The following is a 288358-nucleotide window of genomic DNA, read 5'->3' as shown; positions in this document are numbered from 1 at the left end:
ATCTTCCGTCATCGTAGTTGAAAAAAGTTCCGCACAAAATCCGAATAATCTAAATCGCCGTTATCAGAGTTCCCGGGTTTCGTCACCAAAATGTGACTTTGAAATACCGCAAAGGGGGCGGGAGGATGTAAATGTTTACTGAAAAATCTAAAGGCCTATCTAAACAGTTCGTTTGTCGTGACAACGCGTTAAATGATCGAAAACGTATTTAAAAACTTTAAAAAACTTTAATTCAAAAAGAGAGGAAAATTAACTGAAGTAAAAAAGAGTTATAAAATTATAGTATCACCGCGACTAGGTTATAAACGTCCGAAATTGTAGTTGAGTCCAAAACTCGCGTGATCAGAATTCGGGCGCTGTTGACCCGTTGGGGTGAGAAGCAGGGCAGGAAATAAGAAATTAAAGTTATCCGACATTTGTCCAGTGACCCCCCTCATTTACAACAATTTATCGGACATTGTCCAATAATTTTACATTTTTTTTATTTTGTAGAAAAAAACATTCCCAGTTTATTGAAATATTTATCGGACGAATGTCCAATGACCCCCCTAAGATTTTGAAAAAGTTATCGGACATATGCAAAATTTATCGGACAATGTCCAGTGTCCTGTGCTTATTTCATGCCCTGGTGAGAAGAGAATCTAACTACGTTTTTTGACAAAAGGGACGCTCGCAAGGAGGTTTACAAAAATAGTGCAATCGTAATTTTCTTGGAAAACACTTGGAAATATAACGGAGAGAGAATGGGCTAAAGTTCGCCCTCCTGGTAGGCCAAAAAAAGGGGGAAGCAAGAGGAAGAATTTCGTTCGAATAGGTCAAAAAAGACCTTGAATTATACGGTTGACAATGAAGTAGCGGCTCAAAATGTATCAGCTAAAGGTGACCAAAAGTAAATAAATTTAAAGAGAAAGAGTACAAAGATAATTCGTTTTGAACTCTTTTAAATATTTCCCAGTATGTTGTCGTATCGTTAGTTGTTTTGAAATTGTCCCAGAGTGAGGAGTCTTGCAGAACCTTGAAAAGGTGCGGAATTAATTCGTCCAATTCAGTTTCACTCTTGACTTCTGCTAGCGACAGAGCGCCCATCGGAGAGATACCGGCAATAGACTCTTCTAAAGACGACGAATGAGTGTGACTTGGGTGTCGTTATATATAGTCGGCAGGGTTTGATTTTCCTGGTTGGTGTTTGACCGAGAATTTGGATCTTTGTAGATGCAAGATCCATCTCTGAATTCTTACTGAGGCCGTTGAATATGTTGAGTAGGGGTTTGTGGTCAGTTAGAACATTAAACGTTGCTCCAGCCAGGTATGTTTCAAAATGTTCACAACCAAAAAGTATAGCTAACGGTTCGCGTTCGAATTGGGTGTAGTTTGATTCAGTTGATGACAACGATTTAATGGCGAAAGCTATGACATATTGCTGGCCAACATCGTCGTACTGATTCAAAATAGCACCTAGGCCTACTGGGCTCGCATCAACGATTACCACAGTCCAAGAAAACTACGGAGCTCCTAAATGTTTTTTTGGAGGCGGGAATTGTTCTAGTGTTTTGATCTTCTCTGGATCTGGTTTAACTCCGTCGCTTGTGAAGACGTGTCCAAAGAAAGATACGGAGTTTTTTCAAAATTCCCATTTCGGAGCGTTTAGCGTTAAGTTATGATTTTCCAGGCGGGTTAATACGGCGCTGAGTTTGGCATCATGGTCTGTGTCATCTTTTCCTCCTATAATAGTGTTTTCAATTCCCACGATGATTATCTCAATGGTTTTTTGGAACAATTCCGCGACCGAGTTAATACCAAAGTTTAGCCTTTTATAGCGGAAGAAACCAAAATGTGTGGAAATTGCTGTGATGTACCGTGAGCCTTCTTCAAGTTCTAGTTGGTGGTAGCCCTTGTTTAAATCGAGGTGCGAGAAGACCTTCATACCGTTCATTTTGTATAGTATGTAATCTATGGTAGGGGAAGTATGACGTTCTCTTTTGATTGCTTTATTAGGCTCTCTCATATCGACACAAATTCTAATTTATTTTGGTCGGTTAGGTTTAGGAACGATGACAAGTGGCGACAGCTATATTGTTGGTCCCATAGAATGATTCCGTATAAATACAAATTACAATACGACTCGTTGCCATCTAGTTTGAGTTACTGAAAATAATAATTTGATTTTAGATTACGTCACCTTAAGAACCCGCATTTGATTGACCCACGTCAATCGAGTCACGGCCCCCGGCACGCGCTCACGTGTTTGTAGAAACTTAGATAAACAAAAACCTTATGAAAGAGTAATTATATTCCAGAAAAAATACATTACACTAAAGAATGACACTTATGACGAATTGACGAGTCATTGAATTAAACAGCAACAATCATACTGATAATTGTCTTCTTTTTCAAAACTTTACCTTCTATTTAATAATATGCTTTTTCTTTTAGAAGCTTAGCCAAGATAAATGTCTCACACTCTGCGTAAATTCAACATTCCACTTTTAAACAACAAAAGAGATAGTACTCAACGAAGACCGATATTTACCATGTTAAATAAAGTAAAAAACGGATATCGCAGTAATTATAGTCCTGAGTTGGTGTTCCACTAGGCTCACTGAACTTCCTGAAGTAACTTTTACCAAATCATCAATTTGAAAGCCCGCCGTTTGTTAACATTTCAAATTGCCCCGAGGCTTAAGGAAACCCAAACTTTTACCTGTACAACTTGTCAACGACACATTACCGTCCACCGCAAATCGATTTCTACATGTGAAAATGAAACATCGAGGAGCCATAACAACAAACAACGCAATAGTTATCCAAAACGTTTGCATATAAGAGAAAAATCTTTACGAGTAAAGAAACAGTCAACAATGTTTAAAAACTACATTAAACTCGATCACGGCCCGTTGCACGCGCTCACGTGAGCGCGTGCAGGGGGCCGTGACTCGATTGATGTGGGCCAATCAAATGCGGGTTCTTAAGGTGACGTAATCTAAAATCGAATTATTATTTTCAGTAACTCAAACTAGATGGCAACGAGTCGTTGCCGTAGTCACTCTTTGAAGATGACTAAAATAATAAAATTGTCAAAATATCTGCAGGGGGCCGTGATCGAGTTCAATGTAGTTTTTAAACATTGTAGACTGTTTCCTTACTCGTAAAGATTTTTCTCTTATATGCAAACGTTTTGGATAACTATTGCGTTGTTTGTTGTTATGGCTCCTCGATGTTTCATTTTCACATGTAGAAATCGATTTGCGGTGGACGGTAATGTGTCGTTGACAAGTTGTACAGGTAAAAAATTGGGTTTCCTTAAGCCTCGGTCACTCTTTGAAGATGACTAAATTGTCAAAATATCTGAAAAGACGTTAAAAATAAAATTACTTTTTTAAAATTTGATAAAATTTAATAAATTTTATCAAAAACAGGGATTGTGACAAAAATCATTTAATTTCTAGGAAAATTAATTAGTGTTTATTAATTGTGAAATATTGCTACATTTTCTCTAAAACTTAAAATTCTGTTCATTTTGATCATCTTTTTCTTTTCTGATCAAATTGATCTATAAGGATATAACATATTAATTTTGAATAAAATTTGGTTCGATCAATCCTATTTACATAAAATTTTACATATTTTATCTATTGTGAACCATTTATTGGTTATCTCCCACATCTTTTCCATTTTAGCCAATTTGGTCCATATTCATCTATAACAATCATATTGGCCTAATGTAGTGCAAATTTTATGAAATATTATAGTTCATAAATTTTAACACGAGTTTACCCCATTTTATTTATTTTAATCTATTATTGTCTAATTGGATCTCATTTAATGCAAAATGTTTTAAATTTTGATCAAATTTGATCAAATCTTTAATTTAATTATTTACATCAAATTATAAATATTTTATCTATTTTGGAAAATTTTCAAGTCATCTCATGTTTTTTTATTTTTAGCCAGTTTGGTTTATTTTCATACTTTTTGATCAAATTGAACAAAATTAGTGAAAACCTTTACTAAATATATCAAGTTGAATAAATTTTTGTTTAATTGGACCTATTTGGATCCAAAAAATTAGGTTTTGATCAAAGTTGGTCAAATTTAAGACATTGTAACAATTTTGAAAAAAATATTTTAAAACTAAGATATTATGACAATTTTAGATATGATTTGCCCTAAAAAGTTTAAACTGTTGTCCATTTGGTTTATCGTTTTGTTATTTGGTCAAGTTGATATAATTGACTAAAATTAATAAAATTTAAGTTTAATAAAATATATTTTTCGATATTTATAATGTACCAATATTTCACAATTAATAAAGACTAATTAATTTTTATAGAAATTTAATGATTTTTATCACAATCCCTGCTTTTGATCAAACTGATAAAATTTATTAAATTTTATCAAATTATAAAAAAGTTTTTTATTTTTAACGTTTTTCAGATATTTTGACATTTTAGCCATCTTCGTACATTTTCTCTAAATTTTAAAATTTTTGTTCATTTTGATCATCTTTTTCTAATTTGATCAAGTTGATAATTGATCAAAATTAATCAAATTTTATCGAATATTTTTCTAGACATTACACCGATTTCACACAGTAAATCAAGTTTAATAAATTTTTATAAAAATTTATTATTTTTAATCAAAATTAATAATTTTTATCAAAATTGGTCAAATGTATTCAAATTTATTACTTTTGACAAAAATTCACACATTTAGAGATATTGTGTCATTTTTTGCAATTTTATTTATTTTCTCTTACATTTTTGAAACCTTAGCCATTTTCGTTCATTTTCACCCATATTGATCACATCGATCAAAATTAAACAAATTTTGATCAATTTCGAACTTTTAAATTATTTTTTATTTATATTTAGCATTTTCAAAATTAAAAATCTATAAGATTCCCATGTTATTTTCCATAGGAAAAATTCCATTTTGTGTTGTCACAAACATTTTTCGTTGCCATGGCAAAACGGTTGTTAAGTTAAAGGAATCCATCACTCACAACAGGGGGAGGCATAGGGGTAACATAAAATCCAGACTTGCAGTGTGCTTCAAAACCAGTTTTTTGTGACCCCTATATCTTCCCCTGTTGTGAGTGAGGGATCCCTTAAAAGGAAACACCTATGGACTGCATTGTAAAGGATGATAAAATTAGCGAATAAGTAGATTAGTCCATTTTGAAAAGGGATAATAACGCTAAACCCTAAACAAATTTGAAGAAATTTAAAAACTTACTAATAGCTTGTACCGATAGGTCTTCAAGCAGACAAAAAGACGCGAAACTCGGACCAAATAGATCTTAGAGTGAAAAATTAAATTAAATTAAATTAAATAGCCAGAAATTCCACCGGTAGACCGGTTTCGTCCTAATTGGGACTCGTTACAAGTTACATGAAGGAATACCAAACACCCGAGTTTAAACAAAATAACACCTCGGGTAGTCTCCTTGTGAGTGTGCCAGAAACGACGCTATTTATTCTAAAGGTAAAAGGGTCTTTCGGTTAGTGATTTTAACATGCTTACATGTAACATTATAGTAACGAAATTAAGAATTAAACCAAAAGATACTTTCGAAATTTTGTAATTATTAAATAAAAGTTTTTCAAATTTAAGGTAAATAAAATATTTCTGGGTGATTTCGCCGTTTGTTGTGATCTTTCTTCGTATTTATTCGAGGCTTACATAGAGGGAATCAAAACTTATTCTAGGCTTTATTCAAACCTATAATAGCAGGGGAATCTAGATACTAATTTATTATTAATTCGAACCTATAATAGCTAGATACTAATTTATTATTAATTCGAACCTATAATAGCTAGGTACTAATTTATTATTAATTCGAACCTATAATAGCTAGATACTAATTTATCGTTAATTCCAACCTATAATAGCTAGATACTAATTTATTATTAAATCGAACCTATAATAGCTATATACTAATTTATTATTAATTCGAACCTATAATAGAAAGGAAATTTAGATTTAATTATCATATTATTAGTAGAAGGAAAGTAAGGTCGACGCTCCGAACCTGGGTTCAGGTTCAGGTTCGAGATCGGGATCCGGGATTTTAGGGGTGAAATAGGGGTAAAATCGTTGAAAAGTCAATGTATTTATGATATTTCTCGCGACGATTTGTTTTTTCTCATATCAACATATGATTTTCAGGACCGGCTTGTTTTACGTTATCTCGAATGTTTTGAAGAGTAACGTCACGAGACACTTATATGGTACTTGAAAAAGCGTATATGTTCAGTTTCTCTTTATCTCGCGTTTTAAATAAGTTGAGAATGTATTGCAATTGTGTAAGTTGTAACGAGTTATATGTTCTTTATAACCTGGGTGGGAGATAGTGTTCGCGATACCCTCGCGCGTGCGCGGATTACCCGAGGGACTCGGTTAATTTGAATTTAAATGAAAACATGGATATGAGTGTTTTAAAAGTGATTCATAGAATATTTGATAGTTTATAGTAAACTACGTCACAAGGGTTTTGTTAAAGAAAATAAAATTAATTTTAAACTCCATTTAATGTCATTAAGTGTCTATATATTTGTATATCGGAAGGTAATTGTACACTTAATTCCGTATGGGGACCTGGTAAATTTATATATATACGTAACGCTGCTCATTTCAAATGGGTATACGAATACGTTAAATTACATTCCGATATACAAATATATATACAGGGTGTCCACTAAAAAATGAAGCAGGGCGAATATTTAAAAATCTGTTTTTGGTACGATTTTGAAATTTTCAAGTCGTATACAAGATGTAGAGGGAAACCTACCGCGAAAATGTAGATGACCTTCAACCATGTCTTCAACGTCATCTAAAATCTAACTCGAGAACCGTAAGGGTTAGAAAGTTGGTTCCAATTGGACACGTGTTCCACGTGACTTTTTAAGTACAAATAGCTTTGACCTGATCGGATTTGACCTGATCGGATTTGACCAATAGGAAGACGATAAATGATAGATGAAAAACAAGAAGGTCGTTAAGTTGATAACGTGTCGAAAGCGAGGTTCGGGAGCTGATAACTCTAAAGATACTCGTGTTAGAGTACTGAAATTTGCTACACATCCTCACCAGGATTGAGGGTCTTTAGTTTAAAAATTTCAATGACCCTGAACCATGTCTTCAAGGTCATCCAAAAACTAACGCAAATATATTACATGGACTCTTTTGTAAATAAGATCAATCTTAAAAGATGTTCCGAATAAAGCCTTTTATTATTATTATTATTATAGGTAGAAAGATACTATTTAAACATCTTAACTCTACTTTAAATCGGATAAAATATATTTCAGATATGCAAATACATAGAAAAATACTACAAAAACGTCTTAACTCTACTTTAAATCGACTAAAATATATTTCAGATATGCAAATACAGTGAAAAATACTACAAAAACATCTAAACTCTACTTTTAATGCAACAAAATACAATTATAATATTCAAATATTTAAAAATACTTAATTAATGTACTAAGTTACGTTTAAAAGAACCTTTTGTAAACACGAATTCATCCAATTGTTAAACATAGATTCCAGATTAGATGGTGTGTGTATGATTGGTAAGACTTGTCAGAAAGATGAATTCTGCATTTAATACGTTAAAATACATTTCCAATATGGAAATATAGGTAGAAAAATACTAATTAAATCCCTTTTTAAATTTGATAAAATACATTTCCGATATGTAAATAAGTAGAATAACACTATAAAAATTCTTTTTTCTACTTTTAATACGTCAAAACACAACTCGGATACACAAATATATACAGAAAATACAAAAAACTCTTTACTCTACTTTCGATAAGTTAAAATACATTTCCGATACACAAATATAGATAAAGAAATACTATAAAATGTAAAAAGGTAGAACAATACTCCACATTAACCATTATGAATTTAAGCTTACAACATCCTTCACGTAGAGTAAAACAAATATGTTCAGAGTTAACTTGTTTCCTCGTTATCTTTATCTCATGTGTTTTAAATAGCGTATGGAATAAGTTAAGAATGTATTGAAATGGTGTATGTTAAAATGTCGTAGAATAAAGAGTAAAACATATGTTCAGAGTCGGCTTGATTACTAAAGAGAATAACACAGACGTTTCCGGTGTAGTAACGTAGGAAGAAAAATACTACATCAATCTCTATACTCTACATTCAACACGTTAAAGTATATTTCCGAAATGCCATTATAGATAGTAAAATACTACAAAATCTATATACTCTACCTTCAATACGTTAAATTACATTCCAATATGTAAATATAGGAGGAAGAACACTACAAAAACCTCTATTCTTGGCGATCAAAATGTTAAAATAGATTTCTGAAATGCAAATATATGTAGTAAATACTACAAAAGCCTCTAACTCTACGTTCAATACGTTAAAATAATGACATGACTCCGATCGAAGAGTCCAATATCTGAAATATATTTTATCCGATTTAACACACACAAAAAATGATAATAACGAACTCCAAAATACAGTTGATGAATGAAAAAATAATCTGAAAAAGTGGGTCCATAAAAGTTTATTTTAATATAATTTATTCATAAATTTTGTTTTGGAGTACAAATAAGAGTAGTAACCATTTACTTATTTACAAAGTTAAAGTTTTATCAATAAGTAAGATTTGATCTATATAAAGTATATTTGTAATATTTAGGTAATATAGTAAGTAATTCCACCGCTGACAATGTGTAAAATTTGGCTTACGGGATTTCAAGTAATTTAACATCCACGATTTTCCTATTACAAATATTATTTCTTAAAGAATTTTTTGTAAGATTAGTCGAAAATAATATGCCAATTGTAATAAGCTTATAAATTTAGGAATAAACTTATATATTATAGATATTGTTGAAAATAAGAAAATTAAAATTTAAAAAAAATTCAACGTGTAAATATAGGTATAAAAATACGACAAAAACCACTTATCTATATTTTAAATACGGTAAAATACAATTCTTATACACAAATATAGTCAGAAAGATACAATAAAAACTCTTTATTCAACTTTAATACGATAAATTAACTTTTCAATGTGTAAATAAAGGTAGGAAAATACTGCTTATACTCAAATATAGTCAGAAAGATACTATAAAAAACTCTTTATTCCACTTTAATACGTTACGCTATTTAAGAAGCGCAATTTTGGGGACAGAAATAATGCAAAACCTTATAAGGTAGGATAATTTAATGTGATGAAAAAGTAGAAAAAAAAATATTAAAACGAGTGATATTTTCTTAGAAGCGATTTAACAACTTCGCAATTATTAGGGTCACGGTGAAAATGACAATGTTTATTTGCTTAAAAAACATTTTATCGTTTACATTTATAAATATATTTCTTAAACCTAGACACAATGTTATACATTTCTATTCCTTTACACCTGTTTGTAGTAAATATAATCTATTCATAAATATTGTTTTGAAATACAAATAGTATAACCATTTGCTTACAAAACTCAAAAATGTCGAATTATTAGTAACCTTATAAGCTACTTCTTCGATATTTAAATGATTTAAATTTTTCTACGTTTATTTGAGTATCGAAAATCTATTCTACACCATTTCAATACATTCTTAACTTGTTTCCTCGTTATCTTTATCTCATGTGTTTTAAATAGCGTATGGAATAAGTTAAGAATGTATTGAAATGGTGTATGTTAAAACGTCGTTGAATAAAGAGTAAAACATATGTTCAGAGTCGGCTTGATTACTAAAGAGAATAACACAGACGTTTCCGGTGTAGTCACGTAGGAAGAAAAATCCTACAACAATCTCTATACTCTACATTCAATACGTTAAAATATATTTCCGAAATGCCAGAAATAAATTAATTTTTTCTCATTTTAATAAATAAGATAACAGTGATAAGTAATCTGAGGGTATAAAAAGGAATTTATTAGTAAAAATGAGACACAATATTTAGAAAGCTTCCCATTTGGATTGTTTTTGAGTTTGACTCCAAGGAACTGTTTTGTTGGTTACCGAGGGTTAGAGACCAGGTCGTAGTTAGCTTCCTCTTCCCCCGTCAATTTGAATGATTCGTAGATAGCCTCGGCTTGCTGTCCCAGTACCTTTGCTTAGCCCGGATGCAATACGGAATCTCTCGAAACGTTTTGTCCATGTCATCCAGTCGCCGGCATTTGTGAGTGGCTCCGGCGGGTTAATGTGGAAAGTGGCAGACGTCTGAACGGGAGGGATCCCAGCAGGGGTAGTGGCCATCGCTGAACGTAAAACTGGATCACTGGATTGGAATCCCGCTGACGAGACGTAGTTGTACAAGGTACTTCAGACTGGAACTGGGAGGCTTACTTCTGACACCATGTTTTGTTGGTTACCGAGGGTTAGAGCAAAGAACTAGAGATTAGGTTTAAGAAGCTAAAATCGTTTATTAACACTTCGAATTTACATTGCGTTCATAGGGGAGCATGCGAGAAAAACTGATCGGTTATACATTTACGGAAGCTTATATATTCAGAGTAAAAAACTATAGTTATCAGGTTACGAACTGATAACGATTTAAAAGATTAAAATGACTTTTTATTTACATAATGCAACAGGAACCTCGAAATGTAAGAAGAAATTTAAAAAAAATATTAATTCTTAATTTAACTTTGTTTTAATGTATGTAAAAGTTAGTAGGCTCTTTTTCTATATTTTATTCCTTCTATTTTTATAGTGAATGGACCATATTTCCATAGCATCGTAAGAGGAGTACGTAGGCTCAACAACTGAATCTATGGTCTGCTTTCACTGCGATGCTAGTACTGAAGAACTGAATGTAAGAGGAGGAACACTCTACTTTGGCTGGGGTAGAGAATGTGGGTATTATCAACGTGCTGTAATTTTCCGTCGAGATAATACCAATACCAAATGCATCCCTGGGCACCTAATTAAGGTGTTTCCCACACACCTCAGGTGTACGCACTGTGGACGAAGAGGCTCGAAGAGCAGTCGTCAGGGTGAAGAATTCGAAGCGTTCGATTTCTTGGGTTGTTGTCACTATTCAAAACCACCCCGTGATAGAACGGTCATACGTTTTATAAATAACGTTAATTGTGAATAATTTAACAATAAAATACCAATTGTCTATTTATTTCCTATTTTTTCATTCTATAATATATAACTTTATTCCTAAATTTATAAGTTTATTACAATTGGCATATCATTTTCGACTCATCTTACAAAATACGTATATATATAAATTTATCAGGTCCATTAGAACTTTTTGTAATGTTGTATACCATTGACTGGCTTAACTCCTGTTAAAATTGTGCGATTTAATATTAACATAATAATAATAATAATATATATAAATATCAATATTGAAATATTTATAGAAATAAAAGGTGACTATTGTAGAAAAAAAAGAGATCTTATTTAAAACATTTCTTAATTTCTTTATTGATTTAAAATATTATTTTGTTTAAAGTCTTAGTTTGTATATGAGTTAGTGTACAATTCCTCGCCGGGTGAAATATTCTGTCTATAGCCAATTGGAGATAACGTCTGTACAAATTTACAATATTTAAAATTTTTCCGAATGCACTTCTTCTAGGGCAGAGGTTCCCATTTAATATTGGAATATTTATAGTAATAAAAGGTAACTATTGTAGAAAATAAAAGAGATTTTATTTAAAAGATTTCTTAATTTCTTTATTGTCTTAAAATATTTACAATATTTAAATTTTTTTATTTTGTTTAACGTCTTTAATTTTTAAAAATGTAATTGCCTGACTTAAATAAAGCGTGAACATTATTAGTTTCAAAATGATATTTACAAATCTTATTCACACTATTTTTATTTTATTTTCATTTTTTTGTTTTTATAATATCTATCTGACTATATTTGGGTATAAGAATTGTATTTTACCGTATTTAAAATATAGGTAAGTGGTTTTTGTCGTATTTTTATACCTATATTTACATATTGGAATTGTATTTTACCTTATTAATTTAATATGGTAAATTACAATTCCAATATGTAAATATAGGTATAAAAATACGACAAAAACCACTTACCTATATTTTAAATACGGTAAAATACAATTCTTATACCCAACTGCCCGGGGGGCCGGTTTGAGAGGGGCGCCGAAATTGAGTTGTGAGCCTTTTTGGTTTACCAAGAATCGGATTTGTTTATAAAAATTTTAATGAAAGCATAACATAATTTGAAAAATCTTTAGCTAATTGGAAATACAAACTGTTTTACCAACCAAAATGTCCAAGATCGTCGATGAACGTTTTTTGCGACTATTTTTTTACAATAGTAAATAAACCATAAAATTACGGTGCCTAGTTTTGACGGATAAAGCATTTTCCTGGTATTTTCATTATAAACCAGGGTATATAATATGAAGAAGAAAAAGTGGTTGGGCGATAGTACAAGAATAGAAGGGTGTCAGAATTTTTAGCCCGGTGTACCTAGCAACAGGGGCCATACCACCGGAAGCCTATCATCATAGTGCCCTACGCCAGTGTCCCCAAGCCCGGACAGGTGACAAATCCAGCGAGGGGCTAGCCAGTAAGAATTTGCCTGTACACCAATTACGTAATCAATAATGAGTACAGATGAGTACACATGATTACGATGAGTACAGACCGATTACGATGAGTACAGAATGATTAGGATGAGAACATAATGATTACGATGAGTAAACAGGCAACCCAAATCTTTAAAATTGTTACAGATGAGTAATTAAGTACGGGGTAATTCCAATGAATACGCGTGATTACAGATGAGTACGAAAATTACAAATGATTACGGGATTACAAATGAGTTCAAAAGATTACCGAAGATTACAGTTAGGGTGAACACCGATTACGGGAAGTGGTTAGCCCCTCGGGTAGTAGTACCCTACTACTGATGGTTGCACCTTTGACGCAAACCACTCAACCCAGCAGAAGGTGCAGCAATGGGTGGACCAATCCTCACTTCGCACACAGCCGTGGGATTAAGAGTGGATGCTATAGCAACTCCAGCCGACACCCTACCTACGTAGGTAAAGAGTCATACCCTTTGGAGAGAGCTCCTAAAGGGGAACGACGGGAACACAGCGGTCCACATAAAACGGGCACAGCTGGCACCGGAGATCCCGGTGCGACTCCAAAAGGCCGAGAAACAGGAATAGAATTATCAAAATTATTTTAAGCACTAGAGGAAGGTTCAGCCTAATAATAAAAATATAATTCAATTATGTAATTGTTAAACGTTGAACGAAAAAGAGGCTTTTACTGTATTCTTCCCCCTTAATCTGTCGTGTGTCCGTGGTTAGCGTTAGTCACTTCTATTTTAAGCGCACACGCAGAAAGCCATTTATTAGTTTCAGTTAAATAGTTTTAGTTAGATAGATATTAATTAGAGACACGTTGAATTGAATTAAGATTATAAAAAAAGGAAATTAAGAGAAGCCGTTGAAGCAGAAAAGAAAGCGACAGCTTAAAAAAAGTTCTTAAGTGTAGGCCTTAAAAAATCCCGCCAAATACTGTTTTAATTAAGTTGTTAAAGCAATAAAGCGTTCTATCAAATAGGCCCAAAACCGGCCAAACGTTTCATACAGACTATAGAGCTAGTTCATCAGGACTAACAAAGTTTGTTATTCTTTGGTTTAAGAGAATTTGGCTTATATCCTGTCTTTATATGAATATTTTAGAGACGTACCTTTAAGCATATGTAACATAATTGCTCAGTAGTATGCCACTGTACCTTTATTCCATTCAAAAATCTTCACTAACGGTTTGTTTCACCACGAACCAGTAAAAAGGTGGACTACGTTAGATTTTAACCTTTTTATTCATCCTAGTAATTTTGGGAATCACACTATTGGCTACTAAGTTTATTAAAAGTAGAAAAAAGATTTTTTGCCGTATGTTTCCACCTATTTACATATCGGAAATAGATTTGATTGGATTTAAAGTAGAGTAAAGATGTTTCTTGTGTGTAGGCTTAGGTTACTATTCTTGTTTGCACTTCAAAAACTATTTACGAATAAATTATATTAAAATAAACTTTGTCGCCCCTAATTTTAAGACGTTAAATGAGGATTACATAGTGTTGTAAATAAGAAAATTTAAATAAAAAAAAAATAGTAAACTACGCCACAAAGATAAATAGAATAGGTTAGTGTTCATAAATTACATTAAAAATCGTTAATGTCGTGAGATAATATTCAATTATTTATTTTTAACAAATTACATTAAAATAATTTTATTTGTCTACAATAACAATTGCTTCGTCTTACAAACAATTTTACTTAAAATAAGTTCACAGAAATTATTTTCCAGAAATGATTTACCAGAATACATCATATTGATTTCTGAATAGTTTAAGTTTTTAACAGAATCTAAAAAGTGTAAATCAACTCTTTGATACCACTCCATCACTAAACAGTCATGTTGTAATTGGGACTCATGCGATATTTCACACCCGTAACACTTGTTTCGAATAAATTTACGTAGTTGATTTTCGATATTATCACTTATAAGATTGTGAACTCGTTTAACCTCATTAAAATATACTAAAAGTGCATCATAAATTTCGGTAAATTTCCCCCACGACGAATACGTGATCGCAAAGCCCTCTCTAGTGGGGAATAGCGTTTCATAAAGCGGTTCAGTCCCGTGACTCATTTTTCGAATGTTGAGAATTTTTACGTTTTGAAAAATACACAGATCTATTTGTCTGGTCGTTGATCTCTCGAAAAACGACGGAGAGCATTGGGAGAACTCGGTCTAAAAGAACGACGAAATCTCTTCCCGTTTCATCCGTAATTGATGTAATTCTTCTTCCGTCAGCTTAATTCCCTTTTTCCCATCTATTGTCCCGAAAAATATTTCACAATCCGGTGTAACAGCGATACCTTTAACTTGGGATATGGGAAACACTTTCAGTCCATTCCTAAATAATATAGCAGGTTTATAGTTAAAATGAAATAAAAAAATTAACCAAATAAATATACATATATGTTAAGAGACAAATTATTTTATTATGAACAGATTTTATACTTACATTTTTAAGGTTTTCTAGGGATTGCTTCTATTTCAGTGAAAACCTCTTCAAATGTGGTTTAAACATTGAACGAGTTCACTCTTTTTATACCCGCAAAGTACTTAGCGATTCTATCTTATTGATTAAAATGACTAAATTAGTCTTAAAAAACTTTCCATTCTAAGTACACGCATTTTAAACGGCATTTCATTACGTGTATGTGGACTTACCCGGTCCTTATCTCCCACCTAGGTTATCAAGAACATCACTCTTTACCACTTACATCATTTCAATACATTCTCAACTTATTCCATACGATATTTAAATCGCGAGATAAAGAGAAACAAGCCGAACCTGAACATATACGCTTTATTTTTCATTTAAATTCCAATTAACCACGCCCCGGGTAATTCGCGCACGCGCGCGTGCACTATCTCCCACCCAGGTTATCAAGTATCACTCTTTTCAACTTACATCATTTCAATACACTCTCAACTTATTCCATACGATATTTAATACACGAGATAAAGAGAAACAAGTCGAACCTGAACATATACGCCCTTTAAATTTGAGATAAGCGGAGGTAAAGATAACGTAAAACAAGCCGGTCCTGAAAAACATATGTTGATATGAGAAAAAAAACAAATCGTCGCGAGAAATACCCTAAATACATTGACTTTTCAACGATTTTACCCCTATTTCAGCCCTAAAATCCCGGATCCCGATCTCGAACCTGAACCTGAACCCAGTTTCGGAGCGTCGACCTTACTTTCCTTCTACTATTATTTAAAAATAAAGCACATTTATTCTATTAATTCCAAAGCGTTTTTCGAGTGGCGTTTTATCGTCTCCGCGTTTTTTCGTGTTTCAAATTTATTCTATAGATTTTCGCTACTTCTTTTTCGAATACCGGAACTTTTTTACGTCGTCACGAAGACCGCGAAGAGGGGTACAAATCGTGCTAGTTTCGTTAATTTCCACGAAACCGTTTTAAAAATATAGCCAATTTATTCTATTTATTTTAAAGCGTTTTGGGTAGTTTTGTCATATATAAGTTTTTTCAATCCACTAGATGGCGATATGGTATCCAAGAACGGAGAAGTTATTATATACCTGTGGCGGTTTATTTGAATTATTCTTCAATATATATTCGAATCTTTTAGTAAGGGAACTAGACCTCATATTATTTGAGACGGTTTCTAGGTTTTTTTCGAGGCTTATAGTAAGGGAACCTTATTATATATATTCCACTTTTAAAGTAAAGTAAAACCATGAGCTTTAGAGGATTTCTAAGAACATTGAATGCTATTCCTTGTTCAATTCCTTTTCGGACTTTTGAGGTATAGCTCTGCCTATAATCACGTGACCTTTATCGGTTGCTACACGTGGGGTTTCGAGGTCGTGGCCATTCTAAGAAATATAACACCTTCTTAGATATCCTCTACAAGTTCTTGGTAAAACTCATTTATTTTAGCCTTTTCACTGTATATTATCTGTCTAAGTTTATTTCTTATTCCTTCGTAAATCGTAATATTTTCTCGTATATACTCCACTTTTATCGCGTTTATGCTACTCAGATAGTTTCTTTTGAGCCATTGAGATCGAATCGCTACCCCCGATGCAACTGAAGTTACTTCAAAGAAACATTTGGGATCGAAATACTCGATAAACATTGACTAAAGCCGTAGTAATTGTAACCAGGAGGGTGTTGCAGATTGCGGACCTCACCGGGAGTCAAACTCAGAAGGGGTGACACTTTCAATATAATAAATGTTTTTATCCCTTATATTTTATTAATGCTGCTTTGCCTTTACTGTTAGCAGTGACGTAGCCAGCAATTGGTCAAAGGGAAGGTCAGACTTTGTAAACGGTTGGAGAAGGGGCGAGTATGAGTGAGAGCTTAGAACAGTCGAAGGTACACCCAAGGCTGATGGGACGCAAAAATACCCCCTAGATTTTGTGAAGATTTACAAATTAAACTTAGCTAAAAATGAATAGCACATCTGCACGGTTATCGTTTATAAAGAGAACTGCCTTTTAATACGCAACGAAATACAACAAAAACATAAGGGTAAAGTTATACATGTATCGGGATTCAAAGTCCACGGGGTCCACGGTTGAGGAGGTCGAATTTGTAATTCGATGAGACCTCGACGGAGCCAAATTCCTTCAGTGCACGCTGCTGTTAGAGCCATATATTCAGCTTCGGTGGTTGAGAGCGCTGGTGTGGGCTGCTTCTTCGAATTCCAAGAAATAGCCCCTCCGGCTAATGTAAACACGTACCCAGTGATTGATTTTCGATCATTGACGCAATTGGCATAGTCGGCATCCACGTGTCCTAAGAGTTGATAATTTGTTGACTTCGCAAATGTCAATTTGTAGCTCGTTGTAAGTAGAAGGAAAGTGATGGCGAGACTCCGATCCCGGGGTCGGGGTCAGGTTCGGGATCGGGGTCCGGGATTTAAGGGGTGAAATGAGGGTAAAATCGTCGAAAAGTCAATGTATTTAGGGTATTTCTCGCGACGATCTGTTTTCCCGTATATCAACATATTGTTTCCAGGCCAGCTTGTTCATTTATCTACGCTTATCTTGAAAGACACTTGAACGTATATCTTATCACGTTTTATCGTACGGAATAAGTTGAAATGATGTAAAAATTGATAACCTAGGCGGCGCGTGCGCAGATTCCCCGGGGGACGCGGTTAATTTGAATTTAAGATTGTTTTGACGTCATGGAATATTCGTTGTTAAAGTAGAATGGAAATATTTTTAAACTTCATTTTAATAACATTATCACGTAAGTGGTACTTAAATATGCTTGGCACTTGAACCGATCTCACGAGTATTTCTTAAAACGAATATCTCGATCGCGTTTTATCGTACGAAATAAGTGGAAATTATGTAAGTTGTATGATACTTGATAACCTAGGCAGGAAGATAGCGCGCGCGTGAGCGGATTACCTGGGAGGCGCGGATTGCCCGGGGAGCGCGGTTAATTTGAATTTAAAACATGGATTTCGTCTCCGAAATAATTCATGTACCCAAAATTGGACCGCAAGTTTTTTTCTTTTTAGGGGAAGCTCTATGGGAGTTTAACATTACAATAAAGCTAATAGGTCCAGTTTGGGGTACTTTTGGTCCGAAATGGGGTACATAGGGCCGAAAATGGTGACTTTGGTCGTTTTAAGGGTACTTTTGGTCTAATTTGGTCCATTTTTGGGTACATCAGAAAAGCAGTTGGAAAAACGAAGAGCCTTTTTTTCCACCCATCCCCAAACTCCAAAAATTTATTGCTATAGTTTATTTATCGCTTCCGTAGGTATAAAATAAGATAAAAACCACTTACCTATATTTTAATTACGGTAAATTATAAATACTTAATTAGTGTACTAAGTTACGTTTAAAAGAACCTTTTATAACAATTCCAATATGTAAATATAGGTAAAAGGATTGAAAAAATACTTAAAGTAAGTGGTTTTACTGATAAACTCTAAAGGAATTTAACTTTGAAGGGTATCTTAGATTATTGTTTTTAATTTTATTCAAGTTGAAAACGTATTAAGAGTCCTTCAAAGTACTATAAAAGGATTTTATTTACGAACTAAATTCATATTTTCTTCAAACTTTCAATTCGCTTTTATTACTATTTAAATACGGTAAAATATAATTCTTATACACAAATATAGCCAGAAAGATACTATCAAACACTAAAATGAAAATGAAATGAAATTTGTGTGGATAAGATTTGTAAATATAATTTTGAAAATAATTACTTTCACGCTTTATTTAAGTCAAGCAATTACATTTTTTTAAATGAATGAAGTTAAACAATATAAAAATTTGTAAATATTGTAAATATTTTTAGACAATAAAGAAATTAAGAAATGTTTTAATTAAAATATCTTTTATTTTCTACAATAGTTATCTTTTATTACTATAAATATTTCAATATTAAATGGGAACCACGTATGCGTAACAATTTCAATATGTAAATATAGGTATAAAAAATACTATAAAAACAATTACCTATATTTTAAATACGGTAAAATATAAATACATTTCCGATATGTAAATAGGTAGAATAACACTATGAAAAATTCCGTTTTCTACTTTTAATACGACAACACACAACTCTGATACGCAAATATATACAGAAAATATTAAAAAAACAATTTTCCGATACACAAATATAGATAAAGAAATACTATAAAATGTAAAAAGGTAGAAAAATACTACACATTAACCATTATAAATTTAAGCTTACAACATCCTTCACGTATAGAGCATAACATATATGTTCAGAGTTAACTTGTTTCCTCGTTATCTTTATCTCATATGTTTTAAATAGCGTATGGAATAAGTTAAGAATGTACTGAAATGGTGTATGTTAAAACCTCGTATAATAAAGAGTAAAACATAAGTTCAGAGTCGGCTTGATTACTAAAGCGAATAACACAGAGACGTTTCCGGTGTAGTCACGTAGGAAGAAAAATACTACAACAATCTCTATACTCTACATTCAACACGTTAAAATATATTTCCGAAATGCCAATATAGGTAGTAAAATACTACAAAATCTCTATACTCTACCTTCAATACGTTAAATTACATTCCGATATGTAAATATAGGAGGAAAAATACTACAAAAGCCTCTTTTCTTGGCGTTCAATATGTTAAAATAGATTTCTGAAATGCAAATATAGGTAGTAAAAATGATATGCCTCCGATCGAATCGTTCATTTTTTCCCTATTTATTTAAATATAAGTATTTAAATTAGAATTGCTTCTAGTCTTCGGCAGTCGATTAATTTTTATCCATGAATAAAATAAGCTCGGCTATATTTAAATAATATTTATTTAAATAACCAATAGTTGAATAAAAATTGTTAAATGTTTAAATAATCGAAAGTGAATAAGCCTATTATTTAAATAAAACAAACAATTATTTAAATAAGTACCACTTTTATTCAAATAAATGCTTGGTTACGTAAAAAACCTAATTAAATAGGTTAAAATGATATTCTTTTTACCAACGTTTTTTAAATAAATCGGTCGGTATATAAAGTTTAAAATGTGTGTTCTGAGGGTAGAAATAATATCAGCCCTATTTTGATTTTCTTCCAAGTTAAGTGTTTCAGATAACGTTTACTTATTCCGCACCTTCCATCCATTTTTTCACATTAATTTGATATAACCTTGTATCTTCCTACAATTCAGTTTTATGCTATTCATTACATCATTCCAAATTTAGTCTAATTCATTCACGGGCGTTGATCTTCTGAAATGGATATTCCAATAAAACCTTTTTCTTATATCATCGCTTCTGATTAATCTGAATGTTGTCAATATAAAAAACATCAAATGCTATATTTAAATATAAAGGATAAACACTGCTTAGGTTAAGGATAGATTGAAATGGAATATTTAAGTAAAAAAGCATAAATTTCTGAGGGCCTTTTCCTCCAAAATATCTAAAAGGGCAAGTACATTCTCAATAATTATACAAGTTCTTTGGAATAAGAGACGTTTTTATCAAAGATAAGCCAAGTTTATACCTTATTGTCATTAGTTCCATAACAAGAACCACGTTGTAACGTGATAATGGCTACCCCTATCGAGAATTTTCGGCACTAAGAAATTCTACGTTTTTATGTATTATACGGGTTTTGACAGATTGATATTTTAAATATCCGTGAAACGTAAACTTATCAGAATAAGAAATGGCATACAATGAGATTAGATAACTAGATAACGATCATTGATAATAAAATTCTAATCGTTTAAATTTAACATATATTTTTTACTAATAATAAAAATATTTAAGAAACATGCTATTATTTTTAACATATATAAGACAATTTTTTTATTCACTATATAATCCAATTTTTTTTCAAACTTAGAAGTTAGTTTGTATGAAATACTTACTAATACATGAAAAATAGACTTTAGAGTGGATAATTAAGTATTTTTACCTATATTTACATATTGGAATTGTTACAAAAGGTTCTTTTAAACGTAACTTAGTACATTAATTTATTTTGGAAGTTCAAAACGTATTAAGAGCCCTTCAGAGTACTATAAAAGGATTTCATTTTCAAACTAAATTAATATTTTCTTCAAACTTTCAATTCGTTATAATTTGAATTTAAATGAAAACATCATGGATTATAGGTGCGTAATCTACTATTAGACCGAACGGATTAAAAATACTTAAAGTAAGTGGTTTTACTGATAAACTCTAAAGGAATTTTGGAATTTTCTAGAATAGCAAAGTAAAACTAAAACGTAAACCAAGTTTAAAACGAAACTAATAACTGGTAGAAAGGTTGAAGTAAGTAATTTTTTTTTACTATTCGTTTTTTCATTTTTGAGTTCCCCCGTCGACGTCTGAAATGTGAAATGGGACACCGACGGGGCTGGCGCGGACGCTGGGGCACGGGCGCCACCCGCGTCTCAACGTCTGACTATCATCTGGCAGTTCCATACTGGGCTATTTGACCATCAAAATGACCAAATACACGTATATTTGAACATTTCCTTGACTACATGACTGAAAAATTGTTTAAAGGTCCATCTACTTGGTTACAAAATTTGTTAAATACTTGGCTTTAAGGCCATCTAAATTAAAGTTAGAAGAAGCTAGACAAAGAGAAATTGTTCTGAAAAATAAAATTAAAGATATAAAAACTAACCAATAGTATTTCGAACCAAATAATTCGACGTATTTGTTTTTGAAATAACTAAATAGTTTGCATATTTGTCAAAAAAAAACTAAAAAAAGTAATTGAAATTACTGTTAATTTTACTTGCAATAGTAAAATACTAAACCAAATGTATAATTTATATTTTGTTTTATTTAATAAATTTAAACTATAATACTAAACTTTTTAAAAAAAAACACTTTTACAAACAAAATTTAAAATACACATTTTTAAAATTTAACTGCACCAGATCCAAGTCAGCTAGCGACTTTTCTTTTTTTTAAGTAACTACTAACTACAATTAAAATCAAAGAATCTGCTATATTTTTCATGCTTTGAAAACAATTCATTAAAATCTCGAGTTTTTAAATATATGTAAAACACGAAGGAGCAGATCTTTTATCACAAATTTTCAAAAATTATATTTAATTTAGTTTATAATAATATAGGGAACTCAAAAATGAAAAAACGAATAATAAAAAAAATTACTTACTTCAACCTTTCTCCCAGTTATTAGTTTCGTTTTAAACTTGGTTTACGTTTTAGTTTTACTTTGCTATTCTAGAAAATTCCAAAATTCCTTTAGAGTTTATCAGTAAAACCACTTACTTTAAGTATTTTTAATCCGTTCGGTCTAATAGTAGATTACGCACCTATAATCCATGATGTTTTCATTTAAATTCAAATTATAACGAATTGAAAGTTTGAAGAAAATATTAATTTAGTTTGAAAATGAAATCCTTTTATAGTACTCTGAAGGGCTCTTAATACGTTTTGAACTTCCAAAATAAATTAATGTACTAAGTTACGTTTAAAAGAACCTTTTGTAACAATTCCAATATGTAAATATAGGTAAAAATACTTAATTATCCACTCTAAAGTCTATTTTTCATGTATTAGTAAGTATTTCATACAAACTAACTTCTAAGTTTGAAAAAAAAATTGGATTATATAGTGAATAAAAAAATTGTCTTATATATGTTAAAAATAATAGCATGTTTCTTAAATATTTTTATTATTAGTAAAAAATATATGTTAAATTTAAACGATTAGAATTTTATTATCAATGATCGTTATCTAGTTATCTAATCTCATTGTATGCCATTTCTTATTCTGATAAGTTTACGTTTCACGGATATTTAAAATATCAATCTGTCAAAACCCGTATAATACATAAAAACGTAGAATTTCTTAGTGCCGAAAATTCTCGATAGGGGTAGCCATTATCACGTTACAACGTGGTTCTTGTTATGGAACTAATGACAATAAGGTATAAACTTGGCTTATCTTTGATGAAAACGTCTCTTATTCCAAAGAACTTGTATAATTATTGAGAATGTACTTGCCCTTTTAGATATTTTGGAGGAAAAGGCCCTCAGAAATTTATGCTTTTTTACTTAAATATTCCATTTCAATCTATCCTTAACCTAAGCAGTGTTTATCCTTTATATTTAAATATAGCATATGATGTTTTTTATATTGACAACATTCAGATTAATCAGAAGCGATGATATAAGAAAAAGGTTTTATTGGAATATCCATTTCAGAAGATCAACGCCCGTGAATGAATTAGACTAAATTTGGAATGATGTAATGAATAAGGGAATTGTACATAGCATAAAACTGAATTGTAGGAAGATACAAGGTTATATCAAATTAATGTGAAAAAATGGATGGAAGGTGCGGAATAAGTAAACGTTATCTGAAACACTTAACTTGGAAGAAAATCAAAATAGGGCTGATATTATTTCTACCCTCAGAACACACATTTTAAACTTTATATACCGACCGATTTATTTAAAAAACGTTGGTAAAAAGAATATCATTTTAACTTATTTAATTAGGTTTTTTACGTAACCAAGCATTTATTTGAATAAAAGTGGTACTTATTTAAATAATTGTTTGTTTTATTTAAATAATAGGCTTATTCACTTTCGATTATTTAAACATTTAACAATTTTTATTCAACTATTGGTTATTTAAATAAATATTATTTAAATATAGCCGAGCTTATTTTATTCATGGATAAAAATTAATCGACTGCCGAAGACTAGAAGCAATTCTAATTTAAATACTTATATTTAAATAAATAGGGGAAAAAAATGAACGATTCGATCGGAGGCATATCATTTTTACTACCTATATTTGCATTTCAGAAATCTATTTTAACATATTGAACGCCAAGAAAAGAGGCTTTTGTAGTATTTTTCCTCCTATATTTACATATCGGAATGTAATTTAACGTATTGAAGGTAGAGTATAGAGATTTTGTAGTATTTTACTACCTATATTGGCATTTCGGAAATATATTTTAACGTGTTGAATGTAGAGTATAGAGATTGTTGTAGTATTTTTCTTCCTACGTGACTACACCGGAAACGTCTCTGTGTTATTCGCTTTAGTAATCAAGCCGACTCTGAACTTATGTTTTACTCTTTATTATACGAGGTTTTAACATACACCATTTCAGTACATTCTTAACTTATTCCATACGCTATTTAAAACATATGAGATAAAGATAACGAGGAAACAAGTTAACTCTGAACATATATGTTATGCTCTATACGTGAAGGATGTTGTAAGCTTAAATTTATAATGGTTAATGTGTAGTATTTTTCTACCTTTTTACATTTTATAGTATTTCTTTATCTATATTTGTGTATCGGAAAATTGTTTTTTTTAATATTTTCTGTATATATTTGCGTATCAGAGTTGTGTGTTGTCGTATTAAAAGTAGAAAACGGAATTTTTCATAGTGTTATTCTACCTATTTACATATCGGAAATGTATTTATATTTTACCGTATTTAAAATATAGGTAATTGTTTTTATAGTATTTTTTATACCTATATTTACATATTGAAATTGTTACGCATACGTGGTTCCCATTTAATATTGGAATATTTATAGTAATAAAAGATAACTATTGTAGAAAATAAAAGATATTTTAATTAAAACATTTCTTAATTTCTTTATTGTCTAAAAATATTTACAATATTTACAAATTTTTATATTGTTTAACTTCATTCATTTAAAAAAATGTAATTGCTTGACTTAAATAAAGCGTGAAAGTAATTATTTTCAAAATTATATTTACAAATCTTATCCACACAAATTTCATTTCATTTTCATTTTAGTGTTTGATAGTATCTTTCTGGCTATATTTGTGTATAAGAATTATATTTTACCGTATTTAAATAGTAATAAAAGCGAATTGAAAGTTTGAAGAAAATATGAATTTAGTTCGTAAATAAAATCCTTTTATAGTACTTTGAAGGACTCTTAATACGTTTTCAACTTGAATAAAATTAAAAACAATAATCTAAGATACCCTTCAAAGTTAAATTCCTTTAGAGTTTATCAGTAAAACCACTTACTTTAAGTATTTTTTCAATCCTTTTACCTATATTTACATATTGGAATTGTTATAAAAGGTTCTTTTAAACGTAACTTAGTACACTAATTAAGTATTTTTAATTTACCGTAATTAAAATATAGGTAAGTGGTTTTTATCTTATTTTATACCTACGGAAGCGATAAATAAATTATAGCAATAAATTTTTGGAGTTTGGGGATGGGTGGAAAAAAAAAGGCTCTTCGTTTTTCCAACTGCTTTTCTGATGTACCCAAAAATGGACCAAATTAGACCAAAAGTACCCTTAAAACGACCAAAGTCACCATTTTCGGCCCTATGTACCCCATTTCGGACCAAAAGTACCCCAAACTGGACCTATTAGCTTTATTGTAATGTTAAACTCCCATAGAGCTTCCCCTAAAAAGAAAAAAAACTTGCGGTCCAATTTTGGGTACATGAATTATTTCGGAGACGAAATCCATGTTTTAAATTCAAATTAACCGCGCTCCCCGGGCAATCCGCGCCTCCCAGGTAATCCGCGCACGCGCGCGCTATCTTCCTGGCTAAGGTTATCAAGTATCATACAACTTACATAATTTCCACTTATTTCGTACGATAAAACGCGATCGAGATATTCGTTTTAAGAAATACTCGTGAGATCGGTTCAAGTGCCAAGCATATTTAAGTACCACTTACGTGATAATGTTATTAAAATGAAGTTTAAAAATATTTCCATTCTACTTTAACAACGAATATTCCATGACGTCAAAACAATCTTAAATTCAAATTAACCGCGTCCCCCGGGGAATCCGCGCACGCGCCGCCTAGGTTATCAATTTTTACATCATTTCAACTTATTCCGTACGATAAAACGTGATAAGATATACGTTCAAGTGTCTTTCAAGATAAGCGTAGATAAATGAACAAGCTGGCCTGGACACAATATGTTGATATACGGGAAAACAAATCGTCGCGAGAAATATCCTAAATACATTGACTTTTCGACGATTTTACCCTCATTTCACCCCTTAAATCCCGGACCCCGATCCCGAACCTGACCCCGACCCCGGGATCGGAGTCTCGCCATCACTTTCCTTCTACTGTTGTACCACGCAGGTACCTCATTAGACGCTTTGCAGCTGTCCAGTGTGCCTTTCCTGGGTTGGAACAATATTGACTCAGGAGTCCAACTGCGTGAGCTATATCCGGTCGAGTAGCCAATGCTGCATAAAGCATTTTTCCAATGATTGATTGGTACGGAAGCTTTTCCATGTCAGCCTTGTCGGCCGCGGTCGACCCGTTGCATTAATTTTGAGAGAGATGCATTTCTATCTAGCGGCGTCAGAACTGGCTTGCTATCACGCATATGGTACGTTTTCAGCATATCTTCTATGTAAGTTGCTTGGTCCAACGTAATCGTTCCTTTCTCACGATTACGTAAGATTCGAATGCGTAGAATGTAGTGTGCCTCTCCGAGCTCTGTCATTTCGAATCTTTTTCGAAGTTCGGATTGTAACTATGACTTTCCGTTAGTGTTATTTGAGAAAATGAGTAAGTCATCGACGTATACTGCAACTATAAGAACTTCGCCGTTTTCAATTAGGTAGTAAACGCAACAGTCAAACGTCGCACACGTCAGTCCAATATTACGGAGCATTCCATCGAATTTTTCGTACCATGCTCTACCAACCTGTTTCAATCCATAAAGGGCTTTCTTCAGCTTACAAACGAAGAATTTACCGTTGAGGTCCCTTTTTTCGTAGCCTTTAGGTTGTCGTAGATATATTTCCTCTTCTAAATCCCCGTTTAAGTACCCTGTAACAACTTCCATCTGATCCAAGTCCCAATCGAATTTTGCAATCAATGCAATTAGTAAACGCAACGTAGTGTATTTTACCACTGGCGCAAAGGTTTCGGCGTAATCTATGCCATCTTTTTGGAAACAACCTTGAGCTACTAATCGAGCTTTATACCGTTCGATGGATCCGTCGGCATTTCGCTTAATTTTATAGATCCATTTACTTCCTATAGCCACGCGACCGTCTGGGAGGTCAACCAGTTCGTATGTTTCATTTTTGATAATAGAATCGAATTCTTCTTGCATGGCTTTCTTCCATTTTTTAGAGTCTAAAGTCCGTCGCACACTGGGCAATTGCTCGTCCTAGCAACCGCTTCTGGTACCACCAACGTTGCTCGTATCGGCGACAATATATCGCACATAACAATAGCCTAAACTCGCGCTGACGCTGGCGACCTGCTGTTCGGACGAACGTACGTTTCGTACCGACTTCAACTTGCCTGAACATTTTGACGCTCCTTTCAGCTTCGGTCTCTGACGTCACTACATTCCTACTCTTTTTATCCAATAAGCATACGGGAGAAGGGGTACACTAGATTTTTCCGCCAAAAAGAGAGATTGCACCACGCCACGAAACACGTGGATATGTTTTCTTTTTGTTGAATTAAGTTTTTATCAGCCGGCTTACATTGTGGCAGATGACATTATGTCAATTATTTTTGAAAATAATGAGGGGCGTGAAAATGCAATGAACGATGAAAATGACTGTGATAGTTTAAATTGGGACGAAAAATTTATTTATTTCCATTACAAGGGCCTAAAACATTTTCGTTAAATATATTTTACCCTTTAATAACCCGGGGTTTTCTTTTCATATTTTTAATATAATAAACTCACACCAATTTTAAAATTCTAAAATATCACCAAATTATTATAATATTTAAAGAGAATAATGATAAATGAAATCAAAATAGCTTAACGAAACGATATTTATGCCCGCACGACAGACACCACGGATATCAAAACAAACGACTGCGCGCGCAACCGATGGTGTTCCTGTTTTCTATAGTACCGACCTGCTAGTGTGCGATTCGCCAAAAATGAAGCCAACGTCAGCGCCAGCGTTCTTTTGCGCTGACGACAAAAACGTGTTTTGAAAAAAAATTGATATCCGGCGCCAGCGTCAACTTGAAGAAATTTTTTTCCAGTGTGCGGCGGGCTTAAGATTTGAACAGCTTCTTCGTACGAACGCGGTTCATTTATGGAGCCGTCATTCAGTTCGTCAACAATGAAAGCATAGTTGCTAAGAAAAGCAATCGGGAAAAGTTCTTCGTAGATTACTAACTCAGCAAGCGAGTCAGGTGAGGCCTTGGCTAAATCCGCGAATTCATCACGACCATATCGAATAGGTGGTCTTCGATGTCGTTTCGGATACCTTCTCTCTGCATTTTGGGGTTGCTCATCATCGTTGTGGTCAAGACAAATGACATTGGGCGCTTCAACTACTTGATCTTCTCGTGCTTAAACCTCTTCAATGTCATCACGCTCTTGGATCACTAAGACGGGAGCTTCGGCCCTTTCAAACTCCTCTGCTTGTTGAGCGGGTAACGCTGCAACGGCTTCAGCTGTTGCGTCAGTAATAGGTGATACTTCTATTAGAAATGAACTTGTATCTTCCATTGATTCGATGGATCTTGTCATCTGACTTTCTACGAAAGTTACGTCTCTCGAAATAGTTAATTGCAACGTTTTTGGGTTGATCAATCTGTATCCTTTGGTCGTGGAACTGTAGCCAACGAACATTAGTTCAGTTGACTTCACGTCCCATTTCTTCTGCTTTTCTTTACATATATGTACGAAAGCTCTGCATCCGAATACTCTCAAATGTTTTAGATCTGGTCTTGTCCCATTCCATATTTCAAACGGAGTTTTATCTTTGACAGCCACAGTAGGTGCCCTGTTCTTTAGGTAGCACGCTGTATTTTCAGCTTCTGTCCAGAACGTCTTTGGCAAGTTGGCGTCAGTCATCATTGCTCGGGCTCTCTCCGCTAGCGTCCTATTGGTGCGTTCAGCTACACCGTTCTGCTGCGGGCAATATGGTACTGTCGTTTGATATATAATTCCTTCAGATTTGAGAAATTCTTCTATTCGTCTATTTACATATTCCGTTCCATTGTCGGTTCTTAACTTCTTGATTTGCTAGTCTCTTTCTCAATCTGTACTTTGAAATTCTTGAACACATCAAGTACTTAGCTTTTTGCTTTGAGAAAATAGACGAAAGTCATCCGAGATAAATCATCTATTATGCAGAACATGTATCGAGTTTTCCGTCATGGGTCCACACAAATCAGAGTGAAGTAGCTGAACTTTCCTTTTTGGAAACGCAGTTCTGTGCTGCTTTCCCTTAATACAAGGTACACAAATGGTTCTGTTCCGTCCGCCATTTCTTTTGAGCGTCGCATTCCTCCAATGCTTAAATGTCCAAGACGTTGATGCCAGATTGCGAACGTCAACTTTTCAGACACGAAACAAATCTTCTCCCAGGCGACGTCCAATTTATAAAGACCGTTGTCGTCTACTGCAATAGCGAGTATTTATCCAGTAGGTTTTCGACGAATTATCACCTCGTTGTCGAATTCAACGATCAAACCATCGGCTCGAAGCTTTGAGACCGATATCAAATTCTCGTTTAAATTCGGAACTACCAATCTAATTCTGGTACCAGTAGTATGTTTTTCATGCGGAAGGGCTCGAGATCGAAACCCGCTCGATACTACCGCAAATTTTAATATTCAAAATATTTAATAATAACGCGTTACGTAACTTAATAACTGACAAGGAGACGACCCGACGTACACCTCCATGTATCTTAAAAAACCTGCAAGGGAAAAGTTGCGACGGGCTTTCGTTTTGCCATGGCAACCGAACGTTTTTGACAACATGATTTGGAATTTTTCCATTGATAATAACATGGGAATCTGAAGGATTTTAAGGGTCCCCCAACTGACCAAATTGCATTTAAACTTGATTAAATTTAATTTTTAAAATCAATTTAATTTTTTTTAACGTTTTTGAAATTTTAAAATTTTTCATTTTTTAAAAGGTTTCAGATTCCCATGTTATTTTCAATGGAAAAATCCCAAATCATGTTGTCAAAAACGTTTTCGGTTGCCATGGCAAAACGAAAGCCCGTCGCAACTTTTCCCTTGCAGGTTTTTTAAGGTACATGGAGGTGTATACTATACCCGAGTTTGAACAAAATCAGTGATTATCACCTCGGGTCGTCTCCTTGTGAGTACTGTAGTAAGTGTCGGTGGTTCTGTGGTAGAACACCCGCCTGTAAAGCCATGGACACTGTATCTCTAACCGGACGGGAAAAGCAGCCTGAAAGAGGTACCCCCTCACTGTCCGTTTGCGTCCTACTTCGTATTAGCTGAAATAGTCGGCCGTACTCGATTCGCAGGGCCGTCAAGGTCATTCGAAAGAATATAAACCCCCATTTCAAACGGAACGTTTTTTCGACCACGTGATGAATTATATGGCCTTGACAGCCCGAAACTCTCAAAATTCTTGAACCTCCCCCCCCCCCTTTACAGAGAGACGGTGGCGGCGACAGGTGATTTTGTATGGTGGAAGCTACTGCTTTTCCCGTCCGGTTAGAGATACAGTGTCCATGGTAAAGCCGCGTTCACAAAGACGTAAAAATAGTAAATAGCTGAAGTTGAAAGCGTAAGGTAGAAGACGAAGTTATAAATCAGCGGTTCAAAAACCCCCGAGAGTCGAAAGGGGAGATAACATTTATCAAAACGAGAAATCGGTGGTCAACCCGTATCTACTCCAGTTTGATATTTCGACCTGCGTCTGAAAATCACATGCCAGTTTTAGCCAATAGAGAAGCGGTTATAACGTCGTGTCGATCATGTGATACACAAACACCTGTTTTCTCGAGAGAGAGTGGATCCCGAAATCTGAGGGAACGAAAGACTTATTTGTTTATTTATGTTGTCTTTGTGAACTGCTGACCTTGTGCAGAAGGAGAAAGAGAAAGGCTGAAGTCGGATCAACCCGCCGAAAGCGGAATGCTCTTCCCCCTTTTACTTTAGAATTATCCTCAACGAAACGTCTTCGTGAACACAGCTTTACGCAGGTGGACTTGGGTTCGAATCCCACCTGATACTAGTCAAAAATTCATCACGTACTATCGCAATTCGCAAAAGAAAATTATACTACACCCAATGACAAAAAGAGGGCTCTTTTGGAAAAACCATTTCCCTAATTCCAAGAATCTGCGAACGCGGTGATTTCAAGAAACTGCTTACGCAGTGATTACACTTTGCTCTGAAAATGCATACGCGTTCGCAGCCCAGACAGACAGACAGACCCACAGACAGACACGGTGATTGTAATACCCCTCCTAGGGACTAGTCCCCTCGGAGAGGTAAAAACTGCGTGGGCTCAACAAAAAAATCGTAGACACTTTCAATAAACGAAATAAAACCAGAAAAATATATAATAATAACCCAACCAAGCAACAAGTTAATTCAAATACTGATCATACGGGTAATTGGAAATACCAGTATCCTACTCAAGTCCCTAATCAACTGAACGGTTATGACTGCGGACTATACGCTGTTGCCAATCTCTATGGCGTATTTAATGACGCGCTGTACGGTTGTACCCAAACCCTTTCCTCTCGAAGTATAGCTATATTTATAGCGAAAAAGGAAGAAATTGGTTCCATCACATTATGCTATTGACGACTGAAAACATTCCGCTTGTATCTGGACGAAGCGAGAAAACGGTCGAGCCCAGTTATCAAAATAAACCAATCCTATTGGCCTTTGAGAACGAGGATAGGGAAAAGGTGGGCTTAAATATGATTAGCGCGGTCGGATTAAATTTAGAAAGAATAACGGTGATACGAAGCGCCAAATTCAACTTTTCGGACGCTGAAACAGTGATACATTTGGAATCGGATATTCGAGACGCTTTCGTGTCTGAGGGAAAGCATCATTTGCCTCAAGATGCAAATCTTGGAAAATCGTAACCACAAAGATTTCTTGTGGGCCCAGGAACAATATAACCATTGGTATAATACCGGAAGTCGATGGCCCTTGGTGTCTAGTCCAACGGGCAAAGAATTATTGCAACTAAGCCCAGTCGGAATCCAAACTGAGGATAAGAGATCGTTAAAAAACCGTAAGCATGGGATGGCGGGTACTTTCAGTCTTCGTAAACATTAAATCGTGTTAAAAACCGAATTAATCTCCACATAGAAAATGAGCAGAGAATAGACCCTAAAATTTCACGTACCCAAGCTTTTGCGTTATTAGATCTTACGCCCAATGAAATGCAGGAGCTTAAGTTCTTCGTGGTTAGTGCCAAATATTTGATTGATAACGGAAAAGAGAAACTTGACCTAAGAGAGAAATTCTCCAACGCGGAAATAGCTCAAGGCAATTCTGTAAGGAATGTTGAAAGCGCGCCCCTCGCAGTAACGGAGAGAATCGAAGCTTCATTAGCAGAAGATATGACGATAGAAGTAATAAAGAACTTCTATGGTCGTCTGGTAAACGTTCCCTTTAAAACAGTTTCCAAAACCAATTACGAAAGCGAAACGATTAAATGCTTGAAAGACGGAACGTAGATATCCTCGATTCTGATAAACTTATCAATGCCAGTCCTGCTTCGAAAGCTAAAAAAGACGGATAATGTCTTGCCATTATTTACAACCTTGTACGAAAACGTTTACAAGGAGCTTTTCATAGATCAGAGTTCTTCGAATTTCCTCCAGCGCGGCGTGTAGCCGGTTACCTTCGTATTAAGTTCATGCTGGCAAGCAAGCACGAGTTTTTAACAGAAGTCTGGAAATTGTCACTTCCGAAGGTGGTACAAGGTACATCGACGAATTATTTTTGTACCGAGAGTACTGTTCTAATAATTGATGCCATGTGCATTGTTCAGGCCTTGTGCAGTTCGAAAGAAATAACTTCAGCTCTTCTATTTGCTGACATATTTCTGAAGAAAATTGACATTTTATCTTCTGGCTACGACGCAGTTCGAGTTCTTTTTTATCAATACATCGAAAATTCTTTTAAAAGCGCAACGCGCAATAAAAGAGTCGGTAAAAACATTGCCGTACATTACCATGTCAATGACAATACCAAAACAGTCAACGTCAAAAACTTCTTTTTACACCCGAAAACGAAATCGGAACTAACAACTTATTTATCTCAAAAACTAATGGATTATTATAAAGAAAACAGCAACACGTTTATAGTTTCTTTTCAAAATATAATCTCGTCGAATCGCCCATTGTACGAAGCTTTAAGAAACGAAGAAATGCAACACGGTCGGCATTCTTTAGAAGAAGCGGACCAACAAATAATTCTACACGCCTTAGATGTCGCTAAAAAATACCACCACACTAATTTGGAGGTATATTCTTTGGACACGGATGTGCTGGTCTTATTAACGGGCTTTTATGAACAATTACCCTCTAATACAACTACAATTAGAAATAAAGAGAAAATAAACATAGCGGATATTTATTTTCGGATAGGACCGAAACGATCGAAGGCGTTGATTGGCTGGTACGTTTTTAAAGGATGCGACAGCGCAGGGTGTTTCTTGACGAAGGGTCTCAAATTAAACTTTAAAGCTTTTCTTGCCATTAAGCAAGACATTTTAAATGCCTTTTCTCTCCTTGGAATATTCACAGCCAAATGGAAAAATACATTTGTTTACTGTATAAGAATCGTGATGATAAATGTGCAGGGTCGTTGAGAGATCTTCGTTGGGAAATGTTTGCGAAGTTAGAAAAGGAAGGTAGGCAACTTCCGCCAACAGCAGCTACATTAATTCCCAAACAAACCAAAGAATATTAAATGTTCCAGTTGCATTGAAGAAGGCTACGAGACTTCGGTTTTAATACACTCTGTTGTCTTTGCAATATCGTTTCTGCCTGGCAACGCTGCTCCCAGCAATAAGCTCCATAGAATTATTCATGGGTAAGGAGTCAATATTTGGCTCTTGGAATAGCTCGATTCCCCACACAAATCGTGCCCATTTTCACGCTCTGGTCTTAAAGAAATCAAATGAACCATTGCCGAGATTACCACTTGCAACTGACTTTGGATGGGAATATTTTGATGATGTGTATAAACCAAAACAATGCAACCTGCCTCCCGCACCAGAAGCTCTTTTAGATCTTCGAAAATGTAATTGCACAAAGGGATGCAAAAACCGATCGTGTGGGTGTTGCAAAAACAATCTTGAATGCACTGACCTATGTGGTTGTAGGGATAATTGTCAAAACAAAATAGATATTGAAATTAAGTCCGATAACGTTAAAAAGCATTTATTGGATAGGTTAGGACTCAGCTGACCTACAACTTCGGTTATATCAGTAAATATTAAATTTAAGTATAGTTTTCAGAGTAATTTATGGGACCCCAATTTTCGTGGTTTTATATTTTGGCCTAAAAATCTACATACACTTAATTAATTTAAGTCTGATTTTCATGAAAGTTATATTTTTGAATAGCTGTAGTTTACATATAACCTAGAGTTGCAAATACGTTCCTTAATTTTAAATCTAAGTAAGGTTTTTGTTCAGCGTATACGGACCCCCACAATTTTCAACAATGTAAATCCGCGTGTTTATAGAGGTCTACGCGCCCGTTTTCCTCTAGCGTTTTTCAAGGCCTTTCAGAATGCACCTAGTTTTCGGCGTATGACCAGAAGTAATAAGTGTGACACTCAACGTAACAAATACGTGTGATCAGAAGTAACAAATAAGTATGAAACTGATCGAAAGAATCTTCGATGTTTTCCAAGTATGACTAGAAGTAACAAATAAGTGTAAATACAATTATGTGTGACCGTGGATATATATTGGTTGTGATACCGGCGTTGCAGCTAATTGCTGTGAAAAGCTCAAACAAACTTAACACATTAGAAGGATTGTGTGCATTCTGACCGTCGTACGTCTAGTTGTTTCTCGCTCGGTCCAGAATTAAAGATATTTCGTCGAATTTACAAATTAAAAAGTACTGTTACACTCTTGTCTATCGAAAAAATACTATCTGAATATTATGGTAAAATCCGAGCGGTAAAATCCCGGACATGTTGGTAATATCGAAATGTTGATGTACTACCCTTTAGTCATAATAAACCGAGTAATACACACTTTTAGATTGATTAGTTAAGTAAATTTAATAAAATTGGCCCCTTCACATTAAAACGCAATTATTTACACACCTTTGGAAATTCAAAAGCTCCCTTAAAGAAATACTCTGGCTTCGTTGCTTTAAAATTATATAAATTTCAAATTTAAATATCTAACTGCAGTAAGTTTGAAGTGCCCCCGCCAGCAGTAGGCACGAGTAGGCACGTGCCTATGTTCAAAAATTAAAGGCCTATTTTAGGGGCCTCTAAAAGTTTAAAAAAATTGCCTCTGGGGCCTACAAATGTGATTTTTAAATTTTATTTATTTTTAAAAATTGGTCATTTAGCCCCCTAAAAAAAGAACTCTCATTCAATTCCAATTTCCAAGAGTCCTAAATGGCCCTAACAAAACGTTCTCTTTTGAACCACCTATACTCGAAATCAATATTACTTGAGTACACAACCAAAGGCAGCGAACTCTGTGGTTTCTGCTTTTGGTAGTGTACTCTGTTAACATTGATATAGAGTATATGACAAAAGACTCGCCCGGGATGGGGAAGTTCGTCGTGCAAGGAAAGCAGCCAAAAAAAACCACCTGTTCGCCTCAGTGATAACTTAGCTCCAACCAACACAATAAACATAAGCTTAGTTTCTAGGAATTCTACAAAAGGGGGCATAAAGTGAGAAACTGGATTTCTTTAATATGACTTAAACCGTTGCAATGCTTAAACGAAGGGAAATCCCCGCTGAGCTGAAGTAGAAGGGTAAAGCATCGTACTTTGAATAGAGCGTCCTGGGGATTAGGGTTTTTTCTTTTTTACACTTTGTCCCTTTTGCGAAATCACGTGATATCAGTGACCACTGATCGTAGAGAAAGGACCTAGACCTTCGGTGGTCGGACTTGTCCCAGATAACGCGCGTTTCTTCATTTCGTTTTCTGCTCCTGAACAAACAGGTAGTTCCAAATATCCACACCAATAAAAAATGTATTAACAAGAAGCCACTTGACTAAACCACAGCTCGTATATCAATAAATGACCGTAGACGGAATAGTTAGTGCGACATCTTACCATTAACAAACCGGAATTTTCGACGTTATTATCATGAAACCGGATAAGCTAAACAACACGACCTACACACTATAAAGTCTCCTCCAAAACTGGACGTTTTCGTGGAAACAAAATAATCTCAAAAAACCAAAGATAAAAATATAAAATCAAAGAATAGACAAAAACAACATTATCTCGATCAGTAAAAATAACATACGACCCTTCCTTTGCCTAAAACGCAATTACATATTATATTAAAATAATTTAAATCTTACACGAAATCTTGTTCTATTTCAATTAAACCAAAATTTCATACTCTATTAAATACGCTTCCGATAAAGCTGAAGGTCTAATTTTCAATGAAGCGTAATAAGCGTCGGTGGTTCTGTGGTAGAGCACTCGACTGCCAAGCCGAACGGCCTGGGTACGAAACCTGGGTGGCGCATTTGTTTTTAATCAATAGAGAAAACGCTAATTTAGAATTTCTTCGATGCAATAATTTAAATCTTACACGAAATCTTGCTCTATTTCAATTAAACCAAAATTTCATACTCTATTAAATACGCTTCCGATAAAGCTGAAGGTCTACTTTTCAACGAAGCGTAACAAGCGTCGGTGGTTCTGTGGTAGAACGTCCGCCTGTCAAGCAGGTGGTCTCGGGTTCGAAACCCGCCCGGTGCGATCGCAAATTGATACTAAGACGAATACCGTGAACAATTGGTGGAAACCCTGCCATTGGACGTTGAGAGTTTGCCCAAGGAAACAGAAGTAAAAGGATAGGAAGTGGCTAGGCTCTACCGTACAATCCGGTTTGGCTGGAAGAGCGTGGAGATTTATGGCGTTTTCCATTGGGACTGCTCCTACTGCCTTCTACGTCATCGCTCTACTCGGAGAACTCCGCTAGGTGCTCGGAGGACTAGACTTCCAGCCCTCCCAATGGAATACGAATCTTTATCGGAGTCACTTTGCTTAAAAATTGCTCTTTTTTGGTTGCCCCGTCCCTCGAGTTGGGGCAGCTCGGATCAATCCGCGAGGGAGCAACAGTGCCAATGGAAGACGTGCCTCCTTTTTGGAGTTGCCCTTTTGGTCCCAATGGAACACGTTTTATATCCAGGAGCGCTCAGAGGACTCCAATGGAAAACGCCATTAGAAGATAGAACTTCAAAGTGACGTCATTTTTTATCGCCTCCAAGGCCAAATCGTTCTTGGCAAAAACGCGCGCGCGCTCGCGGTTCGTTGTTTGAATTCGTCGCTGATTAAAATTATATTGGTTGGTAGCTAAGATTCCTTGCTTTGCTACATATTTAATGATGATGATTTAAAACTGAAATTAAATAGCTAAAATGGGGAAAAAGAATCGCTGTGTTTTCTCTTTATGCGAAAATAGTGCCGAAAATTGTGGCGAAAATGTATTTTTTTTGCGGTTTCCAAGGCCTAACAAAGATCCTAAAAAGTGTCAGAATTGGATAAATGCTTGTGGTAGATATGACTTAGATTTACTCTCCACATTAAAAAAACGTACTATCCATATTTGTTATCTACATTTTGTTGGACAAAATGGACCAACAATTGAACACCCTGATCCGATACCATTTACTGAGAACCAAGATACCCTTAATCTAATGGTAAGTTTTGCAAATTAAGAATTATAAACAGTGAAGACTAAACCACTTCTGCTTATTTAGGGGATGACGTTTTAAACTCCGAACTTAATTTTGATTCAGCACCCGAAAACAACTTATCAACCGTTAATAATTATTATAATTATTAATATCATAGAAGGTTATGATTAAACAAAAGTTTCCGCCAGTACTACTGCTAGGCCTTGACAAAGCAGACGACAAATGATTATCAACTATGGATGAACTAGTATTTAATCTAATAGCATATGTAACATAATTACTCATAAGTATGCCACTAGCTCTATTTCTTCACTAACGGTTTGTTTCACAGATATTGCGTCATCCGTACCCTACGTAATATTTGACGTCATATTTGATGTCATCGATTCTCAAATTCCGATTATGTCGTCGTATAATTAGCTCTACGTCTGATAAACCGACGGCCATTATTTTAGTAAAAAAACCGGTTTGAACAACCAAGGCTTAGGAGCTAAAATGAACTACAATATAGTGTCAAGTTCTATTAATGTAATTAATTTGCAAATTAACTAAGTTCTCGGAGACTCACGTTCTAAAATAAATTTGCATTGTCAAATAAAAGAAGCAGGTTTATTGGGAAAAATAGTTGAAATTCTTTTTGAGCTTTTCTGGCGCATCTATAAGGTTAGAGACTTTGCAGATTCTTTTGATCCTACGCCTAACTCTTCTAGGCTTGATATGGGTTTTAATAACGCTGGTGGAATATCCCGCTTCGACGACTTGTTCCATTTTCGGAAAGCGATCACTTATTGGTATGGGTCATTTTCCTTTTATTTTTCTAAATTACTCATAATTTAACTTCATCCGCACAAACCGAGCGAGTTTATAAATATCAATAAAGCTACATTGGGCTGACTAAAATTCCGACGCAAAAAATTCCTTTTCAATTTAGAGGTTTTCCATTGGCTTAAATAAATATGTTAGTAGCCAATAGTGTGATTCCCAAAATTACTAGGATGAATAAAAAGGTTAAAATCTAACGTAGTCCACCTTTTTACTGGTTCGTGGTGAAACAAACCATTAGTGAAGATTTTTGAATGGAATAAAGGTACAGTGGCATACTACTGAGCAATTATGTTACATATGCTTAAAGGTACGTCTCTAAAATATTCATATAAAGACAGGATATAAGCCAAATTATCTTAAACCAAAGAATAACAAACTTTGTTAGTCCTGATGAACTAGCTCTATAGTCTGTATGAAACGTTTGGCCGGTTTTGGGCCTATTTGATAGAACGCTTTATTGCTTTAACAACTTAATTAAAACAGTATTTGGCGGGATTTTTTAAGGCCTACACTTAAGAACTTTTTTTAAGCTGTCGCTTTCTTTTCTGCTTCAACGGCTTCTCTTAATTTCCTTTTTTTATAATCTTAATTCAATTCAACGTGTCTCTAATTAATATCTATCTAACTAAAACTATTTAACTGAAACTAATAAATGGCTTTCTGCGCGTGCGCTTAAAATAGAAGTGACTAACGCTAACCACGGACACACGACAGATTAAGGGGGAAGAATACAGTAAAACCCTCTTTTTCGTTCAACGTTTAACAATTACATAATTGAATTATATTTTTATTATTAGGCTGAACCTTCCTCTAGGCTCACAACTCAATTTCGGCGCCCCTCTCAAACCGGCGCCCCGGGCAGTTGCCCGGGTTGCCCGGCCCTTGAGCCGCCCCTGGTTAGTAGCCAATAGTGTGATTCCCAAAATTACTAGGATGAATAAAAAGGTTAAAATCTAACGTAGTCCACCTTTTTACTGGTTCATGGTGAAACAAACCATTAGTGAAGATTTTTGAATGGAATAAAGGTACAGTGGCATACTTATGAGTAATTATGTTACATATGCTAATAGGTTGAGAGACAATAAAGAATCCTTGGTTGGTTCTTGACGAGTTTAGTAAAAAAAAAGAGAAGAGTGCAATTTATACTTCGAGTTAAATTTTTAAAGATGTATACGTTATAAAAGACATTTGGGATGGCAAGCCCCAAAACTATAAGGGGTCACTAAAGGTGTAAGGGCCACAAAAGTCTTAGCCCACCTGTGAAAAAACCTTAGCGCCGCTACTGACTCTAAACCGATGTATATCGGCGTTTCGAGTTTAGAATTGGCGAAACTATAAAGAAAATATGGTCTTAACCAACTTGTTAAAATGGGAAAACAAAATCACGTGACTACCATTTCACAGCCAACTTCGATTCGGTAACTTGTGCTCATAGTTGGCCGTGCGACGGTAAAGAAAAATGTATTCCTTCCAGATGCTGCAGACAGCTAATTAACTTACACCTTTCTTTTACAAAGTGTTTTAAATAATAGTAATAATTAGATAATTTAGCTGAAACGATTAAAATTTAAACCACCATTAGCAAAATAAAATGAATAATAGTTCGTATTTCTTAGGGTAGATGGCGCTGCAGTTCTTCACAAAGTCACGTGACTACCATCTTTTCAGCCCCCCCTGGACTTTATAGTTTCGCCTATTCTACAGAAGTAAAATTTATCCGATTAAATTTGATATCTGTAGCTTTGGCTGTATTAAATTTAATCCAATTAAATTTTTAACCTTGATTACTTCTGCACTCTACGAAGGAGTGAACTGCCCCTCGGTTTGGCCTCGGGTTTGGCCCCGTTGGGCGCATTTCATTTCGCCGTCTAGCTTACCTGCAAAAAGTTCCGATTCCTCGTCTGCTTTTATTTTTTGTTGACGTGCTTCGGTAAAGCTAAATTGTATCCAAAAAATTCCAAATTCGATTTCAAAGAACAAAAGGAGCAGAAATGTTTAAGATTCGATGCAATGAAGTGAATTAACGACTACAGGCCAGCTCTTATTATAAAGGAGTCGGATTCTACCTAACCTAACGTACATAATCTCAGAGTGTAATAGAATTTTAGGAACGTGTGAAAAGTATGGGAGACGTCACACTGATACTACTCTATTTCCCATTTTCTGTATTTCTGCTTGAAATACTTCAACACAGTAAGAATAATCTAAACTACTAACGTCTCCATTTCAAGTAAAAATGGACTGCAATTTCTTGAAAACCATGTAATAACTTACGAAAGTTAGTTCCGCCATTTAGATCCCCAGATTTAATTTTCATAAACCATGGTACGGATACTAACAAAGAGAGTACCCGAGTTGTTTTTTTTTCGATTTTGTTCAAAGTCGGGCGTATTGTAGAGAAATATGAAATTTCCCAAAATGAAACGTTGCACTATCCATTGGTTTTGCCATGGCAACCAAAAATGTTTTTGACCACGTAAAACAAAAATGAGATTTTTTCCTTATTTTACCCAAACATTGTTAAACTTTAACCCAAAAATTGATGAAATAAAAAATAATTTAAACTCGTACCCTAGATTCGAAATCACTCTCTCGCGCGTTGCCGATAGCGTTTACCCACTTCCCGCTAGAACTCAGAAAAAAATTCGCTCGACGGTTTGCGCCTTACCGCAACCGATGGAGCCCGATTTTTCTGAGGTCACGTGCCGGAAAAGGGTAAACGCTTCGTAACAAAACGTCAAGGGGAAAGCTCTCAGTATTCGAATATAGAGTACGAGTTTAAATTATCTTTGGTATTATATACCAGCCAAAGCGCTTCCTTCAAACACCAGGGTAATGTTTAAAATTTGTCCCGATTTAATTTACAAAAATCTGTTCGTCCATAGGATGAATGGTAATTGCCGAGACAGACTATCACTAACTAACGTAGCATTGGGAGAATAGGACGTGTCATACTTATAGTTATTATGTATTAATATAAAATTGCAATTATAATTATAAACTAAAATTAGGTTACGTTTTTAAGGCTAATATACTTCTCAATAATAATATGGTAGATACTACGTTCTAAAGTATTACTCGTTATGTTAAAATGTAGCTTTTTTCGCTCGGCTTTTTTATCATTTAGGTCGCCATTTACCAAAATGGTGATTTTTTCTCTTCTTTAAACGTGTGATAGACAAGAATTAGCAGAATAGCGCTTCATACTATTTAAACAGTGAAATTTTAACAAATTATTTAATTCTAGCAAAAGTCTAGTATGTGGAAACTTTGGATTTCACGAAATTTATCGATTGACCCTGTTTCAATACATGTTTCCCACCTTCCGGGGACCTTTTGCCTGTACAATAAAGGTACGATTGTCAGGAGCCACGGCAATCTGCCGCACGATTTAAAAAAAATCGTAGTTGTTAGGGTCTTGATATTCGTGTTTTTTATTTAAAATTATTTATCTACCTCAATTTATATTGTCTTAACATATTCTACTTACAAAACATTGAAATTTTCTATAAGAATTTTTTTTTAAAGCTGTTTTATTCGGAAGTACTCCATCAACGGGGGCGCATTCGGGGGAAAATGTTGCTCCTCTCTTGAAAACGTTTCTTTTTCTCTTTCTCCTTCTGCGCAGTCGTGAGTGACGTCTCTGGAGTTCGTGTTTTCGGGAGATCGAATTATAGGGGGCTTATAGTTTACTTCCATTTGTCTGTCTCATTCTGATTTGTTTACAATATCGCAAATTTAAAAAAGAGTTAACTGTTCAAAAAGGTAATGTCACTTGAAATGTTTCAAAAAAATTATAATTTATTTGATAAATTAATTATATAATTTGAAAAACATATATTGAGTCATATTTTAAATTATACCATTGAATGACAACCATTAATGAAATTTTAATTCAAAACTATCCGATTTATTGGATTATTTAAATTTAAAAAATGGAAAGTGTATCCAGTAGCGTATCTAAGGGGGGGGGGCGTAAAATGTTAACTAAATAGGGGGGCCTTTCGTTTTAAGTATTCATTTTAAATAAATTTAAAAATTATTCTTTAATTATTGTAGAAATCTGGCACATACTCCCATATTTTCGAAGAACTTGTGCTCAACCTCACTCAATATCCTACTGCGGATTGCGGGGGGCCCAAATTTGGTTGTTACGCCACCGAAAGTATCTTGTATTCATTAAAATTTTCATAAATATTTCGACGTATTAAGTGACAAGCTAAAATAGAGAAGGGGCAGACGATATTTTCGAGGGGACAGCTGGGCAAATCGAAATTTCATTTGAGGGAGTAAGTTTTTTTAAGGAGGCAGGCTACGGGCCTTATCACGATTAAAATGAATTCAAATAGATCTACCATGGATCAACTAATAGAGAAAGTCATTAATACCTCAAAAATGTAATTAGGAAAATTAATACTCACAAAAACATCAATTTTTTCTTGAACAATGTTTCGTTTGTTTGTTGTTTTTTTTTATTTCTTAACGGCCACAATTTACATTGGCCGTTGTTTTTTATCGCGACCAGTTAGAAGAAAAGCCTAAAAAGGAGTGTTTTTTTTTCTCGTTTCTCAACTTTCCTCGGTCTTCACAATAAAAAACGATTTTTTCTCTAAATTTCAATACACGGTTAGCGTATGCGGTAGTAAATCTTACTGTCAGGTGACTTAAGCTAGAGGTTTCCTAAAACCCAACATAAGAGTATCCCACCTGATAATAGATATTAAGCGCGGTGTGCCGTTATTCCTTACTGAATAAACAAGTGAAACCAAATAAAACTCCAGCGACGTCACTCGCGTTTGCGCAGTGAGATAAATTTTTATACTCGATTCTCACGACAAAAGGTTGAGCGACGACTTGTTGCCTGACATCCAGTGACGTGTTTTTAGGGGGGAAACGGGATATCTTGCCCCATTTTTTTTAACGGGAGTGTTTGGTTTTTTTTTGTATGAAAAGAGGCTGTATGCGCCAACATAAGAGATTTTTCTAGGAACCTTGGTACTCCATGACTATAGCTCCTCCTACGACTAAAGCATAAAGAACCCTACATTACCATGCAAAATGGGGGTGCATTTGGCCCTACCTGCCCCCTAATTTCGCGGCTCCTGTTTTATTTAATTGTGTAGCTGACATGAATATTGAAAGCTTAATATGTGTTTTTATATTAAAAATTCATTCTTCTGTCCTCTTCTGACAGAGGACGGAAAACACAACGCCATCTACATTATAGAATTTATATTGTAACAATAAATATGCTAGCAAACAATTTTCTTATACTGTAACAAGAATGTATATATTTATACCTAGGGAGAATGTCAATGTCGAGACGGTTTTTAGCCTTTCTCTCAATCCACCCGGTGGTCCCCCCAGTACGCTGCTGCTTAAAATTTACGTCACCTAACGCGATGGTAATCAAACGCCGGTGACGTTTTGTCTCCCCCCCCCCCCCTCGCGCGAGACGGGGGAAAGGCGTTCAACGTGCCCGGCGATTGTCGCAACATAATCATTCTTCCTAAATATAAATAAATACATTCTTGACTGTAATAAAACATCATATTTAATTACGACCAAAAATGAAAATAAAGGGAAAACTTTAGCCACAAGCGGGCGTGACACGTAGGAGGTTTATCTCTGCATAGTGTAACTAAATACATTTCGGAGAAATGGGACTTCGGTGATATGAGCCATGGACTAATTAACACAGGGACACCCCGTTCCCATGTTATTCCTATAGGGGGCTCCGAAAGACCCTTGTTAAATGCTCTTCCTCTTTTTATTCCCCCCCCCGACAGAATTTTACTCGGGTCAAAACGTCGCAAAAAGGAAACGGCTACCGCCATCTAGTATATAGTTTTCAATATCAAAGAATTTTGAAAAAAATAGCAAACGGTTCTATCTCTGTTTTTACAACGGTCTTTTTTGCCGCAACAATACGTTTTATGATAGTTTTTTAGCATTAGATTATATTTTTATTGGAAAAAATGAAAAATGTAAATCGTGTAAAAGTGATTCAAGATACAGCATATGAGTGGAGTATGTTTTATACCATTCCCTAAACCCTAAATCATCATCATCTACAAAATAAAACCAATATTACAATAAAGAAATTCGGAAATTGATAGCGATAAAAAGGCTGTTTATTAAGCCTTGGTAAAGACTTACCAGAAATAAAATTGACATCCAATTATCTTTTTCCCTTTTTTTAGGTGGATAAATGAACATCGTTTCATAAGTTAATGAAGAAAAATTCATTTTCTATTTAGTTCAAATTAAGAAGGCAATTCAAGCTAATTTATATCCGTAAAACGAAACCGTACGCTCCACAACATGGTAGCCACATTGACTAGGTTTATGACTTGTTCATCCCCCCCCCCCTTTTTTCCTCCTTCCTGTTTGACCCTAGTTTTCCGTTAGTTCTTAACTATACCGCCAGAGCGCACATTTAACAATTAGTTCATTAGTCCATGTATGAGCTTTTGGAGTAAAAGCAAGAATATGTCATTTCGGTGAGAAGGGGATTCGGAGAAAGGAGAATTCGGAGATATGAGGTCACTAAATACATTTCGGAGAAATGGGACTTCGGAGATATGAGGTCACTAAATACATTTCGGAGAAATGGGACTTCGGAGATATGAACTTTCGGAGTAAAAGCAATACGGAATTATATCAATTCGGAGAAAAGAGAATTCGGTGATATGGGAATTCGGAGAAAGGCGAATTCGAAGATGTGAGGTCGACCCATGCGCAGTGGCTCGCCGCTTTCAAAATTTCCGCCGTAACCATGGCGACAATAGCCCGATTCCCTTGGGATTGGCGAAAAGCGCAGTGGTTCTAGTCTCATTTCTATTTCTATGTATAATACCTGTCAATTCTCGGTCGCAGCTACCAAAAGTGACATAATATCAAAAGTGTGACAATCCCTGTACTTTCGTATGCTAAAGGTTTAATGAATGCTCGACTCGAGATCGACCACATAAAAGACTATTTATTATCGCCTTTCTGGATCTTTTTTAAGTCTATGGTATTATATCGTAGGTAGATGGCGATATATAGCATCTCCACAGAACGACGAAAAATCCAAAAATACACTAACTTTTACCAGTGCTACTTAGTTCCTCCGTTCCTCACTACGAGGCGTTATTTAAAAGTCGCTCGATGACTTAGGCCTAAGGTGGTGCCTTGGGTATTAGCCTAGCTGATTTTTATTATTTGTTGGTTTTAACTTCCTTCCCTCCCCAAGCCCAGGTAGCAAAATCTCGTTGATAAACCGTTTGTGAATCGTTGAAACTATGTTGAGAGATAAACGTTGTGAAATAGTTGACGATGTCACCCTAATAGTCGCCGACGAACCAATGGATGAAAAGTTATGAAGCTAGCTTTTAAATAAACCTTGAAACTTATTTCAAGTCATATTTATAATTCACTGATGACCAAATTCGCGAAAAGTATTAATACGCGCGTTGACAACGCAAACTTTACCTAGACGAGCAGATGTTCGATTATCTACATGGCGCAGTAGCGGCGCTAAGGGTGGGCTGGTGGGCTTTAGCCCCCGTGCATTTCTGAGAGGGGCCACATATTTATATTAAAAGGGCCACATATTCATAATTAAGAAGCCTCATATTTTAATTTATGAATTTTCATTATCTCTAGAAATTTGTTTTATTGCGAAGAAACGTTTTTCTGGAAAAAATCTTTCAAAATCAATTTGTTTACTCAAAAAGGTAGTAGACCATAAACATATAGATTCGGGAGGACGGTATAGTCAGTTACAGGCTAAGAAAGACAAAATATATAGTTCAGTCGGCGCAAGGATACCTCAGACCATTTCCGGCCAGTAGACCGCGCGTAATTTAAATTTGACCACTTTACGGTCAATTTCAAATTTCGTGAGTTTCATCGTTTTTTCGCGCCATCTAGGAACCGAAATTGGAATCTATTTTTTAATTTCATGTTGTCATGAGTTTAATTACTGAATGCAGCTAAAGAAGGTTCGATAATTGAAGCTCCAAATATTTTAAATAGCCCAAGAGGTAAAAAGCATGATAAAGGTTTATTGTTAACAAGTAAAGAGTAAAATATAATTTTAAACGTCTATAGCTCATTAAGACAACGTTACCCCCAAGAAAGCGTTGTAACTATTTTAAAAGAATCTGCCGATTTAACTGGTAAGACGTAGAAATAAATTTACAAAATTAAATAATTATACATACTATTTTAAATTTAAGAATGATAGGAATGCCTTATCTTTTAAATTTGCTCGCCACCACAATTATGAAATCAAAAAATAAAGATTCCAATTTCGGTCTCTAGATGGCACTAAAAGACGACAAAAAGAGCAAAATTCGAATTTGACCGTAAAATGACTGTACTATATATTTTGTCTTTCTTAGCCTGCAACTCAATATAGCGGAAATTGAGAGAAAGTTGAAAAGAAAGGGGCTTATGGGAATTTACGGAAATATCCCAGGCATGCACGTGTCCCCTCCAGGTCAGATACGAGGTCAGTAGGGGGTCCAAAAAACGCGACGAGAGCCGCAACAATGAGGGTGTTTACATGGTCGCACTTTACGCGATAAAGGGGGCGATCTTTTTTTGGTTCGCTATGTAAACGCAGAAGTTCGATAGAAAGAGCGATCTCTTGGGGGTGCGAACGGTGCGACAGCATGAGGTAGATTTTTACAATAGGAGCGACCTGAAATCGCCATAAAGACGCTGTCGAACGATTCGTAGAGGTTTTTCCGTAAATTTCCCCCCAAAAAACCCTTCCATTGAGTGGTCAGTGCCACATTCTTTCTGTAGTTTTCAGTTGAAGATGTCGAGTGACGAAGAGGGCACGACCGTTTCCAAAAGATTTAACGATTCTGAAATTAAAGCTTTAATAAACGTAGTCAAAGAAAAGAAACTATTAAATATATTAGACGGGAAACGGCAAAAAAATGCCGATGTTTTTAAAAATATTGAAAAAGAATTTAAAAAGCTAGGGTTTAAAACTAAAGATTGGAAACAAATAAGGACCAAATGGAAAAAATTGAAGGCGGATTTTGTCAAAGAAAAATGTAAGAGGTCCAAATCGGGTTCCGGAGGCGTGTTAATTTCTTGTTTCAAATACTACGACGAAATGAACGAGATTCTTGGCTCACGCCCTATGGCCAAAGCGCAGGAAGACGGTCTTGAAAGCGAACCTATAGACGTTGAGAGTAAGTTTTATATTTGTTGTTCTTAGTTCCTCAATAAAGTTAGGTGTATAAAAAATTTATTTTAATTGTAATAATTTTTTAGACGGTGATAGCGATATTGTTACTGACAAAAACACGAGTCAAAGTGAAGACGAAGGAGGGCCGCATTCTAATGATTTTAATGAAGCTTGGACTCCCAGCCGAGCTTCCAACGAAGCATCGACTTCTAATGAATTATCCGTGCTCGGCCATAGTCAACAATTAATGTCGACTACCCCAAAATGTAAGTTAATTTTATTGATAAAATTAAATCTTTCAAACCTACAGCAAACTATAATTTTGGAAATGCAGGATTACGTATGTCAGGGATGGTCAATATTATATTATATTAAATAATTATACGTAAATAGTAAAATTCGTAAATTTTGTATATATTTCAAACAGTTTAATATTTACGAGGCCCGTAGCCACGGGGCGAATTCGGGGACAATGACCCCTTAAAAATAAATCTGCGCCCCCCCCCTCAAACGTACCCATTGTTCCTTAAAAATATTCATTGCCCTTTAATTTTTTTTTATTTTTAGTTTTTAAACTTCTAATTCCTTGATATTTTCCTTATGTACCACTTGCCTTTTCTCAGGTTTTAATTTTCCTTTACTTATCTAAGCTTTCTATTAAAATATAGTAGGTCATAGCTGTAGACTGCTTCAGAAAGCAATGTTTAATTTTTATGTTGAACACCAAAAACAATGGGGGAGGAGAGGCTGAAAAAATACTTAATAAATTTTACTTTTCCCCTTTAACAAAATGTGTCTGGCTACGGGCCTGTATTTACTCATAATCTAACCGCACATAAAGTACTACTTACAAATTATTTTTTAACTTTATAAATAAATAATCATTATGAAAATAATATAAATAATGCAATATAATTAATAATAATGATTATATTTATAGCCTCTGCGAATAGGTCAAGAAAAGAAGAACTGTCAAGTGTTCTTCAACAAAATTCCGAACGCTTGGAAAATATGATGAAAACATTTGACGCAGACAATCAGAAATTTTTCGATGACCAAATGAAGGCGCAAAGAGAATGGGAAGAAAATTTATTTAAGAAACAAAATGAACAAACCCAGATAATGTTCAAAGACCTGATGGCAGCTTTTAGAAACAATCCTTATATGCAAGGCAGCATTCCTAGTAACACAGGGCCCAGTTCTTTTTTACTAGGAAATGCAGGAGCCAGTCCTTATTTGCAAGGAAGGGCTCCTAGCAGTATAGGACCCAATCCTTATTTACAAGGAAACACTCCTAGTAACTTCAATTACCCTGGGTATAATTAAGAACTCGATGTAATTTTATCATGAAAAAAATAAAAGACACATTTTCAAACTTTTTGCATTTATTTCTGGAAAGAACTCTTTCGTAAGGGGAAATTTTTCGATAGATGCAATCTCAAGGCATCCCTTATCAGTTTGCCTTCAGTGGAAAAAGCGTCGACTCGTCGATTGACGGGCTGTGGGTATAGCGCTTCTTTCTCTAAACGTTCTTTTTCCCAATTACTTTGGTAACTTTCCTTGCCAATTTCGCAAATATTATGTAGAATGCAACATGTTAATATTACTTTCGGGGCAAATGAATAGTGCACGTCCATTTTTTTCGATAGCATTCGCCATCTGCCCTTTAACCTTCCAAACGCGATCTCTACCGCCATTCTTATAGCACTATGGTACACGTTAAATGACTCCTCTTCCGGCGAAATGTTGGGTGTCGGGTATGGTTTAAGAAGCCAAGGTAGGAGGGGGTAAGCCGGATCTCCAAGTATCATGTAAGGGATTTTGATACCTTCAATAGTCTTAGAACCCTACAAAAATTTTGTAAAATAAATTAATGAACACAGCTATCCCTGGGCATAGTAAGTATTTACTTTTGGAAGATAATCGGCACTCTTATATAAAGAAGACTCTTTTAAAACAGTTGCGTCGTGGGCGCTTCCAGGCATTTTAACACTGATGTTCCGAAATCTTAAAAAAAAAACGATCAACAATTATCGTTTACCTCAAAGACTAACCACTCAAGTAACACCATAAGTAACATAATATAAGTTTGACACTTTACAATTTCGGTTAATTATAGTCTGTCGTAGAGCGATTGCGTTTTCGAAATAGCCATGAGTTACAGATAGTTATCAATACGAGCGAACACACTTGCACGTTTCTTATTCCAAAATAAGTAACTGCTGAATCGACTATGATTAAAAATTAGCATGGAAGTTTATTATGTTACTTGTGGACCATTTCACGCATAATCGAAAACTCACGTTACCACGGGTCAACCGATCATAATTTTACACATTATAAATATGGTCTATTAGAAGGCCAAATAGCGAATATTGTTAGAGATAAGCGACGCCGCCTCTACGCAATAACCTTCTTAACCTTATCGGGATTAATGTTTTTTATACTATGTATATATATGTCAATATTCTACATATAATTTGTCATTCCTCGCCTAATCATTAATAAACATGTTTCGTTAAACTATGCTCTGGTTCTTTCATTCCACTGTTGCTTAGTGGTGTTTTTCTAACAAATATTAGCCAAAAAAATGACAACTTTAAAAGGTGGGGTTGTGGTTAAAGGGTTCTAGTTTGAACACCCCTTAATGTTTTTGGCTAATATTTGGCTTTCTAATGAACACTATTTATTATGTGTAAAATTTCATTGAAAGCGGTTGACCCATGGTAACATGAGTGTTCAGGGCTGGACTTAGAGACTGTGGGCCCCTAGGCAGATAAGGAGTCTGGGCCCCCTATAAAGTTTGGTAATTTTAAAACCTATCAATTTCTCCAATTTAAATTTCGATAGATTTATAGATTCGGTTACGGTAATTGCCGTCATTGGAGGGCCCCTTCCAAGGATGGGCCCCTAGGCCCCGGCCTAGGTGTGTCTAGGCGGAAATACGGCCCTGTGAGTGTTCGATTCTGCGTGGAATTACCCGAGGGGCAGTTCACTCCTTCGCAGGGTGCAGATTTAATTGGATTAAATTTAATACAGCCAAAGCTACAGACATCAAATTAAATCGGATTAAGTCAACCAAGAGTGCAGATTTAATCATGGGAGTGAACTGCCCCTCGGAATGACCCTTGTGCTAACACCAATAACGAATTAAAAGGGGTTAGCCAATTGGTATTTATTAATAATATAACAAAACCCAATCCATATTTACATGATGTTGTTATCGACGACGGCTTGCAAAACAATAGATGGATAACATTTTCTATTTATGAAATCCCTGTAACCTTCTGTGGGTGGTGTTATTGGGATATGAGATCCATCTATTGATCCTATTACTTGAGGGATTTTTCCCGTTCTCTCGATTTGCGAAGAAATGTCTTCAGCTTCTTCGATTTCAGGAAGTATTATAAAAGTTTCTTTCTGGCGACAAAGAGAGTCGCAAAAACGTTTTAGGCATTTGTAAACGGTACTCTTATGCACTCCAAATTGATTGGCCACTACTCTGTATTCTGAACATGACGCTAATTTGTACAGAGCGATGGCTACTTGAATGTCTACCGAAAGGGGTTTTCTGACACACATTTCTTTTGGCTCTAAATCGCTTCTTACAAGATCTACGATATACTTGAACGTCGGTGGTCGAATTCTGAAATTTTCGAGCCAATCATCATCGTCAAAATGATTAGTGACTACTCGATCCCACCAATCAGTACTCCTTGTTTTAGTCCATATCCTTCTTTTGTTGCGTTCATAGGCATTGTCAATAAAATGTTGCCCAGAGATGGTACTATTTCTAACGACTAATTCATTATAAAAGATACGACGTCTAGCCCGTAATTCATTTTGAAGCTTATTCATAAAGACCCGATTCGAGTTTAAAATAATTTGTCTCAAATTTCTTCGTTGAATTTGGATTAAAAACCAAAAAATATTTATCAATTGAACTAAACTTACGCCGTTGTGAATATCGTCCATCTCCGCTCTTTTAAATTTTCCAAATAAAGGTCCGTACACTTTAGCAGAAAAAATCCCAGAAAATTATCCAAAAAACCCCCAAAGAATGTATCGCTCGGTTTTCCCGTCGCGCAACGTTCGACCTTGTAAACCCTTCAATCTATCGCGTCGAGTAAAAGGATTAGGAGCTGGGCGACTTCGAATAGTTCGACGCGATCATGTAAACCCCCTCAATAAAACGACCTTGCTCTTCTCGCTTCCTAGAAAATTTTGGGTTTTTTCGATTTCACCACTTTTGCGAAATATGGTCAATCCAAGGTTCCCACTAAGGGCCACAAAATTCTTAGGGGCGGCGGGGCCACAAAATTCTTAGGGGCCACAAAATAATTAGCCCACCTGTGAAAAAACCTTAGCGCCGCTACTGACATGGCGCATTAAAAATATTATTTTTGAATGTTATAAAGCGATAAACGATTTTTCAAGAGGATTTTATATTACATTTAAGTTCATATAAACGGAAAAATTTGTCAGTGGAATATTTCTTATATCATTTGGTAGGTTGATTCGCTCGCGTTCTACATGTCGAACAGTCTCATCGGTGTCGTGTTTTCTTTTCAAAGCATTGATACTGGTCTTTTGGATTTATTCCTTACGGCAGTCAATATGAACTTAAATTGAAGTGACCCATTATTTCGACTTTCCCATGATTTTGTCTCTCACAACCTTCACAATAGCTTCATTTTCAAGAGATTTATTGCAGAAATAACAAGAGTTATCTGGGTGGTAAATTTTAAACGCGGTTACATGAAGAGCGGCGGATGCGTTTTAAGTCAACGAAGGCGCAAAATTGTAAGACGCGTTTCGGGTACAAAGATAAAACCGCGAATACGACACAACGATTGCTCGTATGTAAAATGTTCATAGAACATATTTTGTGGGAAATAGCCGGACCCTAATGTTCATAATTGGGTTTATAGCCGTACATACAATGCTAACGTAGATATTCGCGATAAACCATTACTGTGCACCGGCTTCCCCCATAACCATTGCTCGTAAAACAACTATTTCTAACAGTAACCTGTGAAAAGATATGTTTTTGTTTGAGTAATTATTCCTAAAATATTTAATTACGGAATTTTTAACCATTCTTCATTTTTTATTTAAAAAAACTAGCTTTCTATGATTTGAAAAAAACGCGTTTTCTAGTGCGTTCTTAGCGATTGGAAATTATGATAAAAAGAAAACTATTTCTAACACTAACCTGTGAAAAGATATGTTTTCTTTTGAGTATGTACTGTTACTTTAAAGGTTTAAAAAAAAACCGCGTTAACGTCGAGCTAAAGTCGGCCATTTAATTTTAGGTGAAATAGAGTGTTAGTTCACCAGTTTGGCACCGATGGCGTAACTTTCGTTGCCAGCCAAACGAAAAGCATGGGCCAAAGGCAGGGTTTTTTAAAAGTTCTAATTGGAACCCACGACAAAATTTCAAAAATCGTTCTAGTTTGTTATCCGATTTCTTTCCTTTTTTTGTAAATTTCAATTAAATAAAGTTTACTCAGAGCAAAGATAATTTAAACTCATACCCTAGATACGAATACTGAGGGCTTTCCCATTGACGGTTTTGTTACGAAGCGTTTACCCTTTTCCGACACGTGACCTCAGAAAAATCGGGCTCCATCGGTTGCGGCACGGCCAACTTTGATCACGCGCTGTTCGCGCTACTACGGCCAACACATTCGTCGAAATTCCGCGAGCAAGGATTTCCCCCCTATAAACTGTACTATAATGTGTAGGAGTTCAGCGCCACGCTCGGTGGTTATATTGTCCCCAATGTAAAATTATACTAAAAATAATAATCCGCTAGGGGCGCTGACGTCATACACATCTTTTGCTCATACACGGCCAACTTTGATCACGCGCTGTTCGCGCTACTACGGCCAACACATTCGTCGAAATTCCGCGAGCAAGGATTTTCCCCCTATAAACTGTACTATAATGTGTAGGAGTTCAGCGCCACGCTCGGTGGTTATATTGTCCCCAATGTAAAAACTATACTAAAAATAATAATCCGCTAGAGGCGCTGACGTCATACACATCTTTTGCTCATAGGTTAACACAGAAACGTCAACGAATGAGATGGCCGCTGTAGCGCGAGAGATGCGCGAGAAATCAAAGTTGGCTGTGGCTCATAGGTTAACACAGAAACGTCAACGAATGAGATGGCCGCTGTACCGCGAGAGATGCGCGAGAAATCAAAGTTGGCCGTGGTTGCGGTAAGGCGCAAACCATGGAGCCAATTTTTTCTGAGTTCTAGCGGGAAGTGGGTAAACGCTATCGGCAACGCAAGAGAGAGTGATTTCGAATCTAGGGTACGAGTTTAAATTATCTTTGCTCAGAGTAACATTTAAAAACTTAAGGAAAGGTATCACTATTTCAATTTTTAAACGGAACATTTACGCAGAAATTATTAAAACAAAATATTTGGAAATTTAAATTTTTTTGCCTGGCATCCGTGCAACATCCCACTCGAAGTGCAGCACAGTGAAAAGCAGTACTACAGTAGCTATCTTGCCCTGTATATAACAAAGCTCTTGTTTCGCTGTTTCAAGAAGTCATTAGCCTCCTATCTAAAATTCTTGCAGAAGTGTTCAGGACGAGGGTTTTCAGAGTTTTCAAGAGGGTAAGGGTGTAAAACTCAAGAAGAATATAGTAGTATTTGAAAAGACAAGGCTTATTTCGATTCTATTCGTCGGCATAGTTTTGTTTCACACACCGTTGCAGTTTGAGAGGCCCCCGAAGCTGAGGAGGAATCTTTACACAGGATGTGTGAGTCGTGTTTATCAAATTACTGCATACTTCAACGGAATAGCCTAGGAGGACTATTGTAGATGTTTTCGAACTTAGGCCTATTGTTTGAAAGGTTGCAATTAATCGGCTTAAAGTTAGCACTTCTTTGATTGATACCTTGAGATAATTATATTTAACTTTTTTCCAATTATTTGTTAGTGGAGTTTTTAAGGATGGAATTGAGTGTATATTTGACACTAAAGGACTATAATATCAAGCAAATCGTCATCCATATATGAAATTATGATAGACTAAATTTAATTCATTGGAATAAAGGAAAATAAATAGTAAGTTTTAGTTACAAATAGGATTTTTGTTAATCCTATCTTGACGAACGATAGTGCCTTACAGCAGCATTAGAGGTGTCAGCCTTTTTCTTTACTTGCGGCAATGTTAATGTGCTGTTTATCTTTATTAAAAACCAATTGCATGAGAAAATCTCTCTTTAATAAGAAGAAATCAATTGCACGAGCAAATCTCTCTCCGTGATTAATTTTGTAATGTAAATAATATTTGATTTTTAAATCTGATGGATGGAAGATGCATTGATATCAATATATCAAATGTTTTATAAATTCTATGTAAATTAAAGTTATATTACCCAAGATTGCATTTGTTCATCAATCTAGGTGTAGTCAACTTTGAAAGACTTGTATTAAATACTCCTGTGCCAGTGTGAGATATCATTGATAAAATTTAAAAAATATGTAAATAGGGGATGGAAATTCCACATTTCGCTACCTGAGAGCAGGAGTCAAGTAAGTCGAGATACATGACTTTCAAAACAAGAATGCTACTCTTGCTATCCTTCTTTTAATATATTTTAATTATTAGATTATTATTACCCTATGAATGATCAAAATGGGGTTTTTAAATGCATGAGTTTTGCTCTTCAGTAGCGATTTGTGATTGGGACTGACTTGGGTCATTTCTATGCTGTTGGTTTATAGGTAAAATTGAAAGGCCAGTGATTTAACGTTTCAAGCCGCGCTTCTGTGTCATGTTTATTTGTTTTATTTATCTTCATTTTCATTGGCCCAATGCCCATTTTTTTTCACCATTGAAAAAAAAAAAAAATAGCATCATGGAATAAGGTAGATAAGTTTTAGTTTGACAGAAATTTTCACACATGTTTTTGAAACTACAATTTACATGAGTTTGTATATATTGAAGCAGCAGCCACATACTCTTACCTTGATAAGCTCTTGTATCAATGTTTTTTTTAACATACTGCTATCACTTTGTATTGCCTTTTTACTCTTAACTTATATTGTTTGCTGATAGGTCCAAGTAGGAAAAATAGGTAGAAAACAAAAAAGGGAGTGCCTAGTAGTACACGTTTAAAAATAAAATAAAAATGATTTAAATAAAAATTAAGTTGTTGTTCTGCCAAGTCTGGGGCGAAGTCATTATAGCCCAGTACTGCTACACTGCTTTAATTGAGCCTTAACTACATTACATTTTCTATTGAAAGTAAATTTCCTTTGGGAAATTAAGGCTCAAGGCATAGTTAACTTATTGTTCTATTCCATTATTAAATAGAGGAAATAATTTTTAGTTTCCATAAAGTTTATTTTATTTATTCACAATAGGTTTTTCCATTAAATAAAGCAAAAAAATTTAATGGTTTTCTCTACGTAACTAGCTTAAGCTCTTTAGTACTTTATTTCAATGCCCGTTTTGCATGATCCAAAATCTTTATCGACTCTAGAGCATGCTCTCTATCTTCAATAATAATAGCTAGTGACATAGAAAAAAGTTTTACATTTGACCTGTATTTTATGGCACTGTTTTATTTAATTAACTTTTAATATACTTTTGTATTATTATTACTGATATCCTAATCTGTCGCTTTTATAGCATATAAAATAATTTGATGCTCAAGTTAATGTGTCTATGTGTGTCAAACTTTAGTGAATATTATATTAGTTAAATGACATCATTTAACATACTTCAGTTGCGTAAATTATCGGGTCATTGTCTTTATTTAATTATCAGAGAAACCATCCACTATAATTAATCCTATAATTGGACTTATTATTGAATAATAGTTTTTCGTCTTAAATGAGATAAGGCCTGGATGAACTTGTAAAACATTCTTTCGCTTTACAGATAAATTAGATGCTATTGGGGGGAGGTAGTATGGGCGTTGCCCGTGCTGGGATTTTTTTCGCCCAACCTGGCATTCCTCGAACTAAATCTATAAAGACGGCACTGAATACTACTCGCCCCTCCTTAATTACGGCTCGCCTGATCTACATCTATAGCCTAGCTATATATTCAGTGACATAAGTAACATAATAAACTTATGACATGCTTAGCCTTATCTATGCATTTGCTCACATCAAAATATAGTTCGAACTACCACTATAACTGACATTTTTGTTAAGTGGTGTTGTTGCCGCCAACATTACTAATAATTATCTATAATATAATAATTTTCAATTAATTAGTAGCTAGCAATTTGAACCACCCAACAATGTTTGTCCATTTCTAAAATGCTCTACCTTCCACCTGCCAGAAAAAGTAGAACTTTTTAGTTTTTACTAAAACTTAACCTTTAATTTTGGTGATCTTTAATGCACTATGTGTAAGTGATGCCATAAAGACACCACATAACGGTGTCTTTTTTTACGTATAATGATAAGTATAAGATGAATCTAATTCTGTCATGCATGACCAGAGGCAGACTGCCCTTGTTTTAGTCATGTGGGTATAATACCCTCACAGCCCCACATTTAACTATCTCGAGCCAAAGGGGATAGAGTGCTTTAAAATTCAGGATCTTGCCAATGTGGCCAGCCAACCTCTGTTATCTCAAACATTGTAGAAGAATTTCATACCAGTTGATTTGAATTGCACTCAGGTTTAGTCATAGTAGCAATGTTTGGAATATAGTTATCTTTTTTACCTGCTAGAGTAATTTTAGGGTAGATATAGTTTCCAATTGTCCTATTGATTTCTGTATCCGTGAAAAATCTGCTGGTTGGTAATAGTATACATATAGGTAAAACTTTTATGGCTCTAATTGTGGTACGTGGAAAATTAAAAAAAAAATCAATCTATAGGTTATTATACTTCCACTATCTGAACTTGTCATTAGTATAGTAAAGTTTTCGGTTTTTAACACATTTTTTTAATATGTTTTCTAATTTTTCGTTTCAGAGAATCAAATACAGATTAAAGTGTCTTTCACTTTGTAATGACTGTGAATTTAGTGTCAGACCTTTGGCTCTGCAAAAGTAGAGCTAATTGTTGGATGCTGGGAGAATGGTTTGACTCTCTAACGAAACTCTGAAACTTCTAAATTTATTGGCACAATGGCACCTAGCTTGTTGCGTCCGTATGGCAAACGGCAACGTCCAATGTCATTTGGTTTGACCACATTTTCCCCAATAATTTTTTTCTTATTCTTACGACATTTGGCAGCTACGCCATCTTCAGCTTCAATCAGCTCGTGGGGTTCTTCTTCTGAAGAATCTTCACGCACAGGTCACCCATATAGCAGTGGTGAAGATGATGAAGAACTAATATTTACCCGTCCGTTCTATAATGCTACAATTCCAGAAAATTCAGTTGGTAAAACTTTTGTGGTTTCTTCTCAAAGAATGGGTATTTACATAGCACCTAGCTATGGTGAACTCAATGTTCGTTTTAAAATTGTGGCTGGAGACCGTGACTCATTATTCAAGGCAGATTCCAGACAAGTTGGAGACTTTTGTTTTTTGTTAATAAGAACTCGAACTGGGCAACAAGGCGTTTTAAATCGAGAATTTCGAGATTGGTACTTGCTTAGAATTAAAGCTACCTTGACAGCCGCCGATTCAAATATGGGACTTGTTTCATTACGTAGTGGTAACCGTTCCTTTAAAGCTAAAGCTAGAACTGAAGTGTTCGTGCGTGTTACTGACACCAACGATCTCAACCCATTATTTCCACCTGTTGGCTATAACACTTCATTGCCCGAAGATACTGCTCTAAACCAACCTTTTTTAATTGTCTCTGCATCTGATGCTGATTTAGGTGTTAATGGAGAGATTTACTACAGTTTCCTACAGCCAACTTTGCATTTTGCAGTTCATCCTACCAGAGGATCTATTACCCTTACAAGACCTCTAAATTTTAGGGACCAAAGTTTACACTTGCTCACAGTTGTTGCAGAAGATAGAGGACCTAAGGCTTCATATGGAGTTTTAAAAGGCAGTTCAACTACAGTCACAGTTCATGTTGTAGAGTCTAACAGACATGCCCCAGAAATATCGGTTCGTAGCTATCAAACCGCATTCTCACCATCTGGAGGGGGAAATATTTGTGCCATTGTTAGGGTAACAGATAAAGATAGAGGTCATCATGGCACAATAGCAGGTCTGGCTATTATTTCTGGAGAAGGTGATGGTCTTTTTAAAATCACTGATGGCCAATCTCTCAATGAGTACAATATAGAGTTAGACAGAAAACCAGAAGATGGAACCTCAATGAACCAGGAGTATAGTCTAACTCTCCGTGCTGTAGATGATGGAATTCCCCAAAAGGAAAGTACTCAGGTTGTGAGGATTAAAATTTCAGATGCATTTGAGAAAGCTCCAGTTTTTGAAAAAGATTCTTATCAAGCTGAAGTTTCTGAAGTTGTTCCTATCAACACACCCATAATATGTTTGGCTGTGGTTCAAAACCATCAAGAAATTGAGAATTCGTATGATGATATACTTTATCATTTAGAAGATGGTAATGCGGGTGGAAGTTTTCACCTCAATCCTAAAACTGGGCAGCTCTCAACAGCCAAACCATTAGACCATGAAACACGACCACATTATACTTTAACTGTTAGCGCAGCTCATCGTGGTATTCGTGGATATCGCAAAAAGAAGTCTGTAAAAATTGATATAACTGTTTTGGATGCAAATGACAATGATCCTGTTTTCAACTTAAGTCATTCATCTGGAGTTGGTAAGCTTGTAGTATATTTATTCAAAAATCTTGTTTATAAGTTTATTTTATCTATTTAGCCCCCCGAAGATAAATTTTGTAAAACAGTAGTGTAGCCAAAAGTTTGGTAGTTTTAAGAAAGTTGGTAATTTTATATGGTCAATGCTATACACGAAGTGGGTGCAAGGGTTAGGACACGGAATCTTTTCTTGTTTTCACCTTTGTTTTTAAATTAAATATGTTTGGATCCAATAATTTTAATATGCATGCCATATTTTGTTAAATTGTTTAATTTAGCCTAAGAAAATGTGCTAATAGTAAAAATTTAATATGTTTTATGCCGAGAATATACCCCAAAAATTATGAAGCTTAATTATGGAATTATCATTTTCAATTTGAAATTATTACCTTGAATGATAATTTTGGGATCATAATAACTGCTTTGCTGTAGAATTATAAAAAAAACCAATCTACCCCATGGTCGGGGTGTTAAATTTTTGAGTCAGGTTTCCTATCAGTTCATATTCTTTCAAAAACTGTAATAAATAGAACACCTAAAAAGTCGTCGCATTCAGCTTAGGCGCTTCAATAAATGTCACTCTCTCGTTTTCTTTCCTCCAACACGGGCCTGAAAAAAATAGTCATGTGTTTATATTAGTTTTATTTGTAAGGATGAAGTTGGTAGCGCATGCATTTTTCTTTCAGGAGGCACGTGCAAAATTGAACAAGCCCATCTATATTGAAATGTTAAGCAGCACGCGCTTTAAAAATATAACTCTTTTTAGAAGTATGTAAGAGCTCTCTGTATTACTACTTCTAGGCAAATCGCTGAAAAGGTTTTATTTTAAAAGCTTCTTTTGCTGCCCTAAGTTTCGTCAGCGTTTCCTCCATTGGTGGCGGCATATTGGCAAAACTAATTTTAAACTTAAGGGATAACCCCTAAATTTAAAATGAGTCTTGCCACCACCTCTATTGTATAGTTAAGTTCCATGTAACCTAATTGTGACTAAAATCTCACTCCATAAGATCCCTACCATTTGTCACCTGGATTTTTCCAACTCGGAACACTGGACTTATCGTAGTGTAAATGTATTCCTCGGTAAAATTCATTTTTTATCAAAGCTGCACTCAATTAACACAATGTTATGTTTTCTTTTTACAATGGTTAAATACAATTTATTTTTCATTCTTTTAAATGTATGAAGTAGCAGTGCTTTTAAAATTAATCAAATTCAAATTACACTTGGTTATTTAGTATTTTCTTTCATTTATGGTGTCATACCAAAAATTTTCTGAACACTGATAGCGTAGGCTGCTTACTTCTCAACCGTTGGTTGTAGAGGGATAATTTTTCCACTTTCTAAATATGAACTGACCATTGTGAATTCAAAAACGCGCGAGTCAGTGCCGTAGAACCAATATTTAAAAAGTTGTCAAAAATGAGTTTTGACGGCTCCCGCCAAACTAATTTTTGGCGGACGAAACCGATAAATAACGAAAGATATTGGAAAATAAATAAAAGTTGCAATTGGTTTCATCGAGCTATCTATTATAGTTTTCTAGCAGAATTAAAAAGAGGGCAAAAATTTCAGCTGTCGAAGACTTTTCAAACAGAGTGTACATTTTTTATCCTGGTCACCTGATGAATAGTTTAACTGATTGAAAAATTCTAGTCTTATTTTTTCTTGTCTTTCCTGTATAATTCGGGAGGTCTAAACCATACATTTCTAGGGCCCCATGCTTGGGTGCTGTCATATGGTTTTTAAAACCTATCTTAGGGCCCCATAATGGGTTGCTGTCATATTGTTTATAAAACTTCTTGGGATATAGGCCCAGCGCATTGCTTTTTAAGAGCCTTACAATTCTGTTAAGATACCACTGCCTAGTTAATTAATTAAAGAATTTTTTTGTAGGTGTTGGTGTTGTCGGGTACAATGTTGTTGTTATTCAGTTTTTCGAGAATCAAGAAGCTGGAACAGTGGTATACACTGCACGAGCTGAAGATAGAGATGCTGGAGAGAATGGTTACATTTCGTACAGCTTGGCCAATCTAAATGTTGTTCCATTTAGTGTGGACCATTTTACTGGGGAAGTTAAAACTATAGAAAAATTGGACTATGAAACTTCAAGGTAAAAAGCTAATAATCCATTGAGTAAAATTTTACCTATAATATTTACATGGAGGTAAGGAGGGGTGCAGTGCTTCCACATATCCAAGTATGAAACTTGTTGTTTCTTGATGTTTAACCGAACTGATACCATTCAATCTTTTACTGATGTTGGTGATGCTTGAAAATAACTAGTCTTGGTTAATACCCAGAGCCGTAACTAGGTGCTCTGGCGCCCTTGGCAAATTGATGATTTGGCGCCCTCTCAGTGGTGTAGCAAAGGGGGGATTTCGACCCCCGAGGGCCCTGACCAGCGCGCCCCCTCTGGAAATTTCAGGAGCTAACGACCTTCACCAGCAGCTGCCCGGTGTGCCCATAAGGGCGGAAAAGGCTGTGCGCCCATGATAGTGCCCCTTTATTTTCCCATCCGGTTCGACTTTTTGTACAAAGTCCGGGCCTGTCCATTAAAGGCGTCAACACTTTTGGAATATTACACTAATAAAAGCCTACATAGTTATAAAATAATTTGCACTTACCGTTAGAAATAGAAACATGTAAAGAACGCACGGTTTCTGTTTGACGTAGTTATTTACTAGTTGACCTAACTCAAGTTAACTGATCTAGTTGGGTCAAAAAGGTGGTTCGGCTTTGCTAACTAATCCAATTCATCAAGCTTGAACAAAGCAATTTAATGAAAACGCTGGCGAACATAAAATGAAGTAAAGACGGACCGCGAAAATTGTAGACAAGTACAAAGCCCACAGAACATTTTTGGCGGAAATCTGTACAGGTTGGCGCGAAATTCGAAATTTAAATTCCTATTCCTATTTGTAAGCAAAAATTTATATTTAATGGAGAACTTAGAGAGCGTTTGTGTGCCTATTAATTTGAATATATTAAATATATTTATATTGTTTTGCCATAGAAGCTAGAAATTTGTACTATGAACTAATTAACAGATATGAACTGATTTAGTATAATGTCACTAGTCACTATTCATTGGCAACACTGTTTTCTTGTTTTTGAACGTATTTTTGAGTTGCTCTAGAGTCATGAAGTTGACACGCTGTTACTATTTATAATAAACTTATTTTTTTAATGTTGGATGTTTTTATTGCCTTCTTAAGATAGTTGATTCTACAACAGAGTACTAAATGGCGCCCTTGGCGGGAGCAAACCCCACCACAGTTTTGCTACAGATCTCTGTCTTAAAGTTTGTGTCCTTGGCAATAGGTTTAAGCTTTTTGAACGCCAAACTGCGTCCCTTACCCTCGAGTGCCCTTGGCGGGGGCCAACCCAGCCAATGCCTAGTTACGGCACTGTTAATCCCATAAAAACTTATCTTGCTGTGCAATTTTTAGAGTAAAAAGTGTTCATTCTCTTTATTGTCAACCAGCTTGTAGTGTGAGTTGACCTAATTCCAATACTTTGCCTAGGTTTCCTACAGGGACTGAGTTGTTCAATTTTCGTATAGGATTTAGAAAAAAACTTCCCAAAATTTAATAAAAAAAATTTTCCTTCATAATTTTTCCTTAATTCGAATTTATGAATGTATTTGAGTAATTTAATTGGCTATTGTAGTAATTTTTTATTAAAAATAAATTGAATTTTTAAATTAATACGTAAGCAACATAAAAGTCTTTGATTTGTTTGATCAGCAAGGGATCATAAGATTAATTGCTTATGTAATTAAGAATTAAAAAATTATATTAACTAAACAGTTAACTTTTCATGCCAATGACTGAGAGATAATGTTTGGTGAAAATAGCCAGCACTGCAAAGCAATTCAGTTCATATCAGAAAACATTTGTTGTAACCTCAAATTCTTAATTTAATATTAATCATTAATCATAAGTTAATGAGTTCAAAAGAAACAAAACTTTCTTTGGTAAAATTATAATGAATTATCTGAGTGAAATATAAAATTGAAAATTATAGACACTTGCTTCATTTCAGAAGTTAGTTATTTTCAAATTTGTGACTAAAATGCATTTTGTCCAGGCTGTAATTCGGCCAACAATGAGTATTGCATGACTAGTTTTCCATTTGAAACTTCTGTTAAGCAATCGCTCTGTGATACATTATCATTGCTGGCTATGGTTCAATGTCATAGCTATGACTATTATCATAAGTTACATAATAACAAGTATTGACGCATTAGTAAATGCAATCCATTGTGGAGTTATTAATTATTTAATACCGGTATTAAATAATTAATCACTCCACACTAAACTAAAATGTGGCCACATTTTAGTTTAGATATATTTACCAATTTTATCCATGAAAGTTTAACCGGTTAAGAAAATTTCCTTTTTAATTTGTCACTATCGTTCTGTTGGAATTAAACAAATTGGAGAACTTTTACTCTTTAATTATCGGGGAAAACGAACCTCCTTCCTGACAAACCAGTCAAATAATTCGATCGTCTTTAATCTAATTTTTTACCCTTACCAAAAAATAAGTGGTCTAAGAACTATTTAAGTTGGTTTTAAGTTTGTATTTGAGACAAATAACAACTAAATACTAACTAAAAACCTACTTAAAAACAACTTAACACCAACTAAAAACTTACTTAAAATGTTACTTAATAATGACCACTTAAAGCCAACTTAAAACTTACTTAAAATGTTACTTAGTAAAGACCACTTAAAACTTACTTAAAATGTTACTTAATAAAGACCACTTAAAGCCAACTTAAAACTTACTTAAAATGTTACTTAGTAAAGACCACTTAAAACTTACTTAAAATGTTACTTAATAAAGACCACTTAAAGCCAACTTAAAACTTACTTAAAATGTTACTTAATAAAGACCACTTAAAGCCAACTTAAAAAATATGTAATTTTCTGACCACTAAAAACCAACTAAATACCAACTTAAAGAAAAAGGCATTTTCCCACCAACTTAAAACCAACTTATTACCAACTTAACTAGTTTACTGAAATATGCTGACCATTTAAAACCACTTAATATCAACTTAAATGTGAATACCAACTAAAAACCAACTTATTTTTTGGTAAGGGTATGTAAAATATTAATTTCAATTATTATTATTTTTTAAACAGATCTTATCAAACATAATCGGCTTAGCTATCTTTTATATATTTTTAAATTAGATAATTAACCGTTGGCAAGCTTGTAAAGTAAACACAGACGAAACACGTTTTAACCGTAATTATCCATTCATTCGGACGAAGTGTAACGGTTCACCTCGCTAGAAGTAAAATATTGGAAAACTATTACTGTTTAACTATCAGAAAAAACCAGCTCGCGGAGCAATGATCACGAAGGCGAATAGAGTGTACTGTATATGCCATAACTTCGAGTGTATTGTGGTTACACACAATGTAATTTTTGACAGATCATGATGTTTTTGTAATTTTTGATGTTTACAGTAAAGCCTCTCTGAGTCTAGTGTGGGAAACAAGTTCACCGAAACCCCCTTTGGTTTCCTTTAACTCTGTACCGTTAATGGGCCAGATTAAGCATTTATAAGTCCGTCCATGGGCAATATCTACATTAGCCCCGCCACCCGCTCGGTACGCTATTGCATAGGAGCAATTTAGAGAGGGGGGCTTATATCTTCCCTTTGTTGGCTGGCGACCGGTGGTAATTTCCCTCTGTCCCCCACTGACAGTTGATATTTGTTGTTTATAAAGTTTAGAGCAACATTAGTAGCAGATGATGGCCGGCGTTGTCTAAGTGAAAAAACTAGTTTGCCCGTAACGTGTTAATTTTTGAACTGCTCAATGGAGTCAAAAAATAAGTTATATTGTTGGGGGTGTTATTGAAATATAAAAAGTGAGTTTCAATAACCACACAGCCATCTATCGACTTTAAATGTTACTATTAGGATGTTACCTTCACAACAAAGAACCTGAATTATAATGAAATTATTTATAAAAACTATTATCTGTTCTCTAAACACTATGGTAAATTTTGGGTAAAAAAACCGCCAAATATCTTGAACGATTATTTTTTAATAAAATTTTTATGAAATTATTTATTAAAACAATTGCTTTGTTGCAATGATATTATTTGCAAAAAAAATTAACCTTTCCCTAAGCAGAACTGTGAAAATGCGGTTAAAACTAAGATATTTTTCGGTTAGCCACAAATAACCGCATATATAACGGATAACGGCCCTAATTATGTTATTTATGCTATTATGTTAATTGTGATATTAAAGCAGTGTAACTGAAAAGGATATCTGAATAAAAAGCTTTTATTAAAATTATTATTATTATTAATGCAAGATTGTAATTTTATAAATTTTCTATTTGTTTCATTCTTTTATTTACAAGTGTTTTTTTTTTCAGAAGGGACTATGTTTTGAAAGTACGAGCCTCAGATTGGGGTGCACCTTATCGACGTCAATCAGAATTAACTCTTAGGGTGAAAATTCGTGACTTTAATGATAATCGGCCACAATTTGAAAAGATTGGATGTGTTGTTAGAGTTTTGAAGAAAGCACCTATTAATACTGAATTGGTGACACTCTCAGCCATTGATTTTGATCATGGTGCTATGGTTACCTACAGGCTTGTTCCATCAAATGATGATACTTGCTTCAGGTTAGTTACTACTTAGCGTTCATTAAAATTTTAAGTCTCAAATGGGCTTACCAAAAACTAACCATATTTAAAATCGCAATGACTTCAATAAACTGAATACCCTGGGAAATAGTTCCCAGAATAATTGAAGTAAATTTGATTAGGCTTAACATTGGTTTCAAATTGGGCCGGGTTTGGGTTACGATTTTCAGCCTGATATGTTGTCAGGTCAACTTCGGGTTGAGCCTTATCGGTCCTAACCCTTAATTGTATAATAAAAACTAAGTTTTAAGGAAACGTGGGTATAAGAAATGTTAGAACATTTTTGTATTAAAGGTGGTGCTACAAAAAATCGTTCGACACATAGATAAACCTGGATTTTCAGATGGTGGACTTAAGACTTAACTAGCTAGTAGTCGATATTAGATTTAGTGTTTGCTTATACCCCATGTTTTGTGAAGTGACTAGCTAGTAATAGATATTAGAGGTAGATAAAATTGAATTTGCTCTTTCCAAGCTTTTAAAAAAATTAAAATATTTTCCAGGGGGGCAAAGTTAAAAGACGACCTCAATGTACTATTATGCACCACCGTTAATTTTCATTGCACCACACTCTTTTTGAAGGTATGACGTATTTCACATCAAGCGTTCGTTGCGCTCAATATAAAAATATAAACGTTGGGGATAGGTTAACGACTGCCCCAACTAATAATCTAATTTGAAAAATGACTTCTCAACTCGTAAGATAATTGACATTTTTAGCAGCTTATAAAACAGGCGTAAATGCGAATGTCTACGCTTTTTCCTAACGTTGGAACAGGAAAGTCGTAAACGATGGGGATTGCGGTTGTCTTATTAGCTGCTGAAACTGTATTAGAAAAAAGGTCAGGCTTAGCTTCGCGGTCGTGCCTGACATCAAGTGGCTTAATCTGAAGGCAAAGTAAAGTGTAGCACCAAAAATGAAGTTGTGTATTCTAGATTTACAGGGTGTTACGGATAAGAGTACCGAAACTTTTATATTTTATTGAATGGGTCCCTACGAGTTTAAAATGTCAAATGAACCATGGTCCTCAAAAATCAGTCTGAAAAACATCAAAATCAACGCAAATGTCAAATCTTTATTGTTGGCTAATTTAATTGAAGTCAGCAATAAAACGCAAAGGCAATTATAAAACTGTAAACTATTTATTAAGATTAAATAAAACATCAAGAAATGCTAAACATCTTATTCACATCATAGCTATTAGCGGAGTGAGGAGAGAGAAAAAAAACTGGGCAGTGTTGCCTAGCGGTTTAGTTCAGAGCTATTCAGTTCAGTTAATATAAAAAAGAACTAGTTAATTTATGATAAAGTAAACAAGAACTACTAACATTTATCCTTCCTTGACCCTAATTGTTTTCATAAATTTATCGGTTGTTTTTTAGCGATTAAGTGATAATCAAATTGTCTAATATCAAAAGATCATTAAGAGATTGTTCAGGAGTATGCACCGCCAGATTTTGAACTTACTAAATTTAAGCTGGAAAGATTGACTAATTATTAAATCTTTCAAGTTAATGATAACATCACCTAATAAATACAAAAATAAAATATTTACAACACTTGTGCTAAATGCCCACCCTGGGCTCTAATACACAAACGACAACGCCTTAAAAATGATTGACGAACGGTTGCAAAGATTTCCGGTGTGTAACGAATTGACTCACATTCATCAACTATGCGCTACCCTAAAGGCCGTCGCGCACTGGTTTAAATATTTTCCTAGTTGACGTTGGCGCCTACTACTGATTTCACTACATAACGTTTTTCGTGTCAGCTCGAGAAATAGAAGGCGCGGGCGTTGGCTTCAGTTTCGGAGAATCGCACACCGTCATTTCGCTACTACGAATAACAGGAACAGCACTGGATGCGCTCGCATGCATTTTTTGTGGTATACGTCCTTTGTCTAATTTCAGTTCTCATTATTATATTTAAATAGTAATAAAAATTACCTAAGTTTGGAATATTTTGAAATTTAGAAGTATGTATCCATTAATAATATTTTAAATATAAAAAACAATTATTAAAGGGTAAAAATTATTTTATGAAAATATTCTAGGTCTTTGTAATGGAAAATCATAGTGATAATAGTGCAGTGCCTGTTTTAAATTATGGTATTTTCTGAGCAGGTGTACTTATGGGTAAAACTAACCCCTGTAAAGAAAAAGTGCCGAAAAAAGTTTTTTATGGAAGTTATAGGGTCAAAAGTTTTTTGAGATTTTCCGAAAATTCGTTGCACCCAAACAATAAAATAGCTATAACATCGGTTCTAAAAGAAATAAAAACGTGTCCAATTACTTATTTTTATTTTTTTGAATCCCTGAACACACCGCTTTTAAATTTTTTTTAAATTTTTCAAAAATTTGAAATTGGAAACTGGAATTATTTTTTGAACTCTATTGACATATTTGGTCATAATACATTTTCTGTTAAAATATTTTCTTGGGCGATTTACTTTCAACGAAGTTACAACCAAAATACAGCACCCCCACTTTTCGGTTTTAAAATTTTTCGTACTTTAATTTATTTTTCCCTGTGGACAACCGAACGATCTAGGTTATTGTTTTACTTTTATTAACTACCCAGAGGTGTTCTTCATGAGATATATAAATGTAGACGATAGTATTTTATTATTTTTGGAATTAGTGTTATTGTACCCCACAGCAATTTGTTCAAGAAAATAAAACTAATTCAAATCGATAAATGAATTTATTGAGATTAAGTAAAAAAAACTATTTGAAGAGTGCTTTTTCAGCATTTTCTGTTTCTTCAGTTGGTAGCTTCCACAATCTGCCTTTGGTTGTAGTAGGGTTAGCAATTAAGATTACATCTCTACGGGAAATCCGTCCTGTGTCTTCTTTGTTTGGGTAACAGTTAGAAGCAGCTGGTCTGTGTGGGTGAAGAAAACATAATTCTACCTCTTGGTGAACATCTATTTTCGTTAGTACACATGCCAACCACCATTTCGTTTAACGATAATGAAACCCCGAATGTCTGACCAAGGTAGCGTCTGATCCTCAGATACTTTCCCAACCTGACTGTGACACATTTAGATGAGGATGGAAGTAGTTTGGTTTGCACTTCAGTTTTCGTCATAGGCACAATTGAATGAATAGATCGAATTTCTTTAACCCGTAAAGCATTTTCATAGCGGGCTCTTAAACTACTTTCCATTTTGTCTATTTCCTTTTGGCTTACAAATTCAAAAGTTGTTTTTGGAAGATCTTCAACTGATTCCCACTTTGCTTTAGCCCACAAGAAAAGTTGCTTTGGATTCAAAATTATAATAATAATAATAATAATAATAATAATACTAATAATAAAAGCTTTATTTCAGGATATTCCTATCCGTTAGATACCGGTTTACATAGGAGTCCGTGTTAATAATTTAAATTAAATCTAAAATTCAAAACCAAAGAAAGGATAAAATACTACAATTTCGTCACCAGTTTTCAATTATATAATTTTTTAGGTCTTTTTTAAAAATATTAAAAGAGTTCTGACTTTTTAGCACTGCTTCTAGAGAGTTCCATAACCTTATACCGTTTACTCTTATGCTTTTATTACTAAATTAATTAAGGTAACTCTGAGTATTAAAGTTAATTTTAGTGTTTTTTGTGACGTACTTATGGTTTTGATTGACGGACGAGTCGAATATTTCTAAAGCATATCTGGGGCATTTTTTGTTATGGATTTTGTACATTAGTAGTAAGGTGTGGTAGTTTGCTCTTTGCTGGAAGTAAGCTCATCCAACTTATCTCCTTTCTTGCTTCTGATGCAGAAGATCTTGGGGGTATATGTAGTATAGCTCTGGCTCCATTATTTGGCAAGGTTTGTAGTTTCTTCAGATTTGTTGGGTGCAGTATTGTAAAATATATCACCACAGTCAAACACTGATTGCACCAAGGCATTATACAAGATAGAGGGTTTCTTGAATGAGGCTTGATATTTACGGTTTAAATAGCCAGAACTTTTGTTTTACTTTGGTGAATGTATAGTCAATGTGACAAGACCATTTAAGCTCATCGTCAAAGATTAGACCCAGGTATTTAAATGTATTAACCCTTCGAATTTCCATTTTCGGCAGCTCCGTTATAATTGATGCGATTTGTTTTTTGGCCTTATTTGGTGAAAAGATCATAAAAGCAGATTTTTTGATGTTGAGGTGTAATCCTTTAGAACGTAATACATTACGCAACATGAGGGAGGATATCATTCTCAAGATTACCTATTGCATTATTTACGTTTTTATCTGAATTGAGCATAGTGCCATCGTCAGCGTATTCAATTAGCTTTGATGTAATTAAGGCTTTTAGGTTATCACTAGTGTATAGGTTAAAGAGTAGGGGTCCAAGCACACTACCCTGCCGAACTCCGGTTTTCACAAATAGTGGTTTAGAGGTGTTCCCATTGACTGAAACTACTTGCGTTCATTCACTAAGATAGGAGTTAAACCAATCCAGTGATGCATTTTCTAGACCAATCCTCTTTAATATTTCAATTAAAGTGTTGTGTTTGACACTATCAAATGCTTTGGACATGTTGAGGAATGCTACTACGACATATTTGTCAGCTTCGAGTTGCTGTATGATGCACTCATGTAAATTCAGGGTACATGTCATTGTAGAATGGCCTGGGAGAAAGCCGGATTGCATGTGGTAGAATATGTCGTTATTGAAACAGTACTCTTAAAATCTGACTGTACGCACATCGTTCTGATGTCTTCGATAATGCTTGCAGGATTGATATTCCTATGTAGTTACGCGGGTCCTTGTGATCGCCAGCTTTATGAATTGGTATCACTTTAGTTTCCTTCCACCTAGATGGAAACTGCCCCAGTTGGAAAGATTTATTTATGATTTGGGTCAGGACTGGAGCTATAATAATTGCTAGTCCTTTAATTATTGACACTGGAAGTCCGTCAGTGCCTATGGCCTATCTGTTGGGGAGTGATTTTAAGTGATTGAACATGGTTGAATTTAGAGTTCCTGGTCTCAGTTAATGCCAGTGGATCTTGATGACACCCTAATAGACTGGGTGCTTGACGATTAGTGAAGTACTCATTTAGGCAGGATGGGATGTCCGAGGGATTATTTATTAGGACGCCATTGACTTCTAGGGCAGTTAGTGGGTTGGTTTTTGGTTTTATAAGCGTTCTCAATACTTTCCACATATTTCTCGTGTTACCTGGACCATTTAGTTGTTTCTTAAAATAGTTAGTTTTTCAGCTTTGATTAAACTAGTAACTCTATTTCGCAGGCTGCGGTATAGCCTTGCCAGGACGGGGTTTTTATGCGACTTCCTTTTAATCATGTCAAGGGTGTGCAGCAGGTGTTTAATATCGTTGGTGATCCAAGGGGATATAGTGATCGACTTACGTTTGTGGATAATGGGTGCATACGTGTCCAGGTGTTTAAGGATGATTGTTTCTAATTGCCCTGCTCCATGGTCAATGTTGACCATTTGGAAATTACTTAGTGTTTGGGTTAAAGATCCTATAAACTTGTCTATATTCATCCTTCGGTAGTCTTGCACGTTAGATATAATTTTTCCAATTCAAGGGCATTTTTTTTTCTGGTGACGTAAATCATGTCATGGTCTGAGGCACCGAAGGATACTGTTAGCGTAGACACATGACAAAGAAGACCACATCTTATGATAATATCTATTTATTAAAACTGGTTAAAACTAATGATTATTTACATAATTGCAAGTAATAGTATACAAGTTAACTCCATCAAGGCATGAGAGAGACTGCTGCTTTTACATTAGTTGACTCATATATATAGTAAGATAAGGTCATGTGATAACAAAGCCACCATGCTAAAGGTCACTACTCTTTAGATAACTGATAAGATAAGATAAGATTAGTACAAACATTATTAGACCAAAACGTTTTTTAGTGACTAACAACAATATTTAAAGATATTAAGCAAACTTATGTTTTATTCTTAACAGATACTACACCACTTGATGGCATAGATATGGACAATTAATGTTGCTGTTAATTCTGATACTCTCGTTGGGTGTTGTATTAGTTGTTTAAATGATGAAAAGCATTTTTGTAAAGTCTTGGTCTTTGGTTCCAGTGGTTTCTTAAGTAGATCGGAGTTAAAATCACCAGCTATGATAATTTCGGGGTTGTTGGTGATGTGAAAACATGAAAGTATCTTTTTAATACACTGAGTCAAGGATTCAGAGTTCTGTGAAACGCTTGGTGGATAGTAGCTGATACCTAGATGCAAAGGCTTTGTATTTACTTAATGTAGTGTGCAGCAGATATGCTCTATAAAACAATCTGAATCGATCTCCGGTGTTTTAATTTGAGTCATAGTGAGTATAGAACGATAATAAATGCAGATGCTACCTCCGTAACTGCTAACTCGGTCCGAAAGAGATTGTAGCCATCTATGTTTAACACTGCATCTGCAATATCCTTGGTTAACCAAGTTTCTGTTACTCCTAAGATGTCAAATTTATGGTCAACGAGCGCGTACCTTAAATCGTCTATTAATAGACCTTTGTGATGTTTAGAGCTTGTTGGAGGCAGTCAAGCGCTCTTGTTTATCAGCAACTATGGATACATTATCGGGTTCCCAGTATCGACTTAATCTCAACGGGCTGGGCCAATTCTCTAGCTTCGTTAATTCTCGATTATATTTTTTCGCACAATCTATCCTAAAGGCTTTTTTCCATGTGTGCTCTTGATGGAGTTCTGTTATGGAGGCACCTACTATTCCAAGGTCTTCCAGGTGTGCGATGATGTCCTCCTGCTTTTTAGTCATTACACAGTTTGATAGGCGATACTTGTACATTGGCGTGTATGCTAGCGTTTGGACAGTCTCTTCATTTGTTCCCCATATTTTATTTCTATCCTCCCCGTTTGAAGATAGGCATACACAGTAGGTTCCCATCGGCCAAATATTTGGTTTAAGGAAGTCTTCCTTGTTTGCTAGTGATCTTGCCACGAAGCACTTATACTTGGAATTTGGTTTGTGGGATTTGGCTGTTATTCGGATGTCTGACATTGTGAGGCCCTTGTTTTGTATATACGTTTGTATATCATCTTCCGTGGTTGCGTTCATATAGTTGCCTATAAAGTAGTCGTTTGCATCACTGGTTTGATTTAGCTTACAGTTCGTGATTTTATCAGGGCATTTCGCCCTTATTTTTGGTCCTTATAGGAATTCTGGATTTATCGGCATCTTCAATTGACCTTGTTTTTGTAAAGGCCTAACTTAATTTGAATTAAAGACAAGAACTTAATCCTCATGAATATTTAATAAATTAATAAAACATTTATCCATATTTACAAAACTAGATTAAGTATTAAATCATTCTCATGTACCATCTTAAGGTTAAAGCTTTTGGTAATTTGTGAATGACCTAACTCGTTAATTTAATAATACTTTCTTTTTTATTGTTAGTACTGCTACTCATATTTGAGTGTTGCAATAGTTTAGCTTCAATAGTCTGTATACTTTCACTGTGTGTGGCTTGGATAATTTCTAATTTTCTACTGACACCTTCTCTTAATTCACTTTTTGCCTTATCCACTTCTACTTGTAATTCTTTTACTTGCTTGTTTAAGGTTAGTTTCTTAAACTCCACCAGCTCATTCTTATCTATCTGCATGTGTACTTGTGGAGCTGCTTGTTCTTTGCATTGACAAGGCTTATTTAGTCTCTCTCTACAGCCTTTACAGCAATAGAAATGTTTTGCTTCTGAGATTTTGATATTAATGCATGGTAAATGATAATATGTGAGGCAAATATCACCGGCCACCATGGTGGCTGTACTGATTTTCTTATCTCTTCTTTGGTATTTACAACCTTGTACTAGGCAAAGTTCTGAATCTTCCTTTGGTACATCCTGTCGTCTGCTTTCATCTCCTATTTGAAATTATGGTGTTGTTTAAACTTGCCATCGCTGCGAGTCTTTTCACACGCCCTTCAAGACCATCACAGGGACCTTTGCCGTGGGACGTGGCAAAAAAATGCCAGCGTGTATTCCATTTGTGTCCTCGTCATGGTAGCATAAATCTGTAACGTTTTTGAAATTTTTGTATCATGTGGTTCTTGCACGATGGAGCGCCACCACATTTCAGCCGTGCTTTGAGGTGGGTAGGACTAGGAGGAGCTTTTCCATGACCAGCATGATCTCCTGATTTTAACCAATGTGATTTTTATCTTTGGGGGACATCTCAGACTTATTTTACAAAACTGAAGTCTGAGATGTCGACGACTTACGGCAGCGCGTAATTTATGTGTTGGAAAAACTAGTCCAAGACCTGTAGTCTTTTTTGTCTAAAGTCCGTGGATACTCCGAATATATTTCCCCTAACATGTTTGCTTCACTATCTATGACGTTGTAATGAACTCTCTTCTACGTAGCTAGTATTACAATAAATTACTTAGATTTTAAATATAAGAGACGCCTGAGTTTGGTTAAACAACATAAATTATATTTTATTAGCACTCACTAGTTTACTCAACGATCCTTTCTTACGCTTAATTGTTCCGCCGCTTGTCTCATACCTTCCCCTCTCTAGTCTCATCTTCATCTATATCAATTTCTCCTGCACCTCTGGTATTTAACCACTAGAGGTGTTGGAGTTTGCCCCCTCCTGGGGCGCCCTCTATGGCGGTCCTTACACCTCCCCCTGCTTACTTAAGAAAGGATCGTCTGTGATTACAAAATTGATAATGATAAATATAAACATTTCTAGTATTTGAAATTATACAAAATAATAAAAAGTTCAATTAATTTGGGCTTTGGTTTTCACTTTATCGTTGTAAATGTCTTATATCTTGATACGGTCGTGGCATCTCCCTTTCAGTTAAGTATGGTAACTGGTGGCTGTGGCGTTGTTGTTGTGATCTTGCTACTCGCCTCTCAGCTCGACAGTCCTTTACGAGATGGTTGTGACCACACCTATAGCATTGGACCACTGGGTGTCTTCTTCTAGTAGGTGGTTGGCTAGGTGCTCGCAATGGGACTTCACGTCGTGGGGCTGGTCGGTTGACAGAATAGCGTTTCGTCTGTTGGGCAGCTGGCTTCTTTACGTAGCTGATATGACGATTATAGCCTGCGGGCTTAATGTCAAAATTCCCATTAAAACGTACCACTGGTTCGTTGGACACGGTACAAACTGTTTTCAGACTCGTAGACTCATTATTAGAGGAATATTCTGCTGGCTCCACCTGGTAATCTAACGAAAACATTAGTTCATACTCGGTTGCTGGGTCGATTAATATCTCATTGTCCCTTTGGACTGTTGAAATTCCCATCTTCTTAATTAATTTATGTTCTCCATACCGGACCACTACTCTAGTGGTGGCAATTACTCCGGTTACCCCATATTGCTTTTGGAAACGTTCCTCGTCTACTTCTTCTTCCTGAGGACTTCTTTTCATCATATGGTATGTTTCTTTTGAAAAAATGGGAAACGGCAGATCCTTTCAGTATTCTCCGACCACAGTACACTCCTCTTCTCCTATGAAGAAGGTAGGGGAGTCCATCTGAAATATTTTGACTATTAATAATTAGCGGGCACTTCTCAACCATTCCTGATCAGGTGTTGCTCCAGGAACTGGTTCGGGACTAAAGTTAAACATCCCTATATTCAAACCTTGGACGGACCCTAAATCGACTAGGGGGTCCCACATTCTCTCCAATTCTTTGCTGGATCTTATTTGTTTTTTGAACGGGACAGGTGAATAGTAGTAAACGTCCCCAATTCGGCCTTTCTTACCGCCTTGTGGCTGCTTCTTCCGAATCACTATTTCTCTTATCCAGCCTTGGTTTAGAGGTTCTAAATATGGTGACGGTTGCTCGATTTCTTCTATCAATGGCTCAGTTTCGTTAGGTTCATCTATGTTATCCAGTGATTCTTCCGAGTTGATCAACTGCGTTACATATGATTATGTTACCAGGACTAATACTGTCTTCTCCGTCAGGCTCTGGCTCTATCAAGCTAGTCTCAGCCTCGGGTTCTGCTACCTGTTCACTACTCGTACTAGGCGTTGATATCACAGCTTCAGTGGGCGGAGTGTCAACTTCAGGTACTTCATTGATATCAGCATTTTGAACTTCATCAAACTGACTCCCATCATCCTGTTCCATGTAAAACTTTAATTGGTTAATATGCCATTTCCCAGTTAGTTTACCAGTTTTGAGGTCCTTGAGCTCATAAGTTAAAGGACTGATCTTTTGTACTACCTGTAACGGTCCTTCCCATTTTGGCATCAGTTTGGCCATAATACCTTTGGCTGCGTTGGACAACTTATGGTTTCTCTTCCATACTAGCTGTCCCTCTTCTAACTCAGCTGCACTGTACCGTTGGTCGTATTAGTACTTCTGTTTTTCCTGTGCTATACGAGAGTACCTGTGTGCTTCTTCTAGGGCGTTCTGTAGCTCTGTGAGTGGCCGTTTCTCATAATCTTGTAACACAGAAAGGTCAACTTCGTCAGCTACTTCTCGAATATTTTCTACGTCCCAAGGTAGACGTACTTCTTGACCATAAGTGAGGAAAAACGGAGAATTATTAGTGGTTGCATGGTGGACTGAATTGATTGCTAGCTGATGTAATTCTAAACCAAGATCCCATTTATTGTGAGCGTTGCCAACATAAATACTTAGTTGCTCTCCCAACACTGTTTACTCTTTCGCTGAGGTTGGTCTGTGGATGGTACGGAGTAGTAAAGGTGGGATTGATTTTCATCTTACGGCACATTTCTTTCCATACTGCAGAGGTGAACTGCGTGCCATTGTCTGAAAGTACCCGCTCAGGACAGCCATGTCGCGAGAAATATTTTAAAAATGCATTGGCCACTGTATGGGCTGTTATGTTGCGAATAGCAAAAAGCTCTACATACTTGGTGAAGTAGTCAACAATTACGACTATGTATCTATTCTGGCGTTGAGTTGGTAACAATGGTCCCATCATGTCTATACTGACCAATTGTCCAGGTCCATCTGTAGAGGTGTTAGTAATCATTTTACCAAAAGGCTTAGTATTACTTGCCTTGTATTGATGACATATATCGCAATTCTTGAGGTGTTGATATATAATCTTCCGAAAGCCAGGGTAGAAATATTTCTTAGTGATTTTTAACTCCGTAACCCTTCTTCCTCGATGTCCAGAGGTGGGATGATTATGGTACATATCTATGAGACGTTGATGTATAGTTTTCGGTGCCACAACTCGAGCGGGTCTAAAAGTAGTAGCTTTCCTGAAGATTATACCATTTCGCAACTCGTATAGATCATGTTCTGTGCGTTTCAACAGAAGGTCCAGAATTCCGGTCCACTCTTCGTCAGTTTCTTGTCTGTTTGACATCTTGAAGTGTTACAGGATCAAGCATCTGATCACCAGCAGCTAAATAAATTGTCATTAAACTTTTCAACGGAATGGCCTTGTCTACACCTAGGTCTTCAACAGAGCGAGATAGCGTGTCCGCTACTCGGTTACTTTTACCCGGTTTGTAAATGACATTAAAGCTATATTCTTGAAGTTGAATAGCCCATCGGACCAACTTACTTTTTGGCTTTTTCTGGTTAAACAGCCATGTTAAGGCTTGGTAGTCTGTGACCACAGTGAAATGTTGACCATGCAGATGATGGCGGAACTTTTCAATGGCATATACGATTGCTAGGCATTCTTTCTCTGGGATTGCATAGTTCCTCTCAGCTCCTCTAAAAGCTCGTCTGGTATAGGCTAGTGGCACCTCGACCCCATCTTGTATCTGTGAGAGCATAGCACCGATGGCGTGGTCGCTTGCATCTGTAGTGACGATGAACGGGTACTCTGGGTTGGGTATATGTAAGATAACCGCTTTTGCAATGAGCTCTTTGATCTTTTCGAATGCCGTATTTTCTATCTCAGTCCACCTCCACTTTGCCCCTTTCTTCTTCAGTCGCTGCAGTGGTGCTACAACTTCTGCAAAATCTGGTACGAAACGTATATGATAAGTTACCATACCCAGGAATGTAGCTAATTCCACTTGAGTCTTAGGGATTTTGTACTCCCGAATGGCTTGAACTTTAGCGTAATCAATGCTTAGTCCTTCGGTGTTGACAACATGTCCCAAGACCTTGACTTCTGAACAGGCAAAGGCGCACTTTGATATTTTCAAAGTTAAGCCGGCTTTCTGCCACTGTGATAGTACGTATCGAAGTGCTTTTATATGTTCGGCCCAAGTGCGGCTGGCGATTATGATGTCATCTAAATACCCCAGATGCTTGCCGTCTTTAAGTACTCGGTCCATCAACCGCTGGAAGGTTGACGGGCTCGTTTTTAAACCAAAGGGCATATACTTAAAATGGTACTTCAACCAATTCACCTTGCTGTTTCTTAGTGGTGTTTTCTCCACATATGGCCTTATCCACATCGGCCATAACATGGTCTGGAATAACTTCTTCTTTCGCCCTTTGTTCACTGTCCATGCGATGTAACTGCGTTGAATAATTGCCCCACGTGAGCTTGTACTGATTGAAATTAATGACGGCACCTATACGAGTCAGATATTCTGTTCCCAAGACTATGGGACAAGGCAACGACCCTACAACATTAAAGTGCAGACAACCTGTAGAGTGACCATTAATAGATGTCTATATCGGTATAGTTTCTCCACTTGCTTGAAAATATATCTGGTTAGACTTTTTTAATAATTAGATTAGTCCTAAAGATGTTAAAAACGTTTTAGTTAAAAAGCTTGCTTCGGCACCAGTATCCACACATGCCAGTTGGGTAGTGTTATTCATAGTAAAATAAATGCCGTAGGCTTGGCGTAAGTTAATATTTAAAACTGCAGGTTTATTTACATTCTGAGACTGAGTCCCTGCCTTGTTCAGTCTCGACTTTCGTTTTCCTTCTTCGAGGTGTCTTCGTGGGTTATGTTGTTTTGGTTGGTGTTGTAGCGAGGCTGGCCCCGATTCTGTCCTCCTCGAGATCTTCCATAATTCGAACTGGTTTGCTGGACTGGACTATAATTTAATCGAGGTTGATTAAACCTTTACTCGAAAACTTTCAAGATCGTGGCAGTTGTATCTACTTAAGTGTGGAGTGTAAATCGGCAGAACGTTTTTAATCATATACTTCACCAGTTTTTCTTTTGACAACGGCTGTAGCAACGACAGGTTCTGTTGTTGTATCCGAGTTATGTAAGCTCCCACAGACTCCTGGTCTCCTTGTTTAGACAACTCAATCTCGGCCTTGATCCGATGTTCTCGCTCTGCGGTCAGATAGTGTCGTTCGAACGCCTGCACAAAGCCTGACCAGCTCCAACCCAGTGGTTCTGTCTCCAGTTCATAACCTTCATACCAGACACGGGCTTCACCTCTGAAAACACTGCGGGATATAGCAGCTATGCCTTGCATATTTAGTTGGTTAGCTTCAGCATACAGTTTTAATTCTCGTAAGAAACTACGTGGGTTTTCCTTACCACCAGAAAATGTAGGAATATTTAGTTTTACCTTACCCAAATTAGGGAAATGCACGCTATTGTTGTTACTCAGGTCAGGTCCCATACTCGACCCAAAGGATAAACGGTGCGGATCGTGAATATTACCCATATCCGGAAAATGTACTGTCCGTCGTGGCGTTGGAAGTTCGGTTGAGTTCAATCCATTCATTGGTCTCGTACCATTTTTAGGTGGGAGTCCAACTCCAGAAGAAACATGGTTCAGTAACTCAGTCATACTGGTTTGTAATGCAACCATCTGTTGTCGTAGTTGTGATAGTTCTCTGCTTTCCGGCGATCTATTTGCATCGTCCACAGTAGTAGTTGTTGTCTCTGCAGAGCTCTGGTCCTGTGTGCTACTGGTCGGAATTGGTGGTGGTTGTGGTTGCTCAGGCTCAATAGTATTACCCCAATCTAGGAGATTTCGTCCCAACTTATATCCAAAATCTTCTGCTTGTTGGCCATACTTTAGACCTATTCTACTTAAAAAGGTTAAGATTCTCCACACTCCTATTAACACGCAGGAGATAAAAATAGGTATTAACATCCACAGCGATTTTGCCCCTCTTATTATATAAGAACTAGGCCACTTCCATAGCCATAGCCAAAAGAATGCGTAGATTAATCCCCAGCAAATCAAAAGGTAAAGGCCAAGGGCCAAATAAAGTCCCCATGCTACACTACGGTACAGCCAGCAAATCAATTCCCAGCTATCAGTAACATAGTTTTTTAGCTGAACCAGCACAATGTATATTATATTATTCAACTGCTCCACAGATATATTTTATATCCGAATTATTATTAATATAAACAATCGTTAAATTATTTAAAGTTATTAAGATTAATTTAATTAGTTAAAATAAATGCAAGACGAGCTTACGATTTGGTTAACCGTTCTTCAAAATGAGAGGGAAAGTTGTAGCGTGATATACGGGACTGAATGCTTCTACCAAAATGGCGACGCGGCTGTTGTTTTTTACAAAGGAGCTTCTTCCCCAACTGGATTGGTGCAGGAAAGTCACGTGCTCGTATTTCGGCGCGAAACACTGCAGCGTAAAAACAATATGGCGCTTAAAGATACGGACCGTATTTTACGTTGTTTAATTCTTTTTTCGAAACTCTGCGTGGTGAGTTTTCTACTCCGCAAAATAATACTGATAATTTTTTTACAAAGGCATCCCCCCATGAGCCACCATTATGTAATGAACTCTCTTCTACGTAGCGAGTATTACAATAAATTACTTAGATTTTAAATATAAGAGACGCCTGAGTTTGGTTAAACAACATAAATTATATTTTATTAGCACTCACTAGTTTACTCAACGATCCTTTCTTACGCTTAATTGTTCCGCCGCTTGTCTCATACCTTCCCCTCTCTAGTCTCGTCTTCATCTATATCTATTTCTCCTGCACCTCTGGTATTTAACCACTAGAGGTGTTGGTTGAATGGATTCACATAATATTATGAATGTGAGGCTATTCGTAACACACCGGAAATCTTTGCAAACATTCGTCAATCATTTTTACGGTGTTGTCGTTTGTGTATTAGAGCCCAAGGTGGTCATTTAGAACAGTCGTTGTAATTTCTTTTTAAATATAACAATTTCATTATGTGTCCTTGGTTTTTGTGTATCACTCACTACAAGGGCTTAGCTGTTGTTATCATTAATTTGAAGGATGTAATAATTAGTCAATGTTTCCAGCTTTAATTTAGTAAGTTCAAAATCTGGCGGTGCATACTCCTGAATGATCTCTCAATGATCTTTTGATATTTGACAATTTGTTTATCACTTTATCGCTAAAAACAACTGATAAATTAAAAAATAAATTGGGGTCAAGGAAGGATAAAGATTTCACATTTGTGTTTATTTCGATGTTTTTCAGACCAATTTGTGAGAGTAATCGATTGGGGTAGTTATTTTTATCAATATCAGATAATAATAATAATAATAATAATAATAATAATAATAATAAAAAGCATGTTTATTGAGGATATCAACATTAGCTTTAAGCTAGTTTATAATAATAATAAAAATAATAATAATAATAGTAATAAAAGCATCTTTATTGAGGATAACGATATTAGCCAAGGCTAGTTTACATAAAAGTCCTCTCCATAAATTAAAATAAATTAAATAAAAAATTGACAATTTATGACTAATCAAAAACTTCCCTGGATTTAAGACAATTTAGTTTAAAAAGCTTAAATTTGGAAGGGGAAAATGTTTTTAAGTCCAGTGGGAGAGCATTCCAGATAAGTGTGCAATGATAGGCGGCACTAGATTGACTCTTTTTTGATACTTGGGTATGGATAGATAAATTTTTATTGGAAGCTCTAGTATTATGTGAATGGATTGAGTGTAAACTAACGAACATTTCATTTATATATGACGGATGCATTCCATGTTGCGCTTAAAACACAAGAGAAGCCATCTAGATTTTTCTTCTTGTGTCAAGAAGAGTTAGGGGAAGTTGAGTGTGAACATATTTTGTTTATTTACCCCAAGAATAAGTTCGCCCATCGTATTTTGGAGGACTTCGAGTCCAAAAAGATTACATTTCGATGAGCTATTGTATAAAATGTCACCATAGTCAAATAGGGCGAGCACCGCAGCCTTGTTACCATAAAGTTACCATAAAGTTAATATATTAGTTGATAGGAATCGCCTGACAATACGTAGGATGCAAATTTTTGATTTGATTTTATTGATTATATTCTCAATATGCGGCTTCCAAGATAGGTTCTTGTCCAAAAGGAAGCCAAGGTATTTGACTTCCTGTTCACTTCGGCTTTTGGACAAGGGCCAAAGAGGATAAACGCTGATTTGCATGCATTTATTGACATATCAATCTCGTGAAACCACTTCCTACAGTTTGAGTATTCAGCATCTAGCTCTTTTATGACAACTTTTGGGTCTTGATTGTTATTTAGCATTGCCGTATCATCCGCGAATTGAAATGGTTTTGTATGTATCAATGTTTCGGGAAAATTATTGACATATATAGAAAATAAAGTGGGACATTATTGAGGGAGGAAACTTTGTCGCTTACAGAGACAAATTGTGATTGGCCAGCCAAATATGAGTGAAACCAGGAATTCATACCTCTAACTTGGAATGGTTATCCGGCCGTATTCCCTATGGTAAGATCTCGGGGACCGTTTTCAGTGACGTCTATGAAAAAAAAAATCGCCCCCTCTCACGCGTCTCCCCTCTTTAGGAGTTTTTACCCCGCGCAACCTCCCGTTTTTACAACTGTAAAAATTTCGAAATTTAGGGTTTGAAACCCCCCCATTGATAGCGACGGGTCCGCTTGCTCTTCCGACCTCTCCATGTGGAAGGATTAAGTCCGGCATTGTTATCGCTGTCAAAATTGTCAGCAGTGACAATGCCCTTGAGAACCGCGAAGTCCGAATTATGAGGTGACCGTCGCTATCAATACGCGGATAGTGAAGGGAAAAGCAAAAAGTTGTTTGAACCCTTTTTCAACACTGGGGGATGAAATTATCTGAAACTAGGATTTAATACCATTGAAAATCGTATGAGAAAACATGTATGCTCTGACGTCAAAATGATGGGAAAAAAACGGTCCCCTAGATAGAGACGGAAATCTGGCGAGATAACCATTCCAAGTTAGAGGTATGAATTCCTGGAGAAACCATTTCACTGTGTTCCATGAGAAACCAATCTTGAAAATCTTTAGTAATAGTTTTTCGTGGTTAACGGTATCAATAGCCTTTGAAAGATCAATTAATAATACACCTGTTGTTTGGCCTAAGCTGGTATTTGCTATAATGTTTTCCACCAGATATGTTTTGAGTAAAGTTGTTGAATGACCTTTCCAGAAACCAGCCTGAATTTTGCTACTTTTAGGGACTCAGGAAATACTGAATTTTTTAATGAGTAGTTTATAATATTGCATACTGGTTGAGCAATTTCAGTTTTTAGGGATTTGAAAATAAAGGGTGGAATTCCATCAAATCCTGTGGCTTTTTTTGGACGTAAATTGACAATATATTTCTTTACTGTGTCAATATTTACACCTGTCGTTAAGTTGAGCTTATTTCTAGTAGGTATTTCTGTGTCTTCATATTTTGATCTTATATCCACCCATGGCATATATGTTACAGCACCACTAGTTTTCGTAAAATGCTTATTGAACAAGTTTTTACCGATTCTGGCGCCTCATAATGTATGCCATCAAGATCCAATTAAGACCAGTTGGTTTTGTTTATTTGTTTTTCCCTTGGTGTTTTCGTTTATCAGTTTCCAAGTATCGGAAGAATTTTTGGCTGATGCAAATTTATTTGCAAAATAGTTAGCTTTGGCTCTCCTGATCTGTTCAACTACTAAATTTTTGTAAATCTTAATTTTCCTCATAACTCATATTTGGACCCGAGATCCTTCTTGCATGAAGGTTACGAATAGATATTAAATTTAAAATATCCGAATTAAGGCAAGAGGGGGGGGGGATTCATATGTACCCGTCTTCTAACGGAAGGAGCCATAGTATCAAGGGTTTTTAAAATGATTAGACAAAGCTTTAAGCAGAAATAACCAGTGACATACTTATAGGCCAGAAGATTACTTTGAGAGATATTCTCGGAGATATTTTACTTAAATACCTTTAAACTGAAATTCTGGTAATTTCTTGTGGTTACAAAGTGAGTTTTTGGTTTAGAGCACTTGCGTTTTCTCACACAGAGGACCAAATTATGATCGGAAAAGCCAATATTAATATTTTTTGGGACCAAAATATACATCGGGTGAGATGTATAAATATGATCAAGAATTGTTCCAGATTTAGGTCTAGTGACAATTGAAATCAGCTGATTCAAATCAATGGTAATATCTTTCAAAAAATTTGTAGCTGTAGAGATGTTTTTAGCTAGGAGATTACAATTAAAGCCTCTCAGAAGAATCAGTTCAGAGCGTGTTTTAAGTATTAGGTAAGTGATTTGTTTTATGTTAGCCATTTTCTTATAATCACTGTCCGGGCTCCGGTAAAAACAACCAATATAGAATTTCGCAGTGCCTTTAAATGTTATCATTGCCTATATAGTCTTCATCAATATCCTGTTCATATACTGATATAGGCAGATCAAGATTAAAGTAAATAAGGATTCCCCACCTCTATGAACAGAGTCTCTATCCTTTCGGAAGGAGCTGAATCCTGGAATGCTGAAGATGGAGTCTGGTTCAAATTTACACAAGCAAGTTTCGGAGATACATAGAATATCAAGTTTACATTTATTCAGCAGTAATTCAACTTCAGTGAGATTGGGAATAAGAGAGCAAACATTCAGATGCCCAATACGAATTATTAGCTGGAACAATTACTTTGGACAGATAGGTTTTCTTAAAAAGAGATTGGGCATGAGAATGTTGTATCTGGCTATTCAGTCAGACTTCATCCATTTCCAATTGTGGCTTCTTGAGTTCCCGATAACGACGTATTTTTTAAGGGTGAGGCCAGTTTTCATGATCCAATATTTCATTGTTTTGATTTATTATAGAGTCGATGATAAAGGACTGCTTACAGTTATTTTTTTCTTGTTTTGATAGTGTTATAAAATCTTTTCTCAACTCCGATATCTATCAAATGATTGATAACCTCTGTGGAAGTTAAAGTTTTTGGGCAATTTAAAAGATGATACTTGAAGGCTGGGGAGGTCGATAACTTTAGTCCATCTTCCACATGATTAGAACCCCAAGTCTTTTGGTTTTCCTTTTGACCAGAAACAAGCCTATGGCACGATATTCCTATCGGCCATGTATCACATGATAGTACAATATCGGGATCTGTTGAAGTGTTTAGAATATAGCATCTTTTACTAGCTGCTGGATCTGATTGCATTTACTTATATTTCATTGGCTAGAATATACTCTGTCATAGATTCCTCATTGGAAGTAGCGGAGCAGTTTTGAATAAAATAATCAAGGGAATCTTGAGGAATAGTTAATTTGCAGAATGCTAATCTGTCAGCTGACATCTTTCCCAGATTTCTTCGTTGAGAGGAGCTAGACAAGATGTGATAATTCTTGTCAGGATTTTTAGGTTTTGGGTTTTTTAGTTTTTCTTTCTTTTCCATATTTTAAAATTGTTTTTGAATAGCAGATCGATCTTTTATATTTGTTTTAAGAGATATCACTTTATGTACGGAAGACAGATCCTGCCTCGAGAGTTCTATAATGGGGATATGTTTATTTATACTTTGAATATCACTTTTAGTATTCCTATAGCTTCCTAATACTCTTGAGGGATTTTTAGGCTTGGTAACAGGCTTATTAAAGCCAATTGCGATACTTACAATCTTTAACTCCAGAACACTTGATACTTCCGGCATGAGCAAGCTAGTTGCATAAAATCAAGTTTCTCTATAAGGTTTATTTTGGTGGCACGTACTTTTCACTTTATCAAGTTCTTCGTGAAGTAGCTTTACCTGTTTCTTGTAGTCGGATTTTGCTGTTGACAAATTGTCTTTTTATTTCAATCCAATCTAATTTGAAAGTATTTTCATGGGATACAGGGCCTTTGCAGGAGCAAGGATTAATAGAGACGTTTTCTGCAGGCAACACAACAATAAACACGACTTGCTTGCTTTGTTGTTATATTCACAATATATATGTTATATTTAAACAATTCAAGCAAATATTCCAAGTTACCATATTCTTTTTGTTATTATTTTCATTTTTGCATTCTAATGTGCAAATAGATTCCACATCTTCAATACTAGTATTTTCAGTCATATTTGTAACACTTCCAATTGTCAGTATAAAATATGATGTATAATCATTCTTTAAATAAAATTTAAGAAATTGTAAAATAAAATAAGAACCTAAGCTAGAGCTAAAATCGACACAGCAGAGCAATAAAACGAACGTCCAACCCGCAGAGCTGTCAATAACCTAGCCCCAACGTTAATATTTTTATATTCAGCACCCTGAACGCTTGATATTGAAATACGTCATATCTCCAAAAGGAGGGCGGTGCAATAAAAACTAACTGCGGTGCATAGTAGTGTAACCGATTTTTTCCCTAAAGAGAAACGTTAGGCCAGACGAACGTAAGATTATAGAAAAGAAACACAGGCCCGTAAGGGAATTCAGTCTCAACAATATTTTATTTGGTTTTCAAGAGAATATCCATTTACCCCTTATAAGGCAGAGATCATTTCGCAATTACCACATATATTTACCAGTACAGACAGAGCCATATTCCTGGAGGCCAATACAACGTAACTTCTCTAATCGGGTAGCTCAACTAATCTAACCCCTCTCTTCGAGAACCTCCACCTCTCTCCTCTTTCCACCCCGGCGCACTCTCTTATACCGGCTTGTAAAAAACTAAAACGAAAAGCTGTCTGCTTCGAGCCCTTTGAACAGTTAAGAACAGGTCTGCCAGGAGTAGGCTCTCTCCGTTGTTGGCGGACGCTCAATTAGACGTTAGTATTTTTAATAAGAAAGAGAAAAAAAAACAAACGCATTAGGTAAGTCAGTGTTACCTGGTGCAAGGGAGCCTAGGCCCTTCTACCAGTGGTTATGTAGGCTTAGGACTAATACGGCGGTTACAGTAGTGCATTGAGGGTGCAATAACGAGTGTGTTGCGAAGAAATATCTCTTTGGTGCATGGTAGTTCATCGTTTGGGCATTCGTTTAGTTACGTTTTAATTATCGAAATCCAAAGTGGGGGGGGGTGGCTGTCGTTAACTGAGCCCCCTGGAAAATATTTTAATTTTTTTAAAAGCTTTGAAAGAGAAAATTCAATTATATCTCCTAAAGGGGTATGGTGCATTGAGAAATATTTGGGGTGGATGGTAGTGCATCGTTGGTGCGTTCGATTAGGCACGTTTTCATCAATATTGAATATTACGGAAAATTTGTTTTTTTTTAAATTTCCCACCTTTTTATGAGGATGAAATAAAATATTTTGCTGTTGCACAAAAGTGCACCGTTGGTGCAATCGTTTAGGCGTGTTTTTATCTATATCGAATATTACAGCCCATTTTTGTTTTTTAAATATTTAATATTTTAATATTTGATCAGTATCATCTATCAATACATTCTTTTTCTGAATTTTTTACAAGGCTTTCCTCTACCTGCCAAACTAAGCTTGATTAGTTAAAACTAATTAGCTGTTATTTAGCTCAACATTAACTGGACCACATCTGAAATTTTGGAACATTTTTGCGCATTGTGTGTAAGTGACTCCGCTAAATTGGCGTCAATAGCTTTTAATTTAATTTTTTATTGAAACATGAATTCGCGATCAAGTAATTCCCCTTGTACAGTGGTGTTGCCCAATTTAAAAAGCTTTTTTTTTATCTCAAAGTAAATCTGTTCATCTGATTCCTACATATTGTCAAGTTCTCATGATTGAAGGTATAGGATCTCCAAAGTGTTAGAAAATTGAGAATTCGGTATACCTTGTGCAGTTTGGGCCAAAAAAAAACTGATTAAAAAATCTCTTGGAACTAGGACCACTAGAGTACGAATTACATGCTACCTTGATGATGAACTAATATTTTTAAGTTTTTTCATAGTTTGAGTTTTGAAAGTACTCAGTTTTCTCTTAGGGTTGACAGCATGCCCTTATCAAAAAATAAGTTGTCTAGGAACTACTTAAACTTTGTTTTAAGTTTGTATTTGGGACAAATACCAACTAAATATTAAGACCAAACTTAATAATTTTCCTGTCAACTTTATAACATGATTACCATATTGAAATATGCTGACCACTTGAACCTACTTAAAACAAAGCTAATATCAACTAAAATGTGTATACAAACTAAAATCCAAGTTTTTTCATAGCTTGATTTTTAAAGTAATGCTTTTCTCTTAGGCTGGATGGATCTACAGGTGTGTTGCGTTTAATTTGTGACCTTTCAAAACAAGCATTTCGAGAAAAGACACTTAATGTGTCAGCTACTGATGGTAGCTACTTCTCAGATGTGATGTCTGTTGATATCAAAGTAGTCTCAGGAACAAGACTTGCATCAGGACCCTCTAGTAATAATGGTGATAAATTAGCAGTTTCTGAGTGCCGTGATGTGGGTGTCACTGAAAGGTAAATCTATAACTATAAGTCTTAAAGTTTGTCCTTTTATTTATTTATTTGTATTTATTTATTTATTTATTTATTTGTATGTCATATTCCTAAGAACTTGAGAACGGGGCAAAATTGCACTACAGCGGCCTCATGTAATTTCGTATTTTTTGTGGCGGAGAATGTAGCACTTGACGCGTAGATTACGAAACTATTTTTTTGGGCCGCAAATGATAATTAAATTAATTAACTTAATTTTAAAAATTTAGTAATTTTAGGGAATTACCGAGTTTTTGTATTTTTTGTGGCGGAGAATGTAGCACTTGACGCGTAGATTACGAAACTATTTTTTTTCGGGCCGCAAATGATAATTAAATTAATTAACTTAATTTCAAAAATTTAGTAATTTTAGGGATTTACCGTGTTTTTGTATTTTTTTGTGGCGGAGAATGTAGCACTTGACGCGTAGATTACGAAACAATTTTTTTTGGGCCGCAAATGATAATTAAATTAATTAACTTAATTTTAAAAATTTAGTAATTTTAGGGAATTACCGTGTTTTTGTATTTTTTTTGTGGCGGAGAATGTAGCACTTGACGCGTAGATTACGAAACTATTTTTTTTCGGGCCGCAAATGATAATTAAATTAACTTAATTTCAAAAATTTTGTAATGTTAGGGAATTACCGTGTTTTTGTGGCGGAGAATGTAGCACTTGACGCGTAGATTACGAAACTATTTTTTTGGGCCGCAAATGATAATTAAATTAATTAACTTAATTTTAAAAATTAAGTAATTTTAGGGAATTACCGTGTTTTTGTATTTTTTTGTGGCGGAGAATGTAGCACTTGACGCGTAGATTACGAAACTTTTTTTTGGGCCGCAAATGATAATTTAATTAACTTAATTTTTAAAATTTAGTAATTTTAGGGAATTACCGTGTTTTTGTATTTTTTTGTGTGGCGGAGAATGTAGCACTTGACGCGTAGATTACGTAACTATTTTTTTCGGGCCGCAAATGATAATTTAATTAATCAACCTAATTTTAAAAATTTAGAAATTTTAGGGAATTTCCGTGTGATTACTTCCAAAACACGTAAAAGACGATACTAAACTCCCCGTATTGGTGCTTGACGCACTTTGAGATTCCCCGTATTGGCGCCTGACGGCGCCGCGCACTCACTTCGCTCAAGCGCTGGGGGCGCGCAGCGCCTCCCCAACCCCATACTAAAAAAAGCGATGGGCCATCTATTACACGACCTAGAGGACAGTACCAGGCCTTACGCATCAAGTATATACTTTTAATCTCAACCAGAAACAAAGTGGCCCAAAAATAGAAAACACTTAGGAAATGAACAAAAACTGTAAAAGATTTGATAAAGTACGGGAATATCACTTTGTCGCCCAAAAATACAAAACACCGAGAAAATTAACAACTGTAATTGATTTTATACAAAAAGGGAATATCACGTGGAATTCATTTGGACACCGAAACTGTGGTGTCGGTGAACACACGACGGAAATAAGTACAACGAAACACGTGAAAATGCCCAAAAATTAGAAATTTAAAATTACATTAAAAAATTAAATCATTTGCGGCCTAAATAAAAATTACCCTTGGCATCTACGTGACAAGGTCTATCAGGCGCAACCAAAATTAAAATCAAATTCGATGAGGCCACTGTAGTACACTTCACCCAAGAACGGTTAGCTCTAGAGCTTTGAAATTTTAATTCAATGTTCAGGGCCTGATTACCAACTAAACGCGCCTAATTCCAAATACCTGACATGGTTATTAATCTAATTATATTTTATTTTTATTTTACTCGACTTTGAACTTTCGCCTCTTTGCTCTATTCTTTTTCTTGACTTCCACCCCTTTGCTTCCCTTATCCATTTACCGGATGGGGGTGAAGTGAACTACATAAGTATATGTATTTGTACCCCGCTGCTCCGCCTTAAGCACTTCAGCGGCCACCTTAAACAACCAGCCCTGGACAAAAGTGCGCTTTGCGAAACAACGTTCGGCCAGTGAGACAGCCATTTTGACCGCCTCACATATAGCAAACAAACGCCCTCATCACGGCCCAACAAAAGGCGACACCATGGGCTGCCCGAGACCCACCCTCGCACAGCTGAGGACTAGAGTGGCTTCCTCTTCCACTGCAAACTACCCTCCTTAGTAGGTCACAGAATGACGAGTGTGGAACACCCATGAGATTCCAGTGACCCAGCGCCCCGATCACATGACCTTGAGAGCCGGGTATGGAGCCCCCCACAGGCTCCAGTGACCCCATCACACCACTAGATAGGGACAGTGGGAAGTGAACTACAGCAGCCTCATTGAATTTTATATTCATTTTGGTTGCGCTTTTTAGACCTTGTCACGTAGATGCCGAGGGTTTTTTTATTTTGGCCGCAAATGATAATTTAATTTTTAATTTAATTTAAAAAATTTAACATTTTTGTGCATTTTCATGTGTTTCGTTGTATTTATTTCCATCGTGTGTTTGCCGACAACACAGTTTCGGTGTCCTCATAATTTGCACGTGATATTCCGGTAGTTTACAAAATCAATTAAAGTTTTTGTTCATTTTCTAGGTGTTTTGTATTTTTGGGCCACAAACGCTTCTTTCAGGTTTTAATTTAATTGAAAAGCTTGCACTTTTTTGGGCCTTTTCACGTTTTTGGTTGTTGTTGATAATATAAAATTAAACATTTGATACGTAAGGCTTGGTACTGTCCTCTAGGTCGCGTTATAGATGGCCCATCACTTTTTTTGTATGGGGTTGGGGAGGCGCCGCGCGCCCCTAGCGCTTGAGCGAAGCGAGTGCGCAGCGCTGTCAGGCGCCAATACGGTGAATTTTAAACTATGCTTCAAACCCGTTCTCATTTTTGTTACTATTTAAGTTGATACGATTTCACTAATTACGATGCCACTAGGTACGATTACAGAAGGCCCACCGTCAATGCTCAGAATGGGGCTGGTACGCGCCTAAAAAGTGGTGTCGGTGGATACACGACGGAACTATTTTTAAGAAAAACGTTACTAATTCCCTAAAATTTCTACTTTTTTAAAATTAAGTTAGTTAAAAAAATTATAATTTGCGGCCCAAAAAAATAACTTAGTAATCTAAGCGTCAAATGCTACATTCTTGGCCAAAAAACGCTAATCCCCTAAAATTACTACTATTTTTAAAATTAAGTGAATTAAAAAAAATATCATTCGCGGCCCAAAAAAAATTTCTTCGTAATCTACGCGTCAATTGCTACATTATCCGCCAAAAAAAAACAAAAAATACATTAGGCCGCTGTAGTTCAATTTTGCATCGGATGGTTCCGACTTGCACCTCTTTTTTTGAAAAATTTTGGGTGGTTGTGCCGTTATTGGTTTTAAAACGTCGCCTTGTTTTCCTCTCTTGAGTTCCTTGCGACCGCCCCGACCTTTAAACTTTTTTAACGGGTTAGTGTGAAATTCATAGAAGGGGAGTTGGTGTGAAAGAAAGGGACTTCATAGAAGGGGAGGTTTAGTTGGGATTTTTAAGTTCAGGACTTTTTGCTACGCGTGTAACATGTGTTACTTTTTGCTACGCGTGTTACGTGTGTTGCGTTTTTGCTACAGCGTTTACCTTTTTACGTAAAGATCAGATCTAATTCATTATAACTAAGACCCCAGGCGAAGCGATTATTAAAGCTAGTATTTCATAAATCTTTAAAATGTGCAAATTTCACATTGTTACTCTAAAATTAAAAACTGCAACCATTTTTTAATTTAGTATGACTATTGATGCAGATAAATAAACTAAATTTTTACCTTTGAACAATTAATAAAGAAAATTTTAGAATTTAAATGATTAATTTCAATATTTTTTTTATCATATTTGTTGTGACATTTTGTGAATTTTGATATTGTGTTGGGTGCTTTAAGTTAGCCCCCTCAACTTCTCAATTCAAAGAAATATATTTGCACCTTAATGAACCCCCATGCACCATCGTGCACCACCTATAGTTTTAAAAGCACCATCAAGGGGGGATCAAAATTAAAAACCCAAAAGGGCGGCTAACTTAACGAATTAAATAATTTGAACGTGCCTAAATGATTGCACCATCCATGAACTACCATGCACCACAGATGTTATATCGCACCGCACTCGTTATCAAAGAAATATAAAGCGTATTTGTGGGGGGGGGGAGGCTAACTTAACAAAAGCCATATTCGAATTTGATAATTTAAACGTGCCTAATCGATTGCACCGTTGATTCACTACCATGCACCACAAATAATTAACGTTGCACCACACGATTTTTTTTTATTTCACTTGAAGAACTCCGAATTGCAAATCGATAGTATAGAAACTTCCTAGTTACATAGTGGAGCAAGCCCGAATCACAACAAGATTATCGGGTTGGTGTGAACGAACAGTTAAATTCGGCCGCATGCGGGTGAAGGATACAATGGGAAGGGTTCTAAAGCCGATATGCTACAGTCTCAAAGATAACAAATCAGTTGGGGTCAGGGATTTCACCAGTTATAGCAACTAGGCAACGTTGTATAGAATTGAGTTGGTACTAAAGAGAAGGGCATCAAAGCATGGAATGACTTAAATAGTTCTTTAAAGAAAATGACATGACTGTTAAAATATGAACCTAGTCTCATATTACCTCTAATAGTCAACAGTTTGGGGTTTTTTTTTAAATTAAACTTAAATAATTTTTATTTTGTATGATTTTAAACAAACTGACTCTTTTGTAAATAACATTTATCTTAAAAGATGTTCCGAATAAAGCCTTTTTTTATTATTATATTATATAAGGTTGAACATCAAGCGTTTTAAGGAATATAATTATTACTGGGTCATTTCACACAGAATCGGTCAAAGAGTTTACCATGGATCAACCGATTTCAATGAAAATTTGCACCAATGATACTATGACAAAACAGTGCATATAATAATAATAATAATAATAAATAGATTTATTAGTAACATCTTTTAAGTAGCTTACAAAATTTTTTCCCAAAAGAGTCCTGGGTGTACTTCCCTAATTACATTAAATGAACACCAACAATAAAATCAAAGTAAAAATGATAGAATTACGGTTTAAAAGTTAAGAATAAAATCCCAAAATCCAACCTAAAGACAATTTTTAGTTCTATAGAGGGCTATTAAGTTTTTTTTTAAATGATGAACATTATCAATTAACTTTGTTGAATGAGGAAGATAATTCCTAGCATAGGAGCCGTTAGATTTAACACTTAATGGATTTAAATTTTTTATAAATTTTCTCAATATTAAAATTTCCAGTCATCCCTCTAGTGTCAATACTATGGGGTGGATTCCCAAACATGTCTTGCACATATTGAGGAGAGTTTCTATGTTTGACATTATACATAAATAATAGAAGATTCTGCCAATATTGGAAGTCCAGGGACTGAATGCAAGATATTTTTTTGGCCTCTGTTAGGGAGGAATATTTAGGCATTTTTGCAATTAATTTTGAAGCAATATTTGAAACCTTTTGAACTCTCTTTAAGTCAGCCTTTTTGGCTGCCCCGTAGAAAATAATCCCGTAGTCAAGTAAGGGCCGGATCATAGAATTGAAGATTAATCTTACCGAGTCAGAAGGTAAATAGTTTTTTATAGATCTAAGTGCCCATAGTCGGCTTTTGGCTTTGTTGACAATGTATTGGGTGTGCTTCTCCCAGGTCAAGCTTTCCTCTATCCACACCCCGAGGTACTTAAATGCTTTAGTTCGTTTTATGGGGTCTGAGCATATAGTTTGTATATTATTTGTAGGAGCTGCAGCAGCCTTACGTGGGGAGAAAATCATGAACTCATTTTTTTTTGTTTAGGAAGAGGCCCTTCGTGACTAGTTTTTTATCTAAGTTGTTTAGGTCGTATTCAACATTTTCTATTAATGTTGATAGGTTTAAGTTTGCAGTGACAGTAGCATTGTCGTCAGCATACTCGTTTGCAATGGATCTCTCGAGGCTGTGATGTAAGTCGGACGTATAGATGTTAAATAGTAGCGGGCCCAGCACACTGCCCTGAAGGACCCCATGATTAATTTGCAGGGGGACAGAGTAGTGTCCATTGTGATAGACCATTTGTTTTCGCCCAGAGAGGTAGGAATTTAGCCAGCTTAAGATAACGCCTTCAATTCCTGCTTTTGAAAATGTTTGAAGTAGGAGTTCATGATTGACTGTTGTGTCAAAAGCTTTTGACAGGTCAATGAAGGTGACTAACACTTAGCAGCCATTCTCCAAGTGTTGGATAATTGTTTCTAATAGGTTAAAAATTGAGGTAGTTGTCTAGACTCCACAGTGAAAACCAGACTGGTTCTAATATAGAGCCCTTGTTTCCTCTAAAAAGGAGCTTATGTTTCCATTTGCAATTTTCTCTGAAGTTATGGCAAGGAGAACAAATGCTGAAAGGGGTCGGTAGTTTCCAGGGTAGGCCGGGATCACCTTTGCCGTTTAAAATAATTCTCAAAATATTTTACAGTTAATGTTTTATTTCTAAGTTGGTACCTCCCAGATAAATGTCTAGTAAACAGCCTAGTTTCTGTAAGAATTCAACCAAAATGGCCTATAATACTCAATATGGGGTGACAAAAACGTTATATATGTTACTCAAAACTAGTGAAAAGATTTTACTTCTTGAAAAACCAATCATAGATTTGTCCCAATAATAAGTTTGAACTTCATGTATCGAAAAGCATCAGATTCCTGTAGTACAAAGGTCACTGTTGCGAGAAGTGAGGAACAAGATTCTGTGGGTCATTACGTTGCTGCTCGGTACGACCAGGAATGGCACGTAGCCTTTATGCAAGCCACCTTTAAAGAGGAAAACGATTTTCTATTAAAATTTATGGTCAGTGACCCTTGTTCGATTATGCTCACATCGCCTAGAATAATTGATGAATGCAATTTTCCCCGTAAAGACATGGTGTGCATAGTAACTGAGCCAAAAGCTTCTAGCACTGCCAAATGGGTTTTTAAACTTGATAATGATTGCCTTACATAAATTCAAGAATTATTTATAACAATTGTCAGCTCTATCATTGCTATCTGTGTTATGCTTAGGCCATTGTTATTATAGAAGGCTATGAATAAAGACCGATTCTTAAAAAAAAACGACTTTACTTGAGTGTGGTGCTATCTTTAAATGAAACATGAAGCTAAAATTCCAAATTGTGTGTATGAAAATTTGAAATAAAACATTAACCATAAAATATTTTGAGAAATCACTTTACATGCAGTGTTTGTATTGACATAGTATCATTGGGCCGATTTTCATTGAAATCTGTTGATCCATGGTAAACTCGTTGACCGATTCTGTGTGGAATGACCCACTGTGAAAAGCAGGTGCTATTACGCAGAAAACAAAAACTTATCCACTAGAGCCAGCGTTTGGCTGTACTAACTTCTAGCCGCTCTTTTGAAAGTTACCAAACTATAACGTCTAGGTTTTCTAAAAGATTTCTTCAAGTTAACTTATTAGTATTGTCGACACATCCTGCACTGTCCGTTTTAACGTATATATGGCCTTAAACGTCTGGTCTCTGTTCCCTATTTTGAGCATTCGCGAGTTTTTGTTATACTCTTTGAAACATAATACTAAAATTGCGACTGGAGGTTAGAAATGTATTTCGCAACACTGTACAGCCCTTTACCCGAAAATGTTGTATGTGGTTTATAAAGTCAATAAAGGTTGTTTTGAAAAGAATTTCAGTTGAAAACTTATTTCTTGTCGAATACTCGTTTTTAAAAGTAGTCTTAAAACCAAGCTCATTTCAATTTCTAAAATGTAAAGATCCAAATCGGAAGTTTACCACCACGATTCAGTTACTGGGAAAGGTTATCAGTTCGTATAATATGAATGTACGATAAAAGATATTATTATAGTCTTCAGGATATTTTCATGATTGATAATGAAGATAAAAGTGGTGAATTGACGGAAAAATAATCCGGGGAATGTTCCACAACATCAGAAAGGCCACTAAAATCGACCGGAAGTGAGTTTTTATAGTAACATGGGTGAGCGAATAAAGTTTTATCTATTAATAACCCAAGAAGATAATATCAAAATGGCCACAATCAAAAAAATCTGGAAAAGCATCAATCCGAAACTACACAGTATTTCAGCCTGGTGCCTAGACCCATATTATGCATTGTAAGGCCCGAAGTTGGCGCCAAGCCAATAGTGACTAAAGCGCCCCCTATAACGTTAGTATAAAGGAGGGAGTAAAGCAGTAGCACAGGGCAGAACATGGGCAGTTGCTCCCTCCTTGTAGAATCGCCTTCAGTCCATAGGATCTCTTGTTCGAGTCTTATTAAAAGTAATACTAATTATTTATAGTGGAATTTATTTATCCTACCGATACCCAGTGGTAGAATTTTAGTCCCTTACAACATTAATATTTTTCTAAACCTAGCAAATATCCTTTGGTTTTAGATTTCAAAAGTGCCAAAATCTTAAAATCAGATAATGTTTTGCAAGGATAACCCATACCAAAAATAAGTTGAATTTTAGTTTGTATACACATTATTAGTTAATATTAACTTGGTGTTAAGTAAGCTCAAGTTGTCACTATATTTGAAGTTACTAGCTAAAGAGGTAATAAGTTGTTTTTCAGTTGGTGGTAGGAAAATACTTATAGTAATAATAAATATCACCACCCATTTCGTCCTTTGGTCATCTAGGGTCTCAGGGTTCTTCTTGGATTCCTTTTTCTCATTTGGGTTCAACTGGGCTTCACCCAGTTCCGGCCGGGTCTCCTGTGACAGCTCGCAGGGATTATATAGCCTGGGCTGTCTTTGTCCATGAGTTTCGTGATTGATTTCTTTCCTCAGGTAGGGAAAGTGTTTTAAGGGCTGATTTGTAGGGAGTCATTCAGTGTGTAGGGGAGAGTAAGCCTGATTTTCTCCGGCGGGTGGTTACTTTGAATTCCCTGTTGGAAAAGCCACTACCTGAGTCTGAGCTTCTAAGTTTCTTGTCTGGGGTATGTCATTCTGAAAGTGGAGTTTTCCTAGGACATTCGGGCTGTTCCGGTTACCTTTTGGGTAGTGGAGGGCTTGTACTTACCATCTATAGCCCTGCGAAACAGCCCCTCATCCTGGATCTCATACAACCCAACCTCCGTATCAGCGCCCATCTCCAAACTGCCGAACCGCCACCCAGAAGGGATCAACCCCTTGAGCCACTACTATCTCGTGTAAGAAACCATCTCCTCCGGAACAGACATTACACCCCCTGCACATGCCAAGGAATGTACCCCACCCAAAGTATCGAGAGCAGGAATTTCAGTCACCTCTGGCACCCCGTCCGCAATGTTAACTTAAGCATAGGAATCCATAGGACAACGAGATAGAGCATCAGCAACCAGATTCGCCTTCCCAGCAAGATGGAAAACCTTGATGGGCAAAAACTCCTGCAACTGGAGAGCCCAACGCATCAGCTGTGTCGCGTACTGCGAATGCAGCGACTTTTAAAACCCAATGGACAAGAGTGGGTGGGAAAAATTAACATTGGTTTAAAACATGTACAATAGTGTTACTGTTGGTCTCTCCAGAGAGAGGGCTAAAATTTTAAAATCAATCTGCCCAAACAATGACGTTTATCCTTTCAATTTCCAACTAATTCACGGTGAACTTAACATCGTGGAATTGCTAAAAAGAACCGACGTTATAACAAAATGCAGGTACAAGCTATAACAGTACACCAATTTACATTGTACGTGTAAGAAACGGAACAATAACGACATTGGATTTAGCAACAAAATCCATTAATTCAATAGAGGAAAAAGTAAAGGGGTACATTTATGACGAGGCGGCCGTCAAACTGTGCAAGGAATGTAATAATGGTGCCTGCTCAATTATGAGAACCCCTTCCCATCACCAGTTACCATCTATTCGTAGAACTGTCAGATTTCAAATTGATTTTCGCATCCAATAAATAAGATGCTGAAACAATTACTGAGGTCAAGTTGGGTGAAATTCCTACAACAAAAGCTCTTAAGGAAGGATTAAAACTACATTTGAGGGCAGTTTTAGCATTTCGAGGCCAACCCGATGCCTCTGCTATGAGTATTGTTCAAACAACAATTTCGAATTAAAGGATGACCTACAAAAAGTAATAATAGCTGTCAATTTGCTACATTACGATGTATAATTTCAATTTGTGATGGTACCAATAACTTTTGTATTGAAAGTTTACAAGTGCTTTTCAACCTATAAGTTTTTTTTGGAATCAGTAAAAGGTATTGCAGTAAAAGCCAGGTTTGGCAAGTTAAAACAAAATGTTTAAAACAAGGGTTTTAAACATGTTTTAAACAAACCTTTTAAACAAAACACAATATGCTTAAAACTTTTTTTTTTCAAGGAAAATCTTACACACTAATAGAAGTTGACAAAATTGCTCGATAGAAGTATATGTACAGTTTTCTTGAACTCCAGAGATTCTTGTTTTTGTTAGAATAAAATTCATAGTCTTTTGTAACGTTGTGAAGTAATAAAGTTCTCTATACGCCACATGTTGGTGCAGGTTGATATAAAAGTAGGACGTCCATAAACAAACTTTTTCCTTTTCCTAGCTTATTTACGTGATAATTATAATTCAAAAATTGGAGTTGTATGAAAATGTCCTGATTCAGATAATACGTCAGACTAGGAAACAAGAATAGAATCTACGTTTACAAAATAAAAATGCTACGGAACGGAGTTAGAACCTTTTCAGGATATACTTATGGACTTCTACGATTTTTCATTAACGGATTTTATTGATCTTAGCCTACGTTCTAATCCGGTTATGTTCACTTATAAAACGTGTCTACCCAAAAACAGAAGTATATTTTTTTAATGTCAGGCTTTGATTTAATTTTTTAAATTGAACAATAATATTTTCACTGTTTTTCATTAATATCTTCTATTATAATAATAGCTTTTTGTTGGAGCACCTTTTCAGTTTTTACTGGTTTTCAATAGGGTCTGGATTATTAATTAACACTTAATACAAATGTAAAATAAGTTAAAATAAATTAAAATACTACGGTACAATGGTAGATCGATAAATTTTAAATAATTTTGTGATTTAAAAACCGTTTTTGATTCTATTGTTTTTACACTATTTGGAAGGCTATTCTATAGGGTTATCCCCTTGTATTTTACACTTTTTTCGCTCATGGAGAATTTATCATTAACAAAGTCAATTTCGTTTTGTCTGGTTTTAGAAAGTACTATTTTAAAGTGTTCTGAAATATAATTTGGAGCAGATTTATATTTGACTGCATCGTGGAACATAGCAGATGTATCTTATATCTTGCTTCCCTTACCAAAAAATAAGTTGGCTAAAAACCACTTACGACAACTAGTTTTTCAACTTGGTTTTCAGTTTGTATTTGGGACAAATGCCTACTTAAAAATAACTTAAATCCTCTTAAATAATCAACTTATTTCCAACTACACAAGAATCAACATTTACATTTAACTCCTTAAAAGCAACTTAAATCCTACTTGGGAAACATCTAAATTCCAACTTAAAAATATTATGTAACTTCCTGACTACTAAAAACCAATTAATTATAAACTTAGCAAAAGCAGTATTTTCCTACCAACTGAATAACAACTTATTACCCCTTTAATAGTAACTTGAAATATTCTGACAACTTGAGCCTACTTAATACCAACTCAATATCAACTTATAATGTGTATACAAACTAAATACAAACTGAAATCCAACTTATTTTTGGTAAGGGATGTAATGTTTTAATTTCGTATTTCTCTCTGGCTTCTGTTGCTGATGCTCGTTTGCTGGTTTTGGTTGCAAATTTAGCACCTTGATTTTGGCACTTCTGTAGGTAGTCTAGGAGTTTTTTCTTGCCATTAATATAGAAAATATCGCCATGGTCAAATAGTGGGGAGATTATAGCATTATATAATTTATCTTATGTCTTAATGTTTAGAAATGGCTGTAGTGGTTTTAATAGCCATAAGCGTTGTTGGTTTTTGGATATTATAGCTCTCACGTGTGTAGACCACTGTAGTGAGTCCTCAATCCATATTCCTAGGTACTTATAGACTGTTGCAAAGGAGTCTGATTTAAAGAGACTTCAGGTGGCATATATTAACGGTGCCCGCTTTGTGGCCAAAAAGAAAAAGCGTTCATCATCCACAGAGGCACACGAACAACTGGAATGGTTAACACTAAAGCAACAATATCATGTAAACATTATCACGGTCATGTACAAAATTTATCATAATAATTACCCGTAATAACTCTTTCTTTCACTTCAAAAAACCATCTGATGTGCATAAATATCAAACCCGCAATGTGCACCAAAAGTACCAAAACTTGTGGTATAACCTTATGGAACAACTTGACCTCTGAACTAAAACTAAATAAATAATTATAAAAATTTTAGAGATGAACTTAAAAAATATGTTGCAGCAATGAACCAAGTACAAATAAATCATGGTGTAGTTTAATTTAATTTAAGTGTAGGACCTCAAATCAGCTATGCTGAAAGAGATATCCGAATAAAAGCCTTTTATTATTATTATTATTATTATTATTATTATTATTATTATTATTATTATTAAAAAAATACAGATTTTGCCAACCCTGGTAAAAGCTGCACAGGGTGGTAACCAGCCTCTGGGTACATTCTCGATACTTCTACAATAATTTCATATTACGATTTAGCAAAACATTTTTAATTTGGGAAGGCATATATTAAAGAATTGCCTTCATAACAGTTGTTTTTAAAAAGAAATTTAAGGATGTATCAAGTGGGAAAATGTAAAATATGTCATAGTCTTCTTCGTGATACTACACCGTCCGCCACAGTTGTGTGGTACATGGTAGTGCATCGATGGTGCAATTGATTAGGCACGTTCAAATTATTGAATTCAAATGTGGGGGCTGTCGTTAAGTTAGCCCCCTCAAAAACATCAAGTTATTTTAACTAATACACTTTATATTTCCTTAAAGAGTCCGGTGCGATAAAATAATCAAATTCAAATATTGGGGCAGTTGTTAAGTTAGCGCCCTATTTGTTTTTAATTTCCATCCAACCCTTGATGGAGCAATAAAAACTTTTAGGGGGTGCATTGAGGTGCAAATATATTTATTTGAATTGAGAAGTTGGGAGGCTAACTTAATGCACCCATTTGTGTTACATCTGGGTCATTCCGTGTGTAATCATGGAGTGATGCCACCAGGGGTCTGCTGAGTTTAATGCTATTTTCCACAAGGGCTTAGGACCTCATTTTAACAAGTTTTTGAAATTTTGAGCCTAATATAATGTTTATTTATTTTTTTACGGTACTTTTAAAAAAGCTGATTTTGATGATTTTTCTTTGACCTTTTTGGTAGTGTTTAGAACAAACATTATTCTGAAAGTTTGGCTTTAGTCACACTTTTGAAATTTTAAACTTATTAGAAATACATCTCGCACATTAAAGGGTGGTATTCAAAAGTCTACGATAAGTACTCTTCTCGCAGTTAATGCACTTTGATTTTTTTTAAATAGGTACATTTTTAATGATTATAACAAGGCTTTTCAGAAAATATGCTTTTTTATATTTATATATTGCTCCTAAAGTAAGATTTTGATATATTTATATCTTGTGAATTTGGTCTAAAATTTGAAATACAATTTTGGGGGCCGTCATACATTGACCCATAGAAAACCAAATGCAATACCAATTTCTCAAGTCTAAACATATTAGGATAGCTTATTTTGAGGGCTTTCCGATCATATTCATTTTGATATTTATATGATTATCCCCAGGTGCATTTTTGAGAAACGTTTATATTGTGCAATTGGCCTAAAATTCGAAATTCAGTTTTAGGGGTGTAACATGTTGACCCAAAGAGTGAAATGAGCAATTCGAATTTTTTTTAATATTAAAAGTTTTGGAGGTATGTAAAAATATATGTTGATTTTTATATTTGAATTTAAACGGAAGTTGTTACAAGAAATTTCTCCGATTTTTGATATTTATGAATTTAATATCAAGAAAAACTTGAATTACAACTTTTTGTAAAGGTAATTAATTGTGTTTTATAATATATCTTTGTTTTGCCATCTATTAACAAAGGCTCTGCTACTTTGTACAAAATGCAGCTTAAAGGCACATAGCACTGATCCGTCTTTTTTGGCCACGTCAACCTAGTGTTTTTGTCTTCCTGAAGTTGATTGAGAAAACACCAGTGATATCAAAATCAATTCTAATTGTCCAGGACTATAAACAATGAAATTGTACAAATTTTATTGAATCTGTTCAAAAATCTCTGCAGCAGAACTTGGATAGCCTAAGAAATGTTGACTCCGTAGTAGAAGAGCTTTATACCACAGTAAATGTTAACCTTAATAAATAAGCACCATTAATTTCCAAAAGAATGTCAACCACCACTCCCAATTGGCTAACTCCTGTCATAAAATATAACATGCATTTAAGGGATATGTACTTTAGAAAGAGCAGGAAAAATATTGTATACCGAAATTAATACCAGCGATTAAGAAATTATGTGAACAACCTAATTGAACAATCAAAGAGAAATTCCCTTAAGATAAATATAAAAAACTCTAAACACTATACTACAAGTATGTGGAGAACACTAAAACCTCTTCTCAAACCACCAAGAAACAAAATATCTCATATCAAAATTGATAACAAGATAGTTACTGAATGTCAGGAAAGAGCCTATGAGCTAAATAAATATTTTAACACAGACAATATGACTAATTTAAACAATATAAATGACCTTCCTAATGATCTTCGGAGTGTCTTCAGATTTCAAAAAGTGGATGAGAGTTTCGTTTTGAAGCATCTAATGGAAATTATTCCTACAAAAGCCACAGGTCTTGACAATTTACCACCAGCTCTGGCACATGCACTAGCCTGTATCATCTCTCCAATTATGACACATATTATAAACATCTCTTTTTTATATGGAGTCTTTCCAACAGAATGGAAGAAAGCAAAAGCAATTCCACTACCTAAAAATAACAATGCTAAAGAACTTAGTTATTTTCGTTTAATTTCGATTTTAGCCTGCTTGTCAAAAATCCTTGAAAGAGTATCATATGACCAATTATACCAATATGTAACACATCACGGTATTCTGTTATCAAAATAATCGTGTTTCCGTAGTGGCTACTCAACAGCTACATGTACTATAAATTTACTAGAATCAATTATTGATAAACTTAAGGAAGGAAGAAACATTGGGTTGATTTTTATTGACTTATCCAAAGCTTTCGATTCTTACATCTTTAGGAGGTTCAAAGTATTTTATCAGTTTCATAGATGACTACACTAGAAAAACTACAGTTTACGTCATGAAGAATAGGTTATTATAAATGTCGTCTGCTTGGGAGCCTATCAATTCTCTCCACAAACAACGAAGTATATCACTGGCTGATCACTTCGAATGAATAAATAGTGGTGGAGGTGGAAGAGAAATCAGAAGAACCTCCACAGGAAACAACTGCTTTAAAAGAGGTACACCAAGAGGAAGACGTCACAGTAGAAACATCACAGACTATCACACAGAGTATTACCTGAGGGATGGAGTCACGAGGTTGTGACGAGAAAATCTGGTGCAACAGCTGGGGGAGTAGATATATATTATCGTAACCCAGAAGCAAAAAGGTTGCGCTCCAAGCCTGAAGTTAAAACAGATCTTGACAATAAACATTTATCACATGATATTAATTTATTTGCTTTTTCAAAGAAAAACCTCGTCTATGTTATCCACTGCAACAGTATTACCAAAAGTCACAGAACCTTTAGCTGCTCTTTATTCAGATGTTAGGATTCCCAACACCTATCCCGAAGCAATGAATTCACCTGAAAAAGAACAATGGCAAGCCGCTATGGATGAAAAAATTGAAACACTACAGAAGAGAGAAGTAATGGAAAATGTAGTGAAGCCAGATAAAAACAAAATCGTGGGATGCCGTTGGGTTTTCGCCCTCAAAAGAGACAGTGAAGACCGAATCATCCGATATCGAGCACGACTTGTTGCCCAAGGCTTTAACCAGAAAGAAGGCATTGATTTTGACGAATCATTCTCCCCAGTTGTTAACTTCACCTTAATCAGGTTCTTCATTGCGCTGTTTGTCATTAATCATGGATGGGTTCATACACACCTTGATGTTAAAAACGCATACCTATATGGTACATTGGACAGAAGCATTTTTATGAAGCACATACCTTTGTATGAAACCCATGATACAGACATCTATTGTTTAAAGCTTAAAAAGGCATTATATGGCTTACCGCAAAGCGGGAGACAATGATTTGAAGAATTAGATAGGACATTTGCAACTCTTGGTTTTGAGGATCCTCGGAACGAATTGTGTGTACTTCATCCCTGGTAAAGCCATTATAATGGTTTATGTTGATGACAGTGCGATACTAGCCAAGAATAACAAAATACTTGAAGAGATAATAACAAAGTTATCTAGGCAGTATGAAATTAAATGCCTAGGGCCCATAAAACAACTGTTAGGTGTTGACTTTGAAACGCAAATAGACGGCAGTATGAAATTACGACAAACAAAATACATTACGAAAATTGCAGAACGGTTTAATATACAAGCAGATGTGCCGGTCAGTCTTCCTATGAGCCCGAGCATTATTCTTACGAAAAAAGACTGCCCAAATATTGCGGGTGAAGTAAATATAAAGGAATATCAAGCCTTAATTGGATGCCTCTTGTATTTATCACAAAAAACAAGACCAGATATAATGTTTACTGTGACCGCTTTGGCACAGTCCAATAACAACCCAGGTATCATACACTGGAACAGGTTACAACAACTAGCAAGATATGTGCTATCTACTGCTGATTATGGACTTGACTATCAGCCACACCATCACAATATCATATGTTCACCGATAGTGATTGGAGCTCGGACATCGACACCAGACGGTCAACAAGCGGATATGTGCTTTTCTTGGGATCATGTTCTGTATCCTGGCGATCTTTAAAGCAGAAGTCAGTTTCGCTTTCTACAATGGAGGCAGAATATGTCGCCTTGTCGGAGGCAACGAAAGAAATCATGTGGTTGATGCAGATTTTAAAGGGAATGAACAGTTTTGACATTGAATTCGAACAACCTACTATATATTGTGACAATCAAGCAGCCATTATGTTTAATCAGAACAATATAGAAAATCATGAGTCAAAACATATTGACATTAAATTTCATTTAGTTAGGGAGAAATTAAGTGAAGGTCTATTTAGTTTAAAATATGTATAATCTCAAAGTAATTGTGCTGACATCTTTACGAAACTCCTTCATAAGACCAATTTTGACAATTGTGTTAGATTACTCAATTTACGACAATAATGTAACTCTGTATTCCTAATTATTATATGAATCTGTGTTTATTAGTACTTAAACTAAAACTCTTAATTTAATTAATTATGCCAAAGTAGCGGGAGTGTTGAAAGCTAACTTTGACATAATGACATAATGAACTATTTATAGTGTAATCAATAGCCGTTAGATGGCGCTAGGAGCTAAGCTTTTGAACCATGTAGAGGTACAAGTATAGTCTATGGTGTATGTATACAGAGTAGGCCGAATTAGGTAGTCTTTTTTAATAGTCAGAAAAAGTTGGCAACACTGAAGTAGACATAGTGGGTCAGTAGTCCTCTAGCTTTGGCAGTGATAACTTTATACTTTTGTAATGGATTAATCAATACTAATTTTGCTAAATTAAATCAATGATATTTTAATTGGTATGTTAATTTATCCTACGAACCACTATTAACAGTTAATTGCGAGACGAGTACTTATCGTTGACTTTTGAACACCACCATTTTATGTGCAAGGTATATTTCTAATATGTTACAAAATTTCAAAAGTGTAACAAAAGTTGAACTTTCAGAATAATGTTTGTTCTTGATAAAGAAAAATAAAGAGAATGAGTTATAATTAGATATTTTAGAGTATCATAACTCCTTGTTTATTGAACTATTCTTTGTGCCATTACTCCCTAGTATTAATTACTCCTTGTACTAATTCAATATTTGGTTCATTTTGTAAAAACGTGGTATGAATTTAAACTGTAGAATAACACATCCTTTCTTGCTGTTGATGGAGTCGGTTATGCTCATGATGTTTCTTGTAATTGAATAATTATTATTAACACTTTGTTTAATAAACTAATTTAACATGCGATGTACGATTATTCTTTTCCCCTTATCAAGAAGAATTCACAACTTATAAAAGTTCTAAACACTACCAAAAAGGTCGAAGACAAATCATCAAAATCAAAGTTTTTTTAAAAGTACCGTGAAAAATAACTAAACATTAAATTAGGCTCAAAATTTCAAAAACTTGTTAAAATGAAGTCGTAAACACCTGTGGAATGACCCATCTTGCATATTTATTAAAAGTTAGAAACACAAGTTTTGTCATATTAATCTTAATTTCTTAAGCATTGGTGATAAGTATGTTTTAATTCCGAAATCTCTGTTAACATTATGTGGTGTCACCTTTAAAACAGTTATTGATCCATCAAAATATTTTTTTCCCTAGGTTTAAAGAACAGATGAGATTAGGTGAATTGAACAACCGGGGTGGGGTTGATGATGATGTTACAGAACCAACTCCAACCAGATTTACTGAAAACCGTCATGCTCCAGAATTCCCTAGCATTTTACCCATTGAGATTCAAATTAAAGAAGATGAACCAGTAGGATCTCAAGTTGCATTGGCCGGAGCAAAAGATCCAGATCATGGCTATAACGGAAGGGTTGTCCATGTAATTTCCAATGGTGATGATGATGGACGGTTTCATCTAGATCTTGAGACTGGCTTATTAGCCATTCAAAGGCCTTTGGATAGAGAGAGGGTCCCTCGTTACTTGCTTAATATATCTGCATATGATTTGGGTGCACCGCAGAAGTCAGTGTCACGCATTTTAGCCATTCGTGTTTCTGATGTCAATGACAACCCTCCAGTTTTTGAAAAGAGTGCTTATAGCTTTGTTGTTCCTGAAAACTCAAAAAATGGAACGAGTGTTGTTCGACTAAGAGCCACAGATGCTGACGAGGGAGCCAATGCTGAAATGTTGTTTCATTTACTAACTGATTCTCCAGAGTTTGCTGTTGACAGTCGAACTGGTCTCATCAGTGTAGTAGGAAATCTTGATCGAGAAAAAAGTGAAATACATCGTATAAGAGTAAGTAAAACCAGGAGTAAATAGGGGGAGTGGGCATCGTGGACATTTTTGGTAGACCCGCCATTTCTCTCGCACTCCTTTCTGGATTTTTCGTGGATTAATACTACCAGAGAGGGAAGTACAATGTACAGCACCGAGCAAGTAAGACGTGTCTAAGATCTATAAATTTGCCTTAGCTATAGCTGGCATTTCAGTCGAGGGTTAAGGCTTATTCTCAGTAATACTTTCACTTTTTGTAATTCAAAAACGTTTCATTAGGAATACTGGGAGGAAATATGAAGTATGTAAATGTGTGCCAAGTTCACCCTGCGAACCTTTCCAAAGTGTTAAATTATAATTTAATTAATAACCAAAACATAATGAACAAAAGTGTCTGTAAAGGCAGTAAAAGTTAGAGAGAGTTAGGGTCGCACAGCCCTTGTCAAAACTTTAGCTGGCAAATTATCAAATAGTAAAAATATATTGTATTTTTGTTTAATTCTGCTTCCCTTTTACAACTCCCTCTATGTAAACAAAGTTCTAAAATTTTGATATAACAGTGTTAAGTAATATAATGATGCTTCTAGTATCAATGCGGACTTTGAATCAGTTATGGAACTGAGTTTTATGGAAATGCACCTTTAAATGTAGTAGAGAGAATATCTAATATCATAAAGTACAGTACTAAATTATTTTTGATAATGGTACTGTCTCAAAACAGGAAACTCTTTGTTCCCTACAGTGGCAGAATTATTGCCAGGTTAGGCATTATCATGTTTTAGTTCCAAATGAAATAAAACTTGGGAAACCATGCAAGTGTTTTGTAATAATACATTTAAAATACTGATTTAATAATAACAATCAATCATTATTTACGAAGGTTAGCATTTAGTTTTGAAGCTTTTCAATAAACTTTGGCAGTGCCATAAAAAAATAGACAAATGGAATTCTTCCGACAATGTTTACCTGGGTGTTCCATAAATTAGAAATAACCCACAGAAGGTTCAGTCTTTAGCCACATTAAGATTATTTTGTTCATTGGTGGGAAGGGCTTTTATTAAAAAAAGAGGGCTGGGCGAAGATAATGTATGATTATGTTACGTTACTTATTATTTGATCCCCTGAAAAGAGTGGTTTTACATGTATGTTCTTTCAGAGACCCACCATTGAACAGTAATCAAATGTGTCTTATAATAGTTCTTTTTTTGTCTTAATCACATCATAATATTTATTGTACAAAAGTGGGCATTTGTATCAAAGCTCAAGCAATTTCGGTTAGGGGGAAAACAAAATATATCCTTGGTTATTCTATGGGGGTGAATATCAACACACTTTAGACGATACCGAAACTTTCTGTGTCAAAATTATTTTGCGGATATAAAAATTCGCGGAGATATTAATTTCTGAAAATTAACGTTTCCTAGCGCTACTTTAACGTGTTTGGTATAGTAGGATACACAATTTTCCGTTTTGTGCAATATTCAGCTGGGACAAAGTATTTTCTATTTTTTTTTATATCATCTAGGTCGCGATGCTAGACGGCCCATTGTGATTAGGAAGAATGGTGTTGGGGTGGAGCCCTGAAGACGAGAGCGTAGCGAATGTGTGGGGAAGTCAGGCGCCAACACTTAGTTTACGATTATATTTTGGTATCTTTCCATGATACTTTTTTACTTTTATTGTGTTTGGAGATAGGTGCTTTACCAAAATTTGCCGAGGAGTGGAAAGACAATGGGTATTTGGCGGAGTAGCAAAGGAAACAAAAGCGTTTTTATGGTCCCTGTCATTAAAAGGGGTACAGCCATTTTAATCCCTTTGATTGAAACCAGGGTTAATAAATTACACTGACTGTTGTAAAAGTTAGCTTTGCTTGAATACAATCCCAATTTCAGGCACTTTTCCGTGAACTTCGCTTTACTTCTGAGAACCTAAAACCGGGTCCACACAAATCGCATAGAAGTACTTTGGGGTCACACTAAAAGGGCCCTTCCTCCTTCCAGTTGCAGAAAACGTTTTACTCCTTGATATTTGACCACAGTCATTCTCCGCAGTCGCGTAATTTCAAGGTTAAAATTTGTTTTTGGCATTTTGAAGGCAGCAGCTACCTTGCACTCCTCTGGTCCTTGACCATTTAAAAAGTTTTACTAACATTTAATTTAATAATCCGCTAATTTTCATTTGACCCCGCCCAATATTGCAGAAATGGAAAATTTTGTTTACCCTACTATACCACAGACGGAAAAGTAACGCTAGACAACGTTAATTTTGATTAATTTGCAGAAATGTTCAGTATCATCAGGATACACATTAACTAATTAACTGTGGTTTTTACTCAGGTACGTGTATCTGATAGTGATCCTGAATATCCTCTGTCTTCAACAACCCTCGTGACAATCCGTCTTAAAGATGAGAATGACAACGCTCCTTATTTTGTTCAATCAAATCTGGTCTTAAAAATTCGTGAAGACTTACCTGTTGGATCTGTCCTTATTTTTCTCACTTCTCATGACCCTGACCTTGGAGATGGCGGAGTTGTTAGGTTGGTTTTTAATATACCTTTAATATTTTTAGTTAGTTTTATTGAGACATTGAATTTTAAGCATACTCTAGAGTTGCGTCTAAAACTGATGATATCGGCATCTATTACTGATTTGTCAATCTTATAGGTTAATAACACTCACGAGAGTATTACAAGAAAAAATAATTTCCTCAAACAGTAGATGGCACAACTCACCTTCAACTTTTGAACTTTGATCTAGGTATCTATAGTTGCATGGTCCCTGACTTTTTTGGGATTTATCTATGAAAATTGGAGAAATCAGTGTAGGTATAAATCAAAAATTGTACCAAATTGCGCTTGATAAAAAACAATGGGTATCAATAATGGTTAAGCTCAGAAAAATAAGTGTCAAATTGCCATATTGATAAAAAATGGGTATCCATATCACTCATTTGTTAAACTCAATATCAGTATCATAAACAGGATTAGTGAAATTATGATATTAGCCAACACTAATAAATTGCAATTTCATTTACAACAATTTCAGTTAATACATTTCATTTTCAGATATATTAATTACTGATGAATTATTTACTGGCAATGAATTAAATTAATTACTTTAATTCTAGGTATGACATTATAAGAAATTCTTTACCTGGGATGTTGGGAGAAGATACAGAATGCTTATCAATTGATCCTTTAAGTGGAGTAATTCGTTTGACATCCAAGCTAGACTTTGAAGCGCGACAGCTGTACAATGTAACAGTTAGAGCTCGTGATCGGGGTGTTCCATCTCTTTCGTCAGTCACAAATCTTTTAGTGGAAGTGGAAGATGTAGATGAAAACATACATCCACCAAAATTTTCTGACTTTGTTGCAACAAGCTCTGTAAAGGAAAATCAACCTGTTGGTACTTTGGTTACCACAGTCATTGCCACAGATGCTGATACGGTACAAGGAATAGACAGTAGAATTGTTTATTCCATACGAGGAGGAAATGGGCTAGGATTATTCAGCATTGATAACCAAGGTACATTTTAAAACTAAGTTTTTCAACTAAAACATTTGTCGTGCCACATGTGGCGTGACTACTCTACATATAAGAGAATGTCACAAAGGTTTAGTGTTAATGATTCAACAGAAAAATAGTGTTAAATAATTGCATATTTTATTTATATCAAGGTAACATTCGAACGAGAGTAGTGTTGGATGCTGACACTGAGTCTCGATATTGGTTAACAATATTTGCCCAGGACCGAGGTAGTGCACCATTGTCATCAACCTTAGAGGTTTTCATCAGAGTTTTGAATGTAAATGATAATGCCCCTTTAACTTTGGAACCTGTGTACTACATTAAAGTTAGTGAAGAGTCTCCTGTGGATTCTTTTGTGCTGAGAGTTGATGCATTTGACCTTGATAATAATAACTTGCCATCTGATATAAACATGCCAAGACCAACATTCATATTGAATCCTACCAAGGGGTTTTTCCAAATTGACTCTCAGACTGGTATGTTGCTAAATACTTAATGTTTGACTCTAATTCACTTATAGTTCGTTTTAGCAAGAAAATTGTGTGTTAAAGCTGGGTGATGTAGATGTAGTTTGTTTAAGGGATCTAGAAAAATGATAATTGTAATTTGGATATTCACTGGAAATTCCTATGATGTAAAAAATATCCAATTATTTTTTTGGCATAACAGAGTATAGTTGCACATAACCTATCTTAAGTGAATCCTTGGCGATAATCTATTTATGCAATGTAAAACGTTGTCCAAGAAGATTTGTTTTTATTTTTCTTTTAAATTTATGCTCTTGAAGCACTCTGCGATTGTGTTCAATGAGAATGCATTTGTGGAGTTATGACAATGCTTAAGAAGAATTATATTATCTCTTCTTATTTTGGTTAATAATAGGGATTTTTTCAACTTAAACTTTCTTGATGTTTTAAAATTTGAAGGGTAGGGTAGTTTGAACTCATAACTTCCAATAATTTCTGTTTAGCAATTTTATACATTTATATACAACTATTAAATATATTTTACTTATTTCAGGTGTGATAACAACAACAACTGAAAGTTTAGATAGAGAAACCGAATCCTTACACATACTTGAGGTAAGATATATTGTTCATAATTTCAGATACCCTTATTTTGTTTTAAATTAATTTTAGGATACTGGTATTAAAATAATCTGAAAACCTCAATGCATAGTTTTAATGTCAATTATCAAACCTTAATTTAAATTTTAATAATTCGAAGTGTGCATAACCTAGGCATAATTCTGATTTTTATGAAATTGGCCTAAGAAAGAGTTTGAATTTTTGACATAATATTTATGCTACTGGTTATATGTTTTGATAAATTCACCTTGATATATATTTACAAACAAAACCAAATTAACAATGAGATGTAAAAAATGGCTTAAGAAATTGTCCAGGCTTGCCCTCAATCCGTTACTAAAAAATGTTGTCTAGGAACTATTTAAACTTGGTTTATGTTTGTATTTGGGACAAATACAAAATAATTTTCTAGGCTTTAAGATTAAAAGAAATAATGGTTTTCTTCATATTTAACTATGAATATAAAAAGGATTCTTATTTCACAGACATGTGTCGAGACTATTTGCAAAATTCATAAAATTAAGATAATATTAATAATACCCAAGGCACCCCTTAGGCCCAAGTCAGCCAGTGACTTATAATGACTTCTAATAGATAACCAAATTTTTTTTTTAAATTCACAATATAAATTTATTTTGACGTCCAACATCTGTAAATATCCCAGAGGGAGGAACGTAAAGTACAGCTCCTACAAAATGTTGGATGTCAAAATAAACTTATATTGTGGTTTTTTTCTTTTTATTTAAAAAAATGACCATAAATGTGAAACATGTTTAAAAATTAATTTTTGTTATCTATAAGAAGGCATTAAAAGTAGCTGGCTGAATTGGTCCTATGGTAGTGCCTTGGGTATTATAACCTAGCTTATTGTTATGGTTATATATATTATCTTAAATTTCACAAAGTTTGCTACGAAATAGTTAATTGCTAGTGAGGCTTCAAGAAATAGTGATGACTCATATCTATGAAATGATAATCCTTTCTATATTCATAGTTGTATTTGAAGAAATTTATATCTTTTAATCTTATTAGCATTGAGAGGGCAAGCCTGGCCACTAATCCCAGCTGCACACTGTGACGTGAGGTAATTGTGTATATATTTTTCAAGATTTAACAGTGTGAACATTTAAATTTTACAGGTAATTGTATGTGACAATGATGAACCTGCAATGGAAAGTGTTACAAGGATAGTCGTTGTTGTCGAAGATATCAATGATAATCATCCTGAGTTTATGAAAGTGTCATACCGTTTTAATGTACCTGAAATGTCAAAGTCAAATTCTGATAGTATCCTTTGTCGAGTCATAGCTTGGGATCCAGATGAAGGAAAAAATGGAGAAGTAACTTACTCTATTCTTGAAGGATTGTCTAGCGGAATGTTCTCTATTAATCCTATTTCTGGTGAAATATCTACAAGGGACGAGTTGAAACCTAGTTCATCGTATGAAATCACTGTAAGTTTGTAAAAGTAACTAACTATTGAACGTAATCATGCATCTTGGTATATTTTGATTACGAGTACCTAATTTAATTTTAATATTTAAAAATAAATGACTAACTCTACAATATTTTGGGTGTGTCCCACTTAAAATTGATCCCTTAGAATTAATTAAAGTTACTTTTGAATAATTTCAAATTTAGATTTGTTGTGACTTGTTCATTGCCAGTAAATAGACTTTAAACTTATTAAGTTGATCAGGGTTTTCTTATTGACAGTTAGGCTAAAATTTTCCTCTAATTCAGATAAAAATTAGTAATTGGAAAATGAAAGTAGGTGGTTCTTTCGAATGTATCATTAAGTTTTGGATACATTTGGTGTGAGCAAATGATAATAAAAAAGACCTGAACTGTGTGGAATAATGATAAACCCTAAAAATTGGCATACAAGCACCTCAAGCTCTTAAAATCTCCTACCAAACTGGATTTATAATCAATTTAACATGTTGGTGTTTAACTCGCTTAAATGGTAGCAAGGTTGGATTATTATCATGTATGCCTTGTATAGTCAACAGTTTGTTAAAAATATGGATTAAATTATATCTTGGAAGATAATGGTGCTATGTTATTAAGTTACAATTTTTTGGGTCATTATAAATCTCATAATTAAAACTAAAACTATAAACCCATTTCTTGATTTTAAAGTTAAGGTTTTTCTATTTAACATTAGTAAACTTTAATAAAACTTGACAAACATTAAACCTCTTATATAGATGACCTAAAACCTATTTACATATAAGAAGAATAACCCTATTATCACATGATTATAATTCTCCAATGACAAAAGTAAGCACTAAAATAAACTAAATATGTGATCTATTAATGTATTTCAATAATAAAATAGTATAGTCATTAAATTTGATAAATACCCACCAAAAATAACTAAGAGGTAACCATTCAAGAAATTTGTACTGCAGAATTATTCTTTTTTGACACTGATCCTTGTGTAATAGCGTTATTGAGCTGCTCATTGGGAATTATTTGTATTTACCTAATATAATTAATAGTGTGTGCAAAAAAATTATCGAAATTGGGCGTCATTTAGAGGGCGCACAACTCAGTTTTAGGTTTGTGTATAGTTTTGTCAATTTTACTCAAAGTCTGCTACACTGCCCATTGAAAAATCCCATAAGTCAAAACTTTAATCTTTTATTTGTGAAAATAATTTGTCTCTTTTGTCTTTATTTGCTTTTACATTTCTAATGATGAAAAAAACTTTCAAATATTAACTTTAATTTGCCAACTTCAGTACTACAAATTAGGTAAGTCATAATTATTTGAGAAACTTGAATTTTCGATTTTTGGAACAGCAAAAAAGAATTGTTAGATTCACTTCATCTCATGCAGCCGCATCACAAACCTGTGTGAACCTCTGTAACTAATCGAATGTCCCTGTTTCCTGGCTATTGTTGGGTTAATTAGGAGGTTTAAAAGTCTAATTCTTCTTGTGACTTCAATTTTAGAGTGAAGCGTGGCTCAGTATAACTGCTCCTTTCTATCATCTCATAGTACGTAATCCGAGTAAAATCCTTTTGAAATACAATCCGTGGAGGTGTGAATGCTCGCAATGCTTCTGGTGTGTCTCTAATGTTAAGGATCAAATCAATTGCTTTGTGCCAAACAGATTGATCACTGTCTGTCAGCATTTTAAGAAGAATTTTCTCAGAATGGGCAAAATACCCATTTATTAGCAATTTACTGTTGACTACTGCTCTATCTGCAGGATTCAAATAGAGTATTTGATGATATTCCAAATAATCAAGGAACCATTTTTAATGTATGGATTTGGCTTATATATATCTCAAACTAAGTGACCATGCAAGCTCGTACCATATACTCGGTGAGAGTTCGCAGTTTGGAAGATGGATTTGTTTTAGTGAGAGAGTTTGTGTGTGACTGGCTGTAACTAAACAACGGGCATGATTAATTGTACCCAATGATGTGAAAGGTAAGAATACTTTGGGAACGTTTCCTCTAGTGACAACGACACAGAGAAGGTAGAAATACTTTGGGTCATGACTAAAATTTCTCAACAGTTTCGTCCTCAATGAGTTTTAATTCTGGTGAATTGATTTTTTGTAAATTCAGATTGATCGGCTTTGAGTGAATGTGCTTCATTGCCTTTCCTATGATTCCTGTGTGTTTTGTTTCACAGCCAATAATCGCAAATGAATTGAGACTGATGTCTTTATCTGCAAAGGGCTTGAGTATTTTGTGTGAACCTCCTCTTTGGTTGTCAATTATGGCTGTGAAATGGCCGAAATATTTGCTATCACCTGTCAATAGAACATAGTGATCTTCTTTGCAAGTGAATCTACGACGAGTGGAACTGCATTGCTTATCTTCCAATGTGAGTGTACCATCCTTTCGTCCATCAAAGTAAACTGAATCTATTGGTTTAACCTGTGCTCTGTTGCTCAAAGTGATAAGTTTGCAGGCACTATTCTCTGCTTGTCTAATTTTGTGCTGGTCAACTACCAAGCAACAGTCAGTGCGAGTGATCAATCCAACACAGGTTAAAGCCAAATTGAACAACTGTGCGGCTGGTTTTTCTGCGGTATTAGCTCGATAACACTCAATGGCAAAATTTTGGAGGTTTAGTCGATTCTGAATGCTGGTTGATTTTTTGGATTCATTGTAGTCTTCATGGTCACTCATTAAACTCATCATTCAACAGTGTGCTAACTAATTGATAATCCGTTTCTAATTCACCATTTTCACTTTCATTAATGAATGAATTGATTTCCATAGAAGAGGCACTTGCAAATGAATTTGCAGGTTTCCTTGTTGGATATGTCAAACAAAGCCAAGGCATATGCTCGAAAATACCCTTTTTATTTTTCTCTCTCCACTTGACTAAACCAACAAATCTCTCATACAATAGCTTAATATCTCTAGCTATGTTCTTAGGATCATAGTGTATACTGGCTCTCTCAGATAAGCATATATTTAAAGGAGACACATTTGGCGACGTCAATGTGGTACAGTACTTTTGCCGTATCGTATACCTGAGGCTCATTTGATAGCTTGTCAATTGAAAACATAGTGAAACGTCCCTCTTGGTTGGCAGGCAATTCTTTGGCATCTAACATGCATGTGTCTTAAAAAAGAAAAAGTACAAATCAGATCAGGTGAATCTTTTTGCCATGATGGAAATCAAAACAAAGCAAAACAGTGGCTGACAGTGAACACACACCCACCGAATGAGTAGAGCACAATTAGCACATGTGTTTGAAAGTTACTTCTTTATTAGCAACGTAAAGGCAAATAAAACTAATAAAGATGAAAGAGCTAGACCAATAATTTTTACAAATAAGGATTATGGTTTTGGCTTCTATGGGATTTTTCAATGGGCAGTAAAGCCGGCTTTGACTAAAATTGCCAAAACTTAAAATTGAGTTGGGAGCCCTCGAAAAGATGCCCAATTTTGCTAATTTTTTTGCAGCACACACAAATAATGCCCAATGAGCAGCTCAAAATGCTATGTCTATCCTATTTTGTGGAATGCTATTGTGAAAGCTGAAGCTTATATTTGATAAAACAAGCCTGTAATACAACAATCTTTTTTTTTTAATTCTTTTCCGTTTCTGGTCTTACTATCACTATCATAGGTTTTTGGGTTAGGATGCATGATGACCTCTATATACAGGCTAAATAAAATCTGATGGCCATATATAATTAAAACTGTGTACCAAAATCATTTTGGTTCATCTCATAATGATATTTATGTCCAGACTAGCAACGGAATGATGCGCAGACTAATTCATAATTAAACTTTTCTATTTTAAGGCTTTTGAAGCTAGCTATATTTTATTAAACCACATACTTTATATTTATATAAATTATACATTATTTATAACTGTATAACTGCCAATATTTGTCTACTTTCTGAAACATGTATTAATATAAGGCAGTTATGTTCTCTATGAAATATGCTTCATTATAAGATAATGGGTTGAAACATAACACATTAAAAATAAGTACCCATGTTATACTAATTTCTGCTCTATGATATTGGTGTGTCTTTGGAATTGCCATAACTATGTCTATTTAAACCCTTTAATACTAAGGTCAAAGCATCAGATGGTGGGTCACCATCTTTGTCATCAAATGCTGTGGTGGTTCTTGAAATTATGTCTGTGCCAAAAGAATCTGCCAGACGACCAGTTTTAAGACAAAGTGGTTCAATCAGGCCGGATTCTTCTTCAGTTCAAGTTACGGAGAAAGATAAAGTTGGCCATTTGGTCTTCATTATAGATGCACAAGATCCTGATAATGATCCTTTATGGTATTCAATTCAAAGTGAGTACTTAAATAATGTTAATATTAATTAACAATGGGGCTTCTTATTATTTACTCTTGATAAAAAGAGTTGCCATAAAGTAAAAATAGTCAAAATATGTTTCTCCCTATTGCCCTGTGTTGACTCATTTTATCAAGTGCATGCCCATCTCTGGTATGTTTTGAGGTCTTTAAACGCTTGCATTATAGAATTTAGTTTTTAATTCCAAAAAAGCAAATGGTAATACTTCCAATATTGACCTCTTCATCGTATAATTTCAGATATTTCTGGTGCTAGTTAGTGAATTCTTGCTCAAATTGTTTGGGGTCTTCCATAAAGAATGTGTTGGGCTATATTCACTCTAAGTGTAGCACAAATCAATTAAAAAATTATAAAACAAAAAGAAATATTTTTTTAGATAAGATGAGATTTCGTATTCTGCCTATTATAAAAAATGTGTAACATCCTTTGTAAAGTAATGAATAAAGAAATCACTTAAGAAGAATGAATTGACAATTACAGTACAATAATTTGTCTTGGAAAATATTGATGCTCTTTTACGTGCAAGTCGGTCACATGGTCGGAATTTTTATTTGTTTATGACATGTTTTCTCTGAGTTCAGAGAAAACATTTTTTTGTGTTTACATTTTGCACGTTAACATGTCGCATCTTTTCAAAAAGTTAGATATTCCCCCTTTAAAGGCAGTCAATTATAAATTTATGGTAATGCTAAAAAACAATTTATATCTTATAAATATCTGTATATTATTTTATATGTTGAGATATACCAAATTCAACATATCTAATTACATTTTTTACATGTGATTTTTGTTTTAGGTGGTAATGAAGATCATTCATTTACCATCGAACCTAGAGGAAATGCTGTAACTCTTGCTAGACCACTTGACTGGGAAACCAAATCTTCATATAATCTTTCCATTAAAATTACTGATATGGTTCATTCTGTGTTCTTTTTGGTGAGCAAACCTATTAAATATAGTTTTAATTAAAATTTCATAAGTATTTGTTATGAAGTAAAAAAATGCTTTTTTTAATTTTTTAACCTTATGGCTTATATGTTTTGATTAGATTTGATCTAAAAATTAAAAATCTGCGGATGCTATCAAATTTGTTTTCTTTTTCAGTTACACGTTGATGTCTGGGATGAAAATGAACATCCTCCGTTGTTTGTACAAAGATCATATAGCATAGACATTCCAGAAACTATTCCATTGGGAACTCCATTTTTCCAACTTAATGCCACAGATGGGGACCACGAAAAAAGACTTTTTTATGCAATTCATAACAGGTATGACTATACTATTTCCATTTTCAGTTATGAATTTTGGAGGAAAATGTCTGCTTAGTTGAGGATTGTGGTATCTGTAACTAGTGTGTTCCATTTTATTATTTTTTTGCATACTTTAGATGATACTGAATATTTGTGTGTCAAAATTATTTTGTGGAAATAAAATTCGTTGAGATATTAATTGCGTTATTTGCTAAAATGCGGCTTGCTTTATTGTTGTAGGTGAAGTAGGATACGCGATGGGCTTAGAAGAAATAAATATGCAATAAAAGTAAAACTAAGGGACTATTTTAACGTAGGTGAATAAATTACCCAAAGTTTATCATAACACAAAATACCCTTCATTTCTCACCAAAATTACTGGTCTGAGTATTGTCCTCTCAAGGTGGCCTTCTTATTAGGTATCTTTCCAGTTAGCGGCACTACCATAAATTCTGTCAGCCTCCTTCTAGCAACTTCCCTTATATAGGCTGACGCTTTACTATTTATATGGTAATGGGGTTACATTATAGCGCCACCCGCGGCCGTTGGTGGTAGTTATTTGGACTAGGGCCAAATCTGGCCTTACAAAACATTGTCCAATTTTTATTTGCGGAAGTTAAATGTTAGTAAAACGTTTTACATGGTCAAGGAACAGGCAAGTACAAGGTAGCTGCTACCTTCAAAAATGCCCAAAATAAATTTTTCCCCAGACATTTCGTGCGACTGCGGAACATTACTGTGGCCAAATACCCCGGGATAAAACGTTACATTCAACCAGAAGGACGGAGGGTTTTTTTTAGATAGAGCCCTAAGTCCTTCAATGCAGTTGAAGTGAAGGGAATGGTTCACGAAAAAGTGACTGAAATCGGGGTCATATTGGAGAGCATCATCACTTTTCCAACAGTCAAGTGTAAATTATTGACCCAGATAGTGTCGAAGATATAACTTTGTCGAAGCCTTTATCGAAGAAAACCAAACTGTTCAAAAATATAACAACTCTAGACCAATTAATTAAGTCTCCAACTTGGATTACTATATATACAAGTAGTCTTATTGACCATCTCTATGCCTCTGATCCACCATTTACTACAAACATTACAAATGAAAATTGTGGCCTTTCTGATCGCAACCTAATTACGTGTCTATATAAATCCAACCCATTTTGTATTTATGCGAAACTATCACAATTTTAATAGTGAATACTTCAAATCACATATTGCTCGAGCCATAATCTGGACTGATAACAGAGTGTAGAAGCCATCTGAATTCTGAAGTGATCGAACACTACATGTCAACAGTTATTTGATGTAATAAAATCATAACTTGATCACCATGCGCCATCTATAGTTCCTAGAAGTAATCTTTTTTGTTTAATTCTAAATATGTTACAAATTGAAGGTTAACATAAATATTTTCTGACGTCGCCCCTGTTCGTTTCTCAAATGAGCACATGAAAATATTTATGTTAACCTTCAATTTGTAACATATTTAGAATTAAACAAAAAAGATTACTTCTAGGAACTATAGATGGCAACAAAACCCGTTAACATTTATTATTTTAAATGGCTTGGTGAGATCTTTAGATATTTCTCAATTTCTGTGAAAACTTCTTTGGTGAATATCTTTTGAACCAATGCGTCGATTTGAATAATTCCAACATTTTCTAAATATAAATCAACCCCGGAGAACACAAAAATCAGGTTTTAAATGACCTGAGATCAAAAATAAAAAAGTTGACACCCCCTCTTTTAAGCCAAAATAGGCCAAATTATAAGTCTATCCAGAAAATGATTTTTGCCAATTTGTAGCTAAACATTTTAGTAATATATTACCGATGTCCGCTTCGACTTGATGCAACTATACAAGAAATGACCGGTGAAAATGTTCGAAATATCCCACGGGCAAAGACTTTTTGAACAGAGTGTACATGCGAATCTACCTCAATGGCTAACACCAAGTATAAAGAATCTTATATCTCTTCCAAATCTCCATTCCAGGAAGCGTGCTGGTTACAATTCAACTTAACACACAACTCAATTTAAATCATTCAGAAACCAGGTGGTAAATGAAATTTGAAGAGTAAAAAAGAACTTCTTTTCTAAAGCAAAATATATATCTGATACCTGGAACCTTATAAAGACAAATGTTTAAAAAAAAAACGAAAAATAAATCGCTGCAAGCTACTACAAAAATTGGGTGTGTGAAATCCGCAACTTGTTGGTTCGAGTCCTATCTAACAAATCGTACACAATATGTTGAATTTGAAGGAGTTAAATCCCTTGATAAAGGTATCCAAACTGGAGTCCCGCAGGGCAGCGTGCTAGGACCTATACTGTTCTCAATTTATGTAAATGACTTCCTGAAAGCCCTAGAACATAGAGCCATCTCAATTTGCGGACGATACTGCAATGATGACATCAGATGAAGACACTATGAAAGTAATACAAGATTTGGACAAAGACTATGAAAATTGCCTAATGTGTTTTTAGGGAATAAATATGAACATAAATCCCAAGTAAATCTGAATTTATACTATTTGGCACAGAGCTGAAGTTACGGACGGTTACTGACCTAACAGAGCTGCCAATATCGAAGATAAAGAGAGTAAAAACTACAAAATATCTTGGTTTCAATATCGATGAAAAATTGACTTGGAAACCACATATTGAAAACATCATAAGTAAAATAAAGTCTCGTATATTTATTTTGTGCCATGTTGGTCGTATGTACTGATGCCTATTTTAAATCTATGGTATAAAACCTCTATTGCTCCGATATTTGATTATGGGGATGTTCTGTACTCAACTGCAGCGAATTCCCTTTTAAAACAATTGTTTTAAAAGGGAATTCGCTGCAGTTTTTAATAGTAGAACCTCAACAGACGTGGTCCACATAAAACTCATGGCTTTCATTGGAGTCTAAAAGGAAAATCCATTTAAAAAATGAAACAAATTTATTTATATTTATTGTATTGTATGTAATTGAAATTTAGACTTGAGGACCATGAGAAAAATAGCTGTAGCTAAAAATGATATCCTCAATAAAGATGATGTTATTATTATTATTAAACACATACCCCACCACCTCTTTTATATGACCTGACCTCTCTAACAAGGGTGTACCCAGGGATATTACAGATCACGTCAGGGACCTCTTCCTGTAATCACGTTTCAGTTAGTCCTAAAATATCTATACAATGGAAATTTAATAAATACTCTACACTTACAACTTTGGATTTTACACTTCTGACATTTAAGTGAGCAACCCTTAGGCCCTTTGTTTTTTCACTATTTTTACGCATGATGATTAAATTAGAGTTACTCCCTTGATTTATGGTGTTGATGTAAAGTCACTTGTTTGGAGATTTTGTATGAGGTCCTAGTTGGGTTTTTTTCATCAGTGTCCTAAATATTTTAATACCCTTGGGCTAGTGGTTTTTATTTCTTAGAGTCCTTTCCTGTAATCTGTGGCATTCGATCCGAAAAGACGCTGTCCATCGATTTCCATCTAGAGGCTTTATTTAACAGTAGTCCAATTCCAAACTCTCAAGGTGTTCAGTTATATCTTCAATTGTTGTTTGTTTAGTAAGGTTGACTTTATCATATTCAATGTATGGTCGAGAGGAGCCGGCAAAACCATCAATTTCTTCCACCTTTGAACCCCAAACTTTTGTAGTGCTATCTTTAGTAGTTCCTAGCTGGTCGCATAATATTCCAATTGGCCAAAAAACTGAGTTGAGCAAAGTTTGTCTTATTAGGAGTATTTAGTACGAATCATCGGACTTGATCATCTAAGTGTTGTTTCATTGATTGCCATATCCCAGTTACTAATATTCCTTGGTCTGTTAAGTAATCATTAATAGCGTCTATGCTCGTATTATTATCATAGTTGCGGATAAAGAAACAATTGGTAGATTCAACAGGTTTTACCCTAAAGGTTTTTTTAAACTATTTTTTGTGTTGTGGTCTTTTCATTTGCAACAGATTCTAAGGTTCGAGGTTTCCCAGATTGACCTATTTTGTTACTGTGATGACCTATTTTGTTACTGTGATTTTTCTTGGTAGTTCCTATATCTTGTGTTACATTTGAGGGCCATTCAGTATCGGAGTTTGATAGTTTTCTCGTATCCTTTTTATTTATCTTAGATACTTGATTCTAAGATTTTCTTGTCGGTACCTGCTCAGCAATTACACTCTTTGTAGATTCTATATTTAATTCCATTTGCGCCTCATTTGAGGCGTCAAGTAATTTTTGTCCTTCATCTATTGGATTAAAATTATCTGCCATTTCCTCAAGCCACTGTTCATTATTGCTTATCCTTTTTTCTGCGCCCAACACAAATCTGAAGAAACTACAAACCTTGCAAAATAATGGAGCCAGAGCCATATTACATATACCCCCAAGATCTTCTGCATCAGAAGCAAGAAAGGAGCTAAGTTGGATGAGCTTACAGCAAAGAGCGAACTACCACACCTTACTACTAATGTACAAAATCCATAACAAAAAATGCCCCAGATATGTTTTAGAAATATTCGACTCTTCCTTCAATCAAAGCCATAAGTACGTTCGTCACAAGAAACATGAATATTATCTTTAATACTCAGAGTTACCTTAATTCATTTAGTAATAAAAGCATAAGAGTAAATGGTATAAGGTTATGGAACTCTCTAGAAGCAGTGCTAAAAAGTCAGTACTCTTTTAATATTTTTAAAAAAAGACCTAAACAATTATATAATTGAAAATTGGTGACAAAATTGTAGTATTTTATTTATCCTTTCTTTGGCTTTGGATTTTAGATTTTGTTAGGATATTAAGTTTAATTAACTTTGACAAAAATAATGATAACGATTAACAAACTAATATGATGTTATTTATTCTATAGAAGATATAAGATATTAGGGGCTGCTCGTGTATGGTGGTATATAATGTTGTTGGAGTAATGTGTATAAGCTAATGGACCAATGTAGATTGTAGATAACAGCTGAGTTAGTTAATGCACACCCACTGAGGCATGAGCATGTTTTAGTTTCCCTCTCTGCATGGAGTGTTTAACAAGTTTAGCCTAGCATAAGCTAGTTCTTTGTATATGATGTATTTATATTTTTTACTACTTTTTAATTAAAACAATTAATTAATTCTTAGTCAAGCATCTTTTATAATTTCCCTCAACAAATTTAAGTTAAATTAATAACACGGACTCCTATGTAAACCAGTATCTAACTGATAGGAATATCCTGAAATAAAGCTTTTTATTATTTTTATTATTATTATTAAGTACTGATATTGATCCAACTACAAGGTTACTCTGCACTTTTTTGTTTGATAGCCTGACAATTCTATGATATTTGCTGAGTTATCTGATACAGTAGCTGTTAGGATTTGCATCTCTTCTTTAATATAATTAATATCCTTTTGGACTTTATTTTCTTCGTGAGATTTATTATAACTAACATTACTTAGCCTGCTCTTCATTTGCCAAGTCCTAAGATATTGAAGCATCGTCCTACATGCGTAAAAGCGTTTTCCTTGAGTAGAAGTCAGATTAATATATTCCAAATGAAAGTATATCAAGCATAAATCATAGGTTACCATTGTTTGTTTACTAGATTTCTTATCTTTTCTACCATATAGACAACCAGTATCAGGGCAGTACATTATAGTTATTTTTATAAGCAAGGCCTAGTGCTAAAATGATGTTGTCCGGTATTTTGAAGGTAGCAATGAGGTCTATGATCTGCAGTTATTTGATTTTAAGCCCAAGGATAAGGAGAATAATATAGAGGCTCATTGTTTGGAAATAACGCTGTCATACAATGAAGCGGTAAATAGTAAGGAAGTTAATCAATGGAAGAATGCCATGCAAGTGGAATACGATACAGTAAAAGAGCGTGAAGTTTGGAAATTAGTACCGAAACCCCAAGATAGTAAAATTGTGGGCAGTAAATGGAGCAGTGGGCAGTAAATGGAGGGGCGGCCAGGTTTAATGCTCAAGGCTTCACCCAGTAATTTGGACTTGATTTTTATCCCCTAGGCACCGGTGGTAAATTTCACTTTAGTCAGATTATTTCTGCACATTTTTGCTGTTCCAATGGGATGGTCAAACTGACATCTAGATGTTAAAGGGGCATATTTATATGGCACATTAGAAGATGACATCTTTATCTCACAACCCAAAGGTTTCGTTGAGGCTGGGAAAGAAGGTTTCGTCTTGCATCTCCAGAAAGCCATTTATGGCCTCAAGCAAAGTGGTAGACAGTGGTACAATGAGCTGGATGGGAACCTGTTGAACATGGGTTTCAAAAGTCTGTGTTGCTGTAACTGTATAAATAAAATAGGTACTAAAGAAATTCTTATTGTTTACGTCGATGACATCATCGTCCTGGCTAGAGATGGAAAGACCATGCAAGACATTGTAAAGATGCTGAAAGCATGTTTTGACATAACTGACCTAGGAGAACTTAAATATTTCCTTGGTATTGAGTTGAAATGAAAAAACATCAAAGCAGGTATCACATAAAGATCGCAAAGGAATATAACATTACCAAAGACCTAAGTATTACACACAAAGAAATATGGCCAGAAGAAATTGAAGATGATTTGTTGTCGCAAGAAAGTAATTCAGGAGAATCAGAAACCTCATCACAAGAAGAGAGTAGTAGCGATGATGATGTTAGAGAAGAATTACCACCACCACCAACACCGCCTCAACCTGTAGTTCTACGTTGGAGACGGGAAGATAAAGCTAGAAAGATAGGCGACGGAATTGATGTTTATCATTATGACAACATTACGAATCAGAAAATAAAATCTGAACCTGAAATGAAGCGCTATTTAACCGATAGAGGTGAACAGTATAACCCAAGTGATTTCAATTTCAAAGCTACTAGCCAACTAGCTACTAAACAACAACTTAAAGGACACCAGAAGAATGGAACAGGGAATATTGAAGCCAGATGTGAAGAAGCTATTGAAATCTAGATTCTGAGAAATGGCAAGATGCTATGAAAACTGAGATAAAAACCATTCAAGATGTAAAAGGAGCATACCTGTATGTCTCATTAGATGAAGTAATTTATGTAAAACAACCTGTCACAGCATACAAGACCAGACATTGCATTTGTTGTGACAAGATTAGCTAGTTATTCTTCGAATCCTGGGCAGAAACATTGGAATTATTTACTGCAAGTCCTACAATACGTGTGCCAAACTTGTGATTATGATCTACATTATAATGGACTGAATGGGATTAATCTAAATGTGTTTTCTGGTGCCTCTTGGCGATCAGATTTGGATGATCGCAAATCAACAACTGGATTTGTGATTAATTTTGGTGACAATCCTATGTGCTGGAGATCAGTGAAACAGAAGAACATTGCACTATCATCAATGGAATCCGAAATACATTGCATTAGCAGAAACATCGAGGGAAGTTCTATGGCTGACCAATGTTGTTGACGAACTATTGGAATTTGCGAAATTAGAGAAATTTAAATAACCGATTATTTACTGTGATAACCAGGTGGCAATAAAATTTTCTTTGAATAACCTAGATAATAATAGTCTTAGTCGACTAGACTTCCAGCCCTCCCAATGGAATACGAATCTTTCTCGGAGTCACTTTACTTAAAAATTTCTCTTTTTTGGTTGCCCCATCCCTCGAGTTGGGGCAGCTCGGATCAATCCGCGAGGGAGCAACAGTGCCAATGGAAGACATGCCTCCTTTTTGGAGTTGCCCTTTTGGTCCCAATGGAACACGTTTTATATTTAGGAGCGCGCTCCAGGCGCTCAGAGGACTCCAATGGAAAACGCCATTAGACTATAGATCAAAGCTTGTTCAGATTAAATATAATTTTGTTAGAGTGTATTGACAACAGTATTTTTGAAATTAGACATGTGAATACAAATAACAATATTGCTGACATTTTTACTAAGATTCTGCCTAAAAGAAAATTTCAGAATTTTGTGCTATATTAAAATTGACATATTAACTTTGCTGTACTTTGCATAGGTTATTATAAATGTCGTCTGCATAGTCAATGCAGACACTATAGCAGACTAATGTCATCTGCTAAACATAACAGACAATATAGCAGACGAATTTCATCTGCAAACCAAAACTAAAACTTTGTTGTGTCATGTTCTTTTTGAGAGAGAGATGTATATTTTGATATTCTAACTTTTGTCTTCATTAAACTTAATTATATTTCATTTCAAGATGTCTAGATAATATACTAATTGCCATTAATCCCCCATAATTGTTGTGCGACAATCAGCTATATATTTCTCCGAGAGTAGAATAGAAAATAACCGAACCAAACATATAGATACAAAACACCATTTTGTAAGAGATAATTGAGAGAAAGGTGTATTTAATTTAGAGTTTGTCCCTACCAAAAATAACTTAGCTGACATATTCACTAAACTCTTACCACAGAGAATATTTATAGATTTCTGTTTAAACATTAGATTAATTTAACAAGTTTTGTTTCAGAAATATTAAATTACCGTGGAGTGTTGAATTCAGTTGACTTTGGCGCCGGTATAATTTTAGGGCCACCTCAAGTGAGAGATTTCTGTTCATAATTAAGTGAGCCTGTTGGCAGTCTAGCAGACTCGTAGTTCCTTCTGATAATGTCAAGGTGATAGGTTAGTAGCTAGTTACTATCCTGAATACTAATGTCTTAAATGTAAACGGATAGTTTTATAACTAAACAAAATTAACCAGTTTTTATTGAAAAACAAGCCTGTTTTGTTATCCCTTATTTTCTAACAGTAACGAAAGCTTCTATTGCACCTTGTCCATCATTGACTAGTTCAAATTTTTTTCTCTTGAAACGCTTTTTTAAAAAGAATGCTTTGTGCGATGAACAGTAAATAGTTAAAAAATTGTGTGTGGAGGTGCCTAGAAAGTAATGATAATATTGAGCAATGGTAAAGCAACTGTTCACCAATAAAAGCTCAACGGTTGAGTCACTTAAAGTTGTGTAAAAGTTGCTATTAAATCATAAAAAGTAGTTGCTTAATAATAGGCTGAAAATTGCCAGAAATGTGTTCACAAATTGCTCAAAAGTTGCTCAACCTTAAGTTGCTTATAAATTGTCATAAAGTAGCCTAAATATTTATTGTTTATAAATTGGCAGAAAGTAGCCCAACCAATAGTTGCTTAAAAATTGGCAGAAAGTAGGTAAAAAAATAATGACTGTAGCCTAAATATTTATTGTTTATAAATTGGCAGAAAGTAGCCCAACCAATAGTTGCTTAAAAATTGGCAGAAAGTAGGTAAAAAAATAATAACTTAAAAATTGGCAGAAAGTAGCTCAACTAGTAGCTGCTTATAAATTGGCCGAAAGTAGCTCAACTAGTAGTCGCTTATAAATTGGCAGAAAGTAGCTCAACCAATAGTTGCTTAAAAATCGCCAAAAATTAAAAAATAATTAATTAAAAAACCAAAGACCATTTATTTAGTGATAAAAATAAAGGTACACCCTTTTGAAACAGGGCGGCTCCTTTCAGAGCTCAGCAAGAAAAGTTACATTAATTAACACAATTTTATTTATACAACTGATGCAATGAGATATATACAAATAAAAAGATATACAAGGCTCATGGATTTTATTTAGATTTGGCAATCCATATGAGCAAGGGCGTATCCAGGATTTCATTTCGGGCGGGGGGGGGGGATTTGAGGTAAAAATGATCAACATTTCAGGGGGGGGGGGTGTTTGAACCCCAAAAACTGCCCCTTAAATACGCCCTTGCATATGAGCCTCATCTTTTAAAGTTTTTTTAATATCATTTTATCATGGATATTAAAGGTTTTAGTAGTTAAAAAAAACCTTAATTATTAAGGGGCGTTTTTATAGAAGATTTTGGAAGCTGATGAAGGGATTTGAATAAGGAGACAATAATTTAACTGGGCTACCAGACATGTTTTTCTGTTTTAGATAAAACAATGTATGGCAGCCGTGTTTTTCAATGACTGAAAAGCAAGACTGCCATACATTTTTTATGCCAAATAAATTAGAGCTAACAAATGTCTGAAAACCATGTTAAAATATCGTCTCTCCCAATTCCCGTCATCAGCTTCCATAAGAATAATGTTATGCTTAAGAGTTATTTTGTAAGTACAATATGCGAGAGTTAATAATTATTTAAAGAAAAATACTTCGTACATTTGCATATTTTAAATAAAATCAATAATTACAGTCTAACCGGTTTTGAAGCGCCTAGTAATTCATAATCTGATGATGAAGTGCTAGGTGCTTTGAAACAGGTTAGACTGTAATCATTGTAAATATCATTGATTTCATTTAAAATATGCGAATACAACAAAGTGTTTTTCTTTAAATAATTATAAATATTACAATGAGCTTCCATCAGACTCTGCTCCGCTCGCCTCTTCACTATCCTCACTTTCTTCTGGTTTTTCAATCTGTTTTGATTCTTTTAAACCCTTCTTTTTTATGTACCTTACGGTCACTGTTATCTGGTTGTTTATTTTTCTTACTAGGTAAGATTCTTTAATTTTGTTTTGTTTGTAGTATTTTCCTACACACGCTATAAAAACTTAAAATACTAATCGGCCATAAGGCAATAGGCTTGTGACACATACAATTCAAATATATCTGCAGTATCTATATGAAACTAAAAGGAAAAAGGAGCAGACAGTTTTCCATTTCAGTTTGTATAAATATTACCAGGTGGCGCAACTGCCATTAGCCAACTCTGTAAGACAGTTGAAGGGTAGTATAGGACTTTCATCTTATTTAAGCTTATATATGGTGTATTCATTTTTCGTCATCATCACTATAGTGGAAGGCTAGTGTCTTCCCGCTTTTCCCCTTAACTACTTGCCTTATTATAGCAATGGCCGCCATCTTGACTAATTTCCACGTCAATACCACCTATGACTTAAATGTTACTAATTCAAAGTTATCATTAAGATTATACATACCAGTAATGGCATCCCATATTATTGGGTCAATTGCTTTTTTTCCTTTTCCCTTAGCACTCAATTGGGACAATTCTTTGGGCTCATATTTTGATTTTAAAATTTCCCCAATTGCTGCTTGCGCACTTTTGGCGCCTTTTAGTTTTATTTTGGCCATATTTTGTGGTGTTACAAAATAGTCACATCCTTCAACCAATTCTACCTGAGTTGATAATAAAATCAGTTTACTTACATACAAGAAAAATCAGTCTTACAAGTTTATTTTCGCCTGGGAACTGAACCTGCGCCTCTGGTGGTCTGGGGCATACTATAGCTTCTTTTCTCTATTAAAAATAGTTATGTATAAAATAAATTAATGGTTGTGTAAAAGGATAGTGGCATGTGAAAATAAATTTAATCCAATTGAATAAATATTCAAAAGTTAAGAATTAAATTAACTTTATACTATGATTAATCAATTAAACTATTTATTTCCAATTACCTTTTAGTAATTTAATTTAATCTAAGACTATCTTACTGTTGAAGAAATTGTTTCTAAAAGATTTATTAATTTTCTTATTTCATCTTGGGGTACTACAAAAGATTAATTATTAAAATCATATTAGAAACCAAATGCACACATGCTTGTCCATATAAAATAGTATGATTTTTTTTTATTAAATTTTTTCTAAATTTTTAAGGACATTTGAGGAAAATCAGACATTGGTGTGGCCTTTTAATAATTTAATTCAAATCTACTTGCCTTGTTCTTCTAAAAATGAGAATTTCGAGCACTTTTTTTTCTTTGAGCATTCTCTTTAAATGCTCAATTTCTTCACTTTTATTTTGAACAACACCTTCAAGGTGAATTGCATGTTCTTTAAAAATAATTTATATAATTATTTATTTAAATTAGCTTATTGTTATATGCTATTAATAAATTACCATTTATGTCATTACTGGGCAAATGACTTCTGTGGCTTGGGAAATCTAAATATTTAACATTTGTTAGTTTTATATTATCGTTAATATTACCGAAAGTAAGTAAAATGTTTCATCTATGTCACGAGCTGCCGCTATTGAAGGAAGAGAGCGCGCGCTCCAGTCGTGAGACACGTCAGAATTGTGGGGGATTAAGGGCAATTAGTAAATAATCTAGACATCTTTAAATGAAATATAATTAAGTTTAATGAAGACCAAAAGTTAGAATGTCAAAATATACATATCTCTCTCAAAAGAACATGACACAACAAGTAAAGTTTTAGTTTTGGTTTGCAGATGAAATTCGTCTGCTATATTGTCTGTTATGTTTAGCAGACAACATTAGTCTGCTAAAGTGTCTGCATTGACTTTGCAGACGACATTTACAATATCCTATGCAAAGTACAGCAAAGGCCTTACAAACTCCCCCTTACTTTGACATAGGTGAAGCCAATATACAAAAATTATTTATGTAAATTCCCGATCCCTAATTTACTCTAGTTAATATGTCAAAAATTCTTGAAATTTTCTTTTAGGCAGAATCTTAGTAAAAATGTCAGCAATATTGTTATTCGTATTCACATGTCTAATTTCAAAAATACGGTTGTCGATACACTCTCTAACAAAATTATATTTAATCTGAACATTCTTTGATCTATTATTTTCTATGTTATTCAAAGAAAATTGTATTGCCGCCTGGTTATCACAGTAAATAATTGGTAATTTACATTTCTTATCTAATTTAACAAATTCAAATAGTTCTTCAACAATGTTGGTTAGCCATACAACTTCCTTCGATGTTTCAGCTAATGCAATGTATTCGGATTCCATTGATGATAGTGCAATGTTCTTCTGTTTCACTGATCTCCAGCATACAGGATTGTCACCTAATTTAATCACAAATCCAGTTTTTGATTTGCGATCATCCAAATCTGATCCCCAAGAGGCATCAGAAAACACATTTAGATTTATCCCCTTCAGTCCATTATGATGTAGACCATAATCACAAGTTTGGCACACGTATTCTAGGACTTGCAGTAAATAATTCCAATGTTTCTGCCCAGGATTCGAAGAATAACTAGCTAAACTTGTTACAACAAACGCAATGTCTGGTCTTGTACGCTGTGACAGGTACAATAAACTTCCTATTAGTTGTCTATATGGATAATCGTTATTCTGCTCTGGTGTGCAATCTCTATTTGATAAAGCTATACCAACAGGTAGTGGGGTATCTTTCTTCTTCTCATTTGTAATTTTGTATTGCTCTTGAAGTTTCTTTACATAGCTTTTCTGGAAATTCAAATTCAATTCCCAAGAAATAGCTCAACCTTCCTAAATCTGTCATCTCAAATTTCTTTTGTAATTGGTTTTTCAGTTCTTCTAAAACCTTTTTGTTTAACGCAAAGATTATAATATCGTCATCGTATACAATCAACAATCCTGTTATTCCATATCTATAGATACAATTGCATCCTAAAATTCTTTTATATCCAAGTGTTAGTAATTGACCATCTAGTTCCAGAAAACCACTGTTTTCCGCTCTGTTTCAATCCATAAAGAGCTTTCTTTAATTTCCAAACATATTCTCCTTCTTGGTCCTTTCCTACTTGGACGAAACCTTTGGGTTGTTTTACATAAATTTCTTCATCTAATGAGCCATACAGGTATGCTCCTTTTACATCCATGTGACAATTATGCCATCCGAAACAAGCCACTAATAGCAATATGCAAACTCGAATCAGTGTAAAATTAACTACCGGTGAATAGGTCTTTTTAAAGTCTCTTCCAGGAATTTGAGAAAATCCTTGTGCAACTAATCTTGCTTTAAATCTACTGATTTCTCCATTAGCATTCTTTTTCACATCGTAAACCCATTTAGTTCCAATAAGTTTCTTGTTAGTTGGTTTTGTAACAACCTCGTAAACTTCTCTATCTTGAATGGTTTTGATCTTAGTTTTCATAGCATCTTGCCATTTCTCAGTATCTAGACTTTCAATAGCTTCTTCATATGTTGATGGTATTTCTACACATCTGGCTTCAATATTCCCTGTTCCATTCTTTTGCTGTCCTTTAAGTTGTTGATTAGTAGCTAGTTGGCTAGTAGCTTTGAAATTGAAATCACTTGGGTTATACTGTTCACCTCTATAGGTTAAATAGCGCTTCATTTCAGGTTCAGATTTTATTTTCTGATTCATAATGTTGTCATAATGATAAACATCAATTCTGTCGCCTGTCTTTCTAGCTTTTTCTTCCCGTCTCCAACGTGGAACTACAGGTTGAGGCGGTGTTGGTGGTGGTGGTAATTCTTCTCTAACATCATCATCGCTACTACTCTCTTCTTGTGATGAGGTTTCTGATTCTCCTGAATTACTTTCTTGCGACAACAAATCATCTTCAATTTCTTCTGACCATATTTCTTTAACTGGTTCATAAATCTCTTCTCTTGTTTCTCTTAATAACCTGATACCTAATTTACTCTCATTGAAAGAAACATGTTTAGCTTCCACAACTTTTCTTTCCTCGGGAAACCATATGCGATATCCTTTCTTTGCTACAGCATAGCCCACCATGATGCCCATCTTCGCTCTTCTTTCAAATTTGTTACGGTGTGGTTGTGGTACAAAAGCAAAAGCCACACATCCATAACGCTTAAGATGGCGTAATGATGGCGTAGTTTTTCTCCATCGTCCCTCTGGTGTCACATCTGGTAATTTTGAATGAGGTAATCTATTTGATAGATATACCACTGTGTGCAATACTTCTCCCCACATGTAATGTGGTAATCGGGCATCTTCCAGTAACGCTCTAATTCCTTCTAATGCTGTCCGGTTGAATCTCTCAGCAATTCCATTCATCTGTGGGCTGTATGTGTTAGTTCTTTGCAAAGTCACTCCATCCTTTCTACAACCTTCCTCAAAATATTTGGCACAATATTCCAAACCATTGTTGGTGCGAAGTTTCTTCAGTTTCAATCCAGTTTGCCTTTCAGCCATGACTTTATAATCTTTATACCTTTCATAAGCTTCACTTTTATTCTTCATGAGGTAAACTGTAGTTTTTCTAGTGTAGTCATCTATGAAACTGATAAAATACTTTGAACTTCCTAAAGATGTAACGGGTGCGGGACCCCAAATGTCACTGTGAACAAGCTCTAAAGGTTGTTTTGTGGATATATCTGGTAAAGCCTTTGAAGCGGTTTTAGTTGATTTTGCCACTTTACAGGGTATACAATGATCAATGTCGCCTTTAAATTCTGGTAAGCCATGAACCATCTCTTTACTCTGTAATTCTTTCATTCGTTTCACTGAAGGGTGCCCCAATTTTTGATGCCATCTAGCAGTATCAATAGTTAAACTTGCGTTACATCTAGGCTTTAATGATCGGTTCTCTGTGTGTCCATCTGTACTTGGAATATATATATCAACAACATATAAATTATTTCCAGCCAATGTTGATGATAAAACTAATTTCTGATCAACTCCATACACTTTAATAGATCCATTAACTATTATGGTCTTACACCCATTATTATCGAATCTTCTCGGTTCCAAGAGCCTTTGCTTCTCCTTCAGCAATATCAATCGGTACGTCTATTTCTCGATATTCAACGAACCATTCTCTTGTATGACAGAATTGGTGAGTAGCACCACAATCAAAAATCCAGGAATCTCTATCTGATGTTGATATCATCGCTGAAGCCAAATATGCATTCCCATATGAACTGTTATTGTCCCAACCACTAGAGTAACCTTTTCCCGTTAGTTTGTTCTGGTTGCGATCCTGTCTATTTCCTCTTTGATCTCTTTGTCTGGCGTCTATTTGAATATTTCCTTGACAATTTTTCGCTATATGTCTAGTTTTTCCACATTTATAACATACAAAACTTTGATGTGTACTTGCATTTTGACTACCTCCCTGACCACGGGAAATCCCACGTCTTTGCTGTGTAAATCTATTTCTCTGTTGATCAGTCTGTCTGTATTGTAAAGATGAAAATCCGCCCTGTTTATCGGTCTTCTCTTCATTCTTTTGTACTAGTTTGTCTTTCGTATTCAGCTACAAGTAGAGCTTTGACTTTGTCTGGAGTAAATTCTGCATCATCTAGTTGATATGTTCTTTGAATGGTGTTCTCATACTGTTCTAGTAGTCTACAAATCATCTGGTATGCTATCTCATCTGGAGCTAAAGTTCGACCAGCTAATTCTAATTGTTCAGCCGCATCACTAACTCTCCCTAAAAATCCAGACATACTCTCGGGTGGATTATATTTCAAACTTAGAAATGCATTACGTAAGGATGCTATCCGAGCCCTTGACTTTGGCTCATATAACTCTTGAAGTGCAGTTCAAACCTCCACAACCGTATCATACTGTGACACTAAGTTCTTGTGTTGGTCATCAACACCCAATGACAATTTTGACAATGCTCTTTGTTTTCTAGTTTCATATCTTTCTTTAACTTTAGCATCAGCCTCTTCCCCAGGGTCTTCATCTGTTTCATCAATAATCCCCCAAAGGCCAAAATCTAACAAGGCCATTTTCATGTTGAACTTCCAGTTCACATAATTTTCATCATTTAACTTATTAAATGAAAAAGATGTTCCTATAGTTATATTCTGTTTATCCATCTTTTGTAAATATTGTAAATAATTCTTTCTTCAATCTAGTTCTATTGTCTGGTTCTATTATACACTCAGCTAAGCCTAGGGCCCTACACTAATTGCCAATTCAAACTATACATTCTAATTACTTTCTCTAAATGATCTAACCACGCTCTGCTACCAATTGTGGGGGATTAAGGGCAATTAGTAAATAATCTAGACATCTTTAAATGAAATATAATTAAGTTTAATGAAGACCAAAAGTTAGAATGTCAAAATATACATATCTCTCTCAAAAGAACATGACACAACAAGTAAAGTTTTAGTTTTGGTTTGCAGACGAAATTCGTCTGCTATATTGTCTGTTATGTTTAGCAGACAACCTTAGTCTGCTAAAGTGTCTGCATTGACTTTGCAGACGACATTTACAATATCCTATGCAAAGTACAGCAAAGGCCTTACAAGAATATGATGCCCGCGTGCGAAACGCGCTTGTTAATAAAGCACTAAAAAGCTGGAGCTACTGATGCGGATAAAAACATTTTATACTTATATATTTTATTGCTTTTATTTTATGTAAACACCTATTAGAAGGACTTCCACCTTTGGTTTTATAAAAGGCGAGCGACAAACACACAGCATCTCTGTTTTAAACACTTGCAAGTGCGCGTGCGTCGACCACCTTATTAAGTGGAAGTTGAAAGTCCTCCTAGTATTAGCTAGTGCAACTCTCAGGCAAGTCAATGTAAAAACATCCCTCATTCCCGGCGCTGATTACCAGTTTTCCCGTAAATCGGTCGGTGCCGATAGGTTAAGATTTGGTTCGGTCAAGAATTTTATACACTTTGCAGTGTTAGATAATGTATGAAATTTTAAAATCGGGATGTCACGCAACGTCACCAATGCTTTTTCCCTTAGAGAAAAAAAGCAACCCTCCCGTTTTTGTTTTTTTTATACATGGCGAAAAACGTCGAGACTAAAAGCTCCTAATCCTATTTTAGGAGAGTGATAAAAGGACAATTGCTATTTTTAAGAAATATACCTCTTTAAAACAATGTGTTCATTTTCGATTTCCCGCCAAATCGTTTTGGCGCCAAAATCGAAGAAAATTTAAGCCTCGCCAAAGTCGACTAGATGCCTACTTTCCTCTATTTTCTTCTGATAACACCCAAAAGGGAATTTTTAAGCCATATTGCAAGTAGAGATGAGTCGGGCCGGCTATTTTTAAAGCCTGATCTGACCCGACCCGTTAAAAAATACAAAACTGAAACCCGACCCGACCCGCCAAAATTGTTTATTTCGAAAACCCGACCTGACCCGCCAAAGTCTTTTAAAACTGAAACCTGACCTGACCCGGCCCGATAAAATGTTTTAAATTTTAAACCCGACCCGACCCGATAAACTTGCACTTTTTATGGTTATAGTATAAGCTTACTCTATATGATAGAACGAGACCCTAAATTAAAAATTTTAATTGCTATGTCTATACCTAAAGGCTTTCAAAAAATGGTCAATAACATTAGGAACTAAATTATTTAATTTTTAGTGAAAAGAGTGGGAAAGTCTGGACTTGAGACTCGGGAGAGAGTGGGGCGGGGAATAAGTCAACAAAATTAAATTTTTCTCCATTGCAGCGCCTCCAAGTGAGGCGTTTTAGAACGTATATGTCACTATATGTATTTACGGGGCGATATATCAAAGGAAAAAACGCGCCAGGCCATAAATAAAAGCGGAGTTTGTGAAAACTAAGAGTCCTTTCAAATGGAGTACTGGGTGTGGCACCAATGTATTTTCCGTTTGTTCAGAAGAAGACATGGTAAAACTAGTCACGCTCCTCTGCAAAATTTCGTTACTCTGCTGGCATGCCTTCTGCAAATTTTGGTCAAGCACCTATCTCCAAATGCAAGATGAGTGTACAAAAATCGGTCTGGCTTGGGACTCCCTGGGGTTAAGGAATGTAACCAGGGACATGGCCTTAGAAATTAAGATAATCTCTTCAGCCAGCGTTCTCTCTTTACAATTACAATGGGTTTCCCGTTGTTTTCATAATACCAAAATATAATCATAAACAAATTGTTTACCCTCACGGCCCTGCACTAGAGCAAAGCAAACGCGCTGGGGGCTTGCGGCGTCACCCCAACCCCAATTCTTGCTAATCACGACCTAGAGGACATATTACCAAGACCCAATATTCCATAAACGGGAAATTTTGTGTATCCTACAACACCACAAATGGAAAAGTAACGCTAGAAAACGTTTATTTTCAATAGAAAAAGTTGATTTTTCAAAATTAATATCTCAGCGAATTTTCATTTTTGCAAAGTAATTTTGACCCAGGAATGTTCAGTATCGTCTAAAAAAAAAAAAAATTAAAGTAGACATGCGTTGGTGTGTTGGTATTCACCCAACTAATCTTATGAAAATCTAAATCTAACCAATTTGTTGAATTAGAGCATTTTACACTAACATTTTCAGAGGTAATATATGTAGTGTAAAACATATTATAACATGTTTCATTTTGTATTGGACCAGAATCAAATTACTGCACTCCCACCTACTCTGTTTTTGGAAATTAGTTGGTTTTCAATGTGTGGAGAACCGAAAAATTCTAAACATTTTATATTGAAGTTTTCTCTTGGCTTGACTCCTAATCACTAAAAATAAAAATTTAATGAAATTGTTACTATTAAATATTTTCATTGGCAGTGTTGAAATCTAACAAAATTTAAAAATTTATTTATTTTTAATTTAATGCTCCTATAGTGAAATTTTTGAAAGACTATTTGACGCTGCATTGCCATTATTGGTATTTTAAGGTTTAGTTAATTTAATAAAGCTTACTACCATGTTTATTATTCTTAAGTTTTTGTTTGATATTATTCCCAAAAACTGTTTACTGTTTTGAACTAAATAAAAATTAGACATCAAAAAGTATTTGGTATGAAAATTTGGCACCATAATGCATTTGGTCTGACTGCTTGTCATTTCAACATTTATAGTATAGGCTTTGAGCTTAGGAAATATAGCGCCATCTGCCTTAATATCCGTAAACTAATTATGTGAAGAAATAGCAGACACCTTTCGCATATCTAGGTTTTCTGGTTGATTTTTCAGCTGTTATGCATAGATAATTTTGAACGAGCAGACAGCTTTCATATATTCAATTTAAAACTCTGTCGGTAAATTGCTTATAGTTGCTTAATTTCCTTTAGTAGTTTGTTTAAATGTATTGAACAAATAAATGCCTAAAGTTATATTTTTAATCAGTGCTAGTCCAAGGAGCTTGGATCATTTTCAAGTTGATGAAAGGACAGGATCAGTATCAGTTTCAGGCCAAGTCTTGGATTTTGAAAGTTGTCGCAAGCATATTTTAACAATTGAAGTTAAGGACCAAGGGACTCCTGCTAAAAGAGATTACGCTCGCCTGTTAATTAATGTACAAGACCGGAATGATCATGCTCCTGAGTTTTTAGCTCCAATGTTTACTGTTAAAGTATTTGAAACTTCAGCATTGGGAACTGCAGTTGTACAACTACTGGCTGTAGATAGGGACAAAGGAAAGAATGCTGAAATATCATACACAATTGTTTCGGGGAATATTGGTGGAGCATTTTCTATTGATTCCACTCTAGGAATTTTACAAGTTAGTATTGGTCTTTATATTTTTTATAATTCTTTTGTCTTAGTGGAAGTATTTGATATTAGTAGAAGTGCACAGTGTTAAATCTTTCCTCGTTTGTATAAACTATTTTTAGTAAATAGATTATTATTGGATTTCAGAGACTTATCATAAATGGAAATGTTTTGTAACAGTGTGCTCCTACTATTGAAATTTTTTTGTATTTTACTGCTTATTACAAAAAATGAAAGTTTTAAATCAAGGTTATCAACATTTTCAGTAATTAAAATTAGCAAAAATATCCCTTACTATGAAAATAGGCTTGCTAACGTTTATGGTGATAGTAAGTGTAGAGAGCTGTGGAGTATGTGTGACATTGTAACCCGGCTACCTAGTATAATGGCACAGGCGCAGCTTTCGTCGCTTTACTTGCTCGGCCAATATCAATGTGATGCCCCCCCCCCCCAAATGTTTGTCTGGAGTTGCGCCTATAATTTTAGTTAACTTGCCATAGTGAACTGATAAGATATTATGAACTGCTTTGACCTGAACTTTTCTCATTGTTAGAAATAGTATATTAATCTGTTTATTTGTTAATTAGTACTTACTGTGACCTTTGAGTTTATTGACCTTTAATCTTAACCAGTATGAACCCTAAGGTGGCGACATTCTATATTAACTAATGACACATTCATTCGTGTTGTAGGCTGAGAGGTGTGCCATTGTGTGTGTTGCACTTGAGATGATTGCATGTGTAGGATGAGCTGCCCCAAGTATATAATATGTATAATATAGGACAAAGTGGTCACTACTAATTCAACATGTAAATAATGTATGATATTTTAAACTTTTACTTTAACGGAATAAATAATAATAGACCTGTTACTAGCAATCACGTTTGATTTATCCGCCTACTTTCCAACACTCATTGCCTGTCATCTGCTTAGCTTGCACAATTTTTATTGTTGCATCCCAAAAATTAATTCTTCTCCTAGTCACCAACATGAAATAGTTGTTTTGGTTTAACTTTTCCCAACTTATTAAATTTAAAAATAGTTAGTTGATCTTATAAATCATGCGTTTATTATTTTTCCCCGATACACAAATAACCCAACAAAGTGGTTCATCACCCTTAAGGCATATATGGTGTATATTGGGGTGTTAGCAAATTTTAATTTTTTTTGTGAATTATCATTTTGAAATTATTTGAAACAAATTTATGATGTATTAAATAGGCAAGGACTCAAATTGTAAATTTTGCGAAAGTAATGAAGGAAATGCAATTTAAAATAAAAAACTTAGCTCCATCCTTAAAAAAATAATCTTAATTGTATTTCACCCCAAGTTTGCTCAAAACCCAAAATCCCATTTAGTAAGATTGATTTATGTAAATGGTTTATTTTAGGGCAATTTATAGCTAGCAAATTTTTCGAGGTGTTTGAATTATTAATAAAAATTAACAATATATATCCAAATTTGCACGTATTCATTGTTGTTGTTTCTAAAATTTTAACTTACCTTTGAGAGGCGATTGCAATTTAAGTTTTTCTTATAATAGTTGATTTTCTAAAATTAAAAGTGGGCTTGTTAAAATGTTGCTCTTACATCACAAGACAAAGCTTTATTAGTATATTTTTCGCGCAAGTGATTTGTATGCACGCTAGAAAACCATATACTCCTCACGACTGTAGTCCCTTACCAAAAAATAAGTTGGCTAAAAACCACTTAGGACAACTTGTATATCAACTTGGTTTTCAGTTTGTATTTGGGACAAATGCCTACTTAAAAATAACTTAAATCATCTTAATTAACAACTTATTTCCAACTAAACCAGAATCAACATTTACATTTAACTACTTAAAAGCAACTTAAATCCTACTAGGGAAACATCTAAAAACCAACTTAAAAATATTATGTAATTTCCTGACTACTAAAAACCAACTAATTATAAACTTAGCAAAAGCAGTATTTTACTACCAATTGAATAACAACTTATTACCCCTTTAATAGTAACTTGAAATATGCTGACAACTTGAGCCATACGTAATACCAACTCAATATCAACTAATAATGTGTATACAAACTAAATACAAACTGAAATCCAACTTATTTTTTGGTAAGGGGTGTGTAGACTTGTAAAAGTAAATGACTGACCAAAACAACATTTAAACAAGAGGGCCACTTTACTTTATATAAAGAACTATTAGTTTGAGGTTTGGTTTTCACCTTGCGATGAGTTTTGTTTTTTTACCTAAATTTGAGGTGTGTGTGGTGGGATTTAAATTATTACACTAATTTGTAATTTATTATATTCACTTAAATAATTTTAACTAATAAACGTTTGTCCATTAATAGTACAGGTAAAAGAGGGTAACTCAGCAGCAAAATTCGTTCCAACTTGCAATGTGGCCCAAAAAATTTCATTTTGTTTCTACTTTGAGGATCCGAAGAGGCGGCAGCGATGCAGGGTGGAAAACATAGTTTATGGGAGGGGGGGATGGTACAAAAGGGGCGCGTTGCCCCCGAAATTTGCGTTCAACGAAGTGGACCGTGTTTGGTTTTGTTCCCGATAGTAGTTTTCACGCGGAGTTGAATGAGACCAACCACATTTCCGTAGGATGAACCGTTTCCGAATTATGACCGACTTTGTACTACATTAAGTGGTTTTTTCTCTTAATATGCAAAAAATTCCCCAAATTTTAAATTAAGACATCTGGTCAAGTTGGGTTTCGTTTCTATAGTATGGTTTAACGATGAGTAGAATGTGACGCACCGCGGGTCGCTAGGACTAATAGTTTTGGAGTTATGACCAAAAGTACACTGTAAAACGTGGTTTTATCGTGATATAACCTTTTACTATTTAGTGAAATTTCGATAAAACCACATTTTTCAGTGTACCTTTGGTCATAACTCCAAAACTTTTAGTCCTAGCGACCCAATGTCTAAATTTAAAATTTAGGGAATTTTTTTGCATATTAGAGAAAAAACCACGTAATGTAGTACAAATTCGGTCATAACTTGAAAGTGGTTCATCCTATGGAATTTTTAGGACACATTGCTAATATAGGGACGAAATTGGCCTCTGGAGAGTCCTTTTTGGGCCTCTTTTACCCGTATTATAAATTTAAAATAAACTATTTACTATTATATTCATGACTATTTTTTGTTTATGCCAAACATTTAGGTTGCTCATGACCTAGACAGTCAAGTCATGCCAGAATATTTTCTGTCTGTTAGAGCGAATGATCATGGAGTTCCTACGTTAAATTGTACTGTCACAGTGCATATAAAGGTCACACAAGCTGACAATGCTTCACCTAAGTTTGAGCAAGGTCATTACTCTGCAGAACTCTTTGAAAATGAAAGACCAGGAACATCTGTAGCATCATTTACAGTGCGCAGTCGTTCGTCAGTATATTTTGAGATTTTAGATGGAAATGAAGATGGTGACTTCAAGATTGATTCAATTTCTGGACTCGTGAGCACTGATAAAGAACTGGACTTTGAAAAAACCAAATTCTATAATTTGACTGTGAGAGCAACAAATATGGTTGGCTCAAATACTAGTACCACACTCTCCGTACATGTTTTGGATAGAAATGATAATCGACCTGAATTTGAAAAAGAAGTTTACCAGGGTTGGGTTAGTGAATCAGCTGAAGTGGGAAGTTTTGCTTTGAAAGAAGATAATAATCCCTTAGTAGTAAAAGCTGCTGACAAAGATTCTGAGAGAAATTCCATCTTAAATTTTGAAATTGTAGAAAAATTTGCTCAAAAATATTTCCAAATTGATAAAACTACTGGTAAGTTAAGTGTTCACCATATCTTTCAATAAATATCTATAATTGCAGCATTCTCACTAGGTCCTTTTAATACCCTAAAGCTTCTATTTTCATTTCCCTACGCACCATAAATTCGGGGTGTGGTTCCTAAAATTCCCGATTTATCAATGAATTTGAGGAAAGCTATTTCACCCTATTTCTATCGTGAAAAGTTTGTTTTTCCCCAGAACATTTTTCAGATTTCGGTGGGAGTCCTGCAATTATATTGGCCTAAAGTAAATGGCCACTCTAAAGGAAACCTCTTACAGGAGTCGCCAAATGCTTCAAGCTTATTTAGAAGCATGTTTTGTTTAATTGAACTTGAGATTAGGTCTATCATATACTCACACCTAAAAATGTAATATACGATTTATAGGAGCAGTGAGTATCCTGTCACCATTGGATCATGAAACACACCCATATTTCATTTTTTCTGTTCATCTCTCTGATCTGGGAAGGCCACGACTTAATGCGCTTGGAGCTGCGCAAGTTAATATTACAGTTTTAGATGTCAATGATTGTGCTCCTGTATTTTATAAGTCTCTGTATACAGCTATTTTGCTTCTTCCAACATATAAAGGTGTAGTTGTAACTAAAGTTGAAGCTCGAGATCCTGATAGTTCAGAACTGAAATATTCCATAGTATCTGGCAATATAAATGAACAATTCATCATTGATTCGGTTACTGGGGAAATTATTGTTAGAAATCCAGAAAATGCAAAAAATGAATATGAAATAACGATAGCAGTCGATGATGGACAGTTTGAAAGTAGTTGTGTAGTAAAAATACTAATTAGAGAAACAAGAAGCAGTGGGCTAAAATTTAGCCTAGCTAAATATGAAATTGAACTGTCTGAAAATGTTGCTGATGATGCTAAAACTATTTGCGTTGTCACTGTTCTTGGAAGCGCTCTTAATGAACATGTGGCATTCTCCATAATAAATCCATCACCAATGTTTGCAATTGGTAAAACATCAGGAGCTGTGAGAACTACAGGTAAGATTTTAATGTATTTTGAAGTTAAAATGAAATAATTATAAATTTTCTTTTATTAATATAGGTAGACCATTTGATAGAGAAGTTAAAAGTAGCTACACCCTGGTGATTGAAGCTAAAAGTGAACTTTTAGAAGCTCCACGTGTTGCTCATGTTCTTGTTGAAGTTACCATCACGGACATGAATGACAATGCTCCTATGTTTGTCAACTTACCTTATCATTGTGTTGTGCCAGTGGAAGCTCAGCCTGGGGACCTTGTTAGAAAGGTGATTATAATTTTTCTCCCTTTATCAATTATAAATCTACTTAATTTAATAAAAAGCTATCTGGTTTTTGAAATTGATAAACTAATGAAACTTAATTTATTCCTACATGTGTATAAGTTTATATAAAGGTTTGGTTATGCTTAAATTAAATGGGACAATATCGATTGGTTAAATAGGTGCAAGCTATTGACCTTGATATTGGTCCCAATGGATTTGTGCACTATGAACTAGCAGAAACAGAATCAGAGGCTTCTTTTACTATTGATAGCAAAACAGGTGATATTCGTCTGAAGCAAAATCTTGGTACCCACAATACGGATTATCACTTGATTGTAACAGCTATTGATTCAGGTATACATATTTTTTATGACTAAACAAGTGTTTAGTAATTTAATTAATTTCTTACTGCTGTTAAAATTACAGGCTCGCCATCTTTGAAATCAATAATTACTGTGCCAGTGAAAGTTATAAACCGAAACATGCCTGTTTTTCCTCGTCAATTTTATTCAGTGGCTGTCCCAGAGAATATTGGATCTCAGATTCCTGTTTTGACAGTACAAGCAACTAGTCCCCAAGGACGACAATTAATATATAGCATTGTTGAAGGAAACCAATTGGAAGAATTTGCTGTTGATTTTAATACAGGTTTGTTGGTTGGTTTTTGTATTCATTAAATTTTTTTATTATCTATTCTGGACACTATCTTGGTACGCCAGTATTATGAGTACATTTGCTTTTTGAGGTGTTATATATCTGTGACTTTTTTGATTTACAGATAATTTGTTTCATTTTTACTACGAAGTAATTTGAGATATGCTTCTGTTTTGTAATTTTATTTAAATTTTATATATTATGACAATAATATATTGCGTGCTAACAGTGGTGCATCCCAGGATTTAACAGGGGGTGAAGACTGTCTGTGGTCTGATAAAAAAATCAGTGCTGTTCAGTATGGAGGGGAACTTTTTTAAAAGCACTCCCTATAAAAACGTACATGTTATAGCTCTTGGGAAACAAAAGTGACTTTCAATTTTAGTCTGCATAAAAGTTAAGGTGAAAGAAAAAGTAGTAAAATTTAAGCCCATTCAAATTATATCTACGATTTTAATGATAAGATATTTTTTATCTAAAATGTGACCACACTTTTGCTTTATATAGCAAAATAGTAGCTATTTACACTAGCCTGAATTTTAGAATACCAACCTAATGCGCACTACTTGGGTTGTTAAACATGAGATACTTCCACAAGGAAACAAATTGTAATTGGCCCTGAGTCTGACAAAAAAGTGGGTTTGAACTACACTTGAATAATAAAGCCATTTTCAAACAGAAATACCATAATTTTAATGGTTTTCTTTAAATAAATTTTCCAAGATAAAGTTCCTAATTATAATAATTCAAATTATACATTAATATCAAAAAGTAATTTTGAAGGAAAAATTTTAACAACATTAAGAGAGGGAATAATTTTAAAGCCTAAAAAATTATTTTGCATTGCTTTGTGGACCGAAAACAAGTATTTAAATAATATTGATTAATTTAAATCAATTAAACTGAATTAGACTAACAAAACTATTGATTCTACCATGAGGCTATGTCCTTTACCAAAATATAAGTTGGATTTTAGTTTGTATACACATTTTAGTTGATATTAACTTGGTTTTAAGTAGGCTTAAGTTGTCAGGATATTTCAATAAACTAGTTAAAGGGGTAATAAGTTGGCAGGAAAATCCTTTTTCTTTTTTAAGTTTGGTCTTAGTGAATATTTAGCTTGTATTTGTCGCAAATACAAACTTAAAACCAAATTTAAAATAAATTTAACCACTATTGCACTGTAAAAACATATTTATTTAATGGCTACTACAGCTGTTTCGTCTCCCTTACCGGAGCCGTCGTCAGGTAGATACAAAATGAACAAAAGGGGAGAAAAATGTGACGTAGGGGACGAGAAACAATGTTTTTTAAGTCCATAGTTTTGTAAGTTAAATGAACAATTTCACATAGGGAACGACGTTTTCATCATTGATAAGGAGGTTGGTATTTTTTAGTTTTATTTCGATTGACTCTCTAATGTTTAGCTTAATTGGTTGTTTTCGTTGGTAATTAATTTAGCTTTGTTAAAGTAGTTCCTAGACAACTTATTTTTTGGTAAAGGCAAGGCCCTCAAAGTTTGAAACGAATGGGATTTTAATGTTAGACAAATGATGGCGAAACTGACCACATGATGATGAAAATTTTAAACTTATCCACAAATCCCCCAATGCATGCTACCGGATGACAAGAGGTAGTATAGGTGGTAGGTATGAGGGTGGTTGGGAGGATTTGCTCTTTTTCTCCGCCACCTAGCGTAGATTCTAGTTATTTTTCTCCCGCGCCTGTCTACTGCTAAATACACGCACCCTTATGCCCAATTCAAGATTAGTCTTATGATTCTTCCAAACAATAACAGATAAGAATTGCCTCCATTTTCTATCTTGTGTTTGATTTTTGGCTCTCTAAACAAACCTTTTTGCCAAAAAAATTTACCTTTTTATTTTTGTAATTTAATTTGGTTACAACATGTGTTGAAATGTATTTGTACACATTTTATAATTACAAAAATATTAGTGTTCAATTTTAGAGTTTCAAAATCAAACGGTGAATGTGTATCTAAATTTTAAAAGAACAACCAATGGAGGGTGATGGGGGAAGCTATTTATTTAATAAATGGATGTATGATTTTAAACTATTTGAAAGGCTGAAGCTTTGTGTAAGGCAAAGTGTTTGTTTTAATAAATTGAAATTGGGAATATAATTAATTATACATTTATAGTATAAATTTTCTACATATTTGTATTCTACAAATTGATAGAAAGTAAGCTATTTTAGGCTTTTCTTTATCCGTTTATAAATAGTGACCTCATTTATTTCGATCATTCATTGGGATTATAAAATATAGAAGTTTTTTATTTAACATCTACTTTTCATAATCTCTAATGTTTCAAAACTTAATTTAAATTGACACTATTTTGGTGATTTGGTCTTTGATTCTACAGATTTTTCCCTTCAATAAAAATTCTTGCATGCGTGAACATAGAACCATTTTTTATGTACTTTAGCTTTATATATAATTTTTTAAGTTTTATTTTTGTTTTAAATCAGTTCCCTGTTTTATTTTTTCTCTCTCTTTCTCTCTCTCGATCCCCCTCTTTCTCTCCTTTTTATTTTTTATATGGAAACTATTTTTATATATCCAGACCCTGGGCCTAGTTCTGGGCCATGTGAGTATTTTCAAATAATACATTTGATTTTTATTATTGTTCCTCGTTTTAGACTGTAAAGTTCTGGTAGTAGCGGATAATATTTAGTTCCTTAGTGCTTGTGCGTGTTATTATACCCTCATGTTTGTTTCTTGATTTTTAATGCTTATATATATATTACATGTCTGTATAGTGTTAGTAAAATTTTGGCCAAATTTAAAAAAACATGCGTTTCTATAGTATCTACGGAACTTAAATTATATTACGTATTTTAATACTTATTTCAAATATATTATGGTGCCTTTGTAATAGTAAAACTTGGTTAGTGTAGTTCTTAGCAAACATTAGTTGAAATATGCTATGTAAAGCATTAAGTTAAAATAAATTTTAACAACAGGTAAAAATAACAGCTAGGCTAATATCCAAGGCACTGCCTTGGGTCCAAGTCATCGAGCGACTTTTAATGTCATAAAATCAGGGCCGGGCCTGGCTACTAGGATTAAGTTACTAAGCCGAGCGAGTATGCATGATTTATCGACATTAAAAGCCGCTCGATGACTTGGACCTAAGGCTCTCTCACATGCCTTACCTCTCTTTCATCTCATGCCAACAACAAGTAAAGGGACAAATGCTATATATGTTTATCTCTTCTCTCTAAGCATATGCAATATAATAACTCATAAGTATTCCATAAAGCATCTTGGCTTTAATGAAACCTAGCTCAAGAGAGGTGACTTAGGATTTGTTATTTAATTCCAATGTGTGATGAAAAACACTTCCACATCGCAACCACATAAAATTCATAGTGCTGGTGGCTGTGACAAGTCAAGCGATAATCTGTTAACTTTAAACCCATTTAATTTGCTATTTGATTGGTTAAGGTTCAAGGAATATAAATGTATAAACCTTTTCAGTCTCATCGAAATTTTTTTTTAATGTAAATGTTATAAAAATGCATAGATATTGAGTGACATTCTCTCAGAAATACCAAAACAATTCTTGGGAATTCTTATGTAACCACCGGCAAATCTCGATCCCTCCACTGTCAACAATAATCACACAAAAAATTAAATATTTAAGTATCCAGAATAGAAAATTACAAACGGCAATTACAACAAAACTCAGGTGTGCACCATAAAATAAGCTAGACCCCGAAACCATTTAAATCCCAAAACGGTATTAATGAATTACACCAATCTCTATTGGAGATTAACTTTAATCAATAATTATGGTATGAATTACATTTAAAGATTCTCAGGCGAGTATAGTGTTAGTGCATCAGAAAATTCCATTGTACACACCCCAGAGCAAAAATCAATTTAAATCGCTTGGCTAATAATGATAATTATACTGGAAATATTTCTACATTAGCTTGACCTCATTACAGGTTGTATACAAAGTATATGCGATAAATTATGAGCTTATGGAGTGTTTAATATGGATTCAATATTGGAAACCAATTAAAAGATATTAAATAAAAGACAAAAGAGCATGTTTGAATGCAATATTCTCTAAAACTTGCAAGTCTCTTTATGTTGTTTCAACTGAACATATGCAGATGTTCCACATTATGTCTAGAAACAGCTTAGTTCTTTAATTCTGTGGGAATAGAATGTTAAAAGGTATATAGGAAGTAATTGAAATTTCGTTTTTATTTAACACAATTTGTTGAATGAAAATAAATTGATATGCGATGTAGTGGGGAGTATGTGTTGCTCCAAATCTAACTCTATTTCGAATCCTACGTGCCATATGCCTATAATTTATCCTCTCTTTCTCTTAAAAAATGTTGAAATTACTTTTTGCTTTGTTTTTTGAAAGTTTACAACTTAACACTGTAATATAAATTATTTTAGCGTTCCTTGAAATATTTCTGCATCAAGTCTTGTCTTTTTTATTTATCAAGTTCAGTCAGGAATCCATACCAAGACTTAAAAATTGTTCTCACAGCTTATCCCAGTTCTATTTATTTAGGACCATTTTTTGTAACTCCGACACCTGTTCTCTAACCAGGGAAGGTCTTGGACTGTAAGTCGGGGATTCGAGAAAACGTTATGGCAACCTTTTGACCATGCCCCAGGAAGGTATCAGCTGGGCGGATTTTAAAAAGGTCAAGTTTTATGACCTTTTGCAAATTGTGACTTTGGTCGAGCCGGAAATTCCTTATGGGATTTTCTACGCTAATTTAGAAATTTGAACTTTTGTAATGCCCATGTCAAACATGCATAAAAGTGAATTCAAAGTTAAAATTGGGTAAAATGATCAAAACTGGCAGGTTTGAATCAAGAGTGGTCAATATGGTCCAAAATGGTCAGTTTGAGATGGGATTGGTCAATATGGTCCAAAATGGTCAGTTTGCCAGTTTGGAAGGAATTTCCGGCTCGACCAAAGTCACAATTTCGAAAGGTCATAAAACTTGACCTTTTTAAAATTCACCCGGCTGATACCTTCCTGGGGCATGGTCTAAAGGTTGCCATAACGTTTTCTCGGATCCCCGACTTACAGTCCAAGACCTTCCCTTGTAAGACTGACCACCATGTTTCGTAGAATAATTTACAATAACTAATAAAAATTGCTGTCTTATGTTATTTAAAGTATTGATTCAGACTACTGTACAGATATTTAATTAATCTAATGAACAAGCACATTGTTCACTATATAGTTATTACTAAGTTGAATTTGAATAGTGTAAACACCACTGGGGAGGGGGGAGATTTGAATTTATCACAATATGGTGCCTGATTTAAAACCATTTTTATATCGCGGTATGGATACCTGGTCTAATGCATAGCTAGGATAATGGTTACCAAGGAAATATAACACTGACAATAAATTTGGTTTAACTTTTCAGTATGATCATTGTACGCTTGTGTGCATTTCATAAATATTATCTTAAAATTTTACTTCTTGGGTTAGGTTTCTTTATTTTCTTGAAATGTTCTTATAAGAATATTTTTCTAAGAAATTTTGTTGATAAGCTTCTATTAAATTAGTTAGCATCAAAAGAATCTATTCGAAAAAATAGAAGAGGCTTGGGCATAAGTGTACTGTTTTGTTTGCTGGCTTTTCCCTTCAGCACATAATTCTGTCTCAGTTTGAATTAAGCAATAATCTCATACAATTTAAAAGGTGTTAATTGCACTGAGAAGAAACATTTTACAAAGATTGTGATTGCTAACAAAGTTTACATAACAACTTTAACAAGCAAATGTTAAATTAACATTTGCTTGTTTTGTTACTTTCTATTAACTAAATGAAGTGATGTATAATTTACTGTACTTTCAGGCCTATACTGATCATCCGAAAATATAAATCAAAATGTGTGCATTACTTGCAGGTTATTGGTTTCTTGAGAATTTTAAAATTTGTCCAGAATTTTAATTACATAAATGCGCATGTAGTGTTCATAAGTGAAATTCCATTAAGTTTTAAATTCGCGGAAAGATTTGATGCATGGTTACTTTGGTCTGGCTGCTATCTATTTGTATTGCTATTTAATCATATTTTACTGTAGTTTCATAGATAGTTTATTCATAAAATTATTCGTAAACGAATAGAAAAAAATTATTTCCTTTTTCGTAACCTATAGTGGAAAGCCATGTAATTTTAGCTTAAAGGCTCACTCTGGCATATTACAGAACTATTTGTAAAAGTTTATTATAATTACTTGGCTTTTCATAGTTTTAACTTTAGGTTCTTAACATAAACAATCAGTACCATTATTATCAAATCTAGGTTAGATAAATTTTATTCTCATTTTCCAAATATTTATATCTCCACTAACTGTTAATGGAAAGGTAATTGAGGTCCCTATAGCCCCATTTTACCAGTTCCTATAGATATTTTCTATAACTAATATACATGTAATTAATGATTAAAAGTATAATTATTTATTAAAATTATAAATTATATGTATTGGAAAGCTCTAACTTTATATTTGCATATTTGATTGTTTTTGTTAAGTTACTCAAGCTTCAAATACACGCTTCCTTTGACCTTCAATTGTGTTTGTTTACTCCTCTTGTAAAATTTGTTTATAGAGTTTCTTCACTTACATTTAACATAGTCTGTAACAACCATCAACTAACTTAATACTTTACTAAAACTCAGTTCTATCACTTTCTTTTGCCTGGCCCATTTTTTGAATAACCCTGAATTGAAATGTTGTGACTGGCATTTTGATGGTGGAAATTCTATCTATGGCTTCCATTTAATTTTTGAGTGAAGGTGTCATCTATGTTGTGGAAGAACTTGATTATGAAATCAATCAGCTGCACCAACTAACACTGAGAGCGACAGACTCAGTTTCTGGAGCATATGCAGAGGTTCAAGTCAGCATATCTGTAGAAGATGTAAATGACAATCCACCCGTCTTTGCACAAGCCTCCTTTAATGCATCAGTGTCAGAATTATCACCACTGGGAACGTCTGTACTCAAACTGATAGCCACTGACAGAGATACTGGATCTAATAAAAAGATTCAATTCCAACTCGTTGGTCAAAAGAGAAATGAAGATGATATTAAGTAAGCATTCAATTTTTTTATAATAAAGCATCTCAAACCTCAATAAAAATCAAAAATGCTATGCATATCTGTGGTTCTATGAGTTTTTTATTGTGCTGGAACCAAAAATTAAAATTGTAGATATTGAACTTAAGATACTGTAGTTTGGGCTGATATAAACTAGAATATTTAAAACAATTGTTCTTGGACTCTGAAAGAAATTTGTTCTATGAATTAACTTAACTTGTGGATGATACTGAACATTTCTGTGTCAAAATTATTTTGCGGAAAGAAAACACGCGGAGATATTACATTTTTTTTAAATAAACGTTTTTTAACCCCATACCAGGTACAAGGTTCGTTAAAAAGGGAACTATAAGGTTGCCGCGATCGCATGTTTTTTTATCAAAATATTACGGCTTATGCGTTGCTAGGTAAAATCATGACGTCAGCCAGATGAGATCGTATTGAAAATTCACGGAGGCTCGTCAGGGTGACGTCATCAATTTTCACTCATACAGACATTTTTTGAAACATCTTCTTGATCGAGACCCCCTTGTACCGATTAGACATGTGGCGCCCTCTTGTGGCCAGAGACCTTCCTGAAAACATCGCCGTGGTTTTCCATACCACCGCCAAGGCTCGAATTACATCGTCACCCCCCCCCCCCCCATGAAAAAAAATACCCCTGTACTTAAAATCACCATAAAGCGTCCCGTAACTCCTCAAACGGAGGACCCCACACGGCCTGGGGAGAAAAATAAAATTATCAATACTAACATCCCCGCACAACTCCGAATGGTGACGCAAGAAGTGAACCCGGGCTTAATCAAAGGATCACACTCCGGAACAACTGCCTGGACCTCCAAGTCAACCAGCATCCCGACGGTCACCTCCAAACCACCGAGGACAGACGGCACAGGAACGTTCACCAAGGGGTCACCAGCTACAGTCGTCAGGTCAACCAGAACACGCACAGGCACTTAAACCTCCCCCTCGACCTGAACGGACGCAGGTGATAAAGAAGAATCAGGGACGTGCTCCTGCTGCATCTCAGAATCTTGGGACTCTGAAGAAAAATACAACTTCCATTGATTGATATGCCGAGTCCCTAGTAACCATATCCAATAATTCTTAAGAGACCGAAGTCAAACGCTCAACAATGTGGAATGGACCCAGCCACCGGGGAAGAAATGTCTTGGTCAAATGCTCTGCCGCCCTGGACATGCGGTGGTCAACGCACCGCACCAACATACCAACTTCCGAGGTCCCCTCCCGATAGTTCTTGTCGTAATATAACTTCTGACAGTCACTCGCTAGGGAATTCATCTCCTGAGCCTGATCCAAGGTCATTTGTAAGTTCTCGCAAAGGGCTCATGCTTGACCACCACCACCTCAGAAATCAGGAGCCCCAGCAGCCCGACCAATATCCCAAGGTAACACAGGCTCATAACCATGATGGAGATAAAATGGTGAAAAGCCCGTGGACTGGTGGACCACATTATTGATGGCTAATTGGTTCAAGGGCAAATCCGCATCCCATGCTGTATGACAATTCCCTACATACATGCTATCATTTCCCCCAGGACTGTGTTAACCCGCTCCATAAGATTAGACTGGATGGTAAGGAGTCGTAAACTAAGACTTAATATGCAAAAGGTGACACACATTAGCCCACAACCCAGAAATAAAATGCAGACCATTGTCTGATAATAAAGCCCGCATGATGCCATGGCGTGAGACATACTGAACCAGGGCCTTGCTGACTGTGATGGATGTGATATTGCGGACAGGAAAGAACTCCACGTATTTTGTAAAATAATCCACAATTACCACCATTAATCCATTCTGATTCTTTAATAATAATAATAAAATGTTTCTTTATTGGATTTACCTTTTAAGAGAAGTCTCTTATTTACAAAAGGGTCCTACTTATTAAATTAAATTAATACATCAACAGAATTTATCGACTAAAATTATAAAATTAGCATTACAATTCTACTATTCAGTTTTCATTGAATTAATATATATCTTAATTTGACTTTTAAACATATTTATAGAGACAATTGATTTAAGTTCATTTGGCACTTGATTCCATATCTGAATGCCCTTCATTTTTACACTTTTTTCATTGAATTTTTTATACTTTTTGACTTAAGTTATTTTTCTGACCCCTAGTATAAGGTCCTTGATCAATCATGGGGAACCATTGTAAGATATTGGGAGGGACATTATTCCATTTTATTTTATACCTAAGTAATAGAAATTCATATATATAGTCATATTGTAGATCGTTTATACAAGAAATTTCTCGTGCCTCAGTTAAACGCTTTTGACAGGTTGATATAGATAACCATCACATATAAGCAAAAAAGAGGCCCCATCCTGTCTATCGTCACCAGATCACCAGGATACAGCTTCGTGGAAGATAACATAAGACCCGTCCTCTTAGTATTTAGTAGTTTATAACGTTGGCAGGCATCACAGGCGTTAACATAATCGTGAACCACGTTGTACAACCGAGGTAACAGACTTGTGTATGTTGCCGTACAACCCTGATGCCCAGACAAGGGGTGATCATGGAAAGCCCGCAAAACTAGCCCATGTAGAGCCTCAAGAAGGACCACCTTAGCCGGCTTACCATCTATAGCTATAGTATTTCCTAGACCACTTATTTTTGGGTGAGGGCCCAGTCAACCAAAAATGCATTACCAGAAATTCAATTTTCCCCTCCCTAGTAACGAAAGCGGTTTTGTCGATATCCTCTGGAGCCATCTCTACTTGCCAAAACCCAGACTTCAGGTCCAACCGAGTAATACACTTAGGCTTACCCCCCCCCCCCCCCCAATCTAAAACCTCATCAATACATAGGATAGGAAAAGGATCACCGACAGTCACCTTGTTAAACGCAGTAAAATCAATATAGAGCCATACCTCATTTTTTTACCCAACAACAGCACTGGGAAGCGACTTCCCGAGGGCCGAATGACCCCACGTTTAAGCATCTCCGCAACTACTTAATCAATCATTTCATTGTCGTGCAGACTACGGTGAAAGGGCTGTCTCTGAGATTAAAGTCCAAGGTTGGAGGTGAATCCGGTGACGTAGGACACTTGTACGACCCGCTTCTGGGGAGAAAAGAGAAAAAACATTGGCACAGGTTCTCCAAATCCGCCCGCCGATCGTAACCCAACTGGCCCATCAACTCCTCCAGATCCCTCACGCCCCAACGAAGGCTTCACCAAGAGTGTCACGAATCCGCTTTATTTAATAGTGTTGGTCTCGTTGCGCGACTGAAGGTGGTGATCCTTATTTACCCGGGAGGGACAATCCCTAACAAACTGGCCCTGATCCCCGCAAAGGAAACAAGTAAGAGGAAAATTTGGTGCACCCCTCTGACCATCCCGGGACTAACCCCGCTGCCAGGGATTGAAACCCAGCTGCCAGGGATTGAAACCCCCGGTCCCAGAGTTCCCAGTTGCCCAATTCACATTCAAAGCCATGAGCTAAATGGAATTTTGTCGGATCATCCAAAGGTTTCGCCCCCTCCGAAGTCTCCAGCGCCCAGGAAAAGCAGACCCGAACCCTATGATCAATTCTGGGCAACAAACTTAATAGCTATTCAGGCAATGGACTCTCCAAAAGGGAATTCAAAGTGACCAGCAGCCGACGAAAAGAAGGAATGCTTCCCCCCACCAACTGAACTACTCCTCAAAGATAAGCCCTCGGGACACTCCTTGTCGGGGAGAGAAATTGCTCCCGAAATTCCTGGGCAAAGATATCCCAGGTCATCACCCTAGCTAGTTGCGTTTTAAGGTCGCGAAACTACAAGCCAGCTTTGTCCCACAATGCCTGTGGCAAAAGACGCACAACCGCCTGAGGACGAATCCCATGTAACAAAGTATAATCATCTAAGTCTCAAAAAAAACCCGAGGGTCCTTAAAGGAATGCCCGAAAAGGAAGTTTTTTGAAGGATTAACTAATTAGGAAGGTTTTAAATGTAACAAGTTGATTAAAAACGGTAATAAAACATTATGATATTAACAGTGCAAGCGCGAAAAAGCAAGTGAGATCGCCGCGCTGTACAAAAGGTTAGCTCCAGTTTTATTTTATAAGTATTGTCACATGACATCGATGATGTCATCAAAACCAAACGGGTTTTTCAGTTGTTAATGGCTTAAACAATAAATTGTAGGTCAAAGTTTTTAGGGTCAATATTATCTAACATCTTTACACAATTAAAAATACTCTTTTTCAAACTTTTTGTTAAGAAATCTGCTGCATTATCAATCGACTTATCATAATTCAAATTAAATGTATCTTTTTCTTTATTTTCCCGAATAAAATTAAATCTTAAATCAATATGTTTAGAATAGTGATTTTTAATGTTATTTTTAGAAAAGTGCTGGGGCCGATTGATTATCACAAAAGATTAATGGTTTCCCATAATTAAAATCAAATAATTTAAGTTCATTTAAGGTTGGTTACAGCCACAATAGTTCTTTAATTGCCTCTGTTAAGGCCACATACACAGCGTTGGCAGTTGATAACGCTACTGACTTTTGCTTGAGGGAACGCCATGATGTAGGAGTCTCTGTTAGCTCCCCAATCGCTATCGATGTAGATCAATAGTTGTGGACTGTTGTCCTGTTTTTAGACCAGTCCATAATCTGCCATTGAGAGTACATATTGCAATAATGTACAAAGTCTGACCGAATAAATGTGTCAAGGATTACCGTTAAACTGAGACAATGCGATCACGGTATATAATTTCTCGTCGTGTTCGGTGGTCAATAAATAAGAGACATCCAATCAATGCTGATATTGCCTACTCTTCATATATTCTTTATCTTCCTCCGTGACGGGACAATCAGATCGTGAAAAAAATTATATCATGAACCATTGGTAAACTGAGTAGTTCTTCGACTTGAATTGCAAAACGCTTTCCAAGTTTTTCAATATATGCAGTTTGGTGCATCTTCAAGGTGCCATCTTTCCGGAAATCAAATATGACTCCCAAAAGCTGCCAAATTGGTCTGAGTAGCTTCAGCTTATACTTTGTGGATAGACGATCAAACGTTTCTTGAATGAGAAGGTTATCTCTTGCTAATGCGACAAGATCATCAACATATACCAGAACAACTATCTTGAAGGATATATAATACATGCAATTTGTACCACGCAACTTCGAAAACCCTAATTCTAAAAAACTTTTGTCAAGTTCCCTGAGGCAATCCATAAAGAGATTTTTGTAGGCTCAAGCAGTATTGGCTTGGATCTTTGTTTATGTATCCGGGAATTTGATTCATATAGACGCTGGTGTCAAAGTTTCCATATAAATAAGCGTTTGTCACATCCATGTGACTGTGTACCCAACCCAAGCACATTACAAATAAGGAAATGAACAGTCTTAACAATGAAAAGTTCACCACTGGGGAAAAAGCTTCTTCGTAATCCACCCCTTCGGCTTGACCAAAACCCTAGGCTACTATTCGGGCTTTGTGTCTGATAATTTTGTCATCTTGGTCCCTTTTTATTTCGTGATCCCCTTTATGGGGGGTGCAAGAAATTTTGAGTTTACTCAATAGTGGAACAAATAGATAGTTATTTAGTAGTGCCTGTTAAGGCGGGAGAGAACCGTTCGATATTGTAGAGAGGTCTACGGGTAACCTCTCTGAAAGAGAAGTGGCGGAGAAAACTGTAAATCAGTCACTTCGTAGTGGTTGCAAAGGCGCGCTTACTGCTCCAAATCCCGAAGAGCAGTATCGGTTAACCTATAAAGAAGTTCTGCGGAGAAAACGGAGAAAGATAATAAGGTTAGCTGGTAGTGGTCGTAATGGCTCGAGGAAGGTGAATTTTATGTTTGAAATTCAAGAGAGTCCGACGAAGTAACCTCTAAATGAAAAGGTGCGGAGAAAAAGAAAAAGGGAAACAGTTATTTAGCAGAGCAGTATCGATTAATTTGAATTTGACGACACGGAACGAGAGAGAAGACAGAGCTTTAGCGCCTGCTGCCGTCGGAAGAGGAAAATTTTGAAATTATCTTCCCCCTTCCCGTAAAGTAATAAATAAGTGTGGCCCTTACTTATCGAAGCCGTGTATGGTAAGAAGTAATAAATAAGTGTGGCCCTTACTTATCGAAGCCGTGTATGGTCAGAAGTAATAAATAAGTGTGGCCCTTACTTATCGAAGCCGTGTATGGTCAGAAGTAACAAATAAGTGTGGCCCTTACTTATCGAAGCTGTGTATGGTCAGAAGTAATAAATAAGTCTGGCACTTACTTATAGAAGCCGTATATGGTCAGAAGTAATAAGTAAGTGTGGCCCTTGCTTATCGAAGCTGTGTATGGTCAGAAGTAATAAATAAGTCTGGCACTTACTTATAGAAGCCGTATATGGTCAGAAGTAATAAGTAAGTGTGGCCCTTGCTTATCGAAGCTATGTATGGTCAGAAGTATTAAATAAGTGTGGCCCTTGCTTATCTTAGCCGTCTATGGTCCGAAGTAATAAATAATGTGGCACTTACTTATCGAAGCTGTGTATGGTCAGAAGTAACAAATAAGTGTGGCACTTACTTATTGAAGCTGTGTATGGTCAGAAGTAATAAATAATTGTGGCACTTTCTTATCAAAGCCGTGTATGGCCAGAAGTAATATTTCACTCAAATTTAAGGTTTATTACCAATTCATGATTTTCTGCTACTTGCTTAAATGGAATACGGGCACGAAATAATATTATCGCCTTCTTGGTGGAATTTTTAATGCATAGATTCAACGACATTCCATGACTTTTTCCTTAGGCTTTACGACACTACCCTTGCTACATTCGTCTCCTCAACGGTGTCCATTTCTTGATCCATAGTGTGTTTCCATTCATCTCCTTGAGGGGAGTTAATAACTTCTTGGTAGCTTGAGGGAATTACAACTTCAGTGCAGTTGGCTTCATAAACTTCCGAAACATCTCCAGGAGTTATTCTTGAGATAAGCGTTGATACGGTTACTATGTTACTTTTTGTTGAGAAATCAAATAGATTTTGTTGGGTTAACTTTACCTTAATAATAATAGATTAAAGAGCGTTACCTTATAGATATATCGCTAAAGGATGAGACATACTAGTGTATGTATATAGTCTGTGTAATGTTCAGGTAGTTGGTTTTTCTATGAAATGATCTGGCAGCGCTGTAGATCTGGCAACCCGACCCTCCGCCTCACATCACTTCCTCAGATGCTGTTGTAGTATGCGCTTAGTAATGTTCACTTGTAAATAATGTATAATAACGTAACCAAGTTTGATTAAATTAACCATGCACTTTATTGAGTATGTTTTCATTCTATACACCACATTATCATTGGTAGCAGAGCGTGGTTCGGAATGATTTAATTTTAAAAGACAAGAAAAGAACATATATCGGCGTGGAACGGGAGCTGCCAAGGCCCGAATAGCGGTTACGTTTTTATCGGCAAAAACAAAATGGCGGAAGGTGGTTCATCACCGTTAATGCAAATCAGTAAGCTGAATTCAGTCAATTACAAAACATGGAAGTGGGAAATACAAATGTTATTAAGACATAATAGGCTATTGAAGATAGTGTTGGGAACAGAAGCAGCTCCTGCCTCTACAGAGTCGCAAGAAGAAAGAGACAAATATGAAACTAGACAAGAAAAAGCCTATGCTATGGTAGCCGTAAGTATTTCGGAGGATCTTCGAAGTTTAATTGAAGAATGCAAGACTGTTGTGGATATCTGGAAGGCATTGGCAGGTGTGTTTGAACCAAAGTCGAGGGCTAGAATCATAGTTTTAACTGATTTTCTTGCATATACCTTGGAGCATCAGGTTTTGAACGTAATTGTCGCCCATCTGGATCGTAGTAGTAAATGTCCTTCTGGCCTGCGATTTTTCCCTCTTTACGTGTTCTGATTTCTCTCTTCCAACCGGTACAATACAAATAGTTCACGTTCTAGGCGAAGGACGGAGAGAGAGTACCCATGCATTTGCCAAGCTGCTCCTTATATTGGCGTTGCTTCCTGCCCAAAATTGGTAGACATGTGGCGCAATCTTGTGGCCAGAGACCTCCCTGAAAACATCCCCGTGGTTTTCCATAACACCACCAAGGCCCCCATTACAGCGCGAAATGTCAAGGGGAAAATTAGTTTTCGGCTTTTTTGAAGGCAGCAGCTACCTTGCACTCCCCTGCACCTTGACCATATAAAAAGTTTTTGTGTCACTTAACTTATGCAAGTTCAACCATTTCCGCCAATTAAAATTGGGAAATGCTTTACTTTTCTTGCACATTTATTTCGTTTATGCCCATCGCGTATCCTACTTTACCTACGACAATAAATAAAATTTTCAAATCTCAACTAAAATGCTAAACTAACTATTTTGGGTTAAATTCATCAAGTTTGGGTAAACTCCATCCAAATTTTGGTAAAATTGAGAAAATTTCAATGAATTTGATTATTGAATAATTGCAAAATTTTACCCGAATAGGGTATTGTCCAATTTTTTTTAAATCGCCAAAAATTGGATAAATTGACCAAAATTGGGTAAAATGACCTTAAATGTTTAAAATTTGATAAAATCGTGTTAAACCTGCAACCGTCGGGATTTTCACCCTAGCTTCCATCAGCCTAGGCCTAAGCAAATGGTAAGGTTTTTTACCATTGACAGCTTGACATTCCTATATCCTATGAGACCAGAACAATCTCTGTTTACACATTCTTATTTACCTATTATTATTTAATGTTCCTACTTATTACTTATTGGCATAGGCTTAAATTGAACTGAGCTTAGTTAACTAAACTTTAGCAGTCGACGTTAGTGACGTCATGGACGGCTTGTTTTGGGTAGACATCACTTAGAGCACGTCTCTCATGACGTCGTTAAATTATCTTTTTTACACCTTTTGGCTGTATGCCCATAGTGGCTGTATATAAAGGGAGGTTAGTTAGGATTTAGGGAGATTGATAGTGATGATGCTGTTGGAGTAGGTTGATTAGGTAGATAGTAGGAGATATTATTATTTAGTTGCAAATATCAGTGTATTTTGTAATGTTAGGTTCAATTATTATATGTTAGAAAGAGTTAGTGTATTTTTAACTTGTCATAACCTCGCCATTCTTCACTCTTACGGAGGAAGTCAGTAATTATTACTTTATAGTAGTGCTATGCTATGTCGGCTGCACATTGGTATCTACGGGTATGATGTTTTGTGTTCTTTTACTCTTTCATGTTAAACTATCATTGTATTTAATTGAAGAAATGTTACTTGTTGATTATTGTTATTGCTACCACTACCTAAATCACCTCAAATAAATAATGATTGGAACTTCTTTGGTGCTGTCGTAAATTGTAATGCTCTCTCACTCTCACGCACTAACGTGGTTAGGGAACAATCGAACTAGGTTGTAACTGGGGAAAGATATCGGTTACAAACCTACTAATAACGTAAGCTAATAATTTTAATAAGTTAGACTCTCTCATCGAACTAATCTATTCAGCGATTTCTTCGACAACAAATTCAGGTTCGGTATAGAGTAATTCCAGTGTGACGTAGGCCTACGTCATTATTTGTTAAAGTTGGGTGGTTTGGTTAGACCCCAACCTAGCACTTCGACCAGATGTCCATTGTGCAACCCCAGCCAATTAAACATGGAAAAGCCCAGTCTTAGAAACAAAGCGCAAGATTTGCTTCCCTGGGATGTTGGAAAGATCACTCGTTTCTAACCTATGCATACCAAGGTACTCAAACTTTTGAGCCGCATAAGAATCACAGTCACAAAGGACATGAGAGGAAGTTTCCTCCTCTGCAAGGCATGCCCTGCACAAAGGACTCTCACTGATACCAATCAGATGCAGATGTCTATTAAGCTGGAATTCACCTAAAAGTAGGCCCGTAACCACCCTTATACTACTCTTAGAGAGCGAAAGCTACTCAGTTGCTCTATTCATAGAAGGCCCAGTTCATATAGTTGAACCCTATTATGGGTGCCTAGTTCAGAAAGGAGATCCAAACAGCTAAGAACGAGCTTAGAAGTAATACTAAACTGATTAAGAGCCTTAAGGACAGCCTGACTGTCCGAGAAAATCTGAATAGTCTTGCCCCGATACTTCTTTTTAAGACAGAAGTAGCCAATATTAGTTGTTTTAACACAATTTTACCCAATTTTCGTCATTTGGACGAATTTTGATTATTTTACAGAAATTTTATCATTTTACCCAATTTTAGCAGAGATTAGTAGGTTTAACACGATTTTATCAAATTTTAAACATTTTAGGTCATTTTACCCAATTTTGGTAAATTTATCCAATTTTTGTCAATTTCAAAAAAATATATTAGACAATACCCTATTTAGGTAAAATTTTGCAAATATTCCTCTTTTTATCAAATTCATTGAAATTTTCTCAATTTTACTAAAATTTGGATGGAGTTTACCCAAAATAGTTCAAATTTTGCATTTTAGTTGAGATTTTAAAATTTTAATTTTTTTTTGATCTTTCGATAAATTTTCACTGTAAGTACCCTGTGAAATAACAATTTATGTTACCCTAAGGTCTACATACCCCCCCCCCGCCTTGGTTACACTCGTTAGTGCATTTTTATACTCACAATATTTACAGAAGTCTGTAAATAAATTATAATATGAACAAATAAATTGTTTTGTGCATTAAGTCATTGTAATTGATGCAAGATATTCTACAAAAGCATTTAGCTATTCAATGTTATGTTTTTTAGTTTACAGCAGCATTAAATTGGCGGCCTTACACTCTTACCTTCCTAATCTCTGTGTTGCGGATTTAAGAGAACAGAACAGTTTCTTAATTTTCCTTAAAGGATTAGGACTATGACCTAATACTTACAGGGTTGGCACATTTTTTCCACTTAGTTTTGCCGGTAAAAAGTGGGTGGCAAAATCTAAATTTTTCCGCGGTTTTTTCCACTTTCAATGGCAAAATTAAAAAAAACGGGGACCTTATTTCTATAGATAAGAATTTAAGTATATGGAATATTATAGTTGTTTAAAACTTTAAATAGATACCTAAGCCTATACTTAAACGTAAATACTTAAGTAACAATTTAGTAATTTTAAGTCATATATCAATTCTTAATTTCCCTTTAAAATATTTTTTCCATTTTTGCTGGTTTTTTCCATTTTTTGCCACGTGTCCCGGAAAAAATTCAATTTTGCTGGGTTTTTTCCAACCCTGAATACTTACCATTTATTTATTGTATTCTAGTTTGGATTCTGTAAAAAATACTCTGGATGGAGGAGAACTATTTAGAAGTTCTGGCTTTTTCCATTTGGACCCTTCTGAAGGAATACTTTTTGTCAAACAACTTCTTGATCATGAACGTTATAGCAGCCATCATATTAAAGTTGTTGCTCATGATGGAGGCTCACCTACTCTGAGCTCAACTGCCCACATATGGATTAAAGTTTTAGATACTAATGACAACCCGCCAAAATTTGAGCACGCAACATATAGTTGTTCTATCAGTGAACACGCCCAGCGTGATCAGTTTGTAACAATGGTTGTGGCATCTGACCCTGATGAATCTGATCAAAATAAACTTGCATATTCCATTGTGGGAGGAAATGATTTGCAAGCATTTCATATTGATAAACTCACTGGTAAATTTTAAATTCTTTTTCAATGATGCACTCTATTCCATTTGTTTATGAAAGTCTATGAAATTTTAGGCATTGTTTATTTGGCAAATGTTCACCACCTAAGCCAACAATCGCGCCATATGTTGAATGTTTCTGTAACTGATGGTGTGCACTCTGCGCACACAAGAATTTGGGTAGATGTAAAAAGTGCAAATCGACACACACCAATATTTTCAAAAACTAGTTATGAAGTTGCTTTAAGTGAAAATGCACCTTCTGGAAGCTCAATGGTTATTCTCACAGCCATAGATGATGATGGTGGAGAGTATGGAAGGTTTACATTTGGCATACAGAGTCAAGAAGGCCGGAAACTCTTTATGCTTAACCCAAATACAGGTGTGTTAATTACTAACTTTTTTAAATACCGTAGTTCTGGGTAGGTAGGTATATAAGAAGTATCCCCATACCAAAACATAAGTTGAATTTTAGTTTTTATACACATTTTTAGTTTAAATTAACTCGGTGTTAAGTAGGCTCAAGTTGTCAGCATATTTAAATAAACTAGTTAAAGGGGTAATAAGTGGTTAAGTTGGCAGGAAAATAATTTTTCTTTTTTAAGTATTTAATTAGTTGGTTTTTAGCGGTCAGAAAATAACATTATTTTTAAGTTGGTTTTAAGTAGTTAAATGTAAGGGGTTGATTCTGGTCTAGTTGGAAATAAGTTGGTTATTAAAGATGATTTAAGTTATTTTCAAGTATGCATTTGTCCCAAATACAAACTTAAAACCAAGTTGAAATTATAGTTGTTTTCAGTGGTTTTGAGCCAACTTATTTTTTGGTAAGGGTCAGTAGATAAACCCCATTGATGATTTCACCATTTTACTATCATAAAAGCTGTGGCTTAGCTATCTGAAATTCCAACAAATATTAATGTTAATTTTGCATCTCAAAATACATGGCAATGTTTTTTTTAGGTGAAATTAAAAGCCAAGAAATCCTTGACAGGGAAATGAGACACATATATGAAGTTCCTGTAACTGCAACTGATCGGGGTGGCCGTGTTGGATTCAGTGTTATGCGCGTTACGGTAACAGACTCAAATGACAATGTTCCTCAGTTTTCAGTAGCTGAATATCGCACTAGTATTAATGCAAACACCACTGTTGGAACAACAGTACTCAAGGTATTTATTCTCTTTTAAGCCAAAGGTTGCGTATAGTTAAAATTTATTTTAAAATAAGAATATAACACTTAACGTGGTAGTAATTTGGCCAACAAAGAGGTAAAAAATGGCCCGAGCTGAATTTTTGCATCATAATAATAATAATAATAATAATAAAAATGCTTTTATTGGGTTTCACCTTCAGGACATGCCTGATTTACAAGGAGGCCCGTAACATAAAGTATAAAATAGTTTCTATTTTTAATTAAGAGTTAATTTAAATAGAAATAATTTGTCTTTTAAAATATGTAGACGGAAATGTTGTTTAAATTCACTTAGGGGTTTTAATTTCTTTATAACAGTTGGCAGATTATTCCAAGTATTTATTCTGCGGCATTTTGCACTCTTGTGTCGTAAGGAAGTCTGTAAGTCTTCAACGCCTTTATTTAATGTTGTCAAAAGTCCCCATCATTGGGGTGTATGAAACTTGGAAAATATCCTGCAAAAAGTATTTTCACCAATATCTTCGTTATTATTACTTTTACAGATATACTGTCCATTACAAAATTAATGATGAGCACGTTCTTGACAAGAATGGTCTTATTTGAATTTAGCGTCTGAGCAGTCGTTTCTGCGCAATCCTGGTATCTGTCTTAGCATAGCTATTTTACATAGGGTCCTCCCTAATTAAATTAAAATTAATAATTACAATTAAAATTTACTAAAGACAATAAGGTAAAATGTGACGTAAGAATACTGTTGTCAGTTGTCCAAGTAAAATAAGTTTATGGATTTTTTGAAATTATTATAGTCTTTTGCAGCTCTAATATCTTTTGGGAGGCAGTTCCAGATTAAGTGAATATTGCGATGTAATATAACATGCCGTGTCTGCACCTCTTGTCTTATAAGGGTGTATGTCCATTGGTTGTTGAAACAACGAGTTTAGATAAGATGGAAGGTGCCCTTTCCGAGCTTTAAAGACAAAGCAGGCAAGAATATTTTTATCCTAGTCTCCAGAAAATGCCAGGATAGTTTTATGTGCTCTAAATCTGACGAAGTTCTTCTGTTTACCCCAAGTATGATTTTGCCCATTGTATTTTGTAGAACTTGCAGTTGATCAAGTGAATTTTTTTTGCCATTGCATATTGAAAATCACCATAGTCTAATATAGGGGCGACAACAGTTTTATACCATAGATTTAAAATGGAAGGGGGAATATATGATCGGTCAGGCCGAAGTACAACTATATGAGGCTTCCAGGTAAGTTTTTCGTCCAACTGGAATCCAAATATTTGGCTGTTTTCACTCTTAATTTTTGAAGAGGATAATTCTGTGGCTTGTTCGACAATCTTAAGTTTTGCTTGTGGTCCAAATAGTATGAATTCTGACTCAACATATGAGGTGTCATTCTTCTTCAAATTGTCTTATCTTTCATTATAAACTCTTAAAACGTCAATTTTATCAAAAGGTCAAAGGTCACGAGTTAAAAAATTTAAATTATCTTTAAATTATAAAGAAAAACGGTATATTTCTTACATATTGCCTATTAATTCAAACTTCTAGTAATATTTCAAAGTTGCTCTGGAGAAGGTCAAAGTTAAATTGGGTTAAATTAAGTAGTTATTTTAATATTAAATAATAATTGATACCCCGCCCTTCGTTTTCTAATAAAAAACGCCCTTGGTTTAACGCCAATTTCGTATGAAAAATGTTCTAAGGCGAAATTTGAGTCAATATGTTGTGCTTGGTTAAAAAAAATAGTTTCAAGACTGCCTGACTTGACATTCAACCACAAGAGTCAAGAGGGCATTCTAGGTCGTTACGACCAAAGCACATGCAGTTTCATTTTCTTCTTGTTCCTCGATTTCATTTTCCACATCAAGTGAGACGCCGGGGTGTCATCTCGCCTAATAATAAGCAATCTAGGAAAATTGTTGTTAAGCTCGAAAGCAGTGCAATTAAAACCGAAATATTAAACTTGGCCTAAATATTAAAAGGCATAAATATATTCATATCTTATGCTTTTACCCCGGCACAAGAAAAAGCACGCTATCACTTAAAAGAACAAAGCCCAGATAAGAACGCTAAATTGATTACTCATTTCGCTGTACAATAATAATAATATGATATTTATTAAGGGATATCCCCTTCAGCAAAGCTGATTTTCAAGGGGGTCCCGGTCAAATATACAAAATCTGTAGATAACAAGACAGAGAATAAAAAACAATAAATTAGTTAAATCCTACATAATATGCAGATTAAAAATTAAATTAATTAGTTAACACCGTTTTCGCAGATGGCATACTTGAATTCACGAGTATTAGTCATAGTACGTATAGAGAAGGGAAGATTGTTCCACAGTTTTATGGGTAGAGGACCTAGGTTAGTCTCTAAACTTTCAACATGGAAGGTGTTCTGACATCCTCTTGTGTAGTGGGTATGAAGTGAAGCAGGTATTCGCAAGAGTTTGGTAATATAATCAGGAGTTTGAGCAATTGTAATGAGGTGCATAATGATTGTCATGTGGTTGTCTCATCGCAGCTTGAGAGGGAGAACCAATATAGTGTTACGAGCAGTGGTAGCAGAGGAACGCCTTGGTTGACTGAGAATGGACTTACAGATAGCATTTTGTTGAGTTTGAAGTTTGTCAAGTTTTGTAGCAGCTGCCGCACCGTAGAGAATATCCCCGTAGTCGAGTAGGGGCTGTATAATTGAGTTGTAAAGCATCGTGAGTGTAAGAGTATAAAGATTTGGTCGTATTGATGATGTGCTGACCCCATGTCATATTTTCGTCAAGTTCCAGTCCAAGATATGTAAATAATTTCACACGCTGGATTTTTGAGTTAGGAAGAGTGTCATAGTTTTCTGAGCCTTTGGTTGTTTTCTTTTTGTGAAATAGCATGAAAAAAGTTTAGAATGATTTAAGATAATTTTGTAGGTTGAGGGTATTTTCGTCAAGAATAGTGATAAGATCCTGTGGGTTGGGGCTTGAAGAGAGCATTGCCTGGTCATTGGCATATAACATGGGGGCTTTGTTGAAATAGATTAAGAAAAGTAGGGGGCCCAGGATACTTCCCTGAGGTAATAATAATAATAATAATCAGCTTGGCTAATACCCTTGGCACCACCTTAGGCCTAAGTCATCAAGTGACTTTTAAAGCCATTAATTCAGGTGGTCGGGTTACAATGTGTAGGAGGGTGGTGGCAAGCCCTTCATGCCACACGAGCCAACAGCTCCCTACACTAACTATTACCTTTAACCTCTACAAGTTTTTATGGAAGGGGAAACCGAAGAGCTCCATACCTGGTAGGTAGGCTTGTAGATGAGTGGTTGTCAATATCAAAATTTTGCGTTCTGCCTCTGAGATATGTATTGAACCACGAGAGAGCGTCATCAGAGAAGTCCAATAGTTTTAAGGTCTTTTAATAGGATTGAATGGTCGACAGTGTCGAACACTTTACGGAGGTCTATACCGCACCAATTATGTGTCTGTAGGATAGCCTGGAGATTATGGTTTCTAGTAGAAAGACTGCACATGTGATTGTGGAGTGGCCAGGTCGAAAACCGGATTGGTATTTGTTTGTAGTTAGGTACGGTATTAGCTGGTCATGCGCAGCCCATTCCAGGGTCTTAGAAGCATAAGGTGGGTTTCTGGGTTGGTGGGGTCCCCGCTCTTGTCTACCAATCTCATTGTTCCACCAAGGAACTAACCTTGGCTGGTTGGTAGATTTTGCAGGGCAGTTTTGGTGGTAGGAGTCGATTATGGACTGTTGCATGTGATCAAAAGCCATTGCGAGCAGGTTTGACCAAAACAGAAAAACATATTTGCCTGTGATCCGAAAGTGATGATTCATTAGACACATGCCATTGTGTCACAGAGTGTAATACATTTTCTGTGCACAGAGTTAAGTCAATAACCTCACTCCTGTTACTTGTAACAAAAGTTGGTATATTGTGTTTATTAAGAATATGAAGTTTAGTACTAACCAAATATTCCATTAAGTCATCACCGCGTTGGTTGCAGTTACTGCTGCCCCATGCAACGTGGTGAGTATCATAGGGAAAATAGCCAGAGGCCATCATTAATTCGTCTTCTCCATCAGCTGATGAAGAGAAGATTTTTATGGTGGCAGTGTCCCTAGATTGGTATAATGAAAGAGGAAGAGCGTGAATTCCCTTTCGTTTCAAAATACATGCCCTAGGATTAGCAGATTTGTAGTCATAATAAACAGTACCGGCATTTTTGAGCCCTAGGATTCTTCCATTATGGATCCAAGGCTCCTGTATGAGGGCCACGTCTAGGCCCTCCACAACAAACCTGCGACAGAGAACTGCCGAGGCTGCCTTACAGTGATGCGGATTAATCTGTATCACCTTCATGTCCAACCACAGTTGCCGGTGTTGGGGGTGGGCTACTCGCCGGCTAAGGGGGTGGGTACAGGACTGACCCTACCTCCATCACCAGCTGAACCACTCGGATCTTCACCTAATGCCCCTGTGAGTTGGACAGACCCTTCTGCGCCGGTGAAGGTGTTCTCTAAAACTGATGTCGGAAATGTCCGACATGGAGCCCAGGGTGATATCACCCAGATCTCCGACATCTACCACCGCTTCAGGCTGTGCTGGGGTGTTAGGATTTTTAAGGACTATAAAAGTCTCCCTATCCACCCCTGTGTAGGCACTAATTCCTGCCTCCTTTAGAACTGCGACAGAATCTTCATCCATCTGGAAAATCCACCGAATGAATTTCTTGTCACAGACAGAGGTGACCACTTTCCAACGGCTCGTAATGAGCTTGTTGTTATAGAGATGCAGCCTCTTTAGAAGGACTTCTGGATTGTTCGTCCAGACATCCTTAGTCCTGAACGCGACCTTGACCGGTTTCGGTAGTTCACTAGCCTTTATTACTAAAAGTTTCGTTCCCTCCAAAACACAGTCATTCTGGTCAAAGGCCTTCCTTACCCACTCCCCGGTTGGGGCATCCCCACAGAGATGTGATGGCACCTCCGACCAGCTGGAAATTCCTGATGAGAGGAAGAGGTTCACCAGAAGGTGTCCCATCAACTTTCTCTAGAATCCCACACTGGACGGCGCCCATCTCCTACTCTGTGACAAGGTTGTTCGGAAAGCCATCTTTTACAATGGCCATGTTAGGCAACCCTACTGCGTCACTATAGGACATAGGAGATGGGTGCTCCTTAGCCTTTTTGGCCGCAGATTGAGAATACCCAGGTGAGGGATTGAAATCCTCCGACCTGAGCCTCTTAAGTGAAGGGGTTATTATTATTATTATTATTATTATTATTATTATTATTAATGAAGGGGTGAAGGGCTAAGGACACGCCCGTTCGCGCACGTCGACCAGAGGTCCATTGTGCAAACCCGAACCTTAAGACTTAAAAAGCCCAATATCCGACACAAAACGGAGAATCCTTTTGGCCGGCATATTATAGAAATCAGAAGTTTCCAGCTGATGCATACCAAGATGCTCGAATCTTTGGGCCACGTAGTAATCGAAACTGACAAAGCACATGAGAGGCGGTTTCCTCCTCAGCCTGACACGCCCTACAGATTGGATCATCACTGATTCCAATCAGGTAAAAATGTCTGTTAAGGAGACAATGACCTGTTAGTAGGCCAACGACCAACCTGATATTAGGTTTGGAAAGCGAGAGCAGCTCCTTAGCTCTCTGCCTAGAGGGGCCCGAGATAAACTCTTAAGCCTGCCTTTGGCCATCCATCTCAAGCCAAAGCTTGAGTTGACAGTCAGTCATGGAGTTAGAGATAAGGCCGCGAACTATGCTATAGGAACGGCAGGTTCAGGACCAAAGAACCCAGACTCTGCCCCCTTCTTGGCTAAGACATTGGCCCTCTCATTACCATAGTACCCCCGATGGGCAGGAACCCAATAGAACTGAACTTCATTGCTGGTGCCTAGCTCCGAGAGGAGGTTCAAACAGCTGTAAACCAGTTTAGAAGAGACCTGAAACTGGTTGAGAGCCTTTAGGGCTGGTTGACTATCCCAATAAATTTGGATAACCTTGCCATGAAGCTTCTTTTTAAGACAAAAGTCCCCACAGAAGCAGATAGCGGCAATTTCCGCCCGTAAAACACTAGCATAGACATCAAGGCTTTCAGAGAAGCCGAGATTGCTAGTAAGAATATACATCCCCGAACCAGAGCCAGAGCGGGTCTTAGACCCATCGGTAAACCAGACGATTTCTCCTCTGGCCCTGAGGGTACTATGATTGGCCCACTCTGTACGGCTTGGAAAATAAGTATTGAAAGACTTACTAAAATGTAGCTTCGTAGTCATCATATCAGAACCCATTAGGTAGACAGGTAACTGACTTGAGATTTCCCGAAAGATCTTGGTGTGGCTATTATCCCAAGTATTCGCCTTCCACCAACCATTCTGGTTGAACCTATAGGCTCCCATAGCAGCAGCTTCCTCTATGAAAAGATGAAGATGAAGAGGAAGAATGTTCAGGAGAATTTCTAGAGAAGCACTTGGGGCTGTTCTCATAGCTCCTGTGATGCTGACACAAGCCAGCCTTTGTAGGGTACGCAGATCGCTCTGCACAGTCTTAATTCGGACTCTTGGCCACCAGACCACTGCAGCATAAGAGAGCATTGGTCTGATGATCATGGTGTACAGCCAGAAGACCACTTTAGGGCTAAGCCCCCATGACCTGCTAACTGCACTTCTGGTCCTTCAAGGTAACATCTTAGCCTTCTTAACTTTAGAGTCAAGGTGAGGCTTCCACTTGAGTTTGTTGTCAAGAGTAACACCAAGGTACTTCACCTCCGTGCTTTCGCTCAAAATAGTCCCAAATACGGAGATATCATTAAAAGAGTATTGCAACCTTTTACGTGTAAAGGGAACAAGTACCGTTTTATTAGGATTAACCGTAAGACCAACTTCCCTGCACTAGTTTTCCACTGATGCAAGAGCCAAGCTAAGGGGTTACTTTGTCACCCGAGGATGACTGAACCTCCTTTCTTAGCGATCCTTGCAGCCTTGCGGCGTGCATTGTGTATTGACGTTATTGAGGGTCGGTTTACATCCGAAGATGACCCAGACCCTCCATCAAGCCGGGTGCTGATGGAAGCAGACCCTTGCTCATTCTTTTCATCAAGCCAGGTACTACTGGAAGTAGACCCTTGCTCATTTTTTTGGTTTTGTTTTTGTTTTGATTTCATAAATTATTCCACGAGTATGGAGGAAAGTAAGAGGTCACCACCCGGGAGGAAGACTACCGGGTGGTGACCTCTTACGACGGGGTTTCGCCTGGTTCCCTGAGGGGATCATTAGTTATACCGTATTTTCGCTTCCCTGGTACCATTCAGCCCTCAGCACGGTACCTTACACCTTAGCTTAAGGAAGAAGCAGAGCCTTAGTTGGCCAGCATGAAGTGTTACCCCCCTCCACCTGTTACTCTCTTCCAGCACGAAGAGGTACAAGGTTGCAGTTTATGGAAGGGAGGTCTGTGACTTAGACCTTTTGGCAGCCAGTTGTTGAGAGCTTGGCGAGTCATGGTCCGATTCCCTTGATCTCTTGTTTGAAGTGGAGTTACCCTTTGCAGAGTCTTCTGCCAACTTCCTTAGAGTCTTGCGTTAGAAGCACTCATTTTGCTTCCCGCAGTCTGAGTGTTGTCTTTGGTAGACCCTTGCTTCTGGAGGCAGACCTTAGCAACATGGGCTCGGTTTCTTCCACGACCTGAACTAGAGTCGAGTGCTGTCAAAGAATTTTTCTTGGTTTACTGTAACGTGTTATGAACAATAAACTTTATTGTGAATCATCTAACAACGTGTCCTCCTTTGTAGCAGATGAAACTTCAGAACTGCTAGGCAGGACATAAACAAAATGTGATATGAACATAAACGATAGGGTAATATGTGAAGCCTCCCATTTTTCTCTAACATCGTCTCGTCAAAGAGAACGTCGCAAGAGGTCAGCTTAGTCGTTCGGCGAAGTTGTTCAGCAGTTTTTACGCAGCTCTTACTATTATTGTAACCATCAAAAACTACAACAGATCTGGAACTGAAATGTTTATAACATAATTGATGTATGTCAACCACATGTGTAACATTTTCTGAATCAGGTTGGATGGTCAGTGTAGTGAAGCTCTCAAAAAAAGATGACTTTTTTATTTACGCAATCGACTTCCTCAAAAAGTGAAACCAGATAAGGTGCTAACTCAAATTGTAAATAGTTTCGAAGCTCATTATCAGATCTTCTCATAACAATAATTCTTTGAAACAACAATAAGGGATCTTTTGCTACTGTCTTCTTTTCCATTGTAGTAATACCAATGTTATGGGCATTGTGACAGTTGATTTTACAGTCGCCTGTTAAATCTGTTGCTATAGACATTATTTTTGGATTGTCAGGTAAAGGTTGATGAGTCTGAAACCAATTTATTAGCTTATCAACATCTGTGTCGTCTCTTTCCACGCGAGGGTCCCTTGCGTCAACGTGTTGTTCACCAGAATCGAATGAGAGGTCACAAAATCTTTCAAGTCATTCAGATATATTGCTAGAAGTCAGTAACCCAAAAACCCATTTACTCAAGACCCTTTCCTTGGTACTTCTTCCTCATGTAAAGCCCTCTTTCGATTTCGAGCATTTTATGAGCGACTGTTCGATTATCATATCACTCCATGTTCCTGAGAAGTATTTATTGTTGAGTTTAATTGTGAAAAAATTATTTGTGAACTTCTTAAATGCTTTATTTTCCATTGAATTTCCTAAGTTTTGCATGTGTTGGACGTACAAATGTGCCGATTTTGTTTCTCATTCTCTCCGCTCTGATAAATTCTTTTACAATTGTTATCATTTCAAAATATTGTACCCACAGTTTGGCAGTGGGGCCTCGATTTTCCAATTCTGAAAGTTTATCTTCTTCGACAGCACTCGAGTTTTCAACTTCGTTGAATGATAACATTTCGTTGCCGAGATTCTCCAGATAAAGGTTTTGTCATCGTCTTACTTTATCTCGTTAAAAATAATATGAGATTGGGTAACTTGAACCAATGTATCAGATCTCACTGATCTAGCGTAAGCGTGACCTAATAACATTTTATCCGCCAAATTTGGAGCGTAAATAGTGCTAATTATCTCTTTCAAGCCACTCCCATAATTCTTAAGGTACTTTGTCTCCAGTTTTTGAATGTGGAAGCCGATTCGCTAAGTAGGTACATGTATGGACAGCTTCTGCCCACATCTTTTGCGGCAATGAAGATTCTTCTAATAATGTTCGCGTTCCATCAATCAGGGCTCTATTAAAACGTTCTGCAACACTATTCATTTGGGGAGTATAATGTTTGTGCGTTCAATTCCATTTTCCTTCTTGTTTCAAGTTTGTTTCAAAATAATTTGCGCTATATTCAATACCGTTGTCTGTTCTCAATCTTCTGATTTTTCTATCCAGTTGTCTCTGCCCATGCTTGATAAAGTTTAAATTTCTTGAATGCTTCACTTTTCGAATACATTGTATAGACCACTGCCTTTCTGCTAAAATCGTCAATAAATGAGGTATAGTATCTCGCTCCTCCCAGAGACGTTACAAAACAAAGACCCCATATATCCGAATGTATAAGTTCCAATGGGTACTTTGTTGTAATAGAGCTTATTTCTTGACATGGTTGTTTTGTAGACTTTGATAAACGGCAGGGTGAACAAATATCTAAAAATCCTTTCTAATTTGGAATTCCCTTTACCATATTCAATCTTGAGAGGTCCTTCATTCTTTTATTACTTGGGTGACCCAATCTATTTTGCCACATCATCTTTTCAGATAAAGTACTGCTTCAGACTCATTACTGGGGTTTATAGATGAAACATCGTTAACATATCCATCAACAATGTAAAGGTTATTATCTTGTGAAATCGCTGTCATAACCAAACCCTGGTCTTCAGAATAGATGTGCGCTTATAATTAGGTACATATATTACATCTCGGAGAAAAAGTTTTTCTAATTCAGCTCCTCTTCTTCAAGTATATCGCCTTTACCAATGGCTTTTGCTTGGCCCAAAGCTATATCGATAGGGGTTTCTATCTCTCTATAGTTGTATAACCATTCTTTCCTATTCTTAAAATGATGCGTAGCTCCACTATCTAGTGTCCAAGTTTCTTTATCAACAGCTGCGGTCATTGACGTTACAGCAGCAAAACATGATTTATTAGTATTTGGTTTTCCTCTCTGATTATTTTTCCATCTGCTTTGAACGTTTTGATTTCCCCGTTGGCTAGAAGTAGTACTATTTCCATAATTGTTGTTGACATTAGCCTTACAATCTTTAATGAAATGTCCTGGTTTTCCACATTTAAAACAATTTCTACTTGATCTGTTTGCTTGAGAATATCCTCTTTTTCTTCTATCATGAGAAACTGTTGAACTAAAACCAGTAGTGTTTTCAGACATATTTTCTTCTGTATCAATTAGTTTTCTCCTTTCGTATTCTGCGACTAGCATTGTCTTGTAACCGATGTTCAGTCAAGGGAAAACCGAATCGGCTTCGATCGAAATAAAATTACCTTATTTCAATAAATAAAGTCTTTATTTGGGGGCCGAGAAGAATTACAATTGAAACAAGCTTATCTTAAACTATCAACGGATGCTTATTACATAGTGAAAAATCAGTGACAAAATTAACAATTAACATTACCAGAGAGGAGAGAGCCATTTTAATTGCTGTTGAGATCAGGCTTATGATAACTAGTGGCAGGGATAACTACCACGGCAAAAAAATAACCTTACGGAAAAGGAACAGTGCGGCCATGGAACATCTGGCGAGCTACTCCGGCGGGCTGCCGACTGACCGTTGAGTCAAGAAGCCAAAAAAATATACGCCCCCTTGCCGGCTCGGACTAGAGCTTATATAGAGTAGCCCTCCTGGGAGTTAAGGCGGTTCTCGCCTCTCTGGCGCCATCTCTCTGGAGTGGTGATAACTAAAATAATAAATAGTACTGTAGGAATAGGAGTGTCAGGCTGTCCTAGTGGCAAAAGCCACTATGCCTAGGGTAAGTTCGGTTTCATACATTAGGGCATCCGTTGCACACCTCCCCCCTTTAAAAAAAAAGTATAATAACAAAAAAGAAAACAAGTTATTAATTGTAGCACTACTGGTGGGGTGCGAGAGAACAGTTCCGGCGGAGATGAGGGCCGCGACATCGAGAACATTTTAATCCCCGTCTACGCACACTGTAACGTTTGGAATCAAAGGGAATGTCCTTCGGGGTGGGCAGTAATGCGGCGGAAGGTGTTGGTAAACCCCTGAGCGGAGCCGGTAATCCGGAAACCGTGTGGTGGTTGTGACAGGTTCGTGTCAGTGATGTTGTGGGAGCGTCATAGAAATCAGCTGGGTAGTCCTGGGACAGCTCGCCCATCACTGAATCAAGTTCATCTTCTACTCGAGCCCCAGTTCGGGTGCCATTTTTTATTTCTGTAACCGATGTTCAATCAAGGGAAAACCGAATCGGCTTCGATCGAAATAAAATTACCTTATTTCAATAAATAAAGTCTTTATTTGGGGGCCGAGAAGAATTACAATTGAAACGAGCTTATCTTAAACTATCAACGGATGCTTATTACATAGTGAAAAATCAGTGACAAAATTAACAATTAACATTACCAGAGAGGAGAGAGCCATTTTAATTGCTGTTGAGATCAGGCTTATGATAACTAGTGGCAGGGATAACTATCACGGCAAAAAAATAACCTTACGGAAAAGGAACAGTGCAGCCATGGAACATCTGGCGAGCTACTCCGGCGGGCTGCCGACTGACCGTTGAGTCAAGAAGCCAAAAAAATATACGCCCCCTTGCCGGCTCGGACTAGAGCTTATATAGAGTAGCCCCCCTGGGAGTTAAGGCGGTTCTCGCCTCTCTGGCGCCATCTCTCTGGAGTTGTGATAACTAAAATAATAAATAGTACTGTAGGAATAGGAGTGTCAGGCTGTCCTAGTGGCAAAAGCCACTATGCCTAGGGTAAGTTCGGTTTCATACATTAGGGCATCCGTTGCAGTCTTAACTTTCAAAGGGGTAAAGTTCGTATCATCCAACATATAAGCAGTACTAACAACATTCTCGTACTCTTTTGGTAAGTGATTAATCATTTGGTAGGCTAACTCGTCATCCGGCACCACTTTTCCAGCTAGTTTAAGCTTTTCATAAACATGCTTTAATCGTGCTAAATATACAGACATGGATTCTGGTGGAGTGAACCTTATTCCTTGAAAGGCATCTCGTAATTCTCCAATCCGTATTCTTGATTTTGGCTCATATATATCTTGAAGTACCTTCCATGCTTAATAATAATAATAATAATAAATAACTCCCATAGCTATCTTGCTTAGGGCTCTCTACTTTTGAGTATTATATCTTTCTATTTGTGTAGTTGTTGTTCCTACTATTGTGGGTAAAACATCTGTTCCATCTATTATTGCCCACAAACCTTCAGAGAAGTGCATTCTTCATGTAAAACTTCCAGTCCATATAATTGTCTTCATTTAGTTTCTCAAATGTAAAAGAGGTAATGGAGTTACTATCTCCGGAGTTACTTGCCATTTTTCTTGTTCCTTTGTTCTGTATATATTTATATATCTAGTAAATCTTCTAAAACTTTCTGTAGTCATTAAGCCTTGTAAACCACGCTCTGTTTACTATTTGTAGAATATCTTGGATCAATTACAATGACTTAATGCACAAAACAATTTATTTGTTCACATTATAATGTATTTACAGACTTATGTAAATATTGTGAGTATAAAATGCACTAAAACTAAGTTAGAGTTTAAGAAATGACACACATAACAACAGGCTCACCAAAACCATAATAGAAATGAAACTAAAAGTTGTTTCATTTAGCAGATGACGCGATAGAGAATGAGCACAGTACTTAAGGATTATCTTTCTAACAGAAACCTCCTAGTCTCACGATTATCTTTGAAAACGGATAATTTTTATCAGAATCAGCAACAATTTCCTGTGCTTAAAAATAGTGATTGATCAAATGTCATGACGCATGTATTATGACTGAGTTTTAGATTCGTCTAGTATGCGATGCAACGCCGTATAGTTTTTTAATTATTTGCAGGTTGGTTGATAAACTGCAAATAAATTATCTTTGATTTGAAATATGTCTCTTGCTTCGTTAGATGCTCCATAAACTTTCTCCAACCTGGTACTTTTGGAACGCGTTGCCACTCTCCAAACATCCAGAATTCCGGAGAATTGACCTTGAGCCTTCATCTCAATCTAGTGTTTCAACCATAATGTTTTTTAACCCTTGTACCCCGTGGTTTTCATAAATTTTGATAGGAACTTGTGCAGCTACAGCCATTTTTACAGCAGTTGGCATTACCGTTAATCTTGGAACAACTTGAAACGTATTGAAGCAGTCAATCATAGCAACATTATGGTCGGCATTGTCACAAACACAACTCTTTTGGTGAAGAAATTAACGGACGAGGCGGAAGTACACTTGAAGCCTCAAATAGAACTGTTTCTTTGTATGATGTGCATTGACCTAAACATGCTAAGACACGTTTCGAGCTAAATTGTCGATGCAAGTAAAGAGTACCAACTGTAGAGGAGACGAGAATGACATGGAATGAGTTGCTGACATGATAGCATGACTGATAGTGGTAGATTTCTTTTGAAGTGACTCCAGTTTTCCTTTTTTATTTTTAAAAATATTTTCTTCTACGTGGTCAAACATAGTGGTGCTTGGAGAATAGTAATCAACTTCGCAAATTTGAGTTCGTATAACTTACCAAATAATTGCGGCTGCAGGTGCAAGCACTCTGAATCTTTCTTCCTCGGCATCAATTTTTTTACTTTGATGAATAATTTATTTAAAATATCATATTGCGTATCACGAAAGTAAATAATTGTATTGCCAGTGGTTTTAGTCGTTATCACAACTATCTGCATAGCTTTCTTGCAGCTTATTCACTCTGGTTTTATCGTCTGGTTTAAAATTTTCTGGCACTTTTAACTCAGAAAGAGTAAATTGAGAGTCGTCATTAGTTTCAATGTAAGAACCAATTTTATTCATTGCTGCGACAATTTGTTGATCCAAAGGGTGGCGTTTTTTATTTCCTCTGACTAATTTTCGAAATTTTGTAGAACAGCAGTGATGGTATTTCGAGAAAGAAAAGAGCGATAAGGAAATAGACAATCCTGCAGAAAATGAAATTGAAGAACAAAATGAAAATGAAATTGAAGAATAGATGAAAATGAAATTGAAGAACAAGAAGAAAATTAAATTGAGGAACAAGAAGAAAATGAAACTGCATGTGCTGTGGTCGTAACGACCTAGAATGTCCTCTTGACTCTTGTGGTTGAATGTCAAGTCAGGCAGTGAAACTAATTTTTTTTTAACTAAGCACAACATTTTGACTCATATTTCGCCTTAAAACATTTTTCATTCGAAATTGGCGTTAAACCAAGGGCGTTTTTTTTTAGAAAATTAAGGGTGGGGTATCAATTATTATTTAATATTAAAATAACTACTTAATCAATTTAATCCAATTAAACTTTGACCTTCTCCAGAGCAACAGGGCTACTTTGAAATATTACTAGAAGTTTTAATTAATAAGCAATATGTAAGAAATATACCGTTTGATAAAATCGATGTTTTAAGAGTTTGTAAAGAAAGATAAGACAATTGGAAGAAGAATGACACCTTATATGTTGAGTTTGGTTAAATAGATTTTTAATTATAAGCGAATATAAAACGGCAGCCATTTTCTGAGATGGCGGTGAAAGTTGGCACTGCAGACTTTAGGACTTTGGGGAGGTTCTATAAGAAGATAACCTCTTTCGATTGTTAAATTTTTAGGTATGGCATATTCTTTTCCACAAAAGAAACATTGAAGTTGTACTGAAAACATTGGCACTGCGATTGCGCAGAAACGACTGCTCAGGCGCTAAATTCAAATAAGACCATTCTTGTCAAGAATGTGCTCATCATTAATTTTATAATTGACAGTATAGCTGTAAAAGTAATAATAACGAAGATATTGGTGAAAAACAATTTTTGCTGGTAATTTTCCCGCCAAATTTCATACACCCCAATGCTGGGGACTTTTGACAACGTTAATAGACACTAAATAAAGGTGTATGCAAAAATTCAGCCTGGGCCATTTTTTCCGAAGTTTGGTCGATTTTTTTCCGAAAGTTACTGGACTATAGTGTTTAACTAACTCCACTGCATGATCATGATCTTTGCTCTGATTTATTTTAGTGTTGGGCCCAAACCGATATGAAATCGGTATCGGTAATCAATATCTAATTTTTCAACTAATCGGTTTGCATCTAAAATACTGATTTTACCCGGTATTAAAAAACCTTCCAATACTGATTTTCCCACATTATTTAAAACTGCAGTAGATGGCGCCGCTAACCTTAAGCATTTGTTAACTGCGTTTTATATTTCGTGTTTAGGTCATAATAATAACTCGTTTAAGGTGAATAAAAAGGTTTAATGTCTAATCAAAAGGGTAGAAGACCCCGTCGTCGTTAATACCAACCCGAGGTAGTCTTTACTGGGCTTCTACTCCTAGCGGGAGAAACAAGAAAATAGGCAAAGAAATAGACGGGAGCTTATGAGACTTGACTATGATTGAAAAGATGAGGTAAAATTAAATATTAGCTTTTGTCATAAAGTTGTTTAATGACGTTCACGGTCTATTTAAATTGGCCGCCATCCAAATTGATGACGTCATATTTGGCGCGGTTTTTGTTATTGCGTAGCATGCGTAGTTGACCCCAGTTTTTAGCAAAGACTATATAATGCTTCGCATTTAGACAGGCGTCTCCTGGTAAAAAAAATGTTAGTGATTTTGAGTGTGGCGCCATCTCATAGCTGGTCAAAATGGTTTTTGCAATAGCTTTTGGGGCCTTAACAAAGACTATATAGCTAAGTTTTGTGGTCTTTGGTAAGCGGGAATTTTCGCATTTTCAAGTTGTTTCAAAGGTTATCTTTCTTATGAATATAGGTAAGCCCTTGCAATAACATATTATTAGATCCTAATTTAACTTAAAAGAGACTCTTACGACAGAAAATATGTTCGAAAAATGATAAGACATTTATATCTAATGAATATTTAATTTATATCAAAATTTAAAATTATTTTACAAATCCATTTGTAGAAAAGTTGTTTCAGTTTTAGGAATTAACTACCATTTTACGCTGTCTTCAAGGTTAGATTTCTTCTTTGGTATTATTAGAATTTTATCTTGCTCTTTGGCTTTTAAATAATTTAATTTTTTAGGAAATAATATCTAAAACACTATCAATGTTTAGGAACTAAAGGCCATTTTTCAAGTGATTTTAACAAATTTAGACTAGTTCACTATGGCATTTTAGGAACTTAAGGACTAAAGGTCGCAAAGTAAAAAGTAGTAGGCAAGATTTCTTCACGACTAAATTAGGCTGACATGTTTATTCTTTTCCATAGCATGTTAAAGAGTAATAGTAACTTTCATTGAAAAGTTAAAACATTTACTAAATGGATCTTTGTATCAACAACCTAAGTGTTGTATTCTTAATAATTTTTTTGTTATAGCTGGTTTTGACTCGGTTTGAGTTTGGCTTGTTTGCGCTATGCTCGAGTTTGCTGAAGAAGTACTATTTGCGGAGTTTTTATTTAAAGTGGCTAACCTCTTTGCTGTGGCTTCGCGTGCTTTCTTATCTCTTTCATCAATAACTCCTGTATTTATAAATTTTAAAGCATAATACAAACGCATACGGCAGTACAGTTTTAAGAGTTTTTTTAAAAATCCTTCACATATATCATGATTTTGGATTTTTTCCTTGGCTTTTGCTATACAATTTTGCATTATGTGTGGTTGGTGCATATTTTCATTAAATTCACAAAGAAAAACTTCTTCACAATGAAGTATTAAGCTTAATATCAGAAGGGGAAGTTAAACCGCCAAAGCTGCCTTTTTCATAACTGTATGCTTTCAAGTGGGTGAATATTTGTGTATCGCTTTCTAACGTTTCAGATTCAGTTAGAAATTGACAAATTTCTTTTGAAGAGCCGCATTCATGCTGTCCTTTAACTTTGCGAATTGAGCTACCTATCACATAGGATAAACAATTCAGATCTATTTTTGATCCAAAGTCTTGGACAGTTTTTTTTTTGCTTCGAGCAGCTTGGAAATAGCTTTTTTGGGATCTTTAACATCAGCACTGGATGCACTTGATTTATCAGCTGCTGAAAATGACTTAAACGAAAACAAAGTCTCGTTCGAGTCCTTTTCACAATGTCGTGAACAGCGAAATAAAAGACGCGAACTTTTCCGACATAAAAACCGGTAAACCTTTTTCCTCTTATTTCAAAACAGAACTGGCCGTTAATTTATTTTTACACGCGCAAAATAACACCTTTTTTAACAGCAACCAAAAACTCACTTTCACGCGCGCGTGCGCTATATAAACATTTGAAAACGAATATAGGTACATGTACTATACAAAATTACGATGTGTACAACCGAACACACAATTTTCAGTGCCGCTAGTTGACTGCAACGTCATCATGAGTACTTGCTTGAAAGCATATTTAAATTGAGTTGGACTAGGGTTGGTGTTATTGCCCCTCCTTTGCCTGATGTTCGCAAAAAGATTTTCTAAAGGATCTTGTGTTAAACGTCTTGTGAACAAATATTTTAAGACTTCGGTTTTCAAATCTTCCCACAATGAAAGTATCGCAGTTATTGACTGAATCCATCCATCAACGCAATATATTTTAACATTGCTGGGAACCAAAAATTTAAGATCTTCAAACATTTTCTTTGCCTTTAAAAGTACTTCCTTGTGACACGAGGTTTCTGTAAATGGTCGCAGAAGAGGTTTGGTACTCTTAAATTTACTGCAATTCACTGCATCAAAAACTTCATCCATAAGTCCAATAAACTCGGCTGTGGGTGCAGCTTGAGCATCTAACATGCCTATGAGAAAGAAAACATGTTACGAGACATATAACTAAGAATGTGTGAATTTTTTACCCAGGGAAATATAGGTTGACATGCCCACGGAGACTGAATGACTCAGCAGGTTAGCTGCCCATTTTACTCTCATCTTTCCAAAGTTGTTGGGGTTCATAATCCTTCCTGTAAGCTTTGGGGCAAGGCGCACAGGTTGTGCATTGTCCATTTTGAAAAATTCATCTACGTAATGAAATTATATTCGGTTTTCCTTATATATTAAAACGTGTTTTCGAAAATTATTTCGAAAACTCTTCAAGAGATGGGGACAATCAAATAAACAGTAGATTTTTTTCTCATTCACATAAACAAATGGATTTGTTTTTGAGACGTTCATTTTGTTGTACACGCTTTGATTGGTTCCACTTTGGTCACAAATGAGGGCTCGAATGTTGAGGCCAATTGATTGCAGCTTCACATTATGTTTTATCCTCCGTATTTATTAAACCCTACTTCAATGATGTCTGTCTGAAATATCGATAACACATTTGATATTCAAACTTCAGTGATTGTCCCACGAGTAGTGTTAGAAAATTGGTAGCAGTAAATTAATAAAAGAAATCTGTAAAAAACTGGGAAAGTCAGTATTGCCATTTCCGTAAAAAAATTGGTATTGGTTGAAACCTGAAATTAGTATCAGAATTGGTTAATATTGGCCAATGCTAATTTATTTACTTAAAAGATAAAATGATTTTATAATTAAATATTTTCCAGGTCCATGCTTCAGATGCTGATGAAGGTGCGGCAGGAAGTATTGAATATAGCATTTACGAAAATACTAATGATGATGGCCAGCAATATTCTCTACTTGGACGTGGTGGCATTAGTATCTCAACCACTAGCATTTTCGCTGTAACACATGATAGTGGAGAGATATATTTACTGCAAAAATTACTAAATTTACGTAAGCTAAAGGTTTTTAATATGATAAAAGTTAGTGTTGTTGTAGGCAAGTCTGGTCATATCGTTACAGAAAATGAAGAATTTCAATTTTTTGTTCGTGCAAGAGATAAAGGCTCTCCACGGCAAGAAAGTCACGTTCCAGTTGTTATCAGAATAGCTGATAGTTCTGAAACAGTTCCTGGTTTCGAACAACTCAGCTATGAGTTTTTCTTATCAGAAGGATCACCACTTGGTACTGTAGTTACTACTTTAAATGTCAGCAGTTTTCCAGTCCGTTTCAAACTTGCACCAGCTTTAGAGGGAACTGATGCAGATCTGCAGCTATCCAAGTTCAGCGTTGACCCTGTTAGTGGTCGTTTGTCCCTTATGGCTCAATTAGACAGAGAGCAGGAAGCAACTTATGCTGTTACAGTTCAAGCAGAGTCTGTCATGTCTGGCGGAAGAGGGAATAATAATGGTCTAATAACATCTACAGATATTCTTATCAGAGTTATGGATGAAAATGACAATCCACCAATTTTTGAGTCTGAGTACTATTCAGTTGAGGTAGCCGAAAATTCACCCAAGGGCTCTACAGTGTTGAGAGTGGCTGCGACTGATAAAGATCTTGGTAGAAGTGCTGATATTGGTTATAGTTTGGGAGATGGAGGTGAAATAGCTGCTGCTGCATTTCAGCTAGATCCAAAATTAGGGTGGATTACAACTATATCAGTTCTGGACCGGGAAGCAATTCCTAGGTATAGGTTTGAAGTACTAGCGATGGATGGAGGAAGTCCTAGTTTGAAGGCTTCTGTCTGGGTTGAAATTGAAATTAAAGATTATAATGACAACCCTACAGTATTTAAACAGCAAAGTTACACAGTTTCTGTTAATGAAGATCATCTTCCTGGTTTTGTTTTACTTGCTTTAGACACTAGTGATGCTGACTTAGAACATGGTAAGAACTACCTTTTTCATATCTACCATTAACTTGTCTAATATTGAAAAATAATAACAGAATCATCTGAAATTAAATCAAAAGATTTTGGGAAACAGAAATGTCAATTTTATGTAACATCTGGTAACCCTCAAACTACATTTGGAATTAGTCTGTCTGGAGAAGTGTACATAAATAAGCCTCTTGATAGAGAAACACAAAACCAATACTCATTGAAGATAGTAGTTACTGATGGAATCTTTGTTACACACACTGAACTCTTGATTGATGTCAATGATGTCAATGACAATGCCCCAGTTTGTCTCAAATCCAAATACACGGAACTAGTCTCTGAAAGCATAGCACCTCAGACTTACATTTTAACAGTGGACGCCACTGATGCAGATGAAGGGAAAAATGCTCTATTAGAATTCAGCATTTCCGGTGTCGGATCTGAAGATATGTATATTGATTCAACATCAGGTATGTTTCGCGAACGGGCTTATTTATATTTCATTCAAACGGTGTATAACGTTTGGTTATATAGATAAGCAGATTTCGATATGCATGCACAGAAATTTTATAAACCTTAGTTAATTAGTAATTATAATTTGGAGTAAAATTTTCTATAGTATTTTTTCACTTTTCAAAATTATTTTGCTTTTTGCTGTAATAAGAAGTGTGGTTAATTTTATTATTGGTTTGTATTGGAATCAGTGTTGAAGCAACTTTTGTCCTAAATTACACAAGCATGAGTCATTAATCTGACCATGTAGTTGATTTCTGTAGCTTAATTAAGCTTATATGATTTTAAAAGTGACATGTACGTAACTATTAGAGTTTCATTAGTACATTTTAATAATCAAGGCACCACCCTAGGCCCAAGTCATCTAGGTCCCTATACTTACTATTACCATTAACCTCTACAAGTTTTTATGGAAAGGGCAAACCGAAGAACTCGGGATAAAACCCCTTAAAACAGTGGGTAGAGAACTTCCAAACTTTATGCAGAAGGAGCTGTTCAGAGTTTTCACCCAGTGCCACAATCTGGGATTGAACCCAGCTTGGCCCCTCTTGCTGCAAAGCGAAAGTGCTAACCACTCTGCCACTACACCTTGTGTAGTGACATATACATTTTAAATAGTATCCAAAAAAGGGGGACCAAACCGTTAATATTAGAGATAATATTTGCAGTGAAGTTAAAACTACTTTTAAATTGATTGGAAATTTCAGGAAAATATAAAAGGGGCCCAACCATTTTTAATTTTTAGACTGATACAAATAAAATATTACGTATTTGGTCTCATTGACATGACCAAATAATTAAATTGAATTTACAATTATTAATTAATATTAATTAAAATAATTTATTATTTTGGTCAGGGGCGCAACAACAGGGTGTCCATACATCTGGACACCCCCTAGAGTCTAACGGATACCCCCTCTCAAGGTGTCCCCACAATTATCTTGTTTTTTTTAGTGATAAATGTACCAACTTGATAGACACCCCTAGCTTTTGGTTGTATTTTTTCAGTTTTGTTTAATTTTGAATATTAATAAGACAGCCGAGTTACATTACAGTAGAATATTTAATTATTCTACTTTTCCAATAGGATTGGGACTACTCAAAACTGCCAAACCTTTGGACAGAGAAAGACAGTCTCGCTATTCTTTGGTAGCTCATGTAAGGGACATGAGTAAACCAGAATGGTACTGCAATAGTGCCTTAGAAATTATCCTCAGTGATGTTAACGATAATGCTCCAGTGTTCAGTCAAGACATGTATTCAGTTTCGGTTCCAGAAGATTCCCATATTGGAACTCTAGTGGCTAAAGTACATGCAACTGATCCTGATTTAGGTTATTATAAATATGTTTCTTAACTAACTAAACAGAAATTAAATGAATTGAAGTCATCTTATAACTAATCCTCCTTCAATAGATTGAGCTTCTTTAATGATATACTATGGCTAACAACTTATGTTAATTTCACTCTGCCATTAAAATATTATATTAATGATATTTTTACTGTAATATCATTGACAGTTACTTGAATTTTCATTCATCACATGTTTTCAATAATTTGTTGTTGATTAATTATTGGAATTGTTTATTTAAGGAATGAATCGTCGAGTAAGTTATTCATTTGTGGACTCCGCTCATGGTCATTTTTCTGTTGATTATGCCACTGGGATAGTTAGATTGAAAAAACCATTAGACCGAGAAACTCGATCCATGTACAATCTCACTGTGCAGGCGAAAGACCATGGAACTCCGCAGCTATCATCACTTGCTACACTAATAGTGCTTGTACAAGACATCAATGACAACCCACCAGAATTTGCCCAGACTTTGTACTACGCAGCTGTTTCTGAAATTGCACTTCCTGGCTCAGAAGTCTTACGTATTTTTGCAACATCTAAAGATAGTGGAGTTAATGCAGAGATAACTTACACAATTATTGAAGGAAATGAATTTGGATCATTGGAAATCCACCCAAAATCTGGAGTATTATCTGTTGCCAAATTATTAGACTATGAAGCTATTAGAGATTATTGTTTGACTATTTTGGCCAGAGATGGTGGAACACCACCCTTGAGTAATCAAGTTATTGTCAATATATCAGTAACTGATGCCAATGATAACCCACCAGTTTTCTCTCAACCCGTTTTCTTTGCTTTGGTTTCTGAAGATGCCAGAATTGGTTTTACTGCAATTCAGGTAAGAAAATCAGGTGAATTTTTTTGAAGATAGCGACCGTTTCAAAATTTCTTATCAGGCTGACATAAAACCACATTTGCTCAAGATATTTTTAATGCTATCAAAACCTTTTGAAGTTTCCACCCACTTCTAGAGGAATTTACATGAACTAACTGTTATTCAGAAATAAAAAATTGTATTTTGAGGTTTTATGTGGTACTAATAGCAATAGTATAACAATGTATTGTCCCATAAAAATTATAATACTAAACAGTTGTTTATCTGTGGCTTTAAATCAATTTGGTTCAATAATACGTATGAAACAGTTAATTTCACTTTTCTAAATTATTTGTAGACTTTCAAAAATCATAAAAGGCATAAATTAGGCTTACATATATGTATTAGAACATTTGCTTGTAAGTAGTTTGTCCATTTAACCAAATATATTTGAGAGAAAATCGCACAGCTGTATTTAAAAGTTTTTTCAAAGTTTCCTGGTAAACTATAGCACTCTAATTGACATTTAATTTAAAATACTTAATTAATTTATGAATAATATTTATTGGTGTTATAAGTCACTATAAAGATAATGGTTAGTGGTATCCCATGAAAAATACAATTCTAAATTTAAAAATTAACTCTTGTTTTTAGTTTTCACTTGTATTGAAAAATATTATTGGCCATTATATATAAATCTCATATAATGACACCAGTGGTAACTATTTGCAATTAGGACCATTCTCATTACATAACTCCCCTTTTAAATAGCTGGGAAATACACAATACCATCATATTTAATGCAATTATGTCCCTTTTTGGGCTTCTCACTCATCGACTAATAACCAGAATATGACCTGGTGATGTTTCACATCTAATTAAGTTATTGTTAAAGAAAACTATTTTGACAGTAGCTAACTGATACAAATGATAATACCACTGGTAGTATCACTAGAAAATGGTAACAGTATCTTGTGCTCAATTTTTGGGAATTGGTGTATTTTTTATGTACCAGTATTGAATAATCTATAGAAACAGACACTTCATGGTTTGTATAAACTTTTCAAAAAACGTTTTGCATATACAATGCCAAGATTGAAATAAACAATTTTAAATTAGACTTTGTATACTTAAAACATGCCTCTTCTTTCATAAATTGTATAAAATGGTGTCAGTTTGCATTGTTACGAGACTATGTACGTGGAAATAAAAAAAAATGCTATCCCCCAGTGGAATTATTTTTTACCCTTTTCCATTTTCATTTATGGGCCCAAACCTAGTAGAAGGTTTATCGCTTGTCCAGACCCAGGCCTGCAGGCTTGTGCAACATTGGTAATTTGTACCAGCTTTCACCCACCCTCTTGTGGTATTTATAGGTCTGTAGGTTGATTCAATATAACTCTTAACATAATAGAAACATTTATTTACAAGAGCTACATTAACATTGCTCGCTGTTCTCCCGCGCTACCTTACATAACCCCGTTATCTCGTTTCTTATCGATAGATGGCGGGCCTGTATCAGATAGACTATAGTGGCGGTAAAATTTAAATATTCGATTATAGTTTATTTTATGAATATAGATCTAGGATATCACACCTCTCATCACGCCTCTCTCTCATCATCTTCTTAGAATATTATGTTTTCAACCTTCAAATTCATTGCAGTTTCTTTATAACAAATATAATTGTCACCAAATTTTGTTTAAAACCATTGATTTGCTTATCTTTTAGCTGCTGGCAAGTGATGCTGATAGTGCAACAAATGGAAAACTGACATTCAATCTTCGTCATGGAGATACCAGTGGTCAATTTCTTGTCCATCCGGAAACTGGAGATGTAGTAGTGGCAAATTCACTTGACAGAGAATTGGTATTTTTTTTTAAAAATTCTCACATTACAAGCACTGTTTTTCCTTTTAATTCACTCATTTTGATCAATGTTTTGGATCTAAACTAGCCAAAATTTTATATTTTACTTAAGATTGTTCTAAGCTATGTATAATTCACAAAGCTATTTTTAGGATATTATGTAGTTGGGCCACACACCTTCCAATATATATTGTGGATTTGCTTCTTTTAAATCAGTCAATAGAAAACATGTAACAAAAATTAATTATTAGTTTGCAGCATATTCCATTAAATAGATAGCCTAAGCCCTAACTCATAATTCCACCCCCCCCCCCCCCCCCGGATCACAATAAAAGGTTCCTAAGCGTCACAGGCCATAAAAGTTGACATTTTACCTATCCTTTATTTATTATTGTCTGTTGTATTTGTGTGTAGGTTTCTAATTTTGTCCTGCAAGTTGAGTGTATAGACAGTGGAATTCCACCATTAGCAGCTACTGCTTTGGTGAACATTGAAGTATCAGATGTAAATGATAACCCACCACTTTTTTCTCAAGCAAATTTTTCAGCAATTGTTCAGGTAATTACAATTTTATTTTCAGAAGTAAGCTGTAGGGTGGGAAGGTAACAAAATATAACGATTTCCAATTGAATTATTTGCAAATGATTTACAGGAAGGCACATCTCTATAAATGTTTTATTCTTATTATATATTTGAAAATGAAACCTTTAAAGTCGCTAGAATGGATATTATGACTTGATTTTTTAGACCTCTTTTATGACGTTTAAATTGTGCTTTTCTGATAATGAGATATTTCCATAATAATAATTTAAAAGGAGTATATGTATTTTCAAAGGTAAATTTAGTGTAGCATTTTCTGATAATAAGATATTTCAGTAGTATAATAATTGAAAAGGAGTACATTTGCTATATCTACTTCTACATTTGATCTTGTTACACCTTAATTTAATAACAAAAAAATACAATTCTGTTTATGATGATCAAACTGAAACTATACTCATGAAACCAAAATATCAATTTGTAATTACAATTTAACAACATTTTTGTTTTAGGAGGGTAAACCAATTGGTTTTACAATTCTCAAGTTCTTGATAACGGACAATGATGCACCTCCGAATGATGGGCCATTCAAATTAGATATAATATCTGGAAATGAAGACAAATCTTTTCGTCTTGTTCAGCAAGATGCAACTTTGAGATCAGCCAGAGTCTACAATCATCTTGAAAGAAACAATTATTCCTTGCATATTCGTGTTACTGATAGGGGAAGCCCACCATTATCTAGTGAAACATGGGTTCATGTGAGAGTTATTGAAGAGAGCAAGTATCCGCCTGTGGTTCGACCTTTACGCATCTCTGTCAGTTCTTATTTGGATGATTTCCATGGTATGTTCAATAATAATTGAAAATATAATGTAAAGTATAAGGTGCTTAGTATTGTGTGTTAATCAAAGGTCTTTCTCTAAAATGAAACCTTGTTTTAATTTTTATCTAAGAGTGCTAACAATGAACTTAAAATATTCTAGTGTAACATGGTGCAATAACATTCTAATAATCATGATTGTGAGAGAAGATTTAATATTGGTGCATTTGACCATTTTACTTAAACTTAACAAAGAAACCCTTCCTGATTATGTAAATATTATCAAGAGCTGTAAATTATTCTTATGTAATATAAGTTCAGTTTAGAATTCTAACTAATCAGAAATAATTAAGTAATGGTATTTACTTTTCTTAAAATGAACATAAACTTGAAATGAACTTCTAATATTTTAATAGACAAAAGTTCTCATAAAAAATTGTAGTCATTTAGTAATTGGAGTATTTTAATTTCACTATAGGTGGTGCATTAGGAAGAATATCAGCAACTGATGATGATCCTTATGATAAGCTGACTTTTGACATTGTATCTCAGCATAACCATTTGTTTATGATTGGTCGAGAAGGTAAGCCCATTGAAGATGTTTGTTTTATTTTAAATAAAACCATTTAAATAAAAGTTAATAAATGTAAATCTTTAAAGCTATTGAAAGGTTCTAAGAGTACAAACCAAATGAATTTTATGTTGCTATAGAATAATTTTATTTTTATGAATTGGCAAATAAAGATATTTATGTTATGTATATAGATGGCCTTTTGTCAGCAAGAGCAGGCTTGGATGTAGGAAATTACGATGTTAACATAAGTGTCACAGATGGAAAATTTATGTCTCATTCTATGATTTTGGTTGAAGTGGTACTAGTGTCCCAAGAGGCTGTTGAGAACTCTGTAATCTTAAGATTGGCTGGTGTGACACCAGAAGATTTTATTCTTAGCTATCAAGCTGGATTTGTAAAAGGATTGCAAGATGTATTTGCAGTTAAACCTCGAGGAATTGAACTCATAAGTGTCCAACCTGCTAAAAAAGAGAGAGATGCCCTGAAAACCACTGTCAGTGATAAACTGTTAAAAAACGATAAAAATCACAAATTGGAAAAATCTCGCAAAAAAAACCAAAGAAGGTCCAAAAGAAGAGATTTTCTGAGTTTTCTTGATGATGAAGATGGAAGTGAAGGGTCCTTCGAGATAGAACGAGAAAGGAGAAGTTATGAAGATGCTGACTTGGACGTGTTATTTGCAGTGCAGAAAACATCAGGAGCTGGTTTTAATAGAGGAACTTACTTCCAACCAAATGAAATGAGATCTAAACTGAGGGATAAATGGAGTTCGTTTCAAGCAAATCTGAGGTTAAAAGTTGTTCAGGTTTGTGAAATTGTATTTTTATTATTTTTTACTCTGATAATATGTCTGGTAATATTAAAATTTTCAAGAATGCCCATAAGTGACTATTCGCTATTGTTACTTTGGCTTATACTGCTTAGTAGAAAGTTTCGAAGCCATTGAACTACATATACGAAACCATTAAGACTTATCAAACCAGCTACATAAAATAAAGAATACGAAGTTTGTAAGACTAACTTAATTTAGACTTGTTTCAATGTAATTTAAACTTTTTTTTAGAGATTTGTTTGAGACTTAATTTAAGCCCCATTTCTGTGATTTCTAGATTTGATTTATACCCATATTTCTTATCTGTAGGGACCCAATTTAGTCCCGCCTTTTACTATTTGTAGGAGACAAAAAAAAGATATAAAAGCTTGGAAACATTCTTTCCTTAATTTATAACCATTTTGTCTTTAACTTTTAAAAGATTGACATAAGTTAGTTGCTAATAACTCTGATATAAGGAAGATGGATTGACTTAAAAATAATTTCATACTAGAGCCTATGCTTATCTGAGGAAGAGAAATAGGCCTGAGCGAATTCTGAAATGAACGCTCAGACCTTTTCAATTTGAGTGATCAAGTAAGCTAGTGCTCAATACTGGCGATGCTATTTTCTCTCTCTTAAACTGAACCAGCTCAGGCCGAGCGCCGTGAAATTCTCTCAGTCACTGATCGTTCACGGTGCGTTGAGCGAAATCGGCTGATCGACACGCTAGCCTGCTCAATTTGAAGCGCCATGTCCTCCAGCGGCGGGATAATTCGTTCACTAGAAAGCGCTGACGGCGGGCTGAGTGAGATCGCGCCGAGAGAAGTGGTAGTGTTTTAACATTGGAATTTTTCAACGCACTGAGCGACGGGAAAGTCTTTTTTCCAGAATTCGCTATAAGGGGAAGCGGCGCTTAAAATTGAGCAGAAAAATCACTGACTGAGCGAACTAATCGGCGATCACCCTGAGCTGGCTCAATTTTTCTTTCTCACTTAACAAGACCAACCGACCTTCGTATTTGAAGTGCTCACTCGTTTCGAGAGGATTTTCAAAAATGAAAGCTCACAATGTTTGCCCACTTCTGCTAAGATGTGCCACATGTTGCAAAAAAATCAAGTTTTTATCTAGTAACATGCACAATGACCTTTCTTTATCGTCATAAACTCAATTTAGTTAATTTGATAAAACAAATTTAGGATAGTCTTCGACTTGGTAAAACGGCCGGCAAAATGCGTTGAAATTTGACTACAGACGTTACCAACGTTTCTTTGTGTCACCATTTACAGGGCATATTTCAAAAATAAATATCACAAAAATAAGAAACACTACAATCTTGTATACGTATTAAAAAGAAAAACTGTAATTATAAAACTTATAAGACAAAAGTTATGAAACATTATCCAACACAAAAAATAATAATATTTACTGCCATACAAACTGGAAAAACCACAAAAAAAAAGTTTATCCAGCCCAATCTGGCAACTCTCAAGAAAAAGTAGGGAAATGTGACGCAATGAAAAGGGAAGCCGCAAGCTGGGCTCTCTTAATGTTTGAACATTCCGACTATACAGAAATATATATCAAATAAATTAATTTAATAGAAATTATTACAATTAAAAATTACTCATATTAAGCCAAAATGAGCTGCTTTTGTAATAACCTGTTAAAATTCATTTAGTAGTTGGCCCAACACCCGGTCCGATTGTTATCAAGCATCTCATACACATTATAAATAATAACCATATTAATTATATTATAATTAATATGGTTATATTTTGCTGCGTCTCTTTTCGCTATTTTCATATGGAAAAAGCTCAAACTTTTTAAAAGTGAGTGATTTCCAATATAGTTTCCCCCCACCCCAACCCACCCAGAATAGAAAACCCTTTTAATATTTTATCAGTTTCCTGTTACAGTTTCAAGGCTCAAATTTAAAGGGCAACGCAAGTGAGCTGGCATTTGTGTGAATATGTATGCAAAGTGCGAAATTTACGGTAAACTGTGTGGTCTCGCCAGTACTGAGGAGGGTGTAAGGCGCTAATATAAGCATGTTACTTTTTCTTTATTTTGCCACAGAGCTTGTGTTGCTCTTTAAGGAAAGGGTTTTAAAATATATACAATTTGTGAAAAGGAGAGGAAAATTGATGAAATGTAATATAATATATTTGGCTTTTGAAAGTAATTGAAAAAAATATCTCTTAAAATCTTAAGAAATATCTGTACCTTTCTAGGTCCCAACTCCCCCCCATAAATTACCTTTAATTTTTTTTTTTTTAAATAGAGCTAATACCCAAGGCACCACCTTCGACCACATAAGCAATGCTGCTTATGCGTGATCAAGTAACAGGTGGCCGGGTTACAATGCGTAGGAGGGTGGTGGCAAGCCCTTCATGCCACGCGAGCCAACAGCTCCCTACACTAACTATTACCGTTAACCTCAGCAAGTTTTTATGGGAAGGGGAAACCGAAGATCTCGGTGGAAAACCCCTTTAACCAGTGGGGAGAGAACTTACAAACTCTACGCAGGGGTGGTTCCGGATTTTCAACCAGTGCCACTAGCTGGGATCGAACCCGGCTCCTCTTGCTGCGAGGCTAAAGTGCTAACCACTCAGCCACCCCACCTAAACTGCTTTGATAAAAGCATTTAATTTTATATTAATTTTGGTTGCGCCTGATAGACCTTGTCACGTAGATACCGAGGGTATTTCAGTTCTTCAATTATGGGTGTGAACCATAAAAGTTCTTTAGTAGCTTCAGAGACAGCGTAATATTCAGCCTCCATTGAGGAAAGCAAAATAGATTTTTGTTTCACTGAGCGCCACGATATTAAACATGACCCGTAAAACACCGTGTATCCACTCTGTGATGTACAGAAATCTCTGTCAGACCCCCAATCACTATCACTATAGATAGTGAGTTTAGGTGCTGGATCTCGTTGGTAGAATAAACCGTAGCTGGAAGTAGTAGAAAGGTATCTTGCTAGTTGACATAGTTGTACCCAATGTATGTAACCAGGGTTACAACTATATTGCGATAATGCCACTACAGCATAAAGGACATCAGGTCTTGTTCTCTGGGCAACAAACAAGATACTTCCTATCAAAGATTTAAACGGATACTCTTCCATCTCCTGCTGTTCAATTTCTGTAGTAGGACAATCCTTACGGGTCAATATTGCAGATGGATTAATGGGTAAATAAACTGGAATATCTGACTCCAGCCCAAACTTCTTTATGATTTGATTTATATAATTTCCTTGATGAATTTTAACCGTATTACTCGATCGGAAATCAAATTCAACTCCTAATAACTTTTGTATTGGTCCCAGTGTCTTAAGTGTTATTTTGTCATGCCGCAAAGTATTTTAGAGACGATATCGTGAACGGAAAGATATAACTGCTTTATTTGTTAAAGGAATAATACAAAGAAGGAGTGTTAAGCAGCCTCCTCGCCTCCCCACCGCATACACAATATATATATAGTAAAGATATAGATGGCGTTATGTATGCAACAAAATGTTTTAAAGTCTATGGACCCGCGAAATTCAAACCAGTTTGTTTATAATTATTATTCAATACCAACACCCCTCCTGGATCAACGATTCCCATACATTTTAAATGTTTGTTCATCTTCGGGCTTGGCACGATTTTCGTCAGCTGGTCAGCTAGGTTGAATTCGGTTGGTACATACTGCAATTCGATGTCTTTGTTTTCTATGAGTTCGCGTACGTAGAATAGCTTCAAGTCGATATGTTTCGATCGGTCTGATGTTGTCGGATTTTCCGCAAGCTTCATAGTTCCTTGATTGTCGATGCGGACTTTCATTGTTTGCTTTAGAAAGTAGTCTTCTCCGAGTTCTTCCAATAAATGTTGAATCCATTTGCACTCCTTGGCGCATTCTCCCAACGAGACAAATTCGGCTTCGACAGTACTCAAAGCTGTACATTTTTGTTTACGACTGGCCCAGCTTACGACAGCCCCTCCTAGAACGAACGTGTATCCTGAGAACGAACGTCTATCCACAACATCCGCTCCCCAGTCCGCGTCAGTGAATATTGTTATTGGTTTATTCGTCTTTCGAAAAACTAGCGCGTGATTTTTTGTTCCTTTCAGGTACTTCAGTATATGCTGGACTCCAGTCCAATGCTCTTGTGATGGATTTTTATTGAACTGACTCATGTATGTGGCTGCGAACGCCAAGTCTGGCCTTGAATGAGTCGCTAAATAGAGTAGACTTCCTACAGCTCTTCTGTACTGCAGGGTTCGCCTTTTCTTCGGTTAATTCCTGTCCTTCTCTACAAACGTGATATTTTGTGCCTAAACACAATGGTGTTGAGACACTTTTTGAGTTTGTCATTCCCATCTCTTTAATTAGTTCTTCGGTATATAGGGTTTGGTCCATAATTATGGTGTCTTCAGTTCTAGTGATTCTCATGGACAATATATGTTTGGCTTCTCCAAGATCCTTTACTTCCAGATTCTGGTTCATTTTTCTTTTAAGCCATTCCAGTTCTTCATCGATACCATATAACCTGTTATTTATATCTATATTTTTCTTTGTAACTAGATCTCTGATACTTCGATCTTTATGAATGACCCCAATTAATAATTGAGTACCCTTAGTTCTGCTCGGGCCTTGTCTTGTTAAACCTTTCAATAACTTCGTTCCTTTTATTAAAATGACGCTCTTCTTCTTACGTGAATTTCGTCTCTTTTTCTTTCTTAGCGCAGTGGAAGTGTGGCTGGCCCATAACCTGTTATTTTGTCATGCCGCAAAGTATTTTAGAGACTATATCGTGAACGGAAAGATATAACTGCTTTATTTGTTAAAGGAATAATACAAAGGAGTGTTAAGCAGCCTCCTCGCCTCCCCACCGCATACACAACATATATATAGTAAAGATATAGATGGCGTTATGTATGCAACAAAATGTTTTAAAGTCTATGGACCCGCGAAATTCAAACCAGTTTGTTTATAATTATTATTCAATACCAACATTAAGTTCATATTTTCAGACAAAATATGATAGATTTCTTCGGATATACTGTTATTTTTAGCGAATACGATCAAGTCGTCAACATACACAAGAACCAGTGCTTTATATGGTACATAGTAGATGCAATTTGTTCCAGCCAATTTTCTGAAACGCAATTTTTGAAAACTTTCATCTAACTCTAAATACCATAGCCTTCCACTCTGTGGAAGTCCGTACAATGATTTCTTCAGTTTGAGGCATTTTGTAGAATCAGCGTTTCCAAAACCTGGTATGAACTTCATGTATATATCTTTGTCGATAATACCGTACAAATAAGCATTTTTCACATCAATATGTTTGTGTACCCAGCCAAGAGTAATGACGAAAATAGCAATAAATAGACGAATTAAGCTGAAACTAACCACTGGTGAGAAAGTATCATCGTAATCTAGACCCTCAATCTGGGAAAATCCCTGAGCAACGAGTCTGACTTAGTATCGTATTATATGTTCTTTTGCATCTCTCTTTAGAGCATAAACCCAACGACAGCCGATGATTTTCTTATGTTGCGGCTTGTCTACTACTTCAGTTACTTCTCTCTCATTCAGTGTGTTAACCTCGTCATGCATGGCTTCCAGCCAATGGAAACTATTAGATTTTATGTACCTCTCAACTTCGGGTTTAGAACGCAGTCGATTCCTATTGGAATCATAGTAGTAAACCTTGCCTGATAACTACTTCCCGTCTAATACCAACAGGTAATACTGGTGTTATGGTGGAATTGCTTGCGGTTGTAATAGTACTACTTGCAGCTGTGCTAAGATTACTTGGATTGTTCTCAGCCAGTACCAGAGGTTGATGTACATTTTCCATTGGTATAACCACTTCGGTTGTCTCCTCCTTGAACGTTGGTAAGTCTTGTGCCTGCGATACTTCGGTTACATCATCATCAAAAAGCCAGGTTAACCGAGTAGTATCCTCATATGTTTTATTATTAGTAATGTAATCAATACCTCTTCTCCCCTCATCAAATCGGACATGCATTGTTTCAACAACTATATTCTCGGTGGGATACCAAATACGATATCCTTTGGTATTAATTGCATAGCCAACTACTATGCCAAGTTTAGCTCTAGGGGTGAACTTATTCTGCCGCCGCTCGGAAGGAATATGTACAAAAGCCAAACTTCCAATCCGTTTGAAATGCATGGCACTTGATTTTCTACCCATCCAAATCTCTATAAGAACCTTGTCTTTCAACTTTTCATGCTTGGCATGATTTTTAACATACGCTGCAGTCAATACTAATTCGGCCCACAGCTTAGCAGGCAAATTACCATCCTCCAAAAACGACTGTACCATGTTTACCAAGGTCCTGTTTATTCTTTCCGCTACCCTGTTCATTGCCGGGGAGTAAGTATTCGTTCTTTGATGTTGCATGCCATCTTTCTGACAATATTCTGCAAATTCATTGGAACAATATTCGAGACTGTTATCAGTTCTTATGATTTTAATCTTCTTCCCAGTCTGTCTGTCTACTAAGGCCTTGTATGTTTTAAAACAATTTAACGCTTCGCTCTTTTTAACCATTGTGTAAACACGTAGGTATCTACTTTTATCATCCATAAAAGTGATATAGTATCTGGCTCCGCCAATTGAAGTAATTGGAGCAGGACCCCAAACATCCTTGCTTCTGATTTCATCAAGTGGTTTATGAGACTGCTTCGTACTTTTCGCCAGTTCGCACTTAATGCAATGGCCCAGCTCTCCCATCAAAGATTTCATTCCTCGTAATAAACCATTAGATGCCATATATTTTAAATCAGGTCCGTTAATGTGACCCATACGGTAATGCCAAAGCATTAAACTATTCTTCTTTTCACCATCAACTTGAAAAACTTCTGGTTCGTTATTCGGATCTAATATATCGTGCTGAAGCCCATTTGGTAAAACCGTAGCATCTAAGGTATAGAAATGATCATCCGAAAGTGGAGCCTCGAAAGCAAAACTCCCATTTGGAAAATATAAGGTAAACTTCAAATCCTTCGTAACTCCCGTATACCCAGCCTGATCCATGAGTCTCTCAGATATTAAGTTTCTCCCCATTCCAGGGGTATAAATAACATCTTTCAATCGGAAGATCTTGATCCAAATATCACCACGACCTTCAACCTTTGAACATCCTTCACCTACTGTTACTTTTGATTTGAAAGGTATGAAGGTATGAAACCAATTCCTTTGATTACAAAAATGTCGAGTTGCGGCTGAATCTACAATCCAATCTTTAGACATTGTTGAAGTACAATGGGCAGCGGCGAAGAAGGCTCCCGTTTGTGGTTCTCTGGTTTCGGTTGTAAAACGCCCTCTACCTCGATTCCTGGTTCGCTGTCGACAGTCTTCAGCTCTATGTCCCATACGATGACAAGTGAAACATGTACCACTAAACATTCTCTGTGGATTGTCATAATAATGCCCTCTACAGCTCTGGCTCGATGTATCTCTTCCTCTGAGACTTGTACGATTCCTTCCCCTCTGACATGAATTGTCTCTTCCTCTTTGACTTGAATGTATAGAGCATACCATAAAAGCATCCGATGTCAAACCAATACTAAGATCCTTCTGCGATTGTCTACCATATTCGGCAACCAACATCTGTTTGATTGGCTCGGGCTTAAATTTACTATCTTCTAATTGGTAAATCTGTGAGACCAACGACTCATTTGACGAAGGCAACGTTCCAATTAACTTATACGCAATATCTTGCTCTTCTAATATCTTCCCGGCATTTTCAAGTTGTCTCTTAATATCATAGACTCGACCAATAAATACTGGCATGCTCTTGCCATCCGTGTACTTCAATCCGTAGAATTCATTCAGTAATGTTGATATTCTAGCACAGGATCTGGGTTTAAAAGCGTCTTCCAATGTGGTCCATAAATCTACTGCTGTAGTAGCCTCAGTAATTATGCTTCGTAAATGTTCACTTACTCCCAGAGCAATTAATGAATATGCCTTAGACTCTCTTAATTTAAATTGCCTCGGTGCTTCTTCTGCCAAAGAAACAGCACTTGCATTATTAGCATGTAGCACAGGAACAATTGGCGCTATCTCCAATCCCTTTACAATTTCCCAAAGGCCTTTTGATCTTAAAGTCATTTCCATATCAAACTTCCACTGCTAAATCAGTTCAGTTCAGATTTCTAGGTTCTATGGCAAAACCATTCAATATATTAATATATTCAATAAGTTAATTAAAAAAATAATCATTTGCGGCCCAAAAAAAATAGTTTCGTAATCTACGTGTCAAGTGCTACATTCTCCACTAAAAAAAAATAAAAATTAGATGAGGCTGCTGTAGTTCAATTTTGCCATTTTTTGTAACTGTTTCCGGCGAAGAAATTTAATTTAACACCCCTAGTTATAGTATCACAAGTGTGTTCCGGGAATCACTGCTGAATAATCGCTTATATTATTTATTAGCAGTATTTTTATTTATTTGAAACAGTAATCTTTCAAATTAATACCGAATATTAACTTAAGTCTAGCGTTGTCTTTCACAAAACTTAAATTACCAATAAAAATTTACTCAAATTAAGTAACTGTTAATGTATGATGTGGCAAGTTATATTTAATCTGTAGCTCCTTCAATAAAAAAAACTTTCTAGCAGACAACGTCATTCTCATAGCAGGATTGCCATCTCAAGCTGTTTTTCATTTAACCAATAGTGGCAAAGAATATAATATCCAACAGTAACATATATATATATATATATATATATATGAGATAATCTTTTAATACCATCATATTAAAAGTTCTTACAATAGTTGGCCCAACGGTCGGTATAGCTAACACCAAAAACTTGCTATCTGGGAAATGGTCCTCTAAAGACTTATACGACTACGACCACTTTACGACTGTTGGACCCTTTTCCGACCACTTTCGGACCTGCTTGTACTGTGTGGGGAGAGATTATTCATGAAATAACCAACCCATTTAACAATTATATTTACTTAAATTAATTTTAGGTTTCAAAGAATCGTTGCACTGATAGTTTTTGTGCAAATGGACAATGTCAAGACAAAATAATATTGGATCAATCAACTCCTCTGAGTATAACAACTGATACATTTAGTTTAGTCTTTCCACAACATGTACAAAAAACGTTCTGCATTTGTCACCTTGGATTTGGTGGTAAGTTAGCCTAATATTTTTTAATATTTCTGTTTTCGCTGAAATTCTTGGAGAAACATAATGATTTAGTGTTCTCAAAAATTAAAAACCAATAGAACAGTGTCAAAAGTCTCATTCATTAAATTATAAACTTAAAAGAATAATATTGTGCTTAGAAAACCATGTGCCCCCTAGTAAATAAGTTGTTCTTAAGTTGGCAGGAAATAACTTTTTCTTAAGTTTGTAATTAGTTGGTTTTTAGTAGTCTAGTTGGTGTAAAGTTATTTTTAAGAATGGTCTTAGTTAATATTTAGTTTCTATTCCCATACCAAAAAATAAATAAGTTGGATTTTAGTTTGTATACACATTATTAGTTAATATTAACTTAGTGTTAAGTAGGCTCAAGTTGTCAGCATATTTCAAGTTACTAGCTAAAGGGGTAATAAGTTGTTATTCAGTTGGTAGGAAAATACTTCTTTTTTAAGTTTGAAATTAGTTGGTTTTTAGTAGTCAGAAAATTACATATTTTTAAGTTGGTCTTAAGTAGTTAAATGTAAAGGGTTGATTTTGGTCTAGCTGGAAATAAGTTGGTTATTAAATATGATTTAAGTTATTTTTAAGTATGCATTGGTCCCAAATACAAACTTAAAACCGCAAGTTGAAATAATAGTTGTTTTGAGTGGTTTTTAGCCAAATTATTTTTGGTAAGGGTTTGTCTCAAATTCAAACTTAAAACCAAGTTCCTAGACAACTTATTTTTTTGGTAAGGGTGGCAGTAGAAGATACTGTGATAACATTTAAATTATTTTCGGTTTCTTACAACCCTTACCAAAAAATAAGTTGGCTAAAAACCACTTAAAACAACTATTATTTCAACTAGGTTTTAAGTTTGTATTTGGGACAATTGCATATTTAAAAATAACTTAAATCATCTTTAATAACCAACTTATTTCCAACTAGACCAGAATCAACCACTTACATTTAACTACTTAAAAATAATAGGTAATTTTCTGAATACTGTTTCTACCAATTGAAAAACAACTTATTACCCCTTTAACTAGTAACTTGAAATATGCTGACAACTTGAGCCTACGTAACACCAAGTTAATATTAACTAATAATGTGTATACAAACCAAATACAAACTAAAATCCAACTTATTTTTTGGTATGGGTAATGTGCTGTAAATCATAATTTTTTTCGATAATTAAAATTGTATTGATTTTTACATTTAATATTTATTTAGGAAATCACTGCGAGTTGGTTATAAATGAGTGTGCCAAACAGCCATGTCCACCAACACAAATATGTGTGCCCAGCTCAGATTTATCTTCTCCCTTACTTGCTCATACTATTGGAATGAGTCCCTCTGGGGTGCTTGAATCTCCAGGTTACACTTGCCAGTGTCCAGCTGGAAAAGGTGGTCTACTTTGTGATCAAGAATTAGAGCCTCCTTGTGAAAATGAAAATTGTTACATACCTCGTTCTCCTATGTCATTTTTGGGTCAAAGTTATACTCGTTACTCAGTGAACACACCAATTGATAGACATTTAACATTATCTATTCACTTTCGCACAAAACAAGCTTCTGGAAATCTTATGTTTGCTTCTGGTCTTAGAGATTTTTCAATTCTAGAAATTTATGATGGTTACATCCGATTTCGCTTTGATTGTGGTAGTGGTGAAGGAGTTGTACGAGTTGAATCACCCAAGGTAAATGATGCATTTTGGCATCAAGTTGAAGTTGAAAGACACGGAAACATGGCCAAAATTACTGTTGATAAGCAATATAAAGCTGCTGGTGGAGCTAAGGGAGTACATGATATTCTAAATATGGATGGATCTGATATCTATTTTGGAGCAGAAGTTAGATGGTTCAAATCCAATAGAGCAACGACGTCAGGTGGCTTAGCTATCACGGGAAGTAACAATTTCCTACAATCATCCCTTCAAGTGGAAGATATTAGAATGGGATTTATAGGTTGCCTTGATGATATGAAAATTGATACAACCTCCATTCCACTTCATGAGCATTCCAGTAACTTAGTTGCTACATTGAAGAAGTAAGTCTAATATCTTCAATATACTGGTACATTAAATTGAATTGTGCGATAAATACAATTAATGATTAATTTGCACATGCATTTCCGCATAGTAGCTACTTGAGAAATGTTTTTATCAGGAAGTGTTGTGGAATAAATACGTGAACAGAAAATATCCATATTCTTAGTAAACTAGGCTAAGTAAAAATCAATAGCCAGGTAATTCACAGCGGGATGAAGTGACATTGCCAGGATTTCAAAATTGGTGGCGCTTAAGCCTTACACCCGGTCAGGGGAGTCCCAATTACGGAGATGGTGGGGACACTTTTAGCCAAGTGAATCAGAAAAATTCTGAAATTTTAGGAGTCACTTTTCGTAAATTTTAGTTAGCGCTTCAGAAATGTTTAAGGTGGCTCAAGCCTCAAGCTCCGCTTAAAACACTCTTATGAATTATGTTCTGAGGAATAGAGGTTACATAGCTACACGGAATATCTTCCAGATAATTGGGGTTTGTTTATTTCTGGTTGTGGTGTACCTTTTTAGAGGCAGACATTAGAAAGCAGTTGCTGGAATAACCCCAGTAGAGAGCGTTATTAGTTTTCTTTTTTGAAGAAGCAGCTATAGCCTCCTACGTTTATTCTTAAGCCTAAGGAATCTTGGTCTGCCACCAAAACAAATCTCATAATAAAATTTTATTAATTTAAGTGTTAACTGTTAGGTGCATGATTAAATTAATCAACATAAGCCATGTGACAAGTTTTCTGTTGACTATAACTCAAACCTTTAAATCATCTTTTCATAATATAAGGAAGTGAAAGGGTGTTAGATAGTTGTTCAATGTAGATTACTTAAATTAAAAACACAAAATTGGGTTTTTTCTCAAAGGTGTAAAATGTCAGTTTGTACTTTTATAAACTTCGTAAAGTGAAATTATTCAATATTTTTTGTCATAAATTTTTTCAGTCACTGAATTTTTCATTATTCATTAGGCTCAAGAATGTGGAATTCCATTGTCGATCATTGATAGATCCAGGACCATGTGGAACACAACCTTGCTATAATGGTGCCTCTTGTACTTTAACTTCTTCCAATGTTGTTGGGTCTTATCAGCAAGGTTTCATATGCCAGTGTCCACCACGCTTCGTAGGGCCGTTCTGTAAAACAGATACAGATCCTTGTGCTAGTGACCCCTGTCTGAATGGTGGTATTTGCCGCAACTTGGACAATGATTATGAATGTGTCTGTCCAAGTAGAATAAGTGGCAAACGCTGTGACTATGGACGTTTTTGTAATCCAAATCAATGCTTGAATAAAGCTGCTTGCGAAGAAGGCACCAGTGGACCAATATGCAAATGCAGAGGTTTTCATGGAGATCGGTGTCAACATGATGTTGATGAATGTCAGCTCAGTCCTTGTGCTAGAGGAGCTACGTGTATCAATCTAATTGGGTAACTAGCAAAAAATAATTCAGAAAGCCATTTTTATGAGCTCTATACTCTTAAGTTCTGTTGTTATTAGATATTTATACTAATGGCTTTCTTTTAAAATTAATTCTATGTAGATCTTTTCAGTGTCATTGCCCAGCCAATGTTACGGGAATACTTTGCAATGACCATCTCTACACTACATCAATCACATCTTCAGCCTGGAACACTACTTTAGAAGAAGTTATAGGCATCGCTCTAGTCATCACTTTCATCCTTGCTCTGGCATTTCTATTGGCTTGTTGTTGGAGGTACAGACACAAACGCAGGAGACATCGACCAAATAATGAAATTAGAGATGATCAAGTTGCTGGAGAGTTTTTGATGAAGAATACTGTTTTAGAGAAAGACAATCTTAAACGACAGAGTAAAGTCAGTAATCTTGAAATGACCACTGCTTTTGGTACTGGTTGTCAGCAGCCACCTATAGTGCCTCCCAGACCCCTTTCATACACACCTAGCAATCAACAACCACTACACCCCAATGCACATCCCCACAGACTTAATCATCAAGATTCTCTTTGCGGATTAAATAAATTTGAAACATTGAACAGTTATGGCAGCGCTGGCGCTGATCTGGAATCGTTGCCACGATATAGCAGTGAATTTTTACAAAATATTAGCAAGCCTATGTCTGTATCATCATCTGGTGGAGGCAGTGCTACTGGCTATAACACAAATCCTGTTAGTGGAGGATGCACAAATAAAATTGATTGCTGGGAAGATGTTCCTAAAGATAAAATTTATGAGGAAAAGATTCAGAATGGTGAGTACATGTAAAATAAAATTAACATTTTAAAAACAATTAAGAGTTTTTTAACAAAACTTAATTTAATGTAAACTGTACGGAACAACTTGTAGTCATTAAAACATTTGTGCATGGTTCAAATTTAAACATTCTCAGTAGTGTAGTTTTCCTATGAAAACTATACCACAGTAGTTTGTCTATTTACATGAAAATTTTTTAGCAAAATAACATCATATGCTCCTCAAGCTTATAAAGACATTATATGGAGCATGCTTTAGGATTTTTCATATAGTTATTGCTTTTCATGTATAACATTAGTGTGAATTGTGTTATTTATTTTCATGGAAAATAAGGTCATAACTAAAATAAAATAATCATAAGTAATAAATCTTATTATTATCTATAAATATATGTTTAAATATTTTGGCTTTTTTATATACTCTAGATTTAAAAGATGCTAGATTAAGTCCATTAAACAGGAACAACTATTCCCAACAACCAAATGCACATGGAATTTCATCTAATAGCACAACATCACCAGGACGAAATGGTCTTTCAGGTGTCAATTCAGCATTGAGTATGGCTTCCATGGATGATTCTCCTGGTAGGCTATATTTAATTATTATCACTATCTCAGTTAGTAAAATGTTTTACTATTCTCTACATGTGGTACCGTACTGACAATGGTAAAAAAATTAATTTTTATGACATGTTTGATAAGGACCATTGAGGTAATGGCGAGTAAATGTTTTTTGTTGTAAAGATGAAAACCCCAGTATCTTGGGTTTTAAGGTTGAGTTAATGGAGGTAATGATGATTAATGAATCAGAACTTTTTACAATTAATTAGTTTAGTCATTTATCAAATTTCAAATTTGGTTTAACTCTAAAGCGAAGGTTTGTTACTTTTCTTTCTAACAGAAAAGTTTATTTACCCAGAAAAAGACACAAGTGTCCACCACACCAGGCTAGAACAGAATTACAGGCATCATATATTCATATTTACATTATGTAATAATAATTATAATTTATTAATCGAAGAAACACGAAAGCTGTACATCATTTTTTTGGGGCAAAGTCATTATCTAACTTTTAAGCCTGCTAAGTAATTTATACATTAAATTTGTTACAAATGCAATGGCAAAATTGACGGCGCCGCGCACTCACTTCGCTCATGCGCTGGGGGCGTGTGGCGCCTCCCCAACCCCATACTAAAAAAAGCGATGGGCCATCTATAACGCGACCTAGAGGACAGTACCAAGCCTTACGCATCAAGTATATACTTTTAATATCAACCTGAAATAAGCGTTTGTGGCCCAAAAATACAAAACACCTAGAAAATGAAAAAAACCTGTAATTGATTTTATAAAGTACGGGTATATCACTTTGTGGCCCAAAAATACAAAACACCTAGAAAATGATCAAAAACTGTAATTGATTTTATAAAGTACGGGAATATCACGTGGAAATTATTAGGACACCGAAACTGTGGTGTCGGCGAACACGCGACGGAAATAAGTACAACGAAACACGTGAAAATGCCCAAAAATGTGAAATTTTTAAATTACATTAAAAAATTAATCATTTGCGACCAAAATAAAAAATGCCATCGGCATCTACGTGACAAGGTCTATCAGGCGCAACCAAAATTAATATAAAATTCAATGAGGCCGCTGTAGTTAACTTCACCCAATGCGATATATATATATATATGCATGTATATGTATGTATTTATACATATAAATATACGTATATATTTATGTGTATATAAATTTATTATATATTATGCCGGAAAGGGTAATTAACCGACGCATCTGCCTCCATTGTTTAAGAGAGGACCATTTCAAGGATTTTATCACACCGGACGCGCTAGATTCACGATCTAAAAATGGCAGGCCCCTGACAACTCGGGCAGCCTTGCGCTGAACTCTTTATCTATTAGCTGTTTAAACAGTTGTTATCTTTCTGCTGCAATTAGAAATGAAGAATATTTTTAGTTCTATAAAAGAAATAACAAGTAAATTCCGAATTGTGGGTAATAATAATAATCAGCAAGGCCCAAGTCATCTAGCGACTTTTATTGCCTTTAAACAGGTGGCCGGGTTACAATGGGTAGGAGGGTGGTGGAAAGCCCTTCATGCCACTCGAGCTAACCGCTCCCTGCACTTATTTGTGATTAGTTAACTATATAAATTTGTATTTTATAAAACTAGCTTTTCTAATATTTTAATGAATACTAAAACAATATTTAGTATTCTTGTGGTGGTACATCCAAGGGGTGGCGATAGCCCCCATCGCCCCCCCCCCCCTTAGAATGGATCCGCCACTGCCAAGTCAATTGGTCTTAAGAAGTAATAATTGGTGTGAGATAAACTTATAAATATCTTAACACATATTATGAAGTGCCACACGTTTGGGTTTATGGTTGCTAATACTTAATTATTTTAACTATTTAATTATGATAGTAATAAATGGTAACTTGTATAATTTTTATTAATTCTAATGTTATCAGAACTAAAACAGATTAAGGGAATGGGTGCACAGACCTGTGTAAAAAGAAGTAATTGAAATAAACTTGCTTACTCATTCTAGTTAATCTCAATTAAAATACAAAACATTTCCTATTATAGATGGAATAGAGCTTTAGCATTTTAAGGGTTTTTTTTTTTAATAATTCATTTTGTTTTTGCTATTGCAATTAATTTAGAAAGAACAAGACCAGAACAGTTAAAAACATCTGCTTCTAAGTAAATGACCTTCAGAATTTATGGTAAAAGGCCCATTATTTATCTATATGATGCATGGTGTGGTAGTGATTAAGTATAACCTCATTCCATAAAGATAATTGCAGGTACTAAATCACAAACTCCTAAAATTTAAAAGACCATATAATAACATTGATTGAGACTTGTTTGCTTTCCGTTAAATTTCCCATAAATGATTACTAAGTTGAATTGATTAAAATTTCATACCACACCCTTTCGAACCATGTTATTTTATTTAGTATTTTTTAAATGCTCTTTGATACGACAGGGTAAAAACCATTGCACATATGTGGGTTTTTTTTTTTTTTCAAAAGATAGAAAAATGGCTTCTAAGATGCTTTTGTGAAATTCTATTGCACAATGAAGTTTTGTTTAAAGTAAAAGGCCACACATTTTTTATAATTCATGCTTCAACAGTTTAGCCGTATACATTTGTATTAGGAAGATATCAATATTCTGGTTGGGATATTTAGCTGGTCATGCGAATGGGGTATGTATGTCAACAACCCATTTATGAATGGGTATTGGTTGTTATGCTCTACATCTATTTCATTGTTTTCTGAATAGTAGACTAGTTGGAAAAAGTGCATACTGGTATTCTAAGATGATATTTTATTGGGTGGGGGAGATAATGTTAGAAAGAAAAATTTTATTTATGAATAAAGTCTAAAATACTGTTTTCTCAATTCATTAAAACATGAACCATGTGGGACAAGATAATTTGTATTCTTGCCCAGTAAAAAACCAAAGATTTGCATGCTTCAGAAAATTTAGGGATATATGGAAAGAAACGGCTGGCATCATGGGCATGTTGTAAGAAATTTTCTTATCCTTTTATGTAATAGAAGGTTCATGATTGAAAACAATTTTTCCTATTAAACTAATTTATCTCATCACAATTCCTTCAAGTTTATACTACTTGTGACACTAAAAAATAACCAATATACTAATGTTAAGTGCAGTGTTACATCAACATTTGTTTTTATTATAGGTTACCACTGGGATATTTCAGATTGGGCTACACAGAAACCACTTTCAAACATAACAGAAGTGTCAATGAATGAACTTAGAGATTCGTCAAGTTTACATAGTGGAGAATCAAATAGTCAAGCAGAGCCTTTACTGGGTCTTATGGCAGAAAGCAATGCAATTAAGAGACCTTCTTTATTGCCTGGATTAACTCAAAGTAGACTTAAACAGCATCAAAGAAATGCAGCTTTAGATGCTGAGCAGTCTGGTTCGGAATATGCCAATCAAAATGAAATTGATGACGCTGCATCTTCTTCACTTTGTATCGAAGGTCTTAGTCCATGTGAGTTTGTGCCATATTTGGTCTTTAGCATTATAACTTAGAATGATTTTAATAACTAAACAATGAGTTACTGATTCTATTTACTTATTCTTCTTCACTTTATAGTGTAAAGTATTGGTTTTAAGTTTTATAGTTCAGTATAATTACTCAGGTATAGACAACATACATGGTTGTGTTATAATTGCCATTTTGCTTAAACAAAATTCCTCGCTACATAGGTAGCAATCAATGGTGTTGTAGAATCAAACTACAGAACTAAAATGACACTTTAAACCGGGTAGACACTTTAAACTTGGCCGCTTGCTGACAAAAAATTTATGTGTTATAAACATTTTTCTATTAATTTATGTTTAGAAGCTGCATGGCAACGTTTTATGTTTGCCTTCATAATTATTATGGATTTGTAAGTCAAAAAGTAGTCTTTTTTGGGAGAGCAAACGATATTTTTTATTCTCAACTGAAAACGCCACCGCTCTTATACTCGACCAAATCGCATCTGTCCAACTTCTCCTTTTTGCGGCCCTTCCTAGGTGTGACTAATTTTCCGAGAAAGGCAGTGTTTTTTTCTAGTAACAATATGAACAACAAAAAACTGCGAAGAAGAGCGAGCAAGATTGGGAACCCAGCTGAAAGCCATAAACGCATAAAAGTAGATAGGGATCTCTTCTCTATTCTGGCACTAATTGTTTATTTTTTAGACCCTTTTAATTTCGAACCCGAAACCTGCACATTCTACAAGCATGAAGCATGCTCGTAAAATTTTATGGCATTTCCCCCTCTCTGGCTCTTTCTCATTTACTAACATCTTACGTTTAAAGGAATCAAGAAATTTCAAATCCTATCACAATAATGGTAGACATATTTCAAACATTTTTAAAGTAATACATTAACCAAACATCAATACAAATTAGGAAAAACTAAACACTATCATTAATGGTAAATTTAACATTAATTCTGAACGACCATGTAGTCAACTATCAGCCCATACTCATTGCGGCCTTGCACCTTGCGGCATTGCTCTTTGCGGCTCTGTTGGGGATTCTCATAAAACTGAAGTAAAATGCAAAATTACATTATTTACATATTAAGATATTAACAGCTTGCTGTTATCAAGGTTGGGAGAGAAGTGTCACATAACGTCTGCCACTAATTCAGTTCAGTTCAGGCAAATGTGAACTGAACTGTTCCATAAACTAAACAATCAGTTTATATACGCCCATTATAGCAAAGACTATATATTCATACAACAAAACTCCCCCTTTCATTGATATAAATGGCAACTATATAAATAAATCACAACAAATCATTAATCAATTAATTAACAACATATTAACAACCTAGGTTAAGCAAATTTCTAATATTCATAAAATTATGTTTCACTAAAGCTTTAGTTAAGATATCAGCTGCATTAAATTTTGACTGAACATACAACAATTTAAACAAATTCCTATCAATATTGTCTTTAGCAAAATGAAAACGCAATCAATATGTTTGGACCGCTGCTTCTCTACACTATTTTGAGCTAAAAATATTGTAGCTTGATTATCACAAAGAATTATCTGTTCCTTAACACTAACCCCATGATTGGTAAAAACTATAAGAGAATTCGGCTTCCATTGAAGATAGGGATACCGATTTCTGTTTTACGGAGCGCCAAGATATTAAACAGGAACCATAGAAGACTTCATACCCGCTCTGTGATTTCCTTGTATCCCTATCGGAGCCCCAGTCACTATTACTGTAGACAAGTATATTAGGATAGGGTTGTTTCTTACAAATCAGTCCATAGTCGGATGTTGTGTACAGATACCATGCAAGGTGGCACAACCGAGCCCAATGAGTATGACCCGCGTTGCTACTAAATTGCGACAAGGCTATAACAGCAAAAAGAATATCCGTGTCCTTTGCGCTATGAATAAAAGGCAGCCAATCATAGACTTATATGGGTAATCAGACATACCGAGCTTATCCTCTGATGTTGATGGACAATCGCTCCTTGTCAGGGGAATTGACAGATTCTGTAATTCAAACTTCGTAATCATTTGCTTCAATCTTGATTTAACTTTATGGTCCCGTCAACTCAAACATCGAACTCCACGCCCAAAAGTTTCTGTATAGGCCCCAGACGTTTGAGTTGGTACCTGGTAGTAAGTGTTTGATAAATTTCATCCAATATGGAATTATTTCTTGCTATGACCACCAGGTCGTCAACGGATACCAACACCAATGCCTTCATAGGTAAATAATAGATACAATTTGTACCCATCAATTTACTGAAGCCCAATTCTCTAAAACTTCTATCAAGCTCCAAATACCACATTCGGCCACTCTGTGGAAGACCATACAGAGACCTCTTCAACTTCAGGCATTTCGACTGGTCAGTTTCTCCAAAACCTGGTATTAACTGGTAGACATCTCGATCAAGGGTCCCATATAAGTAAGCGTTCTTAACATCCCAGTGTTGATGCACCCAACCAAGGGTTACGACGAAGACAGCGATAAAGAAACGTATGAGACTAAAGCTTACTACTGGGGAGAAAGTCTCACCATAATCTATCCCCTCTATCTGGGTACCTCCTTGAGCGACTAGTCTTGCCTTGTATCTAATTATCTTATCTCGGCTGTTTCTCTTGGTAGCATAGACCCAGCGACAGCCTACTATCTTCTGATGGTGTGGTTTTTCAACTACCTCAGCAACTTCACGCTCTGTTAACGTATTGACCTCCTCTTGCATAGCTGCTCGCCATTCATTCTTCTGCTTTGAGCTAATGGCTTCTTCATAAGTCTTGGGAAGTACCACCTCAGTACAATATGCTTCAAACGGTTCATCTTCACCTTCTACAGACATGATTGTCATTAAAGATTCTGCAACAGACTTTCTTGAAAAATCAAATGCATTAATATTATTGTCTTTTAAGTAATTTTCAACTACTGCTCTTGAACGCAAACGCTTGTTATTGTGGTAATAATATATATCGACACGCCCTATCGTGGCTCCACTCTGTCTGATACTAACATCTCTCCTAAAACCATCAGGAAGTTCAGGATCTTTTGGTACCTCTCTATTCTCCTCAGTTTGTATCATTTGCTCAGGTTGGACATCCCTTTGATCTGGTTGGTCATTCAGTTTTGTTGGTACAACCACCGGAACCAATTTGTCATCTTCTACAAAACAAACCGAACGCGTATCTTCAATTCTCTGAACATGCTGGATATGTTCAACCCCTTCCTTCGTCTCATCAAAAGTGACGTGCATGGTTTCATCTTTAGGATACCATATCCTATAGCCTTTGGTATGAATGGCGTATCCGACAACCACTCCCAAACTCGCACGTCTATCCAATTTACTTCTTCGCCGTTGCTGTGGTACATGTACGAATGCCAAACTACCAATCTTCCTCAAGAAATGTGCACGAGGTTTCCTGTGCCACCATATTTCATAAGGTGGTGTCGGCTGATACACGACGGTACTATTTTTAAGAAAAACTTTACTAATCCCCTAAATTTACTACTTTTTAAAATTAAGTTAATTAAAAAAATTATAATTTGCGGCCCAAAAAAATCACTTCTTAATCTACGTGTCAAGCGCTGCATTCTCCGCTAAAAAAAAAAAAAAAAACCGTAATCCCCTAAAATTACTACTTTTTTAAAATTAAGTTCTGTTGTATAATCAACTATCTTAATAAGGCAATAAAAACATCAATCTTAAAAGAACTAAGTTAAGTATATTTTAATAAGTAACAGTCTGTCAACAGCATGACTCTAGAGCAACTCAAAAACAAGAATACAGTGTTGCCAAATAATAGTGATTAGTGACGTCATGCTAAATCAGTTTTGATTTCTAGCTTCTATGGCAAAACTAGTAAATATATTAATATATTCAATAGGTTCTTCAAAAATGCAGCTGTTGAAAGCAATTCCGCCCACAATTTATTTGGTAATTTTCCATCTTGCAGAAATGTACGGACAGTATTCATCAATGTTCTGTTGACCTGCACGGCAACACCATTCATTGCCGGTAAATAAGTATTGGTACGCTGATGTTCCATTCCATCCATACGGCAAAAATTAGAAAACTCTCTGGAACAATACTCAAGGCCATTATCAGTCCTGATCGCCTTGATAAGTTTCCCTGTTTGTCGTTCAGCCGTACTTTTAAATTGCTTAAAACATTCCAGCACCTCACTCTTCCTCTTCATAGGATATACATGGATGAAACGGCTCTTATCATCAAGGAATATTATGTAAAACATAGCGCCTCCCGCGGAAGTAACTGGGGCTGGCCCCGCAGACATCAGAATGAACAAGGTCCAAAATTTCTGAGCTTCCAATACAATCAAGACTTTTGTGGGACTGCTTTGTGCTTTTGGCCAACTGGCCAGAAACATAACATCCGATTTCACCTTTTAATGGTTTCAAATCTTCCACCATACCATGTGTAGCCATGTATTTTAAATCTGTTTCATTAATATGACCCATTCGGATGTGCCAAAGGTATAAACTACTATCGTTGTAACAATCATTTCCGGCTTGATAGACCATAGAGTTTGTTTCTTCATCTCCTTTAATTTCTGGAACCTCAGCATGTAGAACCGTTGCATCTACCGTATAAAAATTATCAGCAGACAGTGGTGCCTCGTCTAACTTGGGAAATATGGCAAATTATTCTGTCCCTGACACTGATTTGTTTATCGAATCTAACAATGAAAAATTTTCATTCAGGGAAGTCACTGTTGAGTATGTGTTTAACATCGTGAAAAACATGAATGCTAAAAAAGCTACTGGTTCGGATCAACTACCTCCAAAATAATTAAAGGCTTGGCCATAATAATTTCTCCAATTCTTACCAAAATAATAAATAACTCATTTAGAAGTAATAAATTTCCAACGCAGTGGAAACAAACAAGAGTCGTTCCAATTCATAAGAAAGGAGATCACTGATGTTGGGAATTATCGTCAAATATCCATCCCTGTATGTTTGTCGAAACCACTTGAATACGTATCTTGTACTCGGTTAACTGAATACATAAACACACACAATATCTTAAATCCTTTACAGTCTGGTTTTCGAGCGGGTCATTCAAACATTACTGGTATTATGTACCTTCTTGAAACTATTATATCCCGGTTAAATAGTGGACAATTTGTTGGAATACTGTTCGTAGACCTAAGTAAGGCATTTGATTCTGTGGACCATGGTCTTTTGCTCTCAATGCTACAAATAAATGATTTATCACATAATAGCTTAAAATGGTTTAAATCATACCTTCAAGATAGACAACAATTTGTTACCATTGGTGATGCCAAATCAACGACCAGATATGTGAGAACCGGTGTACCCCAAGGTGGAATTTTAAGCCCAACACTTTATAATGTATACACCAGCGATATGCATAAACAATTACACAATAGTATTTCAAATGAATACGCGGATGATGATGCACTACTAATGTCAAATTATAATGTAAATGCGCTGTTAGACGTAATGAGTGAAGAAGCCATAAATTTAAAGGATATATTAAAATCCAAAAAACTAACTATGAACGAAAATAAAACAGTGTTCATGCTATTTCATCCAAAAAGACAACCAATTTCAAATGAAATTAGCTCAATTTTAAAGAATACATCAATAAAAAGGGTTAAAAGTTTTAAATACCTTGGTATTATAATAGACGAAGAACTGACATGGCGAGAACATATAGAGACTCTAATCTCAAAATCAAACCAGCGGCTGGGGATTCTTAGACCTTTATATAGAAGCCTGGAGACAAAAATCATCAATCTACTCTATAATTAGCTAATTCTACCACTCTTTAACTATGGAGATATATTTTACAACTCTGCAAACTTAATGCTCCTAAATAAACTTCAAATTGCTCACAATAATGGCTCAAGATTTGTTGCTAAAAGGGATATGTTTGCCTCAGCAACAAATACTCGTCAAGAATTAAATTGGTTGACTCTCAATCAACACTACATATTGAACCTCTGTGTTATGATGTATAAAATTTTCAATTCAGCCTGCCCTACCTATTTAACAGAATTCTTTAGTAAGCCAAGAGACATTCACACTAAATCAACAAGAGCTAGTGCCCTGAACTTCTTTGTTGAAGACTTACAGACTTCCTTACGACACAAGAGTGCAAAATGCTGCGGAATAAATACTTGGAATAATCTGCCAACTGTTATAAAGAAATTAAAACCCCTAAGTGAATTTAAACACCATTTGCGTCTACATATTTTAAAAGACAAATGATTTCTATTTAAATTAACTCTTAATTAAATATAGAAACTATTTTATACTTTATGTTACGGGCCTCCTTGTAAATCAGGCATGTTCTGAAGGTGAAACCCAATAAAAGCATTTTTATTATTATTATTAATTTGCAGAGGGGCACGTGGGCAGAGTATCAAAATTTGAAAAATGTTTTTGTAACATTTAACTTACACAAGTTTTACTATTTCCGCAAATATAAATTGGTAAATGCTATACTTTTATTGCATATTTATTTCTTTTATGCCCATCGGGTCATTCCAGGACAGATTTTCCCACTTGTTCACCCGACCATCGCCAAATTTCGTAAAAACTTGTATTTGGGTTTATTTTGGTCGTAGAAATAGATTCTGAAATTTTCAGAAAGATTGGTTGAGCGGTTGCTGAGATACAGTGTAGTCACATTTTTGAAAATGACATTGAACCCTACCATTAACCATTTTTTATCTCAGCTTCTACTTAACCCAAAAATTCGAAAGAGGGCTCATTGTAAAGGAATTGAAGAGCGCAATGTAAATAAGCACTTAGGTTATCATGCTATATATAAGATAAAATACAATAAATCGAGTTTTAAATAGTTGACCTTTGACTGTTAAAAAATTAAAATAATAATTTTGGAGCCCTTCTACGACTTTCAAACATACAATTATGTATCCTACTCAGACTGACGAGTAATATTACAGTATGTAAAAAAACTTGTATTCATCTGCTATAGTTATATAATTACATGGTAATTCGGTTGTTACTCGACTTGACTAAGCTATCATACTTCCTCGAAGGGGGGTAATTATAGATTTCTGATTGAGCTAACTATTTTCAGCTCATTTTTTTAAAGTTTTTAAAATAATTAAATTTTTATTATAATTTTACTTTTTAAGGTTTAGACAACTCTCCAACTCTAAACCCAACCTTTGATGAACTATTGGGAAAGGATTTGGAGTTTGCAGATGATGGGGTGGAAAGTTTACCTCCTTCACCCAACAAATATGCAATGTACCACCCAAACCAATATCTGCCTTCCCATCGTGACCCCAAGGGTTCTAATAGTGCAGCTCTCAGTTGGACTTCTGATCTTAAACCAAATATATGTGAACTATCTGAGGAAGAAGATGCTTGCTATTCACCATTCCACAACAATAATAATAACCCATTGAGAGGCTCTTTAGTTGACCGTTCCACAAGTAGTGACCCAAATGGTGATCAAACAAAAACATCTGGAATAGATTCAATGTCAATCTCACTAGGAGGTTATACTTCAACGAATGCTTCTTGTTCAGACATTTCGGCTCATGTTTGCGAAATTGAGGATTCTGAAGCTAATATGAGTGACTGTGATGAAGTATATCATCATGGCAAACAGCAACAAGTTCCTTTATTACGAAACACAAACAACAACACCATAGCTTAAGTAGCAAATCAAATTATTCAATGCTTTGATTTTAAAATTACTCTATCTAAAATGAAATATATTAAGAGAATAACGAAATGATCTATGTGGTTGACCGTGAAATGAGCCTCATGTTGTAGCATTAAATCTCGTATAACTTGTTATTTAAAAGTTGCCATGGTTGGATTGCAACTAAAGAGTGACGTCCAAGGAATTCTATTGTCCATGGTGCTAATGCACTTTTAAAAAGAGCATTTAGTATGAGAAACTGTATATGCTATTAATTATAAGAAAAGAAAATATTGATATTTTATTGATAAAGTACAGAATGGTAACTAGTTGCTGGCCACTGAAAGAATAGATATGATAATTATTATGGGCAGCTGAAGGAAATATAAGTTTGTTGTTGTCAGTGTTGTTTTATTTAGCTAAATTAAAGTACAATCTACAGTTAGCTTGCATTTTTTAGTTAAGATTCAAGTTGTATTAGCTTTTATATGTCAAAAAGCCCATTTGTATAAAATTTAAGGCAGCTTTAAAATAATTATTTCAAGGGTTTATGCAAATTGGTGAAAAGTTTTAAAAAATACCAAACAAAAGTAACAATGAAAGTTCAAATTATTGTTCTTAAATTATTAAAACTAGTGGTTTTTAATATCATGCCTTCCTATTACTAATCGCAACTAAAACTAATATAATTATTATTACTAGTGCCAAAATGTGACTCATCAAAGTGCATTTAGAATTGGGAATGAAAGACTTATTTATACCAATTTGTACATTTTAATACTTGTGTATAAAATGTTTAATATCTAAAATACTGCCAGTAAATATAATAAAAATAAAATTTAGAAATATGCATAACAATTGTAGGTTTTAAGTTTAAATGTTAAAAACTTGACTACAGAATAGATTTTAAACGGCAAAAGTTGATTAAAAAGAGAAAAATGTAAACATTATATTTGATGTTTTTTCTTAAAATAACCATGTGTAAATAAAGGACCAATTTTATAAAAAAAAAATTGTTACAATTCCACTTTTTTCCAATCGACGTAAATAGAGCTCAATTAAGAGTGATAACTTTATTTTTTTCCAGCTATTTCACGGGGCATGCATCAATAAATTGTCGCAGTTATTAAGGTGCTACAAAAACCCTAAATTTTTTTTGTGAATGACATTTAGAAAAGCAATATGCAGAAAATGCTAGAAGGAAGCATAATTTTTGCACCAAGTTATGGTATGATGCTCTTATAAAATCCAAAAAATCCACAGGAATCTTGAGTTATGTTTCCCCAATTTTCACCCACATTAGGTTAATTATATCATAGACCTGTTCTTCCTCTATGATTATATGTTCATCCAATGCTTTTGGGCCTTTTTTAATTCTAATTGCCATATCAGGCTCTATTGATATCGAATAACCTAGTCTACATTTCATTAAAGTCCAAAAGTTGAAAATGTTACCACTAAAATTTTAAATGTTTCACCACTTAAAGGGCAACGCAAGTGGCCATGCTGGGGGGGTAAATTATCTTAAAGATAAAAAGAAAGACCGCATGCACTATCTGCCATAGCCTTTCCTTCTGTAAAAAAGCAGAAACATATTTCCAGAATTTATTTTGTATAAATGCGCCTCTCGCGGTTCTTATGCGATAGCAAAATCCATGCATTCCGAGGAAAGTGAAGTTTTCGAGGTTACCGACAAATTGGATATTTTATACAAAAAAATGTAATGAAACAAAGATAAATATTTTGTCAGGGTATATTGATTTGGCCAAGTGTTTGATGCTAGAGGCAGAAATATACCGCCTCCAAGGCCTAATGTTTCAACCTCCATAAATGAACGTCAAAATCTTACTAACTAACTCAGTTCTTTTCTCCATAATAAATTAAGCTAAGCCGAAAATCCTCGGTTTGTCGGAAAATTTGCGAATGAGAACGAAATTGCACCACGTGGCTACTTCAAGGAGAATAAGGTTTCCGCATTGTATGAAATGCCCCCCTTACATGGCCAGTTACGTTGCCCTTTAAATTTAACAATTAATTTTGTAATTATCACTGTTATCAAAAGTGTCAGAACTGTATAGTAGTTAGAGTTTGTTGCAAAGTAAAAAGGGAATCGAAGGGGGTTGGAAAATACGTGATCAAAATTGAGGTACTCCAGCGCCTCCGAGGGAGGCGTTTTAGAATGTATGTCTACGGGCGTGTAAATCGAAGAGAGAAAATCGCGCCAGACTATAGACTAAATATAATGTTGCTAATACTATTCCAACTAGTAGGTTATGTAGTCTATATAGTGTGACTAGGTCTCACTAGAAATTTTAATAGGCGTGAAGGTACAGCTGACACACTTTTGGGTCTTATGCTACTTTTGCTATTATGATATTCTTTAAAATATATTTTTTCAACAAATATAAATACTTTAATGTTAATTAATTGACCCGGCCCCCTCTAGCTGATTCAAGGGCCACTTGAATGTTTCTTTCAGTTTATCTCTTTTGATGTTAAGTGTCATTAGGAAGTTAATGTAAATAATTGGTGCTGTGATTCGACTATTGGGCTGTTATTTCTTTAAGTAACACAAAAACTACTTAATTGAATTTCAAAGAAAAAACATAATATACTTGCCATACCTATTAGTGGATTGATTATTTTATTAAAATATAGCCACACTTTCAGAAAGTTAATTATATTTGATGGTTTCAATTTGTTATTTTATTGATCATAGATTAGATTGGGTAATACATCATGTGCCCAACGACATCTATACTTTTCATTATATCAATAAATTAAAGATCCTTTAACAAAATATTTACGTGGCAATTACTTTAAATTGGTACTAGACGGTAAGATTTGATTGAGATCAGGCTAAATTTAAACATTAAGTAGTTTTCAAGTCATAATCAAAGAAAAGTGGTTAGTAGTCCTAAAAATGTAAAACCTAAATGGCCATTTTATCTTCAAATGACCCTTTTAACATCAATTAAGAGAAACTGAATAACATCTAGGTGTTAATGCAACTAAAACGAGTCTAGAGGGAATGCAATTTTGGAAAGCTCTTGGGTCTCAAACTTATGTTTACCAAGACGCTCTAGCCTTTGAGCAGCATAGTAATTAACCATAACTACAAAGAACACGAGGGGTCGTTTCCTCCTCAGCAAGGCAAACCCTGCAGGTGGGATCCTCACTGATAAGTGATAACAATCAACTGAAGATGCCTGTTCAGTTGACAATAACCTTATTATTATTATTATTATTGAGTGGGGTGGCAAGCCAAACACTTCGACCTAAGGTCCATTGTGCATCCCCAAACTGGGTGACTTAAATAAGTCCTATTGCCGACATAAAGCTTAAAATCTGCCCGGCCGTGATATTAGAGACGTCATACGTCTCCAACCGATGCATACCCAAATGCTCAAACCTCTGGGCTGCATAGTAATCGCAGCTACAGAGTACATGTGAGGCAGTTTCCTCCTCAGCTAGACAAAATCTGCAAATCGGGTCATCACTGACCCCAATAAGCGTTAAATGTCTGTTAAGATGGCAGTGGCCTGTAAGTAGGCCAGTAACAATCCTAATACTGGACCTAGAGAGCGAGAGTAATTCTCTAGCTCTCTCCCTAGATGGGCCAGGAGTGAACTCTTTGACCTGCCTTTGACCCTCAATTTCAGACCATTGTCTGAGTTGACGATCCGACATAAACTTGGAGATTAAGCCGCGTACAAGTCCTCGGGAGATGGGGAGAGCAGGTTCTGGACCAATGAACCCAGCCCTCGCACCTTCCTTGGCCAAGGCGTCGACCCTTTCGTTCCCAAGATGCCCCTTATGCCCAGGTACCCAACAAAGTTGAACTTTATTGTGCAACCCAAGAGTGCAGAGGAGATCTAAGCAGCTAAAAACCAGTTTAGAAAGAATACTATACTGGCTGAGAGCTGTAAGAGCAGCCTGGCTATCTGAATAAATCTGGATAACCTTCCCATGATACCCCTGATGTAAACAGTGAGCAACACAGGAGCAAATGGCAAAAATTTCAGCCGGGAATACACTAGTGTGTATCCCTAGGCTTTCATAAAAGCCGAAATTATTAGTAAGGCAATACATCCCCGCACCAGTGCCATAGTGTGTCTTAGACCCATCAGTGAACCAGACGATCTCTCCTCTGGTACCGAGGGTCAAGTGACTCCACTCCGCACGGCTAGGGAAGTTGACCTCAAAAGGTTTACTAAAGTGAAGTTTAGTAACCATCAGATCAGAGCCCATTGTTAAAATCGGCATCTGATTGGACATATCTCGGAAGAGCTTGTTGTGGCTATGCTGCCAATTATTAGCCTTCCACCAGCCATTTTGGTTAAGCCTATAGGCACCTAAAAGGGCAGCTTCCTCAATAAAAAGGTGGAGAGGAAGCATATTCAGGAGTATTTCCAGAGAAGCGCTTGGGGCTGTTCTCATGGCTCCTGTAATGCCGACACAAGCCAGCCTTTGCAGAGTGCGCAGATCAAACTGCACAGTCCTTAAAGTAACCCTTGGCCACCAGACCACAGCTGCATAAGACAGGATAGGTCTGATGATACACAGCCCTGGGGCTTAAGCCCCAGGTCTTGCTAACTGCACTTCTAGTTCTCCAAAATAACATTTTGCCCCTCTTGACTATGTAGTCAAGGTGTGGTTTCCATGTTAGTTTGCTATCCAGGATGACCCCGAGGTACTTCACCTCGGTGCTCTCCACTAGGTCCTTTCCAAATAAGGAAATACCCTCAAACATACCTTTTATCCTTCTACGAGTAAAAGGAACCAAGACAGTTTTATTAGGATTAACCATGAGGTTGACCTCCATGCACCAGCTCTCAACTGATGCTAGGGCCCTCCTCATTACGTCCTTCACTGTTGCCGGGAATTTCCCAGTAATGATGATAGCAATATCATCGGCGTAACCGAAACAGCGGCATCCTCCCCTGTTCAACCTCCGAACGAGTTCATCCACCACTAGGCACCACAGAAGGGGAGAAAGAACGCCCCCCTGTGGGCAACCATGACTGGTGGAGACCATAATGGAGTCACCCAGCAAGGAGGATACCACTTTTCGGTCAGTTAACATAGATTTGATCCAAATGCACTAATGTGTCATTGATACCAAACCTTTTCGCAGCCTTAAGTATGACTGCGCTGGAGACCTTATCAAAGGCTCCCTCAATATCAAGAAAAACTGATAACGCAATTTCCTTGTGCTCAATTGCTTTTTCCAGGCAGCTGCTGATACCATGCAGGGCGGTCTCAGTAGACCTGCCCTTCTGGTAAGCATGCTGCGCAGCCGACAGAGGAGAGTTGCAAAGAACCTCCTCCCTAATGTAGTTGTCCACCATTTTCTCCAAAATTTTTAGGAGAAAAGAGGTAAGACTAATTGGCCTAAATGCCTTAGCTTCCAGGTAATCAGATTTACCTGGCTTAGGTATGAAGATCGCTTGAGAAAGCTTCCAGGTGCTAGATAAATGCCCTAGAGCAATACAAGCCCTGTAGATTCTCAGCAGCATAGGGCATAGAATATCAATGCCCTCCTGTAAGAGGATAGGAAAAATCCCATCCGGTCCCGGGGACTTATAGGGTTTAAATGACTTTACAGCCCATATAAGTCTGGAATGCGTGGCGACCTTATTCGCCACTGCCCAATCTTCCCTTTTGGTTCGATTGATCCTCAAAGGGCGATTGTCAGTGTTACCATTGCTAGTGAGCTTAGAGTCCGGAAAGTGTACATCTAACATATGTGTCAGAGTGTCCTTACCGGACGTGGAAAAACTACCATCTTTCAACTTAATGGTGTCAAGATGCTTAGTATTATCGTGTGCCAAAATTTTCATTAATTTGGCCGTACTGGGAACATCCGCTATGTTGTCACAGAAGTCTCTCCATGAAGCCTTCTTGGCATCGCGGATAGACTTGTGGTAGGTGGTGAGGGTGTGTTTATAGGCATCCCAATCACCCCCCTTCTTTGCCTTATTAAAGAGCCTACGAGTTTCCTTGCGCAGCCTGCCAATCTCGTTGTTCCACCAAGACACTAGCCTTGGCCGGTTGGCAGGCTTTGCCGGACAATTGCGGTGATAGGAGTCGATAATGCACTGTTGAACGCGGTCAACAGCCAAATCGAAATCCAACACCGATGACAGCCGTGGCTTATCACCCTTAAGGAAGAAGCTTAGGTCTTCCCTGTAACCAGACCAATCTGTGCGCCTTGGGTTACGAATAGCGGTACAAGCCCATGCAGGTTTGACCAGAATATTAAAGCAAATGTGTCTGTGATCCAACAAAGACGGTTCATTAGACACATGCCAGTTCTTGATTTTATCTGCGACATTTACTGTACACAGTGTGAGATCAATGACCTCACTTCTGTTAGAAGTAACAAAAGTTGGTACATTGTTCTTATTCAAAATGTGAAGTCGGGTACTAACCAGATATTCCATTAAGTCGTTACCACGCTGGTTGCAGTCTGAGCTGCCCCAGATTTCGTGGTGCGCATTAGCATCGCAACCGATGACTAGCCTCCTCCCCGAACCCTCACAGTAGCTGACCAATCTGGTCACCCCCTGCGAGGGAGGGGGGAGAGCATCGTCGTATGGTAGGTATGCCGATGCCATAGTAACCTCCCCACCTTCCGTGATGAGCTTTACCGTGGCAATATCCCTGGAGGTGTGCACTGAGAGCGGAAGGGCATGAATGCCCTTGCGTGTCAGTGCACAAGCCCTGGGTGTAGCAGAGTTATAATCATAGAATATATTACCTGCATTTTGAAGACCAAGTATCTTTCCATTGGCAGTCCATGGCTCCTGTATGAGAGCGACGTCGAAGCTCTCCTTTGCGAACCTCCTACAGAGAACTGCAGTGGCTGCCTTGCAGTGGTGCAAATTAATTTGCAGCACCTTTACACTCTTCTTTGTTTAAGGTGAGCTCGGTTGCAGGCCTTAGATGTCTATTCAGACACAGTGGTGGTTGTGTTTGTAGAAACCCCAACACACCCACCGGTCTGACTTACATCCCTAGCCTGCCCCCCTGTTGCACCCTCCAGTGGTACAACCTCTTTGATCTCGTCGGTGTCCGACAAGGCAAAGGCCTTTAGCTCCTCCACGAGATTATCTTCCATTGGAATGTCCTCTCCGGAGTCCCCGCCAGCCAGAGCCTCATCTTCCATCCTTGAGATCTCCAAGGCAGAGGGTTCGACTGAACCACCCTCCTTTACAGGATCCACCGGAGCTGTCGGGTCAGGTTCATGAAGTATCTTAAAGATACCACTGTCCAGACCCGTTAAGGCTCGGTGTCCTGCCTCCTTGATAGCCTTAACCGACTCTCCATCCACCTGGAAGATCCAGCGGATGGCAGTCGGCTCATCGGCTTTATTTACGACCTTCCAACATTGCGTATTTAGCGCGTTGTTGTAGGTCCTGAGTCTACGAAGGAGGACATTGCCATCCTTGGTGTAGACGTCCTTGGTGCGGAAGGCTACCTTGAAAGATTTCGGTTGGTCGACGGCCTTCATTACTGAAAGCCGTGACCCCCCGGAGACCAATTCCTTTTGGTCAAATCCTCCCACCAACCAATCCGCTGTAAACGCATCCTTACAGAGGTAGTGAATGGCGCCCCCAACCAGCTGAAAGTTCCCAAAACGAGGTAGAGGGTCTCCCGAAGGTAACCCATCTATCCGCTTCAGGACCTCACGCTGGATGGTGCCCATTTCCTCTGCGGAGATGGTCTTCACAGGATAGCCTTCTTTAACGATGGCCATCTTTGTGGAGCTTAAGGTTTCGCTATAGGTTTGGTCGTGAGACTTCACCTTTTTGGAAACCTGAGACTGGGAGTCGGGGGAGTCATTTTCCCTGGAACGTTTTAAAAGTGATGGCGGGGGGTCGTCCTTACCAGGGACCTCCTCCTGCATCAATCTTTCCCTGCGGCGTCGATTCCGCTTTTGAGTTTTACTGAGGGGTTTATCCCCCTTGAACCCTTGCTTCACCGACTGGGTCTTGCCAGAGGCAGACCCTTGAAGGCTAGGCCGGGTTCTTGTAGGGGAAAGTCCCCCCTATAGGTTAGAAACAGGGGGGGTAACATCCGAAGATGAACCCGCCCCTTGCTTTGGGTTGGGTTCTTTCGAACCCTCCCCTTGCTTTGGGTTGGGTCCTTTCGAACCCTCCCCTTGCTTAAGGCCGGGTTCTTTCGAACCCTTGCCCGGTTTTTGGTTTTTTTGTTTGTTTTTTTGTGTTTCCATTTTGGTCCCACGAGAAAAGAGGAAAGTAAAAAGTCACCGCCCTTAATCCTCTGTCCGGGCGGAAGGCTAAAATACAACGGGGTGTCGCCTGGTGCCCCGAGGGGATCGTTCACGATACCGTATTTACGCTTTCCCGGTACCACTCAGCCCTCAGCACGATACCTCACACCTTAGCTTAAGGAAGAAGCAGAGCCTTAGTTGGCCAGCATGAAGGGTTTCCCCTCCACCTGTTACTCCCTTCCACCACGAAGAGGTACAAGGTTGCAGTTTATGACAATAACCTTAAATTAGGCCAGTTACTAACCTTATATTACTTTTAGAGAGCGAGAGTAACTCATTAGCTCTTCTCTTAGAGGGACTGACCAGGAATAAATTCCTCAGCCAAAGTTTGACCTGGCTTTTGGTCAAGAGGCCATGCAGGCAGTTTGGAACTAAGCCATGGGAAGGGCGAGTTCCACACCATAGAACCCGGCCTCCGCCCCCTTTGCTAGGTTATCTGCCTTCTCATTGCCAAGATGACTGATAATGCTGTACTTTATTATATTTTCCCAGTTCTGATAGGAGATCCAAGCAGTTATTAAATTTACTGAGGTAGAATGACTTAATTATGAGACAATTTTTAGCTTTGCTACTAATCCCCTACATGCATGCTACCCCTAAAGAAATCAAACCAGCCTTGTATCTCATTGGTTGTGACCTACCGAAACCAGTCAAGGTCGCCTTCAGGACTAAGGATGTATGGACGAAAAATCCAGAAGTCCTTCTAAAGAGTTGTACCTTTACAACAACAAGCTCAATACGAGCCGTTGGAAAGTACTCACCTCTGTCTGTGACAAGAACTTAATCCGTTGGATTTTCCAGATGGATGAAGAGTCTGTCACAGCTTCAAGGGAGGCAGGATTTTCTGCCTACACAGGGGTGGATAGGGAGACTTTTTAAGAGTCCTTAAAAATGCCTGAAGTGGTGGCAGAGGACTCTGCTACTGAAATGTTGGACTTCGACCTGGTAGGAGAACTGGGTGACATCACCTTGGGCTTCTTGTCGGATATTTCTGACACTAACTACACCGGTAAAGAAGGGCCAGCCCAACCCACAGGGGCTTCAGGTGTGAGTGGTCTGGCTGGTGGGTAGGGTTAATCCTGAACCCACCCCAAAGCCGGCGAGTAACCCAGCACCAACACCGCCAACTGTGGTCGGGTATGAAGGTGGTTCAGATTAATCTGCATGACTGTAAGGCAGCCTCGACAGTCCTATGTCGAAGGTTTCCTGTGGAGGGACTAGAACTGGGCTTCATACAGGAGCCTTGGATCATAATGGAAGAATCCTGGGTCTAAAAAATTGAGGTACTGTATACTATGACTAAACCTACGAAGGGGTATTCACGCTCTTCCTCTTCATTATATCAATCTAGGGACACTGCCACCATAAAAATCTTGAATGAATTATCGCTGGGTTCAGGTTATTTTCCTTATGATGCCTTGTCCACTCAATCACAGGAGGTTGCCAATCTGGTGAACCACTGTGAAAGACTGGGCCAGAAGCTTGTCATTGGATGTGATGCCAATGCAGCAGTGACTGCTACCAACGTGATGATGGAATATTTGGTTAGTACTAAACAACAGATTATCATATGATATACCAACTTTTATTACAAGTAACAGGAGTAAGGCTATTGATTTAACTTTTTGCACAGAAAATGTTTTACCCTCTGTGATACAATGGCATGTGTCGCATGAACCGTCACTTTCGGATCATAGACAAATATGTTTTTCTGTTTTGGTGAAAACAATAGCGCCTCCAGCGGTAGGTACGTGCCTACGTTGAAAAATTCTGCGCCTACTTAGGGGCCTTCATTTTAAGAACTATAGGCCTACTTGGGGCCTCCAATTTAAGAAAAGGTGCCTTCTTGGGGCCTAAAATTCATTGAAAAGATGACTAGTTGACTACCAGTTTTTTTTATTCCTGAACAGCCGGTAATCTTTGCTTTCCACTTTAGAAAACCACCCCACTCAGGGGACCCCTGCAGCCTAAAAAGGGTAGGTTAAGCGGTGTTAACATTCCAAGTTTTTTTGTAAAGGGGGATCATTGTAATTTGGGGGAAAAAAACAGCTGCTTCCATAAGCCGCACACGTTGTTGTAAAACGTAAAAATGACCTCGGACTTTAGCTCCCCTCCACCTCTTGGCAAGTTCAAAGAGCGAAATTCCCCCCCCCCCTCCCTCCATAAGATGCAAATCGAGAAAGGGGGCCCCCGCACCTGACACCGGTTCATCCGAGAGCTATCGTGTTGTCAAGAATGTCGTTTGTTTATAAGCGCAATATCGTTCTAGAAGGGGTGTGCCTCCACCATGGGGGTGAAACTATAAAGCTCCAGCTTATTTGGGGGTTTGTGATTCGCCCACTGGGTCATGTGTTCGAAAGGCCGGTGGTTACTCTTATCTTAACGAAGTTAAGACATTATTTTTACCAGAGTTTCATTTCATTTTGTGCGCTTCTTCAAAGCAGTTCTCTACACTTCGAGTCTTTCTCAGTCAGTTAATTTAGTGTCCTTTTTGTTTAAATATTTTTGGAAAGTGCCAACTTCTACCTCCTAGAGGTTTCAAGAAGCCGTACTGCGCTTGTTTTAAATAAAAACATTTCGGGCTAGTTTATATAGTTAGTTGGCTTTTTTCAAGCTTTTTATTTAGTACCTAGTTATTTATTAACAAAACTATATTAGTGGTGTCTGTTTTGTTTTAATATTTTTGGCAAGAGCCGACTTCTACCTCCTAGAGGTTTAAAGAAGCCGTACTGCGCTTGTTTTAAATAAAAACATTTCGGGCTAGTTTATATAGTTAGTTGGCTTTTTTCAAGTTTTTTATTTAGTACCTAGTTATTTATTAACAAAACTATATTAGTGGTGTCTGTTTTGTTTTAATATTTTTGGCAAGAGCCGACTTCTACCCCCTAGAGGTTTAAAGAAGCCGTACTGCGCTTGTTTTAAATAAAAACATTTCGGGCTAGTTTATAAAGTTAGTTGGCTTTTTTCAAGCTTTTAGTAGCTAGATATTTTGAACCAAACTATTAGTGGTGCCGTGGGTGGTACCATTCTTAAAACTAGTTTTTTTTAAGACTATAGTGGTACCATTTTTAATTTAAAAACTAAAACCAGAATGAGTTCCCGAAAGTTTGTCGGGGGCCCAAAAACGCCAAAAATGTAAGAGAGAAGCGAGCATAGTTAGTAGTTAGAAAGACGCAATAGAACTATTTCTTCAACTGTCACCTAAAATAAATAAACTGAATTCAAGGGAGACTCTAGGTTTTACAGAGACTGAAAACAGTAAAAAAAATGTTGTTGACGTTTTACCCAATGTCAATGTCAGTCCGGCTAAGGAGGTAGTTCTAAATTCTGAGTTATCGGAAATTTAGGTTGAATCCTCTAATAGAGCCTCAAGTGCAAAGATAGACAATTCAAACGTAAGACGATTAATTGCTTTAGATATTAGTTTATATAAGGATTGTCTGCCCGTTCAACCTAACCTCGCGTCTTCTCCCAAAACCCTAATGGGTGGTAAGAACCGAGGCTTCAATTCTTCTTGGTACACCAAATACCAAATGCTCGAATATTCTGTAGCAAACGATAAAGTGTATTGTTTTTGTTGTTGGCATTTTTTAGGTGGCAGAAATACGGGATTTATTGAGGGGTTTTCGGACTGGAAAAATATGGCCAAAAAGTTCGAAGAACACTTTACTTCGACTAAATCTTTACACCAACAGTCTTATAAAAAATATTCAGACTATTTGGAATCGAAATCTCGAGGCTCAATAGTATGTCAGGTTGATCAGCATCTTAAAACAGACGTTGCTAGAAATAGAGATGTCTTAGCTGCTCACGTGCAGATAATAGTATTGTGCGCCCAACAAGATCTCGCTCTTCGGGGCATAGGTCGGACGATGAAAATGGGAAATTTTAGATTTATTAAAGAGAAATTGTCCCAACTTAAAAGCCAAGTGCGAAAGTATGCCAAATAATGCTAAATACATACATAGCACTGTCCAAAATGAGCTGATTAACCTTGGTGGAAATTTTGTTAGGCGAATGATGGTAAAGGAGGTTAATGAATCAAGTGGTTTCTTTTTCGTAATTGCCGATGAGACTAGAGATAATGCGGCAGTAGAACAGCTGAGTGTTTGCATTAGGTATACTAGAAAGGAAATTTTTAGCATACAGGGATTTGCATAAGTTTGACTATGACTATAATTACCCTTTTGACGGAGAATGGACTGAAAATTGAAAATTACGTTGCTCAGACTTATGATGGGGCCAGTGTAATGAGTGGGCACGTAAAAGGGGTGAGGGTTCAAATAGAGAAGGCAGTAGGTGGAAATTGTCCGTACGTCCATTGCTATGCCTATGGTTTAAATTTAGTTTTGGTTGAATGCTGCTCCAATATAGTCGTGGTTAGGGAATTTCTCGGACTAGTTCAAGCGATCTATAATTTCCAAAGCAATTCAGTTATTAGGAGTGAATGTTTTGATAATTCTTAAAAAGAGCTGGGCTACGAAATAGTTCTTAAAATGCCTCAAAGCTGCGACACTAGGTGGTGGAGCAAAAAAGGGTCTTCATTTCTAGAGTTATTTAGTGACTTGCACAGAAATATAAATTATACAATAAGTAAAAACAACGATATTTAAGAGTGCACAAGAATTGTTTATTTAAAAAATAAAATATTTAAAACCCGACTAGTTTCGGCCGCAACATCGCTCCGTCATCAGGGGTCTAACCCGTTTGTTGGTTACGTCTCTATATTTGTAAGCTAGGTTAACAAACAATATATGTCATTTTTTAAAATAATAGATTTTTCCAATTTTTAATGTAATCTACTCCGGGTCCTAGGTCTCGATTTAAACAATTATTTTTATCTGTTGATTTTTTAATATAATACGATTCATAAATATTTAGTTCTATACGATTTTTACAAGTATTTATAAGTTTTACGGTATCTGGGTTAATGGAGTGGTTGGTTTTACAAATATGCGCTGTGGCTACTAGTTTTAGAAAATCTAGTTCCAAACTTAAAAGGGTGTCATTAGAGCAGACATTTAGGGCCCTATAGACTAATGTGTAGAAGGATGACATCTTTTGGGATAGTGGGTGAGCTGATCTGTTATGAGGTATTGTAGTAACAGAAAAAGGTTTCCTATACACAGTGGTTTCAATTTTATTATTGACATTTTTAACTAACACATCCAAAAAAGGTAAACAATTATTTAACATGTATTCTAAAGTAAATTTTATGTTAGGGTGGATATTGTCTATGTAGTCATGAAACTTTTTTATTTCTTCATTACCGTGTCGCCAAAGATAGAGGTTTCTCCCCTACAGTGGTTGAAAAAGCGTGTAATAAGTTCCTTAGTTCCAATGACGTTGCCAAACGTACTAGACTCAAACCGTTTGACAAAAACCAGACGATTGTTTGTATCCCTTACTACCCCACATTGTCATCCAGAATTGCTAACATCTTGAGGACTTCTCTAGATTGTTTTACCGCATTCAAACCTATTAATAAAATAGCAGGCTACCTAACTAGCTCAAAAGACCCTATAAAACCGGAGGATAAACCTGGGATTTATTCTATACAGTGTGGCTGCGGTAAGGAATACATAGGTCAGACAGAAAGAAGTTTAAAAAAACGTTCAAAAGAACATTTTGCCGATGTTAGACTAAAAAAGATTGAAACCTCTGCCCTAGCGGCGCATATTTGTAAAACCAACCACTCCATTAACCCAGATACCGTAAAACTTATAAATACTTGTAAAAATCGTATAGAACTAAATATTTATGAATCGTATTATATTAAAAAATCAACAGATAAAAATAATTGTTTAAATCGAGACCTAGGACCCGGAGTAGATTACATTAAAAATTGGAAAAATCTATTATTTTAAAAAATGACATATATTGTTTGTTAACCTAGCTTACAAATATAGAGACGTAACCAACAAACGGGTTAGACCCCTGATGACGGAGCGATGTTGCGGCCGAAACTAGTCGGGTTTTAAATATTTTATTTTTTAAATAAACAATTCTTGTGCACTCTTAAATATCGTTGTTTTTACTTATTGTATAATTTATATTTCTGTGCAAGTCGCTAAATAACTCTAGATATAGCCGTTTACAACGCAATTTATGTCAATTAAATTTTTTAGTTTCATGTAAAAATAATCATATTATCCCCAAATTCATAAATATTAAAATTACCCCCTACAATCGGTTTGTTAAGAAAATCCGCGAACGTACGGAAAAAAGTATCCTCCGTTCTGTCATTAAAGAAAAAAGATCTAATATCGCTCACCAGGAAGCGGAAATTTACGAACTTCACCTGGATTTGTCTAAACGTCTCTCACCAGTGGAATGGAATCATCTCGACCACTGTAGCTATGCGTTTAGCCGGGAAGAACGTGAGACACACACCCAACATCTAAACCTGAAATTCTGCAACTTAAAGAAAACAACCCAAACGAAGAATGAAAAAGCAGAGAAAGAAGTGGGTACCAAAGATCCATAAAACTCATAAAAAACAAAAAAGTGGTCAACCTTTCATCAATAGAACTAACAAACTCTGAAATCGAGGTTTTGTCGCTGGGCCTAAACTTTTCCATCACTCCCAAAACTTTAGATAAATTAAATCTAGTTAGCTCCTTAGAAAATGCAATATACCGTTCAGGTACCACAGAAGAGAAAGCCATAGAACTTAGAACCTCGTCCATAAAAATAGCAAACAAACCTAGAATGAAAATTAAATCTAAATGCAACCTCTCAACTTTAGAGGAACAAACCTTAACGAAATTAAAAAGCTACGATAATATTTTAATAACTAAATCAGACAAAGGTGGTCAAACTGTTATACTTGACAAACTTCAATATCATAAAGAAGTCCTTAATTTACTAGACGACAACTGTTACAAGAAACTTAAAAAGAACCCCTTAGACCAATACCATACTAAAGTGAAAAAAGTGTTAAAATTATGCAATACCCTACCCCCAACCACCATCAAGAAATTAATTCCAAAGCATTACCAACCACCAAGACTGTACGCGCTCCCAAAAACCCACAAAGAAAAACTAAAATTTAGACCTATAGTATCAAATATTGGCACGTCGAACCATAAAATTGCACAATTTATCGCCAAAAAATTCTCCCACTTTATGAAATCTAATTCGTTCACAGTGTCTAATTCTAAGGAATTTCTGGACTTAACTAAAACTTTGAATCTTGAAGACCAGGACATACTAGCTTCTTTTGACGTTGTGTCACTATTCACAAATATACCGGTTAATGAAGCGTTAGATTGTTTTGAAAGGAGATTGGTCGAGGCCAATTATTCTCATATAGAAACAAATGACATTTTAACCCTAACCAGACTGTGTGTGGAATCCCCCTTCTTTATATACAATTCCCAGTACTATGAACAAATTGAAGGACTCCCTATGGGGTCTCCTTTAAGTCCGCTTCTCGCCGATATTTTTCTGAATGACTTTGAATCCAAAGCGTTGGGAAATTACCAACAAAAGCCGTTAATTTGGATCCGTTACGTGGACGAAATTTTTTTAATTTGGCGACACGGTAATGAAGAACTAAAAAAGTTTCATGACTACATAGACAATATCCACCCTAACATAAAATTTACTTTAGAATACATGTTAAATAATTGTTTACCTTTTTTGGATGTGTTAGTTAAAAATGTCAATAATAAAATTGAAACCACTGTGTATAGGAAACCTTTTTCTGTTACTACAATACCTCATAACAGATCAGCTCACCCACTATCCCAAAAGATGTCGTCCTTCTACACATTAGTCTATAGGGCCCTAAATGTCTGCTCTAATGACACCCTTTTAAGTTTGGAACTAGATTTTCTAAAACTAGTAGCCACAGATAGAGGTTTCTCCCCTACAGTGGTTGAAAAAGCGTGTAATAAGTTCCTTAGTTCCAATGACGTTGCCAAACGTACTAGACTCAAACCGTTTGACAAAAACCAGACGATTGTTTGTATCCCTTACTACCCCACATTGTCATCCAGAATTGCTAACATCTTGAGGACTTCTCTAGATTGTTTTACCGCATTCAAACCTATTAATAAAATAGCAAGCTACCTAACTAGCTCAAAAGACCCTATAAAACCGGAGGATAAACCTGGGATTTATTCTATACAGTGTGGCTGCGGTAAGGAATACATAGGTCAGACAGAAAGAAGTTTAAAAAAACGTTCAAAAGAACATTTTGCCGATGTTAGACTAAAAAAGATTGAAACCTCTGCCCTAGCGGCGCATATTTGTAAAACCAACCACTCCATTAACCCAGATACCGTAAAACTTATAAAAACTTGTAAAAATCGTATAGAACTAAATATTTATGAATCGTATTATATTAAAAAATCAACAGATAAAAATAATTGTTTAAATCGAGACCTAGGACCCGGAGTAGATTACATTAAAAATTGGAAAAATCTATTATTTTAAAAAATGACATATATTGTTTGTTAACCTAGCTTACAAATATAGAGACGTAACCAACAAACGGGTTAGACCCCTGATGACGGAGCGATGTTGCGGCCGAAACTAGTCGGGTTTTAAATATTTTATTTTTTAAATAAACAATTCTTGTGCACTCTTAAATATCGTTGTTTTTACTTATTGTATAATTTAAGGTCTTCATTACTTCAGAAGTAGATTTGATTCTGTTCTATTAGCATTGGAGAACTTGGTAAAAAATGGTAAGCCCGAAGAAGCTGCCGAGTGTCGAGGGTACATATTGCAATTACAAAACTTCACTAACTTGATTTTGAATACGGCTTTAGATGAAATATTAGGTCAGTGGTTCCCAAAAGGTGTTCCGCGGAACCATGGGGTTCCGTAAAAGGGTTACAGGGGTTACGAGAATTCGCAGCGCGGCCATCTTTGTTTGTGTCAAGAGTTTTAAGATGAGTAAAAAAAATGAGTTGGGGTTCCGCCAGAATTAGGTGGATAATTTAGGGTTCCATAGCAAAATAAAATTGGGAACCGCTGTATTAGGTATTACCAACTCCTTGTCGGAATATTTACAAAGTTCGAGAGTTGGACCAATTTTGTTTATCCATTCTCCTTGAGGGTTGAGATGTGGTAAACAAAGGTGTTTTATCAAGAAATCGTATGCTTCCAGAGAAAAAAATTAACTGTCATGGCAAAACTTCGTAGTAACTAAAGGTATTACTGTTTTTTTAATTTTCAATCCAGTTTGGTGTAAAAATTTAAACAGTTCTATTGAAGTTGGACCAAGTCTTTCCTCTATATTCATTAACACTTTCGTTTTCTCATTTCGTGAAGTTTTTTAGAGATGAAAGCTTTAAATTATTGCTATTCTGCGCTTGATTAGTTACATGAAGTTGTTTTCACAGCAATCTAACTTTGTTTCTCCCAGTTTCCAGAGCCTTCTGGAGTGCAACGCAGTGTATTGATGTTTGAGACGATTTATAATGAATAAATTTGAAATTAAAAATCCATCCATACCGACTACAAATTTTAAATAACATTAATCACGGAATATTAATTATTAGGGCATGTTTTTTCTTCTGTATATTCTTTATCTGAGGATGACACTTCTAACTCGAGAGTGTCGAGACCATAGAACTTTTCATCTTGGGCATCCGAAGACGTTTTTAGGAGTTTTAATGTTTCCGTACAACAGTAGGTGCTAGATGTATAATATTAATCTCGAGTGTCTCCAAACCGACCAAATCATTATGTTAGCTGTAACTCCGCTATAAAGTTGTTTTTGTATATACCGATATCACAAATATTATCAAACCATTAAAATTGTATACTTTTATCCTTTTTAATCTCAAGGGAAAATCCAATTTGCAACTTCACAAGCCTCAACCATTTTCAGATTTATTTAAATTTACATAATTACTATAGTAAAATTATTATAATTTATTCTAAATTGTATGTAAAGAAAGTAATAATTCAAACTACAAAAAAAATTACTTTATTTATTTATAAAGCCTATTACAAGTTACAGAAACTTCCTTTAAGTCTAAAAAGTTTAGTTTTAAAAAGCTATAGTTTGTTTCTTACGTCTATTTCTAGTTCCTTCAGAACGGTGTGGTATAATGCATGCCACGGGGGTGGGATGAAATTTTCATAACAGAAAGAAGCTCTTTTTTTCTCCCTGGTTGGGCCTCTACTTACTATTTTCTATCTCTATGAGAGTGGGTTTATTTTAGCTTGAGCAACTTATCAGTTTTCCGAGTCATGCTTTTTTTGTGAAATATTGGTCTTATTCTATAGAAACAACGATGTTCTTAGGTTTTTGATGACGCTCTACAACTTTTTGATCTAGCACCTAGTGGTGAAAAATAGGTTTTTCGAAAATTGCTAAAAATATTTACAGAATTCGACGAAACCTCACTTAAAAGTGTTCCCTGGTATACTAACTCCACAATAAAAATTTCAGATTTTCTCAGATTTCTAGCTATAATAGTTTTTGAATGAGGGCTGCAGAATAAGCCAGATTGTAGAAAAAAAAATAGACATATTGTCTATTTATTTTTTATTGTAGTAGTTAACATTTCGACCATATATAGCAGTAAGGGATTTTAATCATTGAGTTGGTAATAATAATATCTAGAGCCCCAGTTTAAATTTTCCCCATAGGCTTTAACACAGCATTAGTGAAGATAGGAACGAAAATCATGGGAGGGTTATCAGAGATAATTTAGATAGGGAGATGAAGGTCCTGCCTTTAACCGTACAAAAAAAACATGTCGCCCAAACAAACGGTCCCGTCGGGATTATCTGGCCAGGTTAACTTACTGTCATGTGACAGCTACGTTTTCTCCTAGATTCTTATTGGTTGCTTTTATTTTGATTTTACGCGCATAACTGCAGCGCCATCCGGCAGCTGTAGAGAGAACGTTTGAATGGTTTGATCATTTTCATCTGCATTCTATCGAGCGAGCGTATTAATTTGCTTACGAATTGGAAGGTTTATTTTCTAAAGGTAAATATTCATTGCGTTTAAATATATTTCAACTTTTTCTAATTTTAATAACATTATTAAATGGTTGTATCTTATAGGCGAGTCAAATTTATTAAACCATCCAAGGCTTAAAAAAAGCTTCGGCGAATTGTCTGCAAATATGGATCTTGTAGTTCCAAACAAAACTCGACTAATAGACAGGTTAATGGAGCCCCCGGAGTCTTTTTCATAAAGTTTCCATCAGCAAAAAAGGAAACCCACAATGTCAACGGTGGGTTCAGGCATGTGGTCGAGAAGACTTTACTTTATCCGATGTTTATCTATGAAAATGAAAACGACGAACGTTTGAACTTGAAGGTAAATTAAACCATTTTTTGGATGCTTCAAGAAAATAAATGTCATTCTTTAATTTTAATGGCTAGAAAAAGACTTCATGAAATATTTAGAAGATTGGGAGAAAGATGTTACCAATCGACCTGGAGATTTTGCCAACAGCGAAAGGAACAAAATGCTTTTGAGCGCAGCAACAGTTGAGGGTCTAGGAATGACTGGTGCAACTATAATAAACATTTATTATTTTAGTGATAGTAAGATTCTTTTAGTCTCAATTACAGCTGTTAAATTCCTTGTTAGAAAAGGTGCAACATAAGTGTTGATATCAAGATCCTCTTGAGCAATACTTTGGGAGGCAGCGATGCTCTGGTGGTCGAAACAGTAATCCTTTCGTTGCGTTGTTTGAAGGCAACATGGATAAACTTAAAGCCTTATCAGGACTAGTCATAGAAGAGGTTAATGGCAATACCAGAATTTCCGAAAAAATTGTTACATAATTTTATTTCAATTCAACTTGAAACATCACAGTTTTTAAAAATAAAAAAATATAATAGTGATTATATGTGAAACAAAATAATGCTTTCTTTTTAAGGTCATTTTACAATACAATTTTGATTATGTAAACAAAATTAGCCTAAATTAATCTTTACATAACACAAATTGTAAAATTTTTATATCACTAGAAATATCACTTAATCTTTTCGTTGTAACACTATTCTGATTCTTCACTCAATCATTATGAATAGGAACATTTTTTAGGAATACATATTGTAGTGGAAAATTTCATGAAAGTAAAAATTGTTGAAAAAGTTCCAAATCTGGGTCTCCATTTAAAAAATTATACATTGAATTATCGTCAATTTAAATTGTGCTTTGAGATGAGCTTGAGCTGATATTGGTTTTAATTTCTGGAATGTGAATGGTGGGAATTTCATCCTTAGTTGGAGATCCTTTACTTATTTTGTTTTTCTTCAGAGGAGATTCTAGCTTTTCCTTCTGCGATTTTCCACTACAGGCTCTTTCTTTGGAGAGATGAGTTTCGTAGATTCTTTGGACTTTTCCATGATACTCTTTCGTAACGCTTAATTAGCTTTGAGGGCTTCTTTCGTTTCATACTGATATTGCTCTAATATGTCCCAGCCTAAACATTTTCCTCTGGTATTTACAAAGACATCCAACAATAATTTTGGTTCAATTAGCTTCTTGTAAGTATACTGTGGACAATGGTATACAGCACCTAAATAAGTAATACCATAAAAAAAGCATTACGAAATATTTTAAAATAAGAAACAAAATAATAACCTTTTAAGATGAAACACATGGCTGTTCAAGTTTGCTTGGGCCAGAGAGCCGAATTTCAAACTTGGTGCTTCTAACATGGACTAATTAACATGCTTCTAACGTCTATCGTTTAACTCCGCCTCTTTAGGGAGGTTACAAAAGCATCATACCGGAAACCGACCTGTCCTGTTATTTCGATCACGTGGTTTTAAGAGCGAAAATTTAACCCCCACTTGCCGCTCAGTTCTCTCTGGGGTTATCAACTACGACAAAAGCCACATATGAGCGAAAATTCAACTATTTTAATGTTCAACTACTCCAGGGCCCATATCCCTCGTCTGCGAACACCGGAGTGGGAACCACCAGCGGCCACGATCATTCCTCGCTGGCTCTCTTCTACCAAGGGAGACCTGCCATCTGACGCGCTTCGGCAGCTCTTTTTCGCGACCCTCGAACCTTACGCCAGAGATGCTACGGTCATCTATACGGACCGCTCGCTCTCCTCGGACTCGGGTGTTGCTGGTGCGGCTTTCGCGATTCCGGCCCTCGGCGTCGGCGCGAGGTCCTTCGTGGACTCCGGGCATCCTATCAACCGTGTTGAGCTCCTCGCTATCCAGATGGCTCTTTCATACGCGGTGACAAATGTGCATGGTGAGCTGGTTATTTGCTCCGACTCTCAGAGTGCCCACACCCAACTGTTGACGCGCTCTTCTGATCCGGTTGTTTCAATAATCCATGATCTATGTGACAATTATCCCCGCTCCGTCACTTTCCTTTGGTGCCCAGCAGTAGTAGGTAAGTCCCTTTTAACGAGTTCAATGACCGAAATCCAAGATGGCCGCCAAAATGACCCCAAATTATTTTCCAAAAACCAGTTTTGACTTTGGGAAAAGTCGAAAAACATATTTTAATTTTAACCCTAAATTTGACCTTGAATATGACCTTTGACCTCGACGCTTGACCCCTGACCACAACCCCGAAGCCTCGGTCTATCACCACAACAAGTTTGGACATGATCGAACAAGCTCGGACCGAGATATCGGCGGTAATGTTTGACCCCCCAATTACTCACGTTCATTTACTTCTGGTTATAATTTTTTTTTTTTTTCATTTTTAGCAATTTAAAATGCTAATTAGTTAATTACGAGATAGGGAAACAAATTCGCAACCTTCGCTTTAAAGCCTTGGCAAGTTTGTCTGTCACGTGATATCCAACTTACCCCTGTCGAAATAAATTACATATTTTAAAACACAACAAATTGCAATAGGCCTGATTGGTCAATATCCGCCCAATATATAGTCACTTATGTTTTACCCCTGTTGAAATGAAACTTTATTTACTTTTGGAGATAAATAAATAATACAATAACGACATAATAAACATTCAATACATATTTTAAAAACACAACAAATTACAATGCCGCTGATTGGTCAATATCCGCCCGAGATATAGCCAATTATGTTTATAATAAATAAAATAAAATGTATTTACTTTTGGAGATAATGTTTTTACATTTGCAATACAAGGGTATAATTTTAACCAAACAGGATAGCTTTTTGGTTTTCAATAGTACACTAATACATTCTAAAATAACATAATCAATAAAAATTCCGAAAAACGGCGGATATAGTCACTAATGTATTATGAAAAATTTAATTTATTTACTTTTAAAGATACAATGTTTTTGGCTTTAGCAATTCAACTGTATAATTTTATCCACCTACAAGAAAAACGTGCTACTTTAGCAATATAAAATAATTCTTACATTTATTTATTTTGAAGATACAATGGAAAACGGTTATTATAAAGTTACGTAATCAATAAAAATTCCAAAAACAATTTACTTAAAATAATATAAATAATTAACTTTCTTTTTTTTAAATTTAAAATAGCAACTTTGTGAATACCTTTACACGTAGATAGAATTTTCTCTGACTATACACAGTGAATGGATGGTTGTTTATTTGGTGACTAAATTAAAACAAAATAAAGTTTAATTATTTTCAAAATTAAACATTACTTACTTTAATTTATTTATAATTTTAACTTTCTGCTGAACCACGTTACCAGAAACACGCAAGGCAATCGTAGAAGACACGGTCCATCAAATTCTGCCGGATTATGAACTATGTTGTATCAAACACAACCTGCAAAATAATTGTCTATATATCTTTATAAATTATAATTACCTCTAGGATAGAAGTGGTTCAACATTCTATTGCATTAGCCTTGTAAAACTAATTTGATAACCACCCCTTAATTATCGTCACGTGTAAAATTTATCCACTCATTGCAACCTTGTAAAACTAGTTTGGATTTTTCAACAATTGACTAACTATATCACACTAACAAACGCAAAATGTTTATAAAAATCGATTTTACCCTATCTTGTTTTTTTTGTCACCTACATTGTATCACATCTCCGCGCTAAAACGATAAAATTATAAACGGAGATCACGTTTCTCCAGGAGACATTTTAAAGAGCACCGTTAAAAAGAGAAAAAACAAGTTGGCAAGCCAAAATATACCTCTCCTCGGAAGAATTGTCCCTAGTGGTATTAATTTCTCGAGATAACCCTTAAAGATATATCTCCGCAATTTAGAGTTATTTGTTAAACATATTAACCCATTTCTATCCCGCCCGGTATAAAATTTTTATTATAATTAAAATAATTGGGACGAAACGACCAATTTTAATTTATTCAGAATATCATAAGTTAAGTAGTTACAACAGTAAGTTAGACGTACTATAACAATGCACAATTGAATTAAACCCTTTTACAGAACAAGTTTATCAGTTAAATATAATACGAAGCAAATTTTAATGAAATAAATATCTACAGAGGCTTTTTGGAATTACTCGCTTACGAAATACTTGCCGCATCTTTAACGCTCATTTTATTTCAACACTCGCCCTTGATGAAGATACCGTAGATATCTGGTAGTGGACGACTCGTTCACTTCCTGTTGACGTTGTGACGCATACCACATGAAAAAGACCAATGCCGTCCAATTTCCAATATCATATAATGACTCGCACACCCAAGAAATCATTGACTGCGTTAGAAATCGTAGATATCCAAATATCCACACCAAATGCATTTACAAGAAGCAAAAACCTTACCATCAACAAAGCACAGAGAGCCACTTGACTAACCGCCAGCTTTTAAAGCAATTAACGTTAAATTATCTCCTTTGAATTAACAGAACTATATATAGGTCGTTAAGAAAGTGGACCACCCACAGGGTCTACCCTTTAACCCTCTAATCTCGGCTGACTGCGCTAAAACAAGATTTAACCTTTAAAAAATACCAGATTAGGCCTTCATAAATGCATTAATAAAAAAAGACTTTATTACCTATTATGCTTACGATGCCTGTCTTAATTTCAGTGAATCTAAGCAGCTATCGGTGGTTCTGTGGTAGAGCGCTCGACTGCCAAGCCGAATGGTCTGGGTTCGAAACCTGGGTGGCGCATTTGTTTTTAATCAATAGAGAAACGCTAAATTAGAATTTCTTCGATGCAATAATTTCAATTTCAATTCTATTTCAATTAAACCAAAATTTCGTACTCTATTAAATACGCTTCCGATAAAGCTGAAGGTCTAATTTTCAATAAGGCGTAACAAGTGTCGGTGGTTCTGTGGTAGAACGTCCGCCTGTCAATCAGGAGGTCTCGGGTTCAAATCCCGCCCGATGCGATCGCAAATTGATACTAAGACGAATACCGTGTACAACTGGTGGAAACCCTGCCATTGGACGTTGAGAGGTAGCATTACACTCAGCACTCGGTCCGTCCCAAAGTCATTAAGAAGAAGTTGGAGAGAAAACGCCCATATAAACACAACAGACTCAACATGCACATCCATCAGAACACAAACACAACAAATTCAACACTCACAACCTACGCATAAACATTACAAAAACCGTAATACACCAAACCGTCACGACGGTGAGCGAAAAAACACCATCCAAACCAAACCACAAATGCATCCGTTAACGCTCACCGTCACACGGTGGTTTTGCCAACCCTTTGAGAAACTGCGTACGCAGTGATTACACTTTGCGCCGAAAATGCGAACGCGTTCGCAGTCCTGACAGACAGACACACCCACAGACCCACCCACAGACCCACAGACAGACACGGTCGTTGTATAACCCCTCCTAGGGGACTTTGTCCCCTCGGAGAGGTAAAAACTGGTTTCCCTAATAAATGTTGTATATATTTGATGTGAAACAAAAAAAAACAAAATTGGCTATATCTCGGGCGAATATTGACCAATCAGCGCCATTGTAATTTGTTGTGTTTTTAAAATATGTATTGATTGTTTATTATGTCGTTATTGTATTATTTATTTATCTCCAAAAGTAAATAAAGTTTCATTTCAACAGGGGTAAAACATAAGTTATTGGTCGGATATTGACCAATCAGGCCTATTGCAATTTGTTGTGTTTTAAAATATGTATTTTATTTCGACAGGGTAAGTTAAATTGTATTTTATTTCAACCGGGGCTATACATAAGGGGCTATATCTCGGGCGGATATTGACCAGCCCCATTGTAATTTGTTTTAAAATGTGTATACATAGTTTGCACCGAAGGGAGGGGCCTATGGTCTCCAAGGAAACTGGGAGGGCGATCAAAAATTCAAACCATTTCGCGCGTAGCTACTAAATAGGTAGCCATTTTGTTGGTAATCTCGTCAAAGCGACAAAACTAATTAGATTTATGCTTTAAATTTTTAAATGGGCCCTAAACAAAGTCAGATAAGATTCTAAGGCCGGGTTATTTAAATAAAATATCAAATTACGACAGAAATATCTACGAAAAGAAGTTGACAAAGCTTATCAAAGTTAGGCCTTTGCGGTCATCCTTTTTACAATTACCTTCGCTATCGAATAAAATAAACAATTTTTGCTCTCCCTTGGTAATTGAACTACTCGAACAATTTTTAACGTGAAACTAATTTCTTAATCATTTGAAAATAATTAAAATCCGCAAACAGACGATTGAAACTGTTAACCCTCCCGTTTTACTAAGAAATCTACACCGGCAAAATGGCGGCATAGAATCGTTCATTCTAGCTCAAATTAAATATTTATTCTTGGTTCTTATATCTATACTTGGAACTGCGTCATTGATGACGTAGGGATGCAAACTATGTATTGATTGTATATTTATTTATTTCCAAAAAGTAAATAAAGTTTAATTTTCAACAGGGGTAAGTTGGATATCACGTGATTGGGTGTGGCCAAAAGTTGCCAAGGCTATAAAGCGAAGGTTTCCCCATCTCGCAAATAACTAATTAGCATTTTAAACCGCTAAAAAACGAAAAAACGAAAAAAATGACACCAAAAGTAAATTAACATAAGTATTTGGTGGGGTCACATATTACCGCCGATATCTCGGTTCGACCTTGTCCGATCGTGACCAAACTTGTTGGGGTGATAGACCGAGGCTTAGTGGTTGTGGACAGGTGTCAGGCGTCGAGGTCAAGGATCATCTTCAAGGTGAAATTGAAAACCAAAATATTTTCAATTTTTCCAAGGACAAAAATTTTTGGGGGGTGGGGGGTTGTTTTGGCGGCCATCTTGGATTTTACATGTTCATATTTAGTTTCCTACTACTTGCAGGAACAATTGGAACCAATCTATTGTATTAAATCAGACGCAAAAGCCTATTGTTTATTAGATTGAAACTTTTAAGAATTTCAATTAAAAAATTTAGACAACTTTATCAGGATTTGGTTCAGATAGACATTACCAATTATAATGGTATATCTCTATCAGGAGCCCTTAACAATGTTTTTATCGACCTATTCCTTGAACCGTTTACTTTGTGTACCATTCCAGCTAAGGGTTTAGCAGGTCGGCAAAATCAAAGCGCTATTGCTCTAAAATATCTAAAGTGGTATGAATCGGAAAATAAACTAACACTCCAAACAGTCAGATCCCCGGGAGGAGAAAATGCTGTTGGACAATACTTCTTGGACGGTTTTAGTCAAGATCCCCCGGTAGCCCTCGATGTTTTAGGTTGTTACTGGCATGCTTGTCCAACCCACTACCCCGGACAAAAATGGAATAGTGTTTTAGGGAAAACATTCAAGGAAATATATGAGCGTGAGTTAGATCGTAAAATCTTTATTGAAGAAAACTTGCCAAATTTCAAATACATTCAGGTTTATGAATGTAAAATATTGGAAATGTTGAAGAAAAATTCTGAAGCCAAAGCTTTTTTCAATAAACTTAAGTTAATTCCGACTATTAATCCCAGAGATTCGCTAGTGGGTGGTCGAGTAGAAACCATCAGACTGTACCACGAAATAGACTACTCAATTGGAGAACAAATCCGATATTTCGACTTTTGCAGTCTTTACGCCTATTGTTTACAAAAAAAGGAATATGGATGCAAAAGTGTTAAACTTATCACCCACAACTTGGATTTTACACCCAATGCTTACTTTGGAATAATTAGTTGTCGAATCCTCCCACCTCGTGATCTCTACCTACCCGTTCTCCCTTTTCGTTTAAATAAGAAACTTTATTATCCTTTATGCGCAAGTTGTGTTAAAGAGAGTGATGAAAAATGCACCCATAGTATTGATGAACGAGCTATAACGGTGGTCTTACCCTCGGTGGAAATCTACTACGCGATAAAAGAGTGTCAATACCAATTGTTAGATATTTTCGAGGTCTACCACTACAATCATACCACCAATATTTTTAAACCATATATCGATATTTTTTTTAAAGCAAAAGTTCAAAATTCAGGATTTCCACCTAATATTAAAACATATGAAGAGAAAAAAGAATATTTAGACGCAATATACGAAGCTGACGGTGTTAGGTTAGAACCTGAAGAAATTGTTGATAACCCATCCTTAAGAACTTCCGCGAAATTGGCGCAAAATTCGTTATATGGAAGAATGGCACTAAGAATGGATAAGACCACGACTAAAATTATACATAGATACTCTAAATTAACCGAGATTATAGCAGACACAACGAATAAATTAACAGACTTTCAATTAATAAACCCCGACACGGCCATGGTAATGTATAAAAAAGAAAGTGAGCTGGCACCAACATTTCGCAAAGGTAACATAATAATCGCTGCTTTTGTCACTAGTTATGGACGTATTCATTTACATAGATTAATTAATAAGTTGGGAAAGCGAGTACTTTATTTTGATACAGATGGTGTTCAATTTACACATTTACCAAACGAATGGCTACCCCCCTCGGTGGTAACTTAGGTGAACTTACATGCGAGACCCCGAATACATAACTAAATTCGTATCTAGTGGTCCTAAGTCGTACAGTTTCCAGACTGAGGATAACAAGACCGTTATAAAATTAAAAGGCATAACCCTCACTAGGGAAAATGCGGAAATTATTCACTTTGATGCTTTCAAACAGATGATTTTTGTCCCAAATACAGAGTTTAAAGTAAAAATTCCTTTTAACGTAATAAAAGATAAGTACAATATGCTTTTACGCGTTGGCAACTTAAGTAAAACTTTCAAAAACACATTTTGTAAACGCGTATTAAAAGACAATATCTCTAGCGTACCCTACGGTTATTTAGAATATCAAAATGAAGAATTGTAAAAGAAAATTGTCATCTTTTAATCATAAGACTAAAGAAAAAAATGTATGTAACAAACAAACCCACAAAACAAGTTTCCTTCAATCATATAGTTGTAGTTAATGAAATTTCTCCCGGAAATAGAATAAATACTTTATTTTTAAACAATTTAAGGTTTAAACTTTTAACTTCTAAAATGGAATTTTTACTAAAAAATGGGAATTAATGTATAATTTGTGTTTATTTTTGGTGAAGGAATTATTATGTTTTATTCTTTATTCAAAAGTGTTATTGTTGTATGTTTTTATTTTGAAACTTTATATAAGTGGTGAAGGAATGATTTTAATCAAATAAAAATATATCATACTTTAATAAAATAAATTTTTTAAATTAAAAATGTTTGTTGATTTTAATTATATTCTATAAAACCAACAATTTACTAACAAAGTACGTAGTATATTGTCTTTGTTTAAACAACAATGTCTTATATAAAACTTCTTTCACTCTTCCCAATAATGGTTTCAGGCCCTACCATGTCAATAAAATCTTCTTGGGTCAACTCGTTAATTCGATGGAGAAATGTATTAATTGATAAACCTCCTATTAAAATTATTTATTGCTACTCGGTTTGGCCACCCGGTTACCAGGTTTTATCTCAACTTTTAACCGATATAGAGTTTATTCAAGGACTACCTCCGATGGAAAGTGATTTTTGGGAATCAAATAGAAATTCCCTAATTATTATTGATGATTTAGCGGATGAACTTTACAAAAATGATCAAATTGCTAAATTAGTCACTGTTGACAGCCATCATTATGAGATTTCAGTCATATTAATCTCCCAAACCTTATTTCCTCGAGGCAAACAATCTCGTTTAATCTCTCTTAATATGTCATATTTAAATCTGTTTAAATCTCGAGATTTAAGTCAAATTCAATATCTAGCCAATCAGATATCTCCTAATAATACAAAACTAATTAAAATGGCCTATGATATGGCTACAAAAGAACGTTACAATTCCCTATTTATAGATACATCTGCTACCACTCCAGATATCTTACGATTAAGATCGTACACATTTCACCAAAACGGACCACAAATGGTAGTTTTTTTTTTCAATAATAAATAATTTACTTTATTATTATCAAGTTCATTAAAGACAATGGCTCCAAAAAAGACAGTACGTAAAAAACGAGTGCTATTGCAAACCCATCTACCAAGTTTAAAACACATTATCCATATTTGAATTTATTGTATAAAACTAAAGGGGGGATTCGTAAAAATTTATTAGCTCATAGTTCTCCAACCCAATTAAAAGCCTTACAGACAGTTTGTAGAAATTTGAAATTTGGCGGAATTGTTTTATCTAAATCCAAGAAAAAACAACTTTCTAAATTTAAAAAAGCAATAAGATTTTTGGCCAGTCCGAAAATTTCCCAAAAACAGAAGCGTGCTTTGTTAATTCAGAAGGGAAACGGCTTTTTTACACCAGCTCTCCTAGGATCTATCGTGCCGTTAATTGCGAATTTATTCAATAAAAGATAAAATGAAAAAAATGATTTTAGTTCCCGCATCGAGTGTTGGACAAATATCTCAAGAACATAAAACACTCATTTCCCCTCAAGAAACATATTACGACTTACTAGATAATGAGATGCAAAATATATTATCTTCTAATTTAAACAGTCGGTCCAAATTACGCGAATTTTCTGTTGCCCCATTAAAAAACACTTTAAACTCCTCTCTCGCTTCGCAAATTTATTCACCCTTCGAAACGCCTGAGGGGCTAAACGCTGGGGAAGCCGCAGAGCTGCGTCTAAACACAATGACACGCAAAATGAAAGACTATCTCAGCGAAAGAGAAAATGGAGAGTCTAGAGGAGAGGCCAAATTACCGGGTCTCTTAAAGACTATAGATTCTCGAGAAAAAATATCATCTACACCGATTGTTAAGCGACAAAAAACCATTAGTGATAAAATGCAAAAACGCTTAAATCGAGAAAATGAGATATTTGAAGTCTATTTAGAAAATACCGATATTGGAAGTCAATTAAGCAAGGAAGATGATTGGGATCAAGAGCTAGATTCGGAGGAGGGTGCTTAGGTGAAGTTCCAATCTCACCGCAAAAAAAGTTAAAATCACCATCGCCTAAAAAGTCTCCCAGGCCAAAACTACAAACAAGACCTCCTTCGCGCTGGCAAGAATAATAAAAATACTTATGTGTAACATTAATTATGTATGAAATAAATAAACATTTCTTATTTTAAACAAATCTTTTTATTTTTTTTTTCAATCTTTCATCAAATGAATACATAGATTTAACAACGCTACACTATCATTTCTTTTTAAATTGAAATTATACAATTCGTTAATTATTTTACTGTAAGAGATTCCCATACATCTCGAGGTTAGAAAATAAATTACATGGGGTCCACAGTTTTTACTTTTATTTGATTGAAATTTATGAATATTGAATCGAATACGATCACAATATCGTTCTAGCTGAAATCCATAATCACGATGAGATCTTCCCAGAGAACAAAAAAAGTCCAGAGTGTCGCCTGATTTGTAAGCCCCCGTCCAATGAGATCCTGGAAGCGTGTCAGGATCAGTATTAATTACGAAACAATAGGTTTTTTTAATTGGAGGCTTCGGTAATCGGTTGGCTGGAAACACTCCGATAAATTTATCTTTTGAGCGTGGGTCACACCGTAATATGGTTTGAATTTGAATAGTATTCATCTTTCATGTCACTGTCAAAATGCACAATTTTTCATATTGACCTTTTGTTAAGTTGATTTCCCTAATAGATGGCTTCAAAGTTCCGTCTTCTTTCTTAAAATGTCGCACGTCGAAAGTCTCGTTACATTTTACGAGATACGTGTCTTTTCCAAGGTCGTATGCTTTGTCACAAACTCCGATGTCTAAAGTATATTCGGGACTCAGTTTTTTTAATTTCATTGCCGATGAAACAATTGTAGCTCTAACGCCGAATATTACGATCGAAAGCCCCAGGAGAACGTGTACTTTACCCATGGTTGACAAAATGTTGAATAAAGATTGTAGGTCTTTACTCTTGAATTTTAACCATTTCTTGAGCGTAAAACGCCCCTTTAATTATATTGCCTGACAGGTCTTTAACAATATACATACAAGGCTCTCTCGTAATTACACTATGAATTTAAAATATTTCGGCTGTAAACGTTCCCCTGTTTGCTTTATAAAATGTTGATTTTGCAACGGCTAAACGAACCCTATCCCCAATTTGTAAAGTTGGCTTGCCAATTATTTTAAAATTGGCATAATTTTTTTTCCAAATTGCCGATTCATTGTTTTTATTGACATCTTTAGGCGCAATTCCTGTTGTCGAATGTTTTCGAGCGTTATAAGATTTTGCAATTAATGGTAATTTATTAAGATAATGTAAATTACCGGTCTTTCTAATTATTTTAAATATTTTAGATTTTACCGTGCGAACAAGTCTTTCAATCATAGATGACTTCTTTTCAGAATACGCAAGATAATGTTGTACGTTATGATGTTTTAAAAGAGCACGAAATGGGGCGTTTCTAAATTCTGAACCCGCGTCGGTACATAAATTAAGGGGCACTCGTTTTTTAAAAATGACTCTAAAGGCCTTCACAATCTCGCTCGAGGTCTGATTTTTTAACGAATTTGCTAAAGACATCCTGAACTAAGAGCGTGAATCGATAATTATTATTATACGCTTGTAAAAGAGGTAAGTCTAATAAATCTGCCATAAATGTTTCGTCGATAGTTGTTACGTATTATTTGTTACGTTTAAAATTTAACCGCCTAGCTCTATGCTGAGTGTAGGTTGGTTGTTTTTGAAGAAAAACTTTAATTTCTTTTTCCGAAATTTTGGGAAAAGCTTTTCTTAAAGTGACACTATTAGAATAACTGTATGGGTTTTGAACATCGTAATAAACTTTACTTAATTCTTTGTCTGTTTTTGACACCACCATCTTTAAATGTATGTATAACAATAATAAAAAACAGATTATATCAAAAGTTTTTATTTTAATAAATTAAATCACATTTCAAGTTTGAAACATTTTGAACAATATCAAAATATAATTGACTTTCTTCTACTAAGGGGTCAAGGCCAAATTCTTTTTGAAATCTTACAATGATATGATCAAAATTTAATTGGGGAATGGCTAATAATATCATATTTTCAACTCGGTCTTCAAAATTTGTTCCAAACCCGTGTTTGCAAGAGATATCGTGAGTAATTGCCGATTTACAGTGAGAATTATCACAATTTTCAGTAATTTCAAACATTTTGTTAGTAAGTTCATGTATAATTATATCATGCATGATATTTTTGGCTGACAAAATTAAATTTATCTCTTGATCAATTGTATGTTTACAATGCTTCAATCTTTTCCACGCTGCTTGGTTCAGATTAAATCCATAATTTGTTGAATAAAAAAGATGATACAAATGATTTTTCCTCTTGCGTAAGACCGTACATCTACAAGCTTTTCTTTGTCCCTTGAAACAGTCGATTTTTATCTTTGAACCTTCAAGAGGGAGCCAGGTGTGAAAACTCGCAACTTGATCTTCAAAAAAATTCGTTATTTCTTTTTCGAATGTGAAAAGTGATTGCCAAGCTTCCAAATTCAGTTCAAATTCAGCGCAAGTGTCTAGTCGATAAATTTTAATAGATGGGTTGACATAGCCTATGACCGCTACTTCTTGTTTAGGCGAGAGACTGTGAGTTCGAGACATCTTTACCACTACAATTTTACGAGGTAACTCACCGATCTTTGTCCTCGTTATTTGTTTTTTATTCCGTAATATATGTAACTTGACGTTCTTGGTTAATGACAAATCGGTTCTCATATTCTCTAATAATAATTATGTTTTGAATATTGGTTAAGGGTGAAGAAAACTTCATTACCATTCGTAAACTACCATTCCGTTGAATTGAAAGATTATTAGAATTTGCCGAAGAGTCCTAAGTTAAATCAAACGCGAATAATGTATTTCCGTTTTTATAATTTTCGTAATTAACACAATTACCAGAGTTATTTCCAATTAAATCCATTGCCGAGAATAGTGAATAATACGACCTAGTGTAGAGGTTTTTACCAAAATCTGGAGTTAAAGCAGTTTCTGGAATATTTTGGTCGTTCAAAGAGAGTTGTAAAAACGACAGATTATTATGGTTAAATTGAAAAGGATTATCTTGACTGGAGCCATTGTAAGCAGAATTGTTTACCATTCCTATTATTACGCGATTTGGAATTTTACCTAAAAAAATATTTGATTTCACGAAATCGCTCGAGCCTGCGGAAATTGTTAAAGTTTTCACTACGGTCTGCGTTAAATCGTACAAAGCTCTTTGTTTTTGAAGTATGGCATTATGTGCTAGCTGGAGATCGGGATTTACAAGAATATGTTTAACAGTAAGAATCGCGTCCTCGAAAATTACTTTATATTTATTGTTTACATCTTCTTGGGAAATAATTATAAATTCATCGGAATTTTTCAAGAGTCGAATTCTTAAGTTTACTTTGTTTAAATGAAATTTGTCTATTTTACAAGAATCAACATGAAGCCTGCCCATAAATTCACAGACCTTCGATCCTTCAATATCTTTACTTCTTTTTAAAATTCCATTGTTTTCTTTAGTTTTATTATTATCATCAAAAGCTAGAGCAGGGTCACAAAAGCCGTCTTCGTAATAGCCTTCAGCGGTTTTGTAGGACTGTTTTGCCCCCTTATCAAAATTTAAAAGTGTTATTAAATATGCTAAGTATGGGTAGCAGTTGTTGCTAGACTGTACTAAAGTTTCGTTCATAAATACATCTATTTGACTAAAAATAGAATGAAGTGGAATATTACATAGGGAAACTTTTTTTCTGCTGCAGGAATATCGATTAAAGTCCCATTCTGGTCTTTTTGACGCGAATTCGAATTTTAAGCATCAAGTTCGACAAGTCGATATAATAATCTCCCCGGGGGATAGGAAAATCAATCTGCGTAGCATTCGACAATGGGGCTAAAGGAAAATTATCTACAAATTTATTCCCTTCAATATTCTTCTTTACTCTCCGGATTCCAGATCCTTTCTGTGTGTTTAATATGGTATCACCGAGACTATTTAAAAGATTTGTTCCAGCAATTTTGCTATTTTTTTAACGATTCCTTAAAATTTTGACCTGCAATAACATCCCCCATTACTCTTTTACCCAAACCTAATCCTTGTATACCGAGTGATTTAGCTACGGGGCGAAAAAGAGGCGTTACGAATCTCGCTAAACTTTTAAAAATTGAACCGAAACCACGCCCCGATTGATATTGGCTTCCTCGAAACACGTTATATCCACGACCCGTTTGAACGTAATGATTATAAAATCGTTGCATGCTGAGGTTGTTTTAAGTGGACTTTAGACTAGGAATCCAGTCTTTTAAATATTAATTTAACAATGGTCTTTCCGGTCTTATATGGCAAAAGTTCACCGTAATCTGATATTAAAGAAATTTCTATGGTTTGTATTTGATCGCACAGTACGGGAAAATAGTCTAAAAAATGAAATCTTTCAACTTGGGCTCGATTTTTATTTTCGTTTAATTTGATAATTCTCAACAATGGGGTGTTAGTGTGACCGGTAATTACAGGCTGTATAATATTTGTATAAACATAAATTCCGGATATTCCGTGGTTAATATCTGCGGGATACATACCGATTTCGTTAAAACGAGGTCTCCCTATTTGATTTGAACCCAATCCTAACATTTGTCCGAGTTTGGGGTTGTCCGTTGGAAAGGTTAAAAAACTGTTTCCACCCAAACCTTTAACGGAAACTGTCGAATCTGAATTAAAATTAAACGTGAATTTAGCCCAGTTTTGTTGGGGTAATGAGTGTTTCATCGCAATTAAAATATCTTCAATTAGTGTGATATACGCCGCTTGGAATTCGACAATGAAATTTGTCTACAACATTTAGCTTATTATTTTTACCTTGTTCGTAATTGGGGAGATCGATATCACGTTTTTGTCGTCGACTATTCTCAACTCTGTTTAAATCGTTTCGAAAAATTATAAAATTAACTGTATTATCTAATTTTAATCTAATTTGAAGAGGGTCTAATGCTTTGCTTTTATAAACTGAGGAGATATAATCTATTTTGTACTCAATTTGCAAGAGCTCCGCTAGAGATCCAAATATTTTAATTTCCAGCCCACTCATTAACTCAACTTGAAAATAATATTTTCCATTTTTTTTTAAATAAAAAATCCGGCCTTTAGAGAAACATGCGAATCAAAATATCTTTGAAGTTCGTTTAAAATTTTAAAATGAAGGGATAACGGTTCAAAATTCCCGCTTGAATCCTTATCAGCCTCGTAATAATTTCGTTCAAATGTGTAACTATCATTTTCCCAATTAGGAGGTTCAATTGCAATATTTTTATTATATCTAAAATCTATAACCGAATCTTCGTCTGACATAAATTTTTCCTCATACACTTTCAAAAGTTTTTGACTGCTAATTACACCATTTTGAAATTCCGGCGAGTTTATATTAAAAATATCTGCTAAGGGGCCGGTGAACGCTGCTTGTAGGTCTGGAGGGAATGAAATTCTTAAATAATAGCCTCGATTTATTTCTTCGATTGCATAATGAATTTCAAACCGGTTTAAAGGGGGAAAGTTAGTGGCTTGTTGGATTTCGTTTTTTAATTGCCTATGCAGAGATAATGAAATAAGATTTCCAGAATCATCTCTCCGACCTTCAAATAGGAAAGGTTGGATAATTGACACAGAGTAGAAGGCCCAATCTTCTTGCTCAAATTGCGGTGTTTTTGTAGTTTCAACACGTATGTCGATAAAATTGATACGCGAACTAAAAGTAATATTATTTGAATAATTATTTAACGGGTCGAATTTTTGAATACCAGTAAAATAAATATCAGGTGGAATTTTAAAAATATCTGCTAATGGATTTTGAAATTAAATTTCCATTCCTTCCGGTATTTCTAAATTAAAATATAAATTGTCTTCATTATAGGACGATATCGCGGTTTTTAATCCATCAAATTGTCTCGGTTGAATTTCATTATTATATTGTCTTTCTCCCTCGTACCTGCCTGCCTCAAACACAATCGCGTAATTATTCCATTGTATTGGTTTAATAGCGGGTTGAGAAGGTAGATTAATTGCTATTGGAAGAGAACTTGGTAAATTATTTTCTTCGGAAGGTTTTAAAACTTCTGGCTGGTTAACGTCTCCATCAATATTCGGAATTAAAGACTGTGTTGGTGAAATACTATCTAGATTTTCTTCTTTTTGAGTTAGTTTTGGTTTTTCTTCTAAATTTTCTTCTTTCGGAGTTAGTTTTGGTTTTTCTTCTAAATTTTCTTCTGATTTCACTTTTGGTTTTTCTTCTAAATTTACTTCTGATTTCACTTTGGGTTTTTCTTCTAAATTTACTTCTGATTTCACTTTTGGTTTTTCTTCTAAATTTACTTCTGATTTCACTTTGGGTTTTTCTTCTAAATTTACTTCTGATTTCACTTTTGGTTTTTCTTCTAAATTTAGTTCTGGTTTCAGTTTTGGTTTTTCTTCTTGTTACTTCTAGATTTAGTTGCGGTTTCTTTTTAATTTTCTGTTTTTTCCTTCTGGGTTGAAATTCGATTTCTTCTACTGGAATTTGTCGTGGTAAATATTTTTCTTGAAATTTATTCACAATTAACGCTTTTTTCACTCGCACTTCAATAAAATTTGTTGCATAAGTTAAAGAAATATTTTTGGCGTGATTTGAGAGTGGATAATTTGAAAGATAGTCACTGTCGACAAAATCATTTTCTCGAAATTCTAAAACAGATGCTAGAGGCGATGCTTGACGTATTCTTATTTGAACATCTTTTTTAACTGTATTTTTAATTTTTAATTAGGTTCGTTTTCATCTACTTTTACCGTATTTATTTGAATTTTGCCTTTAAGTGTTTGATTGGCCTCAATACTTTTAGCAAACTCATTAAGTATATTATTTTGAAGAGATGTAGGGATAGTGTTCTTATTTCGGTCTACATCACCCTCGTAACGTTTGGGTGGAATTTCAATTTTAATATAATCCCATTGATTTTCTTCGGGCGAAATAACATCTGACACGTGCCCTACTTGGAAATGCGAATACGCCTTTGTTATATTCGAATATGTTTCAGGTAAAATTATTTCCGCTAGGGCACAGCTCCATTTTTCATTGTTAAAATTTAAAGGTTTTGATAACTGCACTTTAAAGGTAGAAGGCGTGTTTTCCGGATAAATATCGGGTGAGGCGTTTGAAGGTAGAAATACTACGAAACTTGACATGTTTATAATAATAGTTTAGTTGGGTGACATCTCGTTTTATATTAATAAAAGATTTAGCGTGTTAGATCGAAAAGCTTCGTAGTCGAACTTTAAACTATTTGATTAACATCCTGCAACGCTACCGATCTACCACACTAAACCTTAACACGAAAGAGTTAAAATATCTATTTTACGTAGGAAAAATAAGAACAATATATTTATTAAAAAAAAACAGATTTATTCACATATTTTCAATCATTTTTCAAGATTTTCCAAAACTTCAATGGGCGTTTCAACTTCGTTAGGAGTTAAAATTTGATTATTTTTTACAATATTCTTGAAAAAAGATAATCGCTTCCATTTGCTCATCAGACGGCATGAAGTCCGGTGGAAATACAACGTTTGGTTTAATTGTTGAATTTAAATCATCAGTCTTTATAGCAATTGTCTTTTTTTACGATGAATTTTCTTTGGAGTTTTATTATCATTAACAAACTCGTCGAACCATTCTTGATTTTTTACGTTCAAATAATCAATAATTTGGTCGTCTAATATCTCTTCTTCGGTTGTGTATTCCGGCTGTTTTAATGAGAACAATCGCAAACGTCAATATTAAGAAGCGTTTTATTAGAATAACTAGATGTCAAATAAGATAAAAAAGAAAAGAGTAAAACTACTTTAGTTACACAGTAAAAACTTTTAATAAAATTTTAAAAATTTTAACGCGCTACAAAGAGCGAACGACTAGTTTCGCCATCGCATACGGAGGCATGATCAGTAGTTTTACTCTTTTTTATCTTACATCATACACAGGTGTCGTTTGTTAATTAAACTTTCTTTAGTTTAATTAACCCTCTTATATAGATGTCAAATGGTTCATCAAATGCATCTTAAAAGTTCTTCGTTCCAGAAATAAAGCTTGAAAAACCCAGCATTTAACACTAAAGTTAAAACTATCTATAAAATTAAACGCGTGTTTACGACATGGCGGTTCATAATAACAAGGATTTTCGGCGGGAGATTTGCATTTCAGTTCTGGTTTCCCCATAAACAATTTAATTTTTTTTAACTTTTAAAGAGCTCGATTTTTGTGACGTCTTGCGCTTACACATCTCATTTGGCTTTTAAATGTAAAAACAATTAATATTTATAGAAATAGTTATTATCGCAAGTTTAGACTCGTTTATTAGCTGTTTAAAGTATTTTGGGTGGGGCCAAACTTGTCAAGGCTATAAAGCGAAGGTCTCGAATTTGTTTCCCTATCTCGTAATTAACTAATTAGCATTTTAAATTGCTAAAAATGAAAAAAAAATTATAACCAGAAGTAAATGAACGTAAGTAATTGGGGGAGTCAAACATTACCGTCGATATCTCGGTCCGAGCTTGACCGATCGTGTCCAAACTTGTTGGGGTGATAGACCGAGGCTTCGGGGTTGTGGTCAGGGGTCAAGCGTAGAGGTCAAAGGTCATCTTCAAGGTCAAATTTAGGGTTAAAATTAAAATATGTTTTTCGACTTTTCCCAAGGTCAAAACTGGTTTTTTGGAGAAAAAAAATTAAGGTCATTTTGGTCCTGTTAGCGTGTGCCTCCTTCGCGACCCCTCGGCGGAATCTCTACCTTTCGCTCCAGGCGCGGGGTCTCCCGGACTCCGTGGTGGGTGTTCTCACCGCCGTTCACGCGGGTTGGCCAGATGTGATTTTGGACACTTGTAAACTTCTTCGTAAAGCTTTTCCGCGGATGATTGTGATTATTGTTCTTTTTGTATTTATTTTTCTGATATGTCTCCCTTTCAGCGCGTTTGTTCTTTCTCATTAACGTTTGTTCACGGACTTTTCTCCCTGTGCGCCTGCTGTGAAGGCCTCGTTGCTATATTCACCAATCCCCGCTACTATTGTTATTCTCCCCCCCCCCCCCCACCGATGGCCCCTGCCGCCACCTATTAGTGACTTTGTGAACTATTATAATTTCAAGCTAAAAAACAAAACAACGAAGTTTCTTGGTAAATCATATTTCATTTTGAAATAATGGACGCTTCAATAAAAGATACTCGGTTTTTACTCCCCTCTCCAAATTCATCTGGGAAGGAGCTATTTCCGGTCGGTCCGTTAAACGGTTAGAATGGCTAGCCAAAAATTCATATAGAAGCCAATTGGAGACGCGTTTTTGCCCTCATGAGAATTTTGCGTCAGATAAGAAACGCGTCGGCTCACGTGTATAAGGAACATACTAATGTCAATTTTCAATAATATATTTTAAAGTAAAATATATAATGTTACTAAAACTAAGTATAAGAAGATATTATTATTATTATCATCCTCTTATGTTATTAATAATTAAAATTATATGTAATATTTTTATAATACCGGGCAATTTTAAAGCTTTTTATAATACCGGGCAATTTTAAAGCTTCTCATGGAGGCAGAGTTAATTTATTTCATATAAAATTATCTTTTGGAAAAAGATGAAAACTCATTCCTTTAGAACTAAACATATTAACCAGGTAACTTTTTTGGCATGTTAAGGATTAGCAAAAAACCGATGTTACTTTCGAGAAAGCTTCCAGCTTTCTAATATTTCAACAAGCCCTGGCTGTCGTAAATATTACTTCTTGGCAATTTCTGGGAAGATGTTTTATTTAAGCGCCTATTTAGAGTATTTTAAAAGATTAAATTGCACTAAAACAAAATAAAGTATTTAAAAAATGAATACATATAAATAATAATGAATATAAATAAATAAATAAATAAATAATGAATACATATAAATAATAATGAATATAAATAAATAAATAAATAATGAATATAAATAAATAAATAAATAAATAATGAATATAAATAAATAAATAATGAATGAATATAAATAAATAAATAATGAATATAAATAAATAATGAATATAAATAAATAAATAATGAATTTAAATAAATAAATAATGAATATAAATAAATAAATAATGAATATAAGTAAATAAATAATGAATATAAATAAATAAATAATGAATTTAAATAAATAAATAATGAATTCGTCTCTAGCTCTCGTAGCGAACAGACGTGTTTTTGTTAGCTCCGCTTACTGTGAAAATTTAAACGGTTAAGTGTTAAGCCTAACGCGTTTTTACCCTCGGCTATGTCGAAAATAATTGACTCTTCGAGAGTCTACCCTTCGAGAACGGACCCGCCTGGCAAGAATCCGACTAATCCACCAGAACCGCCAACGATGACAAGAGACCATGCCGTCGTTTTCAACACAATAACAGAAATAACAGCAATCAAATACGCTATCGCCATAAACAATGTGATTGGTAAGTATAACACCATCCATTGCGGCCGCATATCCAAAGGTCGAGCTTTAGCCTACCTTCGAACCACAGAAATGGCGGAAGAATTAGCCATGACTGGGTTTGAAATCAATAATATGCAGATTAATGTAGAACGTCTCACAAAATCATCAGAAAAATTTATTATATCAAACGTTATGCCCGAAATTTCAAATGAATTTCTAAAACCGTTAATCACAAAATATGCGTAATTGACATCGGATATTACCAAAATTTCTAATAATCCAACGGGCGAAGATGAAGCTCTACTAGGATACCCAATAATAACTTTTAAAAGACAGTTTTTTGCCCTCCCCGAACGCGAGCTACCCGAGAGGATCAATTTCAAGCACGACAACCACTCTTACGTCATTTTTATTGAAAAAGCAAATACGAAATTGTGCAATTTCTGCGACAGAAGGGGACATAACCAGCCGTATTCTGCGTGACCCCCTAGGCAAGAAGGGAACCGCCCTCTTGCTTAAGAACCTCCGGTTGGCTGAAATGTTTGGCGGGAATTCTCTTGCCTTTTCTTTTCTATTGGCTGTGGTTACGTCATGAGTGTTACGTAACATTTTGACTTCCGGCGCTTGTTCCGCCATTTTGGTATCATTTTTCACTATGGCGCTTCCCGGAGCTGTTGCTGCTGTCGCCGCAATAGCTGCGTTAGGCTTAGAAGAAAATGCAATTTATAGAAGAGACACCAGCTTGTAAAGGTATCGTCAAATTTTATTTAACATATTTATGAATAAAAAATCATGTGAGTTATTTCATTTCCACACCACCCTGAAGGTAGAAATAATGGTGTGTTTTTTACGAGGTATTCCATCCCCACATTCGTTTAAAATAACTGAAATTGGGTTCAGGTCTAAATCCTCTTGCATCATATAACCAGAAAAAATAATTTAACGCCTAATCTACCATAATAGGTGGCTGCAATTGACCAAAAGTGACTGCTAGCAATAGCTGGCTTATTGCTTCCGTCTTTTGATCTTCACAAGCCACCAGTCTTTCAAGCGCATCAGCGAACCTTCTACAACTGTCGGCCACTACTTCAAGAGCTGAAGTATTCCTCACTGAGGTATCAGCTACTCGGATCAAAGTGACCCTTATTTCTTGCTGAGTTTCCTTTAACTCGACAATTTCAACTGCGAGCTTTTTTTCCTCAGATGCAAAACCGTCCAGAGCATCACCAATTCTCTCCTTGAACAGGAGAGAACTATAAGAAGAATAGGGTTGAGCTTCAAGTGGAAGTTTCCCTGCCTACAACTGATGATAGCCAAGCAGCCAGAAACTGATTTGAGGAAAGCGTTCTCAAATCAGTCTCGTAGTGGATATTATAAAACCATCTCCCCGCCAGGTATTGCCCTTTTTTTTGCAAATATTATTCATACTAATGTTATAAATTTTATCTGCAGATGTTTTTGATACCACTTCTGGCGAAGCACTCGGAACAGCTACAATTGGGGTGGTACTGGTTTCGTTGTGCTCTTGGAAGCTATGTGTAGAGCTTTGAACACTTTCACCCTATTGACCATCATCGAAACCTATAACAACATTTGAATTACTATGAACAACAAGTAAAAATTGATAGCAATCTTACTGGAATTGGAAATTCCACTTGTGATGTCGTGCCACAGCATTAAATATCCTTTGAAAAGGATTGCTATCGTCGCCATTTTCTTTAGTTGATTGGCCATCTCTAGAAATGTATTATAGCTAAGGTTAATACGAATAATCCAATTTATTGGTAATTATTTATCAATTACAGGGCTATTTCATCCACAAACTGGAAGGTCTCTGTAGCATTCCTTAAAAAACCATTAAACTTGTAATTATTAGTGCTTTACACATATTCGCATGTTGTGCCTGTATGTAAATATTTTGGCTTTGCTTATTTTTGCATGTTAATGTTTGGGCTGTATTTAATTTGTATGTTGTGCTATGGTTTTTAATCTTTTCCTTATTTTCAATTATTCAGTTAACCATTTTATTAAGCTTTTACCATTGTATTTAAATTTAACTATAGTGGCTTTAATATTTGGAATGTAATACGCGGTGTTATTTTTGAGAAAGTACGTTAGAAATATGAATGTTTACTCTGTACTTCCAGAAGCTGCTGCATCATATGCAGTGTCGATACCACCTGGTGTTCCGGCATATGACACCTCTGAAAATAAAGCTTCTACCCTCTCTTTCAACGGAGTAAGTTCTGGCAAATCAAATGCCGATCCTCCGACAGTTTGTTTGATTTTTGCATTGATTGATGCGGCTTTAGCCCGGAGACTAGATTTTAAAGTATTCCACTTCTTGCGGTTGTCAGAGGGATTTCGATATTGAGAGCCAAGGCTGTTGACTGCGTCGGTTATTTCGATCCAGTATTTGTGCTGCTGGGTATTCAGAGCACCTTTATAAAATGTATAAAATAATTTTTATAGAGCTAACGCGAGAAATTTCTAAATTTCTCCCATCATGCTTTTATTAACCAGAGCTTTCTTAATTAAGATATGTAATACACCTTTATGTTGTCGAAGTTCTGAAAAGTTTCGTTAATCCATCTTTGATAGGAGGATATTGGTTTCTTTATAAGAAAAGGCTCTGCCTTTAACCTGGTGCCATTACCAAGGGTAAATGTTCTCAAGATCCAAATTTTTTTAGCTTGTTATACAAATAATCAAAACCAACAAAAGAGGATATTTTTATTTTAACATATAAACAAAATTATACCATTAATTGTTACAACATACTACAGATTGATTTTGTTATGGTTTTTATTTTTGTTTGTTTATTATTGTATTACAACGATTAAATTGGATTGAATAAATGCAAATTGAAAATAACAGCACCATTATTGCATGTTAATTCTATATTATTAAAAGAGGTTAGGTAATACTTAAACGTCAAGAGGTTATGTTTTATGAACAAAATTTGTTTAAATAATTTGTAGGTAATAAAAAAGACTTGAATGTTTAATTTATGTTATAAATAATTCTAACAAAAAATAATTATTTAACTTTTTAATTATTTTTAACAATAACAAATAGATGGCGAATACAATTATATTTATTTTTAAGGGTTACAAATAGATGGCGAACTGAATGTAGATAATTTGTAAGGGTCACAAATAGATGGCGAATAAAATTATATTTATTTTAAAGGTTACAAATAGATGGCGAACTGAATGTAGATAATTTGTAAGGGTCACAAATAGATGGCGAATAAAATTATATTTATTTTAAAGGTTACAAATAGATGGCGAACTGAATGTAGATAATTTGTGAGGGTCACAAATAGATGGCAGGCCACTAAGCTGGGAACTGAAAATAAACAGACTATTAAGTATTGCTTAGTCCAGGCCATATTAAATAGTCTATGAGTGAACTGCTTAAAGCTGAACTGAACTATCTATATCATCTTTGCGTCATAGTAATGACGTGTGATAAGCCAATAGAAGGGCCAAAGCAAGAAGGCTTGAATGGGGGGAGGGATAACTGTTTCCTGTGTATTTCAGCCAACCGGAGCTTCTTAAGCAAGAGGGCGGTTCCCTTCTTGCCTAGGGGGTCACGCAGAATACGGCTGAACATCGAAAACTGTTATCAAAAAAAGGCCCAGGACAGAGAAAAAGCGATAAGGGAAAATGAACCTACAGGAAATAGACCAAATATTGAAGACCAGTCTAATAAAGAGCCTACATACGCCGAGGTTGCTAACCCGGAAGTAGAAAAGTCGTTAAATAAAAGCTCGGATTTTCCCGCCATCGAGGGATCCTCCTCTACACCAAAAAAGAATAATAAAAAAAAATACACCCGATTGGACATCTCCTGTAAATAGTCAACCAATTTCAAACACTTCTACTACCGCCAATTCTATAAATACCTCTTTAAGTCAAACAAACAATAATAAACGTCCGGCACCTATTTCCAAATCACCCCCTGGTCCTGCAAACCCAGAAAAAAGCATCTCTAAAAAACAATGTATCTCCAGCAGCCCAAAGAAAGGTTTCCTATCACAAAAAAACTTGAAGAATTCTTAGCAGAGGTTAAAGCAAAAAAAGCACCAAAACAATGCACCGCAAGATATACGACCGATTTCAAGGCCCTAGTACACCAAATACAAATAGAAAACTATCGAAGGAAAAAGAACTCGCTGAAAAAACTCGCCTGTTAAAACTAATCGAAAATCTCCAAAAAAATTTTATCCAAACTTACATAAACAGAAGTAAGACCTACCTATTGAATCATGAGTATCAAAATCCTTTGTCACAACACCAGGGGTCTTAATAATAGAGCTAAATTTATTAAAGAATGCAATCTAATCAAATTAACGTCTACAACCTTAGCCTTTTGGCAAGAAACGCTTTTATCTCTGAATCCAATTTCCGGAGTCTTTCGTAATGAGTATAAACACTTCTTTAGTGGACTTACCAGAATAAACACATAGTACAAAACGACGCAAAAATTGAAATTTCGATTTTAGTCCAAGGATATCTTCAGTGCTGTCTTTTAACTTATACACGTTTTAATTTGATTTTATTTTTTTACAACATTTACATACCCCAATCCAACACAGCGGCGCTCAACCTATTAGACAAATTGGTTGAGCACATGTAAAACAACAATGTCATAAACGCAATATTACTAGGTGATTTTAACTGTACCATAGATTTTAAAATCGACAGAATTAATACTGAAGAGACTCGCTTTGTCATTCAAAAAAAACTAAACCAGATAATAAATAAATTCCACCTAATGGATGTATATCGCACGCTTAATCCAGACGGTAACGAAATGACATGGCAACGAGATTCCGATCCGAACAAAAAAGCAAGATTAGACCGTTTCTACGTAACCCCTACCATCTGGCCGATGGTGGACTCTGTACAAACAATAAACAGCGCCACCAACTCTGATCATCAACCTATACTGCTGTCACTTAACACAAGACTTCCTAAAACAAATAGCAACATAAGCGACACATGGTGTTTCAATAACTCTCTGACAGGTACAACAATATTTTTAAAATAACATGGGAAAATCGTGTCAAGGAATTACCTAAAGGAGACGAAAATGCACTATTATGGGGGGAGAAAACAAAACAAAATATAAAAACAATAACAAAGGAATATACTTACCGTTCGAAGCTTAACCGAGTAAACAAATCCAAACAGATCTCTAACAAGCTGATTAACGAACCCAACCTTCCGGAAAATGAAAAAATTAAATTAGTAAAAAGACTTGAAGAATTAGAAAATATAAAGGTCGACGGAATACTGACCAGAATAAATATAGAAAATGCAGTCGCGGTTAAATACCCATCGAAAGAACTCCTGAGGGAAGAAAAAAACAAAGCCGCTAACACTATGTCGAGCGTCAGAATGGAGAACGGCCACGAAACTACTACGCAAGCCGAACTTTTTAAAGAGGTAACAAATTTTTACACGAACCTATTCGCCGACGAAAACACGGATGACTGTCGGGAGTATATAAAAATACTCCCACAACTCTCCGAAGAGGAGTCTAAAGAATGCAACAGCACTGTCCTAAAATCCGAGGTAGATCAAGTAGTCAAAGCCCTACCAAAAAAAAACCCCAGGCAAGGACGGTCTCACAAACGAGTTTTACATACACTTTTGGCCAATTATAAGTGAAACTTTATTTTATGTTTTTACTTCTATTTTAACTTTACAAAATATACCCAGCTCTTTTACTATGGCAATAATCATACTTTTATACAAACACGGTGATCCTAAACTTTTAAAAAACTGGAGACCGATCTCACTCTTAAACTCGGATTTCAAAATTCTTTCAAAAGTTCTAGCGAATAGAATTCGTAAGACAATCGACAAAATTATCGACCCCGATCAAACATCAAGCGTCCCGGGACGCAGCATCCATTCAAACCTAAACATTATAAGAGACGTTGTGAATCATTTTAGCTTTAATTCAAATGAAGGCGTGGCGATATTATCCCTCGACCAAACAAAAGCGTTTGACCGCGTCAAACACTCTTACCTTTTCACATTATAAGACACGTCAATTTCGGACCAAAAATTAAAAATTTCGTCAGAGGAGTATATTCGTCCGCGGAAGCGAGGATAAAGATTCGAAACACGCTGTCTTCAAAATTCAAAGTTGCGAAAGCAATCCGTCAGGGCGATCCGCTCTCGAGCTTCCTTTTCAATCTCTCCGTTGAACCTTTCCTCTGTCACCTACGAAAAAATCTAAATCCGTACTCCATCAACTTACCTTTCATCCCGAGACCGTTGAGCGTTATATCGTTCGCGGACGACATTAATCCGTTTATCGCCGATAATAGAGGTTTCAAAATTCTAAATGAAGAATGCGAAAACTACAGCGCAGTCAGCAACTCAAAATTTAACCTCGACAAAAGCAACGGTCTCTGGTTAGGCGACTGGAGGAACAGATCCCTTACTCCGATAAATGTTATTTGGAGCAACGAAGAAATTAAAATTCTAGGTGTTACTTTCACGGTCAGTGAAAATATACTACAAAACCACGTTAATAAAATTGAAGAGGAAGCCACGCAATCGTTTAATAACGCCATCAACGTAGCCGAGAAATTGGCGTACAAATCTAGAGCCCAGCTAGCCAACATCATCCTGTCCAGACTCTATTATATATTGCCAATAATAGCCATGCCCGTTCGAACGTCAGAAAGAATGTTTCGAAGCTCCATCAATCTAATCTGGGCAAATAAACGACACTGGATTAACGCCGAGAACACCATGCAAAGTCTTGCCATTGGCGGTTTCGGTTTACAGACACTATTAAATCGGTGGAAAGCTTTCTCAATCTCGAAATTATTTCGCCTACTCGACGGAAGGTGTCATCCCGTGGAGAGCGCCTTCACGCAATACTACTTACGTCAGACAAACATTTACAATTTCAGCTATGAAGTGCTAGGTATGAAGAAATTGAATTAATCTACCAACACATACCAAAGTACTATATGAACTTGTTCGATTTTTGGCACACCTGTCCTTTCCGTTTAAAGAAACCGACGGACATTGAGACCCGTTTTATGTGATCGATTTTTACCACCAGTGGAAGACCAAAAACTATTCTTTTATTGGTGATATTTTTAACCGTGAAACCTCTGACTTTTATAATCCCTTTATTAATAAAGGCCTTAGGGCCCCAACGGAACGTTCTTTGTCCAACCAACTTAAGAAAATAATTGCACTTATTAAAAATAATATATTTCCTGGAAATTTAAACAACAAACACTATACAGCAACAATTCCTAAATTTGAACTAGAACTAAATTTTAAAGGCCAGTGGCTCCCCATAGATAAGATTTCAAAATACCAAGTAAAAGATTATATTATGCCCGAAACAAATGTTTTACGAAATAGAATTTTAAAACTTTTTAACATGACCGACAACTTTTACTTTCGACTAACCCCCTTATGGTACCCTTGTTTTTTCGCCAAGGAAAATAACATTCTTTGGCGAATTACTATGGGAAATGTAACAACACCTATTTTAGCGAAAAAACTTTTTGGCCTCAGTGATATATGTCCTTTCTGTGAAAAAAACCCCGGTGATTTAATCCACATATTTATCAACTGTACTATAACTCAAACCTTTTTAAATACATTCTTACAATATATACACGATTTTAATCCTAATTTTACCCTGGAAAATAAAATATATTGGCTTTATAAAAGCGATGAAATACCTTTTTACAAATTGACTTGTATCCTAATCAACGTTCTTAAACTGGCCCTGTATTATACATATCACACCTGTATGAATGAAAAACTTTTAGACCCGCTAACCAGCCTTAAAAACTATTTTTATAAAAAGGTATATCTGTGTGCCCTTACCTCCTTTGAATTTTACAAAAAAGATGATCAATGTACTTTCTTGGAATTTGTTAACACCGGTATATGTACCCGCGAAAGCGAAAGCATCGTAATGTTACGAAAAATGTGAAATTGTGTAATCAAAATCATTTGTAACTTTTATTTGCGTTAAATAAATGTCCACCAGGTGTTTACTGGTGGGCTTAAATCCAAAAACCAAAAAAAATGAATATAAATAAATAAATAATGAATATAAATAAATAAATAAATAATGAATATAAATAAATAAATAAATAATGAATATAAATAAATAAATAAATAATGAATATAAATAAATAAATAAATAATGAATATAAATAAATAAATAAATAATGAATATAAATAAATAAATAATGAATATAAATAAATAAATAATGAATATAAATAAATAAATAAATAAATAATGAATATAAATAAATAAATAATGAATATAAATAAATAAATAATGAATATAAATAAATAAATAAATAATGAATATAAATAAATAAATAATGAATATAAATAAATAAATAATGAATATAAATAAATAAATAATGAATATAAATAAATAAATAATGAATATAAATAAATAAATAATGAATATAAATAAATAAATAATGAATATAAATAAATAAATAATGAATATAAATAAATAATGAATATAAATAAATAAATAATGAATATAAATAAATAAATAATGAATATAAATAAATAAATAATGAATATAAATAAATAAATAATGAATATAAATAAATAAATAATGAATATAAATAAATAAATAATGAATATAAATAAATAATGAATATAAATAAATAAATAATGAATATAAATAACGGGTGGGACAATTCAGTCCGCTCGTCCATTTGATTAATCAGGTGCGAGATATGTGTTACGGTCACGCCAACGGGGGTATACTTAGGGATAGGTTTGGGACACCCGTGGCGGAAGTATGAAAACCACCCGTTGGGGGACTAGTGGTCGTCCTCACACGGCCATCCACAAACTCTGCCTCCCGGACGCCTGGGATTACAGGAGTGAGCCACTACTCCCGGCAATTTTGGAAACTACGCGGCAAGAAATCTGTGTTCGAATCCCGGTGTCGCCAGTAATATAAATTATATAAATTATTTTTCGCAGCTCCATCTACCGTGTCATTGCTTTCCACGACAAACAAACAAACTACAACACTTAACGACATTCCGTCCATAGTAATAGTCCCACTTCGATATATATATATATCGATGTGGAACTAAAAAACGCGTTTTCCATATTTTTCTTCAATTCAAAAGTTAAAATTATAATAGTTAACAAAGTCGCTAATAGGTGGTGGCAGGGGCCATCAAAAAATTTTCATTTAAATAGTTGCACTTTTCGCTCATAGGTGGCTTATATCGTAGTTGATAACCCTCCAATGATTTTCGTTGCTATCTTCACTAATGCTGTGTTAAAGCCTATGGGGAAAATTTAAACTGGGGCTCTAGATAGTATTATTCCCAACCATAGATATAGGTAACGTATATAAAGGTCTAGATAAGATATTTCAAAGGGAGTGAATACGGAGGTGACAGCTAGCAGAAACGCGTAATTTCTGCAGGCTATCTTTATAAGGCGCTATCTATCGGTAAGAAAGCTCGTGCTATCGTCGCGAGAGTCATTGTCTCCAGCTCAAAAATTAACTAAAAGTCACCAACAGATGGTGTCTAAAGACTACGGCCTGCGGAAAGGTCAAGCACTTAGTACTAAAATGCTAAGAGAGCTCGCGCTCTTGGTCACGTGCCTTCCTCGGTGTCTGCAGCTATGTGTCAATTCCGTATTTTATGTTAGGCTTAGACGCCCCGAAATTTATCTAGACCTTTATATACATTCCCAACTCAATGATTTTAATACCCAATGCTAGTGAGATAAAATAATGAAAAAATTAACTATCTCGCACTACTTAGGCTAAACGTTTATTCATATAATTTGATATTCAACTATTGGTTACAATTTGGCCTATAAAAATTAAAAGAAACTTGCATATTTCGTACTAATTCGCATGCTTTAATATTATTATAATTTAAAAAATAAAAAAATTGTTGTGCTATTTGTTATTTCCGCCGGTTGAGCCCATAGAAAAAGAAATGAGACTAGAAGCACGATTAGATTGTGGTGAGATGTACGAGTTAGAAGGCTGCCATGAGAGTGGAATCACCAGTATTCTTTGGGAGAGCACGCCATCTATATTGAATTAGTAGCGATTCCACTCTCATGGCAGCCTCCTAGCTCGCCCGTTTTCCTTGAACTTACCGGATAGGGCAGTGGTTCTTGTCTCATTTCTATTTCTATGGTTGCGCTACGACCCGCTCACTTCTTAACTCGATTTCAAAAATCGTACCAATGCTAGACTGTCGCCTGGAAACCTTAGGTTCACGCCAAAGCACGCCGTCTCTCTCACTATCAAATCGACGAAGACTATTCTATCTATAAGAATGCGCTCAACACCTTTATCAATGCCTCTCGCAACTGGAAGTGAAAGTTTGAAAATGACCTCACAGAAAAGATCTCCACCAACCCCAAAGCCTTCTATAGTGTCACGTTGAAATTAGACCTACGGAAAGCATTTGACACAGTCCCCCACTCCCTACTTATTCGCAAATTCGAGCTCTTAGATGTTCCCCCAATAATTGTTACTGGATTGCTGATTTCCTAAGTAATAGGTCTCAGCGTGTTGTTCTTCATGGCGTCACTTCGTCCTGGTGCTCGGTCACTAGTGGTGTACCCCAGGGGTCTGTTTTGGGCCCCACACTTTTGGTCATTTTAGTCAATGATCTCCCCCTTGTGGTCAAGGAGTCGTTTTTGAAACTTTTTGCGGATGACAGCAAGGTTGGCCGTGGAATCACCTCTGTGTCTGATGCTCTTTTACTTCAATCAGATGTCAATGCATTAGATTATTGGGTGGGCTCAAACGGTATGACTTTCAACTTCACCAAATCATTAGTTCTGCATTGTGGGAGTAACAACCCCCTCTTCCAGTATCGTCTTTGTGGCAGACTAATCGAATCTCAAAATATCATTCGTGATTTGGGGGTGATGCTCTCGGGCAGAATGTTGGGGGACACTCACAGCAAAGCTGCTTCTGCACGGGGAATGAGAGCCCTTTATCTATTAAAGCGATCTTTCTCTTTTTTTAGTGCTAAATCGTTATAGACTTTGTATAGTACTTATGTCCGTCCTCATCTCGACTATTGCTCGAGAATTTGGCCTGGGCCTTTGTCCCTTTCTGATCGCCGCCTTCGAACTGACCTCATTGAAACTTTTAAGATTGTCCATGTTTTCTATGACTTGACGGCCGACCAGTTCTTTACAATTAAGTGGTCTGGACCGTCTGGTCGAAAAGCACCAACCCTGTACAAAATCGGGTGCAGCTGTTTATCCAGACGGGTCTTTTTCACTCAACGTATTATTAACCACTGGAATGAGCTCCCCTCTGCCGTCAAAACTAAATCCTCGGTTGGTTCTTTTAAATCACGTTTGGACAAGTTTCGGGGCTGGACCTTCTAGTCATTCCCCATTTCCCCCTTGTAAATATCTGAATTAGTTTTATATTATTGTATAGTATGTTGTACTATTTATCGCTTAATCTCTTTAGCTTCCCCAATTCATCTGTTCGTGTCTGTACATAATTTTTATACTGTTCCGCTTAGTTTTCTTATTATCCGTATTATTTCCCAACAACTTGCCCACTTTGTTTATTTTTTGTCTATGTCTCTGTCTTGTGTTGGTAATCTTGTTTTGTATTATTTTGTTTTATGTTAATATTGTTTTTGAATGCATGGTGAACGTAATATAAGTGCGTACTCAGGAGCCCAATAAGCGTATTTCACTTTCTCTATCCTGACAATAAAGTATTATTTATACGGATCCAATTTGTTTATTCCGACTTTCCTCAAAGTGATCCGTTACCCAGAAAAGGTGAATTTGGTCCCTAGATCCCAGAGGTCGGGAAGCGGGCTTCCCTAAGTGGTTTCTCCGCTAGCGGAGGTCATGTCGGGGCTCCTCTTCCTTATTGTATTTTACCCTTTTGAGTTCTTATCTTAAAAATACCGTGCCGATGGTCGTAAAAAGACCCCGATTGCTATTTATAGAATTTGTGACCTTGTTTCGAAACATTTTGGCGGGAAATATTTTGGGGGTATTATTGTATTTTGGTGGGTTAGGAAAAAATTAAGGAATAGTTGCCAAGCCAAGTGTCAGGCCATGAAATATAAGCCACAAAAGCCATAAAACCATTGCTGTGAAAAACTTTCAAAATATTCGTAAATCCCAACCAATTGTCACATAGATTCATGTTTCTCCCAAGGTACCTACACGTGACCCCGAAGGTCCCGGATGTCCTGAGACATCAAAACCCGGGAACTCTATGCATAAGGGAGAGTTGTCATTCAGAGGGGGTCCCAGAGTAAGACGATACATTCGGACGGGGTCCGAGGGTGAGAGTTAAAAAAAAAGGTTTCCCGATTTAAATACGAACTCTTCGTTAATAAAATAAAGTTGGCGCGCTATCGTTCAACCAAAGATAATATATAACTACGTACCCTAGATTCGAAATCACGGCGTTTCTCAATAGCGCGTTTTCTGTTGAGGCTCTTATTGAGTTCGCGACGTAATTTCGGTAAAATCGGGCTCCATAGCAGGGTGGGAAATAAGGAATTTCAAGAGATAACCCAAGATTATATTACTCACCTTTAGTTTTCTTTCGTTTACAAACATTTTTAGAGCTACAGGCATGATCCATTATTGTTTTAAAACCATATAACGCAAAAATATCTGGTATCTTGAAAACCGCGAGTCAAAAACAACGGCGCAATTTTACGATTTAACTATATGTCGGTAGCCCTGCCAGCTCCATGGAGGCCATTTTTTCCGACTTCCGCCGGGAACTCAGTAAGAGCCTGCGTTACGTTCAAGGAGCTTGATTTCCAATCTAGGGTACGTAGTTATATTATCTTTGGTTCAACGCAGTTCGAGCTATATGTGTGAATCCAAGTCGTCTCGAGGTTGGAATCGTCTTACGACACTGATATCTCCAAATTCCAAGTCTTCCTCTGTGGCCAACTTCACTAAATCTTCAGTTTCCATTTCCGGAGGTGACATCTCGGCAGTCGGTACTATAGAAATCTCATAGGTAACTAGAATGCTGCCGTGTAACTGGGAAATGGGCCAAACGCCGTGGCAGACGATAGCCAGATCTCAGCCAATCAGAGCTCAAAGAGTGGTTCTACCAAGAATTTAATGTCACCAGAGAGAATGACGTCACCTATCTCCCGCTATAGTAGCGGATCCAAGGAGGATTATTATACTCCTTGGCGGAACCACTCTACGGCCTCTCATTGGCTGAAGGTTCAAGGCGAACTGGCGTCAAGCTCGGCCGTAGGCGGCAGCATTCTAGTTACCTATGAGATTTCTATGGTCGGTACCGACAACACTTGGTATAAGCAAAAGTAAATAGAAATAAACAGAAAGTCTTGGATTCGAGTCGTTTCGTACCTTCCCCAATGGATTTCATCTAATCTGAGATGCACACCCCTAGGCTGCGTTCAGAAACGCTCACCGGTGAGTCCGCTGAGTCACCGCTGACACCGGTGTTTTACTGAACGGCATTTTCATTTCGGGTATTGACGTCTAGATAGTCATCGGTGAGACACCGAAATACCGAAAGAGATAGTCGGTTTTTCCGATGTCTGACGTCATTACTGACGTAATACTACTATAAAAGCTACGGCATTTTAAAAAACACCGATGACTGAATAAAAGCGTTCAGCAACTTACGACGTCATTATGACGAAAAAGCTCATCGGTTCAAAATATCAAATCCATCGGGTTTTTTTCGTTGACTGCTACTAAACGTACCCCTAGTTTCCGCCACCCCAAAAGAGCCATCCAATCAAATTTTCGGCGGGAATTTGTGAAATTATCCCTTCCGATACTAGCGTTCCTGGCGGGCAAAGTGTAACCTCTTCAGGTTGTCTTTTTTTTTATTCTACGTAAGTGGATTCGCCATGGATGAAGGAACATGGCCTGTAATACATACAGCCATAAGGATTGGCATCTTAATAGGAAATTTGGAAGACTGGTTACACTAGCGCCACCTACCCGCCAGCGCACCGTACTACAAAAATAAATACGAATATTATTTTTACTTCCGGCGGGATCCGCGCAGAGTTGCCAGATGTACGATATGGATCGTATTTGTACGATATTTAGACGCTCGGTACGATTAACGATCCGAAGGCGGGATCGTATGTCTATAATACGATCCTGAGATAAAGTACGATCCGAGATTCAGGGCCGTATTTCCGCCTAGGCATATATAGTCGACGCTTGTTAAGAGCTTTTATTTAGTAATATATCCGCAGAGCTCCGACTTCTACGCTGAATTAGGGAAATTCAGGCACAGCTTAGTTCCAGGGATCAGAGTAAGTGCAGCTCGTGAAAGGTAGCCCTGTAGTCGTCGCTAATTTAAACGGAAGCCTGTCTTCACTTCTCGATTTAGAGGCAAAGAATGACAGAATACCGGCCGATTAGAAACGTAGGTTTGGCTTTACTAAAACTTGGCGGAATCCGCTCGTGGCGGCCTCTCCCGCTAATTTAACTAAAAAGGTCTACCTTCGTTTCGAATAAAGGAAATTGTTAAAAGACGGCGTTACTGACTAATCCCCCAGTTTCTAATCGGCGCGTGGAATACCATTGCAAAAATTGTTCTATGGTGTATACCTATATAGTTTTCAGACAAAACTAATAAAGCCATTGGTCTATAAATAGTTTGCACCGAAGGGAGGGGCCTATGGTCTCCAAGGAAACTGGGAGGGCGATCAAAAATAGGTAGCCATTTTGTTGGTAATCTCGTCAAAGCTACAAAACGTATTAGATTTATGCTTTAAAATTTTAAATGGGCCCTAAACAAAGCCAGATAAGATTCTAAGGCCGGGTTATTTAAATAAAATATCAAATTACGACAGAAATAACTACGAAAAGAAATTAACAAAGCTTATCAAAGTTAGGCCTTTGCGGTCATCCTTTTTACAATTACCTTCACTATCGAATAAAATAAACAATTTTCGCTCTTCCTTGGTAATTGAACTACTCGAACAATTTTTAACCAGGCAGATAACCATTTTTAACGTGAAAATAATTTCTTAATCATTTGAAAATAATTAAAATCCGCAAACAGACGATTGAAACTGTTAACCCTCCCGTTTTACTAAGAAATCTACACCAGAAAAATGGCGGCAAAGTACCGTTCATTCTTGCTCAAATTAAATATTTATTCTTGGTTCTTATATCTATACTTGGAACTGCGTCATTGATGACGTAGGGATGCAAACTATGTATAATAAAACCATACGTAACATAATTACTCATAAATATGCCTCTGTATAATATTTCCATTGAAAAAAATTCAATGAGATCTTGTTTCACGCGGAACACACATTGAGCGCAAGGTTAGTAAATTTTAGGCTATAAAAGGTTGCCTCGATGCGCTATGGTTGCTAAGGGCTAAGGTTGGTAACTTCTTTGCTAACGAACATCGTGATGTCATTGAGATGAGATCCTATTGAAAATCAATGGGATCTCATCTGGGTGACGTTAGCAACAGACGAATTTTGGAAGAAATCCAAAAATTCTTTCAAACCGTTTCTCGATCGAGACCCCGTTGCATTGAGCGTACCCAAAAATGCAAAAATGCTTATAATACTTGCGCTATTGAAAAGGTTACCATGGAAATGAAATCATGTGATCGCGACTCACGAGCTAAACTTGACCAGTAGCGGCGCTAAGGTTTTTTCACAGGTGGGCTAATTATTTGTGGCCCCTAAGAATTTTGTGGCCCTTATAACTTTAGTGACCCCTTATAAATTTTCCAGGAAGCGAGAAGAGCAAGGACGTTTTATTGTTGCGGCTCGCGTCGCGTTAAAGGGAATATAACCTGCAAAGCAATCTTTACCGAAGACCCCTTCAATTTTTCAAATTCCCCTGTACAGTGGCGCCAAACATTTTTAAAGACAAAGGCAAGAGCGGCCAGAGCTGCAAACGTTGGTGTTCCACACCAAATACCTGAGGTTATATTCCCTTTAACTGGACCCCCTATGACCTTGTATCTGACCTGGAGGGGACACTTGCATGCCCGGGGTATTTTCCTAAATTCCCTTTCTTTTCTTTCTATTGTCCATTCAACTTTATCTCAATTTCCACTCCCTTCCTCCCGAATATATCTGTTTATGGTCTACTATCTTATTGAGTAAACAAATTGATTTTGAAAGTTTTTGTTCCAGAAAAACTTTTCTTGGCAATAAAACAAATTTCTAGAGATAAAGAAATTCATAAATTCAAATATGTGGTATCTTAATTATAAATATGTGGCCCTTTTAATATAAATATGTGGCCCACTTCAGCCCACCCTTAGCGCCGCTACTGAACTTGACATGGGAAAAGCCAGAAACGCGAGAGGAATGCTCACTTACTTCCGTTTCCCATCAGGAGACTTGATGACGCCTATTTCATTACGGAGTTCTAAGTGACGTAATTTACGTCATATCCCGTGAACAAGGTTTCATTAAAGAAAATGCTTTTATGGCATACTTATGAGTGATTATGTTACATATGGTAAAACTAATAAACCATTGGTCTATAACAAAACTTCTAAAACCTTTGGTCTATAATAAAACTACTAAAACCATTGGTCTATAATAAAACTAACAAAACCATTGGTTTATTATAAAATTAATAAAACTATTGGTCTATCATTTACAAACGTTTCCTTACACCGTACATCGTAAAATTTATTTATTTTTAAATCTTTTTATATAAATTTAAAAGAAAAATTCCTGGTCACAAAACATTTGTGCCTATTTTCGGGGAGTTTTCATTAATAGAGGGGGTTAAGGAGCCGTACGATCCCAATTTTGAAAATACGATCCATATCGTAGCTCTGTACGATAACCAGGCTTTCGGAATCTGGCAACGCTGGATCCGCGGGATAGACCACGGCCAACTTAGATCCACTGCTACTCGCACTAGAAGGCCCCCCAGCTTTATTTTCCTCCCATGTTAACGACCGTATGAGGAAAAGACAATTTACGCGGGAAAATTCCGCTTGGCACGCTAGGAACCGGGACAACCCTTCTAATGTTATCCTACGGTGAAAATATTTCGAAACAGTCCCACTTTTAGGAACCTTTTCCCTTATCTTTGCAATATTGTTCAACGCTGAGATTTTAATATGATTTGAAGTAAGGTTTTAGCTTTATTTTAAGACTATGTTTGTAATTTTCCGATCTTTGGTTCGCGTACAATCTTTTTTTAAAATCGACCAAAATTTTAAGGCGAGGAATTGACTCCGTATCGAAAATAAGCCTCGGCGTCATCTTGCGCGGCGCGAGATTAAAAAATGTAAAGCCAAGAACACAAAATAAAATATCTCAGATTATCTGATAATACAACTTGGGTTCTATTTTTTACTAAAGTTAATATTTTATTACTTAAATTTTTACGTATTATTATTATTAAACTGTTCAAAACATTATTTCAAATGGTTAAAGTTTGCTGTCTCTGATACAACCTAAGCTAATACAGTGTTTTGTATTAATTTGTGATTGTAACAATCAACAACACACTGAGAAATTGGATAAAACCATTATGAATCGCTTAGTTCCTCCTCTTCTGGACCATTTGATACACAATATTTCTCAAAAATTTTAAAAAGTTAAACACCTACAATACAAACCAGTTAGTCGAAAAGTTTTGAAACTTTAAATTTTATCTAAAACAATTTTATATTTCACGTGAAATTTGTTACAATAAATTAGATTCGATTTGTAAAACTACGAAATTTAATATAAGACAAGTTTTTAAAATTTAATACAGAGTTTGAATTTATGTTTAGTTTTCAATCAGGCGCGCAAGATGACGCCGAGGTTTATTTTCGATACGGAGTCAATTCCTCGCCTTAAAATTTTGGTCGATTTTAAAAGAAGATTGTACGCGAACCAAATATCGGAAAATTACAAACATAGTCTTAAAATAAAGCTAAAACCTTACTTCAAATCATATTAAAATCTCAGCGTTGAACAATATTGCAAAGATAAGGGAAAAGGTTCCTAAAAGTGGGACTGTTTCGAAAAATTTTCCCCGTAGGATAACATTAGAAGGGTTGTCCCGGTTCCTAGCGCGCCAAGCGGAATTTTCCCGCGTAAATCGGCTTTTCCTCATACCACGGCCGTCTCGAGATCTGCTTCGCGCTCATAGCATGGATGAAGGAATATGACTGGAACACACGGTACTGTACCCGTGTGTTCCAGTCATATTCCTTCATCCATGCTCATAGCGGCCCAGGCAAAGATTTCCTCTCCTATGTATTTTCGCGAATATATTTTTTTAACACTAGGAGCGCTGTCCGAGCCCCCCGTTAAATGTAAAAAATCAGCGGGATATTTAATAGTTTTCTATGGCGGTAAATTCAACTAGTTAATCCTTTTTGCATTGTTTTTCAAAAACTTCTGGAAAGTTTGGGATGTACAACTTATGATTTGATCTTTATCTAATAAGTTTTCATTTAAAACATTTATTTAATTAAAGTAATATGCTTATATTGAGTTTTATTAGTTCATTGCTAAGCCTAACCAAAGTTTTTCACAGGATTCAAGTTTTTAAGTTTTCAAACCAGTATTTGCATTTATTTTATCAGAATTTTAAATAAACAAGCACAATATTATTTAAAAAATAGCTTTATTATCCTTTAAATTAAGTTCACATTTATCAAACTTTAGTTTTAAAATATTGCCAATTTTTAAGATGCAAAAATGCCCACCACGAAAATTTGTTATGTTCCATTCTGTGAATCTAAGAAGAATATCAATGTATCATTTCATCAGTTTCCAGTTGATGAAAATTTATGCAAATTGGACTAAGAACATATCTAGAAAAGTTGAGTGTAAGGCGAGCAATAGATATATTTTCAACTCCTGTCATAGCGGCTTTGGAATACCTAATGAACTACCAAGGAAGTCATCCACAAGCGCACAGTTTAAAACAGCGGGTTCAACTATCACTTATATGAAAATTATTCAAAAGTGGTATGACATTCACAATGTAGCCACTATGAGTCTTGGATACAGGTCCAGAAATCAGAAAAAGTGTCCATTCTTCTCTGTTAATGACGAGAGACTGGCTTGGCTAGAAAATGATTTTCCTCAATATATAGAAAAAGTTCAAACCGACTGCGAGAAGAAAATATTGAAAAGGAAACACATGAATCTATTAGAATAACTTCATTGTCTACAATATCTTGCGTGTCATACCTCCTTAAATCTGGTTTCCAGAAAATGAAAGAACTTGTGTATAAGCCTCTTTCTCGAAAAGTACTCAAGTTGTAAATTCTAGTTTTCTAAATTTTTTCCTATCTATTGTTTAGTTGTGTATCATTCAGTAGGAAATCCACCTTGGTTTATTATATTTATCAGATTTAAATAACTTCCAAGTTTCCATCACTATTTTCATTCATAGTGATCTTCCAAGGGACAGTTAGTTAATTAATCCATGCCAGTATAAATTATCATTATATGGTAACTCATATTCCACCTAGTTAACACATGTACATGGACGTACCTGTATAAATTATTACACGTTAACCCATATTTCAACTAGTCAATATTTGAATAAATAATCATACTATGTTAAACAACATTCCAACTAGTCCTGTATAAATTATCATTATAATACATCATCCCATATTCCTACTATTATGTATTATTAAACTTATTTTGGCTCTTAATAATAAACTTTTACATATTCTTCAAGAGAAGTCACATTTATTAATTAATTAATTTATTTTACCAATTTAATTTAAATAAATTTTTAAACATTAATACAAAACAAAGGCCTCTGGAAGTTACTACATAACAAAAATACAGCTGTAAGGAAAACCAAGTGTTTATGTTTACATTTTTATACAGAAAACGTCGACGGCGACTTCTGGCTCCAGAATCACCAAATTTTAATAACGTTTTTCAAAACTTTACTTTGTGTTAAAAAATCTCAACAGGTGTTTAACTTTTTTATTATTAATTAACTTAAATATTACTAAAAAAATATTTTACAAAAAATTACACATTACGCGATAATAATTGAAATTCCAAAGTTCCGCGCAGTTCCTCCCATTCGATAACATGGCTACGAATTTTCTGAAGGGGAGGCTACACTAACGCCAAAAAATGATGTGAGACGTTTTTGAACTAATTTCCCATACGCGATTTTCGTACGATCGCCTAGGCCGCTATGAGCGCGAAGCAGATCTCGAGACGGCCGTGCTCATACGGTCATTAACATGGGAGGAAAATAAAGCTGGGGGGCCTTCTAGTGGGAGTAGCAGTGGATCTAAGTTGGCCGTGGATAGACTTTTAAAAATGGAGGGATTTAGTAAATCGGCGAAGTGGAATAAACAACATTGCGCGGTCCACAACTGTAGAAATTCGAGGGTTAATAACCCTGATCTTTCATTTTTTCGTTTTCCTAAGGATTCTTTAAGGTAAATATTACTGTTTACGGTTTTAAATCATGTATTATGCACTTTATAGAAATATATCAGCTAAGCCTTTGTCACTATAATTATTTTCATGTAACCTTGGATTAATAATATGCTGGGGTCGTTTTATGTTCGAGTCACTTTGAACCACATTCTTTTTTCGATATCAATAAGAGGTTAGCTTTGAATCTGTTTCAATATAATTTTCCTAGATTGATGTAAATATTTTTAAAGGAACAAACTGTTGCAAAATGCTGAACCTTCAATTTTTAATCTTGAGCCTGAAATTGACCTGTTTGAGGATGTTGATCAGTTGATTACCTTCCACTTGCTCACAAAAATGTGTTAACTAATGTTGCTGGGTACATTGGGAAAAAAATGATTGAGATGCATCCAAATTGTGAAAACTCTAAAATATCAATGGTGAAAGAAACCACTAAAATGGAAAGTGACAACGAGATGCTTCTCATTTTAAGGGCTTATGTTAATGATTCTGTGAAAGAATGTGGAAATTATTACGACACTATAACTTTCAGGGGGGTTTTAGGGGAGTCGTGGAGATTGGAAGGGAGGGAAGATTCAAAAAGTTCCAAAATGTAACCTTGAGAATCTGACCCACGCACTAAACTCGAGGGAAATTTAAATACTATTTCCCCGTGCCGTATGTATCGAATTTATTTGTTCGGGATCCGTAGAGTCGTTATTGTTACGTAGTAGGTTAATGAAACCAATAGTAGTTATGCAAAAATAGTAACTCTTTATTATTGTACTTGTTAACATCGTATGGAATATTGCAAAGGCACATAAAGGATATGGCTGTCGCTATAAGGCCTGATGGGTCGGTAACAGATTGAAATTAAACAGTTCTGGATAGTTGAGTTTCCGGATATTTACAAGAGAGTTTAATTTTGGGCTGGAGGACTTGGTTTATTTTATACGGATGAATCAGTTAATGTTCAAAATAATAAATTAAAAGTACTTATCAATCTTCTATATACAAAGTCTTCTTCACAAAACACAACAACTTTATGATGGTCACTCGGCATTCGCCAACACACACAACGTCCGACACACGGTACTAAGATTACCTTGGTTAACCCGAATAACACACCATAATTTAAACATTAAATTATAACTCAATAACTCAATAAATAGCAACATCCTGATAAATAATACTAAACGTTAATGAAAATTATAACAAGGTATTAATTAAACTGTTATCTGACAAACATCATAATCTCAAAAATAAATAATTAATCTTTCCAATAATATTTCTAATAATTCTTTTTCATACTAATTCTGTTTCATACTGTCCTCAAAATAAAGCTGACTTGGCTTTATATACGGAAATAAAAAAAAAAACTATTATCTTTTCAGGGTTCGAAAAAACGAATTACGGGGCTGCCAGAATAGACGCGATTCATTTATACAAAATGATATTTTTAGCCGGCCCCTAGATGGCCATACTGAGGGTAGAAAATCAAAAAATGTTATAAAATGGCAAGATGATCACTCCCGAAAGTTAACGGGTCGTGATAAAATCTAAAAATGCCAACTACAGAATTTGCAGATGCAATCATGAAATTTGATAGATATTTTGAGCAGCTCTTTAATAGAACCATGCACAAAACAAACTTGATGGCAAAACTGGACTATAAACTAAAAGAAATCCCAATGCCAAATTTAATGTGTGAAGAGACCAAAACAAAAGCCCGACATTTTTTTATAAAATGCTCCATTCATCGTTCACTCGTTTCATATAATGAAGAGCACGCTACAACAAAAGCTGCTATGAGAAAAAATGACTGCAAGTCTGACAGTAACGAGAGAAGGAATAGAAAACTGGTTAAAGTTTTACATTTGTAAGCAGTGGTATTAGTTTCTATTTAAAAACCACACAGTATTTTGTATTTTCAAATGTTTAAATTTATCATATTTGTATTACATATTTTTAAGAATATAAATATTTCTATTAATTAAATTTTGCTTTCTAACATATAATTTAATAATAATCAGCTAGGCTAATACCCAAGGCACCACCTTAGGCCTAAGTCACCAAGCGACTTTTAAAGCCATTAATTCAGGTACTAATTAAAGTTTCCAGTAATTATAATCATATAACAAAGCATTTCTTAATCTATGATATAATGCAGCTCTAGGTAAATTTAAGGATATTTGGATTCTGGAATTGGAACACCAAGGCTTAGTTGTATTAGTTGAATAAAACTAGTAAAAAACCATTTAACAACGAAATTAGTAATAATTACATTAAAAGATGTTTAGGGAAACTATGAAATGTAATTCTAAGTAATTATTAATCGAATTTTTACGATTACGAAGGAATTATTTCTTTTGAGCGATTCGTAAATCCCTCCATTTTAAAAACTCCGTCAGACGGCAGATCCGCCATGAAAAAAAATAATATTCGTATTTATTTTTGTAGTACGGTGCGCTGGCGGGTAGGTGGCGCTAGTTTAACCAGTCTTCCAAGATGCCAATCCTTATGGCTGTATGTATTACAGGCCATGTTCCTTCATCCATGAATTCGCGATGCCGCGTAAAAAACTGCAGCTCATCTGCTATTAATGCCTAGAAACCAAGCAAATCAGTGTAATTTTTACATTAAGGAATTGGTTACCGTCGGAGTACAAACCGAGTTTGTTAACAGTAATGGGAAACAGAGTGATATTTTAGAACAAAGTGAACCGTTAGACTTAGGCCTTGGCTTAGAGACGGTATCAATATTTTTCTTTTAATAAATCAAATTGTGATAGTTTATCTTGAATAATTTCCTCCATACTTCCATTGCCTATCATGTATTGCATGGCCTCTTTTCTTTTTCCAAATTGATCAAGTTTAAAAAAATCGTCTGTAGCGTAACTTTTCATTAAAATCTAAAAGTTTAGCTGAAGTTAAACTAACCATGTTGGCTAAAACTTTCTTTTTATCGCGGAAAACGACGTTTCTGAAACCGGATTTCGCATGTACCTCGCGCAATGCCCCAATTTGTAGCGATACGCGAGGGGGGTCGGCACCGCCAAGAAGGGATAACGTAGTTTCTCAGTTTTGATGGCGCTGGCCTTGGTGAGAATCCAAGACTTTCTGTTTATGTCTATTTACTTTTGGGATAAGTACAATTCAACAAATTTCATGGCTTTGGTTTTGCGTTTAGTTATAATATTTGGGGATTTGTAAATAAATGTTTATAGACTTGTATATCGTAAGAGTGTCGGGGCTTAAATTTGATTTGGGGAAAGGTGTTGCTACTTTGACATGGGACGGGATTGTCGGGGAATTAATAGAGCTGTTTAGTATGTGGAATCACTAGGTCGTTTATGTTTTTACTATATATTAAAAGGACCATTGGCACAGTATCTGTTTTGATCATTTAAAATCATACCCCTAGTTTTCAAGTTTTCTGAAGCTCCGAGATCCACATTTTTGTACATGCTAGAGGGAAACCCAAAGGTTAGTATTTCCAAGTAATTAGCGTGACAATAGTCATATTAGCAATCTCAGGAAAGTCAAATTAACGTTGACTGAAATGAAGGGCCCTAACGGCTCCTTAACCTCGTCTTTAACTGACATGATGACCGCTGTCCTAAATCATCACTTTGTGTCAGCACGCGTAGCCCCAACCCCCCTCCCACCCCATCTCAAGACAGCTGCTCGCGTGGGTCCTTGTTTCATCACCCCTATCCACAAGGGGGGAGCCCATAATGGTCCTAATAACTTCAGACCCATTGCTAACACGTGATATGTCGCCCGAATTAGTGAGAAACTGGCTGATAAACCGCTACGAAAACATCTAGATGATACGGACTTCCTGCACCCGTTTCTGCATGGGTTCAGGGCCAAGCACTCTTGCACTTCCAACCTTCTCCAAGCGATCAACGACTGGACTGCCTGGCTTGACGATGGGAAACCAGTTGACGTGATTTACCTCGATTTAAGCAAGGCCTTTGATACGCTATGTGGCTTTATCGAGTAAACTATGGCAACGCCAATTGGTGGATCTTAAAATAAATTTTGAGCGTGATAATACGCCGCCATGTTAGGGTATAAAAGCAGGTAAATATGCCGGCTGTACCCCACAACGTAAAGGTACTGTCACGCTCAAAAACGTAATTTTTAAATTGGTCAATTCTTACCTCGCGGCGAGAGTGGAAATATTTTATTTTATACTGCGTCTCTGTTAAAGGGCAACGCAAGTGAGCTGGCATTTGTGTGAATATGTATGCAAAGTGCGAAATTTACGGTAAGCTCTGCGTGGTCTCACCAGTACTGAGGGGGGGGTGTAGGGGGTTAAAAAGCACGTTACTTTTTCTTTATTTTGCCACAGAGCTTGCGTTGCCCTTTAACAACGACCGCTAATGCCGCGCATATTAGCGTATGTCTCTAGTAACCTTGAGTGCCGTGTGCTTTTTATTTCCACAGCGTATTTAGTATATCTGCTATGATCCAGCGTCTGCTTCAGACAAATTAAAAAGTCATAACGTTTTTTCTTTAATATAAGAAAACGATGCAAAAATAATATAAAAATGCAAGTATCATTATTTATGAAATAAAATTTACGAATACAACGATTAGGAAAAACTAATAGAATTCCCCTCGAAAATATTTAAGTAGCGTTTGTGTTGGAAATTCTACTTCTCAACAACCACTTTAGTGATTTACAGGAACATTTGTGGTTTGGTATGATTTATCGAAGCAGGGGGCTGGCGGAGAGGTTAGCACTTTCGCCTCGCAGCAAGAGGAGCTGGGTTCGATCCCAGCTTGTGGCACTGGGTGAAAACTCGGAACAACTTCTTCTGCGTTGAGTTTGAAAGTTCTCTCCCCACTGGTTTAAGGGGTTTCCCCCCGAGCTCTTCGGTTTCCCCGTCCATAAAAACTTGTTGAGGTTAACGGCAATAGTTAGTGTAGGGAGCTGTTGGCTTGCAGGGCTTGCCACCACCAAAGATTATTTAAACTCGTACCCTAGATTCGAATACTGAGAGCTTTCACATTGACAATTTTGTTACAAAGCGTTTACCCTTTTCCGGCATGTGACCTCAGAAAAATCGGGCTCCATCGGTTGCAGCACGGCCAACTTCGATCACGATCTTTATAGCGCGGTAGCGCGTGATTGAAGTTGGCCGTGGTTGCGGTAAGCCGCAAACCATGGAACGAATTTTTTCTGAGTTCCGGCGGGAAGTGGGTAAACGCTATCGGCAACGCGCGAGAGAGTGATTTCGAATCTAGGGTACGAGTTTAAATTATCTTTGCCACCACCTTCCTACGCATTGTAACCCGGCCACCTGAATTAAAGGCTTTAAAAGTCGCTCGATGACTTAGGCCTAAGCTGGTGCCTTGGGTATTAGCCTAGCTGATTATTATTATTATTATTATTAGCCGTGTATACCCATCTAGGTTTGTATGGTTTGACATTATTTATATCAGAATTGGATGCAGTAGACGCAAATTAGATGGTTGGCAACGGCAGCAGCTATGTTGTTTTTAAATTTCGATCGCTTTTTAAATTTTTAGACAGTTTAGTTATGATTTCTGATTTTAGATGGTAATACCGGTTTCTGATTATTTGTTTTGGCTCCAATTGACCAAAGATAATATATAACTACGTACCTTAGATTCGAAATCACGGCGTTTCTCGATAGCGCGTTTTCTCTTGAGGCTATTACCATAGATATAAGAAATGTATATAAAGGTCTAGATAAATTTCGGGTCGTCTAAGCCTAACATAAAATACGGAATTGACACCTAGCAGACACCGAGGAAGACACGTGACCAAGAGCTCGAGCTCTCTTATCATTTTAGTACAAAGTGCTTGACCTTTCCGCAGGCCGTAGTCTTTAGACACCATCTGTTGGTGACTTTTAGTATAATTTTTAAGCAGGAGACAATGGCTCTCGCTACGATAGCATTAGCTTTCTTACCGATAGATAGCGCCTTATACGGATAGCCTGCAGAAATTACGCGTTTCTGCTAGCTGTCACCTCCGTATTCACTCCCTTTGAAATAATTTATCTAGACCTTTATATACGTTTCCTATATCTATGGCTCTTACTGAGTTCGCGCCGGAAGTTCGGAAAAATCGGGCTCCATAGCAGGGTGGGAAATAAGGAATTTCAAGAGATAACCCAAGATTATATTACTCACCTTTAGTTTTCTTTCGTTTAGAAACATTTTTAGAGCTACAGGCATGATCCATTATTGTGAAAACCGTGAGTCAAAAACAACGGCGCATTTTTACGTTTTAACTATATGTCGGTAGCCCTGCCAGCTCCATGGAGGCCATTTTTCCCGACTTCCGCCGGGAACTCAGTAAGAGCCCGCGTTACGTTCAAGGAGCTTGATTTCCAATCTAGGGTACGTAGTTATATTATCTTTGAATTGACGAGATAGGCCATCAAGTTCCTAATACATAATTTAATTATTACTTAAAAATATATTGATTTATCCCGAGGGGTTAACCCATAGACATAATAAAGAAATAGACCCAAGATTCTACGGGGGGTAAATACGGGAGCGATAACTAGCAGACAACCGGTATTTGTTCCGTATTCCTGTGGTACCACGTTTAAGCGACGCCTGTCGATTAGGCGAGAAAATAAAAAATCATCACGTGACACGTCACACATGTTCGTGTTTGTAATCTTTTAGGTACTCTGACGTGATTCGCGAATATTTTGGCTGTGAGAATTTAAAATAAGGTAAATTTTTATTATAATTTTTAAATAAGTCATTTAATTCTTTCAAAACCCAAATAAAAAGCAGCAGATGATCTTATAATTAAAAACCAAAACATTCTAATTGCGAAATGATATTTTGTCAAAGGCTTAAGTATCTATCCGGTTTGTTGTGGTTATGGCTTGTTATGGGAATATTCTGAGATTCTAAATTGTAAACAAAAGTAAATGGAATTTTGATGAAAAGGATGATTCTACCTTGGATTAATAATGATTCTACTAAAGGTATGTAGCTATTGTCCTTGAAATAAAATTAGCTTTGACAATTTAAGTCTGATGGCTTGACCCTTCATTTCTAGATTTTTGCCCTTCGCTAATTTGTGGAGTCTGAGCTTGCAATATAAATTAATAACTTTCTTAATGATGATGTTCGATTCCAACTTCAGCATCAAACATGTTCGTGGTGATCTGGTAAGATGTCCATGCCAACAATATTTCGTAATACAGCAAGTTCTAGTTCTTAGACTACATTTCTTTTATAGAGAGAGGAATATCTCTTCATAACAACTAAACAAAATTGGCTAAAAACCAAGGAGATCTTACTCAAATTTTAATAACATAATTAAACCTACACGAAATGATCCTTGGTCAAAATTTAAAGGTGAGAAGTTAGCATCACCGGTTTTTTTCTATTTCACTTTCAACTGGATGTAATTTCTTTAAATTAAATAAAAAAATTATTTTGACTATTTTTACTCATTTTAATTCTATGGAAACCAAACCAGAGTTGGAATGGCTTTTAGTGTGACCCACCTTTTGCCATTTACAATTTGTATATCCCGTTCTAAAAAGTGATCATTACAAATTAAATCATTATTTGAATGTGTCGCGATTTACAGCAATTGTCCATTGAGAAAGTATTGTAGGTTACGTTATAAAAAGATTTTAAATAAGAATAAATATTCATCAAAATAATATGATAATTTAATCCTACTTATGGAATGAAACCTTTTCCGGTATTGTTTTACTTGTTATTGCAATGCATAAAAACACTAAATTAACCTTTTTTACCAAATAAAAACAAGATTTTTAGTAGAAAACACTTTTTCTATAACTTTTTAATAAAAAAATCACCAAAACGAATTATGAAACATGTTAGCTAACATAAAAGTACTACCCGTTTATCAAATTCACCCCTAAAGTTTTTGCATCTGATTTTAAACCGGATAAATATTCCTAAGCGTTAGGTACTACATGGCCTAGGCCAAGCGCTCATTACTCCTCGTAACGTCTCTGTCCTGGCTTCCACAAGCCTGTGCTTCGTAACGGAGACAATGCCTTGTGGAAGGCAGGACGGATACGAAACAGAGAGCCAGTGGGCGCCTAGTCCAAAGCGCCACTTAAGTTTAGTGGCGCTTTATAAGTAGGATTAAACTATCATATTATTTCAATGAATATTCATTCTTATTTAAAATATTTATATAACTATAGGTTTCCCTTATCTAAACCTACAATACTTTCTCAATGGACAATTGCTGTAAATCGCGACACATTCAAATCATGATTTAATTTGTAATGATCACTTTTTAGAACGGGATATACAAATTGTAAATGGCAAAAGGTGGGCCACACCAAAAGCCATTCCAACTCTGGTTTGGTTTCCATAGAATTAAAATGAGTAAAAATAGTCAAAATAATTTTTTTATTTAATTTAAAGAAATTACATCCAGTTGAAAGTGAAATAGAAAAAACCGGTGATGCTAACTTCTCACCTTTAAATTTTGAACAAGGATCATTTCGTGTAGGTTTAATTATGTTATTATAATTTGAGTAAGATCTCCTTGGTTTTTAGCCAATTTTGTTTAGTTGTTATGAAGAGATATTCCTCTCTCTATAAAAGAAATGTAGTCTAAGAACTAGAACTTGCTGTATTACGAAATATTGTTGGCATGGACATCTTACCAGATCACCACGAACATGTTTGATGCTGAAGTTGGAATCGAACATCATCATTTAGAAAGTTATTAATTTATATTGCAAGCTCAGACTCCACAATTAGCGAAGGACAAAAATCTAGAAATGAAGGGTCAAGCCATCAGACTTAAATTGTCAAAGCTAATTTTATTTCAAGGACAATAGCTACATACCTTTAGTAGAATCATTATTAATCCAAGGTAGAATCATCCTTTTCAACAAAATTCCATTTACTTCTGTATACAATTTAGAATCTCAGAATATTCCCATAACAAGCCATAACCAGTTTAACCACAACAAACCGGATAGTTACTTAAGCCTTTGACAAAATATCATTTCGCAATTAGAATTTTGTGTTTTTAATTATAAGATCATCTGCTGCTTTTTATTTGGGTTTTGAAAGAATTAATTGACTTATTTAAAAATTATAATACAAATTTACCTTATTTTAAATTCTCACAGCCAAAATATTCGCGAATCAGGTCAGAGTACCTAAAAGATTACAAACACGAACATGTGTGACGTGTCACGTGATGATTTTGTATTTTCTCGCCTAATCGACAGGCGTCACTTAAACGTGGTACCACAGGAATACGGAACAAATACCGGTTGTCTGCTAGTTATCGCTCCCGTATATTTTTGG

The 288358-nt window shown here is 35.6% G+C and overlaps 1 protein-coding gene and 1 long non-coding RNA gene across 6 annotated transcripts; both read left to right on the top strand.

Moving 5' to 3' along the window:
- Nucleotides 1-54225: 54225 nt before the first annotated feature.
- Nucleotides 54226-218562, top strand: kug (FAT atypical cadherin kugelei). Of its 5 annotated transcripts, none has more exons than XM_090172864.1 (43): nucleotides 54226-54358; nucleotides 54437-54504; nucleotides 57691-59472; nucleotides 61365-61581; nucleotides 65879-66133; nucleotides 88457-88681; nucleotides 107221-107866; nucleotides 110182-110384; nucleotides 110975-111375; nucleotides 111528-111854; nucleotides 112399-112460; nucleotides 113606-113920; nucleotides 118034-118265; nucleotides 119084-119223; nucleotides 119392-119555; nucleotides 139316-139691; nucleotides 142852-143470; nucleotides 143865-144485; nucleotides 144550-144752; nucleotides 144929-145103; nucleotides 145176-145397; nucleotides 147989-148012; nucleotides 152219-152516; nucleotides 163734-164128; nucleotides 164198-164503; nucleotides 165082-165290; nucleotides 183987-184176; nucleotides 184246-185112; nucleotides 185173-185574; nucleotides 186705-186950; nucleotides 187210-187811; nucleotides 189519-189656; nucleotides 190070-190213; nucleotides 190708-191041; nucleotides 191497-191601; nucleotides 191784-192397; nucleotides 201408-201573; nucleotides 202798-203614; nucleotides 204583-205041; nucleotides 205155-205843; nucleotides 206271-206429; nucleotides 209581-209901; nucleotides 217054-218562. In XM_090172864.1, exons 3-43 carry the CDS (start codon nucleotides 57846-57848, stop codon nucleotides 217581-217583), a joined length of 15045 nt encoding a protein of 5014 aa, XP_090028990.1. In that variant the 5' UTR covers nucleotides 54226-54358; nucleotides 54437-54504; nucleotides 57691-57845; the 3' UTR covers nucleotides 217584-218562. The 5 variants fall into 5 exon arrangements, with proteins under 5 accessions (XP_090028990.1, XP_090028994.1, XP_090028989.1 ...); XM_090172868.1 differs by having other exon boundaries at nucleotides 54226-54504; nucleotides 202798-202971; nucleotides 203188-203614; XM_090172863.1 differs by having other exon boundaries at nucleotides 54226-54504.
- A 41365-nt stretch (nucleotides 218563-259927) lies between these two features.
- LOC149948078 (uncharacterized) lies at nucleotides 259928-260481 on the top strand. Its single transcript, XR_016480577.1, has 3 exons — nucleotides 259928-260010; nucleotides 260069-260360; nucleotides 260422-260481. It is a non-coding gene; the product is annotated as an uncharacterized LOC149948078 (long non-coding RNA).
- The last annotated feature ends 27877 nt before the right edge of the window (nucleotides 260482-288358 follow it).

This window comes from Leiobunum rupestre, chromosome 4 (assembly GCF_980474605.1).
Source record: "Leiobunum rupestre chromosome 4, qqLeiRupe1.1.hap1, whole genome shotgun sequence".
NCBI lineage: Eukaryota > Metazoa > Arthropoda > Arachnida > Opiliones > Sclerosomatidae > Leiobunum > Leiobunum rupestre.
This window is presented reverse-complemented; position numbering and strand designations above follow the sequence as displayed.

Excerpts from the sequence above, each read along its gene's own strand:
- kug (XM_090172864.1), top strand. The coding sequence starts at position 57,846 with ATGGCACCTAGCTTGTTGCGTCCGTATGGCAAACGGCAACGTCCAATG. Across the intron at positions 111,855-112,398 it reads CCAAATTGACTCTCAGACTG|GTGTGATAACAACAACAACT; the intron begins GTATGTTGCTAA and ends TACTTATTTCAG. Across the intron at positions 190,214-190,707 it reads ATTTTTCAGCAATTGTTCAG|GAGGGTAAACCAATTGGTTT; the intron begins GTAATTACAATT and ends TTTTTGTTTTAG.